This window comes from Denticeps clupeoides, chromosome 7 (assembly GCF_900700375.1).
Source record: "Denticeps clupeoides chromosome 7, fDenClu1.1, whole genome shotgun sequence".
Taxonomy (NCBI): Eukaryota; Metazoa; Chordata; class Actinopteri; order Clupeiformes; family Denticipitidae; genus Denticeps; species Denticeps clupeoides.
In genome coordinates this window covers 12,966,654-13,200,630 of record NC_041713.1, presented here as the reverse complement: position 1 = coordinate 13,200,630, position 233,977 = coordinate 12,966,654, and the positions used below count along the sequence as shown (strand labels likewise).

Below are 233,977 nucleotides of genomic sequence, written 5' to 3'. Positions count from 1 at the left end.
GGGAATCTGTAGATCAAATATGAGCAGAGGACTGATTTATCCATCAGTAAGAAGTGAGTTCTGTCACGCAGTACTGGTCGTAGTTTATGCTGAAAGCACAGTCTGGTTGGTTTTCTGAAGCTACTTGGCTGATGACAACAGTTCACTTGTGCATATTCCATCAGTGGACCCTGAACCCACCCGCTGTTGTCCACACGTCCAAGCTGCTAAAGGAGGTCAGCTGTAAGCGAGGCATTTTAGTGCAAAACGTCACACTATGGCCTCCCACAGAATAATCTATCATTTGATTATTTTAGAGCTTGTTTTTGATAAAAAAAAAAAAAACATCCTGCCATGGCCTCCCTCCTCTTTCTAAACCTCAAAGGGTGACCACTTCACTGGGATGGCCCCTAGCCAAATCAGTTGCTTTCCATCCCACTGATTAAATGTCAAAAAGGAATTTTCTGTGGTAGGATTTTTTGTAACAAATAATCCAATAATGGCTTGTGGACCACTCTAGGATTATGTCTTTATACATTTTTTATGAAAAAATATAATGTTTTCATAAAAAATGTATAAAGACATAATCCAACTCTGCAGTTGTAACTGTACACCACATAATAATAAAGGTTCATATGGCACCTTTAAATAGGTCAAGGATGACTATCCACTGATAATAGACTTAATTCTGGCCATTCTAATTGAGTTGGTGCTTTGAGAGATGGATCTGGACGCACTCCTGAGCCACTGCGCTCATTACATATTCGCTATGCCAAATCAATATTGGGATATAATAACCCTAGGGAGGTGATTACAGTGCCACCAGAGTGGCCTTCTACATTTGCAGTCTCATGCAGCTGTCGAACTCTCATCAAATGGCAAACTTTTATACATTTCCCAGCCTTCTTTTAGCTGCAGCCACAAAAAAGTGGTTATGGATAATGAGTGAGTTGAAAATTTGTTATAATGTGATATGAAATGGGTAATAATTGTGGACAGAAAAAAAATGCTGGAAACGTTGTGTTGTGTTGTTTTGGATCAGTCTGGCATCCAGTATTTAGTTCTCTTTTGCCAGGAGGGTCTGTGACATGGACTGATAAACTTTTTTATTGATTGTAATTGTCACATGCATTATTAATGTATTAAAATTTCTATGTTCCTATCGTGGCTGCAGAACATGCATGTGGTTTCTCACTTGGACTCTGCTGTCCAGTCACTTTAAATGATTTGGAAAGACGGGGGCGGACATGTGCCATGCGCTCGTACAACCATTACTCTCTTTCAGCTGAGTTAGATAATGGGGGGCGAGTCGGTCATAAACAGCATCGTGATTCCTCTTCATTCGGTCTAATGTGAGGTTATTGATTTTGACCTGATGAATGGCAGCTTGAAGAGAATCTAGTTTCTCACTATTAATAGGAATGTATTCGGTGTTACCTTTTACAGTATATATTCTTTTCAAACCATTAAACAAAGTACAGACTATTTGAATAAACAAATCAATTTACTCCAATTACTGACTGTTATATTTTGAAGGGACTTTATGTGATGCCCTGCAAGAGCCTTGCACGCACACAAGGACTCTCACCCGAGTACAGACTCAGCATACATCACTAGCCACACCCCCTAAACACGGCGCACCGGTGCACGCCTCAATCACGGACCGGTTAAAAGACACATGCTCTCCAGCAGCCGGCGTCCAGTCTTCAGAACCGCGCCCTGGGCCCTGGTGACTGCCTTAATGCAAAAAAATTGTTTTTGTGCTTTCCTGTGTTCATTTTGTGGTTGTTGAAACAAACCCAAATTCCTACTCCACGTTTCTCTCGCGCTTTCCTTCGATCGAAAAAAAAGAATCCTGTCTGTGGCAGAAAGATGTGATTTATTGAGAGTATTTTAAACTCTTAGCACATAATGAAATACATAAATATTTAATAAACTAAAAGGTAGCAGCAGTAACGTGAAACGGTGCCACTACATTCAGCAATTAAAAATTATATATTTTTGAAATTTCTAGCATATGGATTTATGATTCTACAACTGAACACATATTTAAAATCAGCACTGCCACAGCTTCTTAGTGTGAAATCAGGCTCCTCAATACCTATTCTAAACATCAAAAAATACTTCCCAAAATTCCTAATTCTGACAACCTGTTACTACACAGACTACTACAAAATATTTTTTTCAAAAGAATTCAAAACCAAACAAGAGAACCAGGGCCAGGGGCAAGTAAAGCAAAAGGAATTGAGTAAGGGGAAGTTATTTGGGAGAAGGGAACTTGGAGAGGGGAACTGGGAAAGATGGACACAAATGAGGAAAAGGTATGATGACGACAGAAGGGAACAAGCAGCCGACACCCGGGGAAACAAACAGGGAAACGAATACTGATTACACACACACTGAACATGGAGGCGAATACAGCTGACCGAACAATGATGAAAACACGCGTGGACGGAAAACCAGATTGGTACAGAAACACACGACTAGGAATAGGGAAACACTCAGACTCGGACGGCCGTTAAGCTCTTTAGCAAAACCAGAGACAGAACGCGGTCAAGACCAGACATTGAGGTGAGAAACAGGAAGTAGTTTTATCACACGTCAGGTGAAACAGATGACGAGGCGGCGTGACTTGACTCAGTAGCCTGGTGATGGTGATCTGGAAAAGGCATTGCAATGTATGTTCTTTAGCCACTGTGCTGCATTATGCTCATAGTGAATCCTGCTGCCGTTGTGAAATGTGATGGCACCTTTTTGTGCCACAGCAGCTCTTCTGTTGGATGGGACCAGACTTCTCGGAACACCATGCATGCTCTGCCATTGTGAAGATGCTCAGGTCCTATCGTGCAAGCATCACAACTTGGCCTATCAAAGCTCAGACAATGTGTGTCCAGAATTTGCATGCTCTCCTCGTGTCCAAAGGCTTGTACGCTATGTAGAGTGGTGACTCTAAATTGGCTGCAGGTGACAATCTGTGAGTGAAGTGTATGTGTATGTGTGTGTGTGTGTGTTTGTGTGTGTGCATGTGTGTGTGCACCCTGTGGTGGGCTGGCACCCTCCTCTAGGTGAGTTCCCGACAACATTTTATTTCTATATCAGTGGTCCTTTTGGATTTAAAGATATGTTTTTAGGATCATTTTAGCCATAACAACAATCACCACAATGCTGAAAACCACAATACTCAGAATGCATGCTGACACCTGGAAAATGTGCTAGAGTCAAAGTCTTCTTCATAAATCATAAGTGTGAAAATCTCAAAGATACCCCTGGAGCACAAACAATAATTCTGACAGAGAGGATGGCAAAGAGGTTTTTTTTGCATTGAGGAGTAATGTCAGAAAGCATCTCAGCTCCTTGCTAACATCTATTTCCCAGATTCTATTCCTGATGAGAACATGCACGTTAATCGTCCCCTCCTTCCCTCACACCATAATGCATAAATGTTCACTCACACCTGCTATAATGAAAATGGAATCTGTACCGCGATGTGTTCTAAAGGAGCAGTCAGTAATTTTGTGAAAGCTGGTCACCTGATCTGCACCTGATCTTCATATCTGATTTGGCGTTTGAAGTACCTTAATCTGGCTGGAGGTTATCAACTCCTCTAGGTCACATCTGTGCCTCTGAATCTGAAGGGGCTAAAGAGGTGGTTGGAGATAGCTATGGAGATAAAAAATTACATAAATGCTTCAGTTAGATAAAAAAGTGAAGTGATTGTCACATGTGATACACAGCAGTACAGCACACAGTGCACACAGTGAAATTTGTCCTCTGCATTTATCCCATCACCCTGAGTGAGCAGTGGGCAGCCATGACAGGCACCCAGGGAGCAGTGTGTGGGGACGGTGCTTTGCTCAGTGGCACCTCAGTGGCACCTTGGCGAATCAGGATTCGAACAGGCAACCTGCTGGAAAGACTGCAGATGCCTCATCACCCTTCCAAAGTACCTAGCTTCGATTGTCACACAATTAAACCCCATGCTGATACCTAAACACTAATGTGTTGACAATATAAACCAAAGATCCTGACATTTCCTGAAGAACTATTAGATAGACTTCCTTGAACTTCAGTTTGAACTTGACGAGCGGGTCTCCATTTCACTTCTTCTACATGACTTTAAGACTAGAATGAATATTGGCCATCTTGAAATGCTTAGGGCAGCACAGGTACTTGATCTGCAGGCCTGTTTACACACTGCAAGATCCAGTCTGCATATATTTTCAGATGGCATAAAGGGGACAGAGTTTTGGTTCTAATTGGAATCAGTGAAGGGGGCTGTTGGCTGAGACCGCAGTATCTGTCTCTGGAGGGGTCAGCAGTGAGGAGAATGCTGGCTAAGCTTGTAACCTTCTTCAAGCATGGCCTCCATATAGATGTAGATATAGATATAGATAAAAAACATAAGTTCATACTGTCATGATATCTTGTCTTCTGTAATTTCTACTTAAAACAACCCAAGAATTTGTATGTTCCAAAAGCATTAATTTTTGGCACCAAGCAACATAAGGAAAATATTTATTTAATTTAAGCTAGTTAATAAGACATTTTGACTTATTAAATTCCCCAGACTTTATCTTGGCACTAATGGCCACCTAATAAAAATCCAGCCAAAAAAGGAATCAATTAGTGGCATAGTTAAAGAAGATGAACGATATTAATTCAGGTTCATTGTATAAATCCTTTTTTTAAAATGGTGCCACTATGTGAGATTTCTCTGGTCCTGGACTGGGTGTCGAGCAATTTCACAAGACTGAGGTGGCAACCCTAATGACATTCAGGTCTACATCATTTACAGCTACCATATGTGCTCGTGCATGCATTTTGTAGGAGATGGTACAAAATAGAATTGTTACACGAGCAAAATTCATTTTATTGTAATTATTTTTGAAATGACTTTTTTTGTAGAGCAATGTTGCCATCTAGTGTTAGAATGCGCATACAGAACCAAAAGGCATGGGATTCCACACGCATTCACTCAGTCAACACTAGTTTCATCAGCAAGAACGATGGAGGAGCGAGGAGGTGCAACAACTGACGGACTGGTGTCAACAATCTGTTTCTGAATGTGGCCAGCAGCGTCTCTCCTTCCTGCGGAGGCTGGGGAAAGCCCATCTCCCACCACCCAGCCTCATCACTTTCTATACCATTCCAGCTGTATCATTGTCTGGTTTGGGAACTGTGCTGCATCGGAGCACAAAACCAAATATATTGGTCTCTCTTCCCTCCATAATGGACATTTACCACACATGTTGCATTACCAAAGCAACTCTGAACAAGAAACATCTGGAACAAGAAACATCTGGAAAATGTAGGGCCCTCACTGCCAGACTCTGCAACAGCTTCTTTCCACAGATCATCAGACACCTGAACACTCAGGGACTTTCCCGTTAGGACTGACACACAAATGCACACACACACACACACACACACACACACACACACACACACACACACACACACACACTATCTCTGTTATATTGAGCAATATTATTGATTATTGCACTGTTCCATTTTGAACAGCAGTATATTTCTACTTAGAACATTTATTATTAATTTTACTAGTTTAGTGCTGTCTTTCTTATTGTTGTCTACATGGTTTTTGTTAAATGTTACTCTTGCACTGCCTGTGTCTTATTTGCTCTTTATGTAGCCCGTTTTGTCTGTCACACACATTCCCTTTACATAATTATATAACTTTTTAAAAGATTGTTTATGTATTATTTTATTTTATACCTCATACCTCCCCTCATACTCACATTCATACCTCCTCTTTTTTGCAACCAATACAGCCCTGACCCATCAAGCCATGGATCTGAATGTATACTGTGGTATCTTGCACATAGCTGTCAGCTTTAAGTTGTGAGGTGGTGGCTCCATTGATCAGACTTGTTCTTACCCAGGTGCTTGATTGGATTGAGATCAGCAGAATGAAGTCAACACCTCAGCTCTAATATTTCTAGAAAGGTCAGGGCTTTATTAAGGGTAACAACAGTACCTTTCTCAATATTAGGCTACAGGCCATAATGTCATGGATGTTTGGTGTACAGTGATCTTAAACCCTTAAAATGTGCTTTACAGTTGGTACACACACACACACACACACACACACACACACACACACACACACACACACACACACACACAGACACAGACACAGAAACATAAAACAAATTAAGAATTGTACATTTTGAATGATATATTTTAATTGTATAACATTTTATTGTAAAACCTGTTGTAAAACCATACTGAATTTAACCAAATAAACAAATATGATGGCTTTGACCTTTTCTTGTCAATCTCACATCTGTGTTAATTTTGCACAGTATCAACACCCATCCTCCAACCCCAGGATCATCGCAATGTAAACTTTACTGTGCAGATTCAGTTTGTAATTCATTTCTGCAATTTCGCACAACCCATGAAAAATTCATTGTGATGTAATGGGCTTGGATTGAGAATATTATGAATGAATGTGCTCTCCCCTTTCGACTTTTGTGCCTGAAACCCTCGCACTCACTTCCCGCATTTACGGGTGTGACAGAATCTACGCACATTATAAGTGTATATCATAATGTCTGGTGTTATTTTGTGTTATTTTGGAGCTGGCTATTGATGCTGGTTCAGCCAGCCAAAGAATGTCCTGCTGAAGGATACTTGCATAGGCTGTGAAATGCTCCTTTGATTATATGGGCTGGCTAACAAAAAGTTGAGCTTTTTGGCCATAAACACCCTGTGCAGATAGGAGTAAAAAAAAAAAAAAAAAAAGCGAGAAATAATTAAATATTTAAAAGAACCCAGTCTGAAATGGTGGAGGCTCCTAAAGCCCCAGAAACCTTGTTGGCTGAACAGTATCATGGAAAACGAAATAATTGGACATTTATTGATGGGTTTATCAGGAGATGTTGATTGAGTTTTTAACTAAACCCAATAATGAAAGTAATTGTCATACACTGCAGTACAGCAAACAGTGACACAACAAAATGTGTATTCTGCTTTTAGCTGTCACCCTTAGTGAGCAGTGGGCAGCCATGAAAGGCGCCTGGGGAGCAGTGTGTGGGGACGGTGCTGTGCTCAATGGCGAGCTCCTGATTACGGGGCCGCTTCCTTAACCGCAAGGCCGCCACTGGCCCAATTAATCCAATACAGAAATGTAATGTTATTATGATTCACTCAATCACAGTAAACTTTTTAAAAATGCTACAGTGGAGAAAAGACACTTAAAGCACAATGAACACAGATAGCAGGAGTACGCTGTTCTTCAGAATAAAAAAATTTAAGATTGGATGACATCTAGTGGCTGCTGTCAGAGCAGCAGTGTGACAAAAACCAGGCACAAGAAGACACGTGAAGATGACAATTCCATTAAAATTCCATTAACCAATTTACCAATTTAATAGTTTATTGGTGGGTCCAGGCACTCATTCTATATATTAATACCATGTAAGTTAAAGAATCTTAGAACAAATTTTTAGAACAGATGAAATGTTCTAATTTTGTTGGCAGATAATTCTGACCGATTCTAGTACCTCTTCTTTTTCTTCTACTTCTATGAGATAATAATTTATGTAAAATATACAAGAAGAACTGAACAATATATCTCATCTAACAGTTACCATGCGTTTGATATAACCTGCTTGACTGATTCCATCAATTCTTCACACCAGACAATATTAGTATTCAGATCAGGTATAAGGATCAACTATTATTTATTCTTTTAGATTCTAGAGAAGCTTTGGGTTCATCTAAAGTGATCCATGATATTCACAGGTAACTTTAATGTCATGCATGTCTCTCTGTATGTCATTAACTAATATTTGAATAAAATTTGAATGTAAGAGTTGTGCTGGTGTGTTACCACTGACATCCTCAAGGGGTCCAGAGGCCAGGCTGCTGCAGTCCATTATTATACAATTAGTGGCTGATTGTGATGTGACTGTGGCTGATCGTGGGAGAGAAAGTTGCCCTCACAGAGCATCTGCAGAAAGCGATAATGGAACAAGGTCACATGCGTCCTCGCCTGAAGACCAAGTTGGTATTCACTGTGCGGCAAAATCAGCACTTCAGCTTCAATGCCAGACCGGGATGTCTGAAGCAGCGTAATCACAGCCTTGGCTGCCGAATTCATATTTAAACGATACATGGAACTGTCGGATCCGGCAGATATACAAAGATTTATTAAGGTGTAAAGGACAACAGTCACCCAGATGGAGGAGGATTTTAGGCCACATCAAAAATAAATTCTCACAAATAACCCAATTATTTAGCTACATCTATTTCAAATCTGCACATTTACAGTAGACAGTAGATCGGTGACAGCTGACCAGATATGATTTTCATGTGGTTGTGTGATGATGGTGTCAAGTTGGTAGTATTGTATCAGGAAATCCACCTCATTGCAGAACGGCTTTCAATAGGGGTCCAGGGGAGTGTCAATATGGGGGCTAAAGGCTGCTAACATGAACGTGGAAGGCATCACAGGACCTTCCCAGTTCAGCCCAGAGTTCCTCTGATGCTCCCACCAATTGGATCCTTCACACACAGACATATCCCAAGATTCAGTGCATGCAGCCAAAGACAGCCAGAGATGATAAAACATGAACATTTCAATTAACAGCATAAAGTTGGTAAGGAATCGACTCGACCACGTTTTTACATCAATGTGTATTTAATGCAAATTCCACCATGTTTCTTTGCTAGCACAGTGTGTGTGTGTGTGTGTGTGTGTGTATGTGTGTGTTTTTAGGTACTTTTGGATATTTAGCCAGTCTGCTCTCCAGAAAAGCACCGTCCCCATGAGCAAAGCACCGTCCCATTTACATTTACATTTACATTTACATTACAGTCCCCACACACTGCTCCCCAGGTGCCTGTCATGGCTGCCCACTGCTCACTCAGGGTGATGGGTTTAATGCACAGGACAACGTTCACTGTGTGCACCGTGTGCTGTGCTGCTGTGTATCACATATGACAATCACGTCACTTTCACTTTCACTTCAGAATGAAATATTTTATGGTCTTGCACTCTGAAATAGGCTGAAAGAGACCAGAGACCCTAAAGCCACCTAGAAGGGCGTTCCCCACTGCAAACACCACCACACCCCCCCAGCACCTTCTAACACGAGACGATCACCCTCCCGGTGATCCACACAAAAAGAACCCCCCAGGAGTGAGAAAAGCGTGGACAGCGTGGGCACGGATGTGTGAGAGCGTTGCTCCACATACCAGCATCAATTACCAGGAGCAGTTTGCAAATAAACAAAGCCGGCGCTTCTCATTAATTGCCAGTGTAATTATGCAGCGCAGATGCACAGGGCCGGGACGGAGGAGAGGAGACGCGGGCGGGCATTATTTATCCTATGCAGTCAGCAACACTGCAGACAAGGTGGAGCTGATTAAATATTAAAAAGGAGCATATGGGAAGTGGTGGGCTCGGGGAAAGCAGAGAAATAGAGTGGGAGAGAAGAAGGTGGAGAGACTGTGGAGAAAGAAATGGAGAAATAGAATAGGAAGGACTGGAGAGACACAGGGCAAAATGGAGAAAAAGACCATGGAAAAAAGTGATCAGAGGAGCAGAGGAGGGGAAGAGGAAGAGGAAAGATGGGAGAAGGATGGCACCTTCCTTCCACAGTGTCAAAGTACTGCAGACGTGGATGGTGGCTGCATATGAATGGCGCTGGGGGTCTTGTGCTGGAGATTTTAGACGTTGGAGGCAGCAGTGGGTCTCGGGCTGATGGGATTGGGGGTGAAGTGATGTAGCAGTGTGTGTGTGTGTGTGTGCGTTGGTTGTCACCGTGAGTGGACTGTGGTTGCGGCTGCTTTCCAGCACAACACAGGGCCGGTGCTGAAAATAAAAAATGCAGCAGGCGGCCTTGTGCCCTGTAGCCAAGAACCTACTGTTTGTTTTTCCGTCCTCAGGTTTGTTCATGGCTTTCACCCTGTTGTTTTGTAGTAAACAACATAAGCATAAACAGCAGATTGAGCATACATAAGTACACAAAAAAATTTGTATAACATGTAGTGAAATATGCAATATAGAATACAGTCCATGTAATGGCCAAAAAAGGGAATATATACTCAAATTAAAAAATATATATTTCAGCAATAAAAAGACGTGTTTCGCCATTAGGAAACCTGGACTGCTGCTTTCACCAGTAGGTGGAATCAGAACACAAGCAATCAAAGCGTCCCGCCCAGTAAGAGACAGACCGAGACGAGGAGGGTCAACACAGGAATACTAACAAGTAACCGAGATAATATTTCAGTATATACATCCAACCCGGATTAAATGAATTAATGAACCAAAAATTAATTATCGACTGATTTCAATTTCAGAACACCAATTCCAATTTGTGAAATATTTCCATTTCAAACGCACTTGAAATCCCTTTTCTAAGTGCTAAAAAATACCCATATGGCTTTAACACCTCTGTACTGTACTGTACTGTAAGGACGGTGAAATCATTTTTACAAAAGAGTGACAATATGATGAGCTATCAAAGCTACAAAGCGATGGTTACCTAGATGCAGGCGGACACGACAGTTGTTCAAAACACCACCCGAGAGAGAAGCTGGAAATAAGAAGCATGGCATATTCCATTCCATGCAGTGTTATCAATTCTGAGAGATCATGCCTGCAAGTACATCACGACTCCTTATTAACGTGACGCATCAAATATATACTCACATGAATAATGCAACTCCTACTTTGACCTGAGACCGGGTTTTATTGACACATAATGCAATTACACCTCATAGAACATTCTGTAGGGTCCTGTTATGAGCAGCCGGGATCAGTAAGTGTGGGCATTGGTTAAGGAAGCGGTCCCGTAATCAGAAGGTTGCCGTTTCGAATCCCGATTCGCCAAGGTGCCAATGAGCGAAGCACCGTCCCCATACACTGCTCCAAGGGCGCCTGTCATGGGTGCCCATTGCTCACCAAGTGTGATGCAGTGGGCACATTTAGTTGTGTCACAATGTGCTGTGCTGCAGTGTTTCACAATAACAATCACTTCACTTTCACTTCACTTTCTGATAGAACTGTCAAAGTAGGGAGAAATGATCATTCAGACTTCAGAGGTGGCTTTTTATCTGGTGCGGCTTTATTTAATTTTTGCCAATGATTCTGTCAGGCCCGAATAAAAATGCTGTATTTCATGTTGGTTATGGTTTGCATGTGCACCTTGACTATGTGCTCAACTTTAGAATTAAGAAACATGATATAGAATAGTATGCAGTGCATACATGTGTCTGCTAAACATTTTTTTTATATTCAGCTGATAACAAATTTGATCCAAAACTGCAATTGTCATCCAAAAAATTGGTTAAAAACTGCAACAGAACCACTGAATATTACCACAACTGAATATTATTAAAAATACTAACACATTTCCTGTTTGGTGAGGTCAGCAGGGGATATTTCACATCTGCTGTGTATGACATTTACATTTACAGCATTTATTAGACGCCCTTATCCAGAGCGACTTACAACCAGTAGTTACAGGGACAGTCCCCCTGGAGACACTCAGGGTAGTAAGTGGGGTTTAAACCTGTGACTGTGTTCTTCTGGTTCATAGACGAGTGTCTACTCATTGGGCTACTAGTGGGTTAGCCACATATTGCACGTGGTTAGTGTTCATCAATGTCAGATTACAACAATCTGAATTCTGTTGTGAATTTTTCCTTAGCGACCAGGAGACCTTTTTGGACATCTTGAAGCAGAAGTTTCTCTTTAATCAGACACTCACTGCTTGGCACTGCAGTCATCAAAAAGTGGTCTAAGACAGGGATCCACTGTACTTTACATACATTTAGGGGGCGGTGCTTAGATCCAGAGATCAAGCACCTGGGTAAGTGTGTGGCGGTGGCAAACAAAGAATGCAAGTGACGCATTCAGGTACAGCAGCCTGCACCGTTCACACCGGTCCTAATCCAACCATCCAATCAATCACATTGATTTAATCATCAATGTCATCACATTTAATTTAAATGCAAGTACAGTGTACTAAACCTTTTCATTTGCAGCTATGTCAGGTTCTTACATTTGTAATATTACAATTTTCAAATAAAAGAATTGATAATCCATCTGCATGTTTCTGTTTGCGCCTGAACAAGTGACTCAGGAGGAAAGAAACAAGCGGAGGTGGAAGGGAGCAGACGGGACATGTGACATATTGATAGGAGGGAACTGAAACCCTCCAGAATGCGAATGCAGGGTGTGTGAGCTGCTCTCTCTCCCACTTTACACATTTAAGTTCATGATTATTACTCTCGAAGATACGGAAAACTTAACAAGCGTGTTGAATTTAGTAAATCCTGAAGACATAATTGATGCGCTGCGGCGAGCTCGCACCCGCCCTGGGCGAGTCCTCCTCCCGCACTGGGGCCGCCCTGATGAGGAATTACTGGTGACGGATAGTGTGCGAGCCAGTGAGTGAGATAATTGATGTGACATTTGTGAACACTCGGCACGCACTCCAAAAATCAGGTTGAGGAAAGCGCGTTGGCGTTGAGACTCGATAAATAACAGGCACGCAATGGCCGCCGTCGAAACAGAAGCTGCGTTTGATGGCCGCTGGCAAATTTCTGCACAGCTGTAGGTATAAATGTGCGGCGACCATTTATTACTCATGATAAATAGTTCACAGCTCGGGCCCAGGGTGTTTTAATGAGCTGCTGCAGTGGGATCGAGCCATCAGGCACATGGGGGTTGCAGTGAGTCACATGGTACTGTTGTTGTAACAACAGTACCACGCAAACTAGACCCTTCCCCTCCGATCTGCGTGCCGCTGATGTGCTGGCGGTTGTCTGAGTGCCGCCCCGGAGCACAGTGTTTGCAGGCCCGGTGCCTAATCCCGGATGAAACGTGTCTATTATCAGAGACTCTGCAGGGGGACAGAGAGGCGATTAGCCTCACGCCTCCCTCCGGATGGACCGCTGCGCCGGTCTCCTGCACTGACCGCCACCGCAACTTCACCGAGGACCAGGGCTGTGGCGTCCAATGGGACACTGCTTTCAACATGTAGCGGTGAAGATGGGCGAGGTGCTGGTCCTTGTTGCTTCTGGTGGTCCTCACGTCAATGACTTCTTGTATCCCGGGTTACTGGGGCCAAGTTTGTCACAAGTCCCACGAAAGGACCTCCATCCAAGAGAGAAGAGCTGAACTGAAATATTGGATGGAAATAAAGCCATCTTTCCCACCTCTGATGCAGGTTCTCTTGCACTATTTCCTCATATTTTGTCCTGTTCCCCTCTTGTTTCATCAGACAGCCCAAAAGCAAGCGCTGTACCCCTCTGTAGGGATGTTTTATTTGAGGAATTATGTGAAAAACAAACAGACTGTGATCACGCAATGGACCAGCCTTCACGTCGATGATGATGAAACTCCCATTTTGATCAGGGATGCCCAGCTGCACAGTGCTAGACGTGTTCACAGGAAGGTGGCATTAATTGGGAAATCTGTCAATTCAGATGAACAAAAACTCCAACCAATTACACCGGCCTACAGTCTCGGGATGTTGGAAAGAGCTCCATGCCAAATCCATGACAGACACATTAAAAATATCAATACTTCTCCCCTTTGTGACATTTATGCAGATCTATAGAAGCTAAATGAATCAGGCTCCCATCTCCTGTTCAGCAGGGTGGTGTGGACGAGGTGAAGAGAAGGGGAGAACTGAACTGTATTGTACTTGTGGCACCACACCCAGCCCTCACGCAGTGGATAAATGGCTTCACGACTTTAATACTCGATTTCTTCCAGAAACATACATCACACCCCCTACTGACAGAGACCCACTTGCAGTGGGGAGGGGTTGCAGGTGGAGGATGGCTTTACATTTCTCCCCGTGGACCCGGATAAGAATGTGAAGTGAAAGTACATTTTTAATAATGGAATTAATAACTAATTTTAAATTGTGCTCCTGACATGTGACCCCAGATACGTTAATTATTGATCACCCATTTCTGTGAAGACGAGTTGTAATTACCCGGCATAATGTGACTCCATCATTTTTAAACATTTATATTGCTTATCTTTCCTGCGTAACCTCTGGCTAAGTTTTTCTAATTAGACTGATCAAATCAAAAAAACGTAGAAGGTAATTCTTCTATTTCTTCAATTAGGCCTATCAGTGTTCTGCATATTTTATGAAATTCAAATACACCTTTGTGGAGTATCTGAGTTGTAATTAACATTTCTGTTTCCATGGATCCTGCAAAGAAAGAGAAAAATATCATATACCCCCTCTCTCTCTCTCTCTCGCTCTCTCTCTCTCACATAGACTGTAGTGTTAAGTTAAAGAGACAACATGTGAGCTGAGTTTTTTAGGTGTTATGCCTCCCAAAATGATCCTCAGTTGGTCGTACTGGTCCAACCCCCATCTGAATATGTATTAAAATTGAATTTCGATTCATCAAATCATATTAAGGAAGAGACCCAGCGACACAAAAAAATAAGGCAGTGCAAACTCCCCTTATCTTGAGAAACTTTATTGATGGTTATTGTTAAGCGGATCATAGTGCATGCACATACAATGACAAGGAGAAGGCCCGTTCACAACACGCATTTCTAAGCAGAAATTGTATAGAGTCACAGCAGTGGGTAAGATATTTTTGCCAAGTTGTGTGATGTTACGCACACAGTACACAAGAAGATATTTGCAGCTGGATAAACTGACGCTGCCGATCTTTGTCGTATTTTATGTTTTTTTTTTAAACAGTTTTAATAAATACAAAAAATGAGATATGTGACAAACACATAAGCACAGCCAAGCTGCAACTCCTCAAGGACACCTTGACAGCTTGTTTGTGTAGCACTTGGAAATGACAGATTTATCATTATTTCATATTTACATACGGATAACGTTTTTTTCTCCACAAGTCATATATTTCTCATTTTTCTCGATAATCAAATGGTCTGTGTAAAGGCTGTGTTCTAGAAAATAATATTACAAAGGATGTCACATTATAAATGATATCGAAACTAAACACTTAAAAGAAGCCAAACGAAAGGGAACAGACAACATAACGCCTCACAAGCTGTGAAGTGATGACAAATTGCAGGTTGTATGTGCAAAATAGTACAGTTGACAAAAATACTATGATCATATCTACATAATGATTGCATTACTTGTAAAGTGTTGATATAAATCTTGAGTATGATTCCATAAAAAATGACACCTTTCTCTAACAGTTGGTCTACTACACTAAATCTAAAACATTATACAGTTGTGTATTTCGTATAAGAGAACATTTTCACTGCACAGCTCAAATTTAATACACTTGTTTTTTTTCCACTTTCATCTGGTACAAATAATCATAGTTCATTACTTCTGAAAAAAAAAGAAAAAGAAAAAATAGAAACGGCGCTATTGTCACCATATTTATTATTTTTTTAATCTCTCCCATAATATAAAAGTCAGTAATTATATCAATCAATATACTGGAAGTAATATAAAAAGAACATCTTCAGGTTGGCCTAAACTAGTAGGGACTTGACCTAAGGACTAGATTATAGTTAACCAGTAAAATACTGTCAAGGTGAAACTTTTCTGGGATTTTTCTTTTCTTTTTTTAATTTCTCTAAAAGCCTCTATGTAAAATCTGAATATACACATGTAACACCCCAGGAACGTAACCTTTGGCTTTGACTAATGGATGATATAAGACAGCTTATATACTGAATACAATGGCGGCCCTTCTCCACAGCTGCCTGTCTCCTATGCGTTTGGGAGAGCCCACCGCTGCCGGCAGAGCCCTGCCACCTACCGAACTTCACTACTGAGGCCCCCGCGCCTCGCCCATTCCCTCTACAGTTAAGTGAACCAGGATAGAGGAAAACTCAAAAAAGAAAAAAGAAAAAAAAGAGAGAAAAGAACAAAGGCAATGTGAAAAAGCAGAAAAAACACTTGACTACTGTAGTCACTTACACTCTTACAAAATATGATAACCCCAAGTGACTTAATATTTATCGTACATAATTAATTTACATGATAAAGCCCTAACAATTTTTGTATTCTCATGTTTTGTTTGATTTTTTTTCACTTCTTTTTAAAATCTAGCAGCTTTCTAGATCACCACAGAAACCTCTACAGCCAACAATCTATGTAATCTTTAGAAATTAAAAACCCACAATATTAAAATACACAGCACAAAATATCTGAGGTATAAGATGAAAAATATCAGTTTTTTCCCTCTCTCTGAAGAGATGCTAAAATTATGCACTACTGCATGTATTGCAATACCCAGGCCTCTGAAATATTCTCTTTTGTTCCCCAAAGGAAGATTTTTATAGTTTTTTTTTCTTTTCATTTGAATATTATTTTGTTTAGTATGGAGCAAAACGGCTGTATCCACCTCGATATATACTAGCCTGTAATGAGGAAAGAACGAGGCCGACATCATCTGCATGGCTCCTGGTCTTGGCATCGGTCAGTGGTGCAAAAGCATTCTGTGGAGAGAAAGGCGGCGGATTGTGCCGGACTTTAATTGCTGCGCTTTTAACCGGACCCACTGGGTTTCATCTCATGGTTGTGTACATACCCCCGATGAAAAGAACCAGCGTTCTTCATGCAGCAAGCAAACCAAGACACCGCATGCCAGGAAAAATGCACTTAATGACTTTAAGGTGTAAAAGGAAGGAGGGGAAAAAAAAACACACAATACACAAATTAAATGATGATAAAAAAAAAAGAAATGCTCAAACATATGCCGGCAGAACATAGAGCACAGGCTAAGGAACATGCATGACTCCTGGAATCCTTATTTAACCCACGTGGAGGAGATGTGGAGCTTCAGCTTCCTACCCACTATCTCCCTGTTCCCTTTTAACTGAAGCTTCAACATCACTTATGTGATGGATTTAATTATCAAAATGACTAATTATTCCATTAAGGAGGGGGGGGGGGGGGGGCGACTAGGTGATATTCTCAAAATTAGAAATATAATAACTAACATGCACTACACTGCCAAGAAATTAAGACATTTATCAGGTTTACTCGGAGGATTAATGTGGCATTTCAGCTGCCGTTAGCACAAGAGACAAATTCAATTACGTTTAAGTGAGGGGATGTCAGCCGCACTAAAATCCATGCGGAGGGAGAGGGGGAATGGAGAGAAAGGAAATAAATGAGAGCAAATGACAGCAGCACGCTGGGAACGGAACGACAGGAAGGAGATTGGGGGAGAGGCGGACAGACAGAAAGACAGAGACGGACCAAAAAGATGGAGCCAATTAAAGAGGGAGTGGGGGAGACAGGCATCTCTTACCATGGCACCAACGCTGTATGTTGCTGCTGGAGTAAGTGTGTGGTTGTAGGGGTCGGCAGCATAAACTCGTCCGTAACTGAGGAGACACAGTAAACAGGCGCGTTCAGACCCCACCCTGAGCACCGAAGACCATCACACCTACAGACACCCTTACTGCGTCTCACTGATAACAAAAATGGACTGCAAAGGAAAAAAATAACCAATAAAAAAAAAAAAAACACAAATCACAGCGGCTGCACTTTTCATATGAGAAAACACATAACAAAGGCAAGTAGTCGTGACCCACATGGTAATGACCTCAAGTGTTTCGAAAACGACAATCGAATGAAGTCAGAGAGGAAAGGGTCGCATGGTTCTGGCTGTCATGCTGTAACAAGCAGAGGAAGACATCACTCTTCTCTGATTGGAAGGGCTGCTTGCGCAAGGAATTACCAGATTCTGCAGAGCTCAGGGAAGTCCCTGCTTGTTTTAATAATCAAGGTGCAGATGTCTCTGCCATGGAGTTTATTCACCAGTAAAACTACATGTTTAACCTATGATTTTGTGGGGAAAGGGTGAGGCATCGATCTTGGAAATTCATGCGCAAAACATCCTTCAGTTAGTGGTAACACTGAAGGCAATTCATGGATATGTTGAATCTCACAAAGGCAAATGTTGCAGTCAGCTCTGAAAATAAGTCATGAAGAAAAAGTTCAATTGTCTGCTGCATGTATGTAGTACATTGAAAGCTGTATTCTTCTGGCTAGTTAGCATCCCTGCAAAGACAGTTGTTGGATTCTGCCGTGTTTAATAATGTTTACATCAGGGATGCTGAGGTAAAATGTTACCCGGTTTTGCTACATTAAAAGTAAATTGCTGAACTAAAAGAATAACCAAATGTTGGTATTAATTTTGCTCTTAGAATGTATGTGCATAAGGTTTAGGATTGATGTATTGCTTAATCAGAGAATATTATTGATGTTTCTTTTAAATCGAAACAAACTGTTTAAAGTAATTCACTATTCAGTGTCATATAAAGAAACACCACTAGGTGGGGCGTGTTTCATCATGATATAAAACATATCTATTAAATAGCAGGCCAATCAAAAATCTAAGTATTACTGTTTTATTAAATCCCCAATGGGAAAACTTTTAATTATACAGCAGTAGTTATTTGATTACTTATTTTAAAAAATGCATTTTAAACACATTTATTAGGTCTAATTTAATACATTTCATTTAAATCCTTGAACCTAATATCTCAATTTTTTAAATAAATATTTAATTGTAAGGTTCTTGTTGACGTGGTTCTGAACATCAGGTAAGAACATTTATCAGCAGTCTGGCTCTGAAAACTGAAACCTTCCTGCTCCCAGAAGGCATGGTGGTAAAATAACCTGGATTAGCTGCTCCTCTGAGCCTCGTTATGCATGCATGGTGTTTTTGGACCAGATAAGAGCCAATCAGAAGGCAGGGCACAGCCTGTAAATGAGGTCATTTACATATTCACGGACTCTCCGCGATTAAGAAGTTAATCCACTGCAGATTAGTACGGACATTGTTATTCACTACACAGTTTGTCTTGTCTTCATATTTCACTGCCCTGCCGAGTATTTTTGTTTGACCTGTGCTATCTCTGTTTACAGAGGCTACTCTTAATGTGCATTCAGCGATCAGGCCGCACATTTATACTCTCAGCTGGAGCGAAGACTGAAAAGTTGACCCTGTGGAAATTATGCTTGGAAAACCATTCTTTGATCACACTGCCCCGAATGAAAGAAACTAACTGGCGGGGGGGAGAAAGACATGTAGGCCAGCATCCGCCGCATCCTGAAATCTATTCAAACTAATTAATCAAATCAATATTTCACAGCCAGTTAGGCTCTGAGTTACTCACAGCTTCAGCGCAAGCTTTTAAAAATCGCTGGGGATATCGTAGCAGAACTGTGTTGGGGAGAGGAAGGCTATTAATGTGCTTGTGTGCTATTTTCTACTTTTTTTTAGTATTTTTGTGCTAGTGTTTATTTATAGGTAAACGAGCCTTTTAAATCAGCACAGATAAGCTAAAAGGCCCAGTGCTGGTCTGGAGCTGTTTACTGCAATTGCTTGCTTAGCCCCATGCTGTTTGGTTACGTGACCTTTACTTTTCCCTCGAAGATAAATTGAACGCGGAGCAAGGTTTTTTTTTTGCGGGGGAATGGTTTGCTCTATGTTCGGTAATGAACGGGAGCCATTTTAACCTACAAATAAATAAGGTTCAGGTGTGGAAACATGGCTTAATAAATCTGTGATGTGTGGGGAATAGCGGCGTCGCCGGCCCGCTCCTCATTATTTTCGTAAATGTGAGCGAGGGCAAGGTTATTTTTCAGCGCAGGCCGACCGCTTCCTTTTGAGAGAACTAGTGGACCTCACATTTGTGCGCACAGGTAAAGAACTGCTATCCTTCAGCTCACCAAGGTTTTTTTTTTTTTAAGTGTTTATCCATAAACATGCAAAGTGTTCAGTTTTTTTTGGTTGGGGTGGGGGGGGGTAATGTCAAATGTAGAAATATATAACTTGAAAATAACAGATATTCTCAATACTTTAAATTATAGATGCCAATTTTTTTTCCTGGGAAAAAAGTAAATAAAGGGATGTCTCCAAGAATGTGCCTTCTGCCTAAATTACAATCTTTTTAGCATATTAATTTTTATTCTTAAAAGGACCTGTCACAAAATCAATAGCAGGATGGACAGGCCCATTTGCTTTTTTTCCCCTTCTACACTGTGGCAGGAGCAAGTCACATTCACACCAAAGTCATTCCAGAGATCTCGCCAACTACAGCCAATGGACAAGACACTGTACACCCAATAAGCAATCTGTTAAACAATACCAAGAACAATAAAAAAATACACGACTCACACACAAAATGTAAACACACACACGCACACACGAAAACACAAGTCGGAATGGAGATGCGCCATATGGAGAACAAAAAGGATGTGAAAGAAAGGGAGAGAGCAACAGTGTCAACCAAATGAACAATGCGGAAAAAATGGAGAAAAGGAAACACAGGGACGGAAATCAGGAAATCAGACAGGTTCCAAGCGTGTGTCAGTAGATTTATCTTTTCCCGTCAGGAACACATGCCCCTTCCAAGCAGTGCCATAGATAAGGAAGAAAAGGAAAAAAAAAAAAGAAAAACAGAAAAAGAACAAAATGTATGATGAGCGGATGAGTGCAATGCCTGCCAGCTATCCTCATGCATACTCCAAAAACTACGCCACCAGTTTTAAAAGAAGCATTCAGAAATGCAATCAGAAAGAAAACATCTAGTCATTGGGGTGGGGGCCTTCACTGGGGGCAGTTCAGGCGCTTGCTGTTGGGTGCACAATAAAAAATAGGATATGCTCGCTTTCCCCCCTTGGGTGCATCAGAGAAAACGTGAGGGTGATTTCATTAATCAGTTATATATATTTCTTTTTACCTGAAGAGGTGTTACAAGAAATTTCATCTGCGGCAACGAGGACGAAATGATTTCTGCAAGAGAAGATAAAATTCACAATACCGCTTGCTGACTGGCTGCTGGGTGGTGTGGTGAGGTTGGGGTTGGTTGAAGGTTGGTGATGGGTAGGGGTGGTGGTGATGGGGGGGATGGGGTTGCTTTGGCGGCAAATGGGTTTCGGTTCACAGGCAAACAGAACCCGAGCGCTTGGTGCAGACCCACACAGAAGAAAAAGATGGATCGTAAGGGAAGGGGGGGCATGCTGGAGAGGTAGACTGTTAATGTGCATGGGCAGGAAGGGGAGTGAAACTAAGAAAAAAAAAAATTAAACATAAGACCACAGATGAGACTCAACCAGAAATAAAGCACAGTGCACAGCACATATATGGTTTAGCTGCTTCTCCCCTCAGACTATGGGCCGATTCAATAAAAAAACTGTAAAATTCAGTAAAAAAACATAATGAATAACCCAAATTCAATATCCCCTGCATTGTCCTGTATGTCTTTGAAATATATTAACTCAGTAATTATGTGTTGCCCTATTGGTTATAGCATATGGTGATCCAAGCCTCAATGACCGCAGTAATCTAATTAACATCATTAATTGGCACCAGCCTTTAACATAGAATGATTGAAATGACATTTAGATACATGTCAGAGGGGAAAAAAGGAGTCAATAAAGCCCTTCACCTGGAAATACCATGAACAGAAAACAGTGGCAAAAATCCTATATGAAACCTTTCATGTAGCATTTTGAAATGGAATGGCTGGAAAGTGTCTAAAATACAGCTGAACGAGCCCAACAGTAGCTTGATATATCTTCCAGATATATCTTCTAAACCCAACCACATTTCTGTGGTTCTATGTCAAATGGTTTTATATTATGCTTTATGAACACATTTTCAATGAGAAAAAAAACTCAGTTCAACTAGAAAACATTTTGTATGTATAATATAATATTGAAGAGTATATTACAGTGTAGTGTACATTTAAATAGGATACCCTATTATATAGGGTATAATATGTTGTTCAAAAAACTAGAAGGCATATAATAAATGAATATATTATTGTGTGATGTATTTGTCCTGAGTAGTTTTAGTCCAATTATAAACAGCAAGGCAAAACAATGTGACAGACTAACCTGAGAGAAACCACAAAGTATGAATCATAATAGCTGAAGGCAGCCTGGCTAATAAACACCACAGTCTCGGGCTGAAACTCGGCTAGCCCCAAACCTCAGCCTCGGCCCACAGGGAAAAAAGGAAAAAACAGAAGAAGAAAGAAATAGACTGCCCAGGTGTGATAAATGACATGTCATGCCCCAATCTTACGTCTAATTAGAAGCATAGGTTGGCAGCCATATTGCCTGGCTGCCTTTTTTTAATTGCAGCTCGCAGCTATATTTAATAAATTAATGAATCATTCACTCCTACTAAGCATTCGGATTGAATCGGCCCTCTTAATTATGTTAGGTGGCTGCTTGTTTTCAACACAGTCTTAAATTTGACATGGCAGTATTGACCCCCACAACACGTCTACTCTAAAAAGGTAAACAGAATGCAGCCATGCAATGTAATTTCATGCATCTTACAGTGGGTTTTCAGTTTCTGCTAGTATTTTACACCAATCTAAATGAGAGCAAGAACACAATGCTTGTCCACTTCACACAGGTCTACTTGACTAAAAGAAGCTACACAAAGCATGCACTTCATGGAAACATCTAATGCAATTGAAATGTCATGTGTTGTATTTCAGACATCACAAACTCAGAAACGCATATAGGACAGCTTAACATATAAATAGCTCAGACATTTTTTTCTTCAGGAAGTAGCAAAATGTTTTTTTGAGGTTACATATTTGGGTCTGGCTGGTGATATAAGATTAATGTCTACAAACTTTGTGCTATTAATAACGTGCAACAAGGACAAAACCTGAAACATAAACGCATTATATGTACTGTGAACCAGAGCAGGCCTATAAACACACGCCTGGCGTTCTCAAGAGACCTGCTTCAAGTTCTAAATCCTGCTGTTTATCCAGACTACCCTTACCTCTGACTAAGGCTGGGATATTTCACTAATATGATAGACATTTTGTCAACAATTAGAATATTGTGACTATAATGATACAGAGTAAGTATCATCTGGTAAGATCATCAAATTCATAAATGTGGCCTGTGCTGCATGTGAAAAAGTAAAAATAAAAAAAAATTAAATAAAATTTTTGAGGTCTCCTGGCCAGGCCCAGTTTGAAGAATCCTGTTCATGGCCTCACCTTCAGAAGCTCTCATACATAGACAGAGAGAGAGGGAAAAAATACAGGAGATTAAGCCTCCTAGCAGCACCCCCCCAGAACTGGGAGACTCACTGGAGCTGTGAGAGTGCCGCTGCCGTATTTGCCACATCCATGGGGGCTGGTCTCACCAGATGGTGCCAGCCAGTGAACAGTCCCAGGCGTGACAGCTCGAGACAGGGGAGCGTGGTTAAACTGAGCCCAGAAGGGCTGCTGGTTGGGTGGGCTTCTGATCAAGGAAGAGAGAAAAGCCTCCAGGGTCCATGACCATGCCTGGCTCAGCTTCCACAGAGAGACCAGAAGAGCTGGACTGAGCTTTAAGTTCTGACCTTTCTGACACTTGAGCAAATAATGTGGCATAAATGAATAAGAATAACCTATGTCTGATTTTATTTACTGATTAAATTTTATTTGCTAACATGAAATTCTCAAGTTACCTTGTAAAATTGTATATAAAAAATTGTTGCATGAGAATGTCTTTTCAAATAATTTATGAATTTAGTGATATTGTTCTTTTAAACTTTCATTCCCATTATGTAACTAGTGATTCAGCAGCACTAACCGATTTCACACAAATAATTCATGTGTTATTAATTATTCTATTATTATAAAGACTGGGTAAAATGTCATAAAAAATGCATGTCTGTACAACAGCAATTTATTTCTCTCTTTGATACAGACGCCAAGCTAATCTCGCTGTAATGCATTTCTGTGTCCTGTTTTGTGTATTTTTAAACGGCCATTAGATTGTGCCTGGTAGCTGCTCTAAAAGGAGTCAGTGCGTGAACTGAAATAACTCCTTGGAGTTGGAACAGTTCATTTTCAGTACTGGGTGACAGAGAGCCCTGCCGGTGAGGCTTTCCCCGAGTTACACCAGTCATGTTTAAACAAATTAGACAGGATTTGATATGTGCTGCCCTCGCTACACTGTCATTGCTTTTGTAGAGTCCATAATAGAGCCATTAGCCATATTTCATTAGATGACATTAAAATCACTTTTTAGATTTGGAAGGAGATGGCAGTATGTGACACGTAGTCATTTAAACTTTATGATGTGGTTTCAGTTTATGACAGAAAAAACTGAAAATTAAGTGCACATAACGTGATGTATTGCTCATCTCAGGCACAGATATATTCATTAAAAACCATGAATAAATTAGTTGATTTTAATAGGTATCGTCAAGCATATTTATTAATTTACAATTGTAACCATTACTGGAAATATAATAACAGCAAGATTGGAAAACAGTTTTTTGAATATCTTTTATATCGCAATTTATATCTCTCAGCTTGAAAACAACACAAATCATGCTTATCTGGGAATGCTCTCAAACACAAGACAGTCTCTCTCCTTCCCTCCTCACCGAATAAAGGATCTCAGGGTAGGGATTGCTGATCTGGGGCCAGTGGTGCCTTTGGCAGTTTCCCTGAACAAGGTTAGGAGATGGATGGGGAGGCCTTATCTCAGATCAGCAAAAAAAAAAAAAAACCCTACCGTGAAACACTTTATAGGTACAGACCAGTTCTTGCCTTATCCTGATACAGTATCAACACGGCAACAGGAACTCAGGTGATCAGAAAAAAAAATGAAGCCGACAGCATCATTCACTACATCTCAGGGCAGAGAATCTGTCGTGTAGCATGCAGACCCTGTACAACATGGCGCTAAAAATGTGATACGATGGAACGTGATATTGTGCCTCTCTTTTGTTCCCAGAACAGTTCCAATTGCATGCTTCAGGACAGAGATACTCACCTCGGACTATCAATAATAACTATAAATAGCTGGGCTCTTTTGTCATGCTTAAGCCAGCAGCTCTGTTCAAGCTGTGTACTTTATTTGCACACCAGGCAGAGTGTTGTGATACATGGAGCTACTCAGGGGAGGAAGTTCAAATAAAATTATGTATAGACTTCAAAAAGAAAAGAAATGAAAACAAAAAACTGATTGGAGAAATATTTCGTGCCCGCCTGCCAAACACTTCTGCCTCACATCTCAGAGGACAGTCAAGTCTACCCCATTTAATTCTCCAGTTACCATCTCTGCCACTGTTTCCGCCATGCTGAGTTCTTTTGCCATTACATTTGCAGTGACATCTCATTTGATTTAATTTGCCAATTACTGCGCTGGGCAACTGTGATAGCCCTGTGTCCACATTGGAGGAGGAATTAGACTAATAAATCTGAGTGGCCTTTCGTGCCTGCCTCAGTCTGAGGGCGGAGGGGAGAGTTGACCTCAGAGAGTGTGTGTGTGTGTGTGTGTGTGTGTGTGTGTGTGAGTGTGTAAGCGCGCAAGTAAACCGTGGCGCGGCGAGGGGGCCTGGTGAGGCCATGTCGTCTTGAGATGTGCAGGCAGTGGACTGTGTCTTACCTGTCACTGTAGGCAGCGGCGGTGGCAGTAGCAGGCTGGGTGTATCTGTAGGCAGCATAACCACCCTGGAACACAACACACAGAGGGAGAGGCACACATACAAACACGGACATTTATATGGTCAGTTTCATTCCCACAGGTACAAAACAAGCTTGCTATTCTGTCTTTATCACCATTTATTACATGATTTTTTAAATTACATTATTTCATTACAAAAAAACAACACAATGATACTGTTAGTTTTAGTGTGGAGGATTGGTAGTGCAGAGCATTGTTATGTGGTTTAATTAAACTAGGTCATAATTAATTGTCAACAGTCATACTTCACAATATGTTTTGTGTGGGGCTTGTTCTCTAGTAAGGTCAAAAGTGTCCTAAGGTTTTGTAATGAGATGCCAATGATGAGCTGTCAATCTTAAGGCTCCTCCTATTTTAAACTGTTTGTAAAAGCATAATTAAAGACTGTGCTCGGAAATAATTCTTTCTTGTTTCTTCTGTTTATGCATAGTACGCTACACTTAGTGCCAGTTTGAAAATAGTCCAACATGATATAACAGCTTAAAGAATGGGTGCAGAAAATGCAAATGTAGATGTGTAATAGTAACATCAGCTGTTCAATTAAGCAAACAAGTCAAACAAACACATCCTGGCGGGGCACCATGTGCAGCGATGCATCAATGATCAGACTGCGAAAGCGGCAGGAATCCATGTCTCTCTGCCTTTAAGGAGGAGAAACTCCACCATGATGATCAGACGACCGTGACCTCCCCACTGTCGAAGCAATGTGTGCCTGAGACATCCAGAACCTCTCGCTGCCTCCCCGCTGGCGGCCTTACTGTCACCCCGCTACCCTGCCTCCTGGGTCTGCCTCTTCCTGTCCTCTCATTTCATTTTCCCCCAATCCCATCCCGTCGGACATGCAGCTGGTGTTTGGGCAATGCATTGTGTGGGGTTGTTTAGTACAAGTCATCAGTGACCAAATTCCGTAGTCACAGATCAGGAGTCGAGGGCTTCAGCATGCAGTGGAAGCTCCATTAGGCCTAGTCAGCTACCCTCAGTGGAACTGACAGGGTGTGCAGGTGTGTGGCCAGCACCGGTCAGGGGTGTAACGTGCAAAGACACATCAGGGGAGAGCTCATGATTTATCATTATGAGTCAGAATGGTCTATGCAAAGAGACCGTCCCAGGGTGCTTGTGTGTGTGAGACCAATAAGGACTCAGATTGTAACCTGAATCTGAAATGAATGAGAACAGACATGATCAGTGGTGTGGTGGACTATTCAGACCACAGTACACACGTGTCGGTGAGTCAAAATGATCCCTACATGACACTGTGGTCTCACTCCATTTAATACAACTACCATCTGATGATCAGCATTTAGTTTTCAAACTAGCCCTAAGCACCATGCTAAGCGTGGGGTTTGTTCACTAGTTCACAGGAATTAAACATAAATGAACAGATAAAACACAAAATTTAATGATGTCATGACTTCCATGTGTGAGAGCTTCCAGTCATTTGGCTCCTACCATTTGAATCTCTGTTTATAGAAAACATTATTAAAGACTATGTTAGGGTTACATATCAACAAAAAATGCACTTAGCACCAATAAAAAAAAAAACTTTCACACACAAAACAAAACATGTTATATATTGTTTCTGAGCATCTGAATCTGATATATCACTTCAGTCATGCTACTCCTAACAACAAATATTTAGCAACAGGGTTTTTTTGTATTTCACATGGCTAAAAAAATCCTAATGGAACATCTATAGCCCGATTGGATATGGTTGGGTATCTCGCAAGTTCGCCATGTGCATATAGTTTAATGTTACAAGTTTCGTTGCTGTTTTTAATTTCACACTCCTTCCGCTCCCATGCAGCGGCCTCTGTGCGCACCGTGTGTTTAATTTCAGTTTCGTCTCACAACCTTGGCAGCAACTAGTCTATTTTATGCTAGCATAGCTTCATTTTCGGGCTCCTCTTCCAACATCCACTAAATTTGCCAGACCCACTTCACGAATTATGCTTTGTAATAAATACAAATACAGTTCTCCGATACTTTCTAATGAATATTAAACGATCTTATCGCTGCGCGGTAATCAATCCTGTCCGCCGTTGCAGTGGGCTAATGACAGGAGCACTGAGGGAGCATTAGAAGAGCGATCCTGCCATTTCCATGCCCATTTATCACCCCGCACAATTTGTTTCGTCCCACAGGAGGCAGACAGCTGGAGATACATCAGACTCTGAGTCGATGAGATCTCGCTATCGGGGAAATGCACCTATATACGCCAGCTCAAGCGCCTGCTAAGCGTCGCCACCAGCCCCTCTCCGGTGGCATCTGCACTCATCTCTCGACGCTGGGGCTAAATGCTCCCCACCCCTGGCCCTCCCCAAGCTGTTCTCACTTTGGGCCCTTGCTGGATTCTCATTACTGCAGCACGCCAGTGGGACTACATTATATCTGGGCCGCCTCTGTGGTCGTTTCAGAGATCTAGCGATGTGTCAATGGGCAAACAAATGAGTGTATCTGAGTGGCTTGAGTTGCTCAAACCTCTCAAAGAACACACCTTTACTATTTTAAATTATATACCTATAAGAATTAATGTTTTTTTTCCGTAGCTAGGCTAACTACTACTGATATCCAATCATGGCTTGTCTTGTTACATATATGAAATTCCTAGATTTTCAATGAATTAATAGTAACTAGGCTGAATGACAATATGCACTTCATACACGCACATACACATATTTAATTGTGATAGTCTGGTAATAAATATCAAATTGTGAAGCAAGTGTGTAGTGTTTTATCTCTTTTACATCACACATATTTGATTATGAACAAGCTCAATGATTTAAAGACATTTGGGATCCATACAGTCTGGATGAACTGATGCAAAAGATGTGGATAGCTGAACTGAGGCAGAAATTAGAGGGCCTTGTACAGATGTGTGGAGCTGTTTTAATGTTTTATTCAGTGCATGCTGTGTTGTGACTAATGACAACGCTATGATTAAGACATGTGACTTAACGTGAGCTGAGCTGCAGTCCTCTACAGTCATCACTCAAGTGACTGTAAACAGTGTCATTCATAAACATCACATGAACTACAGGGTGTCTGATGGTACTGCACATCCAAGGAGCACGTCGCACTTACATAAATGTCTGTGCCATAAAACCCGTCCTGGTAAACCACGCTGTTTAAGATGCAAACACACAAACAGAAAAAGAACAAAGAAACATCCATATTAGTACATATATTTGAAGAGGTGATACAGTAACACCTAATCCTGAGGATGGTGACAAAATATGTCAACATCATTCTTTCTGGCAGATTAAACTGATATGAATCAGCAGCATATACCCATTAGCAACAACATTACAGCCACTGAAAAGTGTGTTGAACAACATTTCATTACAGTGGCACATCAGTGTGTCACAGGGGGACCTATATGATCAGGTACTTGGTTTTAATGTTGTGGCGGATTTCAGGTTAAAACCAAACATTTGCCATAACCCCTGCATTTCTCGTGTTTTTTGGTTATTAAATAAAGCATTGATTTCATGACTGTCAGATTTGGGGAAGGACGATGTGCAAGCGCACAGCAATAATAAAGGCAAACAAAGGCAGAGCGTGGCTTGACGGGCAAAACAATATGTACTGTCATTGGAAGGAGAGCAAAGCAAACATTGAGTGTCAAGTGGCAATTCAGAAAGATGACACAACAGGGCAGTGTTTATACATGAGGGAACACGCTGGGAACTGGGACCGGTGACCGGAGTCACAACAGTGGCATTTAGAGACATATACCAGGTCCCGGTCTTTGTTTAATCAGATATATGACAAAAGGGTCATTTAACCATTCACTTGTGAATATGATGTCAGTAATGGGAAATCTATGCTTCATGACACTGCAGATTTTTTTCTTCATTGAAACATATATAAATATGAACACAGGCTCCAGCAAGCAGAACTTTAAATAAATGAACAAACTCCAGTGCACCGTTCTTAAGCGGCAGACGCTTGCAGTCATAAATACATAAATAGACAAAAATAATCAGAATAATCTTTTGGCTGCTCAGGGCTCTCCGTTTCCTGTTGCATTCATCCTCCAAGAGCATTTACATAAAATGTGACATTAAAAATGCTTAAAGCCACCAACCATGACAGTACAAATTACAGTCATTTCTCACTGCAGTGTGCAAGGTGCACGACTCCAGGCATTCCGATTGGCTGCATGCTGCGCCGGGCTTCTGCAGCGTGGCAGCGCTGGCGTGTGCCCCCATTAAAAAGTGTTCAGACTGAGGGAGGGAGGGAGGAGGGGCGGGTGACTCACCCTCCGTAAGCAGGGATGTGAGGGGGTGGTGCGGCCGCCCTGAACGTGTTGTAGACGGTGCGCCCTCTTCCTCTTAAGTGTGCGCCTCTGTACGCTGCTGCTGCCGTGGCAGCTGGGTAGGGGAAGCCTGGCACTGTGGACACACAGAAAGCAACAAGAACGGATGCATTTATTTACTGCATAGCCCGCATTCACAAAACGGACACTCTTAGTGATCACAAAGACAGGGGCATCATACCGCATCACTGCTGAGACACGATTTAATATAGGGCTTCCAGGGGAAGAACATTATTATATACATACATAAAACAATGTCAAACGTTTCTTCGCCTAATCAAAACCAGAAAAAAATGATTAAGGCATTTAATTTAGAAAAGAATCTGCTGCTGCCTGCCAAAATATACAGTGTAAATTGTAAACGTGGCATGTCCAGCAGAAACAAGGGGAGCCAGGAAGCACAGGAGCTCAGGGTCTGGAGAGCAGCTGGCCTCTGTGCCATAATTCGCAGCCCCAACCATGACGGTGCTGGATTACCTCCACGTTCTGTCACTGTAAAGCCCTCAAAAAGGGTCAGAGTTTCCACCACTTCTACCACACTCACACAGGTTTCACCTTCGCTGAGAGAGTACTTTCCACAACAATATGCCAGCAAAATTACAGTCAGATGACATTATGTTCCTTGTTTATAAAAAAATGTCTTAAGATACACATATATATATACTGATGACTGTATAGTGAAAAACCAAGTTATGATGACGTGTTCATTCCATCGTTGTATAAAATATGGGTTTATGAGATTTGCAAATCATTGCATTCTAATTGAACTTTTGGAGCTGGGGGTGTACACTCTCCTCAGATACTCAACAATTTTTTAATGTTCAGGAAATCTTAGTGAAGACAAAATAGAAGTGCGCACAGCCTCCGAGCCTTTCTGAATGAAAGAGAAAACGGTGTTTTCTTGTTATCATTAATCTTAATAGGGTGACTGCTGTTACAAATTACTTGTAAGAAGTTCAATTTGAGACAGCAGGAGAAGGGGGTCAGGTGGGGAGGAAAAGGTGGTGGTTGCATGTATTTATTTTTTTAATTATATGGCTTTTAAAAGAAATTGAAATCTAATAATACGTAATAGAAACACTGACTCATTCATTGGCAGTCGTGAAAATTTTAAAGTTAGAAGAAAGAGCTCTCATGGCCCGTAAAGGTGAACACCAATTGTCTCATTTCATCCTTTGTCATCGTGATATATCCAAAACCTGAGGATCAGCCCTTAAACGGAGGTGCCCACGTTCTTTATATTTTCCCTCAGTTCAAGTGAGGAAATTAATTACTCTTCCATTTTCATGAAAAAAAAAGTAAGTCCTGACATTCAGGAAAGTGGCTGTAAGGGCAGACGTGTCTCCACCAGGCTCTGAGGAGCAGCATTGTATTAAAAAGCCGGCGAGACGCAGGTAGCAGCTCCTTTCTTTCTCTCAGGGCCGAAAGCTCAGCAGTGTTTCAATGGCCTACAGCGTCGTTCACACTCAAACCGTATTCTCCTTTATTCTCCCTTTAAATGGGGACAAGGCTGCCAGGCTCACTGTTTTTGTGTTAAGTGAATAACAATTAACATTGGCAATTAATTAAACATATTCCTGTATTGTGCTGCGAATAACTTGACTTTCAACAAAGAAAGCCAGTTCAGGAAACAAAATATCTGGGATTAAAGACAACGGGGCGGGGGTTTTGACGTGGGCATATTGTCATTCTTCCCTGCTGAAACACAGAAGTCAAAAGAAGCCTGATGCTGAGATGTTTAGCTTGCACAGTGCACGTAAGCACATCTTTGATGTGCCGAATGTTAAAAGAAGGAGGATAAATATGCAAGATGCATCTGAATGAACAACTTAGATCATGTTCTTTCATTGGTGGATGGTGGGGGCTGGGCGTGGGAGTGCAAAACCCTTGTGAGCCACGTGCAGAAGGAAAAAATTGTGGGTGCGCAGGAGGGATGCAGGTTTGTTCTTTTGTTGCCGCTAGGGAGTGCAGTAGGCATGGAAAACCGACACGAGGTAGCTTCACTTGCACTGGAATCGTTTCTCTGGTTGTCCATCTACCGAAAACTCAAAATTCTTCTGTCTGCAGTGGCACTGCCAAGACGAGACCTTAATTTTGACTCTCATTTGTACAAAACACAAGCCAAGGTAAAATGAAGAGCCTTTAATTTTCCTGAATCAGCCAAGGCATGCGAAGAAAAATGAAAATGAAAGGACCTGTCACATTCCAAGCCAATGTCCAGGGCCACCAAATAAAAAGAACGACAGAATGAAGGATGTGCCAAATTAATTGGGGCACGTTTCCACTAATTGCTTAAATATCTGTCTTGTGCATTAGCACAAAGAAAAGCATGTTCATGGTGCACTGCTTCTAATCAGCTATTATACTTTTTGTATGTTACAGAAGCTGATATAATTTCACAGTTCCTTGCAGTACCATGTTCCTACCAAAGCTAAAAAAGCAACAATGATACAGTTAAAAGAAAAAAAAAAAAAAAAAACTTTGCTGCTCTTCATTCCATCATTAGCTGCTTTGTAATCCTAGTGTGCTTTATCACATGGCAAACACAGGGCTGAAATACATTTAAAAAGACACTTAATTAATGTACATGTTTAATCACCTCCCTACACATGTCCAGGTCATTTTTAATTGTTCCTCTTATTCTTCAACGATCACCGCTTTAATGCTGAGCTTAATTAAAACCAAAAGAACTGTGCAGGCACTGAGTGCAACAACAAATAGGTTTCATTGACGCCAATATGTCTATCCATTTTATACCTGGATCAAAACCCACTAGGTCATACCGCCTAGTGACAAAGTCAAAGCTTGGGTCCTTTAGCTAGTTTAGCTGTTTAATGGTAAATAAATACAGGACATGATCATGATCTTAGAGGTTTTGCCTGGGATTGGGTTCTGGTGTCTAAGGGTTTGGAGAATGTGAAATGTCGTTGTGCAGCCAGACTTGATCCTCAGTTCAGGTAATTCAATCACTCACTATCTATAACCATCAGGGTTGTGGGTGCCAGCGCCCATCCTGCGACATTGGGCACAGGGCAGTTATTATTTAATTGAATTCTATTATTTCTACTGACTTTCTTATCAATGGCCTCTAACCCTTCGGTAAATCAAAATAGAGTATTTTTAAGTATATATTTAATTGTGCAGACTTTTTTTTGGATACCACTGTTTGAATTTCCACTGCCTTGGCGCTGGACTACATTTTTATTATCTGTTGGAGTAAATTGGTTCAACTCTAATTTTTCCAGCAGCCCCCTAATCTCTCTCAGACGTAACACTTAATCAGAGATCAGGTAGCCACAGCCCGGCAAGCTCCGTGCTCCTTGGTGTCTTCCTGATAGCTTTCATTTCCTGGTGCGAGAGGCACGTTAATGAACATCAAAGACATCTTAAATCAACAGCCCCGCCTCAGGTGAGACAGAGTTCAAGTGGCCGTACTGGTTGTCTCGCTCCATGACGCTCTTGCCATCATGCAGGGGTGAAAAAGAAGCCACTCATCACATGAATCAAAGCCCGACGATACGGCTACAAACACACCCACACACGATTTCCATCCAGATATGCTCACTTATCAAGATTCATCCCCACAATTTGCTCTGTTTGAAGCAGTTAAGGCCTGGAGTCATCACTTCTACAGACATGCAATTTTCCATCTGCAATTAAGAAAAAAAGCTGGCTGCCAATGCCTATTTTTAGTCACGGACTAAACAAAATCATTAAAGGCATTTTCCAATATCAGCACAATCATGGCATGTTAATGATGTTGTAATTATAATTAAAGGAGAAAAAAGGGACTAGTCCAAGTTCAACGAACTCAACATAGGAACTCTAATGGGACATGGTTTGTCTTGAGATTTGAAGGGTGATACGAAGCAAATCAATAATGAGCTATCTTGCAATTATCAGAATGTGCGCTGAATTAGGACTGTCTGGAGAAATTGAAACTATTGATTGTAATTTACAATATATACGTCATTCCTTTAGTACCCTTGTAAAAAATATGATTTACCATGCCCCCTAACCCCTTTCCCCCTGAGGTTCTTCTTATTGTCATAAAATCCTAATATTTTTTTCCACCATAAACAGAGAAAATGGGTATAGGTGGTCAAAAGTCAGGAATGGACCAATATAACCAGAGATAGAAAGACATGACATATGCACCCATATACAGAATTCATTTTGATTAGTTTTAGTCTGCAATTTATTAAAATAGCATTTTAGACATTTAATAATTTTATAGTCATGGTCAAAATGGTCATTATCAGTCTAAATTAAAGCACATCAATTCATCCATCCATCCATTTACCAAACCAGTGTTTACCAATTGTGCTCATGGAGTATTCTTACCCCCATGCATTGACCTAATGACCTGAAAATGAATGTGGCAGGTTGTAATCAGTAAAGGGAGTCCTCCATGAGCATGACTGAGGAACCCTGTTCTACACTCAAACCTTGAGTGTGGAAACCTTGAGCCAGTATTGGTCTAATTATATTATGCATTATGTCCTTTGTGATCATTTCTAATTCAATTAACGTCATTTATTTTTCATCCAGCAATGTTTAAAACATTGTAAAAATCAATTTATTCAGAAAAATCGAACACTATGAACTCACTGCTTCCAGCAACTCTTAGAAGCTTACTTGATGCTAGCTGTCAGCTGTGTGTTTATGGGTTGTGTGTTTGTAGGGTTGTGACAATGGACTACTCAGCCAGGCGCACCATCACACATAGTGAGAGAGAGGCCCTCTGGGTAATTGGAATAATCACTCGCCGCCAGAGCAGGAGAATTCAGACTTACAGCCAACAGTTTCTCAAGAGAAGAGCAAAGATTGAGGTCACCATTAATGCAGCTCCCATCCAGTGTACTTTACAGATAACCTCCTTTTTAATTGGGCATTTAATTAGCTTTAAATTTCATCTATTATATATTCACACAAGATTTTAATGCCAAAAGATGCCAAACAGAGCTTTTTTGGGAGACTATTATTCATTGAACAATACTATATCATTTTCCCAGTTAAGTAATTACACTGATCAACATCAACATAAAAACAGCTCTGATATTCACAGTAGATCAATGCAAGTTGCAAGATGGGGACTGTATGGATGTGACATGCTTTTCCATCTCATACCCCAGATGCATGTCCTGACTGAAATCTTGATCTTTCTAACAGTTCTGTTGTCCTTCTTGATACTACACACAGCATTCTGGGAACACTGCTTACTCTTTTTGTGTATTGTATTTCTGATGTTATTCTTTTCAGCTGTCGGTGGATTTAATGCTGTTATCACTGTTTAAGAAAATGCCCTACGTAACGCTCATGAAACTGTTATTTGACTCAGTTTTGTGTTTTTTTCTCAGTATCTTCATCATCAAACCACTGGTGCTTGAGGAATAATGTACTCTGGTAGTAACGATTAATTGCAAGAAAAAAAGACAGACATGGGTCATTTTAAACATAACAATCATTCAATAAAGCTGTAATAACTACGACTGAACCACCAGAAAAAGTCCATTGTGTAAAACTGCATATCAAAGAACACATGGACCCATCCAGTTGTCATGAATTTAGGAAGGAAAATAGGAGCATGAGTTCAACAGCTGTTCCCACTGATTTTTTCCAACTTGGAAGTATTAAACTTCAGAATCCCCAGTGGGTCATTAAGACACCATCTGTGGCACAAATCTCGAAGACGGGGGTTCAAAAGCACACCACGCGATCACTCACCTGCATAGAATTCGGGGCTGTAGACCGTACCCACTACAGGATTTAACTTCCAGCCTAGACACAAAAAAGAACAAAAACAGAGAGAGAGAAAACTGTTAGGATTTCACCATGCTGGGCCATTTCATTTTAAGCGATTTTCATGTGGTAAGTGGAGGTGTCGGGAATCATGGGTAAGTAAAGGCCGCAGTTGGTGCTGCACGCTGTTTTCACAATGCTGGTTGAGGTCAGGGCACAGTGAAGTGCTGTCATGGCGTGCTGGGAGATGGAGGAGAAGATCCTGACAGATCTCTCTCAGACTCTAACTTCTACAAATGGCCTGTCAGTTTAAGCCCGTCGAGAAGTGCACTGTGTGAGAAAATGGAGGAAAAAAACCCTCTGAGATGGCAAATGACAGCTGAAAGGTCGTCTCGGTTTTCATCTTACTATCCAACTTTTTTTTCATATTGTGAAGGAGAGGCAAAGAGACAGAGAGAGAATGACTGCTGTGCCATGACATGTCACTAGAGACTGCCCAGTGCAGACAAGCACTCTGCTCTCCTATAGCAACAATTAAAACTTCCCTCTCATGCAGAGTGCAGGCCGCGAGCCAGAAAGGAGCTCTGCAGGTTAATCACATGTGGCAGACGCTGCTGTCTCACTCCTTGGGACACCCTGGAAATGGCCACAGGCCAGGGGCATCGGAGGACATGAATCCCCTTTGAGGATGCAGCCGACTGGAGATGGGTCACAGGGGTCACCATCCTCTGTTTGTCTGCCATCACTCATACCATCCCAGCAAAAATCCCCAAATATTTAATATTTCTTTCTCTCAGGTATTCCTTACAGATCATAGCTCTGTTTAACCTCTTACAGCAGTATTATCGGGGAATATTAGAGTCTTTCTCAAATCTGTGTCTAATAATGAGAAGAGCAAATTATTAATTAAAATACATGTAATTTGAAAGTGTATAAGATACTTTCCAAGATATATTGTTAATCATTCCATGTAAAATTGAACAAAGGTTTCTCGCTACATGGGTTTTCTGACTGCAAAAATGACTTGTTATTTCACTGGTCACAAACGTCTGCTAGCTTCATGGTTACTGACTAAATTACAAGAAGATGATTTATTCATATAGCACATTTAATACATATATACATAGAAATTTACAAGTGAAAAAGCTGCTTAGAAATCAAACCTTTTCTCAACACACTAGGCACAAAGTTTTTTTCCACTACTACAACCATCATTCATGAATGTTAATGTGCAACTGCTTGCATAAGAGCAGTTGCAGTTGTGCTATATTAACTGTTATAGCATGTCCTATCCTATATAGTAATATATAATGCTATAGATGTGCATTACATTTTAAACAAGTGAAATTTTTTGAATTTGTACTCACCATTTGCATATGGATTGACGGTCTTTTTATTCGTCATTACCCGTGCTGTTGCATTGTTAACCTAAGTACAGAGGGGTGTTTATTTGTACGAGTCTCAGTTGTAATTACTGTTAATTATAAATATATTTGTAAAAGACAAAGCTGCATGCATTCATATCATTATTTTATATATATATAACGATTCAAAATATCAAACAAATTCAATTCACTTAAAATATTTCATACATGAATATTGAAAGGACATACAAAGCAAATAAAACATTTGCAATATTTTCATAAAAAGAGAGTTTTCAGCATGCATTGTTGTATATGACAAACTTGAAAAGAGTGGAGAACAAAACACACAAAATGCACTCAACAAACAAAAAGCTTTTCATATATGAAAGCATGCAGTGGAGGAGGGGGAGAGCGACTAGGTTAAAGAAAAGAGTAACGAAAATGTCAAAGAAAAGGACAGACAAGTTTGGCATTGTGCAACATACAGTAAAAACCTTCGGAGTAGAAGTATCGTCGGAAAAAAGCAACATGTAGCATTCAGACACTTGGCACAAGAGCCTTTCGTATCATTGCAAGAATAATAATAAAAAAATAAGTATCAAAAAACAAAAGTCAAACGAAAAAGAAAGAAATCAAATCAACTCATTCCAGCTTTGAACGACAGCTAACAAAAGGATAAAAAATAGGGTGCATTGTTTAACACAATAATGAAGTTAACAGTCTGAATAAGATGTGCACGAGTCAGTCCAATCCAAGTCAGTGGCTCTCACGCAGCTAAACGGACAATCAAGTACACGCGCACCAAGAGATAAAATAGCATCAAGAAAAATAAAACCAAAAAAAACAATAAAAGGAAAAAAAGGAAAAAGAAATCACGTGGTATCAGCGCGTAAAAAAGTACGTGACATGGCAGATGGGTCTCTCCACTTACCAGTCCACACCATCGCCCGCGAGTGTATGTATTGTTACCATGGTTACTGAGCGTTTGGTGAGGGCCCTACGTGCTATCGTTGAAAAAAGGGGGGGAGGGAAACGAGAAGGCAAAATATGCAAAATCTTACTGAGTGGCTGCACCACGTCACACGGGAAACACTCTACAGAAGTCTTTCATAGAGGAGACAGTGTTGAATGGGACACAGTGGTGACAGTGATCACATTATATTACGTTTCTCTGGGCTCAATTTATTTCAGTTTCTGATTCCTCCAGTTTTGATTGAATTATATTGCAGCTCGCAGGGCTCAGCTGCTGCGCGAGCTCAAATTTGTAAGTAGAAAGTAAGAAGGAAAAAAAAAGTTTGCACTGCCTCATTTCTAATCACAAGATTCCTTAATGCGTCCCTGCCGTCCCAATTAACGCTTTGGCTGGATTTGGTGTGCTTAAGTCTCAAGCCACTGCAGATCCCTCATCAACCCTGCAATAAGGTCACTGGCCATCATCATACAATTTACTGAATGTAAGTTGGCCTGGCAAAGTTACTGCACCCGGTTTTTGCTCATTAAGCCAAAGCGTGCACTTCAAACACAAGATAACAGAAGTGAATGCCAACTCAATTGAAAACCAACAAGATAACAGAACAAAACACCACATTAGCTCAGTAGGAACAGTCTTAATAAAAAAAAATCTCAGATAGGAACAGAGTACAGAATACACCAATAGAACTGGCATGTGTTTATGAGTGGAGAAGATGAAATCAGATTAAATTAAATGCGGGGGAGGCAGAAAGGGGGGTGGGGGGTGGGGATAGGTGCACATGAAGAGACGCAAGTGAGACACCTGATGAGTTGAGATGAGAGTGAAGCAGACACATTGACACAACGAAATAAATAGTACAGAAAAAAAAAACACAAACCAACCAACAAACAAAAGAAAGAACTTGAGAAGGGAAATATTTGTTACATGCACCTCTATTTTACGGCCTTCTACCACCGTGCCGTGTAATTTCTCCCTCGCCCTGTCCGCATCAGCACTACTTTCGAAAGTTACGAAACCAAAACCCTGCATGCAGGTGGGAGAGGGAATAGAACAACATGCACAATTATTAATCCAGTCATCCACCAAAAGAACGTATCCACTGTGGCTCTACCTCACTTCCATCTCTTACACATTACAGCTGCTGCTTCATTTACAGTTTTCCTGCATCATGCAAGCATTGAGATGTGCAATAGTTAAAGCCATTATGTAGATGTGTAGAACATTAAATCGGCTTTGTAGTTAAGAGACCTCTAACTAAGAAAAACATTCTAAAAAATAAAAACAAAACATGAAAATGAAACATCATTTCCAGAAAGTTAAAATAAGTAAAATACCTTTAACAGGTCATAACAGAAGAAATTAAATCTACCAAAAAAATGGCATCAAAATAAATGTTGTAGTTCCACACTGTGCACAAAAAAATTAACAAAAAAGAAAAGAAGACAAAAACTTCATAAAAATTTTGGAAAATAATTGCGAAATTTTCTAGCAGTTATCATGCACTGTTATTTCCCCATTTGTAACAGAAGAACATAATTTCTTTCCAATAAAGGCAGGATAAATGCCGTAGCACTGAACAACACTGCCAGTGATGTTACTCATTAGGGATGTTCTTCATGCAACACCAGGGGTACATGACTTCTTTATAGTGGTGTGTCACATTTTAACTTTTAGCAAAACACTCCCACTGACATTAACCGCTGAGCCTCTAATTAAGTCAAAGGATGTCATTATCAAACATTACACCGTGGTGACGAGTGTCAAACAAATCTCCACACATTTTGTCTAAAGCGCAATGACAATCACAATGAGTGCTAATGTGTCTGTGAGGTTGCCTGTCAAAGGGCCTGCCACAATTAACTCTGATTAAAATTGATAAAGGCTACAATTTCTCAGTAATGTACAGATGATAGCAGGGCTGCACGATTAATCGCGAAATTAGGATCGCAAGAATAGCGCCAATTTGGTCTCATTGAAATGAGTAAATAATACAATTCCAATGCAAGTTTGGATAGGCCATGAATAAAAAAATGAACAAAAAGAATAAATCGGAAGTTGTTCCTTTTTAAAGACCCTCACCTTTAGGTTAAGGATCAGTGCCATTTCCATGATTCCAATGACTATCAATATATCTGTTTTCACACAGAAGTAAAGGCATAGAAATAAGATCAAACTTATCGACATTCAGTCTCATATATAGAAGCAACACAGTCAGATTGTGAATGAGTTGCCAGGTAGCAAAAGTAAAGGTTTTATATTGCCACTTTCTGGTCTCCAGAGCTATTATCCTAGATCACATTACATTTACTAAATGGAAAGTTTTTATATTTAAAGTGTATAAATTTGAATACAATATCTATCCAACTGTAAAGTTACATTTTATTAACAGTATTTACATTAATTGTAATTTGGGCATAAGTGATCAAGGGTGATCATGCTATTTTTGAAATTGTGATCAAGAATCATGCAGCCCTACATTATACATGGCACAGTACATTATTTCAGACCTTCTTAAAATATTGGACTACTTAACATTTAACACAGAATCAACATTTTATTTCCCAGATTAATGCATAATAATATTTATATGATGACTATTCTGTGTAGAACCCTGCTATTGAAATAACTGTAATAACACTGTGTATAGAAAGCATGCAGGAAAAGAATGAATCGATGTTTACCTTAGAGCCTCGCTCATTAAAAATGATCTCAACATCTAAGATTTTACCAAATTGCTGCAAAGAGAAGAGACAAAAAAATCATTAAAAAAAGTCCTCATTACAGTGTCTTATTGAAATAAAATGCTGAGAAGCATTATGGGAGTTACGAGATTGCCCTCATGCTCCTGGGATCAATAGTCATCACAGTTTCCTCATGCCGCAGAGGCAGGGTCTACAGCACTTAATACAATTATTTCCAATGTATTGTGTGAAAAACGAGTGCTTAAATCTAAGTTTCTGGATTCTACAGAGCGGCTTGCAATGCCACGTCTGAGTTTGGAGGGAAAACGGAGGAGGACAAAACACTCACGCCAAACATTTGCCTGAGGTCTGGATCTCTGAACCTGAAGGGGATGTTGGAAACGTGAAGCCGCTTGGGCTGTGTCTTGTTTTCCGTGTTTTCAGACGACTGCGTCTGTTGCTGGCTGTCTGTCTGTGCTGCATCGTCTGTCTGCTGGAAGGAGGAAGGGGTGGGGACAGATGGAAACAGAGAGAAAGAAAGCGTGAACTTCACAATCAAACTACAACTGGCACGCAGCGCAGATATGAAATCGTGTTTACAGCATGTACAAATTTAGCCCTGGTAATCGTAGTGATGATCCTAAAATGAATTTGCGGTCAGACGGCAGGGCCTGCTTCCCGGATCACCATCAGCTCCAGAGGAGCCTAAACAAATGGGTCAGTCTGTCCTCATAATCGGCCAGCACCTGAAACTCGCTTCTGCTGGTCAGTATGAGGTACATCTGCCCCGCACACGCACACACACACACACACATCTTCCATTCAGGATCTACGGTAATGGCTATGTAATGTGTGTATTATGAATGTGTGAATCGGTAACTACCCGCTCTGTGTGTGTGTGTGTAGGCAAGTCAGGTGTGGCCGCTGTGGGAAGTCTCAGTGGGTGATGTCTAAGCCTCAGTGTTTGTATATGTTGTCTAATAATTGAACATGTGTGTCTATTTGCATGTGAGGGTCTGCATATGCATGTGCACATGAGTGTGTATAGTTCTGGACGCATTTAGCAGTTGTCTGTATGTGTGTGTGTTTTAGGTGGTGGTCTGTATTTTAGTGTGTGTTTGTGTGTATATTGCGTGATGGACTGTATTTCTCTATGTGTGTGTTTGTGTGTGTATATTGCATGATGGTTTGTATTGCTGCATGTGTGTATTTGTGTGTGTATATTGCGTGATGGACTGTATTTCTCTATGTGTGTGTTTGTGTGTGTATATTGCATGATGGTTTGCATTGCTGCATGTGTGTGTGTGTTTGTGTGAGTATGTTGCATGATGGTCTGTATTTCTATATGTGTGTGTTTGTGTGTGTATATTGCATGATGGTTTGTATTGCTGCATGTATGTGTTTGTGTGTGTATATTGCGTGATGGTCTGTATTTCTCTATGTGTCTGTTTGTGTGTGTATATTGCATGATGGTTTGTATTGCTGCATGTATGTGTTTGTGTGTATATTGCGTGATGGTCTGTATTTCTCTATGTGTCTGTTTGTGTGTGTATATTGCATGATGGTTTGTATTGCTGCATGTGTGTGTGTTTGTTTGTGTATGTTGTGTGATGGTCTGTATTTCTGTATCTGTGTGTTTGTATATTGAATGATGGTTTGTATTGCTGCATGTGTGTATGTTTAAGTGTGTATGTTGTGTGATGGTCTGTATTTCTGTATGTGTGTTTGTGTGCATATTGTGTGATGGTCTGCACTGCTGTATGTGTGTGTGTGTGTATGTTGCATGATGGTTTGTTTTGCTGTATGTGTGTGTATGTGTCAGGATTGCCTGCAGCTGGGCTCCACACCGGAACCCAATCCTGACGCCCCATAAATGCCGGAAGTTTCCGCCCGTTCGGGGTCGCTGGCATTTTCGTGAACTCTATGCACGAACTTGACCTTGTTTAGTGTTATGTGTTTTGAGTTCTGGCAATCGCCACACGCCTACGGGTTTGTTTATGTTCTTTATTTAAGTTTAAATCGTTTTCGGCCACCGCGCCAGTCTTTATTTGTATTTCTTTGTTTGTTAATAAAAACCCCTTCCCAACATGTCAGACCTCTGCGCTTCCTTCCCTCGTAAGTCCGTAGACGTGACAGAATGCCAGCGACCCCCCCAAAAGCGCAGAGGTAAAAAACAGAGGAGAAGAAACGCCGCGAAGGACGCAGCGCGGCGCGGCGAACGCGGACACCAGGGGAGAGACGCGCCGCCCGTTCTGGTGGAGCGTTTTCTCCCCGAGAAGCCGTGGTACGCGGCGCCGAGTGATGACGTCATCCCCGGGAAACTCCGCGAAACCCGGAAGCGACAACGTCGGCGGGTGAGTGGGCGGAGCGAGGACGTTGGCGTCGGCAGCAGCGAGGAAGTGACGTGGGCAGCGAGCGCAGAAGATGCGACCCCCACGATCTTCGCCATGTCGAGCCAAGAACTCTGCGCTCTGCTGGCAAGGCTCCCCGTGGACTGGGACGACACGGACGATGACGAGAGCACGGGAGACGAGAGTTGGGCTCCGCCCATCGCACCAGTCTGCGATCGTCGCAAGGTCCGTGGGGACCCACGTCACTTCCAGGGGGGTGAGAAGCGACAACAACGGCGGCGTCCCTCCAGCGAGGGGATGGGCAGCCTCCAGCCCGAATGGCCAGAGTACTGTCCCTGGGAGTTGATCGCACCCTGGGTCCAGGATGTCCGCAGGGTGGACGACCCTCGGAGTCACAGGTGGGAGGACACGGATGACGAAAGCGACAATGACGTGGATTTTCGTTGGGCAGTCGGGGCCGGGATGGCTCCACCCAGCGCGCGCGTCCGAGATTGTCGCGACATCCGTGAAGATCCACGTGACTTCCGAGGGTATGAGGTCGACACGGACCAACACGAGGATGACGCCGATTGGGCAGTCGGTGCCGGGATGGCTCCGCCCATCGTGCCCGTCCGTTGCGAGGTCCGTGGAAACCCACGTCAGTCCCAGAGGTGCGACAACAGTGAGGAGGAGGAACTGCCTCACAGGGAAGATGCCCTCCCAGTTCCAGTCGCCGACCCGCCTTCCCTCTGCTCGGACGTTCCCCAGCTGAACGGCAGCGCATCACCAGCGCCCCCGCATGCTGGAGAAGACGTCCACCACCCCCCACGCCACACGCCCACCACCATCTCCAGCGACGCTGCCTGGCAGCAGGGAGAGACCGACAGGAGTTTTCGGGACTTCCAGCAGAGACTGAGGGCGGAGTTTGATCGGCCAGAGCCTGAGCCAGGGATCGAACTCTGCCCCTCCACCACATCCAGCGCCAGTCAGGATCCGGGGCAAGAAGACCAAGCACTGGCGGGCGACGAGAAGGTCGCGCCTCCCGAGATCCTGGCTGTGCCCCCTGAGGAGGTCCCGGAGTGCTCAGAGAGGGAACTAGACGACCCTCTCTTCTGTCTGTCTCTGTCTGTGTGTGTGTGCGTGGCATATGTGTCCGTATGTCGCCCCCACTTCCCCTCTTTGTGTCCACCAGATGGTGACCCAGCAGCAGAGCCGAACCCCAGGGAGGGAGTTCCCAACCTGACTGCACCGGTCCAAGGCGAGGTGGACGAGCCCCAAGGTACCCCTAAGTCCAGCCGGGGGGGGTGCTCCCCCAAAGAATTTTTTGGGGGGGTGCAGTTCGGGTTGGGGACTCCTCCTGAGGGGAGGGGAGGTGGGGAAGCGATGGAGCTGGGTCCTCCGGTAGCCAGTGAGGAGGGCGGGCCAGGCATGGGCCTGCGTCTGCCTCCAGAGGGGTGGAGCGCCATAGAGCCCCCGGGTAGGCATGAGGACCCAGCTGGGACAGACAGGAAGAGGGCCTGCTTGTCCCAACGGACGCAGAAGGGGCTAGCTGGATGGTCTGGCAATGCCCCCCCCTTGGCACCAGGGCCGTGCAGCGAGAGGGGCTGCATAGTCCCAGAAGGCACCAGCCTGGGGTGCCTGGAACAGTCGACGGAGGCTCTGGGACAATCTCCCTGCGCGGTGCAGGGGGTGACACAAGACGTGTCAGAGGGGACATGTGGAGACAGGGCCCACATGTACCCAGATGGATCGGCCCTGATTATTGTGTGCAGGTACGGGAGTCCGGGGCCGCCAGGCGGGACCACGCCGGGGAGCCAGGCCGAGGGTCCGGGGCCGCCATGCGGGACCACGCCGGGGAGCCAGGCCGAGGGTCCGGGGCCGCCATGCGGGACCACGCCGGGGAGCCAGGCCGAGGGTCCGGGGCCCGCCATGCGGGACCACGCCGGGGAGCCAGGCCGAGGGTCCGGGGCAGCCAAGCGGGGACCACGCCGGGGAGCCAGGCCGAGTGGTCCGGGGCCGCCAAGCGGGACCACGCCGGGGAGCCATCCCGAGGGGTCCGGTGCCGCCAAGCGGGACCACGCCGGGGAGCCAGGCCGAGGGTCCGGGGCCGCCAAGCGGGACCACGCTCGGGAGCCAGGCCGAGGGTCCGGGGGCCGCCAAGCGGGACCCACGCCCGGGGAGCCAGGGCCGAGGGTCCGGGGCCGCCAAGCGGGACCCACCGCCGGGGAAGCCAGGCCGAGGGTCCGGGGGCCGCCAAGCGGGACAACGCCGGGGGAGCCAGGCCGAGGGACCCGGGGCCGCCACGCCTGACCACGCCGGGGAGCCAGCCCGAGGGGACCGGGGCCGCCACGCCTGACCACGCCGGGGAGCCAGCCCGAGGGACCGGGGCCGCCAGGCCTGACCACGCCGGGGAGCCAGCCCGAGGGACCGGGGCCGCCAGGCCTGACCACGCCGGGGAGCCAGCCCGAGGGACCGGGGCCGCCAGGCCTGACCACGCCGGGGAGCCAGCCCGAGGGACCGGGGCCGCCACGCCTGACCACGCCGGGGAGCCAGCCCGAGGGACCGGGGCCGCCACGCCTGACCACGCCGGGGAGCCAGCCCGAGGGACCGGGTCCTCCAAGGGGAGGATACAGCAGGGCAGGAGCCCTGTGGTTGCCGCCATCCGCCCCGCCGCCTCCACTGATGGTACTGTTGGGGCTCCGAGGACGTAGCCCTTGGAGGGGGGGCTCTGTCAGGATTGCCTGCAGCTGGGCTCCACACCGGAACCCAATCCTGACGCCCCATAAATGCCGGAAGTTTCCGCCCGTTCGGGGTCGCTGGCATTTTCGTGAACTCTATGCACGAACTTGACCTTGTTTAGTGTTATGTGTTTTGAGTTCTGGCAATCGCCACACGCCTATGGGTTTGTTTATGTTCTTTATTTAAGTTTAAATCGTTTTCGGCCACCGCGCCAGTCTTTATTTGTATTTGTGAGTGTTGTGTGAGTTTGTGTGAGTGTTGGGTGATGGTCTATATTGCTGTATGTTTGTGTGCATATTGCATGATGGTCTGTACAGGGAGTGCAGAATTATTAGGCAAATGAGTATTTTGTCCACATCATCCTCTTCATGCATGGGGCAGTGGTGGCCTAGTGGTTAAGGAAGCGGCCCCGTTATCAGAAGGTTGCCGGTTCGAATCCCGATCCGCCAAGGTGCCACTGAGGTGCCACTGAGCAAAGCACCGTCCCCACACACTGCTCCCCGGGCGCCTGTCATGGCTGCCCACTGCTCACTCAGGGTGATGGGTTAAATGCAGAGGACAAATTTCACTGTGTGCATCGTGTGCTGTGCTCCTGTGTATCACATGTGACAATCACTTCACTGTATAGGCTCGAAAGCCTACTACCAATTAAGCTCTGTATGAGAAGGGGTGTGGTCTAATGACATCAACACCCTATATCAGGTGTGCATAATTATTAGGCAACTTCCTTTCCTTTTGCAAAATGGGTCAAAAGAAGGACTTGACAGGCTCAGAAAAGTCAAAAATAGTGAGATATCTTGCAGAAGGATGCAGCACTCTTAAACTTGCCAAGCTTCTGAAGCGTGATCATCGAACAATCAAGCGTTTCATTCAAAATAGTCAACAGGGTTGCAAGAAGCGTGTGGAAAAACCAAGGCGCAAAATAACTGCCCATGAACTGAGAAAAGTCAAGCGTGCAGCTGCCAAGATGCCACTTGCCACCAGTTTGGCCATATTTCAGAGCTGCAACATCACTGGAGTGCCCAAAAGCACAAGGTGTGCAATACTCAGAGACATGGCCAAGGTAAGAAAGGCTGAAAGATGACCACCACTGAACAAGACACACAAGCTGAAACGTCAAGACTGGGCCAAGAAATATCCAAGACTGATTTTTCTAAGGTTTTATGGACTGATGAAATGAGAGTGAGTCTTGATGGGCCAGATGGATGGGCCCGTGGCTGGATTGGTAAAGGGCAGAGAGCTCCAGTCCGACTCAGACGCCAGCAAGGTGGAGGTGGAGTACTGGTTTGGGCTGGTATCATCAAAGATGAGCTTGTGGGGCCTTTTCGGGTTGAGGATGGAGTCAAGCTCAACTCCCAGTCCTACTGCCAGTTTCTGGAAGACACCTTCTTCAAGCAGTGGTACAGGAAGAAGTCTGCATCCTTCAAGAAAAACATGATATTCATGCAGGACAATGCTCCATCACACGCGTCCAAGTACTCCACAGCGTGGCTGGCAAGAAAGGGTATAAAAGAAGAAAAACTAATGACATGGCCTCCTTGTTCACCTGATCTGAACCCCATTGAGAACCTGTGGTCCATCATCAAATGTGAGATTTACAAGGAGGGAAAACAGTACACCTCCCTGAACAGTGTCTGGGAGGCTGTGGTTGCTGCTGCACGCAATGTTGATGGTGAACAGATCAAAACACTGACAGAATCCATGGATGGCAGGCTTTTGAGTGTCCTTGCTAAGAAAGGTGGCTATATTGGTCGCTAATTTGTTTTTGTTATGTTTTTGAATGTCAGAAATGTATATTTGTGAATGTGGAGATGTTATATTGGTTTCACTGGTAAAAATAAATAATTGAAATGGGTATATATTTGTTTTTTATTAAGTTGCCTAATAATTATGCACAGTAATAGTCACCTGCACACACAGATATCACCCTAAAATAGCTAAAAATAAAAACAAACTAAAAACTACTTCCAAATACATTCAGCTTTGATATTAATGAGTTTTTTGGGTTCATTGAGAACATGGTCGTTGTTCAATAATAAAATTATTCCTCAAAAATACAACTTGCCTAATAATTCTGCACTCCCTGTATTTCTGTATGTGTGTGTATATGTTGCGTGATGGTCTGTACTGCTGTATGTGTGTGTGTGTATGTAGCGTGATGGTTTGTTTTGCTGTATTTGTGTGTGTGTTGGGTGATGGTCTATATTGCAGCATGTGTGTGTGTGTGTGTGTGTGTTGGGTGACGGCCTCTTCTCAGTGCGTCGCTCTGCTGTTTATTTTAGCTGCACCTCATCACTGTGATGAGAGGGTGGGGGCGTCTCAGAGCCGCGGTGCCCACAGATATTTTTAAACCTCGGCCGCCCTGTCATCTCTCTCCCGCTTTTCTTCTGCTGTATAATCTGTATTGTTTGCAGAAGCTGTGTTACAGATGAAAGCGCGGCGACGTGTCGGGCTGCTCTGTGATTCTGTGCGCGCAGGCAGGCGGCGGGCCAGGGCCGAACGACGGGCTCTGCGAGGGGCAGCGCTCTCTCCGTGTGAGGCATTCCTTCTCATGCAGGATCTGCTCTGGGCCATTCTCCTGACTACAGAGACAAGAGCACTTGCCTTGGCAGCAATAATAGAAAAGATAATTATGCACACCCGTCATTTGAATATGTATACCACGTCAGAATTGAGAAAAAAAATGTTTACACAAGCAACACAATATACCAACCAGATACATAAAAAAAAAACAAGGAACATAAGAGAGCTTGAGAAATAACTATAGCCATCTTTCAGGACATGAAAGGCTGGTGGAAGACGAGGAAGAACCTGTCGTATGTTATTACGAGTCATAAACAAAAGAACACCCACTCCTGAAGGCAAAGAACGGAGAACAAAGGAAGATAAAGGAGGGGCTAAAGCAGCGCAGTAAACCACCCAATGTAAAAACTGACAAGATGCGCTGTTTTTTTTCTTCTTCTGCTTTTTATTGCTTTAACAAAATTGCACTTTTCCCACGTGCTGGGCCTGATTTAATGATCGCAAGAGCCAATGCAGGCCCTCCAGAACCGTCAGCCGCAACGTTATAATTGGAAATATGTGGTGTTTTTTTTTTCCCTTAACAGCAGAACCGATAAAACAGGGAGAGAAACGTGGCGTAGGCGAGGGCCGATAAAGGCGAGTGGCGCGTCTTAAAGATCTCATTTCATGCTCCTTGCGTATGGCCATCGGAATGCCTCAATTAATTGATTTTGGAATCAATTCATTGAGTCTGCCCGTCTTGTGGCTGCCCTGGTAACTGATCCATGGGACATGAAATGAGAGCGAGAGACAGAGAGTGAGGCTATAAAGAAGGAAAGACGCTATAAAGGCTCTAAAGACCCTTTTAAACAATTTAAACCATTTAGAAAGAAATGGAGAAATCACAAAAATCCAAACAAAATGGACATGAATGTCACAAAATGCTAAATAAAATAAAATCATCTTTTGGATTCCATCTCGTTCCAAGCACAACAGCATTATCAGTTTGTCTGTAGTATGAATTTTTTATGCCCACTCATGATCCCACTCCCACATCAATGCTTCTCATTTGGACTGGTGCGGTTTTCAACTTTAAACACCTCTCCCACTCAACCCATCTGTATTTACAGTGCAATATAATACACGTTTAAAAAAATAACACATATATAAATATAAACCACATAAATTATAAATATATAAAAATATATATTCTTCTTATGTCGCCCATTGCAGCATCACTAGCCTTGAAAGTAAAGCAGTTACTTTACAAAAAAAGTGTTTGTGTGTGTGTATATGTGTGTGTGCGTGCATGTGTGTGTGTGTGTAAAAATAAGTGTGTGTGTGTGTGTGTGTGTGTGTGTGTGTGTATATATATATTACATAGTGAACATTAATACACCAGAATTAATGTGTTAATCACAGCAATTAATTTACAAATATGTAATGCATATGAAATAAATAAATAAAACGAATGCAGCTGTGTTTTGGTTACTTCCTGTGTCGGGTCTGGCCTATGTGAAATTCATACTAGCCAGAAACAATCCTACATAAAGTCAGACAATAATGCCGATTGCATTAGTTTCCAATGGAGACACAAGGCTGCCAAGGCGCTGAAACGCAGGAGCAACATGCTTCTGTTGTGTCTGTGATGCACCCGTGTCTCCTTGTGTAATTTATTTTTTTTCAGGAGCACAGACTGGAAATCAGGAAGGGCCAGATGAAAATATTTGAATGCCATGTGACATGCGGTTCACACAATTACTGAGATGCACAAGGGGCAGTGGTGGAACGGAAGAGGACCCGTAATCGGAAGGTTGGCGGTTCGAACCCTGAACAGCCAATGTGCCACTGATGTGCCACTGAGCACAGCACCGTCCCCCACACACTGCTCCCTGGGTGCCTGTCATGGCTGCCCACTGCTCACCAATGGTGATGGTTAAATGCAGAGGACACATTTCGTTGTGTCACCATGTGCTGTGCTGTTTCACAACACATCACTCAGTCTGAGACTCTTTTCCACACTTGTCTTTATTATATTTTTAAATATGGATTATAGTATTAAGAATTGCAATTAATTCATTGCAAAATTGATTGACAGCCCTATATATTATATTATAATACATCACTTTACCTGCCAGAAACTCACTGTACCTACTGTTTTAACACACTGTGCTTATCAGAAACACTGTCTATAAATACAGAAAATTGCAGAGCACATACAGTATATTGAGTACAATACACCATCTAATCACAATAAAGGACCACTGATTCAGAGGGGTCCTTGTAAAAAAGAGATCATAATTACGTTCAGTTGTTTAAAAATAAGTAAATAAATGAAGCCAGTCCCTGTGTTGCTCGGCAGAGAAATGTGAGAGGGAAAACGAGAGTACAGCGGAGGGGAGACCCCCGGATCAGGCCGTGAAACCTGCTCAGTTACCAAGCGGGGGGGTGGGCGCCTGAGTTGTGAGTGTTTACCATTCGCTGGTCTCATGCTGAGCGCTAAATGGCAAACAGTGACAGGACGGGCGGTGGGTTCCGTGTGTACACAGCACGCTCGGGCACCGGAGTGAGAAGCTCCGCACAAGTGCTTCCATATGGTCGGCCCCGGCCGCAAAAATAGCCTCGCGCCGGTCCAACCAAAACAGCTCAGTGCTCTGTAAACAGCTTACAGTGCTTCTGCCCATTTCATTTTCACATCAGCTTGCAGTCGAGTACACAAATACGAGTGAGAGCGTCTTCTCCCATGTGCTTCACGCAGTTGCACGACATTGGCATAAATCTCTCGGCATTACTTTTCTATATTATTGCAATTAAAACAAATGGTCCATGTCTCTCTACTCTATTAATGATTTCATGGCTTCGATGTAACTGGTAAAACATATTCACATTTACAAAAACCAAAAATTATATAATACCCTGATTTGTGCGCTTACAATATATTTACAGCATTAAGATTAATAGCACTTTGTCCCCCTATTACCAAACAAAAGAACATTCATGACTGGCTACTGTACTGTCAAGCTAAATCAAGGAATTAAGACTTTTTACACATGGTCTTCATTCTTATTTCCAGTGCTGATGTATATGACATAATCACCTTATACTTGTTTCATGACATCTCTTTGCACTGTGTCAGCTATTTACATTTTACATATATGGCATTTATCCAGAGGGACAGTCCCCCTGGAGACACTCAGGGTTAAGTGTCTTGCTCCTGGACACAATGGTAGTAAGTGGGATTTGAACCTGTAATTTTTTGGTCTCTGGATCAAAGGCGAGTGTCTTACCCACTAGGCTACTACCACCCTGATATTTAACTACCTGAGCGGAGAATCATGGGTAATTTAGTTGCCAAACTTGTCACTGCTGGGCACATTTAGGTTTTAAGGCAAATGATAGGAAGATTCTAATGGATCCTCTGTTGAATTAGTGAAAGTAAGGTATCGGTATCGGCCTGCAGATCTACCCAATAATACAATCTTACCTAATAATACAAAGATACCTGCAGTTGTTTAACTGGGATCTGCTTCCCACTTCTCACGGAAGATATGGGTTAAATGCCAAACAAATAGGCTTTCTTTAGAAGGTTTTATGTTTTTATGATAAGAGATTTAATTTAAAATGGTATAATTTATTTATATTATAGCATTTTATACAAAGCATTAAGCTTTGTAATCACCCTGGCTCTGAGCTCAACTTTACCCACTGCGCAATTCTGAAAAGTTGAATATTGGCTGTACACTTGCATGAGCCTTGAATGAATTTAAACACTGGGTGGCCATTTTCAAGCCATAGAAAATGCATTTTAAAGTAGTCTTTATCCATTTTCAGAATAGTCACATTATTTTGTTTAGCTTATTTAAGTGTGCAGCAAGGCTGAATGGCAGAGCCTGTAATGTTTGACATTCCCCCGTTATCGAACACTGGCTTAAATGAATGGGCGGGAAAAATTGCTTCGGCCAAGGACGACATGGCAAAAGACGACACATTCAGCTTCTATGAGATATTTATCCCGGCTGAAAGGAGAAGAATATTTTCCATTCCTTTCTCAACAATCCTGGGCTGGGATCCAACTAAAAATACAGCCTGTGTATGCAGTGTGCATATGGTCGTCAGTTTATACAGTATGCCATCTGCGTTTTTTTTCTCTTCCATCCAACTGGCAACAGAGTCTGTGAAAATAAAACAAAATAAAAGGGGGTAACAAGAAGAAAAAAAAAAACTCTTTTGGCTGTGTAATAATTAGAATTTTTTTTTTTCAGTGGATTGCTCCTCAGGGCTGTGACTAAGCAGGGTGAAATAAAAGAGCTACACACTACTGTCTCAGATCAGCCAACCCCCACCCCCACGCCCAGTAAAAAATACTTGCAGAAGGACCCTCGTGTGGCTAGTAGCACACAGAAGAAGAAAATATGGTTGGAACCTAACTGGGAACAGTGTGTTCCTATATGGGTTTGGTGCTCAGATATGATGAAAAAAAAACGTTTTTCCAGCCTCGCCCTGCTACCGGCTCCGAGCTCACAGTGCCTATTAACCTTTGAACCAGAACCGATGGCCAGAGCATGATATGGCTCTTGTGGGAGCGGATTATGCACACGTCACCGCAGGCCGAGAGGGAGAAGGGCCAGACGAGCCTCCGCTCTGACTGTGGCACTGAGAATAAAACACAAGCCTCAGTTCGCTCTGTTGCAAGCCAGTTGAAGGGCACGGGTCACGACCAGACCTGGCTTCAGGGGTCAGCCAAGTCCTGCACTAATTTGCAGGACCTCCTGCCCTGTTTATCGGCGAGGGGGAAACAATATCTCTGGTGCGGTGGACCTGCGTGTAGCGCGGTAGTGTGCCGTTCCAACCTCTGAGCAGCGCTGGTGAGGAATGACATCGTGTTAAAAACAGCCCCAGCCAGATGAGCTCATTGCTTTTGGACGTCCGTGCGCTTGAGCTTTTTCCCAGTCACCCTGCAGACTGTGTGCTCCAACAGAGGGGAAGGGGGGAATGGTTGTACCAGATGTGGAACATTCGTCTTTTTTCCTTTATGTTTTTTTCCTTCCCCCCCCTACTCTTTCCTGATCCCGTTCAACCCCCTGTTAAATCCAGATTCATGACACCAAGGTAGACTATGGAATAAATTCTCCTCTAGTTTTCCTTCTTGGAAAAAATGACTTTTTTATTTTACGTTTCAGCAATAATTTAATCAGCAAGTTTCTGCCAAGCTCTCAGTATCTGTCCTCCGCCGAAAGGACACAGTTTTAATACGCAACCCCCCCCAACTTTTCCCTAACTCTAAACATTTCAGCACTGCACACAGCTAAAATGCCACACAGTACACTCTGGCATTAAAATATTTATCAAAAATGCCCTCAGAGGTATGAAATATTAAGGCCGGATGCACTTGGTAGTGGACTGGAGTGGGTGACCGACCGGCTCCACCTCCTCCTCCGCAGCGTGTGATGAACACTTACTGTGGCTGTACCGGAGACTGTCTGTACGCTGGCGTCAGGGCCCGTCTGTTCGCTGTGTGTCTGTGCTGCCGGGTACATGTTCAGGGTGTGCTCCCCCACCGGGGTCTGGCCGGAGTAGTCCGGGGCGGGGTGAGGGTGTGGCGCGGTGAACTCGGCCGGGATGCCGTTCTGTGGGGGTGCGAACTGGGCCGAAGGGTAAGGCTGTGCCATGGTTTCTGGGGGGGCTGGGGTGTCCTGATTACCCTGCGAAACAAGAAGGCGGGTTTTAGAACAACAAAAAGTAAATGTTTCACAACTCCGGACTTGGGTTCATAGCATGTCTCGTGCAATCAAATTACGGAGGTCCATGCCTTCCTATAATAACAAACCGAACAAGCGGCAGTAGCGGTAAATGCATCCTGCACACAACGGGTGTAGGACCTTTATTTCAGGAAGAGCTTTTTTATTTGATCAGGACCAATTCATCTGTCACTGAAGCATCTGGATTATCCACTTAAGCTTGGAGACAACTCCCAGCGGTGCCCAGACGCCACTCAAGGAACACACCCAATCCACCCGATTCACCACATTTCGTGCTACGACGGGGGCTCCGGAAGTTTTGGCAAATTACTGCATAACCCCATTAATAAACAATGACGTTGTAAAGAATGAAGGCACATCCAGGCACTTCCAGTTCAGTGCCCGACCTGTTATCTGACACAGGCAAATTTTATTCAGCGCCCATCCTGCTTAAACAATTTTAGAAAACTGAACCACACATAAAACAACATTCTGCTACTTCAGCATGACCAGATTAAACAGTAAGTGCTAAACTGATGAGTTTGGCGAATGGTTTTCCAATCCAATTAATGCTTTAACAGTACTTCTGTATTCATTATGCTCTCAGGCAAAAAATGCTGCGTGACAAATCGTGATTACAAAGATGCGTCTGATATTTAATAGAACAGAATTGACTTTGATTGCTCTATAGTTAAATGCGGGAAAGTCAATCTACAAATCCTTGTAGATGACAATTATGAATCAACTCAAAACATGGTCACACGGAAGCAATATGACCCATATTCAGTTTTAAAATGTGATTGTACATTTCAATTCTGTATATGTCTAAATAAAGAGTAATTTAAAAAAAAGTATTTTGAAAACGGTTAATATATAAATGATTTTACAATGTGTTAGCATTTAGACCATAAATTCCGACAGTGCTCTCACACAGCAAATCACACAGTGCTCTGAAACACACAGCCTGCATAAAAATCAAATGGATGTGGGGGTTAAAAATTCACCCCATGACAATCTGAGAATTTTTGTCAAAAGAAGATAAGCTGTTTGGAAATTGTTGTAATCAAGGTAACACAGGACTGTTTGACTTAAACGTACCCAAACTGAGCTGAGGCAAGGAACATATGCTACCGCCAGCCTAAGAAATATTATTCTCACACTTTTCTTCTTAACACTGAAAAGCTGCTCAAGGTGAATACGAGCCAACCACCCAGAACAAAAAAAAAAAGGAACAGACAGACAATGTGAAAGTACCAGTGAAAAAAATAAAAAATAAAAATATATATATATATTTGTAAACCAATAAAAAAAACAGTGCTGAATCATTACTAAGTGCTCCAGACTGGACCATGCAAAACCAATAATGGACCAATCCTGCAGGGGCTCCTACTTCAGTCTCATCTTCAATGGAATGCCCCTCCTTAAAATTGTCTTTGCCTTGCAAGTTTTATCCTTTTATATGGTTGAGGGAATAGATTATAACCTATTGGGACATACTGTTGGCGATAGAAATGTTGTTGTTATTATCCTACTGACTAATGCAGCCTTTATCACGTGACCTCTGGCCATGAAGAGTTTTGGTGCAGTCCGCATAATCACTGGACGGTGAAAACGAGCAACGTCGAGATATGAAGTAATAACCATGGAATTCATTTCGGGGGGCACCAACAACCCCCTCTGAAGGGACGAGGACAGTTCGGACGGGGAGGGAGCCGCGCCTCATGCGGTGAAGTGCTACTCCATAAACGGAGGTCCTCGTAAAACTCCCCACTGCGTCTTAAGCAGATGTTTTACGGATCACGCTGCCACTCGTTATCACCCGCCGCCACCGCTCCGCATCGCACCTTCATTGGTATTCAAGAGCCGATGCGCCGCGCGATAATTAGGCTATCATTTGATTAGTGGTACTAAACTCCTTTATGAACTGGTGTCAGTGATGTTAGGGGGAAAATGTAATCAGATACAGTTTTAGATTTAAGAAAAAAGAAAAAGTTGAGCAGGAATAAAAACGCCTGGGAGAGGGAGAGAAGTAGGGATCACCCCCCCCGCCTCTCCTCGTCCAACTGGGAGCTCTGTTTTTCAGTCATTATATTCCTGTAGCCTCTGGGAGCTTTTTGGAGGCCCCTTGTAAAATAGCTGTTGGCAAACAGAGAGAGAGAGAGAGAGAGAGAGAGAGAGAGAGCGAGCGAGGAGAAGACATGGCAGACGCTCAGGCTTAGCTAAACGCTTTGGCCTGTACCCTAATGAGAACCACATTTAGAGGAAATATGCTGAAATATGCTTTACGTGGCAGTCTGTGAGATTCGGCGCGCCGCCGCTTTGAAGCTTAAAGTTAAAAAAAAAAAAAAAAAAAAAAAAAAGTCACTGACCGGCAGGAAAACAGAACAGAAGAACTGGAACACACTGAAGGTCTGAATTTGTTGGTGAAGTTGGAGCGTGGCAGGTCCTCGGTTAGGTAAAGAAGTTTAAGTTGTTGGTGCCACCCACCATTGATCACATGACAGCAATTGAGATCTTAGGGCGAGTTTTCAGAAATTAAAGTTGACAGCTGATCAAAACGTTCCGTTGGGAAACAGTATAGCCAAAATTCCTTCTCACTGCCCCCCTTCCTAAAGTCTTGCTGTTTACTCTATATCTCCCCCCACCCACCCCCATCACTGTACGGCCACTGAAAACGACTGCAGCTGCGGCTGCGGCCGCCTTTTAAATAAGTCACTTTAGCCAGCGCCGACACGGCAGCCTGAAAAGCCGCCCGGAGGCAGAGCAGAAAGGGAGAGAGAGAAGAAGGGAAGACAGTGAAGCAGCAGCTGATAACGCGGGGCTGAGAAAAAGAGTTTCTGAAGGGGGCTCCCTCTTTCTTCTACCCCCCCCCCCCCCACCTCTCTCTCTCTCTCTATCCTCGCTCGCTCACACATGCACAAGCCACCCACGTTACTCTGTAGCCGCAGCACAAAAGGCAGCCGGGGTAGGGAGGGATACGTGGAGGCAGAGCGGCATGCAGGAATACGCTTGGTAAGCAGAATAAAGAGGGAAGAAATACCTGCTCCACCATCTTGCTCCCTTTTTCCTCCATAAACTAAGCAGCTGCTTTAGTCCCCGGGCCCGCAGCATCTGCCCAAAGCAAGCATCAATTATGGATGAGGGCGTGTGTTCTGCACTGTGTGTAGTGTGCCAGAGTGAGTGAGTGTGTGTGTGTGTGTGTGTGTGCTCGTGCATGTGTGTGTGTGTGTGAGAGAGTGAGTGGGAGGGAAGGGTGGTGAAGGAGGAGGGAGCTAATGCAAGCAAAAGCTGAGCTCCAAAATCTCTCCCTCGCTCCTGCCGAACTCCTATTGAGCAGCCGTGCTCTGGAAGTGTGCGGGATTCTACACCAGTTTTATTTTCTCCTGTTAATGCTTTACGTTAAGCGAGGCTGTAAACGGGACCAGACGCCGCGCTGGAAGACGATAAAACTGAACATTGTCACTCGTACAGAGTATCCTGCACATCTTGAAGAAAGGAAAACGAATAAATCTGATATATACATATGATATACAAGAACTGAGACAAAAATCCCAATTCAGATGTTCATAATAATTTTGTCTTGTGCTTCTTGAAGAATTGTGATCCACACGTCCCCACATGCTGCTACCCTTACAGGTGGAGCCTGCTCTCATTTCATTACCAGTACAACAAAAGACATCTTATTGTGTGGTAAAACGAAATTCACAACGCATATCAAGTCAATGCACCAGCTATATAAGTCAGCAATGGGTAAATAAAACTGTCTCGATTTACCTCAAACAATTGACATCTTAATAATACTGTTATAGGTCACACTGCATCACAGTTTAATAATGATATAGAGAGAAATTCTCTATAAAACATAGAATGAACGGCTGTAAAGTTGCGGTTAAGACAACGAAACAAAGAAAAAAAAAGTCACATGTGGGATTACAGAGATCCCAGGGTCACTCGGGCTGCCGGGGACTGCTGGGGTGTGCAGTATTTCACTCCCCCGGCGCGCCGAGGTGCCTTGGCTCAGGCGAGGTATGTGAAAAAAAGTGGGGGTGCAGGCAGACTAAGAGGAAGAGGAGGAGGGCAAAGGGCGAGTAAGGTGTGGTGCCCTTGGTCTGGCCTCCCTCTGGCTTGCGCAGCGAATTTCTTGGCCAACTTTCGCAAAGAAAAAAAAAAAAAAAATGGCTGAGGCAAGGCCTTCCTCCGGCCCTGCTAGCCATGCCCTTTTCTTTCCTATGGATTTGTTCGATCGACCTTCACCTTTGTTTGCCTCCCTCCCTTCCCCGGTTCGATGCCGCTGCCCTGCTTCGGCGCGAGGGGGGCCGGTGGGCAGCCCGGGCCCTCCAGACATCCAGCTGGAGCGCTTCCAGAGCCGCCGAGTGCCTCTTCAGCTGGACTTGCTCTCAGCTTGGAGGGCAAAGCCTCGCCGAACTTGCCGCTCAGCAAGAGACACGAGCGTGTCGCGTATAAACACACACACACGCGCACGCCGCATCACGCGGCAAGCCGTCTTTTTTCCCGGATGCATGATCCGTTCTTCTGCTGCTGTTCATCTGACGTCTTTCTCTCCGTCTCCAAGTAAACAGATTAATAATGCAGGAGCTTTTGTATCGTGCCGGCGCAAAACTCTTTCAAAAAGTAACCCATTTCCCAGCAGGAGGGCTACCTTAAAAAAAAACCGAAATAAGTAAATGAAGTAAGTAGACGGGGGAAAGAAATGAGAAGCGTGCAAATTTTAACTCTGATGCCGGACAGCGGATGCTACCCCTCCTTCCAAAAGGCCCCGAATGAGCCGGGAACGCTGAGGCTTCTGGGATGCTCCCGTCGCTAATGGAGGAGCTCTGAGGATGGGCCAGACAGTCGCGCACCTTGCCTCGTCTCCCATTACCATATTAGCCCACATTAGCAGGGAGCTCCCATCCTCTCCTTCCCTCCATCTCTCTCTCTCCCTCCTTCACTCCCCCCGCCTCCGTGGCGGTGCTTGTATTAGCGCGCCATGCAAATGAAGATGTAAAGAGGAATCAGTTCATCAATCACCCTCGCATGGGGATAGTGTGCGCAGGAAGAGGATTAGCTCGGCTCCCTGGACCCGAGCGGGTCTCCTTCCTGCCACGCGCAGCCTTTAATTAAACATCTTAAAGCACTCGTGAATAACACTTCCAGCCAAGTGGGGCCGCGCTGCCATTTGTCACAAGGCAAACATCCCTTTCACTCTCCCTCTCTCTTGCTCTCCCTCACACACACATGCACACACACACACACACACACACACACACTGCTATGCACACATCTCTTTGTGTCAACGCTGCAGAGAGGGGGAAAAAAAGAAATCCCATCGCTTTCTACTCCTCCTTCTTCAGAGTGAGGCAGCGTGACCTTAATAAGCTAAATTGTCACCTGATGGCTCCAGTAGTGACAAAGACGGGCCTGTAAATAGACACCGTTCGTCCCTTCTGCATTTCAGTAGACAAAAAGAAAAAAAAAAGAAGAAGGGATTGGAAGGAGGAAGAAGGGGAGAAAAAAAAAAGCCAGATTTTATTTTCAGGTCAAGTGATCTGAGAGGAAATGGCAGCTGGCAGATGTGCCCTGGTTGTAAGTTGCCAGGTGCCCGAGTGTGTCCCCGAGCAGTTTAATTAGTATTAAAGCCTGATCTGGATTAAGTGGTATGCTGTGACGGACATAAATCCCGTCAAGTCGATACCAATAACAGAAGGAATCCCTTCAGGATCACAAAGGGAAGCGGCACTGAAAGGATGTCCGGCAGTTTCCGAGTGCTCATCTGCTATTCCGGCCATGCCGAGCCGCATTACCTCGCCGCAGGTAGACTACCCTGCAATTACGGACCTCACTGTCAGTTTGGACAGGCACGCAGCAGGTGACATTATAATAACGTTTCAAAAAGGCCACTTTCAAGAAAGCTGAGCTGTTAATGCTCAGCGAAGTTGGGAAATCAATCTATGCAGATGTACATTTTGTGCATATTTTACTGTAAAGGTTATTAATAATGTATTCATGGGAAATTTTAACACCACGATTTTAACACGACCAGGTCACACATTCAGTATTACTAATAATAGTTTACCTACAGAATTAATGTGTTAACATTCATGCTTAATCTGGATACTTTAACATGTGATCTTGTTATGAACAGTTTATGATGATCCTCTCATACTTCCAGTGCATATTCTTTCTTTAGTTGCTATTAGTAAAGATTGAGGCAGATGGTAGGGCTGAAAGATGTCAGAAAAGATAAAAAAAAAGCTAGTTTAAGGTTTCCATGCTAATTGCAAAAATGAATAGACAGAAAATGGTCATGAAAAGGATGAGAAAATCTTGCAAGTAAGGTTACTTTCTGAAAACTGTGTTTCAAGCACATGAAATCTCCTAAATATTTGTATATTAAAGAACTATCCTCAGTCATGATCACATGACGTGTCATTATTCACATTTTTGGTAGCCAAAAAGCCCCACCTTGGTAGCCATGTTAGTTGAGTGAATAAAATCTTAAGGAACTCAATGAACTGTTGGGCGGGGTGGACGATTCTGGAATTTGACATGTACAGTTTGCCTGGGACATTGGACATGCTATTTTAAAAAGCACGAAAACTCCATAGCTAGGTTCATAAACACACAGCAAAAACTAAACTAAAAACAATTTGAGCCACAGTTAAACAGACAGCAAAACCGACAGAGGGACCGACAGAGACTTTTAATGATACGGCACCCTTTTATAGGTAGATCTGCATGGGGGGAAAATGAAAAGGACGCAGCCTTCAGGCTCTGGATTTAAAAACAGCCACTATTTATTTACACAAGAAAATGAGTTCAGGTTGTAGTTTAATTCAACCAGTAAATTACCATTATGACTATTATTCTTGGCTCCTTTCTCACGAGTGCACAATAAGTGCACGGAAAAAAAAGTCCCATATGTTGGAGATTTAGCTCGGAGTTCCTTGAGTCTTGGGCCCAATTTATCGTTATTTCAGACACAGCCCACTAAAACGGAGGGGGGGGGATAAAAGCTGGAGCAGCCAACTGGCCAACACGACGCTCTCTCTCCCGTCCATCACGCCAGCCGCCAGGGGAGGGGAGGCCCAGTTCACTTATCAGCTTCCCTCTAGAGCTCCTCTCTCTCCCTTTGTCTGCTCAGCCAGTCAATGGGACCTCGGAATATTCCAGACCGCAGATAAGTGGTGCGCTGCATCAAAACATCTCTAATGAGCACCGGGCCACAGTGCATGACCGCTGCAGACAAGGCACTTGCCTCAAAACTGCAGATTTCAGCATCGGAGGCACAGAATTGTCAATTTGAGCTTAGAACACAACAAATACTGTAAACACCAGTAAACAAGCAGACAGACTGCAAGGGTCCACAACATATTACAAAACTGTTTACAACCATGTTATAAAGTATCTAACTTTATAACATGGTTGTAAACATGGTTGTATATAGGTCTGCTCAATTATAATTTTTTTAATCATGGATCCTTTTTGTTTAAAAACATCAAATGTCAATTGTCCCCTACATGTCTGTGCCATACTCATAATTTATGGGTTTATTAATGAAGCAGTAGGGGGGAAAAGTGTAAGATCTAGTAATTAGTGAGGTGTAATTATATCTGCAATAATATGCAAATAGGCAACGTCTTGGATTTTAATGAACAGACGAGGACAGGAGCGGTGATAAGCTGTGCACATGGTGTATTTTCTACCAGCTCTGAATGTGGCTGACACAAACAAAGACATAATAGTCAACAATCAGCTGTTACAGCATGAATATTAAGAGCCAGTCTGGGCCCTGGCGTGGTGGCGCTGGCCTGGCGTTCTCGCCGTATACGTTTCCGCCCGAAAAATCTGCTTTCTATTCCGCACTACGTATCTCGTGTTCTCACACCCTGAGCTCGGAGGAGGTCGCTGGCTTGTGTCCACCTCGCTCGCTTAGCCAGCATGCCAAGCGGCTTGCATCCTTCTCGTGCCCCTCTCCTGCTCCAGCTGAGTCCGCCCACCTCCGCCCCCCGTCCCCCTGCACCCTGCCCTGCTCAGGCACATTTCTGCACAACAACACGGTCATTAGTGGCCCATGTTGTAGGCTAATTTACTAATCAGTTGACTGGGGTCACTTCCCCAAGGGCACCCTGTGGTATGGGCAACCGCCCTTTACCTCTTAAAATCTCTTTTCCCTTTTCATACACACACACACACACACACACACACACACTGTAATTACATGTAGTCACTGTCACCTGCGTGTCGAGCGATGTCTCTGGCAGCCTCAGACAGACAGCGTCTGGGTCCGCACCATATGGAGACGGCCTGGAATCTGTCAGACTCGCTTAATAGACGTTATCTGGTGGGACTCGGTTGGGCAGGTTCAAGTGGAACAAACACAACGCTGCAATATCCTCCAGGCAAGGACTCTCCGAGAGGGACGTGAATCACTCCTTCTTCTTCTTCCATAAAACCACCTTACAACTCATCTCTCTTTCCGGCAAGTTCCCCACCCCTCTCCCTTTTAAAGGGATCTTGTTAAAGCGTGAGTCGGCTGCTTGGGCTGGGTGGGTGGGGGGTTGTTAATCCAGAGGAGTGTCATGACCGAGCGGCGGCAGAGGGAAGGGAGAGCGATCTGTGAGACTTGACGCTTTACGTAACCGCATCCCTCACCCAGCGTCAGACACGACTTGCTGATCAGAGCACCGAGGCTGATGCAGGGCGAGCGAAGGAAAGTTCCTTATCCATTTCTGTGATAATTGCATTATAGGTCATTGCAAACCTCGACGTTGGATTATTTTTCATTACTTCAATGAAGATGACTTTTCTCATTAATGCGGCCGCGGTGGCGTATTTACATTGCAGGGAGGGGTCTGGTGCCTGTGGGTGGTGTGAAGACTGACGGATGCACACTACCTGCAGTCAAAAGTCAGTCCTGACTCATTGCTCCACTCCTACTGCAGAAAACAATGTGTCTCCTCCCTCACTTCCTCTTCCTCTCCCGCACTCCTTCTCTCAAGGCTATTAAAAGACTCTCTTCTGATTAGCTCAGGCAATCAAGACCACTGAGTCTAACCTACGTGGCCTTTCCTGGAAGGATGTGAGAGCGTTTATAAATTAGTAAGGCACTTCTACATGCGCATGTGTGTGTGTGTGTGTGTGTGTGTGTGTGTGTTTGGATGCGTATACGTGGCAATAATAATGAGTTGTGGATCACAGCCATTCCACGTCTACGTCATTTGCCCCGCGCACAAAATCGTGGCCAACACACGCACACAAACACAGACACGGAGCCACATGGCACATGGGGCCGGCGCATCTCGGGCGCTTGTCAGGTACAGGTGATTTTAATTACGGTGATTATTTACACAGCTGAAACAAAGTGGCGAGGCGGAGCCGCGCCGGCCCTGTCACGCTCTGACAAAGGCGCGCGGCGAGGCCGAGAGGAAGCTCATTTTCCCCCGTCTCCTCTCCGGGCTGAAGCCGACGCGCGGGAAGAGCATTAATCACGTCTTATGTTTAACCTTGGAATCATGTCATTTACTCGCCGAGCGCTGTCTGCACTCTATCTGGTGAATCGTGCGGCGCTAATATATGACTTTTCTTTTTTTTTTTTTTTTCTTGGATACACCTCGCTGGGTTCTGAGTGGTAACGCCTTCTGCTTTCAAGCTGGCACTCAAATATGCGTACATTTCAACATTTTGCCTTTAAAAAGACAGCTTATTTTTAATTGTACGTGTACATCTAAACAAATTATAATGTCATATAAAATATCTTTTATGTTGATGATACATTTTCAGAATCTCATACTATCAGAATATTAAATACTCACAGTTCAAGGATTCACACTACAGAAATGTACAGTCTTCCTTTATACATTCAATGAAGGGGCCCGAATATGAGACCAGCCTCCTTGTTCATGTCCTAGCGGTTAAGGAAGCAGCCCCGTAATCAGAAGGTTGTCGGTTCGAATCCCGACCTGCCAAGGTACCACTGAGGTGCCACTGAGGTGCCACTGAGCTAAGCACCGTCCCCACACACTGCTCCCCAGGCGCCGGTCATGGCTGCCCACTGCTAACTCAGGGTGATGGGTTAAATGCAGAGGACAAATTTCACTGTGTGCACAGTGTGCTGTGCTGCTGTGTATCACATGTGACAATCACTTCACTTTTTTAAATTAAAACAACGGTTACAATATATTGTTTTGGCGCCCTCTGGGACCACTTTTTTGTATTGAACCTGACTATAACACAACACCACATTTTTAACAAATAACAACAACAAATAATAAAATTAGCTTTTTACAATATTCAAAATTTCGGAATGTTTCAAACATTCAGTCAGCAAAATGGGCAAAAAATGGGACTGAGGGTTTATTTGAGTGCAGGAAGAGATGTGACATGGGTAAAAATGAGGGAAGGAGTACAAGTCGTCTGAAGAAAAAGGCAGAACTGTCTGGCAGATGTTGCCAAGTCTCTGATGGCTGTGTCATGACAGATGTTATGAAGCGTATCTGGGAGAGGAGTATGAGCAGGCGTAATGGCTTCTGGAGCGACCGCACAGGTACACGAGGAGCAGAACTAATCAGATACAGATGGACAGACATCGACAGCGGCCAGTCGGCCAGGACACACAGATGTTTCCACCAGGCCTGCGCTTGTGGCCCTCCAGGAGACTGCGGCCAATAGGATCCATTTCCAATCAATTATTTTAATCAGCGCGATTACGAGTTGTTGCAATCGTGTGCCGGGCCACGTCGGGAACCCCCCTCTCTACACCCCGCCACCCCACCAAAGCGAGGGGGAATATTTCTGTCATCGAATGAAAGAAAGAGATCAAGGGTTCTCGAAAATCCATCCGCTTTTCTCTTCTCAATCGGTGCTGATTGAAACACGCCGCTCCCACCCCACCCCCCTTGTGATTTCTCCGACATAATGTGTATTTAGCGGGAACACAGATTAATTACTGTACGATTTTTAATTTCATTTTCTCACCTAATTTCATGGTTGCAGCCCATTCGAAAATATTTATTCAAGTGCTGTTTATTCAATTAATTCAACAACGTATTAATGGCTTATTCATATTTCCTTGCGCGGGTGTGGGTTCCAATTCAGGCCTCTTTGTGTGTGCCTGTGTGTGTGTGCACGTGCTCACGTTTCCGCCTGGATGGCTTTGGAGGACAGGCATCTGTCATGATTACATTCCCTTTGAAGGCATCGGCGTCCTCGTCTAACAAGATGCATCCTATCATTGCCAGATGCTTTAAAATTGCCATTATAAATGTTTGCTCCGTGTAGTAACTCAAGCAATTAATTTTCAACTTGTAACATAAAATGCTGCAAAAGCGAGCAATGAACAGCATTACTGTCACTGGCCATAAAAGTTACGCTGTTCATTTTTCCATGGCGTGCGGCATCTCCAAATATGGCCCATCTGTTCAAGATCTGAATGGTGCAAAATGCCTGTGCAACCCTACAAAGTCTAATTATTTTTCATCGCCATTTTTAACGGGGTGAGCTGGAAAGACAAAAGGTTGCATCCGTGACAAACAAACAGCCCTCCCTGGTTTCCCATTCAAAGTTGAAAGCAAGACCATTACGGAAGCACGTGCTATCAGTTCACACGACAAGCTGAAAAGAGAGAGAGAGAGAGACCAGAGACCTCCGTGCTAACGTGCAGGGATTGCTGAATAGCAGATGAGGTGTGTAGGGGTATGTTGTCTGGCGTGAGCTGTGGGGAAGTAACAGCTCGCGAGAGCACTGTAAATTAAACGTGTGACTCAAGAAAGCCCCGGGGGTTTTTACGCTGGGGTTAGTGGGGGGCTCCCACCTATCAACCTGGGTGTCACACATCTGATGTTCCTGCTGATGTGTTCCATAAACTGTCAGGCAGATCTCTAGCCGCCAAAAAGCCGTCCTCAGGGGTCCCCGGGCAGGCGATTTTTGATGGTACAAAAGAGGGAATTGTTTTCTACCACTCTTTCTGTCCTTTTCGTTTTGAGGCCATTATCTGTAATTCCTCCCCCTCATGCCCCTTGTCCTTTGCAGAGCTTCCCCTGTCCACTGCATTACAACAAAGCATTCTGGGATACATAATACTACTCACCATGTGCTAACTGCACAGCTAATTACACACTTAGCAATATCACTTTAGCTGTGAATAATATGGGCGCTATTTTCAACCTGGCACTAGCGCGGGGCTTGGTTGCTAATGCTAGGTCAAACGCATCCTCAGATTCACATACCTTCATAATCCAAGCGGAGGAGGAATACGTCATTTTTGCTTAACCCAAAGTACTGTCCACACATGACATGGACCTTGCATGTCTGGCATGTCTGCTTTGTACAAGAATGGTGATGTTATTGGTGAGAAACTAGCATTGTTTTTAACAAAAGACTTGGAGACGTTGGGGGACACTTGGGTAGGTCTATTGCCATACCTTCATAAAACTGCAATTAGTGACCTAAATATCCAACATAAAGACTTTCTAACATCTTTTGTCAACAGTGTGTTGAACCAGAAAATGAAATTGTTTTTTAGAATACAATTGCAATTTCTTGTATTGCTTTGTGAAACAAAAAGTTGTTTTCTAATTTATTAATGAAAATGAATGGAAACAATTAATGAAAGGTACGGGTGATTTTAATTTCTGTACCTTGCATTTTGCTTGCATTAACTGCCCTCAAATGACATCTTTATGAGGATAAATCAAACGTTCTTTTTTGTGTTTTTCACCATGTGCACAAAGAACTGCTAGACGATGAACAAAAATGAAGATAATTGCATTTAAATAGAAATAGTGATTATGGCCCAGTGCACAAAGGGGTTAAAAGAGAAGAGTTATTTCTACTAACACGTGCTAATAACACTTAACACTAATAACAGCCATAGCACAACAGCAATGAAGAACAAGTCTAATGGCTAATCAGTACATCATGCTGATTCCTCATGCTAATAATGTCCATAATCAATGATCCTGCTAAATCAGATGAGTAAGGAGATACTTACTCATCTGTAGATACTTGACTATACTTGACTTATTCATTAATAAATTAGTAAATGACTTTTTTGACCTCCAGTATTTTGTTGAGGCAGTGCTTGCTGAAGGAAGGTCACAAGGTGTGATCTACTTCATACCAGGCGTCATGTTGGCACATGTCACGGCAAAAGAATCAGGAGAGGTGAGAGACAGTGGGGTGGCTGCCAAGTGACCTTTAACCCGTCTTTAACCCCCTTGTGCACCGCCCCCCGGGTGTTAGGCACCGGTGCCTAAACGGTAGTCAGTTGTTCTAATCAGAACTACAAGTGTATTTCACAAAACACTAATGGCAAACGTGATAGAACTGTTATCGCTGCCTGCATGAAAATTTTCAAACAGATACGCGCAGAGAAATCCACGGATGAATCTCGACTGCAGAATCAGGGCATTTTTTTTACACCTCTTTCAACTTGTCAGTAATAGCGCTCATTTAAACATGTTTACAATCGCAATTGAGTTTCGGCATCAAAAAATCAGCAACGACTTCATTCTGACGTAAGACACGTTTCAACACGTGCTCTTGCTGGCTTAATTTTGGCTGGCCCCCAAAAAATCCGATTTGCTCACAAACGCATTTGTCAATCTAAGTGACAGCCCTCTTAGCCATTTCTACACACTCTAAGGTTTAAAATGACATATTGCATGCCCAATGAAACGCCACGATGAAGCCGGGACCTCTGTCCGTATTGGTCAGAGCCTTACGTGCTATTACGAAAAATAGCCCTGCTGCTGGACGGTTTCATGTAAGTATTGCCTAGATGATGTGTTCGTACGTGTATTTAGCAGTGTTTATATTTTTTGCTGCGTGCGTCCGAGACCCACATGACTGACAGCTCTCTACTCCAATCCTGCGCTTGGGACAGCTCATCAAAACCAGGCCACGCGATGCATTTCACTCACGTGTGGAGGCATTTTTGCGTTTCTTCGGCAGAGATCCTGAATGGTGCCTCAGAAGTGGACTCACAGCCTACGCAGTTCTCCTTCCACCCAAGAGAACCCACTGGCCAGCTGAACTTTCATCAGAGGTCTTTTTAATTCAAGTTTGCTGAAAAGTCAGCCAAGGCACGTCTGCCTTTGTACAAGAATGGTGATATTATTGGTGAGAAACTATCTTGGAGAAGTTGGGGGACACTTGGGTAGGTCTATTGCCATCCCTTCATAAAACTGCAATTAGTGACCTAAACATCCAACATAAAGACTTCAAATTTCTAACTTTGTTTGTCAACAGTGTGTTGAACCAGAAAATGAAATTAGTTTTTAGAATACAATTGCAATTTCTTGTATTGCTTTGTGAAACAAAAAAGTCATTTTCTAATTTATTAATGAAAACAAAAAGTCGTTTTCAAATTTTCCTTGCATTTTGCCTGCATTTACTGCCCTCAAATGACATCTTCATGAGGATAAATAAAAAGCTCTTTTTTGTGTTTTCACCATGTGCACAAAGAACTGTTAGATGATGAGCAAAAATGAAGTGGTTAAAAACAGGAGGAAATAGTGATTATTGGCCCAGTGCACAGAGGGGTTAACAGAGAGGAAGCTGAAGAATCATACGCTGTCACGGGCAACTTTGTCGCTAAACATCAGAGGCACGCGGCGGGCACATCCGGCCAGCCGCCGCTCACACCACGCTGACAGAGTGCATTAGCATTAGAAAACTCTGTCCCCAGACCCTGCTGCTTAACCCGGGGAGCATCTGCACACACGCACACACACACCCACACACACATAGGCTTGCAGGGCCCACTCTAGCTAACTTAATATATACACACACCCACACAAATACACACAGTGTGAAATCTGCTGGAAGAACAGCAGCACACACACACACACACACTACAAGATCACTGGGACCACGGCGGTATGCACAAACACACACACACACTCACCCCCCGATTGGGTATATTTTAATTGCGTCTCTAATTGTCGCACATTGCTGATATGTGCAACGAGTCGGACTTGACTTATTGACAGATCGGCAATGCCCGCTCATCGGCCTGACAAAAACACATCGATTAATTACCAGGCATCTATGACAATTAGCTGCTGCCGAATGCAGAAGCGGGGCGGGCGAGCGACTACCTCCGACGCACCAACCGAGCCTTGTTTAAGCCCTCCGAGGATACATCAAACAATTTCTTCTCCAGCGTTTCCAAGGCAACGCTAATATATTAGCTTGCCGGCATTACTGGAAAGCATTTCGGTTTTAAAGATGATTTAAAAGCCGGCTTAGCATGTGCACCCTGGCTACCACGACAGTAAATCCGAGTGGGCCGGACGTCCACTTTGCCCACTAGAGACCCCCACCCTCCCTGTTTGTTTTCATCCAGAAAATGCGGTTTATTAGCATATTGTTGGAGTGCTCGAGCCGAGATCCTCGGCGGGACAGCGAGCTCTCGTGGCAGCGTGTCCTCATCTCTGCTCCATTACTGACACCCCCCCCCATCACAGCAGTCGGTAGCAGATCCGGCCAACACCGCCGCCAAACGCCCGGGCAGCCCCGCCGCTGCCTATCAGCCCACAGACAAATTACACCGCGCCCTGTAATAGAATCCCACTTGTTCTGTCTCTCGCTGTGAAGCAACCCCTTCTCCACTCCCCACCCGTTCCAGCTCCCCCACTCCCCAGCATCCCCCCTTCCCCTTTTTTTATTCCTACCTCCACTCTCGCTTCTCTGTATTTCCTCCCTCATCCCTCCCAGACGGCACACGCGTTGCAAGCGATGCGCACAACAATCGGCCGAGGAGCTCCCAGCACTTACTGTAAATGAACCCACGGCAGTGGCCCGCGGAGATGCATTAGATTAGGTAATTGGGAGATGAGTGATGGGGTTGGCCGGTTCCCTGCGCCGCAGAGGTCTTGGAAATAAGCATTTGCCGCATCCCGCGCATTACGGCTCCAGATTACGGAGGGCCCTGATAGAATAATGTCAGGCCCAACACGGGGCTAAAATTGAACTGTCAAGAACTGTCAAATGCACAATAATATGCTCAGCAAACCTACGTTATTTCTCGGCTGTGGACCTCTTGGAGGGAGAAAAATAAAATAAAATAAACGCAGACCTGCTGGACCTCGAAACACTTCTAGTGGGGCACTTCTGTAAAAAAAAAATAGGTCACAGGCCAGGTGAACTAAAGAAAAGGGACAGAAAATCATTTGTTTAGGTCAGTTAAATAGTTCAACAGATGTTAATGGTTGATAAATGGATTTACCATGAAAAATAAAACAAGAAAATGAACATATTTTGATCAAACTCTCTCCATTTCATACACACACACACACACACACACACACTCAGCTATTCTCCAGATCGTATTTTATCGGGACGAAGGCGAGCCCTTGTGCGGTGTGCTTGGTTGCCCTTTTAACTGGCTGGGCATGACTACATCTGTACCCGGCAAGCTGGTGAGCTAAATTGATTTAGGCACTGGCACCTCTGTACCTCCATGCTTTAAGCTCACTGGGCCGCGGTCAAACACGTTTCTGCAGTGTTGGGGGAAAAAGAACACATTGCCCAGAGCAAGTCATGAATATTCACCGCCGTCTTCTCCCTTCTTCGCTCCAGCACCTCAAAAAAGAACTTTATAAAATACACACACAAACACACACATGCATTTGTATGCATATAGACAGATACATTTCATTTATGAATAATAGAAGCTTTTACAGAGTAGAGAATGTTCTGGATTTTTTTTTTTTTACTTTCCACCCCTTTCTAATCTTTCGTTGTTCCTTACCAGAGGAAAAAAAAGGAGATATCATCACTTTAAATAACCCAAAAATCAATAGGCCGGTGTTAACTCCGGATTAGCCACCCCCCAACCCCCGACTCCCCTCCTGGAAAATGGCAGCAGTTCATTTAGGTAATGGTCGGCGAGAAAAAGGCAATGACATAAGGGCCTACAAACATCAGAGTGGAGCAATCCACTCAGGAAACGGCAAACAGGCGAGTAAATAACGGGCAGACTTCCTCATCCATGAGCGGTGGGCAGAGTGGGATGAAGCCGGCAGTGTCTCTAAGATGGAGGATGTCCCAGAGTGCGGCTACGGCTCCACGCACCGCTGATGAAAGGGCTGGGAGCTGATGTGCTTTGCTGCAGTGTTTGGGTTTGTGTGTGTGAGCGTGTCTGATGCTAACGCTAACTCTAACACGTACAGAGGCACGAAAGACGCGCATGCCGCGGTCTTGCTTTTGAACCGGACAGTGGGTGGGCCACGTATGTAATGGTCACAGTTCCGTTTCGGAAAATCCCAGCTTGGTGCAATTTTCCCTCATTCCTGAGCCCTTCAGCCAACATTTCTCATGTAGCAAAATTGCTTGTGCAGAATTTTTTAGCTCCCCCACCCGTGCCTTCAGCCTTAACTGTGGATGCCAGCGCATTTCATTGCATGGGTAATGTGATGCTCTTTGAAAGGAAGAGTGAGTGGTAACTGTAATGAGGACGTCTATGCCATCACAGTGCCTGAAAGGTGCTTAGCTCTGGTGCAGGAAATCCCACTTTTGACAGGTCCACGGAACTCCAGGCTTGGGTACGTGAATCCAGCAGAGTGGGAAACACTCTGAACGTCCAGGGGGCCAAAATGGGCCGCCAATGCACTGCAGAGCCCCTGGATTAGCAAATTGATAACGTTATATAACCATCTATGCGCTAACCCTGCCAAGAGAAGCGAGAAGAAACAGTGGACTAGCTGTCCTCGAGTCAAGAATTTCAGGGGCTCGTTTTAAACAAGAGGACCGTTCTTCCAATGTCATCTCGGATATCCATATATACAGTGCAATTACAGATAAGCCTAATCTTATACACACACACATACAGGATCTTCATTTTCTCCCCCTACAGTATGTACAAACCCCAGGATTAGTACAAGTCTTATATCTTTAGAATAAACTCAAGTATTGCACAGAGAGGGTAAACCTAACAAGGACAAAGCACACTGTTCTCTCTCTCTTTCTCTCTCTCTCTCTCTCTCTCTCTCTCTCTCTCTCTATATATATATATATATATATATATATATATATGTATGTATGTATGTATGTATGTGTGTGTGTGTGTATGTATGTATGTATGTATGTATGTGTGTGTTCATATATATATATGAGAATACGAAATTAATGCCGCCAGGGTATGAGCTGAATCCAAAACACTTTACCGAGCCAGCAGAAATTACTCTACAGCTCCTAGATATTACTGTTCTAATTTCCATACGAGTGCATATGCTGTTACTGTTTCATTATCATTTGATTTCTTGTATTTGCTCATTTGGCTACATGAGGAAGATTTGTTAAGGTATTTGCACCAGATTAGCATATAGAGAGGTGACATGAGAGAGAATGCCAGTCTAATAAAGCTCAAAAGTTACTACCTCTGTCACGCTAAGCCACTGATCTTTCGGGACCAAGAAATTATGTGATACTATATATTTTTTATTTCAAAAGAGCAAACGTAACATCCATGTAAAACATGTACTCATACTCATTTTCGGTTTCTGTGTCAAGCTTTACCTGATTCACATTCAGCCGCTGGTTGAAATGCGAAACAGTGTAGTGCTGAAGGAGGTGATGTGTAGGGTTACGGGGAGTGTTTTAGTGTTATCACACTCATGTTACACCGTGTTGCCATCTGGATCCACAAAAAGCATGTTTTTTTTATTTTGAAGAGGGGGGGGGGGGGTGCATGCAAATTTTGAATAAGAATTTCATCACATCTGTTGGCGGCATTAATTCCACTCTCTTATTTTAATACTGGGCTTTACAGCTTGTAATTGCATGATTTGCATTTTTTTTTCTCCCACACCCATGATAAATAATCCATGCAATACAAGGCTTCCCGTGCCAAGCTGGCACCACTCGTACTTTTTAATCTGGTGAAACAGTTGTTTTGCTCAACCTGGGGCTTATCTATTGTTGTTCCAACCATACTGTTGATGTGAGAATGTTTACAAAGCAGCGTGTGAACCCACCCACCACAACCAACGCTAACGTCGAGGTTCGAGGTCTTAACACCATCGTTACAGTCCACTCACTGCGTCTCTATTCTTAACTCGTCTTAAGAGCACAGTAACACATATCGCAGATTCATTTCTTCTGAAAGGAGAGAATGAACATGAGGGAAAGATGGGACTACATTTATGTGTATTTGTGTGTGTCTGCAGTGTTTGTTCTCAGTTCACTGGGTTTTGCAGCTCGGCTGTGCCACCCCTCCCTTACTCCCTCCCTCCATCCCTATCTTGCCCCCCGAGGGAGTTGAGACCAAAGCCGGCATACACAACTCCATCCACATCTGACACATTATCATATCCACACAAATACCGAACAAGGCGACTGACACGCCACACTCCTGTTGTGTTTTCATTTCCCCCGGCCTTTCTCTGCAGGACGAGGTGCTGAGACCCCCACTCACACCAACTTGGGGGTCTGAGACGTCTGCAGCCGTGCGTGCGGGACGGCCCTGCACCACGCCGACAAGAAACGCGAGGGAGAGCTATAACCAATTACATAACGGCGCAATAAACAAGGGCGCAGTGGCATCCAGCGCCAAGCACTTAACTCCCACAGAAAATAACAGAGTGTGCAGCGGCAGCCCTGCCCGCCTGAATGGAAACACAAGGAAAGGGATCTCTCTCTCTCTTCACACACACACACACACACACACACACACACATATGCAAAATACCTCAGCCGTGACACTCATAAGACCCGAATTTCCTAAGTGACGGAACATGCAATTCCGGCAACTCGAAGCTGTACTTAAGAAGCGGCAGAGACGCGTTGGCATTAGTGTGTTATTTGCACTGTGGTTTACATACCCTGTTCCCAGAGAGCCTGGTTACGGTTCAGTTTTGCTTTATCCTGCATGTAAATACAATCATTATGCAGAATTAGTTTTTTATAAAAAAAAGGAACCCTAAGCGCGCGTCTTCTTGTGCCGTGGTAGTAGTTAAAACTGACATTAATTATATATTCTCCAACGCCCACCGGGGACGAATTTAAAAAAGAGACTGACTTCAGCGCTCTGCACCAAATGCATGCTGAAGCCAACTGTGGACTTCCTGCCACACAGAGAAGTTTGAGGATGCCCACTCCGGACGCAGGCCGTGGCCATTTGTCCCCACGCTTCCACACACCCTCAGTTTGGTCTAACCTGGTTCGCCAGATGCCACCGTCCCCTGGCGGCCAGGGAAACAGAACAGCCGGGCCAGGCAGCCAGCGTCCTCCCGCTGTCTGGGAGACCCGGGGAGGCATTATGTTGGTGTGTGTGTGTCTGTGTGTGTGTGAGAGAAAGAGAGAGGGAGAGTTTCTCCAGATCTTGCCTCTGAACAACATTTAAAGCTTGTGTCATTTGCAAAGCTTCAATCAGCGTGATTCACTGATTTGTACAGCTCTATGCAAAGAAAGAGTCTTTCTCCACAAGGTAATTAAATTCTTCGAAGCGTCTTGTTTGTGCAGACGATGAAAATGTTTATATGTCACGCAGACATCATTGCATAACCCATTCAGGCCACGCTTTATGTTCAAGTCTGAATTCTAACTAAATTGAATTTTGACCACATGAATTTAGTTTGTTTCATTTTGATTGATGGGAAAAGGTCAGGAAAGTCAGAGGTGGCAAGTTTTATTTCATAATTATTAGTGATTTTTTACATTCTGTGCTACACGCATTATGCACTAAAATGATAACGAAACATTCACATTATTGAAGAAAAGTCCATAAACACACTTCCTTCTCCTGTCATTAAACAAGGATCTGGCAGAAAATAAGGTTTAAACCCCTAGGTTTATTAATGAACTTTGATTGCACCCTCCAGTGACATGTTTTCTCAGTGATCAATGGGGGGGATAGTGATTTGAGAAGAGGAGACGGGAGGAAGTTGGAAATGGTCCTAAACGTGAGCGTTTCAGCAGCCCTGTGGAGTGTGAACTCTCAGCAGAGCTGTTTGGAAACACAACTCCGCGCGTCTGACAACGCTGGGGATCATCCGCCGAGCAGCGTTCTTCATAACACGCCTCGGATAAATGAAATAAAGTGGTGGAGCGTCATTTCTACTATTACACCCCATTTCCAATGCAAATGCTATTATCGTCATTATCATTTTACAGCAGGAGAGTCATCAATATTCAAACATAAAGAGCAACCACTTCCAGGGGGAGGGCGAGGGGAAAAAAAAAAAAACTCAGCAACAACGGCAACACAACAAAACATAAATCCCAGCTTGTTCAATTACCCGTCATTAACTCCCATTTCCACGCAATTTCCATTCTCCCTCAACAATCAGGGGATCGCGCGGCGCACTCTCCATTAGCTGCCATCAAAAGGATGCATGGTGTTTAGCAACTAAAGAGAGAAAGAAAAAATCCCTGCTCTGTTCACTGACTGGGGCATTCCCAAACACAGTCCCAAACACACACACACACACACACACACACACACTCCAGCACTCTCCCTCAAGTCTGAAAAGCAAAATAAAATTTCCCCTTTCGCTTTATAGGTCAGTCTTAGTTCCAGGCGTACTATGAACTGAACATTTCATTATCGTCCACCCTCACCAAATAAATAAATAAATAAATAACAGGAGGAAAGAAACTACCCCCACCCCCCCACCCCCCAAACCCGCCCACCCCACCCGCCCCAACATTGTCAGCATCCCCACCTTCCCAGGTCCCCTGGCAGAATATTGATTTAATATATATATATATATATATATATATATATACACACACACACACACACACACACACACACACACACACACCAACTCACCCCGGTGTGATGCAAGCTCTTGTGTGGAAGTACAGCCACCGGGCGGTGTTAGCAGTGACTAGAGAGGAGATCCATGTAGCACACGCGCGCGGACACACACACATGTGCACACAAGCACACGCAGACACACACACACGCACGCACACACACACCCCACCACGCTCCTGCACTCGCTCACTCACTCACAGAGGGGAAGGGATCATTTTAAAAAGCAGCGCGAGAAACAAAAAGGTGAAGCACGAGGGGGTGGCACGGAGAAATACAGAAGGCACGAGGGGGGAGGGAGAGAAAGAGACAAGGAGGGAGGGGGGACAGACCAACAAGAGAGAGAGAGAGAGAGAGAGAGAGAGAGAGAAATGGGAAATTAATAATCCCAGAGACTCGTCCCCTCTGCGTTATTCATCACGCCGCTTTCTCACAAGCTGCGGAGAAGCCGGGATATGCAGATGGGAGGGGCGAGCTCCACACTCCATTGGTTGGACTCACTTCATTCCTATACATTGCAGCCAATCCTCTCTCTCTCTCTCGCTCGCCCTTTTTTTTTTTTTTTTAAACCCCCCCCTTCTTGCCGCCTTGAGATACAAATACACAGTATCTGCTGCACAGAGCTGGATTGGGGCAGGGCTGGAGAGGATGGAGGATAAAAGACAAATGAGGGGCTGAGAGGCGGGGAGGAGGGAGGGAGGGAGGGAGGGAGGGGGAGGAATATCGCTGGTGGGCTCAGCGATGCTGGGTCCAGTTAATGCACTATTAACTTTATTTGAGCTGACTTCTCATTTGATCTGCGGCGATGGGGTCAGTGAATGGTGAGCACGCCCCCCCCCCTTCCCCCCAAATCGCACCGTAATGAAATTGCCGACCATTTCCCCAAACCCATAATAATGAAAAAACAACAGGAGTGAAGCAGGTGATGCTGGCCCGGCGCCCTCCCTGTCAGACATTACAGGCAATTCCTTGCCTCCATTTTCCATGTTACAATGAATGCATTTCACAGCTCACTTGCTCCAAAGTGTGGGTGGTACGGCATAACATCCTACACCATCTGAGAGAATATCCAACACTTTTTTAGCACTCTCCTCTCCTCCCGCTCCCTCTCTCACTCTCTCTCGCGGTTGCAGAGGAGTGAAGCCCAGCACCAAAACCTCCACACTCAGCCGAGCCCATCAATTATTAAGCCTCACTGATAATCCACACAGAGCCCAATGCATTCCTACTGACATGCAGTCAAAGCCAATGCTTGTACTCAGTAAAACAAAAAAATACATTCTCTCCAGTTGGTTAAATGCTTCAATAAAATTAAAAGCAATGCAATCAATTACAGGATTTCATTTAAATGCCATGCACACAGTAGGTATGGAGCGTATTATAGTAAATTTGGTGTAGATGTATGATTTACATGCAGCATTATTACTCTTATAAACTAAAATGCTTCAAACTATGGCTTCAACACACATAAGTAATTAAGTAGGTCACAGAATTACCTTAAAAATACAGGGCACATAAGAAAAAAACGTATATAGGAAGAATAAATTGGACGCTATGCCGCTTTTATGATAGTGTATGCATGCAGAATCAGTGTATATATAAACCGGGGTTCTGAGCAGTGGAAATGTGCATTTATATGTAGCGTTGCTATATACGGCCACTATTTAAGTGCACAGGAAGTATCTAGGCAATTTCAGGTGCATATGGGATGAATATATTGATGTATTTATATATGCAGGATCCCTCATTTCAGCACACGAGCAACTGGACCAGCCTAACTTCATTGTCGGTGATGAAAGAGATCAGCTTATTGTCGGGCATGCAGATGTGTCAGCCTCCCCCTCAGTCCCCATTTCAAAGCTAAGCAGGGCTGCCTCAATCCTGCGCTTAAATACGCCGCAGTAATTTCACATTTTGGCAAAACCATCAGAGGCACGAGCGCAGAAAATGGCAGCCGTGGGGGCTGTGTGCTGGCGATGGGGGGTGGGGGTCTCTGAATAGTCAATTCAGTTGCATGATAAGGGAACTGTCGTGCAGAAATGGTGGATTGCTCACGCGAGGGACCGGGCCAATCCTAGCTCGTTACAATCAGCTAATTAGGCACTTCAGTCAGGCCTGCAAACAAGGCGACGCTTTGCCCCTTTGTAATCAAAAGCATTATTCAATGCAGAAGAATTTAAAAGCAGGGAGGGGGTGAGGGAGGCCTGAGCGGTAACGGACGCTCCGGTGCGCCACCATCCACTCGACAGCCTTTTTCCTGTTACTTGTTTAATTCGGCAGCCCGACAGGGGAATGTGATACACTATGAATGCAAACAGAGACGATGGGAGGGGCTGGGGGGGGGTGATCTGCTGGTTAATCTCAAACGCGAAGCGGGGCTGAGCCGGGGCCGGCGAGGCGGCCGCGGCCGGGAAAGAAACAGAAGGTAATTACCAGTGCCCTCCCCTCTCACACCTCTCCCCGCCTGCGGAGAGGAAATAGAAAATGGGTCTGTGCAATAGCGAGCCACCTAGCCTCCTCACCTCATTCCCCAGCAATTCAACCTAATCTACTCCCCCCATTTCAGAGGGAAATCAACAAACATTCATGCCACTGAATCCCTTCCCTTTGTGCATGGAGAGGGAAGAAGGGGTAGGGTGGCCGGAAAAGAAGGAAGAAAAGCGAAGAAGAGGTGGGGGGGCGGGCGATGATATCATAGAAGAAGATATCAGAGCCAATTGAGAATGATTGTCTCATTCAGCCACTGCATATGAGGAAGCCTCCTCGACTCAAACTGCCGCTGATGCCCGGCCACGATTCCCACCGCGTCACGTGCGCGTAACACAATTAGCCCTCCAATCAATCACAATTACGCCTGGAGGAGGCGCAGGTAACAGAAACCAGCAGTCAGCACTAGAACTGCACCGGCGTCTGCGGCCCAAACCAGCAGCGTCCCCCCGAGGGTCGCCTGCCAACGTTTCTTCCTTGCGCAGGATCTGGTGAAGTTTTCTTCCTTTTTTTTATTCTTTTTTTTTTTTTTAATTTGAACATTATCTTTACGTTTCTACGAGGCTGCAGGATCCTCCAGCTTATATTTGGTTTACTGTCATTAGATTCAATGATAGAATTAAGCCCAAGACTGAGCCGGGTACTACATCAATGGAAAATCAATTATCCTGTCAGAAAGTAGATGTATGACCCCAGGATTTTTTTTCCAGTTGTGGTGGGGGGGGGGAGGAAGGAAAAAGTGAAACCCACTCATATTTGCAGTGCAGCAGTTTAATCGTGTTTTTTTGATCTGATTCTGAGATGCCGTTTATCCACTCCGGCGCAGCGGCATTTGTATTTTTTTGACGGGCGTATCACATGATTCCGCGATAAAACAAATAAACGCTGGACGTGGATTTTCCTTCTGAAACCTGAAATGCACGGAACAGGAGTGAAACAGATCGACGTGGGCATTAAAATGATTCCTAATAATCGTTTCTCCCGTCAAAAAAAGAGAGAGAGAGAGAATAAACGCTGAATAAACACACACACACACACACACACACACAGTTTTTGCGAACTAAAAATCGTCAGGGGTGCTTGAGGAGCGCCCGAGCCCTCCTTGAAATAATGTGAGGGAGAAGTTGTGACCCGGAGCGCCGGGAGGTCTCCTTCAATCTACTGCGGCGAGGCCAGCGCAAACAATGCGAAGACCCCCCTTCCAATCACAGGGGTTTTAACCCAGTGCCGGCGGCGTCCCCCCTCCCAAAGTAAAGAGACGCGGTGGCGGTGGTGGACTCGGCGACACGCACGCCACCTTCCCTCCCCTCCCCGCTGTTGTTTTCTTCCCCTCTCCTCCGGCACGCACCGTTCCCAGTTGGAGCCGTAATTGACTTTATGCTGCTGTATCTTGGACGCAGCTGAAGCGCCCTCTCGGTGGATGCCGCAGATATGTCATACAATCCAATCTCCTGCTCCGCTCACATCATATCCCCCATTTAATTAAAAAGGCAACAATGCACACTTTATTTAATGGCCTGGCACCTCCCTCTCCGGGAGCCGCAGACTACGGCGACAGACTTCGGTTCGAATGCACAACACCTGTGCTGCAGCAGGGAGGATATGGGGGGGAAGAAAAAGACCCACAACACTATTTTCACAGGGCTTTAATACACACAGCACACGGGGAGTGTTGGCTAATGTTTAATAAGTATGTACTAACTAAAAATCTTGGAGAGGAGAAACTACCCGCCCAGCCTGTTTTGTTCAAGCGCCATTATTCCTGCGACCCAGAACACAAATTTGATCATATTTCTGTAGACTTTTTGTTTTCATGCAATGGCAGGAGCCCACTGCAGTCAGACAGCTCTCACGCAATCTACTGTTGCCAGATATGTGATTTTTTCAGCCCAAAAGTGCACTAAAGAAACTCCCCAAAATATCAAGTCTGCCCAGTCTGGCAGTCCTTATTTTTTTGCTTGTAATAATGCTGCTAAAAAACTAAAGAAGCAAAAAAATTTGATGCAAAAACGAATAAAACAATAATAAGTCTAGAGACGTACAATCTGGACACCTCCACAAATGCAGCCAGTCCAGACTGGCCCCTCTGCTTTTTAATATTGCACAGGAGCCCATTTTTGATCAAATTAGTGTGGCAAGAGATCGATAGGAGCCCAGTGCTTTGTGGATCTCTGTGTCGCCTGCCGCCGCCGTCTAACTGCGGCGTGCAGTGATGTGCAGGCGAGGAGTAATATCTGCATCGTCGCCGGCGAGATTATGCCTTAGTGAATCTGTCATTTCCCATTTCGATTAACACACTGTTGAGTGGGGCTCATCACAGCACGTCCACTTCGCACCCACACCCCCAACCCCCTAAAAGAAAAAGAAACTGCCAGGGTGAATGCAAAAACCAACAGCAGCTTTAAAGCGACCAGACAAGAGTTGAAATATAGGGGACCTGATTCCTACAAAAAAAATGAGAGATGAACTGTAATAAAGTCTTGTGCCCCGGGTCACCCTCCGAGAGAATATGGGGTAATGCAGCGATAAACAAATGGCTTTTTTAAAGCGCGGGACGGAGCGCAGTCGCACCGAGTCAGTGGCTTTTGGGTCAAACCGGGGGTTTGGCCGGGGTTAACAGACCTCTGAGAAATGCACGCTGTTGGTACATGTCACTTTGAAGGGGTTGCAGTTCACTCGAAATCTATCATCTCGGACTGTCCTCGGCTAAGATGTGGATCAGTGAACAGTATATTTGATTTGACAGGGTCGCGAGGTGCTGCCTGGAGACATTAATAAACTCTAGGAGTCGGCGAGGCTCGCCACTCACTTGACCCAACAGGTTTCGGCGCTGATCAAAACAGCGAACCCAACTCACATCAAGACAAGGCGCCAACTCAAAAAAAAGTCTCGCTTTACTGCTGTGTTTCATGAGTACTTACGAGCCTCTGATGTTGTTTAAGGGGGAATATTTGAAGCAAACGCATGTATCAATACAGCCCTCATAAAATATTATCAAGGCCAGAAAAAATACTTACCTCTCCTGCCACCAATCAGAAATCACCTTGTCATAGGGACCCTTTTCAAATTTATTTTAAAGGAAAGTAAAACTGTCTTGTAAATGTGTAAAAGTGGGATACAGTGAAAGAAATCGAGTTTTGTCAATTTCTTCCACCCTGTCCATTTTCCTGATTGCTTGGCAAGGCACACATTAAAGACCTGAAATGAAGGAGTCCCACAAAGAGATGCGCAGTGGCCATCTCCACAATGTGCCCGAAAAACAGATTACTAATGGAGCAAATGAGCATGTTCATAAATTATTGTTAATTAAAAGAATCAAGGGAGACAAAAATAGGGAGAAGGAAATCGATGAAAGAAAAAAATTTGATGAGAGAAAAAAAGTGAAGAGGTATAAAATGATCTTCTTCCAAGCCAACTGCAAAATAACCAAAGGGATTTTAGTAACCCAGTTTCACAGACTGGCTTTTAAACTTCAAAAACAGAGAGAATATTCCTTAAAATTGCCTACTGTGAGATATAAAATAAAGTCTACCTCATGAACATATCAAAGTGTTAGTCAGTCAAAAACGATAACACCCTGGGTAGTGGACCTTGAGATCTAAAAAGAGGGCAGGTCTGAAGCTATCTCCAGGAGTAAAAAAGCCATGCACAGTCAGCAAGAGACAGAGAGCAGGCCTCTGAACATCAGAAAACGCTAAAAACAACTAAAGGAATGAAGAAAGAGTAAATGGGTGAAATATTGCATAAGGAGCTCTTCAACAATGAAGCTAAGGACACAACTGTCAACCCTCAAAAAATACAAAAATAAATGGAAAGAAAAGAGAGAGAGGACAACAGCGCTCTGGAGCAGCATCTGCTGGCGTCTCATGGAAGTACAGATCCAGCGCGGCGCACAAACACGAGCCAGCATCTTCACACCATTATAATTGAATAATAATCTAATTTGTATTTTCCGGCCCCTCCGTTAGCAGGCGAGGGTTTAAAAAAACATTTATTTATTTAATTATTTATTTATTTTAACAGATAAAGACAATTATCTCTGTATCCTTTAATGTTTTAATTCTGGAGCAGGCGCCATTATGGGTGAACAGATAGGGTGAGCGATGATTAAAATAGCAACTCGTGTTGGTTCGGAGCTTTGAAATGACTTGTCCTATCACAGCGAATGCACATGGGAAGCATCCCTCTGTCTCCCATTAAATCCCCGGTGTTTAGCATATTGTAGGCCCATGGCTGGTAAATTAGTCACATCTGAAATAGCCTAATTAACAGATAGCAGCTTAACCTACTTATCAGAGCAAGCCACTTGGAGTTTTTTTATGAGGTGGGGGTTGGCAGGGCTGGTATGGTTGGGATGGCCTTTCTATTCTTCCTTTTATTTTATTTTTATATAGAAACTCCAAGTTCTAATGGTCAGTGTTAAGTTTTGTTCCTAACCCACTATTGGATTTTGAAACACACATGTGCACACACAGACACAAATACACAGTAAATGAGGGGATATTAATGTGTCAAGAGATAGTTTGTTGGGTCACTATTACCCAGCAACCACTATTGCGAACAACTACTGCAAAAAAAGAATGCCCTCAATGTGTGATTATTCATAAATAACTTTAATGAATAAAAGTTATTTAAAAGGACATAACTTTTACTCTCCCCTTCACTTGGTACCTTCACTCCAGCACTCCCTCCAACCCTTTCTCTCTTTTTTGTTTCTCTTGCAACCTGGAACAAAGCGTAAAAATGTAAAAGAGTAGCACAGAAAAATATGGTTATGGTTTTAGCAAAAAAAAAAATCCTGAATAGACTGAACCAAACTGAGTCGTATTAGTTTAAAGGTATTTTTTATTTGTCCTCTTCCTTCATTTTTCTAACATGGCAGTGTAATGTTAATTTTTTGCAACATTTATGAAAGGTACATAGAATAAGATCCATCTGCTGTTCACGGCAGGAACATTTTATCCATATTCAATAGGAACATGCCTGTCTCAATATCCCTAATCATTCTCTGACGGCCCTTAAAGAACTGCAGAGCCGACACTGGAAATTCCTGCAGTAAATTTGATGAATCTGGCCATGCCGATACCTTTAAAAACATTTCCGCAAAGCAGCAGCCAAGCATATTAAAGAATAAAATACAATTCTGCCACATGACACTTTAATTTAACCCGCTCACACAGCCGGCCCATCAACTCCAGCAACTGGCTGGCATGATGGAGAATCGCCTAAATATCGCTTAATCGATCTGAGACGCATTCTTTCTTTCTCTCCCCCTATACTGTATTACCCATTCCACAGTCAGCAACCACAATCTCATTTTAATTGACTGGGGTTTCTTTTCCTTTTTTCTCTTTTCCAGGGGCCAAGACCGCGTGGCAGACTTGTGAGAGAATGACAGGGGCAGTCTCCACCCATCTCCAACTCCCCTCCCTCCTTCCCTCCCTCATTTCAGGGGTCCATTTACAATCAGATAATCTTCATGCCCCCTAACCACATCAGTCCCTGTTGCAAAGGGCCTGGAGGAGCTGAAACGGCAGCCTTTTTGGAATGGTTACTTCAGCTGCTTCAGTGCTCTTTCTCTCTCCTTTTCCTCTTTCATTCTTTCAGAAAGGGCCTGGAGACGTTGAAGCTACAGGCACACCTGACCTTGGCCTGGGCTCGCAGTCATTCAGCCCTAAGCTGTGGTAATGCAGGTAACAGACATAACAATCTCCCGCTCCATCCATTACTCACCACATCAAATGATCATTTAGCCGGCCTGCTCTGTGATTGATTGACTATGCCTGTGCCTAAATCACCCTCATAAAACGGGTATTGTGACAATGCTGGGACTGTGACAGGTGAAGGGACGGTATTGATTCACAGCTGCAGCTGGGACGGAGGTGAGGAGGGGTGCGGCGGCGAAGCGGCCCGAGAACCGAGAGGAGCAAAGGGGGCCTGCTGCCCCCAAGGTGAAACTCATCCCCCACTGACAAAGTTAAGATTGTCCATCCTTCCGCTGATTTAATTTCCTGTTCCTATTTAAGGCCCAAATTCAGACTAATCGTTTGATAGATGTTTAGCATTGATTATTTCCAAAGGTGGTCAAAAAGTAGAGATGCAGCATGTACCAGTATCAGCGACTGTTCATTAAAAATCAATATTACCAATGATTAAGACTTAATTTAATACTTAATTATTCCTACTGTGATCTTTTACATGTCACAACATTCATTCAGTGCTGAGTTAGTTTAACTAAATAAAACAATTAGAATCTATTCTTTCTAGTTGTACAGGGCTGTGGCTTCTTTAGATTCTTTAGCTTCCTAAGCTTATGTTTTAATGCTATTCAAATGTCTAGTGTTATCAGCAGGATTTAGAAATGTTTCAAAGATGGAAAAAAACATTTTGGGGATGTACATAAATGGAATAAAAATACTTATATATTTTACAATAGTAAAATAACAAAGCTGAGCATCAAATATCTGACCAAAATGTGCTACATTATATAGATTTCCCTGTTAGCGGTTAGCCTTCCTGTCACATAAACTACGCCTTTTATAAACAGGCCATTAGCCTTAAAAGATACTGCTGCCTGCCACAGCAGAAGCAAATAAAACGTAAACTTGTAATTAAAGTCATTTCATTTCAAGCTGAAGTCTAAAAAAAGACAGAAAAAAGGAGAAAGTGTTGTGAGAAACTACACACACACTGTTCTGCTTACTATTGCTTAATGGCAACATTAGCATTTAGCACTTAAGAAAATGTCTCAGAACACAGAAGTGGAAATATAAACATTATCAGGGCTCTACACTAACTTTTTGCCGTGATTGCAGTGGTCGCACTGGTGCACCAAATTTTTGGCAGAATCGCATTTAACACCGCAGTTTTACAGGTTTAAATTGTTGAGCATATAGACAATATTGACTTGTAAATGATTACCTAACAATCGTTTTAAAATATGATATGGGTTTTCACAGTTTCCCCCCGGCTGGTCGAGCAACCTCCGATTTTTTTTGAGAAAAAAAAATTGAGAAAATAGGTGGCATGTGTGACCAAATTGGTTGCACGCTTCAGCCCTGATTATGGGTGTGATTTTCGATCTGCTGTAAATGACATAGCATCTGATGAATGTTCGCAAACATCACATCAAGGAGCTCTTTTTAAGTGCTTGGAGAGGAGAAGTTATCTATTGATCTAGCCCTAACTAAATATGCAGATAGCTAAATGGCTCTTTAATTCAACAATTCATGCATGTTTTTACTCATGACTCTCTTACGAAGACATCGGCATATGGGAACATTCTTCATATTTGCGCATCACCGGTCAAATATTCAAAGCGAAGGAAGCGGTTCGGCGATACTGAAAGGACAGCACAGAGAAGAGTGACGATGCTCTCACCCACTGACGCCGTGCCATTTTAAAAAGTGCCAATGCGTGACGCTGCTTCTGCAGCCCACTCCCAAAAAAAACTTCAAAGGCTTCTCTAATGTTTAAAAAAAGATCTGACTCGCATGAGCCGTCCTGAGGGATAGCCATTTCCAAAAGTGGCTCATTTGTGTTGATGCCCGGGGAAAGGCGCAGTCAGACGGAGCCGCTCTTTTGTTTTGGGTATTTTACAGCACCGGCGCGTTCCTGTGTCAGTGCCGACAAATCGACAGACGGACCCAGACGGATCGCAGGCAGGCACTGCAATATATGACGCTTCAGTCTCCTGCGCGGGAATGCTGAAATCAGCAGGTTTACAGGGTCAAGATTCATACTTCTCCCCCGCTCCGCCGCTCCCCTTCTCTTTTTTAACCTCACCACCTAGACGCCAGGGTAATCAATCTTAACTAGAGCCATTCCTTTCCCAGAGTGAAGGCTGCCATTTGTTTTCTAGCTCTGAGATGGTTCTTTCTTCTGGAATTTTCCCCTCCGTGCTGTGGTTTTACATATCCCTCCATTATTGGTTTATGATCGTAATAAAAGCCCTAATGTTGGGGTGCGCAGGTTGGGGTGCACAGGCCCCAACGGTGTATTCCCAGCTACCAATTTTCATGACCACTTATAAAATCTGCAGCTTCGAGGGTGATTGGTTGATTGAATTTCACAGGTGCAGTGCCGGGGGCGCACAGCAATTTTTTTGCATTGTACCTTTTTCTTTTTATTGATGCAACAATGCCAAAATGTCTTTTAAAAAATTTACATAATGAAGTTAAACAAGACACCACTTGCAAGGACATATGCAACTGCCCAGCTGTACAATAATAGTGTCCTGAGAAAGTGGTGAAGAGGCGGAGAAAGGGGAAGCGCGAGGGCGGCTCCCTGCCTTTCATTAATCCATGAATGTAATTACTGTATAAACAGGCCTGCCCCTGATTTATGGCCCTCAGCCATGTTTCATTTACTGCAGCATGTTCTGATATTTGACTGAAATAAACAAGCACATTCCCCCAAGGGGTCATTTACTATCTCACCCCTCCCATCAAAGACCTTTCTGCTTTTTAAAGAAGTCACCAGAACGGACGTCCATTTAAATAACATTTCCTGCAGGCCTTGCAAGACTTGGGACACTCACGCATTTCAATGTGGACTGAGTGCTGGGGAAATGGACCATAGATTATACATTAAATAAAAAAAATGATGAATGTTGAGGGAAACCATTTAAATCTGGTTCTCGGCAGCTGATGCCATAGAGGAGCTAGGAGAGGTTCAATCACGTTGGCAATTTCACAAATAGCTTTTCACTCAATCCGGCTGACTTAAGCTCAGGCTGGTTTCAAAGTACAACCGGTGAAGGTTTTTCCTCTCTTTTTTTTCCTGGTGGCAGCACAATAACTGGGTGTGTTTGTACCTGTGAGAACGTCCCTCGGGCGCTGTAACAGCAGCGGGCCTCTGACATCCCACCAGAGATGCACGTGTAGGGATCTGACATTCATACCGCGATGCTGACATGATCCTTGTCACTGTGCATGCCTGTGTTCAGTGGGTGTGATCTAAACAAGCATCACCCCAACTCAAACTTCCAACATCAAGGCACCCACAGCTTTTATATCTAGCCTTTTTTTCAATTTGTAGGCTTTTGTTTTAGGGTAGAGCTGTCTACTCTCAGTCTAGACCTTGTCTCCTCAACATTCACAGATATGCAGATAAGATGATGTAACGACTCTAAGTTGCCCTTGGAGTGTTTGTGCTTTCAATGGTTAAGTCTCTTCATTGATATGATTTCACATATGCTTCTCCATAATATCCTCTTTTCTGAGATGCACTAGTATGTAGGTGTTACCACTGGGGGTGAAAAGTAAGCCGTATCAGGAGCAGAATTCCACTAAAGAAAATCTGTGTCTGAAAGAAGGGCTGGAGAGAGTGAAACGTTCTGATTTCCTTCTGAACTGTACATGCTGGATGGAGATAAGCTGCCTTTTAATTAATGTGTTTGCACAGGTAGTCAAATCTGAAGCGTGTTTTTTCTCAAGGGTGCATAAAGTTGTGAAGACATGAACAATATGAAGTGATGAAGTAAAGGACATTCCCAGTTGGCATATTGATAATGTCCATAAATTAAATATGATATCCTAGAAATTGGTTTTATTTGACATCTCCGCCATGGACAGCTAGTCCAGGTGGTTGACGGGTTTGTTGTGTCCAGGGGGTGGGGATTGTTCATGTACGTCTGTAATAGTTTCAGCAAGAATTGTCACTGCTAAGAGTTTTGAGGCTCCACATGGTACCAGAAGGAGAGAGTTCTACAGCAGAACTTTCACCATAGAGTAAACCTCTATTTTGAAAATTTAATAATCCATCACAAACAAAACTGAAAAAATACATCTCTCTTCTATCCCAATTCCATCCCTGATGGTATTTTTTATGTGGCCCTTGGACAGTAACTTCAAGTGGGACCTCATTATAAAACACTTACGGAATCTCAAAGAAACCCTAACAGTGTGCCGGAATATCTGCTGCAATTAATCACTGCCTTTTCGTTTCCAAAGGTTATCCAATCAGTGCCAATTGTCAAGCTAGATTTTGCCAGTGTAACAAGGCCTCTTTTTCCAACATTTCACCACGGCCGAAGCACTCATATCTGCCACCTAGTCTTCGTCCTGACTTAATCTGCCCATCAAGACCGTGAAAGCGGTGAAGTCTGATAGACCACCTCTCTCGTCTTAGCGTCACGATCGCACAGGCATGTTGTATGATCATTTAAACGCAAAAAAGAACAAAGGTACACAGAAAAATGATGGAGGGAGGGGGAAAAATGACGAGAGATGGGCCAATCACTGTGGGCTCACCGAGGGGACAGGAGAGCCAGATCGCAATCAGTACCGCAGAGAGGCCATGTTGGAACGGATGATGAATACGACTCTCCTGGGCCTTAAGGACAAGCAGGCCCCACGCGGTTCATCCGGGAGGCGGAAAAGGTGATTTTCTCCAGGTCATCGTCTTCCCTGTCATAAATCCCAGCCTTACACTCCCATGCCGGCCGGCTTCGTATTTGACTTCAATCCAACAGCGATTTGTTTCGGGGGGGCGACACTTTGATTAATCTAATTTGCTCGGCTGCTTTTAAAATCAGACAGTGGCAATGAATCCCCATTTTATATGGTCAAGATGCAGTGTTGTCTCTCCCATCCTCACTGTGGACTCAGTGAGATGTCGAACCTCGTCTCTATTCAAGGCTTGGCTTGATAGCAAAGTGCTCTAATTAAATTAAACCCAGTGGCACGGCTTAAAGAAATCAGCCATGATTGAGATAGAATAACGGGTGCCAGCTTTTATTGTTTGCAATGGCTGCATTGTGCTACTGGGCGATTTCTGGATGGCTGAAAGTGTTTCAGACGGCCGAGGCTTCTCAGACCTATATAAAAGCCGGAGCGGGGAGTTGTGTTGACTCGGCTACGATGGGAGGGGCGGGATGCTGCATATGGTGGCTCGAGAGGGCTGTCGGCTGCAATATCGTCAGAGCCGCATGAGACGGGGCCGTTCCTCAGACGCGCGCTGTTTGTGCGACTGTGTTGAGAGCAGGTTGCTTCGTGTAATGCTTTGTGGCACATGATGACGACGCAGAAGCACCTTATTTATGTGCAAGATGGAAATAACCCTCCCGAAGTTGGTGTGAGCAGGAATCTCCCGTCAACAGTCGGTCGCAGTTGGCATAGCGACAGAGGCCGCGGCACGGACAATGCGGTACGGGCACGAGAGTGTCTTTTCCCGAGGCCACTCTGATGACCCGGAATAAAAGCAGGAGAAAGAGAGACAGAAAAAACCCACTGAGCTCCAACAGTCACCAGAATAAATGGAGGCATTAGGCTTGATAAGTAAAACCCAGGCATTTGATCCTGCCAACCTCAGCGTTTTCACCAGCGCCCGCTTTCCACCACATTATTCTGGACAGAAAAAAAGCATTTTATAGAGATGAGAAAGAAAAAACTGCAGAGGTTAGCAATTCTGGCTGCACAGCCGCGGTGCAGATAACATGCTGGTCAATATAAAAAAAAAAACGCAAATTTAATTGGCTGCGGCCTCCTCCCCCATCACCTCCTACTGCCTGCAAGTATAGCAAATACCTTCCCAGGTGTCGAGGGTGCTGGCAGCAGAACCGTATTAGCACTGATCTGCATTCGGCTGCACCCTGCATTCATTTATGTGGCTACACCTCTGCATATTATGCATCGCGTGGCCATTTGGGCGTTGCACAAGCTTGATGAAATAACTAGGTTTCTGTCACTTTCAGTCAAAAACGATGTGGCCTTGGATGATGACAGTTTGTAACATTGGAGGGTCGGTGGCCTCTATTACTGTATTACGCTCTGTCAAAGCAGGGAAGTAATAACATTTATTTTATGATGGGAGGAAAATAAAGTGTGAAAGATTGAAGTTCACCTTGCGGAAAATGCATTTGGCAACAACGTTAAAATTGGACGTACCATGGTATATTTTTGAGCGCGCAGGATGTGCTCAGAGAGGTCAGAAACACTAGTTTGCCAATCAGAAAAGCATATTTGAATGTTTGATTTTGGAGAAAAAAAAAAAACGCATGCATTTGTGTTCTACGCCATAAACAAGTTTTGTAAAGAAGATAGAAAAGGAAAGTGTCAGTGTTAAGTGTTTTTTGTTTGTAGGGGTGACCATTATATTTCTTATTAGATGGTTTTGGTACGTTATATGTGTTTTGGATCACTTTTGGACTATTTTGGTCTGAAATGATCAGACACCTGGAAATGCTGCATGTGTGACATATTGACAGGAGTGGGCTTCTAGAATAAGGAAGTAGGGAGTGTGGAAGGTGTGGCCTCCCCCAATTAAAAACTATATAAACATCAGTAAACATCTGGGTGACAGAAATTATTACAAACTAACAAAAAGTTTCTCTTTTTCAAGATAACTGGCAAGTGGTACTTCTTGCTTTTATCTATATATTTATGTAAATCCTAAGGACAAACTGGACCATACACTAGCGAACATGCCCCACACTCTACTATCTATTATAACTCTTTGAAAATGAAGCTCACTGTATTACACAGATGTATAATTCAAAGCATGAATCACAAATACACGTTCTTGTTCCTGCTGAAAAGTGAACATTAGCTAATTGAAGAATAAAACACATCCCCACCCCTGCTTTCTGAAAGCTTCACGGAAACGGCTGGCGTAGTGGGAGTGGGTCGGTGCGTTTCAGGAGCCGGTGTTGGCACGAGCCGCATTCTCATCTCCCCCACGAGCCGCGAGGATCCCTGAAGTGCATTATCTTCCACCTCATCGCAATTACCTCCAGATGCTCCCAGCTCTCTTCTGTCTGATCGCTTTGTGCTCTCCTCCTTAAACATGTCATTTAGGCTGCGCCGCGCAGCTCCTCTGCAGCTAATACACCTGAAGATTTGTGAAGAACCCCTGCCCTCCTCCATTTCCCTTCTTCCGATATGGGCAGAAACCGATGCAGAGCTGCCCACATACCTGGGTGCAGGTACTGTGCCGACATTCCAAAAGTGGTTGTAATGCCATACTAGCCCCCTTCTTGAATAAACAGTCACAAACCCCAAACTTCTCAATTTCACAGGGCATTTCCTGTATTGCATCGTTTTCATTTAGTCCATCTTTCAAAAATGCTGTGAGCTGACTTAACTAACTCTGGGATGCAGAGCAGCCCCGCTTCTTCCATTTACTCCATTTCACTGGTCCGCTGCCCCCCAAAAATAAATAAAATAAAAATGGACATGTGCGGGTGACAGGCCCGGTGCTGCCCAAACACGAAAGCAGACAGGGTAACGGATGGGGCTTTACTGGTCACAGTGCAATGGCTGATATTTCTGGTCAGCAATGAAGCAAGTGTCACAACGTGTGCTGCCATTTCTTGACACGGTGCAATTTCCCGTAACCCTGTCAGGCCCAATTACACCGGGCCGCAGCATGACTGCCGGTACTCAGAGGTGCCCCACGTTATCCGCACTGGCATTTCTGTCCTGCTGCAGAGGGAGGCAGACAGGGCAAAAAGACAGCAAGAATGAGAGAAAGCACTGAAGGAGGGGGTGGGGTGCAGAGATTATTAACCACAAACCACAACGACCAAAATTAACAGTTGTTGTGTGTGTCACCATAAAAATGGTCACAAAAAATAATACCCACAACACAACTTAGATGGGTTATATAAAGGCAATCTGTTTTTATTATACTCATAGCACAGTAGTTAGTCTTTTTATTCCTATTATAATTATTGAATGTGTGCTGTGTCTTAAATATGATGATGATCTTCAGAGGATGGACTTTTACATCTTTAAGTATTTTTCTTATTTATCTTAAATGGTTGTGCTTCACCATAAAAAAGGCTTCAGTAAACACATTCCAAGACCACACCCATTATCAGAGAGCTAAATGGAAACCAAGAAAGAAAGAACCAGGGAAAACATCACAGACATGATTTTCACTATGATTTAGACTGTCCAGTGAGTAAATGCATCTGTCAAATTAAATCAAATCAAAATCAAATAAAGACCACATAAATCCCCTGCTAAAGCCCTGGTAGGCTTTTTGAAACATTACTTAGCATTCTTCCGTATTGTTCTAACTGGTCATTCATTACATATGTAGCTTAGGATCACTGGCATGGAAAGTCCATAACAAATCAAAATGAAAAACATTTAGTTTTTAATCCATGCCCATGATGTAGGAAAGAAATAACTAAATATCTGGCAATAAATGATTGATATTAAGTAGCTGTTACAATGCAGGGTATTTCCTGATTATGTATTTATTCAATACAACAAATAGTTCCAATTACAGGTTCATATTTTAGGTTGAACATTGTTGAAAAAGTAGGTTTGTCTTTGGGACACTGAGAGTTACATTTCTTCCTATAAAGAATACTTTTCTGTGGATTAATACCATTTTAGGGAACGGCTTCAGGTGAGCCAGGAAGAGGGATTCCTGAGCCGAGGGCCAGTGGGGGTTGCCTCCCTCTCTATCCTCAGTCTCTCTCTCTCATGGGACTGCGAACTGCACAGCCATTTATTCTCATGAGCAGCTGATACTTCCCTAAAAACCGGAGATGACAGGTGTGTCGCGTCTCGCCACGGGAGTGGACCTTCCTGAGGTTACCGCACAAAACCTGCCCTCATCCCTTCATCCTGTTTCTCCTTCGCGTTCCGCCTCCGCCTCTCCAGAGGCCGAGGACATAGAAAATAGCCACGGCCTTGTGGCACAGCGTTCGAACGCCATACCCTACCTACCCCCAAAAGTCAATATAAACCATGTAAACACGGCAAGCAATTTCGGCATTAAGTCCAGATGCTGATGCTAAGGCCACTCACCCAGAATGCACCGCTCCCGCAGCCCCATTAGCATTCACCAGCCTGAGGAGTGTGAGTTGTGGAGATTCATTCGGTGCTGGGTCTGCTTCAGCGTGATTAATGATATATGGTGAAACAGAATTCCTAATGCGGGCGGGGAAATTACCGCGGCTTAAGAATTCACAACATGTCCCCCCGCTTAACTACTGACTAGTTGCCTGGTAATTTGTTTTTCGCGCAGCCCGGTCGTGATATTAAATTATCTCATATTAGCCAATATTTAAGTGCGCTCCCTCAAGCAATTTGCAGGAATCAGAAAACAGAGAGACGTGCCGACCTAATCAAGGCTGGATAAACAAATGCTAATTCCGAGCCTGAACTGCGGCAAGGTGCGAGGCCAAACAAGCAGCTGCTAGCATGCTCCATTTGTACGCATATTAAGGCATCTAAGTGTCGTCAAGTACAATCCATCATTTTGGCAACGTACAAATGTTTTCTCAATTAGAAGTGTTAATTTAGCGATTTAAATTCCTTCGGTTAAAAAAAAGGAATAAGAGAAAACACAGAGTAAGAAGAGTGTTAAAGCATTAAAAGGGAAGCTATAGCGGTGATAACGTATAAACAGTGCAGGCGAGAACGGAGAGACGGTGTGACTGAATTAAATTGAAGATAACATGACATGGGGGGGTCCTATTAAATCTATTTCGCTGCATTAAAGTGTGAATGGAGTCGCGTCTAAAATGAAGAAAGAAAAAATTACACACACACATTTTCCTCACTGTGAATAAAAGCCCTGGTTAAACGAATACATTCTATGAATAAATTCTAAGTTTATACACACACACACATACACACACGGACATTAGACACCATGCACTGTCTCCAGACAATAGAACTATATCTGACATTTTACTTCATGATATTTTTCGTTATTATAGACATTTTCCCAGTGCCATCCTCGGCCCGTGCCCTTTCTTCAACATTGGATTGCCGCGTGTAATCCAAGCCCGTTGTTGCTGTCTGCACGCACTAAATCTAACGCTCCATTGTTGCCAAGTCCACTTATTACAAGTCAGGTGTAAATTTGACATTTATGTTTTCTGGGCTTGTTTACAAATGGATGCTGCTTATGTGCGCATGATGGGGCTCGACCCTGTAAAGCAATATAAAAAATATAGAAGTGCAGAGTGCCTTATACACTGTTTTACAACGTCTGATCAACTATCAATCACCGTGTAAGTCATTTTAATAACATTGTAGAGCACTGGCCTCTGTACTTGCATGGGATAGCGTTCAAAAGACAGTTAAACATCTGAATGCGTACATGTGTTGTGCAGAAGATCGTTCAAAAAAACATATTTGCGGGACATGTTTCTAATTAAAAGGGGAGGTGTGGAGACAGTCAGATGCTGTACTGGTGCTGGAATAACTGTGTTTGCATACATATATCCTCGGCGCTTCCACGGCATCCTGAGAAAATAGTGCATCCGGCAGCATGTCCCAGAAAAGCTCCGAACGGGACTAATCCATTGTGGGCATTTGTGATCACTCAAAACAAAAGATCCAAGAATAAACTTCTCTAATTGGCAAGCATTCATTCTGCATGGGAAGAGAAGAGAAGAGCTAGTCCTCTGGTAGCAGGCCTGGCTGGTGAAAATGACATTTCTGTGCCAAGCCTTTTATCGGTGCTCAGCCAAAATTCTGCTACGTGTTATTTTTATTTCTTTCTTTTAACAAAGGAAAAGAAAAGGTCATTAGTCCCTCATTACGCACAGCTGTACAGGAGACGGCCACAAAAAAACAAGCCCCATGCAATTTCCCCTTGCTGTGTCACTCAATAATCATGACCAATCATCATTATCATTACCATCACCATAATCATTATTAAAAAAAATCAAAACAAAACAAAAACACGCCGGAGAACAAAAGAAATTGAATAAATGGGCCTTTTAGCCGCCGGTCCAAGGTAATTATGGCTCAATGAAAACAAAGGTAAAGCACCTCAAATACACACACACAAACACACACAAGCTACTAATAAGGGGAATGATATTGTTAGTGCAGTGTGAGTCAAGTGTTACCATCCTCATTCATGACAGCCACCTCACTGGCTGTCTATCTGAGTTCCTGCAAAGAGGCTGGACCTGGTTGCCCAGGGGAGGAGCGTTGAGGACAGATTTTTGTGTAACGCTAAACTCTCAACTGGGTCACAGCCATTTCCTCCCATCCCATTTGGAAGGACATGCAATGCTTTAGGAGTCTCTTTTTCAAAAAACGCCAGGACTGCATTTTTCACATTACGCCAGTCAGAGGGGAAAGAGGGGAAGAGGAAGCTACTGGAGAGGAAAGAATCAAAAAGATAAAATATATAAATAAAAATCCTCCCCAGCCCATCATCCTGGAACACATCCCACTTTCACAGCTCAAGCGAGACTCCATCATGTTTGGTTTCAAGGTATAACTACTGGATTCAACAAAAACCTCATTGTGTCAACTGAAACTGTTGAAGTTTGGGCTCTACGTGTTCACCTTAGATAACCTAGAATAGTATTTAAAAGAACATAATCGATTATATAGCAATGACCTTGCTTGGTGATTTTCTGGGGGCGGCATAAAAATTCTTGTTAAAATGTAGTGCTGGTAGTGACTGTGGCTGCCTGAACTGAGTACAGCACGCTGTGATGTGTTTTCACACGGCCAATAGAATCAAAGTGGGCGAGTGTTCTTTTTGCCACTTTGAAACACACACAATGGAGGAAAAGCTGATCATAACAGTCCCTAGGTGTCCAGATATCTACAACACGACATTATCATCTTACCAGTTAAAAAAAAAAACATGCATTTTTTTTGCACTGAGCCCCGTGGCAAGAGCAGTGAATGCCGCGTTCGGTCTGAACGCCACGGACGTCTGAACCAGTCCAGAAAGAAAACTTATGCCGCTGCTGGGGTTTCAATCAGGCTCTCTGTTTATTATGCTTAAAGCACCTCCGTTCCGCCACACCCAGGTAAATGTCGGTAATCGCTTGTACAATGAGACGGGGCCATTACACATCGGTTCCTCTGCTTGGTGGAGAGTTGATCTGCATCAGGACTGAGCCCACAGCATAGTGACATGCGCATTTAAAAGAGAAACTATCAGTATATACGATAAGGTGAGCATGGACTGAACACCGACAGTTTTTCTGCTCATTGTAGCAAATCAAAGCGTCCCGACAATCTCTGAGACCTTAACTCTCATATTTCAAAAACATCATGTGACAATGAGGGAAGTTTAGGGGATGCATTGTGATGCATCAATATCCCTAACTGAGACCAGTGAAGGTTCATACTTTAATAGATAGATAATAGATAAATAGAAAATAGATAGATAGATTTGCTCAGCACAAATTTAATATCAGGGTAGATATGGCCCAACAGCTATTGCCAGACCGCTCAATTATTGGGGTGCAGAATAATATCTACAATAATAGTTACAATTGTGAATCTGAAAAAGAAACATCGCTTGCATTCAACATTTATTTTATTATCTGTTCGAATTTCTTTTGTAAATCCTTTTATTGTGGAGTCTGAACTCATTTCAATTCCTACAAAGGTCCATGCGTGTGGAGTTCTCTACGTAAATGAATCAGATAGAGCGTAATTGCCGCCGCTGCAGTGTAATGAGACACTGCGGCTCCGTAGCTGCAGGAGCGGTGATAGCAGCTTATAGAGTCAGGCAGAGCCGGTTGCATTTGAGCAGCGGGGGGAAAAATGCAGGTGGGAGACGAGCAGAGGCTCTGGCAGCCCCTCTGACGCAGTGTGAAGTGCTGTCAGTGTCTCACTTTGCGGTGTGAAGTGCTCCCAAAAGTGAGGAAAGTTGTGACTGGTGGTGCCTCCGTTGCGCCTGTGTCTGTCCGGCTTATAGCTCACTGCCTAGCATGAAGCGCTTCGCACTGACATGTTGCAGTAAACTCAAACCAACGCACAAGGTGCTTACCGCACCAGCTATAGCAGCAGCTCACGCTCGTGCCACTTTATTTTAGGCAGATGGCCGTAAGTGAAGGTAATATCTGATCGAATCTGACAAAGACGGCAAAAAAGAAAAACAAACAAACAAACAAACAAAAAACAGCCGAAAATCCCATAATTCTGAGAAATGGGTCCATATGGTGCCTTCCTGATTATTGTCTATAGAACATAGAAAAATGAAAGAACAAAACAACAGCCATTACAGACGACAGTGACAAAGCATTTGGAAAGGCTACAGAAGCACTATGGTGCAATTTATATCAAGAGGCATCCCATGGGCACTGCCAGCATATCCAAAATCCACAACAAAGTCTCGCTGTTTTATACATTTCTGAACTACAAACTTGTTTGCAAAGATTTATTTTTAGGCTGCGAGGCCTGCAGATCTAGAATTCACATAGGAATATAGCATTTTCACATCAAACACTTGCCATGGTCTCGATTCGACCGACTTAAGACAAAAGTGCTGAGATAATCAGCATATTAAAGCCAATACCAGAACCATATGTTAATTATGTAAAAGATTCATTTTAATCAGCCTGAACCGTGTAACGAGTTAGCGGGAAAAGCCAACGTGTGGAGTTGAAGGGAAAAAAAAAACTTCATTAATATTCATCCGGGCAGCGCATGTGAAATGCACCCATTCTCACAGATGAATTAATATTTTGATGAGGGATGAAAGTGCTGGAGGAGGTGGTTGTGGCAAACCATCTGTCTTACTCTGAATCCTGTCCAGGACAGGCTGACATGGGCAAAGCAGTAGAGGAGGACCCAGAAATGGCCCGCTGGGTGGAGACAGTGGTGGTTCAACCACAGATTAGGAAGGGTGCGGTACAGATGAGTCTCAAGGCAGAAATATACTTGCTGTTAACTACACATACTCAAACATTAATGGAATATATACAGATACGGATACAATAGGGTCAGTGTTAGGGTCACATCTGCACAACAGATTTTAAGATGCTGGTATTTATTCATTTATTTGGTTTGCAGCCTCGACACTGACTCCTGGTGGTAAGGAGTACACACTTCAGATTACGATGCACAGTATGGAAGCAAGTATTACCGCACAAACATTAACAAAGCAACTTTGTACTGATATGCATAGGTAGCTCACAGCAAGTATATTTCTGGATTTACTGTATCAGTGGTGTATGTTTGTGCAGTAGCTGCATGCAGAATAGCCATTTCAGCTGAGTATCAACAGAATGGTCAAGGTCCAACCTACAACTGGGAGCACATAGAGCAGATCTATGGATATTCTAGCCAAGTGGTTTCATGCATGAGCCCCACTCTCACCATTAGCTATTGTGTAAACATATAGCTATTTGGAGACTATGAAGTCTCCAAATTCTTGTACACGGTGTCTGCAGAAGCTTCCAAAACAAAAAATATCACAAAAAGCATTTTTATCTGATAAGAAATGTAATACAAACTACACAGCTATGATTTGTCTGAATACACCAAACCACTGAGGAGTGCAGTTACATTTACATTTACAGCATTTATCAGACGCCCTCATCCAGAGCGACTTACAATCAGCAATTACAGGGACAGTCCCCCCTGGAGCAACTTAGGGTTAAGTGTCTTGCTCAGGGACACAATGGTAGTAAGTGGGATTTGAACCTGGGTCTTCTGGTTCATAGGCGAGTGTGTTACCCACTAGGCCACAACCACCCTAGTGTGCACAACCTAAACCATTTCATTAGTGTTTGGATTTACAGAGCCGGACAGAACAAGCCTCTCTGTTCCAGTCTCGAACCACGACGAGAAGGTTAAAAAAAGACTTCTGGTGCAGCTCCCAGCTGTAGCCTGACAGGAGGGCCATCTAGAGCGAGCGGCTGACGGAGCACACCTGGCCCAAAGGAACATACTGTTCCTGGGTGGGGAGGGAACGGTGGGTAACTCAAGAAATGCATCCCAGTTATTCTTGCCATTAAAGAAAGGGGCGCCTATAAAGGAATTAAGGACACTGTGTTCGTCAACGTTTTTGACTTACAAGGCTTTACGACCAGACAGTGTGTTGCCAGATTTCATATGCAACTCATTTTCTCCAGCACTGATTTATGGAGGTATGTGAACAAACAGGAAAGAAAACTTGTATAGGCTAACAATAATTGAATTGTGTTGTTGTATTTTTGGCTCCATTAAATAAAATTCAGGCCACATATAGAAGTGTGCAGCGGTGGCATAATTACTCCACAGCACCTCAATCAGATTACTTACACACCAGTAGTGTAACTAAAAACAATTAGCCTATTTTTGGAAGCTAGAGCTAGAGCCCAAATGAAAATGCATGCACACCACTGTCCTCCACGATGCCTTCACACATACAAGACGCCTATTAGTGTGGAGCTCGACAGAATATTGTTTTGTTGGTGTGTGTATGGTATGCCTACATTTGTGCATGCATGTGTGGCTTTGTTTATAGTGTAAATAAAATATGCACAGTGTGTGTGTGTGTGTGTGTGTGTGTGTGTGTGTGGACTGCACACATGTATGGGCCTGCATATATGTTTGTGTAATATATGTATGCATGTAGCTTGTTTTCTAATGTGTAAATTTAGAGTGTGTGTAGGTATGTGAGAGTAATGTGTGTGTGTGTGTGTGTGTGTGTGTGCAATGACTCTGTGATGTTCAGGCTAGCGTGAATGAAAGGAAGCCTGTGGAAGTCTCCCCTGGCACCGCTCAGCTCCTCTCCATCTGGACCCTCATCTGTGCTGACCAAACACGCTCTGTCCCTGTTCCCCCTATCACACACACACACACACACACACACACACACACACACACACTGATACACACTCAGTCTTTCACAGGCGCACACACTCACTCCTCACACACATACAGAGACACACACCATCACTCTTTTCCTGTCTCTCTGTAACACAAATTACACACCAGTCCCATTCCACAAATGCACAAAAATAAGTAGTGGAAGAACAAGTCACACGTGCACACTAAAGGTGTGTGTTGATGTCACATGTATGTTTGTAGCTGTATATATTATGGAGCTACAGACATACATGTGACATCAACACACACTTTTAGTCTGTCAAGCACATACTAACATGTTCAAAAACGTATAAACTCTCTTTGGTTCTCTTTCTCTCTGGGTGTGAGGGAGCGAGACAGGCCCCGCTGCCTGACCCCGGCAGCTCATCCCAGTGCCCCACCTCTCTCTGCCTCGTCCGCAGGGCTCGCCCAAGGAGACGTGCCAATGCCCGTTCCCATCTCCGGACACAAGCGGCGCGGGGCGGCGTAGATATATACACGTGCAGATGCGGAACAGCGCCAGGTTACAGTGCCTGATCTGTTCTGTTTGTTTATGTATTCGCAGTTTCAGTCTGTTTAAAAGTTGTTGGTTTTTTTTTTTTTTGCGAAAGTTGACCAATGTCAAAGCAGTGTCCAAACAACCAAACATTTCATATTCTCCAGAATAAACAAAAGCTGCCCACCTCTACGCTGAAGAGAGGATCAGAAACGAGATTACAGATCGATTTCGACATTTATATAGTCACACACAGCTACGGTATGATATTTGTGCTCTGCTCAAAGCTTGCACAGATTTCTGCGGAAGAAGGAAAAAAAGTATCTGTGGCCTACATGAAATATTCATCCCATTGTTACTCTGGCGGATTGTTCCGTCTGGTTAAGCCTCTTCGCTGTTGCTCACAGAGGATAAACGTTCCGGCGTATGTTTTTGGAGCCTATCAATACCCGTTTTTAATATCTCCTCGATATGGTGAGGAGATTTCGGCTCTAAGAATAGATTAAAAGGATTGTGTATTGCAGATGACAGTAGGCTACCAATAAGCAGACCCACCACTGACGATAATGGGGCTGGTGAGGAGTATCTACCCGCAGCTGATCTATAATCTCCAAGATGAAATTTACGCCAGCATATGCCATTTCACGCTCATTCCAGAACCCCCCAACCCCTTCATTTCTGGGGGAAGGGGGCTGGAGGCTTCCATAAAAATGCTTTCTTTCAGCAGATTTAGATGACCGCCATAAGATATGCATTTTTGCTCTTTTTCCTCATCCTGTGACTACGGTGATAACGGTTAGGTATTGAGGAGCACAGTTACTTCTGACATTAACATAATTCTCTTGCTCTCTGGTCTCATTTTCCCCTCCTTTCTTTGTTCTCTTTGATTGACTAAAGGTTAAGAAGCTGAACACCTCTAATCCACCTGACCTGACAAATTGAAGCCAGAGCATCCATAACAATCAAGTTCCTGAGGGGTTAATGCAATATAGCCCAAATAAAAAAAGACCCTACATCAATATCATCTGCTTCACTGATGTGTGTGTAGTGGCGTTTGGTAATAACCGGAACATTCCAACAAATCAATGGTTATTTAATTCTCACCGAGCTCTAGAGTCCATTAAACCTGATTACATTCCCCCATTTTCTTCAGGGTGCCGTTATTTTTCCAATGCAGGCACTTAATCTATAAGGGGGACTTATGAGGACCTTCAAAAGCAATTTCAACCTCTATTAACATAGCATGCTAGGTGCCATTTGGCTCTAATTATTTATTGGACAGCGGCATCTGGAACTGGTTGCACCGTGATCTGACCCTTGACTGAAAAATAAGATGAAACTGTCTCGGCCAAAGTAGCTGCCATCAAGCCAGGTGCTCTCAACAATTACAAAAAATTAATAATTGTGCCAAGTAAATTAATTAATATGAGTTTCAAAGCCCAGATAGCACTAAACTGTGCAATTATGTCCAAAGGGAGAAAAAAAAAAGTCAGGACAGCGATTTGCATAAACATGAAATTGCAAGTGCATGATGGTAACATGCAAGTCAGTTAAAGATCCGTGAAAACACAATATAGGGAATCGGTGGTCGAGGTGGCTAAATGTCTCAGGGTTAGAGCACAGATGAGGCATGAGGTTCAGCCGAGGTCATGGATTGACGAGGCTTCACATTATCTAGCATGCTGGCTGGGTTTATATTTGGTCCATTGGGTTTGATTTCAGGTGAGAGGGGGTGTGGTCCACGGTCAGAAGCCCAACGAATCCACACATCAGAGTAAGAGGAGGATTAGGGAGTCATTGTGAGCCATATTATATGCATACCTAGAACAAGTTTTTAATTAGAATTCAAAATGTAAAATCATTTGCCATTGCTGAAAACAGATACATACTGTTGTCATTGCTGAAAACAGATATATACTGACTTGTATGACAGCCTTAGGCCTTTTGATATAATCAAATTTAAATTAAATGTAGAAGCTTGTCACAATGCTGCGTTACCAGAGCATTTTCGGGTAGTTTCCCTGATTCTCTGGACTCATTTCCATTCCTTTCATAGTGATGAATGATGGGGGAAGGGCTAGAAAAAGAAGGAAAGGTAATCTGCCATGTCATTAGGTAAACAAGTGCAGTGGAATTGATCTCGCTTGACACCATGTCAGAGAACATCCTCACGCCTCCCTCATCTTCCCACAGACCAGACAGAGTGATATGGCCGCTACACATGTCATGTTGGTCTGTCCGTGCGCTGTTTCAGGCAAAAATGTCTCTGTTCCTTCTGTTTCTGAGATGCTGAGCAGCTCAACGTAATGTGCTAGCATCCATTAGCAGAAAAAAATAACATTAGCATTGCATCCCATCAGCAGAATGAGTGGTCATTAGCCAGCACACATGAAGCTGTAGAGGGGTCGCTGTTGTGATCGAGGCGACAATGGGCTTGTGGTTGGGCTTGTGGACGATGAAGCGCACTTGTCATGGCGTTCGTAACCCCTGCATCCAGGTTCATCACCACTCTTCACTTCAGAGTGACTCACCCTTCATTATTCACATTAGCGTGTAATGTGAGACATTTGTGAGCTCTATTGATTTCATCTCTTTATATCCAGCACAGCTCTCCATTTAGGTATTGTTTGGCTATTAGTGCCGTTTTTTTTGCACTGACACTACAAAAACAGCATATTGATATTGAATTGTGGGCAATTTTTTAAATGTGGGGCTGAGCAGCATAGAAATATCACACCAACTGGAATAATAAATGGCCCTTATTGATCACTCGTCGCGAACGTATCATTATCTTTTCAATCACTCACGCAAGCAAAAACTGCACATGGCGGCCATTTCTGCTGCTGCCCAGTGATATTTGAGTTGTTTTCAAACGAAGAGGAGGACGAGGAATCGTGGTGGTTGGGGTGGAGGCGGGGGTTGAGGTTTAAAAATAAATCTCGAATTCCCACAGTCCTGATTCTTAATTCGGGAGATATGATGATAAGTTACTGTGCCTGCCTACGCCGGGCCCGGGCTGATTGCTGAGTCCCTGGAAAGGCAGGGCTGGAGGAGTGTAAATCCCCTGCCCTGTGGTCAACCTCCAGGAGCGAGGGCATGAATGTTAAGCAGCCTGGGGATCAATACAGGCGAATATAGCTCAACTGCACCATTTGTTCAGCCATGAGAGATGTCAATACACAGATTAGGGTGATCCATCTTTTTGATTTCCCACTGTCTTCCACCCCGGCTGCATGAGAGCTTTTGCCTGTATTAAAAGTGTTTGCTCTCTCAACCATAAAAATTCTAATTATTGCTCTAAGTGCAGTTTCGCCAAGCTGCCCAGCTGGAAGATGCAGAGAGCCCCACCCACCCACCATTACCTTCTGGGATCTGGGTTTTGGGAATGATGTAATCCCTGCGCCCGGATTGGCACCTCAGCACACTCTTTGTTAATGAGTCATAAAAGTTGGAGAGGGTAAACAAGAACAAAGAAAAAAAAAAAAGTGCTGGGCTCGATAGTGGCCGGATCGATCCCGTTGTGATGCCATCAGTTAACTTGAGCTCCCCGGTAGGGAGGTGAGAAACGATAGAGTCAGCATCACCTCGCGCTTAACATTTCTGTCACGACAGCAGTGGCAGCGCAGAAAACAAGGGAAGACTCTTCACCAAATGCTCGATTCCTGGCACGGAAAGCCCATTCGGTAATTCCTAATTTGTTTGTTGTTGGCTGCTATGTTCAAATTTGGACAAACAACACAAACAAGAAGAAAGGGAAAGAAAAGATGACTGGTGTGACAACAGACGCATCGGCTAATTAAAGGCAAACTCGTTTGGCTCTTGCTGTACATTTATGCAAATAGGGTTTATTTCAGCGTAGCATATTTTACCTCAGAGGCTTTTTGGCTCTGGACCTGAAGGCGCTGGCTGGACATGTGGCATACTCTATAGCGCCGGTTCAAAGGACGAAAGGGCTCTGGCTAATTAACGAGCATATTGCTCGTCTTACAACATGCCTTCGAAGTGGAGATCACAGGCCTTTGGGGAACAAAAAACCTCTGGTTTGACTTGAGTTATGCAAGACGGGTCATGGAAATCTGATTAAGAAGCCTATTAATAGCCTGTTTACAAAAGAAACGTCCGCAATTCGCCCAAGGAAATGTATTTTGAGGGAAAAAAGGACAAATTAGCCCACTTGGATAAACTCAGGAGGGCCGTGCGAGGAGCAGTTTTGTTTCCAAATGCACACGCAGACACACAGACTCATGCACACACCCAGGCAGCTGTGTGGTGATTATGCAAATACACACCCACTGCAATGGTGAACTTCTCACCTACCTAAAGTGTTACGCAACCACAGTTGCGAGTTTTCAACCGTCATCTGCACACAAGCATAGCGAAAAAAAAAAAAATGCAATCTCAACAATTTGATCTATGTAGTTATGAAATGCAAAAACGATGAATTTTAAAAAATGCCAGAACTTGAGTTTATCTGACCATCAACGGAACAAAGAGCAATAAGCGATGTGGGAATTCTCTGGTTGCTCAGCTGAGTCTATGGGGTTCATTAGCCCGGAGAGACCAGCTCGCTGTTGCGTGTCCAAATGTGTGGGAGAATCCGGTGACAGAATGAGGCTCTTGGTGAAAATGGAAATCTACAGAAGCAAAAGAAGAAGAAAAAAAATCCGCTGGATTGTCAGAATTATAGGCCTTCTCCTTGTTAACGAGACGTAAGCCATAGTGCAAAGTGTACTGTGGCTCACAGGAGACAAAGTGCTGGTGGTGGTTAAGGGTCCAAGTTGCTATCCTTGACCACTGGTCCTATTAGATTTGTATTTTTTTTTTTTTTTATGAGCTTCAATTGGATCATTTCTACAACTCCTGAGAGCAGACTGCAGGCCGAAATAAATAAAAGGGACCCTGGTATAGATTGCCGTTAGCATTCAGACTTCACACTAACTCATAAACAAGAGGTGCATACAGCCACACATCCCTATTAAAGAAGAGTCCAATCAAAGCAAATCGGATCAGGGGAAGTTGAAAAGCTCACTTTGGCGCCTTTACGTGTCTGAGAGGAGACACGGCGGCCATCTGTATGTATAAGTGAATTTCCATTCCATTAGAGGGCCGGGGAGGGAGAGAGAGAGAGAAAAAAAGAGCAGCACTTCTGCCCCCCTCCGCCTGCTGACTCCAGAGGACGGCTAATGAATCAAGTGGCCAGAAAACTGCAACTGGCCGCGCAGGGAAACAATAACCATTAAAAGAAGGAGCGCGCGGCCGCAGCCTTATTCATTTAGCTCGGCAAAGTGTCATTTGCAACATTAAAGCCAGCGAGTGGGGGTTATGATGCTATTGTGTCGGGTCCCAGAGGTTCCATGGGTGGATGAGATCATCATGTATCACTGATGGCAGACGTGTACACATACACACAAACACACACGGACTTAAACACACAGCCTTTGCGTTCACTTGCACATAACATTCATATTTATGAACATGAGCAGACATGAGCGCGCACAAAACGTTTCGTTTTTAGAGAGACACTTCAGAAGCCCATTGTGTTTGTACTACGTGCAACTAATATACACTTTTATTACCTTAGGTCATCAGAAGTGTGCGTCTTTGTGTGTATGTGTGGCAGATGGACAGGGCTTTCCAAAACTGGAGGGGACAAAGTCACTTCACTTATTTCAGGACATGTCCTGCTGTACAAATGGATTATGTATAAGATTTGGAGCTTGTTGAAAATGTCGTACAAATAAACAGACAAACTCTCAGCGCTAAAATCAAAGATAACTAACCAACCAAAGAAATCCGCAACTCCAAACGATCATTTGAAGCAGGCGCACGGAGTGGTGAGATGGTTGTGGAGTGTATGAAGACACACACGCATGCAGTCTCAGGGCAGCACAGGGATTTTGAGGGGGCTGTGGCAGAGGGGGTGGAGGTGATTGTGCACTGTGGCAGTATGGGGGTGGGGATTAGCCAAAATTATTTACAGCCTCCAGCATCTCGCCTCCCCTCTCTGTGCCTCGGCTCGGGGGAATATTGCGCTCCGACTCCTCCTAAAGGTCTCCGGCACCGAACCTGGCACTTCATCAGATGTGATATTAACGACCCCGGGAATCATCATGCAAATGCGTTGAAGTTTTGCAGGGGGGGGTGTAAATATTAATAAATAAATAAAGTGGAAAGCACTCTACCTGCATCTAAAAGAGCAGATAGTCATCACCTCCAAGGTCGCAATGAATCTTTTTCACCAGCAGAAACGCCCTCAGATGCCCAGCCGACGTACTGATGGGCCGGGCTCTCGGCTTGGCTTCCGTGCCGCTCACCGCTGTAAAGCGGCAAACCAAATGAAGACTCGCTCTTGGATTACGCACATCAGATAAGTCCTTTATGACGACCCACTGAGCTAAAATCAATTTGTTTACCGTTATCTGATCCGCCGTTTAAGGGCACAGAGTTTCACCGGCTGCTAATACTCCACGAGCAATTCGTCAAAAAAAACAAAACAAAAAAAAACTTCATACATGTTAAAACAGAGAACCAAAAAAATGCATTTGTGTGTAGAGCGTGACTTAATTCACTTATGAATTTGTATCCCTAAAAAGGCAAACATGAAAACGCAAGGCGTAATGACCCCTTTCCAAAAAAACTAGGCTCTCATGAAATTTTCATTCTGCATGCATACTGTACACCAGGCATTCATTATTTTCAAAGGCAATGAACGTCTCTTTGGGGGCTGCAGTGTTCCCTTTTTTTTTTTTTGTTTTTGCCGGATCCTTCTACGCCTGCTCTCTTTATGTTGCAGCTCGCCGCTCGTTTGTGCTCCTGGATTTGAGTTGTGCGCTGCACACCGCTTTGTGATCGCGGCTACAGACACCTACCAGGGCCTGCACCTGTTTTCCCCGTTGGGTGCAGGAGGAGGAGGAGGAGGAAGAGCCCCGCCCGATTGGCCCTCCTCGCCGTACACGTTCCTGACATCCGCCTTGCGCGTTTAACACACGAAATTGAATTTTTATACGATGCCATCCAACCCGTAACATACAGCATTTCAAGGGGGAAGAAAAGAGGGGGCGCCACGTTGAGGACCCCGAGTTAGCGGACCTCGGTTCGTCTCGTGCAGACACGCCGAGCGACAGCGAGCTCTGACAAGTGCCTGCTGCCGGCCGGCTGTCTGGCAGCGCCAGGGAAAAACGTGTTAAATGTTAATGCGCTTCCCAGCTTTCTCACAAGAAAAGGTGCCCGGGTGAGAGACTCCCCCACGCGCTCCTGCAACCTGCCAGCCAACACACTCTGATAACCTCACACTGGGATCAATTTACAGTAGCCGAGTGTTTACACGAGTGATCACTTCGCTGGGTGGAGCAGCGGCCAGGGAGGCGGAGGCGCTGCAGCCGTAGGCTCTCTTCCTGCTTGGAGGGCTGCTGTAATGCCCTTAACACCAGCACAGCCGGTCAATATCTCAATACTCGCCATAAATGCTGCAGGAAGCCCGAGTTCAATACCTCCACCTTCAGTTATAATGAGTCCAAATGTAAAACAAACAGAGCACAGGTATCTGTCTGTCTCTCTTCCTCTCTCTCTCTCTCTCTATCTATCTATCTAAGAATGAGTCATTCAATATCAGTATGTCATGCAGTGTGTGCGAATTGTAGAAAAACTATGACTTAACTTATTGTAAAAAGTAAAGTACATACACATTGCAATAGACTAACTCCTGCAACAGACTATATTTTTGGTTCCTGTTTAAGAGTATTAAAGCCTGTAAAGTACACATGAAATACCAGTATTTAGTGTTTCTGAAATACAGGTGCAGTATTGCAAAATAAAATACTGCAAGTGTATCCATGTTTTCCTTACACCGCTGTATAAGTGGAGGAAAAAGTGACATATGTGACTATTAGAATGCTTGGTGGGCAAATGGTAATCCCGCCCTCATTTTGGCACAGATATGCTGATGCTGATTAATTATTGGGATGTCTATGACTACAATAGCATCTATGGGAAAGTAAATGATGATGTGCAATTGGTGTTTATTGGTGTCATTCATAACTTTATAAATATAATGCTTAAATATAAATATATAAAGGGCTTAGGAGACATTGAGCTGACAGTGTCTGCAAAGAGCAAATGTTGTAATAAAATATGATCAGTAGATAATAAAGAAAATATTGTGAATGGAGGGGAACACGCCGACTTCTGAGCTAATATCTTTTCATATGGCCACTTAGATGACCATGTCGAGTGTTTGTTTAGTTCTGGAGCATTTCCGCTGTCCATCTGCTGCACAGTGCTGAGTGGGACGCATCCTTTTCAAAAGCTACCATTGTTCACCCTAACCCCCCCCACCCTGCAGTGTTTAATCCCATAATGCAACTGGGATGTGTGCAAACAGAGGAGACAATGCCACAGCTGTTCCTCAGTTGTCGATACACCTTGTGGACACAATGGCCTGCAAACACACACCCACTAAAACAAAGGCGAATCTAAACAAACCCAGCAAAGTCCCTAACAGACGCTCTTTTACAACGAGGGTCTCAGAGATTCATCAACAGCCGATGCCCCCGTCCACTCACATCTGGCCACTCGATCCTCCCCTGCCTCGCAGCCAGGGGGCCAGGGATGGACTCCAGTGCCCCCATTTACTCGGTGCAACTCCGCGCAGCCAAAAATAATGTCTGAGGCACCCGCAGATAAGGGAGGAAAAAAAAAAACATTTCGAACGCAACCGTTTCTATTTCAGGCGTTGGTGGAAAGGAAAAGGGAGAGAAGGAGGGGAGGCGAAAGTGAGAGAGAGAGAGAGAGAGAGAGAGAGTAAAACCTTATGAGGGAAGCAAAAATTATTTAAAGCCCCCATACTCTGGCTTTGTCTCCCAAAACACCTCGCTAGCCTTTCGGCCTTTGATGAGGCTCTCGAGGCGGTTTTGACCCAGATAAAATAAAGGATTTCATGCATTTGGGAATCCAGTATTAAAGACACCTCAGCCGCTCCTCCAAAACATATTTTGTGGAAGAACAAAGGGCTAAAACGCAGCGCAGCAAAACCGTGTCAGGACTGAGAAGACAACACACAGTCTGTTTCCTCTGCACTCACTTAATCATCAAAAGAAGTTAGAATGCCACGAGACATAATGAGGTTGAATAGTGAGAGTGGTTGTGAACCTTTTTTTTTTACCCTCCCCCTTCTTCTTCCCTCATCCTCTTTTTTTTTCCCCAACGAAGCGGGTTTTGAGTCGTGCAACGAGGAGATGCAAAACCAAAATAATTAGGTCACATAGAGAGCTCCTGCAATAATAATAATTCCCTCTTTATACTTAACAAGGTAGAGCAAGTTCAGGCCTTGGCGGTGACCAGCTCAGCGCGTGCCGTTCTTTATTTTTACTGCGAAGACGTCTGCTGTTCAATGATTCAGCAAACTTCTGACGGCAAAATGTCAGAGCCTCGGACGGTGCCTGCTTGCCCTGGGACAGCATGATATAACACAGTGATCTCGATTTGTGACTCACATCAGCGTCAATCAAGAACTGACACTGAGCCATATGAGTCTACCCTATGAAGAGAGAGTACGAGAGAGTTTTATGGGTTAGAGACTAAAAGCGACTTAAAAAAAAAAAAATTCATTTTAAATCTACACATTTCACCTAATATGCACAAATTTAAAGTTAAATGTAGTTAAAGATTGACTCCTTCATACGTTTTTATTAGTTGCAATGGCTTATTCACGTTTCACTTTTATTGGTATACAGTGTTAAGTGAATTAAGATTCTATATCGCCCCCTTGTGGTCTCCAAAAGCTATAGTTGATTTGCCATTGAATTGAAGGCCAAACAGAATGAACTGTAAAGCACATACACCTCATGTCTAAAGTAAATAATGATTTTAATATGCTGATATCTCGAAACACACTGATCAAAATATTATTAAAATTGATATGCTGATGTTTAAAAAATATATATGTAATTAGGGGTGTGTATTGGCAAGGATCTCACGATACAAGTATATCATGATATATAGAGATACTGTACATATTGCTATATTTTACAGTGCACTGAAAACAGATGCTGTGTACAATCTGCATGGATCACATTACATTATTAACAAAATAACTCAGAACAGAATTTTGGACTAAATTTATATATATATAATTTTTTATGTCCCTGTATCAATACAATATCACCATGTAATTTATCACCATATATTGCTGTATCGATATTTTCTAACATCCCTAATGGTAATAATGTTCTTTACCAAAATGGTGTACTGCAGAATTGAGAGAATCTGACATAAAAGGTCATAATTTCCATTTCATCACCAGTGTGTATCTTAAAAATACAAATGTGTGGGATGATTACAATGGATATTAATGCACTGCTATATAAGACATAGCATGTTGTGAGTGATCCATGATTATCTATAAATCTGTGCATGTTGTGAAATGTATAACACATTTTATGGCAGATAATGATTCTTCAAATCATTAGTTAATTATCCCGCCGCTCTTCAGCTGCATGTGGCACGTTAGCAGCGAAAGTAACTGTGAAATGGCTGCTGGCCCTCCAGGATCTTGAGTTTGACACCCCTGAGGTGGGTGTTTGTAGCACTCAGAGAAGTCCACCTCTTCTTCATCCTGGTGTAATGTATCCTGTGATTTAATCATCTAAATGTGGGATATGGTTAGGGAGGAATGGGCACTTAGACCGGGAAAGAGGTTCATGCAAAAAAAACATTCCTGACATCAGAGCCCCTGTGGCACGGGTCCAATTATATAACAAGTGCCAGATATTTCAAACACAAAACATAAATGGTTTGCAAGTTTGCTATTTCACTGGAAAGATTCTTTAAACTGCACAATGCTGAGGGAAATGTCTCATAGAAGGACAGATAAGGTGCAGCACAAAGGCCTTACACCGACATACCGCACTCTCACCAAAGGGTGTGCAGTCATCATTGGCAAGGTCACGGCCGAGACATTTTACTCAGAAAGGGTGATCTTTACAAAGAATCTGACAGCCATTAAAATGCTCTTCTGTGCTTGTTTAAAGACGGAGACAAGGGACAAATGAAATGCCCACCTCAGTGGAAGTCACTGAATAGGAAACATTCTCTAATGAGGTCATCTGGAACCTAGTTCAGTTATGTCCTGAAAACCTCAGGTGAAATTTCCTTTGGACTAAATGGGAAAACATCTACTACATAAAATACACTTCAATATTGTAATGCCAATACTATTCTATACCACTAAACATCTGCTGCAATGTATAGTGTTATAATGACAATAGTATTATTAAGGGTGACGGTTAAAAGCAGAGGACACCTTTCATTGTGTCACCGTGTGCTGTGCTGCAGTGTATCACAATGATAATCACTTCACTTCATTTCATAAACAATAAAATAATTATTGTTATATAAGGAAGCACCACTAGATGGTGCTGCTTGTTTGTGAAATTGCAATGTGATGAAGGTTTAATATCACTCATATTATTCAACTGATATGGGTGATTAGGAGAGCCACCTATACAGGGCATTTGTGGAAATGATATCATCAACACCATTCACCAACCACAATTACAATATTCGGCACAAACAGGAAGTTGTGTCGGTGGTTTTCCAGTAAAAAAAAAAAAAAAGGCCACTGGCATAGACAGGCTCAAGTGAATTTTTCATGATAGAGAACCTTTAAAATGAATTTTGATTTAGTACATTATCAATAAAACAGTTATCCTGTGTTGATGAACTTATGCTTAAGTTGATGGAGTTGGAGTGGATTTTATAGCAGAAAAATAAAGGTAGGAATTGAATTTCCAAATTCTAACAAATATTATGAGAAATGAACTAAAATGAACTAAAATTCAAAATCGTTCTTTGAGGGATTTTCTCTTCAGCTACAGTGATATCCTGCAATATATATGAAGCATCAATATTGTGACAACATTGTTTTCAATAGATTCCCTGTGACTCCCTCTCCTATTCCTTGCACTTCATAATGTAACAGACATTCGTGTTGACAGGCGGTCCTGCACCGTGCGCATGTGCGGGGGGTAGCTATGGGATGGTGTGGCCTCAAAACTTCAAGGATCCTTCAACCGCAGCACGGCCCCCGCCGCAGACACCAGTCAGAAGCGCTGAGCTGTCTGCGCCTCTCAGCTATTCACGCTGATCAAAAACCCGGCAGCATTTTTTTAAGAGGTAGTCGAAAAGGAGATAACGTGGCTTTAGTCAGAATGGAAAATGGTGTTCTGTTTGTGTTTGAGAAAGGGGTGTAAAGAGAAGAAAATGTGGAGAGTGTTGACCAATCACAAAATAAATCCCCAAGAAGAAAAAAAAAAAAAAAACATACAGACAAACATAAACCCTCCTATCTCTTCTCCATGAACTCCCTCCTCCCTGCTCTCGGAGCATCTCGGTTAACTGTGCATTTCTGGACGCCTCTGCATAAATTCGGCCTGCGAGTGAGTTGCGCGATGGAGGCGGGGGCTGCAGATGAGAAGAGCGTGGGGTCCCTGCACAGCTGGGGGCCTCCTTGCAGCGGGCAAGACCAGAGGCAGCACTGCCTCCTCTCTCTAATTACAGGCAGAGCCCCTGTCCTGACAGAGAGAGGCTGCGGCAGAGGGGGACTGGGATGGAGGGAGGGGTGTTTAAAATTAGTTGCCGCTTTATGAGGTGCTGTCAGTCAGAGGCCAGCAAGAGATGACAGGACAGTGCTGACAACAGTCCGCACTGGGTCCTGCATATTCTTCATGAATGAAAAGAGAGAGAGAGAGAGAGAGAGAGAGAGAGAGAGAGAGAAAAGCAAAACTGAATGTATTGTGGAAGAAAAAACGCTCGCATGTGAAAGAGAAGATACACAAGTAGCTAAACACATCAGGAAATCAATAAATATTCATTCTTAAGCATTAAGGGTCTAGTGATTCACAAAATTCAATATATATTCAATGGAATACAGTACGTGCCACCTTTAAATGTCAAATCTCAGTAAGACAAAACTAAAGCAAGGCTTTATAAAGAAGGAAAATGCACTGCAGACTACCGTGGCTTTGCTGTGGGTTGCTTTTACGTAATGCAATATCAGAGATGTTTTTTTTAAAGAAATATCTTTAAATATATTTATATTTCTTATTGCATCAATATGATCAATGAATTTGATTTCAGTGATTGTAGTGGGCAAAAATTTCCTTATTTGGCTGAACTTGCAATGTTATCAATATCAATATAACATATTTTGTTAATTGCAGGACAAAGTGGAAATAGTAGTTTTCCCCCTCTTTTCTTTGTGTAATTCATTAAAAAACTGAAAGTCAAATTGCACCATTGAAAATAAAACAGCACTGCTTTCTCACCTTTCTCAGTCACTTTTTTTCCTCATGTGGTTTTTAAAAACAAGTGTTTTTTATACTGAAACATGCCCAATTTAACAGATATATAAATGTATACATAAACAATCACATGAAAACATAATTGGCTATTTGGAAATGATAAGTTCTTTCAGTGTTTGTAAATGGGAGTGAAACAACTTCCTTCCTTTTGGTTTGTGGTGCATGCTGCACATGTGTAATGGCAGAAGCCAAATTTCCGACAGAACTGCAGTTGTGGCAGCAGGAGCGGATACTTATTGGTCAACTTTGCATTGATTGGACAAAGAAATCACATGGGTTGTTTGAACTTGCCTTAATTATCGCAATCGTAATTGTGACGGTGCTGCCTATAGAGTAACACTATAGAACATGCATCTTTTATGACAGACCATTATTCTGTTTTTTGGCTTCACATTAAATCATCTTTTGTTTTTATGACACAACCCATCAAACATTACAAACCCCAAATAACCAGTGACTGGTTAAGGATTGTTAAAAAAAAAAAAAATAATTGTTACCATGACGCTGCATGCCCGCTGGCTGCTATTTAGTTGGCATGCCATCTGTGACCTTTTTTCCTCTCTGATTTTTGGCTCTTAAGGAGCCTGCGATTTAAGGTCCCTTTCAGGACAGTGTGTTTCCAGCTTTACAGGACCTGGACATTTATGGTTCTAAATAAACACAAACAAATGAACAGTTCAGCATCAATGTAGCTGTGTAACACTCCATTTATGCATTTTCTGTTTAGTTTCTCTCTCTCGCTGCTTTATAGTCCACACCATTATTCCCCCCCAACTCATCTCTGTCTCTAGTCATGCATGCAGGCACGGCAGCGCTGCCGTGTGTTCCTACATGGAAGCACGGTGCCATAGCTCACACTGCACCAGCTACCACTTACACCTCAGTGCGGCATGTCAGGAGCATTCAGACGACCTCGCCCAAAACCCCGTCACCGAGTCACCTCTAAAAGCAACACGATGAGGGCACAGGTCCCTGCACAACACTCCATCATCTCACCTTTACACAAAAAAAAAGAAGAGAAAACGACACATATTTTAGCACGAGGACGTGTTGTGGCAATAGGACGATTAGATGCTGAGAGTGTGTGTGTGTGTGTGTGTGTGTGTGTGTGCGGGGGGGGGGGGGGGTAACAGCTGCAGAAACAAACACAAATTATTACAAATGTGAGAGACTAATCACCCTTCCACACACACAAACTGGAGCACACATGCTCACGGAGCATCAGCAGATGGTCTACGCCCCCACTTCCATACATACATCACCTCCCACACTAGCACACACGCGAACATACACGCACCTCACCCCGCAGAAACCTAAAGCTTGCTTGTTTGAAATCAAACAATAACTGCAGTGTGCTCTATTACGAGAACTGCAAATACGCACACACAAAAGGAATATAATCCCGTGGAGCTATGGACCATGACAAATATAATAGGCGTGCTCTCTACCTGTCTGGGGCTGTTGAAGGGCTGATGAGAGGTAGAGCGGAGCTCATAAGATGCCGATGAGGCGGCACATTACTCATGTCATCAGAGAGCCGGGACAGCAGAGAGACAGGCCTGACTGCTGGGCTCACAGGCTGCATGCAGAGAACGGCAGAGCTCGTCTACCGCCGCTCTGTTCTTTCTGCCCCCTTTTCCCTGCGGGGAAAACTCACTTCTTACACAGAGAAGTGATGTAACCGCGGACGCGGCCGTGGACAAACGGTGTGTTTTTATTAGAGGGCAATGAGATGGAGAGATGGACTGGTTGTTCTTTTTCTCTCTCTGGAATACATATAGGAATACAGAAGAATATGAACATTTAGAGAATGTAATTAAATAAAAAGAAATGGAGTCTAACCAGATTGTTTAATGGATAACATTTGATTTACAGCATATTACAGGATATTGAATCATCATCATTGTGAGTTTGAATAAAGTGAAACAGTGACTGGGCACCACCCACAGCAAATGAATCAGATATTTGTTCATCTGCAGGAAGGAGTTGGTGCTTAAGAGGTCATTTAGGAAACAGAAGTCCCATCAAGGGATCCCAGCTAAATGGGAAAATGAATGATTTTATTGTAGCACTTGCTCAGTGCTGCTGTCTGTGGTGTGTGTGGCTGCACTGTACTACAGTAGGAAGGTGGCTTTGTGTCTGGGGGTGGGGTGGGTGTGAGTGTGTGCATGTTTCGGAGCATCTGCAGTACATGGCTTGTTTGAAACAGGGAGCAGTTGGACCCTTTCAACACAGATGGGAACTTTACCGAGTGTAAGAGAGGGAGAGTGTGTGTTTCTGTCTATTCCACTTCTTGATAAATATGTTTAAGAAAAACATGGGCACACAATATATATTTATATCAGAGAATGAAGCAAATGTCCTTTTGACACATATAGATATATATGAGATATATTATATATATGTGTGTGTGTGTGTGTGTGTGTGTGTGTGTAGAGTTTGATATATAAGATATATTGATATAACATATAAGATAAGGTATATAAGATGTCCCCAAATTTAAGACACCATTAAACTGGTTTTGTGATTTTCAGCAGAAAGCTGGTTGTCTAGTTCTTAATGTCCAGTTTATTAACACATTTGCTGTTCTAAATGTGTATTACGATGCACTAGAATGAACTCCTAACAGCCAATCACAATCGAGGGTTTATTTATACTAGATTTATTTATAATACATAGGCTACACTCACATCAGACGTAGGAATGAAAGTGTATGTCCATCTGTGAAATTGTACGAATGTTGAGTTTCTGTCTATTTTTGTACGTTGTGAGTGTTATTGTATCCATGTTGCGTGTGCGAGCTTGTGCGCGAGAGAGGGAGCGAGGGCTCAGTCAGGTCCAGGGTGAGCAGATTGATTTTGTTGTACATTCAGGGCGTCACGCCTGCTCCCACACCTCCCACTCAGGGCTGCAGCTGCAGCAGGTCAGGTGAGGCCCCTCAGCTGCTGGTCCAAACTGCCCTGACATACAAACGCTCACAATCACACACACACACACACACACACACACACACACACACACACACACACACAGGCTAGCCCTCTTTTCGAGACACACATACGCATTCCTATTTCAGAAAAACTCTCTAACAGTCTCTTTTACATTCACATTTGCCCTTTTACATACACACACGCACACACACACAAAACATTGTTATGATCTTTCTTGGGCCTTGTGTACCTGGGACCCACTCGTTCTGTCTCTGCTATTTCAACTGGAACAAACAAATATGCAGAGTTTAAACATATTCATCCAGCCACTCGCATCGGATCAATATCCTGTACTGCGTTCCTGCAGGAACACCTCTGTCGAACGCACAGAACTGAACACAAGAAATACAATAACAGGCCTCCACACTCCCCTGGTGTGTCTGTGAGTGTGTGTATATGTGTGTGATCGTTTCATTTAAAGATGTCGCCATTCCCGGCAGGCTGAATGTCACCACGTGTAATCGAAGTGGATCGCTGCAGATTGTTTCACAAAAAAGAACAAAATGATCCAATCAGCAATTATCTAAAAAGAACAAGTTAAATGCTATGTATTTAGTGCCCTCCTCAGCTAAAAATGACACTAATGTTCTCAAAAGATGCACATAACGCGCGTCAGTAACAACAAACGTGCACACATACGTTTCATTTTTCCTGCGGTATTTTTTGTACCACAGTGTACTAAAAAAGTGCATAAAATGCATACTGTAAGTTATAGACAAAGATTTATTAAGTGTGATCATAAAAAACAAAAACATTTGTAAAAAAGCTGACCTGACCTGAGGAATGTACCCAGAAGGTAAGTGCTAGTCTGTGTCCTCACAAGCAAACTAATTCAGAGACAGAGATATTCAGCATGCAGAAGTGTGTGTTAGTAAGAAGAAACAATACTCTCATCATCTGAACCAACCCCCTGAACGGATTCCCCAGGACTAGTCAGATGTATTCAAAATGTCTTACATCTCGCCTATATATAGCCTCAAAGACCCAGATTCCCACAGCAGTGTGCACACATACAGACAAACACACACACACACACACACACACACACACACAATCACCCTCCCACAGACACACACAAACAGCCACGCTCATGCAAGGGGAAAAAATTATTCTAATGAACACAAGCGACACGTAAATCAGCGAATCGCACAAAGAGCCCTTAAATAGAACAGTGCGACTCCAGCGGTGCGTCAGTGGTCCGCTGCGACTAAGGTGCAAAGATTTAAATCGAATTTACGATTTAGTTTTAAATCACTTGTGCTACAGTCCAGGCGTTTGTCTACATTTCCACGCTAATGTGTAAAGCGTTGTTTGCAAGCGGGGCAGTACACTGTGGACATGACAAGTGTAATTGTCTTTAGTTATGGCGTGAGAGGAGCTGTCCACAGTGCTGAATCTGTGACCGCGTTGGGTTAATCAGCACCACGGTCAGCTCCTCTCCATTATTTAGTGCCTGCACTTTATTAATGCAGGGACTACACAGAGAGCACAGACACATGGAATGGGTGTCTGCACCCACAACAAATCCCACAGGGCGCCAGGCACTCACGTGATGAGGAAAAGAATCGTGCGAAAGATAGGCCTCTTTTGCCATTAAACACCATTTCTTTAGTACAAGGTGCAAGTGAAGGTTATTAGTGGAGACTAAATGAGGAGAGGATGAGATGCCCGGCCCAGTGTGAGACACAGAAGCTGGAATAATGATTGATATGACAGATTAATGTCTGATCTGGGAAATCATCGCAAATGGTCACGGCTGGGCGGGTCTGGCCGTCGGTGCACAGGAACCCGGGTGATGGGAGACGGAGGGGCTCTTTCACTATGAAACTGTGTTTGGGGTGTTTAATAACAGGAACCCAATCAAATGGCACATAAACAATTGCACACACACACTTTTACAGAGCACACGAGGTCACTGCAGCCTCACAGACCAGCCAGATCAAGAAGGTTTAACCAAAACTTAAGAATCTTTTTTTCCCTTTGCTTAATAAAGTAACAATTTAGAAATATGAAATATATATCACAAACAGCAGCATCGTTTTAATATTAATTTAATTCAGTCCGTCTTGTACACACACACAGACAGAAACGCCAGCAAGAACAGAGCAGCCGGACTCACCTGCTGCAAGTACATGAACGTCAAGGCGCAGGAGAGCTGCGGACACACGTCCACGCTGGGCAGCGCGACGCACGTCCCTCCCGCGAGGGGATGCTGCATGGCGGTCCGGTGCGGTCTGCGCAGCGCGGGCGACGGGGCTTGCATGCGCGGCGGTTCGCGTCGGCGTCGGGCGTGCGTGCGTGCGTGCGTGCGTGCGTGAGAGGGGAAGCACGCGCAGGTCGGGGAAAAAAAAGTTGAACGCGGCTTGAAGTTCGCGTGCCGTTCTAGAGCCTCGGTCCCGGGATCAACTCTGCAGCATCTCTCCGGTCGCGCCGCTACGTGAACTTGCCGGTAGTTGTGGCGGCGGGAGGGTCTGGGGTGACTGCGCCTGTTTCATTGAGCGCAATATTCAGTCAGCATCTGAACCTCCGCGGGGAGTCGGGAGAAGAGGGAGGGATGGAGGGAGGGAGGGAGGGAGGGAGGGAGGCGGGCGGAGTGGGGGGTGACGCTCAGATTATTTTATTAAAGGAGGCAGGGGTATGTTTATTTCCCCTCTGAGGAAATGTTTGATGTTGTTGGGTTATGTTCTGCCCCCGCTGAACATGGAACGTGTGTCTGCTAGAACACACACTAAAAAAAAAAAAAGCCAGTTCCTAGAGATGATACTCCATCACACCATAATAGACAAATTATTTTGAATAGCAATTTCCTTTGCTGTTTATTTGGTTCATTTTAGAACTATTTAAAAGCCTGTGCATGAAAATTGCAAGCATACATTTCTGTTTGACCTTAGGTTTTGTCATGTGGGGTTAAGATAGTCTCTTCATGTTCTGGTCATTTGCACTCGCCTTTGGGACATTTTGGACAGGTGGTTAAGGAGAGGTGCTGGATGAGGGATGTCTGGCTGGTTTTGAATGTTTGTGGTATTGTCACATTTGACCGACAATTATGGAAAAGCAACCATGGTCAGCTGGAATAATTGCAGTCATGTGATTATGTAATACTTTGAGGAGTCCACAAAGTATCAGTAATTGATTCTACTCAGACCAGTACAATAGCGCTTGTTGTTAAAGATTCATCTTAGACCGAAGGCTCGTTTCTTGCTTAGAAATCCAAAACATATAGGCCAAAGATTTAAATTTCCCAGAAAAAAAAAAATACAAAGAATACATAGCTACTTTGGAATTTTGGGAGAATAACTTGTTTATTATTCATGAAACATCAATTAAATAGTGTGTTCAGCTTAGAAAACTATTATTATTTCCTTGAAGAGAGTTTTTTTTTAAATATATAATACTGAAGCAAAGAAAGCAGCCGTGAATAATTGATGAAGCCAACATACAAGGAGATGTTGCCTTTCCGGACAGGTATCACGCAAGCGTCCCCATTTTAACCCCAAGTAATGATTAAATATATTACTATCTTAAAGTAAAGAATGGCAGAGTAATTCAGGCTGACACCGAGGCCTGAGCAACACCGCCGAGACATTCCAAAGAACCCAGAGCTATATAAAAAAAGAAAAAGGAATGAATTATTCATTCTGCTCCTCTTTAATCTCACCTTCCTGTTCTTACAGCGTTACAAACCTAGCCTGATTTGCAAAACCAATGGCATCAACTGGAGCAAGGAAGACTGATTTTCCCCAGAACCGTCTTACAATATTAGAACAAAGTCATGGAAATCAATGCCGCCCTCCATGGCGCGGCCTCTCAATTAAAAAATAAAATATATCAGGGAGTCGTGCGCACACAACGGAGTGTTTTGCTCCGCTTTACTCTACCTCTCCCCCACAGTTCAATGCCTTGAGGTAAAGAATGCTTGTATGTATGTATCTGTGTATATATATATATATATATATATACACACACACACACACAAAAACACACGTTTTATCTCCTGATGCCTCGGAGTGCAGCGAAAAACCGGCCATTAGTCTTTCTCCTCATGCTTCTTCCTAATAAGGACGTAGAGGCTTCATCTGAACACATGTCCACTTTTGGGTTTTTGGCCCGTCAGTCTCAGGAGCTTCTGACATGTTATGATGTGCAGCTGCCCTTTCGCAGCGCATCTGTTGTCTTTGGGTTTTGCTGAATAAAAAAGCATTGGCTGGTCTTTGGCTAAAGAAAGATGGAAAGAAAGAAAGAAAGGACAAGCTCGTATGTGTCATGTTACATCATTTTAATGTCTCTTTTTGGGGAGAGTGAGAGTGAAGGGAATCTTTCGTCCTGCTACATTTTACTCAACCAAACTTTACTCTTTCCCTAGCAGTATGGGGTGAAGAGCTGAGGCCGGTGAATGGAGCGGGTCGCGGGTCGTGCCGGAACTGTGCCTCTCCTCCGGCATGCCTGACACTGCAGAGCGAGGCCGCCGCCCACTCAATGCGGGCAGCACAGACGCAAGGGCAGCGGCGATCATCGCCGGCGCCCCGCACGGAAAGCAACACCAATGGTTTCGAGCTCTGCCTCGAAGCAGTGCGATGGGCGAAAAGCCGGAGCCGCTTTTTTGTAATTACGAATTTGTCACAGGCTTGTGGCGAATGCCGTCTGTGTGAAATAAGGGGCCTGGGTCACCACCGGCGAGATGAGAAAACCAGTTTACTTCCCTTGTTCCCTCACAGAACATCAGATCATAGTTAAAAATGCCTTCATCATTTTAATGGTGAACAGCGAATGCCCTTTCCAAAGAAGGGGTGTTCATAAAAATAGTAATAATCAATTAATTACAAGATACTTGCCGCCAGATGTCACTGGACAGCATTCCAACACCCCCACCCCTTTATGGCTGGGGGTGGGAATCACAGAGAATGCGCAGCCCATGATCTTGATTACGATACTGTCAGTTCTGTGGTACTTGATATATTGCCGGATATTTAACAAAGCTATAAAAAAAAAAGCTGAAGCAAAAAATGTGAAAATTACAATATCATCATTTTTTTAAAATCTCAGGGCTGCGCCGCTTAGTTAAAAATCCCAAATCCCTCTGACCTTAAGTTTGCAGAGTTTGATGGTCTCCCCGTGGGTTTCCATTCAAAGTGCGAGTGTGTAGGTGTGAGAGAGTAACCGGCGTGTGTGTGTGTGTGTGTGTGTGTCAACCCCATGTCCCAGGATGGGTCCCGGCAGCCGCGACCCTGAGTAGGACTAATTGGTTGAGCTTTTTTTTAAACAACTGAGATGTTCTGCATAAGTCTTTTAACATTTAGTTCCCTCCTTTTCTTTTTCTGTCAAGTGAAGCTTTATTGTCATCTCAGCCAAATACATGAAAGTACACAGCAAGGCTGAAATGATGTATTTGTGGGCAGCGGAGAAACATTGCAGACAAACGGTGCAGTCGGCACAATAGTATGTGTGAGACAATGGTCAGAGCAATTCTGCTTACACTTTAATAGATCAATACTCGATACCAGGTTATCAGTAATGTATCACAAAAGGAAGTATCGTCATATATTGCCGAGACATGTGCATCACATGCCAGTTTTAACAGATTCTGAGATATATTTTTGGAGCCGGGGTACCATCAGAGGGTATTTTAGAGCTTTTTTTTGTCTGTCCCTTGCTCCCAGCTATGACAGACTGGCACAAAAACCCTCTCCCTCAACATAGTTTCTGCTTTTGGTCACGCTTTATGCGCATCTATGGTTCACTTGCTTCCATTATGTTGTTTTTTCATTATTCATGTTAATAAAGAATAGTTGCGGATGAAGGCAGAATGTGTGTCTGGCTAAACCAGATTGAGGCGTGGTCTCGTGAACGTCTCGATGAGTGCGAAAGAACAAACAAAATAAAAAAAAAAACCCTTACATCACTTCATTTTAGAAGGAACAGATGGCATTTGGCAGGCGAGAGCCGGGCTCATGGGTCACTTCGCTGCAAGTTCATCCCCTTTAATAAAACACCGCTACCGTATTAACGTTAAAAAGCCTGTTTAATTAGCGCTGTAGTCGGCGCGTCGCAGGTGGAGCTGTCGCTGAGTGGGCGGTGGCCGCCGCTCGCCACGTTGTCATTTGCAATCAGGTTGTGTGCTCTTCACTTCCTGGACGCGAGGCTGGAAGAGTGGTCTCCATTTCAGCGGCCAGCCTCGGCGCGAGCGTCACCACCGGTGACAGACTAATAAGGAAGGACTGGCTGCCTCCACCCCATGTCAGGAAGTTGACAGGACTGCACCAGGTGCCGAACACGTTGAGAAGATTGATGAACTCGTGCGGAGTCGGAATTGCAGAGGAGCTGGGATTTGCTTTTTTTTTTTTCCCCCTCGCCGATGTTAATGTCATTTTTCCTTGCCCTCTCCTTTTGTCTCTCTCTCTCTCTATCTCTCTCTCTATTTCCCTCCCTGTCATTATCTGATGTTAACCAACTCAAACATTTAGCTTGAGATGATGGGTGGCACTGTGAGCAGGGTAATGAATAGACAATGGGGTGTTATGGCCGGCGAGGAGGGAATGATGAATGCGACCTCAGCGATCTTTCTCTCTCTCTTTCTCTCTCTCTCTGAGCAATTTCTTTTTTTAAACTGGTGCTCAGTGCAGCACTATGCGTTAAGTGTAAGGGCTTGTTTGCTATTGGAAGGGGCTCTACATCCTCACGATTTACATAAATATATACATAAAAGCCAAAATGATCTGCACTGTATCTTAATGAAAAAACCCTAACTACCCACCGCCGGTTGGACAATGATGCCGCCTCTCTAACCTGCACAGGTGAGTTCCAAACACAAAAAAGTCCCTGACCACTCCGACCAGGAACCTGTAGTGCATATATTCGTTTGCAAATCCGCTCTGGCCTCGTCAGTCTGAAGTGCATTAACAAGACGTCGCCTGACTAAGCAGACCTGCGGCACATAAAATATTCTTTCTAGCTTTTTTTTTTTTACAACTGGTGTGGCCACTTCCGCCACTGTCATCACCCAAGGGCCAATCGCGGAGTACCTTAACACTTTTTTTTTGTTTATTCTATTTTTTAGAGCATGCCGTGCAATTTGGGTGCGTCAGTTTTACATGGCAGTAATTACTTAAACAGATGGGGCCAGGGCTGGAGTGTGGCGTTGCGGAGACAATGGGCCCAATGCATCAGGGACCGGCAGGGCAGTGAGGAGTGCAGCCAGATTGCGCGGCAGCTGAAGATGCCTTTCATTAGCACTTGAGTGCACGTCTGGAAGCAACAAGAAGGGAGAGAGGGAGAGGGAGAGCGAGAAAGAGAAGGGGGGGAAAAGAAAGAAAAAGAAAGCAAGTCGTTTGTTACCCAGTTGCTGTCGGTGCTAGGGGCCTGCAAATTGATTACTGGGTGGGACGAGGCAAGCGATCCTTACCACCTCCATGCAGCTGGCTCCCCCGGTGCAGGGGAGCGGGGAGGTGAAAGCTGTCCACCCCCAGCTTTGGCCCCTGCAGGCAATGGATGATTTGCACACATTTCAATGCATTAAGTCTTCACTATGCCTTTAATTGGCAGTGGAAAAAAACAATGGCACTCGTCTTGCTGTTAATCACCTCTAAAGGAAGGAACGGGGAAAAAAGACGCCCAGAAAATAATCAATTTCCTGTCGGGATTATGTGACACGGAACACCAAGAGAAAAAAAGGTATCCGCAAACCATCTTACTTGCTTCCAGAAGTAAAACATATCAGCCTACACATAAACAGATGGACCTATAGTACATTGATCAAACAACTAGTCGGCTCGCTTTAATCTCACCGTTATACGAATATACAAATGCACAATCACGCCCCCAAAATGTCAAGTGGATTCACTGAATGTCTGTGCCATAAAAATACATGGCAAAACTTCAGATAATAGAACATACAGGTAAAAGGGTAAGATGCATTAAGAGGACATATACATTTGCAACCATTCGTGGTTACCCTCTTGGTGAGGTGGCATATGGCAAATGGTAATCTAAAAAAAATTATGATATCGTACCATTTTGGTTCTTTTAAATGCTACTAAACACGGCAAAGTTGTGTAAGTATGTGGCAATCCCTCAAAGCAGGGGGGACAGGACAGGGTTGAGTGCGGGGTTCAGCCACGCCGGGCACTCTTTATGCCCGGACAGCGATTCGGAGCGACATCTCGGCGAGCCGGGGCAAATGCCGTGGATGACTTCTCCGTGCTTTCACCAGGGCCTGCCATTAGAGTGCTTTAGCTTCCATTAACGTGTCACTTTCCTCCGCTGCGGAGCCGGCGAGGAAGGAGCCGATTCGTTGTGACAGGACCAGGGGCTGTCACATGCAGTAACGCTTCAGCAAACGGCCAACAGGAAACGCCTGGGAGCTGATGGATTCGTGATCCATCAGAGCTGACACCCGGGGCCTCCCCCCAGAAAGGGGCCCGGCTTCGGCGCGTGGACAGGAGTCCATTAATTAAGTGTTTAATAAGGGGGGGGGTGCTAACATTTCCCCGCTGCTGTGGCCGCATACTCTCCGACATGGAGGGGGAAAAAAAAAAAAAACCCAGTCGATGCCCTGGAGGAGGTGTCCAGCGGCGGGTGCAGCAGGAATGAACCTAGACGGCTACCTTCAAACAGGCCGCGTCAGGCTGCATATTGACAAGGACAAACAAGCGTCAGGGTAAACTGACTGAAGGATCATTCGTTATGCGGGAGCCATGAGCGATTGCAGTTTTAGCTTCATTAGCAGATGTGTTGACAGCCAGAGGGGAAAAATGGCTGCCTTTTACCTTACACCGGGTACAGAGCCGCCTTATTTGTTTTTCCATTCTGCATGAGCGTCTGTGTCTAAAACCAATAGAAAGACAATAGAAAGCTATTGTCTTCATGCAGCGTCTAGTTCTGAAGCACAGAGCAATAGATGTTATGCATCAGGCCCTGCCACGGGAAGCCCGACAATATCCATTAGCACGTCATTAATTAGCCTCCCAGTTCCTGGAGAAGATTACCAAAGAGGAAAACCTATTCTGCGGGGAACCACCTTCATTTAGGAGAGCGACATGAGGTAAGGGGGGGAACAATTGGAGGCCGTCCCTTTCCTCAAAAGACCACTCCCACTAATCAGGAACCCGGTGCTTGTAGATGCAGCCTCCATTCATAAAGGCAGATGCCAGCAGGTGTGCAAACAACCCAAGGGACTGTTTGCATACGTGTTGTTTAGCGCATGGCATGTTTGCTGAGAGGCACGCTTAAATCGTCGCAGCGCTCGATACCGGCGCGAAACAACGTGGCCGAAGCCTTCGCGTTCCGACGGCCACAGCGGCGAGCGCAGGGGCAAACTAAATCAAAGAGTCCTGAGACGCCGCCTTATTTCTTCCTGCCCCTCCTGCCTCCTTCTCAAGCACTACTCTCAAATAAGATCATCAATTACTGGTGATGTTTACACAATATGTTTTTTTCTGCTTATTCCTCCAACTCCCACAGCTCATTAAAAGGCTCTCCATTTATTTGCTCTGTGCTAAGGTCCTTAAATCTGCCACACCATACAAAAAGAGGCCAATTCCACTTTTCCCTGTGGTGTTAATTGAAGGAACACGGTGCTTCCTCATTAATTATGTCAACGTATAAAAAACATCCGTTTTCTGTGGCTTTCCGTGGGAAAAGTACATTATTTTATATGTGTGTGTGTGTATGTGTGTGTGTGTGTGTGTGTGAAACTGAGACTGGAACATGACTCTGTATTGTGACGGGGCCTGACAGCAGATTTGAACCCGGTGTAGCCAGGAGGCACAGGGGGATCAAGCAGCGTTAGTAAATACAGATAAATCTCACTCTCCAGCTGCAGTATTTCGCACCCCTGCAGGACCTTAACCTTGCGTTTAATACGCAATGATGCATCTGCACTGTCGCTGGCATAATTTGCCACTAAATAGTGAGTTTTGGGAGTCTCTTCACTAGCCGGGGCTGAGCGTAAAAAAAAGAGAAAAGTTAAGATACATTACAACAAAAAAAAAAAAACACACAGGCCCCAAACCACCATATTCACGAAAGGAGACCTTGAAAACTTTACAATACTGACAATCCAGCTTCAGAAAGCTTTAAAGATTTTTTCATTAAAGCTTTTTGCATAAAAGCATCAAAATATTAATTTGCCTGTCACCTATTATGCAGGCTGGTTTGGTGAGGTTAGCTGCGAATTGGCGGAATGTAAAAGTAGCGCCCCCGCTAATCTCTGCTCTTCAACTTCTCCTAATGGCAGAAAAATAAAAATAAAAAATGACCTTCTTTTTTCAGCAGACACGTGACTGTGAACACTAAATACGTGACAAATCGGTGGCAGAAGAAGAAGAAGAAGAAGAAGAAGTTTTAGTGAGCAGAAAATTCCCCATAAAGCTCATGTTCTTTTTGCCGGCTTGGGGTAATTATCCAGCTGCTGAACTACAATGACGGCAGGAATGAAAATGAGAGCCAATTACGAAACACCCTACGGAGAGAGCATACATGGGGTAAAATGGAAGCGAGGTGCGGATACATCAGTGCACTGCAGCCGTAAAATTCCGCAGGCCTGCCACAGAACACCAGAGCACCATTTACGGCCGGGTGACCGTACGCAGATGCGTATTAGTATGAATTGTTTTTCGCGTGAAAAGTTGCTTCCTTTTTTCCCTTCCCTGATTCCGGGCCAAACCGCTGTACCATGACGCCGTTTACCAGCCACATTTCCCTCCTGTCTAGGCCCTATCGCACACCGTCCAATTAGCAGGAAGCAGCTATAGTAGCTATAGTAACCACATATCCTCGCAGATTAATCCTGAGTATGTGTTTTGACAGGTCGTCCCGGGGTGATGTAAGTCTTGCTGGTTTTGTTCGTTTTTTTTTTTTTTTTGCAATAAAGCCTGTACGCGACTGTTCAACTTTGATGCAACTGAACTGGACCCCAAGCCCGTGACAGACACGACTTACAGCACAATCACCGTGGCTAATTCGCCATCGTATTAGCAGTCTCAACCGCAACGCAGGAGGGGCCGCGCTCATCACTCGCCATCTGCAGACTCGCTGGCACTTTACGGAGGGACGTTTCTGAGTGCAGAATGGCTGATTGTAAGCGGGGCAGATGTTGTGCACCCGGCAATAAACGCCTGCCTTCCCACCAACACCAACCCCCTTCTTTCTCTTTCTCTTTTCTCTCCTCCCCCAAAACCGTGGCCGGCTCTGGTCGTGCACCAGCTTTTCCTCTGTGTGTATTATCCTGGGACTTATTAGGTAGCTGTATCGTTCCGGGCCCTCATACAGAGATAACCCTTACCTAGCCTTATCGCCGGCGCACAAAAGCACGGGATCCAATAGGGCCCCATGTAATCCATCTCTGTCAACTGCGTTACGGAAATTACCTGTCAGAAACATCATGGTTGAGATTCTGTGATTAAACGCAAACTTTGAAAATAAATGCCCAAGGGTACCGGAACGAGGAGGGCCAGTCAGCGTACGTTTCAATTGCGCCTCCCCTCCCATATTAATTGCCTCGCTCTGTACAGGGGGATTATAAATGACACAATGTTCATTTGCAGGGGAAGAAGGGGAGAAGTAGAAAAAAACAGAAGAGCGAGAGCGGATAAAGCGGAGCTTTAAGAATGTAGAGATCATTGCAGGCTAGCGCTTGTAGCAGTGGAATGATCTCTCATTATCTTTAATTCCGACAGCCAGTGTTTTCTGTCACTCTTGCTCTCATGACAGAGGCAGAATTGCTGTTTCTAAAATAGAGCAGAGAAGTTAAATGGAATCACACCTTTGTTCGAGGCACTCCTGCGTGGTGGCACTGGTTCTCAATGGAAATGAGGAGCCCTTCTCTGACAAGATCAAAGGTCCCCACAGTGACCTGTGCTCAAAGGAGAACCGCCGCTATTCATACTGCAATTAATAGATATAGTCACACTCTCTACTCCCAAGTCCTGCTCCTGTCTGTGCCACAATAATGCATGTCTACTGAAAAAGAATAGAAGTAGTACATGTGCTTCACAGCCATTACAACAATATCTGCAGAAAAAAGCAGAGTGAATGCACAGCACACCTACTAATCAGCACACCTAGCTAATAAGTTCATATAATATGCAGACGGTGGACATAAACACACACTCTCTCTCACTCACTCAGGAAAATATGGAGCCCCAATTTATGCGAATATTAACTGTTCTATTATGCTGAAAGAACCCCCAAAACAAAACAACCACTTTACATATATTATGATTTTCATAAATGTATAATGAATAGTAGTAATAGTCATAACATTGGCATTAGTAGAAATAATAATAATCATTTTAAGTCCATAGCATCTTTCTATGTGCTTTTTAAAGGATTGAAAAAGAGAAAATACTAATAGCAAAACCAAGTTAAGTAGCCATAGTAGTATTGGAGACTTTACTGGTTGTAATGCTTCTACACAATAATAATTTAATGTGCATTCCTGATTTTTGTTTATTCCTGAAATTAATACATGAAACAGTTGCTGAATTCTAGATTTAAATGTCATATCAAAGTCATAGTTAATATGTGCCAAACTGTTTACTTACTTAATAACTGAGTGTGAAATGTGACAAAAGCTGTGGTATTAGACAGCAGCTGTTGGACACAGTGCTGTATGCTGTATTTCTTTCCCACAGATATAGACAGATAAGAGCAGGGCATTCTGGGACATTCTTGTTTTGTTCTGAGACCTTCATCAATTAATCTAGTCAAAACTATTTACTGCTTTTTAGAGATGAGCTGACCTCTAATTGTTTACGGGGGCAGTGGTAGCCTAGTGGCTTAGGAAGCGAACCCGTAATCAGAAGGTTGCTCTGAACTGGTTTGTGGTTCATTGTTTTACATTCAGGAACTAGACAGGCTCTGGGGACTGCTAGAACTCATAGTTTGTAGTATGTTCTTAAGTCTCCCAGTCCTGAGCACAGTAGATGAAAACAAATAAGGTGATTTCCCTTAGCTTGGAATGTACGCATCAGGAATCCACTGAATTTAAGACCTTGTCATAACATTGTCTCATTGTCTAGTGCATTATAGGCTGCAAACCTGCACCGGAGCATTTGCCACGGTATGGATACTTTGTCCTCTGAGAAATAATCAATGTAACAAAACTGGCAATGAAAATGAAATAAGGTGGGGCGTTAGGTATTGATATAAGAACTTATTTAGTGTTATTTATATAATGGACCCTATTATGTCAATTTTTTTTACTTTTTCTTAATAAATTATGAGAGGGATGTGAGTAAAAACGTCACCTCATATTTATGGATCAAAGTAATATTCTATGCCTGTCCCCCACCCTCCCCATAATTCTGATTAATACCTGGTGTCTGTATCCATGGAAAAATGTATTCATAGTCACAGAGTCTCCTGACTTTCTCTTTTAAATGGCTGTCTTTAAAGACAGTGGTGAGTCTGTAGTAAAAGCCAATCGTGCCAATGGGTCCCTAAGACACTCTAATTTACTGACGGCTACACCATTAAATGAATGGTTGGGCTGGGTTGAAAAAAAACATAAGAAGTGTGAAGTTTTGGGCATTATGCTAATGGATAAAAGTGTCATTCAAGTGTCACGCATTGAGGGATGTATCCTCACAATTGCACTGATGTGTGTTTACAATCGGGCCGCTGAATAAATACAACTGCGAAAAAAAGGACCTATCGTGGAAATAATGGCACATTACTCAGCTGCGGCCGGTGAAATAAAAGGTGCCCTGCGAGTCAGCAACAGGTCAGCTGAGATTACGGCACGCTCCACGCCGCACTTAAGCGACCCTTTAAGTGATTACCCAGGCGCTCGCCATGTCTCGCTGATCTAGAGTGTTGTGAAGAGCACCTCGCAGCTGGACGGCTTTTCGAAAAGCACCACTCAAATTACCCGCCTTCTATAGATTGCGGCCCGCTGCGAATCTACCAAGCAAATATCGCGTCGCGACAACAGGTGCCCTTTTTTTCTGTTGGCAAACATCTCGTTATTTCTTTTACGGCAGCCATTCATGAAACAGCAACAATTAAGGCCCTTTCTGAAGCCATTTCATGACATCATAAATAAAACGATCTGCGTCTGGTGGTAATGAAAGGCTGTAAAATCGGATTTGGAACCCCGCTACGCCATCCGGACATGCAGATCGGCAGCAATGCTTCTGTAGGGACTAACCGGGTATTAATGTGAGCGTTGTCGGTGATAGGTCCGCATCCAGGGGCCCGATAGAGGCATCCCCTTTCTGAGCACGTCATTGCTGCCAGCCAGAACGTTCCCGGTGGGCGTCGCCTTTTCCACCGTGAGCCCCTGACACGACACATTTGTTGCCACCTATTCTCAGCATGTTAATGATGTCGTGCATTGTTTCAAAGTGTGTGTGTGTGTGTGTGTGTGTGTGCGTGCGTATACGCACTCTGTGTGTGTAAGGTGTTCTGGGACTTTCTGTTTACCAATGTGCATGTGTGCCTTTGTGCTGTAAGGCATACTGTGTACATATTAGTGTGTGTGGTGTGTGTGTGTGTGTGTGTGTCTGTGAACACAGCGCTTTGTGCTTTGAGCCTCGTCCGTGCCTCCTGTCAGCAGAATTTTGTTAATATGCAAGCACATGAGAGCGAGTGGTGCAGAGTAGGGGTCACCGCTATAAATGGGACTATTCACTGAATGTGAGCATTTTTCCTGCTTACTTTTCACTCCTGCGCCCAGCCTGGAGTTCCTCTGCGCCGTCACGCAACTCTAATTGTTTGATGTCTTGCTTTTTCTTTTCCACTTTTTTCTATTCGACACATTAATTATTGGAGAGCCCCAGGTACATAATAATGTTTCAGTCTAATGACTACCTGAAGTGGCGATGATTTATTAATCGTGTGTAATTAGTTTAACAACAGAAAAATAAGGACGTGAGTTTGCAGATTTTGAGAAGTCTGCCAGTAACTAAGACCCCTAAGACTTTGGTGAGGCTATAGACAATTGATTTTAATTGAACATTTACTTCAGGAATGCTTGTTTGAAGAAAGCATTAATAATAATAAAAGCAAAGAGAATTTTTTTGCATGACACGTGAATTAATCCTCTCGGCGGACGAGGAAACAGAATTCAATCAGCCGCTGAAAAACCATCAAACCAGCCGACCAGTGAACGGTCGCACGTTGATGGCAATTTCCATTCCCCAGAACACAGTTATCCTAATAATCTACAGCGCATCTCATTACCATACAGTGGAGAGTGTGTTCCGCCGCCACCGGTTGCTTTCGCCTGGGCAGCAGTCAGCAAGACTTGCAAATTACGCTCGGCTGACAGGACGAGAGGAGGTGGGAAGGGGGGAGAAAACACACAGGAGATCTTGAACCTCGGCGAAAAACACTAAGACGAGTCAATTCCCATAATTAAGGCATCAGTCATACGCATACGGCTGCCGAGATTCCGAAATGCCAGGGCCACGTTTTCCCTTTTTTTTCCTCCCCCCTCCTCTCTCTCACTCATTATGTACCATTTGGGAGTGATGCTGTCCTGACACGGGGGACGCAGCTTCACCTGCAAAGCCACCCTCCTGCCCTCCTGCCTTCATCTCCCGTTCCCCTCCTCCGTGGTGGGTAATGGGGAGCTCATTACAGGGCCGGGGGACTGGTCAGCTTCAGGACAGAGAGGGCTTTTAATGAGAGAGCAGCCGGGCCCCGGCACACGATCGCCTCGCTCGCCGCCAAATTTGGATCCAGATGAAGGCAAACACAGACTCAGCAACCTGGATGGCTCTGCGCTTGCAAGTGTGTGTTGAGTTAGAGTGTGTCTGTGTGTGTGCGGGGGTTCTTTTTTATTTTTTTGTGCTTTTTATTATTTTTGACTTTTTAATGATGCTCCCAGTCCCATTTCCCAGTTTATTTTATTTGTAGAGTGACAACTCTTCGCTCTCAATGACACTTTTGACTTGAGAGAGGGCGAATTATAGGTGTGAATGGCATATAGAAGGAGGGAAATTCACCAGAAGCCATTTCTCCATTACTGGCATGTGAGTAGACAGGATTGCACTCACATCAGGACACACAAAAATACACTTTTTTTTTTCACTACAGTACACATAAATACGACAACAAAATGGTTTATCTGTGTTGTAAACTGTCAGGCTCTTTTGTCAGGATAACATGAATGGGACATCATGTCATAAAACCTGCACAAATAAAATAATAATTATTGTAATATTGTAATACTCAAGGCTGCTTTATTCTTAATATCCTATTAATTCTATTAGTCTTAATATCCTTGGTGAAGTACAGTTAATATCCTCACTTGCTGTATCTTTGATGGCAGTACTGATGGTGGATGATGGAACAAAATGGTCACCTGTGTAAACTAGTTAAATAAGCTGGTTTATTCCGCTTTTCACAATATGAGTACTTGGAGAGCCAAATATTCTTTTGAGGTGGTACAATGCGGTATATAATGTAAAACATAAAGAAATGCAAAAATGACAAATGGTGCCACACGAGAGAGGGGATAAGGGCTTCTTATGGTCCCCAAAGGCATATTTACCTAGTCACCGACACCTTCAAAAACCCTCCATGCACAGGGACAACATGGCAGGGTCATACCATGCACAGCGAAAACACAGGTGGCCAAAAAAACACAGCTCACACATTCGGAAGTGCATAATGAATGAACAATTTATGGAATTTGGATTTATAAGCCGTAGAAACCTTTCGCCTGGCTGGGAGACGTGGTTCTGCATTTAACTCTCCCAATTAGGCGGGTAAAGATCACACCTGAAGCTTCATGAAGTGCTGGTGTTTATTCCTCATGTTCTTGTTGTGCACATCTGCCCCAACAATGCTCCCCTGGCGGCGGTCCCCGCGCCGTGCCGGCACCACCGCCGGGCTGCGCGAAAACTGCAACCCGGTCCAGGAGAGACTGCGCTCCTATTTTCACACAGCAGTGATAGCGACTGCCTGGAAGGAAAGAGGCAAACCGGGGCTCCGGCGCTGCTTGCCCCGCTATCTCTCCTGATCCTAGCATGTGCAGGACGCAGCGGGGAAGCACAGGGGTGTGAAATCAGCCACATATCTCCCCAAACACAAACCCATTAAAACCCAGCCGCTCTGCTCGCCGACCTGTAGTCAATGGGGCCTACAAAAGGGTTCTGCTCAACCGCTCAACGCGAGTCAATCTGCGGGATCTGTTGCCTGCAAGCTCGGTGCATTATTTCCTCCAGCATATACCCCTTCCACTGGCAACGGTCTGATCTGATTAAATCAATATCTGCTCCTTCACAGACATTAAAAGCAGACAGGGAGGGACTGCAGATGCTGCGGAGGAGGAGAAGATGGAGACTCAGGACGTTAGTGGGAATCTGTGACAGGGCCTGTATTGATTCTTGTTTTTAGGGAATTGTAAGAGCGAACGCGGTGGGGCCGTCCGCCTGGAAAAACCGCATTGGCGAAAAGACCCCCGGGGTCGGCCGCGAGGTGCGGCTTCTCTGGTGCCCCTCCGCACCTCTGAGGACGTGGCTGGACCACGGCGTCTGCACCGCAATTACGTCCTGCTAATTGAAAATGTTAATCTTGTCACATCCGGGGGCACAGAGGGTTAAATTGGTAAAACTGCAATTCACTTAAGGCCATATCTCTTGTTGAAATGAACTAGATGATTAATCCTTTATATTCTTCAGGGATTCAGGGGGGGGGTATCAGCAATTAAATTAACAACTACAAAGTGTACGAAGTGAGATGGAGATGGGAGGGGGGAGATTATATATATCTATATATATAAAACACACACACACACACAAACACACACACATATATATATATATATATATAGAGAGAGAGAGAGAGAGAGAGAGAGAGAGGGAGAAAGAGAAAGACACATACTCATTTGTTCAAAGTTGTTACCTTAATGAATGAATTGTCTTCTTATTGCCACTGTCTCTGATTTGTCATTACAAAAGTGCACCCCAACCTGGCCGCAATCTGACCGTGGCCCCTCTGTCACTCCCCAATTTCACTCTCTGGGCATTTAATTTTATTTTTGACACTTTTTTTGGAATAACTTTGGAAAAAAGGAAAAAAAAAAACACAGTGAGTGCTCAGTAAATATCACTCTAGGTTGTGTTCCCCAGGACGCTGCTCTTATTTGCATTATTTTCACAGACTCCCGCCATCAGCGGTGACATTTCAGATGCATGAGCGCCGTCGCCGTGCCCACCAGCCTTTCCATCTCCGCCCTCTGAATCCAATGGCCTGGAAAGCAGCGTGTCCCCCCGATTCAAATATATAAAGCCATTACCGAAGCGCTAAACAATCGGCGCTTTCTCTCCCCCTCCTCCTCCTCCCGGTACGACGGAGGAAGGAGCAGCATTCAATATTAACCAGGACAAGCGAAGCGGCCGAGGGGCCCGGAGGCGGCCGTGCAGCGATCGCTCCGACCAGCGCTGATATTTGTAGATAAATGCCACATCCCCAGAGCTTTTTCCAACAGTGAATTATTAGCAAAGCTTCATTGATCTCTCGCAAAATGACAATAATCTCCAGGTTTCATCCGGGGCCTGTTGTCGGGGCTTCAAAGTGCATCGGGCCAGAGAGCAGCAATTGTTATCGCAGAGGTGTTTTCTTCTCTCTCCCTCCCCTCATCCCTGACCTGTTTGTTCCATCAGACGGCGGAGTGATTTCTCTCGCGCGCGCCATATCGCGCTGCGTTTTATGATCCTAGATAAAAACCATAGGCTCGCGAGGCTCCCGACCATATGCGGTGGAGGAGAGAGTGCTTTTACGGTAATGAATGTACTCGACTAATAAGGCTGTTCATAAAAAAAGCCCAGTGACGCTGCGTGCTTGTTTATATCCGTCCCAGTGAATTGCATTACCACGCAGTAAATTCGACTCGAAAACTGTCACAAAACGAACGCACTCAGCATATTTCTCAACAAAAATGATTGTACTCTTGTCATTTCTTTTCTTTCAATCCACGTAAAATAAAACCCTTCAGTGTTGGGAATGGCTGATCGAAGGCCTCATCAAGCAATGCGCCATACTTCTCATTTTTTCTACTGAGCAAATAAAACGTCAAGGCCTCAGTGTTTTGGGCTCAAGTCATATTGCGCCATATTTTTTTTGAACCAATGGTTATCACATTTCAATAAAAACTCTCCCCACGTGTAAGGTGTCGTGCTCTGAAAGGCGAGCCAGTGGGCCTCGGGGGAAGTGATTTCAGCCGCCGGACTGCATTTATCCCGGCAAGGTTTCATTTCTACTCCGTGTCTGATCTCTTCTGGGGGTGTTGGGAGGGTGTCAGAGGGGCCTGGTGAGGGCAGCCTCTCCTTTCTGGAGACAAACGCGTGTGTCTGGGTGCGATCTAATGAAATATAACAGCGCTCCCTGTCATAGGTCAGCAGCCAAGCCTGCTCACAGGCTGCTGTTCCAAATGCCAAGGCCATTCATTATGAAAATGCTATGCATTGATTTGTCATACACTGTAAAACTCCATCAAAGTGGCAATTTTTACATCTGCCGCACTGCCTTGCACGTGATCATGTGATGATGAACAATGGAGTCTTTTATTCTGAGCTGAAATAAACACAAACATGTACACACCCTACCACAAAATACACAGTGGTTCTGTGAACATGCTGGTTTGCTGGGTGCCACACGTTTTCACTCGCTACAAAGTGAAAAGCACACTCTCAAGTCCCAAATGCAAAACGTCACATCACTACCGCCATAGAATGCACTTAAGAACTCTGCCAAAATCAAACGACTCTAAACCATTTCACCAGGCATTTCCATCCATACCTTTATGTGTGCTGTTGAGAAACATTTCACGGTCTACGTTACATATGTTCCATCACTTGTCTGTCTAATAAAGCAGAACGTGAGAACAACAAAAAAACAACAAAAAAAAAACCTAATAATAAACCGAAGATTACAGAGATTAAAGGCTCGATTAAAGTGAGGCGACTCAAACACAAACCGGGGGTCGAGAGTTAAGTCCCGTAAAGTTGAGTCCTGTGGCAGGCAGCCACCTGCCGATTACAATGAAGGGAGAACTTCAGTAACTCTCTATAATTTGAATAGACTGTTTTCATAGCATCCAAACGCTGCCCTCCCACAGAGCCGAAGCCGCTGGGCGCTCTGACGCGGCGGTTTGGACCGTTCTTCTGCCTCGGTGATTCATCCTCAGCTTCCGTCCCAGTTCTGACAGCACCACATAACACCGAATCAGCCAGGATGTGAACCTCAGACCAAGAGCTGTGACCACAGATCAGTATTACTGCTGAAACCAGGCCACGCGAGGCATCAGGAAAGGAGGAAAGAAGCGAGGAGAAGAAGCAGAGTCTGAACAATTAACGTCAATTCACAGCAGCGCAGTAGAGGCTTTCGCAGCGAGTGATACAAATCCTCAAATAGTCCATTAAAGAGAACCGACAGAGACCTTAGCAGGTGCATTTCCACTTGTGTGCTCTAGTAAAGGTTCATAAGTCTTGATGGAAGCACAGTTTGGGGTTATATAACATCTGCAACATGCACTGGCTGCTCAATAAAAAACAAAATAAGTAAAAATAAGGGCGCCCAGGATTTAATTACTTTTCGTCAACTACTGCAACCCTCGCTTGTCCTTTTTTGAGTTATTTCAACTATACCGCGTTGCATTTATAGTGTATAATTTTTTTTCCTGGCAAAATTGTTCTTTCGTATGAAATGAATTGCGGCGATCCTTCATATGGATGTGCGCAATGCAGTAAGATGATTCTCCTCATCTCCTGGGAAATTTAAATTTCTGACTGGAAAAGTTATTCAGGACAGCAACATTTCGCCGCAGATGTTGAAAAATACCATCTGGCCCATCTTAACACCAATTAAATATTCCATTTTTTTTTTTTTTTTTGCCGTAACGCGCCCCATGTTGATAACGCAGTGTAGGGGAAGTTTCCTAGGGCCGTGCTCATGTTTCATCAAAACCCGCTACTAATTATTTTCACTACGTTCTCACATCTTTAATTTTATTCCTCCCTTCCATGCTCAACAAGCACTGCTGTCTGAATATCACTCTATATTAATGAAAACATCACATGAATTTCTGTAACTGGATATACGAGTGCCAAAAGTGCCCATTTTATGAGCAATATAACTCCTGACAGTGGAACGAAGCGCGACATGGTCATCGTGGTCATCGTGCCCCGTCTCACTTCCCCATAATAAAATAACCAAAAAAAAAAAAAAAAAGAAATATCTCAGCCGACCCCAGCGGAGGGAACGCGGACCTGAACAATGCGACAGTCACACGCCGGCCTGAGATATAGCGCCCGCGCACAGGAGGGGTCATGTTAAATTGTGGGCACAATAAATATGTGAAAACCCCAGGTGACAAGCCCAATATGTCACCCCCTCCCCATAACAAACAACTCTCGCTGACCCTTGCCACGTTCCATATTTTTGTGGGCTTTTTTTTTCGTCCTCACCCTGTGATGATTTACGCAGTACCTTAGTAGGAAATGACAACACATAATCTAGAGCGGGGTGGAAAAGGAATGGTGGGGGGGGGGCAAGTGATCCTCCAATGCCGTTCAGAGGCAGGGCAGGGCAGGGCTATTTAGCGGCATTAGCTTGAAATAAATTCAATCGGCGGCCTCCGGTAGCGCGGGCCGCGTCTGCCGGAGAACAGGAGAGCCTCCAAGCTGCGGCCAGTGTAATAAAGCATTCAGCCATCGGTGCTGCCCATTGATTTCTGACTGCATGCGGAGCACATATTTCTACAGCGGCTTGCTGGGTTTTTTCTTCTAATGGAGAAGACCAACAGAAAAATAATCCACAATATTATTCTTGGATTGTTTATGAGATTGATCCTTTAACCTGGTGTGCATTTCACATGAGGTGTGCATGTATTAATGAGACCCCTAATCCTACCTGATTTGATTGTGTCACATAAATTCCTTTTTTTTTTTTTTTAACAAAATATTAATATGAACTTATATAAAGTAAAAGACCGATTAGCATTAGTTGGGAGTGATTTCATTCTCCGACATCCCACAGCAGACACGCCACTGGGCTGCTTTAAATTTATTGCATGAGCAATTAACACAGCAGAGACTTCCTCAACTAGGACTGAGTCTGAGTGATAATGACAGGTGAAGGGATGGATAATGGGGAAGCTAGAACACACACACACACACACACACACACACACACACACTTTTTTCATTTTCCCTGCTCCTCTTTCTGCCTTCCTGAGTCTCACCCCTGCAGTTATGAGTCAATCCATCCCTTCGTATTTCACCACCTCCTCCTCAATGGGTCCAAAGATGTTGATACTTTAAGGAAGTGAAGGAGCCACAATGAGAGGCAAACACATACAACCTACACTCACAGTCGTTGGGTTTACTGCTTTTACCTGTTTGTGTTACGTTTTCAGTTGAATTAGGAGGAAAACTTGATAATTCCGCAGCATCAGAACAAAAAACGGCAACACAAGCTGATGAGGGTTTTTGGGACATTGTGTGTCGTGTATGACAGTGGAGTGGGCACAGCGGGGGACATGTAAAAAGTTCTACTGCATTCATCAAAGTCACTGGTGGCCGTTACTTCCCGTTCTGGTTCAGAAAGCAGCGATTGGTCATTAAAAAAAATGCTCAATTGCCACTTCCACCTCGTCCAGAGCTGATTCAGTGCATTTACAGGAAACGAGGAGAAAATGATAAATCAGCAGCACACTAGTGCAACAGCACTTCAAACACACAGCAGAAACACACACACGGACAGAACATAACAACAAAAAAAAAAAAACCTTACATGACAGAGTCACAAGGACAGAAAGTTGCAGACTCTAGAAGTGAAAGGGCAGGATTCTCTTATCAATAATGAATTGACGCTCCAAATACAAAGCGGAACGTGAGAAGACACGCAGACAAGGGCGTCCAGACGCACGCGAACACGCCCACACTGAAGCATGCATGTGCGGCCAGAGGCAGCGGCGGACGCGAGGAGTACGTACCCACAAGTACATCATCATCATGAGTGCAGGGTGGAGGCTCTTTCGCCGTCAGCCGACAGAAACTCTCCCTACTCAGCCAAGTTGGAGGAGCGGGAGCCCGTAGGAATCCCTCCTTTATTTATTTATTTAGCCCCCCCCACTTCCACCGTCCCACTCGGCTCAGCGGTCGGTTCTGTTTGCGTTTCTGGGTGCAGGTGGAGGCTACCAGAAAAACAATAAGGTTTTTTTTTTTTTTTTTTTTTTTTTTTAAGAAACGCTTCTTAGGATGACACTTGAAAAAAAAAAAAAAGGCAGCAGGTCTCTTTTAAGAAGGATTTTTTAAAAAATGCTTCTAGCAGTCTCGTTTCTCGCCTTCCCTCTCTCCTCTTCTTCTTCTTCTTCTTCTTTTTTTCTTCTCCTTCCCCGCTCCCCCCCTCTCCGCTCTTCCTCGTCCTCTCGCACTGGCAATCCCTGCTTAAGCAACAATTCTTGACGTGTCTGTTTAATGAGCAGATCCGCGCGCCGAGGAAGTCCAGTAAGCAGTGAACAGGCAAAGTGAGAGAGGGAGAGAGGGTGGGGGGCAGGGAGGGGTGGTAGGGAGCAAGGGGTGGGGTGAAGGAGGAGTGTTTTCTTTTTTTTTCTCTGTATCACCAACCCTCATATATACACATGCGCGCACACACACACACACACACACACACAGTGACCAATTCCTGAATCAGAACAGCATAAACTACAGGATCTGACCACGATCAGAGAGGAGGAGCTCCATCCACCTCTCCATCCCTGAAGCTGCATGTTCATTTTAAGTGGCAGAAAAGCCTAGAGCAAATAGAGAGAAAACTCAGAGGAGGACGTGAAGTGAGGTAAAGATAAAGGTGCGATAAAAACTAATAAACGTGGTACACAGCATAGAGGCGGAGGCTCCTCTCTTCCTCGCCTCCTTCCGACGGAGGCCTCTGCGTCGCTGCGGCTCCGGTCGGTGCCGAATCTCATACAGCACTTTTCTACAGCCATCTGCTGACTCGGCCGCGCTACTGCCGCGCGACCGCACACTCCCGACACAAACCAAACCAGATCTGAAGCTCAAAGCTTTCAGCCCTATAATCATGTGGTGGGATCCTTGAGATTCAAAATACACAAACCATACAGAACAGCTGTAATCCTGAGACATTTCAAGAGACAATCTCAGCATTTGTCACAGCGAGCGTAATAAACTGTTTTTCTGACTTATATTGGGGAAACAAAAAAAACTAAAAATCACAAATCCCCCAGAGAAAAAGAGTTCAAATATGACTCCTCACCTCTTCAGCACACAGTGAAAGCGTGAACAGAGGGCGCCCATGCAGCATGGACATTTTCATCTTCATGAATTTACAAGTAGAATCATGCAACCCATGTTTAATGAAAGGCCAGCAGGCTGAAAAGCTTGTGATTCATCATGTGAAGCAATATAGTGTTGTGAGTGTGCTTGAAACGTACACATTAAAGGAATATTTCAACACTGAAACAACTGAAACTACACACCCAAGCAATAAGATGGCACAATGACACCAAAAAGATAGATAACTGTCAAACTATTATGTAATATGTTCCACTACAGCATATCCAGGACATGTAAAATATCTGCATGGGTATGTTATTTATTTTTTAATGACCATCATCTACTGCTGCATTTAAAAACGAACTGTATTTGTAAGTTGACATAAAACTGTGAGGCATGTGCATTAAAGAAAAAGGTGTTCAAGATTGAGGTAGATTGTGTTTATTGGGAGCTAATCGTTCCCATACTAAAAGAATAATGAACAAGAATCAATTTACAGTAAGTGACCGGTAGCTTTAACAGCAGCAGCTGAACATACCACTGGAATCCTCCTCAATACTCAATAAGCGACAGAAGGCCAGGACACACCAAGGCAGTCTGAACTACTTTATCTTTGTATTCGGAATACGTACAGCCATATGTTACCTCCCAACCCAAACGGATACATGAATGTGTACAAAATTGACAACATGAAATTAAATCAGACTGATTTTATGGATTTAAATAAAAATAAAAAATAAATAAACCGGAGAAAAAGGAGAAAAAGCAGCAACAATGGTGCCGACAAACAAACAAGCCCGAGTGGCCTAAACAGTAATTAGAGTGATGGCAGTGTATGAATAGGAACATCAGTACATTAATCATTTCAGCCCTTTTTCTGACTCAAAATCCCTCAACAAACCATGATAAATTACAGCGGTGTGTACCGACGCTCCGAAGCCCCGTCTGACTGCATGTTGAACAAATTTCCCTCTCAGCTTTCCTCCTGGATCCGCAAATCTGCTCCCTGCTCTCTGTGTGAGGAGACGAGCGGCCGGCATGCCGCCGCGATACAGTATATTTCTTTGAAGAGGGGAGGGACCTCGGGAAGGTCTGGTTAGAGAGGCACGGGCAGCCGGTCATGTTTTTCGGACTGTTTTTCCTCCAGAATGCAAAGTAAACGGACATGAGGGCCCGAGATGAATTTCAACGACCGCGGGGCACGGCGCTTTCTTGTATTTTTTTATACAAACAACTCCAAATCTGAGGAAATGTTTGTATTCTTGACCAGTTTAAAAATTGAGGGCAGACAGCTCTTTTCTTCCCTTGGCCTGGAGAGGCGCAGATTGTTTGGCGCGCGAGGGTAAAACGTATTTCATAAGCTTTCAACCCTCCCAAAAAAATGGTACCACATCACAAGATAGAAAAAAAGGATCAAAACCAGGTTACCGGCTTTGGTTTCGAAGCGAAAGTGTACCACAGCATTCATAAGCAAGACAAGCAAACAAACTTAGTACTCTGCACTACAGAAAACCTCAGAAAATGTCAGTCACCAGTCACCTTCACTTAAACTAGAGCAGTCAAGCAACATGAAATTTCTTTATTAATTATACATTATTTCAACTTAAATTAACTAAAGCTTACGATAATGGCAGACCAGTGTAGAGAAAAGGCTCATATGGGGAGTGATGGGTAGATGATCTGGTTTGTTAAATAATATACCATGCAGACTCAGACAGAAATCACATGAAAATACTTTTTAGTGTACATTTGTATCTTTTGTCAATGTGAAACACTACAGCACAGCACACAGTGACACAACAAAATTTGTCCTCTGCATTTAACCATCCCCCTTGGTGAGCAGTGGGCAGCCATGACAGGTGCCCGGGGAGCAGTGTGTGGGGACGCTGCTTTGCTCAGTGGCACCTCACTGGCACCTTGGATCGAGATCGGGATTCAAATTGGCAACCTTCTGATTACGGAGCCGCTTCCTTAACCGCTAGGCCACCACTGCTCCATTTGTGGCATTTATCAGATGCCCTTACCCGTACTGAACACTTCTTTTGTTAAATATTTTGCTGATATTTTTCACCTAATGCGTTGTGTACCAGGCAGTATACCACAGTTTAGAAATCATTGCTCCTCTATGTTACTGTCTTACACGGCTTACCGAGCCTACATAAAAAATCAAATTGCTTTTATTGTCACATCATATGTGGAATATCTTTTGTGGAATTTCATGCATACACATGAAATTCGTTTGTGGAAAGATTCTCACGCAGGAATGGTGTTACAAAAACAATAAACATAAATGTATATAAATTATCTACATGCATAAATTGTCTATGCAACAACCGAATTGCCAGATATTATGCTCAATCTTTGACCCGCTGGTGTCCCTTTGGGTGACTTTGAATGTTCAGTGTTCCTTGGTGGGATCTCGTCACACCGTGTACCAACCTGCTATTTGTGGAAATCCTCACTACTTTACGTCCTGCCCACCATCTGAATTTCACACCTTGGCGTGACATCACATGAAATCAACCTATTGAGATTATAAATCCTGTGAACCACAGGGTTTATTGTTTCATAGGTTGTATCATCAGTTTTGTTCTATAATGTTAAAAATTTATGTCTACATTTTTGACTGCTAGTGTATTAACAGAAATGATTAATGCATTCGGTTTGGAAAATCATTAATGATCTAAAGCATGTGATTAATCTTTTTAGCCTTGATCATAAAATGGGCCAAAACATTCCAACAACAGCACACGCTAACAGTGCTACCAACCAGCTGGTGATACATGATGCATTTTGGTTACTGATAAGCACACCAGAGAATGTCTCCTCTGTCATTTCATATGCCTCACTTTTCAGTACAAGAAACTACAAGAGAAAGAATCCAGTCTGGAATTCTTAGCGGGATGATGTGATCAGTGTAAATGGTTCATTTGCTAAACAAAAATAATAAATGCATTAAGGTTACAAAATTCATTTCAATCATTAAAACATTAACAAAACAAAACAAAAAAAGACCTTTGTGTGCAGTGCTCAGATGGAGGGCTTACAAAAAAAAAAAAAAAATGCAAAATGAACAACCAAAGCTCTGTGACTCAGATGGCCAGGAGCAAGAGAGAGTAAACAAAACAACAACAACAACAACAAGATTAAAAACAACTTACCCTTAATGCTTCTCCGTCACAACTCATTTGTTGTCCTGGGATCTGACAAAAGAAAACACACACATTAGTCATCAATCGCCCCTTTAGATATGTGCAAACATTGTTTTTGCTGCGATGAAGACAGAGCAAGTATTGAGCTAATGAAGGGGGTCGACGAGGGGGGGGGGTGGAACGCTGTTAATTTTGTTAACGCCGAAACGAGCAAACTAAAGACGAACAATTAGGAGATTAGGTCCAGAAACGCTCGGAAGGCCTCTTGATGTGTCGCCAGTCATGATGCAGATCTCGTGGCCTGCCAGAGCCTCCCCTCTAATGCACTTGTTGGAGTGTTAATCTCAGAATCAAGATCTGTACATAAAATCTGTTGCCTCTGAGTTTGGTGGTGTTAGCAGTTTCCCTCTCGAAAGCACAGTGCTGAAGGAAGTTGTTTCAAAGGGATTTTCCAGATTGGGTAAAACACACAATTGAATTTAAGCACTTAAACACTGATATATAAAACAAGTCAAGCTGAATTACAGAGTAAGAGGAGGGGGAGGTTTTGAACGAAAATCCACCAACAACAGTGCACCTCAACTTCTAAAATCAAACTGGCATCAGTGAAGGCCGATACCAACCAACAATTGTCCGTGTTTCTACCAACCTCGAGATCACATTGAGCTTGTGGATGTGGATTCTCAAGCAAGATTCTCATGGTCTCTGGACAGTAACAAGGAGCATACATCACTCTCTGGTTCCCATCAGATCTTGTGGTGACAGCCAACAAGCTGTTACGTAAAAGTCTAATTACAAGACTTTTAATTTATTAATGTCACTTGGAACTCTTGATCGACTACATTATTAATGACAAACAATTGATTGTTGATGAATCATTAACAACCCTATTTCCATCAGTTAGGCTGGACAGAGAGACATCATCAATACGCAAGGGTATGCAAAAAGAAAAAAGAGAACAGTGAGACTGAGCAAAATGAACTTTTACTAAATAAAATACATTATCCAAAGAGTCACGCCCATTGTTCTAACTGCTAGCCCCATAGGAGAGTGTGTCTCAAACTCACAATACAGTTGGTTGAGGGACATCAATACTGAACTTTGCTGCCATTTTGTATGTGAAATGTTCTATACCATTACAGCAACACCACAACTGTGGCACCAGCGGAGGTTAGAAGTAAGAAGGTCTCAGCTGCTGTCTGAGAACTGCACTGTGGTAATATCAGCTGCAGGCAGGTGAAGGCTGCTGGAGTGGTGAAGTTTCTCCACTGGCTCCAGGACACTCAGATAGCCAGTGAGCTGTGCTAAAGCCTCAGAAGGACACCACTGTCCTGCAGGCGACTCTGGCCACCTCACAGAGGCACGAAAAGCCGCTGCAGCAGTATGACTGTTCAACTCTTCTTCCAACAGAATCTGGAGCACAGCTAAGTCATAATGGATGGCTAACTGTTTTAGTAGTAATATTGACTGTTTTTTTAGAACATCTGAAAAAGGACAGTGTGGACTAGGCAAAAGCACAAGATCAGTAGATGGTGTTTTATTCACGACTGTAAATACCAATATGGTATTTGCTTTTCCCTCAATCTTACTGGGAGTAAATAGTTTAGGAAATGTCAGCAGCTTCTCAGCCATACACTACTCTGGGCTTAAAAGGCGGTGTTAGAGAGAGAAGTGAGGGAACTCCGAGTGAGAGGTCGGCCCAGTAATGATGCTCTCAAGAAGAAAATCAAGAGGAAAGGCAACAATGGGAACACAAATAGCACTCCACAGAATGAAAGGACACCAGGGCCCTCCACAAGAGTGATTTTTATTTTATTTTTCTCCCCCGACAAGCAAGTTTCATCTCCTCTCCTCTCATCTCCTCTCCCACACACCGAGTACATGAGACATATGGATTGTAATACACCCTGACATGGCACCATTGTTTGTGCTACAATCTAAGAGACAGAAGTAGTCAGCAGAAACTCAACTATAGATCAGGGAGCAGCAGATCCTGTCTTGCGAACACTATACATCTTGGCCATACAGGAGGAAAAAGCTTTAAAAAAAGTCAATAAGAGGCACACTGCTGACTCCAGCTGAAAGAACATGGCGGTGGAGAATAAGTATATTAAGCTGACGCAGAGAAGTGTAGCTCATGTGGACGAGTGTGATACAGTAAAGGTGAAAAAAAAGACAATGGCAACATATGTTGCGCCATAGTCAGTTCCATTGATACAAATAAATAAAAAAAATTGTGGTAGTCTATTTACAAACTGGCACTAAGTACAGCACTAAGCAGGAAGCATGGGGCTTGTTCACTTGTGTAAGGTAAGAGACCCTTGCATAAAGAGATAGAATGAGAAAGAACTGCTTGGTTCATTGTCTGTACCTTGTTGGTGTTACATCAATCACATAATGTTTTTATTAATTTAATGGAGTAGGAGGAGCCTGATGATCAATGATTGACAGCTCTCATATGGTACTTCCTTATTCCGGATTATTGAAATACGTCACATGCACAAACTCCATTAAAGATCTAGCTTCTTTCTTGTGTGTTTATGTAATTCCTGAGGACACCTTTGACCATACACTAGTGATCACGTAGCACTGCACTTAACACCAGTTTGAAAATACTGTCAGCAAATTCAAAAGCATGCTCTAATGAGTATAATGTGTCTAGAAAAAATTACAATTTCAAAGACTATTTTTCCAGAATGCATGGCAATTGAAAAGTTCATGGGTGTATATAGGGTGAAGAAAGCTTAAAGACAACCTCTGATGTTAAAACACCAATAAAGAAGCAATAAAAACGATGCCTGTGGGTCTGAGCTAAAGGAATGTGTGCTGATTTTTTCAATTAGTGCTGCTGATGCGAGATTCTAAAAAAACTTAAAAGTGTATTTTTTTTCTCCAAAAGGCAGCGCTTAGGGGAGGGTGATCATTTATGTGCTACTTAGAAACATCACAAGTGAGTGGGAGCGTAAAGGGTGGATAGCTGGAGAGAGGTGGAGGGGGTGCTGCAGAGCTGACCAAGCAGAAATTCCCCATGCAGCAGGGTGGTGGAGGCAGAGCGTTCGCAGCACTCAGCTTATGAGAGAGAGGAGAGAAGAGGAGAGTCTGCCAGATCTGAGCCTTTTAAGACTGCTCATCAATATTAGAATATCTGGGCCAGTATGGCTGGAGGTGTGCAGTCGAAACTGGATTTTCTATTTTTTACAACCCACTCCCCTTTTTTACTTCAGGTTTTGGCAGTGTTGGAGGGAACTTTATAGCATCGGAATTCTTTATAGGTGCCACTCAGAAAAATAAGGCTGAAGCTAAAATTAGTAATGTTGTCTCAACTTGTAAGCAAAATGTCTGAATATTAACAGGGTCCCCTTTTCCATGACTGGAAAAGGTAAAAACAATGAGGAATGCAAAAGGAGGAATGCAAATAATGAACATGCTATATAGAAAAAGTAAAGACTTAAAAAGACGTAAAAGTTAAAGTAAATCTCATCGTGTATTGCTTCATTTTATTTGCTAGTATTTAAAAGTGAGACCAAATATTTAATTATTTAAATATTTTTGGTCCATTTTACAATCAATTTTTTTTAAAAGTGAAATGCCAGTCAGTTGCTGTGGTGCTGTGACGGAATTAGGATTTTCTGATTTATATGTGTTTAATATTTATCTTCAGAAACCATCAGAAATATTTATATTGAATGTAATTTTTATATTGAATGAATGTAATTCAATAGTTTATATATATATACACACACACACACACACACACACACACACACATACATACATATATAACATTGGTAGGCTAAATATATTAATTTATTATTTCTTCAGGTCAATAAAAATAATAAAAAGAATCCAACAAAACTTCCTCATGTCTGTTAAGACATTGGTGCATGTGGCTTTACAGACTCTGCTCACAAAACAGGAGGACCAGATGGGTTGAGCCAACAGCAGCCTCATCCTCTGCCACAGCCCTGCAGAGTATACTTTATAGTGACAGTCAGAGCAGTGAAATACCAATAGAGAATACATCAGGTTCTCAATTATTGGATTATCTCGATGTGATATCATTACCGCCGAACATTCACTCCAATCATTGATTGCATTTTTCAATTTATTTCACGATTAATGCAAGTAGCCTGACTGAACAATCTTCTGATGAGTTTGGTAGGCAGTCAATATATTCTTGTGGCCCCCGTGCGAGCAATCGGTGTGTTTCGTAGCACGGGCAAAGCATTTTTCATCCTCTCCAACTCATACCTCTCAATTATTCTAAGGAGCTACCAATCTCATCTTGTGGATAGATAGGCACTGCAAATGTGAATTACAATTCTAAATGCAAATACACTGGAGTGAATTATATTTTATGGCAGGTCACAGACAGCCAGGAGTAGATTGGTCCGAGGAACAAAATCCTGACAGGTAATAGACTCCCGCTAGTTGTTCACAAGAATGGAGGTACATTAGTCTTTGTTGCCAGGAAAGCTTTGTCCAAATGTATAAGATTGAACTAAACGTTTATTCAATTTAGATATTTTATTAAATGCAATCACTACCCATTCATGCTAATTGTTCATGTTGTAAATGACTGTTTTAGTTTGGAAATGGCTGTTAATGAATGGGAAATCTGCATAAATGTAGAAAAGTCCATTATTGGCAAATGAATGCTGTGTTCACTAATGCAAGTCTTTCGCAAAGGTTAATTGATTATTAGAAAACCCTTTTGCAATTATCTAAAAACAGCTGCACTGATTAAAGAAGCAATAAAACTGGCCTTTTTCAGACTAGTTGAGTCTTAAGTGAAAGTGATTGTTTTTAAGTATTGACTATATCATTTTTGTCAATGACTTTCATATTTGTGTTATAATATTTTTTTTAATTTTTTTTATAATATAAGTTTTGGCATAAACTAAGTAACACTTAACCTTTGAATATATTCCCTTGTTAAGTTAGGTATGGCTAGTCATGGATAGAGACCGATGTTTGAATGCTGTCCATTGTGATGAGGCCCACTTAATTGATGACTACAGATGCTAATTACAATGGTAAATCATTTATGAAGCAGCATGCAAATGACAGGGAGCGACACACAAAGGCTGCGATAAAGGTCCCCCTAACAAATGATCACAGATAAATTATCTCTCTTCTCTTTCTCAGACACATGCCGTGATGTTAACTGACTAGATGTCAGACGTCTGAGTTTTTTTTACCCCAAAGATGAGCCATAGGTAAAATGGTCAATGGTATCAAACGGAAGTGGATAACGATAAATGATTCAGCAGGACAAAAAATGCAAAAATTGATCCAGAGCCCTGTCGTATATAAATAAATGATCTGGAGGCAGCGTTAGTCAAATAGCTAGCTGCTACGTGATTAATCCAGCCTTGCGAAGCACTCTTTGATTCTTATCAGTCAAGATCATATCACTTGGCCTCTTTCACTCTCTCCGAAGTGTAGATTCTTCTTCCACTGAGGGGCTTTAGAGACACAGCCAGCGGACCCTGGCACGCGTCCGGGCCATAACTCAAGCACGGAAGAAGGCTTTTGGAGGGAGGGGGCTGTCATGGAGCAACTGCACGCCTTCTGGATTTATGCTCGCATTTCTCAATTAATTATCCCATTTTCTTAAACAGCCTAATAGGAATGGCTTGTGCCAAACTTTTAAAATAATTAGCATGGCACAGTCCCATTTCAGTAAGAATCTGAAAGGCATTAGCTTTTCAAGCCAGAGTGGACAAGCACTCGATTTCCTGTTGTCTGTTCAGAGCCTTTAAGGCTGCACGAGTAGCTGCTGAGTGGTGCTTTTAGGCTGGGCTCTTTGACAATTCCTGAGAAGCAACGTTCACATTCAAATGCACGCAGATTAAAAAGTTACTGGCTTAATGGGCCTGTATATTATTTTATTTAAGCTCACAGCCCCACCAGCCAGTTTCTAATACTGCTGTAATTGATATTTAATAAAGAGCAACACATTAAAGATGGCTAATGAACGGTTTTGCTTCTGTAGACTGGGTGGAAAACAATAATAATAAAAAGAAGTTACAAAACCAGAACTCCAAACCCAAATGTTAATGAGCGGCGCTTAGATAAGCCTGTATAATCACATCTCTAAAAGAAGTAAATTAATGTTCCACATATGAGTGAACCTAACTCAATTGAAAATAAACAATTCATTAGCAAATGACATTTCACTCATTGACTGCAACACACTGCCATAATTGAATGATCTCCTATCTCAGACACAGGCCACTGAAAACGCTGACAAAGGTGGCTTTGTGAGCGCTCAATAATGTGGAAAGCTATCAATCGTGCGAGACTGAAGGTGACAACATTGGATCAGGTGGGTCAAGGAATCCCTTTCAAGTTTGCTCATCTGAAATCACTGCAGTGCTTCCAGTTCATCACACCGCATGTTGTTTAGGTTAAATAAACATTTTTGCATTCCGCACTTGTGAAGTGATAAACACATTTCTGTGAAAGAGGACTTCACAGTGGGATGGTGCATTAGAACTTACATCATTAGCCATTTCTGTGATTTAAAAGCTCATACCAACACACATGTGATCAGTTACCAACACTGAATGCAATATGCTTTCCTGGAAGAGGGCATTTCATAGCACTCATTTATTCATTACGTCCATAGGAACCTTCTAAGTGCACCCAGGGCTTTTGAGGCTGAGCAATGAACTGCATCTCCAGTCACATAAGATCAGCATCACTCAGTAATTCTGCTGGATGGCCATCATCTATGCAGCACTTCCAAGTCTTCTGAAATACATTATGGCTCCTCTGACATTCTAAAAGCCATGTGAGATTTGCATATCCTTGGTAATGATTCACTTTAAAAACAGCGGCATCTGTGATGTATACAACACCCAGAGAGAATTCCAATAAAGGTGCGTGCCACCAGTGCTCCAAGTAAATGAGCTTGTGCCATGGGAGGTCCATGCAATCGAGCTCATGCAGGTGAAGGGGACATTTAAAAGTTGGTGCAAGGCCCAATATGGTGTTTCAGAGGCATTTCTGTTCAGTCCACAAATCTGCAATTTGACTTTTCAACGAGATAAAAACGCCTCATGAAATTGTATAAAATCACATATTGAGTGAACACTGTCATAGATTTCCCATGGATAGTAAAAAACACCATAGAAACCTATTATTTGTTTAAAGAGTGTAATTATACAGATCCTACATTGTCAATGCGCACATTTTTCTTTTTCATTTCTAGTACCGGTTAAATAATTGTGTACTTCAAATAAAAGCAGGTTTCTTTAGAATTTGTGGAAGTGCTCAAGGTTTTAATTAAGGGCTACTGAAAGTGCATCTTGCTGTGAAAATATATACAAATAGTTTAAGTAATCAAGAACAGTATAGTAATTATACATCAGTTCGCAGTTTGAAGACATTTCAAGAAGAAGCAGAGAGGAGCCGCATCGCATGTTCTGATAACAGGGGTATGTGTTTTAGAAAATGCATTAGTTAGTACAGGATTCAGCAAAGTAAATGCTGAATGAGCTTCAAGGCAGTTATATGAGCAGAACAATAAACCTTCGCCTATGAACCAGAAGACCCAGGTTCAAATCCCACTTACTACCATGGTGTTAACCCTGAGTTGCATCAGAGGGACTGTCCCTGTAACTACTGGTTGCAAGTCGCTCTGGATAATAGCATCTGATAAATGGCGTAAATGTAAATGTAAATGATTAGACATTATTAATGCTAGAGATTTAATCCGCTTCCACAGTAGAACCTTTACAGAATAAAGAGCAAAAGCAACATTTGAGCAAGTGTTCCCCATGCCAGTCTAGACACTTTCCTAGCGCCATAAGTACAGATATGCGTTCATATTATCATGCGTTTCCTGACTAGTACTCTAAGTGCCAAAAACTTACTGTGTAGTGCATAAGGACCTGAAACTAATCTTAGTCGCTGTCAGAAAAAGTAAAATAATACCTTGACAATAAACCTTGATGAAAACATGTAGTACAAAAATGAACAGTGCATTTTAGATTTGGAAATAAGGACACTGTGTGTGGAAGAACAATATTGGCTTATGCTGTCCTTTCCAGGGGTTAACTGTCAATTAAAGTTTTTTCCACCAAAAATGTTATGTTTATGTTACATAAAACATGTTAGAAAGCCTATGTGCCCTATTGATTTTATCGCCATTAATAACTGGACTGCTTGCTATGTATAGAGACATGTTCAGAATTACTCTGGGAACAGGAGGGCTTCTCCTTCTTCTTCTTCTTCTTCTCACAAACACATAACAAACATGATCGACAATACACACAGACACACAATGCCTCGAGCAAGTGCAGTGCTCCATGCAACACTGCTGCATCCATCTGATGAGCCTCAGAGCGACCAGATGAAGCCTGGCGTCATGCCTGAGAAAGAGAAATCAAGAAGCATTCACTCTTTTTGTTTTTCTGCCCCCACCCTACTAATCTTAGAAGCTCTGGCTAAGAGAAACCACTGTAAAAGACTCAATTTTCTTTTAAAGGTCAAATATCCAGTCACCACTGAAGAGACTAATTAAGTGGCCTTCAAACCCTTCAGAGTCGGCCTGAATAGATAATAGACATTATTTGGTATGGGAGCTGAAAAGATTGCTGCCTCGTTTGCATGCAGCCACACCACCGCTAAAATGTCTCCGTTCTGGAGTAGCTGATGGTACGCTAACTTCACACTCCACACCACCGCCCAAGATAAGGGGAAACAGGTGAAAACGACCTTAAATATGCACACTCATGACATACAGCGGGAGCCAAAGCTTTCATTAACCTGGGATGTCACAGCAAAGGGAGGAACTGCGGTGACTGTGACACTAAGGTGAGCAGAAGGTAAATAAAGTGAATAATGACAACCAGCCTCCAATAAAGATTCAATGGCAGAGGCCATTTTGATTCATAAGATGAGACAGGCCATGCATGTTTAGTTCAGCACAACATGAACAACTACACATAATTTTGTTTTAAGATACTATCCAGAGTGCTGTCAGTATCCAACAGAGCTGCTCCATTCTGGCACCAACAATAATCACGGTTTTGGCCAAAATTGAAATTACAATTATCTTAAACGAACAACCCGCCTTTATTGAACATAGTTTTGAAGGTATAACAGAACTTTCTGTAAATAGAACCTTTAAAAGTAACATCAATAGAAAATGTGTAAAACCAGAAATAAATAAGCCACAATCATAATGCAATTAAAATCCAATTAATCTACCAGCCCTATTGAACAAACATAATGAAAAAAATTGCTGCATTAGTAAGGTTCAGTCCAGTAAGGTTCCCCTTACTGCAGCATTTTAGGATATGTGGCAATTAACCAGGTTACTAAACCGTGTTCATAACACTGGATAGCATTGTGGTAACGTTGGCATGAAAATGGAGCACCATGACCAATTTGTACGTCACTCGATTCACCCCACCCAACCTTTCCTTCCCCTCAGCCTCTTGCCCTTTTCCGAGTCTTTCCAGCCGGTTCACCCTGCCATTTGAATGTCCAAAGGGGACTCCTCTTCAGCATTGGGGTGCGCTTCTCTCCCAAGGCCGTAGGGGCTCAATTAACAGCAGAACAATGGCCTCACTTCTGCTTCTCCCAGCAAACCTGCCAGACATGGAGCTGGTCCTCTTTAATCTCTACTGGCTGTCCTGGCATTTTCGGCGAGCCCAGTCGTAGGAGCCACGCACACATCTCTGGAGACCGCACTGGGCTCGGAGACAATTACACACAAGATCTACATAGCCCCACAAATGCAGTGCTGAAGGCCCAGGGATTTGTGAGCCATATTCCCAGAGCCGTAACGTGGTAAATCTAGATTTGTATCGACTGCTATAAAACACAGGCCACATTGCGGCAATGCAAATTTTTCTTTTTTTCTTCTAAATCTAATGAGATGGAGACAGTCATAAAAGAGCAGCTTGAATTGGTTTTGAATGCCGGCAATAATGCTGAGTCCTCCTGCCGTCATGCAAAAATGGGCGTGGGGGGGGCAGTGCTTCTCCCCTCCACCCCAGTGTTCAATTCTTCTCGGTGACACTCGGATCATAAAACACACCGCAAAAAACAATTGCGGTTCATTATAGGGGCTATCTGCTGATGCAGGTTATTGTGTGAGGGCTATCAGTTTCCCCCCGACGTCTCCGCTCAGAGATGATGTCATAAAGATGGGGGGGATTGGGGGGGGAAAGGCTGCAGCGGAACGGAGAGATAGCTGTCAACCGCGGCCCTGTTATTATTTTTTAAAAAAGCGCTCACAGCAGGTAGTTCCAGCGTGCCAAAAAATAAATAAAAAACCGAGGAGGAAACATGCTGCTTCGAGTTCTAAATAAAAGCCCCCGCTGCTCGTCGCTCGTCACCGCTATTAAAGTATTAGCGTAATTACTTTTAATAGCGCAGACTTCACACCTTCACACCTCATACAATGGCAGAGAAGGAAAGGGGGGGTTTATGAGGAATGTCGGCACGCTTGACTCCTGCGATTTGCCTGCAAAGTGACAGGCTAAGTCAGGGGGTGGTGTCAGAGGATCACTGTTTGCAGATTTATCGAGCGTCACCCCCTGTAAACCCACCGGAGGCTGGGGACACGCGTCCCATCAGGACTCGGTCATACATTTTATCCATATCATTTAGCAGCGTGCCATCACCTATAAAGAGTGTCTCCGTGAAGGGAAAAAAAAAAAAAAACAGTCGGGCCACATCCATCCTCATTCACCGGTAATGACAATTTTCATCTCCACGCCTTGCTTTCTTTAATGTTTCCCCGTCATAAATTCCTTAACCATACGAGAACTCCTGAAGCGGCATAAACCTAACACGAGGGGAGATTTCCTTTGCATGTGACCCTAATTATGAATCTGAAATTACTGCCCTATTCTTGCTTGTGCATATCCAATAATACCAGGCCTAATATCCCATAAAACGAACTCGCCATGGATCACGGTTGCCGGCTCGGTCTCTCTCCCTTTCATCCCGGCTCCCGCACCCGATGCAAGCCATCCTGTCTTTTATTTAATAAGTCAATATACCATTTGTATGACAGTGGACATTTCTGACACAAATTATGTTCGGGACGGGATGGAGCGCTCCTCTGCAATTCTTTATTGATTGTAGCAGCTCGTAAAAAAAAAAGAGAGAATGGGAAGGGGTGAAAGAGAGAAGGGAATAAAGAGGTGGAGGAGAGGAGTGGGTTTGCTGACTGGGGACTATTTTCTTGGGCAGGATAATAAAAATGCTACTTCAGGACTTAGAAGGTTAAGTTCTAATGAGTATTTTGGATTGCCCGTGCTGATTTAATGACCTCATAAAGGAAAGCTCTGCTTGGCTAATGGAGGCGAGCTGAAAAATACACGCAGCACTTCTGAGTGTGTTGTTTGTTCCAAGAAAAAAAAAAAAAAAAAAAAACACCACAAGACCTCTAAAACATTTTGGGTTATAAACAGTTCTGCTGTGTTGCTGATATTTTCCACCTTAATTATTAAGCAAAAGTATCACATTTTGACCATGCAGCGCATTTAGTCATATATTGGTTTTGTCACCATTTACTCGGTGATTGATGGATGATAAACCCACTTTCAAGCTAGTGACGTCTCTGAAAGAAATGAAGTTCATTACGGGAAATTGGGCCCCTCCAGCACGCAATGTGCTAATGCATTTCTGCGGGGAAAGCTAAGTGTGTGATCGGCCTGGGAAATTCAGGGGCGTCAGCCGCTGACGAGGCGGTCATTACGTCTCAAATGCACGAGCTGCGGTGCCGCGGCTCGCAGGGCTCACCCGCACACTCATCAAATCAGCTCGCCCTCCTGCCCTCCGTCCAAAATGACTACCGGCAAGAATCCACGCTTACCATGCCACACGATTCTGCTTGCTAGTGGGCTCATTTCTCTCGAATAAGGGGCACCGGTCGTTTGATCCCAAGCTTATTTGCATACAACGGGCTGGGTGGGAAGGAACAAAACCCTCTGTTTTAAAAATCGATTGAGTGGAGACTGCACCTTGATTAGAAGGCGGAAACGGTTGCGTGGCCTGAAAGTACCCGGCTTTTCCAAAAAACATGCCTGGGGGTGAGTCAAAAAAAAAAAAAAAAGTAACTGTACACTGTGTGTTCGATTACACACACTGCAAGTTCAACAAATTAAAAATCCTGTGATGCTAATTCCATGATACCAGTATTAAATCTGCTAATTCACATGTAATATATTACATGTTATTTATGATGTGACACTATTACAGCTAGGTGCTGAACGTCGGTACAGACAGAAATGATCTATTGGTGCCAAATTCCGAAATAGTGATGTGGCACAAGCATGCGGAAAATGCAATGCTGAGAAAACATAAGGATGCAGGGATCAAAATTGAGAGTTAAAATTTCACCTGTTTGTGTGAAATCATTATGCTAATATTCTTTTGCATCCTTTAGCAATGCAAAGCTGTAATTAACACTGTCAGAGAACGTTCCAAGACCTCATCACATGTACTCTGTTACTCACTGTAATACTGCAAATACTGAAGTTTTATTATAAGTTCACAATAAGTTGCTCGATACCTTGTTCACAGGCAAGGTGGTGTTTTAAACAGCTTTTATCCATAAAAATATTTGGTTGCTGAACTTGATTTTAAAACACAATTGGTACCAAACAACAAGGCATTTCTTTCATCAAAAAACAATACCCAGCCATACAGACCGTTTGTGTTATCTCTATATCTGGCAGATAAGCTAAATATGACAGGTGGAGAAACTATTACATAAAAAGATTTCACTTTGTCATAGTAAGATTATTATTATCTCTTTTTCATTTTTTGCTACAGATAAACAGAGCCTGCAGCTCCTTTTTTATTTCACAATATACACTATAATAATAAAGAAGTCTATCTTATCTGGAACATCGGTGAAGCTGAGGAACAGCCATGTTGCCCCTAGAAACTCAAGTCACTGAGAAATGTCAATGCCGGCATGAGAAATTCAGCTGGAGAGTTTTGAGAGGTGTCTGCAGATATAGAACATTCTCTTAGAAGACCAGCAGATAGAAGATCAATATTCCTACACAACTTCCTTGTGATTAATTTTTAATGGCCGGGGGAACTGCTACCTTCTAAAATGTAAATGGCTTTAATGTTAAATGCAAAGGGACGGACAGGCTGATCAATCACTCCGGCACTCCTTTCCACGGATGGTGCCGGTGGTGGCCGGCAGACGCAGCCCGGTGACATCTCTTTCCTCCTCCACTCTTGAGAGCCTCAAAGCGCTCTCTCACCACCACCACCCAAACCACCACCACCCACACATAGACAGGCCTCTGTAACTGGCCAAAAAAACACACGCCTCCTCCTCCTCCTCCTCCTCACAGCCAGTTCTGCTCTGAGGCCTTCAGGTGATGATGTGACTGACTGGGACGAGTGGGAGAATCGGGATGTGCACGTACACACATCATAGGCTGCTGACCAACAGTGTTGGACCATGTAATCACATTTTTCAAAACCACACACAGGATATAGCACACAGTATACAGTGTTTGGGGGGAAGGAGCAGGCATCTCAGTTCAGTTGCGCATGCTGAATTTGGAATTATTGTATGGCATAGGGAGGAAAAGCTCACTGAAAAGTTAAGCCAAAAGTTTCATTTTGGTGGTCAGCTGTAAATGACAATCAACATTTAATCAATACAGGACATTTAGGTAGTGTTTCATTATGTTGTATATATTTTTATAAAATTATATATTGCTATCGTTTGCATTACAAAAATCTTCTTGCTCCTCACAGAGGGAAAAGTAGTCTATTATCGTCAGATTAATTTCATCATGTAGATAATATGAGGATAAATATTGTGAAAATATTAACAATAAAAACATTAAAGGCTGAGGCTCTCAAGCGTTCATCTATGATTAACAACACAAAAGATTTTTGTACCACTAGTGTTAAAAAGCATTGCAGGCTGACAACAGGCAATTTTATTCCTATTATGTACATTATTTATTATTGACTGGAATCCACTGCCAATACTGCAGTCAAGCAGACAGAAAATAAGAATCTAAACTGTACAACACTGAGGATGTTAAGAATAATGACTACACTGCATTTAAACACACAGAAGCCACAAATATGAACAAGTCCAGACACCACCAGCAGTGCCACAGATTGAGAACCAAAGGAAATAACTCAGCTGACAATTTCAACTGGACAGCTGGCCTTTTCTTATACTTTGCTACACAAGATCAAGGTATTCTTATCAGAAAAATTATGCAAACATTTAACACACATTGTAGGGTGAAGGTGCATTCCAGGAACCTCAGAATAAACCCTGCTACCATTTCAACTGCAGAAAGCATGGGTAATCACTGTTTTTGTCTAGTAGATTACTGCATGACACTTTAATTTGATCAGATTCAAATAAACCTCTGACTCTAACTCAGTTACTTGGTTAAGTGTAACAGATCGCTCCAGTCTTTTTAATGTAAATTGCGGGCCCTGCCTTTTATTTAATTATGACTCTAAACATATAAAATATGCACCAAAACAAAAAGGCCTATAAAGATTTCTTACATAACATAATAAAGGAAATAGAACACTAACTGTGCTTTATGCTTTGTTTCTGCGACGTGCCGTGCACATCTGGTCACGAGGAGATCCAATTTGCGTGCATTTACATGACATTCACACCAAATCCTACAATTCATCACCCGCCCAGTTAGGCCTTACAGGTGAATCACTGACATGTTATGTACTGAGTCCCCTCTGCATCCGGGGAACATGATATATCTGCTGTCGGAGCTCAGTTAATGAAAACGGGCTACCTGTCCTTTAGAATTCACGCTGTTGGGCATAATTAGGTTCCAACTCTCCCACAGTTTAGTCATTCTGCTCCGAGTCGCATGCAACTTTGCAACACGATGGAGGAGGAGTGAGTGTTTGATTCGGACTCGTTCATAAGTAGTATTTATTTTCCTCGGCTTTGCCTTGTTTAAGGGATGTGATTCGAAAAAAAGAGGCTGGCGGAGGGAGGGAGGAGGGCCTCAGAAAAGGAGATGTGTTGCGAAACCAGGTTAGTCCGCACCCCTGACAATGCTTCTGTTAATTAATATAAATCTAAATAAAGCGCAGAGGAGCTATTCTAATGGGTTTCAGAGGGATATTGTGTTTATTCTGAGCACGGAGGACGCTAAGCCCCAGAGGGAAGCAGGTAAGCGTGATTATAGACAGAGACAGATGGATCACGGAAGAGACTCAGAAATTAGAGCGGGGGCCGGAGGAGACCGGAGTAAGAGGCTGCGCCTCCCGCAGAAGCTGCGGCAAGAAGGCCAGAGGCTGGTGGGCTTCCACCGACGAGCTCCAGAAACACGAGGGGGAGGATGCAGGCCCGTGGCATCCGCTACCATCCATTCATCAATTCACACTGGGGACACCGACGATGTGACAGACAAATATATTATGGTGTCAAATATCAAAGATCCTGTGCATAATTCCTCTCGAATTCTGCTTAAGTACAGGATGAATAATTTCCTGAGTGATGTGATTCCTTAAAGGAGCCCTCCTGCGGGACTGGTGGAGGTGGAAAATCGTGTGGTGCACCTGAGCCGTGTAACTATTTCCATTTTGCAAGCACGTACAGAAATGCTACCAATGTTAGTATATGTGGAGAAAAAAATAATAACAGTTCCATTTTGCTGATTTTTAAAAATATCTTCTGAAGATGTAAAACATAAAAAAAAAGTTTGTATGCATTCATTGCTGATACATTTTGGCATGGCGCGTCCCCTGCAGAGAAATAGACTGAAATCCAATTATGAAGATTCCAATATCCGTCTAAATGATTTAAAGCAAGCCGGAAACAGATTAACTGCTCCGGAATTACAATACATAACATATGAAGGAAAGATATTCATTCATATTTACTCCGATCCATCATTCATCTTCGCGGAAACTCTGAAATATGTATGCGGCGTGCTGAAGTCTGCACTTCTTGCGCCGCAATCTGATTATGCCAAATAAATTCAGAAAACACTAAAGCGATATTAATCTCATAGCACTAATGCAGATATTTCAACTCTGCTCCTGGGCTCCATGCAGTATTAATGAGCGCGTGTGTTAAAAAACCAGCACATTACTGCACTGCATGCAAAAAATCACAAGAATAAATTTGTATAAGTAGTTAAACTATTTCCCCCCCTTAATGTCCCGCAGTTCATGGAACGCACAGTCGAAGAAAAGTTTAGACCCAAAGTGACAAAAGGGCTTGATGCACAGCAGCGATAGAAGGTTTGCGCACTTCCTGTTTATAATTATATCAGAACGAAGGAAGAATGAAAAAACAAACAAAACTAAATAAATCCTCATTACTTCCAAAGCAATGCTCTATTTCAGATAACGGCTTCTTTGTCTTCGCCCTTATTTCATCATATTATTTTCCTTCCTGTTTCAGTCTGTTTACATTTGCAGCAACTTAAGCAACACTCCTCTAAAAAAAAAAAAAAAAAAGGCAACGTAATTAGTTCAAGGTTCCTAATTAGCTTGGCCTTATTAAAACAGCGTTTGGTTCTATTCCTCCTCCAATTATACAGAACGCCGCGGCTTGGAGCTTTAGCCTCGTTGGAAAGGTAACGACAGCATTTTGCATTCTGCTCAATCTGAGAGCCGGCACCCCTGCTCCCCCTTTGTTCTCTGACAGGGTTATCGGCATGTCTTTCGAGAGCTTAATCCGTACCAGCGATGGGCTCGTTGGGGATTGAGGCCTTTTTTCTTTCTTTCTTTTTTTTTTTTTTTTGAAGGATGTAGAAGGATGTACGATTGGAAGCAGAAGACGAAAATCACTCAGAGCTGTCATACTCCAAAGCCTGGGTCCTTCCAGAGAATAAATAAATGATGTTTCAGTCACAATCAGTCACCAACTTGCATTTGCTTTATCATGCATGAGAGTAATGGATTTCCAAAAAAAAACTAACATGTTAAATCACTGCAAATCGATAGCTGGTTTTTAATTCTTGTGTGGGTCTGACCTATGACACCTATGCTAAACTCATCCTAGCCAAAGACAATTCCTACATAGATGGAAAAGTACAGTAGAAGAGCTTTAGGGCCGATGCAGATGATGCTTCCCCTACATTTTACATTATCAGATGGGGGACATGAGGCTGCTGAGCCGGACAAAACAGGAAAAACATGCTTGACGTGTGTCAATCTAGAAATCAGATTAATATTTGTAAACGTACACAGTACTTAGTAATTAAGCTTTTTTTTTTTATTCATATCTAACCTTACCAAAGCCCTGCGGCCCTGAAACTTATATACACAAAACAAATCATGACCATGGTGAAAATACAGAAACCGTGCAGTTCAGTTTTGTTAAATCCCAGGCAAAAACGTCAGACACTGCACAAGGTTAGATTCAGATGCAGAAAATGTTTATTTCAACCCTGCTGCAGGAAACCCAAACTTGACCTAAAACTCAAAATCCCAACTTGACAAAAATTACAGCAGACAAGCATGAGCCGGCAGCAGCATCACACTGTACTCAAACTGCAACGGTACATTCTCCAAAAAGAAAAAAAAAATTCTTCTACTGTCACAAACCAATTTAACCGTCCTCGCTGTGACAATCCTCCCCCTGTATTAGAAAAAAGGAAAAAATCAGCACATTCGAAAAATTCTACCAATTGCCATTTAAGGCACCCGTGACACAATGCGCTTGACACTGTGGAGTCAAGGACAGAAAGTAACATTTGGGGGCCCTCCATGGGCTTGCATGGCAATCAGCCTTTACACTCTGTAGGCCTTGATGCAAAAACGTGAAGCGGGAGTCGCACAGGAAGCCATGCCTTCAAACAAAGAGCGCCTGTCTTTTATATATATAAGTTCGCGGCAGGAGACGTAGCTGACGTCTGAGGTGACTTTCAAAGGTTTGAAAGATAAAACAGAGAGGCTGCGCATGTCCTAACTGCTGAGCGAATCCATCACCCAGGAGAGAATATCTTATGAATGTAGGGGAAACCTTGACTTAATGATTCCACGAAAAAAAGGTCTGCCATCCTGAGAAATACACGCCACACAAATTTCAGAAAAGAATGACAAAACAAAATGTGTAGTTAGGTGACAATAATTGAAATAACCCCAAATCCATTGTGGCACAATTCTACCTTGATGCTATCTTCTATGGTCCCAGGAAAAATATATAGGCTTTTGGAGAAGAAATTCAACGCTCCAAACTATCGATTGTCACCCCATGGCCCACACCAAAAAAAAAAAAAAAAACTTTCATGTGAAACTTCAGGAAGTAATTGAAAGTAGGGGGTGCATCTGAACTGTGTTATTTGTGGAAGTTGAGCACAGGCCGTGCGTGATGCTAGGCGCGTCGGCGCTGTGAAGACAGAATGGTGCCTATCTCCGGCGGATCCAATCCAGAACTGCAAGTGACAATGACAGAGTGACAACACGCGATCCTGTGGCAGCCGTGACAGTTCGGCAGGTTGCTGCACACTCCTACATAAAGTAAATGGCTTCCCCGGGAATTGACTCTACAGCAACCAAGCAGTGAAAGGAAATCGGCAAAAAGTGCTCCATTCGCTTCTTCTCTCTCAAATAAGCCAGTAGGGTTTGCATCAGATGGACTCTGAAATCACCAAAATTAGAGCGCTTGACTATTTAGACAGCAGGCAGGGGTGGACAAAAAAAAAAAAAAAAAAGACAGAAGGAAGCATGCTTTTCTCCTTCTCCGAGGTCATTACCGCGTTGGAAGGCCACTCATCCACGGACACTCGCGAGGGCGAGATCTGCTCCGGTGACTTGAGGTTTTCTCCGGTGTCAAAGTCCAAGTCAAACGCTCATTATAACCGCAGTTTAATGAGCAATCCGCGGCTCGCCGCTGATGAGCGATACGGCGCCGAGCACCAACTCATCATCTGATTATTATCACTCCACTTCTATTTAAAGGTGGGCCTAGTCTCAGTCACGCTATTTCAAATGGGAGGGGAAAAGGGAGAAGGAGAGCATAAATAAAAGTGGCGAGAGGAAGGAAGGTGTCATGTGTCAATGGCTCTCGGCGACGTCCTGACCAATTCCGACCATCAGTCGGCGGATTTAGAGCAAATTTGATGTGTCTAGTGTAACAGCATGGAAATAACCACAAACTGACGAGGAATGAGGGTCTAGACGCGGCGCACGAGCAAGGCCCTGTGGATCGAGCGGGGCGGGACCTAATAAACGAGGGCCACCATTTTTGGCAGCACCCGGCATTCGACAGCAGAGGCGATTGCTCCCCATGACAACATGTCTCACCTTTGATCTTTACACAAAATGCCAGAGTGTCCATCAGTGGTTCTTTTGCTAACCGCTGGACACGGGTGACACGCCAGACAGATGCCAATTATGCTGCCGCCGCGGGCTACGGGGGTTGCAGGCCACTAACCATGGAGAGGAGATGGGGCAGGATCAGGACCGGCTTAGGGGCACAAGAGACACCGAGTTGCACGCAGGAACTTTACGCGTCTGGATCCAAGCCTGATATTTCTTCACTCCGTATCTCAATCTCGCGGACCCTTGGCTCGGCTATGCCAGAAAATACTCAAATCTGATATATTTTTTTCCCGTCCTACACCGCCTCAGTGCCGGGTTCAGAGGTGTCCCAGCTTTCATCAGTTGCCCTCAGAATCGGACATTACATTTCACGCTTGTTAGCTTGACCTTTCAGATCCGCTTACGGCTAAAGAGCTAGCAGTCATGGAAATCGAGCAAGCTATCGAGAGAAATACCATAAACCTTTAATACTCGTGTCATTGCCTGAAGTTATGTTTCTTTGACCTTCCACTACCACCGAAATGTGTATTGCTTACAGGCATAAAATTGGTATCCAGTTCTCCTTTCCTTTCTAATGTCGGTGTATTATCATAACCGGATCAGAGATGCTATCTTCAGTTCTGACGACACCTTTAATGCCAGAAAGAAAAGCACCGTCTAATAGCAAAGAGTTCACAGTACACGTACAGCTGGAATGGCAATTGGCCAACAGGAAGCAATATACCAGACTAAATATTAAATATGAAATGCAGAACATTTGACTGTGCAGACTTAATTTTTCATTAATCCAGCTGTATCAAAGCTACAAAGGGAACTAAAACATCCACATAAATTGCTAAACCATTGGCAGACATATCCAGACATAAAGGATATGTCCTTTTGTGAGGATATATTCAACTAAAGAAAGAATGTGAAGATCATGGATCCCTCAGCATTGCAGGAATCAACACCATAGGCAATGCTCCTTAATTATTCAGTAACTACATTTTTATTAATGAGGTTACTACATGGAACAGAGACATGCAATGGGAGTCCTGCAGACCTTGAGGGGTTACGGAATGATAAGTAACGGGGAGTTTTGTCTCTTCCTAAGAGTTGCTACACAAAGCCCACGAAACTATTGTTTCTGAGTGATATTTTTAGATTAGATTAGATTCAACTTTATTGTCATTACACATGTACAAGTACAGGGCAACGAAATGTAGTTTAGGTACGAACCCATGCACGAACCCATGATTTCAGATCAAACATATTATGTCTTCTTAATCATGCCATATTTAATTTCATTTCCTATCTTCTTAAGGACGCATCAAAGTATAAAAAAATATTTTAGAAAGGATAAAAAAGGACTAATGTAATCCAGGGTGTTGGAGTCTCTCACCAATCTACACCAGTCATTGCACAAGCAACACCCACAAACACATCTGGTCATCCATACAACATAGAACCGATTTACTTGGGATTAAGATCACCTCTAATCAATGAACAAAACCAAGCATTTATGAAGGCCAGTACATGGCCAAACAGATCAGATACTCAAAACTCAATTAAATATTTGGAAATATTGTTACACAAATTTGTCCAGAAATGCCATTCAGCTAACCGGCAGCAATTTGCCTAAAGACTGTCCGGGCTAGTGCTTACTTACCGCCTAGAAACCCGGTGTAGTAGACAAACAAATTTTAATGAGTAGCTTTTTCTTTTAAATTTTACACCAATGAAACTTTGCTTGGTCGACACTGGAGCCAGTGATTAATCTCTTTCTTTTATGTAAATAGGTACTACCTCACATTTCTTAAGCGAGTTCTTCAAAATGCTCTGTTTTATCACAGCCTTGCAGTACTGGGCAAAGGCCTTTCAAAGAACCGCTTGAAGCGAAACAATTTCTAAAACTCGTAAAGGAGCTGCACCTAGAATAGATGACTGGAAATATATGACAATACTTCCACCATTGGCCTTTTATTTAATTTAACTGTAATAAACCAGGACTTTATTACACACAAGGGTATTGACTAGGAGGACTGAGGCTTCTGTATACAGCTAAAAAGCAAGGATAAATAAAACACCATGTTAAATAAAATAAAGCTCCGTAATGTAATGTATGTGCTTTAGAATGAGTGCCATTCTGAGGCATTTCCTCAGCGGCACTGTGCAGAGTTTATAAAATTCTCCTGCATTCACGGCGGGGAGAGAATGCACTGGTCTGATGAGAGAATATAGAACTGTCGGCCTTTGGAATTGTTAACCACTTGATATTCAGGTCCCGTGACTGTCAATCTTCCCCGCCGAGAGATCGATAAATGACTACGAGGAAAAGGAAAACTTTACCTCAGGCTAGTGAATAATCAATGCCTCTGTAGGTCTGCCTAATTAAACTGCCACATTAATATATCTTTCAGTAAAACATAGCAAAGTACGCAGCAAGAAATCCACATTAAATGAAAACTTTTAATATGCATTTATTTTACATTTACATTTATGGCATTTATCAGACGCTTTTATGCACAGTGACTTACAATCAGTTATTACAGGGACAGTCCTCTAGCAACTTGCTCAGGGACACAATGGTAGTAAGTGGGGTTTGAACCTGGGTCTTCCATTTCATAGGAGATTGTCATACCCACTAGGCTACTACCACCCATATTTGTATTGTAAAATAACACATTAAAGTTACACATTTGCAAGAGATGACTTAAAGCAGAGTTGTAAAAAGATGCCATGCAGAATTAAAGCACCACATTATTCTGCAACATTTTAGATCCAATATCCATTTGTTTCCACACAAGCCCTGCCTGTGGAGTAGTTTCCAGCACCTCTGGATAGAAAACGTGGCTTTCCACCCAGGATTAGCATAGAAGAAGAAAGCAGTAATGTATAATTTATTGATGAGGGCACAACATGCAGCTGAAGTGGACTGGAGCATGGCGAAATCCCTCAAAATTCCCTTACGTTGGCAATATGCACTTGCCACCATGTCTTCATTTGTGCACTTCATACATACTAATATGTCTCGCGCTCCGCTCTGCTTTCAAGCAAAGCCTAGTTTATATCAACCGACCGGGCTGAAAACATGTGGGCAGCTGAATTGGTAACAAGCACAGGGAGCACTGGCCCTCTGGGGGGGAAGAAAGTTCGGAAACGGGGAGTCAGCATGAACAAACAGCCCTAATGCCAGAGCCTCTAAGAGATTGAGAAAATCAAGATGGTCTGCTGGAGATGCGAGGACCCGAGTGCTTGGCCCACTGTAACTGCCATAAAGGGGGCTTTTTATGTGTAACTCTGCACTTGTGCTCATACGTGTAGGTCTCTGATGTGCCTACCGACCCACAAACTGTGAAATCAGACAACCCAGTCTCTTTTTTTTGGTCGGTTTATACGAGGTAAGGATACGGGCTGTACTATGTGAACACTTCATTAAGATCCCAGGGAACTGTGGAACGAGCAAACCATATAAACTGCATCTTAAATAGGAACTAAAATAATATATTTGAAGAGGAAGCTTCCTCTGTTTTACCGCAATAAAACACTGTGAAGAGCCCAGTTTTATGTTATTCTGTGAATAATCTGATGAATACTGGATTGAATATCTCCAAAAAAACATCCTGTGCCGACTGCATGCCGGAGTCTTTGAAGTTTCATTTCTGTTTGAGGTGGTGGGAGAAAAAACTTATATCAGATGCTGCACTTAATTCTGGGCATGAGTGGAGTTTTTCCATTTCATGCCTGATAAGATCTAAGGACAGGTGAGGCTAGACCTTCATCCTTTCTAGGCAAACACCAATCAATTCCCATTAATAGACCTGGTTATAGGTACAATTTTCCTGATGAGGGCTATATCCCAGTCCAAGAAGGTAGCCTGGCTGATGAAACAGTTCCTGCATTCATTTATTTCATGCATTAGAGGGTAATTTAGTGCATTGTTCTGCAAAATAATAAATAAAAAAAATTAATTAATACAGCCACGCTTTATTTACTGACCTATAATACAGATGCGCAAATACATCACAGATAGACAATCACTACATAAAGATGGCAGACAGGCAGAAAAGGAGTGCAGATTCAGATGATGCCATTTTTACATTATACAGTTCTACATTATTTTCATGGAGAGAGGGAATTGAACACAACCAGGTGAAAATGCTTACCACAGTCAGCATTTGGGCACATCTTCTGGGTCTGCCACCATCATCACTACAGCAAGTGAAGGCTTACTGAATTCTCAACTGGATAGGCTTTGCTGCAAACCCTGTCTGTTAGCAACCTAAACGGCAGCCGAAATACTGTAAAGAGGAGAAAATATCCGGTAATTGATTAGAGGAGCCAGGACTGAGCTTTCATTTGTAAAAAGCGCTGCCGGGTTCAAAATCCACATTCCACTGCCTCTCCTTATTTGGTGGAGAATAGGACCTCATGAGCAATTGATACACTCCGTTAGCTCTTATCATGGTGAGTGTGATCGGATGTAGCCGTGGGGGTATTTTATACAGTTTAACAGTGGAACATAAAAAGGTAATGTTCTCTGTAAGGATCGAGATTAAATGGTGGAGGCTTGAAGTGCTTCTGATATGTGGTGGTGGGGAGGGAGCAGGAAAAAAATAACCACAGAGTCATTTTCTAATCTCAGGCTGCTGGTTATGCCCAATGAGATGGCCATGTGTGCAATAAGGCAGGTCTATGGGAAACTCTGCAGACTGAATGCCATCTGGTGTGCCAAAGAAGCAGAGTAAAGAGAAACAGTAGGAAACATTAAAGAGTCGTGCATATTCTCCCAATTAGGCAAATTTACTTTGATAAGAAAATCCTTCTACACAGCTAAACAGCATCATCTAATAGACCCAGAATACACTAAAGCCAGTTCGATCATCCCACACTGCTACAGTATGTGCAAGAAAACACATTTAAATTGTAGAATGTAGAATTAGATTTGCACTATTAATGCTAATTGTACATTTGAAGGATGTGTGGATTTAACAAATGGATCTTTCCTGAATTTATGTGTACATGGATGAGATAACCAAAAACATATATATCAATGGTGAAACACAAGTGGTGGCCTCTAGAGGCCTGGTACCAATAGGGCTGCAAAATGATGTCTGCTTTATTGCATTGTTTACAGAATGACATTCCTTTGGATCAGATAGATCACATATGAGCTATTTCTTACATAGGTTACAATTAAAGCTTCCCAGAAAGGTGGTATTATGCTTTATACTAACTTCAGTAAATTCAATTTTACATCCACTGCATTTACACCTATATTATCGTATAAACCATAAATATGTTTTTCGATTCATATTCCATGTTATGTTTAAACCCAGCAACTGGGGATGCATGTGACACAGAGTATTCCTTGATTCCAGTCCCAAGCCAAGGAAAATGGGGAGGGGTGCGTCCGGAAGGGCATCCGGTGTAAAACCTTTGCCAGGTCAATTGTGTGGACAGCTTGACCGGCTGAACGGGAGCAGCCAAAGGAAAGAGGTGGAGTCATATTATGTTATGTCATATTCGTACTGTATGAGACCTACAGCGTTTACTGCTTTCTGCTCACTTTTTCCTTGCACTACCTCCAATATTGTGTATTTATAAATAGAGAGCTCGATCTGTTGTGTAGACACCACAATGCTGTGTGTCATGTTTGTGTCTAGGTGTGCTGTGTGCACAGGTTTTGTTCATCTAAACAAGCTTCTGTATTCTGAAATCTATCTTTCTATAATAATTTGAAATATACACCCAAGGTCATGCTATCCTGTGAGACATTAGAACTATTATGGTTGTCTATGACTGCCATCTCATGGTATATCCCAACCTATTCTGAACACCATCTTAATTAAAAAAACAATTTAAACTTTTTTTACATGCAAATTGAACATGCATATCCAAACAAATACAGTTCATAAAACTGAAAAATGCACTCACAACCTCCCTTACAACTTAACTTCGAACCCCACACATAGTTCAGGCAACAACCTTCAATCGATTGACTAGATGTTAACTTTCTCCACAAAGCAAACCATTTCTACACCATTTGCTGAATGGAGTCTCTTATGATTTGTGATTTCCAAGCATCCAAACATCAACCTCAGAACCCAACACAGCATGATTTCAAGCTGAACCGCAAAGGTCACCAGCATTCAGGTGACGTATCACCCAACCTTTCCAACCTGTCTGGCGCAACAAATGGGCTCCAATCCTGCTAGTCTATGCAAATGGATCCCATCTTAAATTATTCAAAAATGAACATTTACATAATGTTCAGTCGTAAACCAGAGAAGAACATCAATGAATTTACTGCATGGCTGGCTACTGCTCATGCTTACAAATATACTGACAGGAAATAAAGAGCAGATTAATTGAATTGAAGGAAGACTGGGGAATATTTTCCATTTGTCATGTTGATAGAATAATTAGTAGTCTAATCTTCAAAGGAAGCAAATGTTATGGGATGGCGGTGATAGGGGAGGTACATTCATTATCTGTGAAAGATAATACCCGCATAGCGCTTTATTTTTGTGTTTTGTGAGTCTGCTAATAATCATAAGAAAATGTTTATTTCTTGCTGTTTGCAGCCCATAGATCAATATAGTATTGGTCATTGTGCTAAATTAGTTATAAACATCCCAGAACAGAAAACTTTTTGTCCAAAGAGATCCAGAACAGAAATGATCTGTGACAGCTTGATGACAAAAGCTGCCATTTTGGTCAGGTGTGTCCAGTAGTCCCTGGACACTGGAGAGACACTGGATTCATTAGACCCCACATTAATAAGAGGGAAAGTAACATATAAATCAGACTTGTGGGTCTAATTGACAGAAGTGGCCATGAGGAGGTAGCAATGTGACACTAAAAGTGCCCTCGGCTGAGTGACATCATTACTGCTGCATTTACCTGTGATAAACTGTCTGCACTCCCCATTTAAACTCGAGAGTTTATTGAATTGCTTATTGAAAATTTTCATTTGGGAAACTCAACGATCACCTATAAATTTGCTTTTTTCTTTCCCGGTGGCTCCCATCAACCTTTCCTCATGTCTGAAAAAAAAAAGTACAACCAGCATTTCTGCTCCTGAAGGCATCAGCTGCAACACATGCCGATTTAAATCACAGTGTTTCAGAGGTACTCTGGAGGTCAAAAATCGAGCTCTACATTCACACACCATGCTATTATATATGATATATATAGTGGGAGTTACAGTTTAAAGCCTTAAGCATGCATGCATTTTGAGGCACATTTATTGACAAAAAAAAATGTTAACTTTTGATGCAAAACCCTAACACTTGCTGCAGTCTTCCTCAAACACAAGAAGCTTCTTCACAGCAAAACCGCAGAGCTGGACAATGCAACGGAACCATAATACTCATCAGCACATTTGCAGCCTGGATTTGTGAGTGGCTCCACTTGACAGATTCAAGTAACTCGTCCATATTTGCGCCTTCCACAGAAATCTGGAGAAGCATGGTCATCTCTATTGATATAATCACGTTACTTGATCTCCTCTGCCCTGCCCCGACAGAATATGAAATTACGCCGCCTTTCTGCTTTACTTGCTAATTTTGCAAGGAGTGGCAGTAATTTAACACAAAACCTTATCTCAAACTTATATGGCCGCAAAGGATTCAGCAGACGGGAAAAATAGATGCATACTCCACTTAGTGTAAACCTGCCACTTTTTTTTTTCACTCTTGGGACTACGACCGAAACGGGCAAATATCCGCAGTCCCGGAAATGCTGCGCTTCTCCACCTGCGCGAGGCCCTACATTGAAGTGAACTGCCCTAATTAATTATGCTAGCGTGATCTCACTGCTGTAGCCGCCCGGCCTCTGTGACTTATTGTTGCCTGGATGCAGTCCAGTTTGGCCATCAATACATCAACCCAGATTTATAAATGATAAATCAATGTTTTTAATATTTCGCTATTCTAATGTATTCCGATGGCTGCGCTCCAGAAACTGGTGGGATAAAAAAAAAAAAAGAAGTGAATTTCACTCTTGACAATTCAATATATATTCATAGTGGAATAAATACATGGTTTATGAAATGGCATGGATGTGTGTAGACGAAGGAAGCAGGGCTTTAAAAATGCTTTAGTTTTCACCCGGAAATCACTTGGAAAGCTGACGGGATTCAATAAGGTGTCCTTGTTAATAATCTCCTGTCTAACCACAGCAACTAGAGCAGCTATAACGAGTTCACTTCAAGGGGAATAAGCTTATATAAAAAATAAATGAGGAGGGTGAAAGAGAAGGAGGGAGCGAGCAAGGAGTGGAAAGAGGGAGAGAGAGAGGGAGTGGAAAAAAAAAAAAAAGTTATCCAAAAAAGATTTCACTGCTTCAGCATAATTGCTGATCTCAACGATACTGTGATGAAGAAAATGGCATTCCCCAATGACTGGTGTAAGTGCAAAAGTAAAAGAAGCGGAGGAGCGGGTGGTGAGGGGAGGACTAATTAAACCGCCTCGTATTCATGGAAGCTTTCCTTCACGCAGCTGTTGGCTGCCCCCTGCTGGCACAGAGGCTACCAAGAGCCTGGAGTGAAATGGGTCAGAGCAGCGGCAGCAGCATAATTTAACTACTGGCTCTCTGATCATCACAAGGCGTTGTGTCACACATGGATTTCAAGGTAGAGTCTCATTAAAAAAAAAAAAGAAGGTAAGAAAAGAATCATCCGCTCTTTGGCCAATATGGTCGACGTCAAGCAGAAAAAAAAAAAAAACTGGTATTGTGCTATTTTGGAAACGAGGCAGCCTGAAACGTTCTTGGTTTGAGGACTTGCGTGTGATCTGGGAGAGCTGATGTCTGGAGCAGCGACATTTACAGATTCTGCACACACACGCCAGCGGGTGGTGCAGGCTTCGCCTTTCACGCCAGCCTTCGGCAGAAAGCGTGGGTTATTGAGTCATTTAATGCAGCAACATGCATGGAATAAGGGGGAATTACACTAGGAGTGCCATGCGAGGGGCTTCCCGGCCATTACAGCTGAGAGAGAGAGAGACAGGGATTTGTCAAGTGTTTGAATTGAGGACACATTTCATCTCGAAAAGCATAGTCTCTCCCCCAGCCACTGGAAAGCAAGGGAAGCTCTGCCTCTTCTGGAGGCTCTTTAAGAAGGAAAAGTTGTGGAACGTGCGGAGACATCTGTTAAATAGCTAAATACCAAAATCTCCAGTCGGCAGTCTATCACCCTCGCTGCACAATCTCCCTTTTATCTACAGATACCGGTCCCCCCTGGAGGTTCAGAAGCCTGTTAACACACCCCGGTACAGCACACACTGATAGACTGAGCAAACGGCACTGGCAGTGCTCCTGCGAGCTGGACTTCCACAAGCCCCCAAATTCAAAACCAAACACCATGCAAGGGCGGATGCTTTTCAAGTATGCTTCTGAATACTGATATCCCAATTTCTCACATAGAATTAACCAGGCATAAAGTATAAGGAAACACCACCGTATACAGTTGCCTGATTGCGCCTCCAAAATCTATTGGTAAAATAAAGAACCCAGACTATTCCGTTTTATTTCCTCTCAGAAGTATTTCGCACTTTTAGTGTCTGTTTTCATTTATTTTGTCCGAATCCTTCAAACTTCTCATGTTGTCACTCTTACACTGATCAGCCGTAACATTATGACCGCAGAGTCATAGTGTGAAAAAGACTGAGCAAGGGAACATGTTGTCCTTGAGGTTGATGTGTTGGAAGCAGAAAAAATGGGCAAGAGTAATGATTTGACAAGGCTGACTGTAACGAGGTGACTGTGACTTTGACAACAGCCAAATTGTGATGGCTAGACAGCTGGGTCGTAGCACCTCCAAATCTGGAGCTCTTCAGTGGTGGTCAGGGCATAACAAAAGTGGTCCAAAGAAGGAAAGCTGGAGACAGGGTCTTGGACAGCCTTTAGTGGTCTAATGGAGTCCGTTCCTCAACGGGTCAGAGCTATTTTGGCAGCAAAAGGGGCGACATGCTCAATGTTAGTTGTGTGGCCAATAGTGTCATGGCTCCTTTTCATCTTCTCTACAGAACACAGAAAGGCCTTTGCATACAATTAAGAACTAAAAAAAAATACACCTTTCATGCTCCCATGCATGGTAATCAGATGAACCATCAAGCACCCGACCCAGTGTACACAGTAGTCTGCCACACAAAACTGATGCACCACATCGAGCAAAAACTGCTGCCTCCTGCACTATGTGGGTTACATGTCCTTGTACAGAACAAGATGAAGCGGAGAAACAAAGCCAGCATTTCCACCTAGCTGACCTGCACTACCAGCATGCTAACAAACCTGCAGTCGATGCATCCGCACCACAAAAAGCTGAAGCACCCAGCAAATATTTCCTGCGCAGCGTGCTGCTCCGCCCCGTCGTGCCTCCTCTGTACACAGCCTCAGCCGGGCAGCCCTACCGGGATGCAGTCTGCTGTAAATTTTCTGTGTTGTGCAATAAAAGCCTTGAGGTGCTCCTGGACTAAAGTGTTTACTGTTGTGTTTGTTCACCATTGAGCTTTTCAGAACGGGGTGCTGGCGTGGGTCCTTTGAGATAAAAATGCATTATTTGTATATGTGCCCTCGTCAGGAAAATGTAAAAAGGTTGAGGCTAGACACATTAAATGCTTATTTGAAATTTTGAGTTACTACAATGAGAGCCACGTGACGCATGCCTGTGGTGCGTTCATGGGTTGGCATTAGGTTTATGAATACACCGACTGTTTGCTGAAGTGCGTGGTGAACGCTTGCGTTTCTGCACTAAGGACTGATTAATGAAAACAAAGAGATTTAAACGGCACTTTTAAGGCTGAGCGGGAGCAGTAAAATGGAGTGCGAATCCCCAGTGGAGGACGACAGCATCTGCCTGCCCAGGAGAGCTGGGGAGGAAGGCGCCAGCGTTTTTGAGCGCTGCTGTGCTCCCAGCCACTTCCACCCAAGCGCCTCACAACAGCACCCGCCAGCTTAGGGGAAATGATCTGAAGAACAGCATTTACTGTACAGGGTTGGGTTCGTTTACGTGAGACACTTGAGATGTGAGATGGCTGCGAACCGTTTGCAGAGAGAGACGAAGCATTTTATCCTTCTTTCCCGCAATTGGGGGGAGGTGGTGGCCAAAATTGCTTCACAATTTTTACCAGGAAAATGGCTCACCTTGCAACAGTGACACAGAGCTGCTGTTTCTTTCTTTCTTTTCAAAAATGGTGACTTCAAAACCACCACCAAGACTCCTTAATTTGCAGGTTAAACAAGTTTAAGTTAAAAGGGCTACACAAGCCAACAAATTACTTAATCTGAAAGACTTGTTCTGATCTGAAAGAATTGTTCCACAAAAACTCAATCAAAAGGCCTGAAATGTTCCATAGTATTAACTGTTTTGGGTTCCCCTTAAGCCAATTAATTACCTTGTATATGAAACGTAAACGAATATACTGTGACAGCACTTTAATGACATCACCATTAATTAACTAATATATATTTAGTACTATTAATAACTCTCCCAGATTAATGTTGGTGAGAAAACCCAAATAGAGGAATCACGTTTTGTCCTTATTGTCTGTCATTGGTATCGCTGCATCCCTGCTTATGCATACTCCTCATAATACAACAATAAAGGTTTATATTAAACATTTAACCATTACCAGCAAATAGGAACCGGCACTTAAAAACTGACAGTGAATAAATAAATGCAGAAATTCAAAAAGTTGCTCTACAGCAGAGTTTCGATAGTTTTAGTAAAAGCTACAGGCTTCTACGGGTTCTTCTTAGTCTCCTCTCGTCATATCAGAGTGGGGGTTAATAAAAAAAAAAGAAGAGCGAGAACAGAATAAGGACACCCAGCTCCTGTCTCATGTGCCTGGGATTGGGTTGCGAGGCGTCTTGTAGTTACTCAGATGAGGCTTGTTCTGATCTCGCTGGATCGGCGTGCCGGACAACAGTGGAAAACGCTGCAGCGGCCCCGGAACGCATTTTTCAGCTTTGACCACGCACTCACATTCGCGCTCCACAGATTGATTGTAAAATGTGAAAAACACCTCGCCTGAAAATGTCTCCCATGCCTTGCCGGGTGGTCATACCTGGGGCCCAATTCCAGCGGTGGGCTTTATTGATTTTGGCTGTATTGCCTGATGTGTCGCAATACAGTTTTCAAAGGTGCACCTCGATTCCAATTTTAGGAGTTGGACAGCTGCTTATGGGAACTATGTTTTACAGGGGGCCTCCCCAGACTGTCTCATCTTGCGGGAGACAGATGGTCCTCGCCAACCTCTGATTGTTTCCTGCGGTCCGCCATCAGTCAGACCTCCCAACACACAGAAAAAGACGAAATAAAGAACGAAAGAAAGAAATAAGTCTGATCTCTGTCAGAAGAAGAGTTAAAGAGGAAGGAGCTCCACCTGGCAGAGAATTCATTACCGTGGCTACCCATGCTTATCTGGAATCAAATAATAGCATTAAAAAAAAAACTAAGGAAAGCAAAGGAATAAACCAAGGAGAATACTAAAGTCGCAATGCAACCAGGCTTTACCATGGCTCTGGCTGTATTACCTGAAAATCCAAAATATCCTTCAGACTCCATTAACAGGCAGTAAGAGGAAAATAAAGACGTCTCCTCCAGGCTGGCATGACTGAACACTAAATTAGGACATGGAGAAGGCCGACATCGATTTCTTTTTATTTTGTAAATACGCCGGCCCCGGTTAAACGACAGAGTTAATTCCCGCAGAAGGGGAGCAGGTACGCTCCATTTGGCAATGGCGCCCACCGGGACTCCTCTACTGTATCTGAAACAGATCCTTTTGCCCTTTTGAAAGGTACTTGAGAAGGAGTGCACGATGGAGTTTGCTACACTGCCGATACGTCAGGGATGAGAATGTATAATTTCAGTTGTGCACGTTGCCACGCATCAACACAGTTGCAAGAGTCCCGCTCTCAGCTGGCAGTCAGGGCCCTATCTTCAAACTGCCACTATCCCCAGGATTTACATAAATAGATCAAACAAGAAAGTTAGTTATCTGGACCGTAAGGAAAACCATCTTACTACAATTGTTCTTGCCGTGTAATTATTTATATCAGTCATTTCTGTGCAATTATTGCCTTAAACAATGTTTTTATAAGCAGAGTTTAAAATGGGAGGAGCCCAAGTTTTTCTCGTTTTGTCTATTTATTCATGAAGATCCAGAGGGTGCCTTTAAACCTTACTCTAGCGAACAAGTCCCATGCTCAGCGCGTAGTCCTGCCAGCTCAAAAACGGTAGCCTCAGTATTCTGTGCACGGTGCAAATGTTATTCAAGTAATTCAAGTATTATTGTTGTGCCACATCTTTAAAGAACCATTGGACAAGGTAGCCACTCCGTGTGATTCCACTCTGCGTCTGTCTGGCCGAGCCACGTCTGGCGGTCTTTGTGATTAACTGGAACACAGGGTGGCTAATGTCAGGGTAATTGGAAAAAGGGGTAAACAGAAACGTGCATTGGTCTTTTAAACACAACGCGTCTCCCAAAGCCACCCCAACTTTTGCCCACTCGCGAACCTTAACCTGGTGCATTATGCTGGGTAACAGGCATCGTGCTAAAAGGATTGTATCCTGCCAAGACCTGAAATTTAGGCATTGTGCCACCTTAATGAAATTGGAGGCCTGTGGCAAATCGATTAATTCCAACCCTTAATGGAATTATGCAGTCAGGCCCGCTCGCCACATTCCGAGAGGCATCTGGAAGGTGAGGTGTTTTTTTTTTAGATATTTTCCCTCCCAGAGATGCAGGCATGAATGGCTGGAAATGAGTGACCACGTGACATGGTGCTGCAGGGGTGTGGGTTAATTGGCTCTTGTTCCTAGTGGTCATTTAAATGATTCCCATCTCTCCCCCATTGGTGCTTAATGGCTGCCTCCCAGGGACTTCCTGCCTCCCTGCCACCTCAGCCACGCAATGGTCCACACATTAATCTCTGTGTTCTCTTTCTCTTCTGTTGGCCTCTGGACAACATTAGAGAGAATATGGCGCTTCGATAGCCTTTCGTCCAATGTCTGTGTGTGAGTGTGTTTCCGTGTGTGTGTGTGTGTGTGTGTTTAGGGGTAGGTGTAATGGAATGCGCCCCACGCCTGGTGAGAAATTACCGCTCAGAGCCTGTGTGAGCCGACAGCCACCTCTGCTCCACACTGCCACTGGCCAGAGGTTTTCATTAAGCAACCCCTCAGATCTTCTATTCCTCATGATATTACTGACATTTTACAGCCATTTTTCTTTTCTTATTACCCCAAGGAAAACAGGGGGGGAGAAGTAAAGGTTATTAGGGTTCTGCCTTCAGCCGCTTTCCAGTACACCCAAAGTCTCTGTTTGCATGAGACCTTATCAAACAGTCGCCCGCACTATTTGATTCTTCCATTACCAGCAGGCCGCAACCAATGGTCGGCAGCCAAGATATCATAAAAAATGCATGGACAATGGGAGGGTGTTTTGCTGGCTGTGACCGAGTATTTCGGAATCAGCCAATAAATTTCTTCTGTAGATATGGTCCAGTACATTGCAGCTTACGGTTTTATCCAATGAGGGAGACTCAAATACTGTATTATTTTTTTAATACTGCTCTAAAATTTTTTAAATACCTCATTAAAGTTTGACTTTGTAAGCATAACATTAACATTTCAAGCTTTATTTTAGTGTTTGCTGAAATACTGAGAAATGTAATGATTTTGTTTACTAGGGCTGTAACAATTTGTGAACCAAGACTGAAATTACAATTCACATGCCCATGATCTTGGCTCGTGGTTGCAGAAGACAGGTGCAGTCTGCTATCATTACATGGCCAGTGCATCAAAACTCATTTCACAAATAAGATTATAACATGTAAATCATGACATCATGACATTGTTCTCATTTTTTTTGTAAGTTAAGCCAAATTATACATATATATTATTTAGGAATATTTCCCTGGCACCTGTCCAGTTTGAAGCACATCAGAAGGCATTCATTAAAGTGCTGATAATATATCTGTATGTCTGGTTTGGTAGTGGACGTGGTCCTGAGATGCCTACAGCCGAGACATTGCGAATTAGGTATCAGCATCCTTACAGTTTTCCACCTCTCATTTCTAGGGAGAGCTGGAAAACAGTGTATTTGTTTATTTACAGGACAGAACAGATGCATATCAATACCCCAGGTGTCACCACGTGAGACTGAGGTACCAATCGAACCATGCCAAACCATGAAACAAATGATGCTAAAAAAAAAGTAAAAGACACTGAAAAAACTATTTGTTCTTTTCTATTGGTTCACAAATATGAAATGTTGAGGGGATTTCATACAAACCTGGCAACTGTCCATTTCCTACACACTATCACTTGGGTTTGAGTCGATGAAGTAGTCAGCGAGGTTGAGAGGTCATGTGTCCATCAGACACCTCTGCACTGTACTGAAGCTCATCACACGTCCACACCCCTCTAGCTGAACAACGCTGGCGTACAAGACCTGGCAAGGCAGTGCCTTTCGCATCCTGCCAGAGCACTTCAGCTTCAATTTTTCACCTGCAGTTGGAAAAGTGGGAGAGGAGGAGGAAGGAAAAAAAAAACGCTTTTGTCTCTCTGAAGCCTGACTGCAGCATAGCTGGGGGACCGGTGTCGGAGCTGCACGTTTAAGGGCCTAGCTCTCTCCACACTGCCAGCACTGGCACCCACACCCACCTTCCTGCATTATAAATAACACACTGGATGGTGCTATATGGCCTAGATGAGCATGTGTGGGGGTGCATGGCACAGGCCTCACTAAGGAGAGAGCTTGGGCCAGGACTGGTTAAAATAGGAAGGTATTCAGGCACACAAAGTTCATGCTCCATTGGATCAGGGGCTCTCCACCGATGCCACAGACCCAGATACGTAGAGACTACTCAGACGCTTGACACGTTCTGAAGAAACACTGAAATATTACAGAGAAAGTAATTACTAAATATTAGACTGAACTGTAATTGCAGCCAGATGAATGTAAGCCAGCTTGCATGGCAATCTGCTGACTCTGAACTTACATAATGCGCCTCCGTTATCTCAGACTTCAACCGCATCACATGGAATTATTCCGTATTCAGCGGAGATGCACAAATCATAAGACTATTATCATACCGAGAGAGGAGCGGCTACATTTCAATGAGTTTTTACGTTTAAAGCACAGCCACTGGTGCATTATTCTGTTTACGCCTACTGTACCAGACCATAATGACAGTGTTTACAGAAATCACCACAATTGTGCAAAAAAGAAACAGCATGTTGTTCCCCTGACGCTGAATGAGCTGGGACCTCAGTGGTCCTGGCCACAAACTGATCCTCTAGTGCCATCTGATGGTGCACGCGGCTATAGCCTCAAATGCAATTTGCATCAGCCTATGAGAGGTTTAGGATATTCTGCACACCCTATTGAATCTCAGGGAAAGAAAACAGGGACGTTGAGTGATGAAATGAAGGCGTTTCATATGGTCACATGATGAAATAGATGCCAGTGTGAGTGTTTTTTAGAGGGGGGTGTTGAAGCTGGCACTGGTATCAGTTCTTATAGCGCAATGAAGTGCAGTGCTCAACTTCAAAAGCTGGCAGAGCCGGTTTCCTCTGACGCACGGCGGCCATCAGCGGAAGCTTCTGGAGAAGCCCCTCCCTGCCCGAGCTCTCTACCCCACCGAAGACTCTCTGAAAAATAAAGGCAGTTTAACGCTTCTCCCCCTCGTGGCCCACCGTGTCGGTGATGCCGAGCTGACACTTCAAATAGGCCCCTTTCATCTCCTCCTGTGCCACTTATCCTAAATCATCCTTCCTTTCTTCCCTAATCCACCTGTTATGAGGAAGAAGCTCCTCGCACAATTTGCTTATCTGTCTGCTCGCCTCCCTCTCTGCAGAAAAGTTTCTGTCCTTTCGATTTGTGTTCACAGATTCACGCCACCATTTTCATGACACCATTATTCAATTATTATTCCATTACCTAAGCAGAACACTGACCTTTTGAGGTACTTTATATATTCTCAATAATGATCATCTTCTTGACACAATAAACATTTTTTCATTCATATCCCGGTTTGGCTTCACTAATGGAGAACAAGAAAAAATCTTCAATTGAATTTTGGCATGTCTAAATTCTGAATATGCAACTGATGTTTAAAACTACTTAAATTGTACATATGGTTGTGATATAGCTATCTCTAATAATCGATCATATAATGGTTTTAGAATTCTGAGACAAAATAACAATCATAATTGAATAAAAAAAAAAAAGGAACAAGAAGCAGAGTACGTCAGGATGAAAAAATCCTTCACATAAGGAATAGCATCTCAATAAGGCTGACACCGATGCCTCTCTGGACCCTTTTTGCTTTTCCATTTGCCGACATGTTTGTTTGCCGGCGCTGGGTATACAGCCCTTCATTGCATCCTCCAAGACCACATCAGAACCGAAACATATTGCCTTGAGTTTTATTGATCTGAGAGATATGAAATATAGAGGGTTGGGGGGGGGGGGAGCAGCATAATCAGCATAATCATATTCACCGGGTTCCCCCTGGTGGACGGGCGCAGCACCCATGCACTATGTATATACCGGCGCGCCGGCCAAAGAAGAGGTGCGAGCTCCGCGCAGGCGACTCCACTGCTGCCAAATGTTATCAGGTGTGGACGCAGGCAACGGCCACGGTGGTGACAGAAGCGCCGTTCCTGCGGGCTCCAGTCCGGAAGGTCCAGGTCCCACGTATGAAGCGAACTAGGACACTTGTAAGCAACACAAGCATCGCGGGCACGGAACAAATTGATCAGAGCGACCAAGAATTATTGATTTTATATTCACACGCCGGTCCTCCTCGCATAATTTGTTATTTGCAAGTTCAATTCCTCGTCCATGATGACACAATTCATGTGACTGATTTCGAGCCTCACAACTGGAAGACATCAAGCTTGTGAAAGTGCTGAAAAGTCAGGCCATGCTTCTGCACAACGTTGGCTAAGTTGGCCACAAGCGGCATCTGGATCTTCTGCTGACATCTGGTGCTTTTTCAGCCCTTGATCTGTCAATATCGCATGCATACTTAAGCCGCCCAAAAACTCCAAAGCTCCATGGCCACGCCATGATGAAAGAAGGGGGTAAAAAGACATTAGAATACAGCAGCTTGCTTTCACCTTCGATTGCATCTGTTGTCAGTTATGAGACAAATTCAATCTCGGCGGATTAATGCGCTAAACCGTGCCTTCGGCCATCCCCAGACACGGTCAATATTGGCATCTTTTCCTCAACATTCTACCTCATCACCCTATGTCTGTGTTCGCCCCACCTGGGGACCTTGCTGGATTTTGAAGAACAGCTCCTCATTTGCATCTCAGCTCCTTCCTGAGGAAAAAAGAGACACTTCAGATGAAAGAGGGGAAAAAAAGAAAGAAAGAACCTCAAGTGACCTCGTCCTTTGTGATTTGTCGAACGTGCACAAAATAGAAAAGCCGCCTGTTTCCACCACCCAACGAAGAACCGTGAAATGTGATGGGTTTTAGATGTGAGGCTTGACAGATACTCCCCACACATTGTAAAAAAAAAAAAATTAAAATTTCCCTCGTTCTCAAATGCAGTAAAGCTTTGCCAAGCACTTTTGTTGGCAGACTTTGCGAAGCATCTACGAAGTACCTTTTTTTAAAAAAAAAAAAAAAAAAAAACAACCCTGGGCATCCGACTGCGGAGATTAAAGGGAAATGCACACACAGAAAATGCAACGTCCATCTTTTACTCACTGTGCCGACGTCCTTATTTACGCCGCTGCTACTCTCAGCTCTTGGGTCCTGAAAGAGAGGCAGGCGGCCATTAGTCAAACCTGGACACCCCTCTTCTCCGAAGAGCCCCGCTGCCTCGATAAGGCCGTGAACACACGCGTGCGACAGTATTTTATTTTAAAATACTGATTATATATATTTGTTACGTGTGATTAATGTATTATTATTCGTGTATTAAGCCCCCGCCCCTCCGACAGTAACGCACGCAGGTCGTTCCGGGAACCCCGGAATATCAATCGGGCCCATTAACATCCTGACACTAATCCTGCACACTTCCTTCTTATTATTTTGTAATATTTTTATTTCATTTTTTTTTTCTCTCCTTCTACTGCGAATAGCACCCACGTCGCCGTCGAAAAGACCCCGAAAACACGTGCGTATTTATAACGTGGTAACAAGGCGGCGCTGCGAGGGCAGCTCGCCCGGCGCCGCTCATTTGCATAAAGCGGAATGTTTTCCTCTTAATTAAGCCGACGCGCCGACAGCAGATGGGTTCGATGCTGCTGCTGCTGCTGCTGCTTCTTTTCTTCTTCTTCTTCTTTTTTTTTGCAGGCACGACTACGACGTTTAAAGCAGCATCGGCTCGTTTGACTCTGAATCATAAACGCTCCACGTGTCACGAATAACGCAGCCCACCCGCGACAACGCGACGTCCACGCGTCGCGCCACAATCGGATCACGTTTCTGTTTTGCACAATCGGACCACGTTCGCCGGTCAGAGCGCCTTAATTGTCCCCCGTGTCGCCGTCACCGCGACAGACGCGGCGTGATGGAACGGCCGGTCCCCGGTCCCCGGTCCCGGCTTCAGACTATTTCCCTCCTGAGCAGACGGCCCCACGGAGGACAAAAGGAGAGGGCCGCGTCCGTGTTGGGCCAGGAGATGGCAGTGATAACACGGGAAAGGCGTCTCCCCACCCCCTTCCACTACCCGGGAGCGGCCGTGTGGAAGAGCCACGGTCGGCCCACGGTCTTATAATGAGAAAATGCCCGGTGTTTGTTCGTGGGCTTTTGTTTCAGAATGAAATAACCGATGGTTGTTTAACCACGTCCTGCTATCAAAATGACACATTAACATTTCAAAAACCCAGAACACACTCTGTTTATTAACAAAGCGGGCGCGGGCGATGAAGGTAAATATCATGAGGGGGAAAAGCCAATTACAGTTCTTGACTGTGGCCCGTTGCTGCGTGGCGACCAAGGTCTTCATTTTGTTTTTTCTTCTTCTTTAAACCGTCCCTGTCGCTTCCGTAGGTTATATGTAGGCCAGAATACGGTGCCATGTAACGGTTACGAATAGCAATCTGCCAAGTGTGATTTGTAAATGCGCCACAAGTCGAGGCCCAGACACCATGTAACGCAGCCCGGGCCAAAGCGCCGCTCGCGCCCCAAACGCAACTGTGATACGAGTCACGATGTATAGAGGCTATTTTCACCTCGCCAATCTCGAAATTATCTTCATCCGAAAACCTGCGAGTAACGTGGCATCAAGAAATCAAACCAGTGTGTTTCATACTAGTAGCTTCTGGGTCTTTTATGGCTAGAATAACAGTAAGGTTAGCGACTACCGTAAAACACTGATGGATTGGATTTTGACAATTAAGAATGCTTACTGTCTTTGACCAATAGTGATCAGTCAGGTGGTGGCTGTAATGTATGTTTGCTATGTTGGGATTTTGTGCACGAATGATTTAACATGCAAGTCCACGTCGCTCAGCCCTGCCCTTGGAGGCCACGGTCCAGCATGATTTCATTCCAGCCTGCCACGTGTAGCAGCAGGTTGATAAAAATCATCATTAATTCATGGTTGCTGGTGGGTAAAAAAAAATGCATTATCATATTGTAATCATTCTAAAATAGACATGTGATTATCATTCCATTCTGAGCCCTGTGGACCACAAATGCGGAATATCCGATGCATTTTATTTTGAGCTCAACTCATCTGAATTCTGCAAACCGCTTACAATTACCATATACAGCGTTTTGTCCGTTTGTAACAGACAAGTAATTACTCAGGAATTAGCCCTAGCACTAACAGCATTGCTGTGAGAGAAATTGTAGACTAGCAGACTTTTCAATGGCACTGAGAAACAAAGGTTTTTACCTGGTAGCAGATGTGCTGGCATTGCTAACAGCAATTAAAAGGCACTAGAAATGGCACTGAGGTGTCCGGAATGCAGTGATCAGAGACAATCGTCCTCTTTTGCCACATCAGAGAACAAAAGAACAAAAGATGCCTCACGGAAAAGTCACAGCTTGGGACGGTACCTAGCGCGAGCGGCTAGTGAGGACTTGAGTGGGCTTGGGTACGGCATGTCAGCCTGGTTGATGTGTGTACCCAAATGCTGCCAATGTCCAGTCTGTGAGTGGGTTTGAGCAGATGGCGCCGATGGCTGAAGTGTGTGAAGATGAAGGCTGGACACGGCTAAGATCTCCACCCTGCGAACATGTTTCCAAGGAAAAGGCAGTCCGAGCGCGGTGTTGTTGCTGGCTTGGGGAAGGCCAGTGTTTTCTGATCTCCTGCTCTCCTTCCTGGCACAAACACGCACAAACACAAGGCTTCCAGCTATGAAAAGCTACGGAGTAAAGCGGTCTCATTTTAAGACCCAGTGCGGTTTACCATCCTAATATTGCTTCCTCTATTTTTGTGAGTTCGCTTTCAAAAAACGGCATCTCACAAACATTTAAAAAATACCAGTGAAAAATTAAGAAATTCGGAGAGGGTGATTGGGCGCACTGACACCTTTGGACCTTTCGATTCCTCCCAGCACGATTTTGTCACCACTCCGACTGTTTGTTTTCCTTCCACTGTCCTACTTTACAATTTGCGGCTTCATTAAATAATGTATTGATTGGAATTAGTGAGCTGTCACTGGGAGTAGATTGTGCCCAAACATATCAAGACCAAAGAGAATGCTAAATGCCCCCCTCTGCACCACGTCACGTCCCTGACTCGTCTCAGCTGCAAAACAACACTCGCGAAAGGTTAGCCTTCTCTTAGGATACGCATCATGTTCACAGGAAGCAGACAGGCCAACACAAAGCCTCAGTAAGGGGGTTGGGAGTCCATTGTGCCTCTGTGTGCCGGCGTTTCACTAAAAGGGCGCAGAGTAGAACAATTTCCCATTTGCTCTGATCCAACTGGGTGGTTTCCGCTTTATTCAGCTTCTTACTGTAACAGAGGGGGGAAAAAAACCTACCACGTACTGTATCAGTAATAACAGGCGTGCCATTGCTATTCTAATTAAATCCTTTCACGGGAAAAGCATGGTGGTGTCCATGGGAACTGAAAGCGTTCACATGCAGGTATGTTATTGTTCTCAAAACGGGTGAACTTCAGTGAAGAGATAAACCCATCAATAGAATATCGGACTGCAATGGGAAATGAGGTGCAAAGGCTGTGCGTAGTGCAGTTATACCACATAATATTAGATCGGGGGGATTGTTATGCCTGCAGATTTTCTCTTAAAAAATGACACGCACAAAGATAATTTGTTCCATTGACAATGAAACGGCACTGTACTGAATGGTTTCAGATGGTGACGTTAACACTGACAGGTTGGTGTAGTTTGGATAGAAGAATACAAGTTCAAATCAATTTTTTAGTTCAAAATATTATGCAGCTTCAACGGGTCTGTGCGTGATTTGTAGTAGACAATGTGCCACATAACGTGGCCGTGTCCAAATGGAATATAACCAGCTGGCATACATAGAATGGAGGTCATCATCGTGAGATAGGGCTCATTTAGAGTGTGACATGGCGCTGTGTGCATTTTCATATTTTCATCTGATCACACCTGATTTCCACTCTCTACGTAGACACACAGCAAGTGTTTCCGAAGCCACGCGGCTCTGTTTGAGAACAACTTAAATGCATTTAATCCTAATAGACATCTCCATATTTATGTAGGGACTGTCATTGGCTAGGGTGAATTTAACAACCGAGACATAGGTCAGACATAGACAGGAAGTTAACATTTACATTTACAGCATTTATCAGACACCCTTATCCAGAGCAACTTACAATCAGTAGTTACAGGGACAGTCCTCCCCTGGAGACACTTAAGGACACAATGGAAGTAAGTGGGATTTGAACCTGGGTCTTCTGGTTCATAGGCGAGTGTGTTACCCACTAGGCTACAACCACCCTAAACAAAACACAGCTTGCATTTTTTTGTTTGAACATGGTCACCAGCAGATCTGTCACTTCCCCACACACGACAGACATGCAACTCACCATTGTGGAGACTGCTATGATTGGTGAAACCAAAGCTTATTGGTCAAATTTGCAGAAAGATGGGGACTTGTGGAACTTGCTGTGGAATTCTGGAAGGACTGATTGGAGTTCAGTAAATGCCTGAAAACTCTCCCGGTTTGATGGAACATCTGGGAGATGTTCTGGGAAAACACGTCATGTCCTTTGGAGACCCCACATCACAACTTACAGGACGGCTGCTAATGTCCTGGTGCCAAAATGCACTTTGGAAACACAGTGACCAGAGTTCCACATTTCTAGACATTTACATTTAAAGTGGCTTTATGCCATATGCACTATTTACTTTGCATATCAGACATTTTCTGGCTAAGCGGCTCAGGGTGCTGCAGGAGTCCAAAAGCGGATGAATATCCCTGATTGTATGAATATTAAATATGCTTAAAAATAGGAACTTTCCAATAATACCTCATTAATGAATCAATTCTGCCCCTCTGAACACTGAAAACACTCAAAGATATTCAAATCGTCTTCGCAGGATTCAGCAAGGAGCCTCATCAGAATGTTATCCAAGCAGCTTAATTCTTCTAAATTCTGCCAGCTTAAAACTCTGATTATTACCGACAGGGGGGATGTGGGTGTGTAACTAAAGAGAGGATTGCTCCCAAGTTATTGCAGCACCTAGTCAAAATAATCTTTTTGGAAGAGCAGGTGTGCATCTTCATCTTGAACGTGCTGCACGGGCAACCGGGTCCAGAAAGATAAGTTGTGATTAGACTAATCGTTGCAATCAAACACATTTGTCAAGGTTTCAAAGATTCATAATTCTGTCATTTATCATTGTACAAATTCTAATTATAATCAGTGCACACCCTCCCCATCCATCTCTTGTCCACGTTTACGAGCGTAATAATTGAACGAGAGTTTGAGAGCTTTAATAGCAACCAATTAACTAACTGTTGCACCGCAGCACCCTGCCTGGACAAGCTGACTGTCCGACCATTTTCGATTTTATGGGGCGAGACATTCTGAGCTGTGCTGTCAGACCAACGGAAAGAGACCACAAGATCTTTACCACTCCATTAAACAAAATAATGTTAATGAAACAACCCCGTTTCCAAAATCTATTGCATGAGTAAAGATCAGAGCTTAAATTCTACCAAAAGCACCAAGAAGAGACTGGTGAAGGAGTTGTGTACATAGATTATTGTTAAAGCAAGGATTCGTTTGCTGCAGCCATAACAGGAAGAAACTCAAGGCTACAGATAATACTTGTAATAATGGTGATTAAATCATTGTAACTTATGGCTTTTCAGGGCTTTGTGCCATCAAATAAGACTGCCTTTTACCAGAAATCCTTTTCTTCTGAATATCACCAACCCGGCACAAATCAGGGACTGCAAATAACACCTTGAACAAATCAATGCTGTAAAAATGAATTATTTTTCCAGTTTTCATGCATGCAGCAAAGAGAGACAGACCAAAGATGTTTACATGCTTGTATTGGCATCACACCAGCAACATTACATAACAGAAAGGTAACCTTACTGCTCCCCACACTGGGTGCAGTCTACAACTGGGCCCACTCCGTAGGATCATTCTGACAGTGAATATTTAACGTGGGAAATGTAAGGACAGCTAATGTTTAAGTAAATTATACATGCAAGGACAGGGGCATGTGCTAGGGCACCTGCTGGAATTAACCCCTGAAAAGGTCAAGGCATTAGGCTCTTCGCTTCATCTTATCTAACATCTCTGAAGACCCCTGTCTGCTTGGGGCCTTCGGAATCATCTCTGCTTATCTCCAAACTGACAATTCCTGCTGAACCCCAAGAGGAAGTGTTTATTTATAAAGCTTATAAATTACATAATGCCGAGGTCGGCTCAGATAACGGCAGTGAGATGAGAGTTACACCCCTGAGCTACAGGAGGAACTGACGGCTTTCATCACTGCTCGCATCAGCCCGAGCCGGAGATGATATGATTTTTCCTTTCAAACGCATCTTCATCTTATGCAGATGAAGATGCGCATAAAAGATCATGCAAAAAATATTTACCGAGGACAAATTTGCACAGCAGCCCAGTGATGTAGAGCCCAAATGGGCTCTATTGCAGCACTCCAAAATTGGCATTAAAGGGAAAAAAAACATTTCCAAGAACACAGAGATGTGGACATCATAAGGAACAAGGACATGTATAGTGAGAAGACACTGCTCTGACTCAACGCTAAAACATCACAGATCCACTTTGAAGCAGCAGTTATTTAAAATTTTGGACAAATTTCCATTCCCAAAGCCACATTAAGCATCTCTCTGAAAGCGTACAACAGAAGCAATTTGCATTTGTTAAGGCTTTCATGTGAGTCACAAAGGCACCGAGTCATCTAAGAGTGTCAAGTGTACTGTCTGTTCAAAAAAAGAAGTTTATCTTCCACAACATGTTTTTTTTTTGTCGTTTTTTCCCCTCGTTTCACCAACATCTGCACTATTTCCAAACTGACGCTAAGTGCAGCACTACTGATGTTGGCGCATGTCACGTCCTGACAGGGATTTAAAAGATCCAGAAGGAGCCAGGAGTGTGCGTGTAAGCAGTCAACCCCCCCCCATCTTAAAACCTGTTCATGAAAAACCACCACTAACAATCGTGTTTATACTAACAGCCAGGCAAATGGGTAGCTAGTTTCTCTTGGTCGCGACTGAGATAACTACCCAGCAGCTCTTTCTTGTTTGATCTGTTTATGTAATTCCTGCGGGCGCCTTTGACCTTATGCGCCACGCGTGGCACTGCACTTGGCGCCCATTTGAAAAAAGGGCCCTAAATCATCGATAAAATAAAGACGCAAGCCAAGGATGGCTGAACATAAGAAAACAGTTTTTTTTCCCCCCAAACCTTGGTCTCCACTGCATTTTAAAAATGTCCGGCAATGACAAACAAGCAAGCACAAGGGTACGATTAGGAAGCAGATAGAACCCTAATCTGGCCCTGCATCCCTGAGGGGAGGGGGGGGCGTATTATGTTTGCGCGGTGCTTGGCGAGCACTCGTCTCGTCTGCACAAATCCTGTTGAAGTGGAAAGAAGTGCCTCTGAGCACATCAGGTCCTCTGAGATTTGTCTTGCGGTGTGATGGGCCACAGTGGCCGCCTGGCGATGCAGCACACACAGAGCCTCGGCGGCGAGGGTGAGACACGGCGAACGGGAACGCGTTTATTGCATTTTTTTTTTTTTTTTTTGCACCGTCGTGCATCCTGTTTGTTTGGCCACAAACACCTTGCTGCCTGTTTGTGTCCGTGCCACACAGACAGACCTCTGCTGGGATTTGTGTGATTCCCTGGGTCGGAGGCAGCTGAATGGCTTGGCTTTTATGCTTCAGTAAAACATTGTTTACATTTTTTTTTTTTATTTGTGCATATGCAATAACTCACGGATGAATGGAAAACCTCAGTCTGTTGACTCGGGTTCTGAAAAACTCCATGATTTAATTAAACCCACAGATCCGATCACATTTTTAAAAAAAATATGTAGGGTCTATTTACACAAGCTCTGTCAAAATGCCAGTTTTGGGGGTGGGGAGTGGGGTATAATCAAAAAGGAACCTTCAATGGCATTTTTTGTCACAGGCCCGTGTTATACAATGTTTATATACGGTTGGACTTCTGATTGTGTGCGCGCACCTCTAATGACAGCTGCCTGGAGCTATTTTCTGAAACACAATGGTCTGAGAGCTTTAATTATTTTTGGCCTTGAACGGCTAATATACTTTTAATTGCTTGCCATTTTCCAAGGAGTACTTTATCTCTCTGTCGTCTTTCTAAAAAAGATGCTCATAATTTCACAGAGGTTACACGGACAGAATTTCACCCAACAAAAACCTACCTGCATCCCCGCTGCATACATCGTATGACAGTGAAATTTACCATGGATGCAAATAATGAGTATGAGCATTTCGGTCCAGTGTTCAGTTTGTAATCACATGCAACAGAAATAACTATAATTGCTGTCAATAACTGTAAATGTAAGGCCCACTTTTAATGTGTTGAGGAAGTGGATAGTCACTGGGCAGCAGCTGAAACTCCACTGTCACATATTTAAAGAAATACAGTTTAAATCAAGCTCTTTTATCCCAATAACACAGACCAAAGCGGGCAGTGCCTATTTATGGCACATTCTAAATTTATGCCTTTCACCTTAGACAATAACTTTCCAATGTCAAAAACACAGAGTGTGTCTGTGGATGTTGAGAATGTAGAGAAACAAAGTGCATTCATACAGTCATGGCTGCACAATATGCTCATCTATACATGCAGGAAACAAAAAACATTGCAGGGTTCATTTGAAGAGCTATTTAAGGCAGCGCTAATGTGTAATACTATAAACTCAGCACCATTGATGACATTACCTGGCAATATTTTGCATTGTTGTTGTCACTCTGAGCATCCTATAAAAATATTTAACTGTCAAAAGGATATATGTGGTGGTAGTAGCCTAGTGGGTAACACACTCGCCTATGAACCAGGAGACCCAGGTTCAAATCCCACTTACTACCATTGTGTCCCTGAGCAAGACTCTTAATCCTAAATTGCTCCAGGGAGACTGTCCCTGTAACTACCGATTGTAAGTCGCTCTGGATAATGGCGTCTGATAAATGCTGTAAATGTAAATGTAAATATACTTTTATAGGGTACTCATGCAAGGGATATCCAAGCTGCTATTTGTGTTTTAAAAAATCCCAAATGATACATCTAATTAGTAAATTGAAAAGAAATGACCAACAAGGTATATATTTTTCTGCATTAGAAATGTATTCATCTGTCTGTTACGCTGCGCTCAAGGCCATGACAAACCAAATTTATACAGTGTGTTCCAGATCAAAGCATAAGGACGACTTTTCTAAACAGCCGGCATATTCCGAGATTTAAATATCTCAATTATGGGGAGAATTAGTGAACAAATGCATATTCTAATTAGGCATGTTTATCTCCGAACAAGCAAATGTTGTTTTTTTTCTCTCTTCTCTCACATACACAAACACACACACTTCTGGCTTAGACGAGGACTCTTCTCTCGGATTTATCTGCACAAATGCATCCTCAGCCGCATGCAAAACAGAAGTGAATTTTTAAAAAGCATTTACCACGCTGCTGCCATATTCACTGTACCACAACTGGAAAGGTTAATGTTGTGCTTCCCAACTCTACCACCTATTATCTGGAGAGCGTTTTGCGCCCTCAGCAGCCATACACATTCAGTGAAAGATTCACGTTAAACTATTTTTTTTTTAATATTTAAAAAAATGAAGTGATAAACTAAAACGCTCCAGACTAACCTCGCAATCATGGCAATGATGCATATTCATGCCAGGCGACTATTTACATGCCGCTAATATATTTAGGACCACTGGCACAGCGTTGACATTTCACTGCCCGTGGAAAGATGAGCAACTCCACCGCTGCATTACAAACTTCCACGTTCCATGCGTCTCTGCACACCCACCACAGTAACCGGCACGGCGGTCTGACAGTGGCTCGTTATGTTGGTCAGGTTATATATTTAGCACAGCAGCCATTTCTCTTGTGTCAGTGTTTGTAAGCTGGCCAGTTCCATTGGTCCACTCCAACAGAAGAATTTCAGACAACCTGCTGCTCAATGGCAAGATACAATGACATCCATATGCTTTATGTCTTTATAATTACCATATTGTCTGGGCTAAAAAAGAACTTCATTTCACTTTGTTTGACTCACTATAATGATATAATCCCTATAAGTATTACAAGATATGCATAGAAATAGTAATTACTTTACCTTATAGATAATATTAGTGTTTACATAAACAGATATGTATTATGATATTTTATAAATGTATGCGATTCATTTATAAACGCAGCTGTATTTCCTGTGTGGGGTCTGACCTGTGACACCGATGTGAAATTCATCCTGTCCGGAGACAATGCCTACATAAAGATGGAGATGGACAGTGACGCTGTTTTAGAATTGCACTTACGATAATGTGGGATCTATTTTCATCTATTGTCAGGCCCACAGAAAGTGGAAATCAGGTGCAACCAAATGAAAATTTTTAAATGCACACAGCACCAGTCCTGCTAATTATGCAAACGCCTGTGAGAATATATATTATGTCATTACATTAACTCACACATTCATCTCATTTGTAACATGTTGTTCTCTTCTTTTTCCCATGTATCTGCAAATAAAATAAATGGCATAAACCAAGCCCTTTCAGCACACATTTTTTTTGTGATACCCAAAGGAAAAAATAAAGGAGGCAACTCATATCTGGCAATTGCCTCTCAAGTGAACCATGTACCTTGAGAAAATGGCCATTTATCAGAAACAAATGAGATGTCATAGGTCAGGACAAGGACCAGACCCAGCTTCCACCACAGGCTTGCTATTTGTCACACCAAGACATGAAACCAGCCACCCAGAACACAGACAGGAGGATATCTGTGCAATTAGCCAACTGCTTTAATTGTTGTCATCATCATGATGCACAGCGCTACAATTAAATATCACACATATTAAAATACACAACTGATATTCAATTTTCTATCATTCTTGAATTTGAAGGTCACAATTTTTTTTCCCAAAACAACACACACGCAAACATTGGGGGTGGAAATCTTCACAATTCGATTCTATTCCATTCAGAAGGCTGGTATGCAAGTATAAAGCGCTTATCGTATAAAACATATCATGTCCTTTTGTTTTAAAGCATCTGAAATAATCCGCAATGTGTTTGTAAGTAAATGATCCACATTGAATTTAGATCCAATCTGTTTAATTAATAAAATAAATAAAAGAGATATGGCAATTTTTGCAGAAGATTACATATATGTCAGCATATTTCTAATAGCATATTTGTAATTTAATACAGACTTGAGCTTATTCTGGATCAATAACTTGAAAAACAATACACTTCTAGCCAGCACACTCATGTTATGTGCAATGAGCAATATAACCCTTCAGAAAAAATACAGAATACCAGCAGCTCTCATGAAACAATAATGCATGTGAACTAAATAAATCACTAAGAGCTTGAACATTAGAACCAGTAAAGTAAATCACAGCATAAACATAGATGTGGTGACCTAACGAATGGAGGTAAGGCAAGGTAGTGTTAGGTTGAGTCTATGTGATGTTCTAACAATACAATTGTTAATTACTGGAGGACCACGACTGTTGGTAAAACTTGTATCTCTCATACATAAAGTAGGGCCCTATGAAATTCTTTCCTAAATTTTGTTTTATTTTTTCCTAAATTCCATTTTTTACCTAGAAGCCCATTCCTCAGAATCTAATGTGTGTTAATATAAGGTTCTCTTGGTCCATGGTTCCCTGTGTACAAGTCAACATTTTATATGATCATTTCCGCATAAAAATGCCACATGGAAACACAATTCTGCAAATCAGTACATGAAAAATCAAGAAAAATCATGTGCAAGCATCAGTAGTTGAGTTTTGTAAACTTTTGTTTTCTAACAACATTGTACTGTCAATGACTTTGCCAGGTAATCCAGGTTACCAACAAGAATCTAACATTTGAAGTTGCTTCAAAAGTATTCGGGATTGAAACAGTTGCAAAATACTGGGGAAAAAATGGCCACCAATGAGGCTCTTGGGATCTCTGCATTTTAGCATTTTGCCATTTTCCAAATAGAGTATTCATTTGCTTTTTTGTACCCTTATCTTTAGGTGAGCTGATGAATGTATCGTCAGTGCTTAATGGGGCAATTCATAAGAGTGCATTTTCTGTGAGCGTTTCACAAAAAATAAACCTTCAATTAATGTCAGTGAGTGATTAATTAAAATTAAACAACTCAGCCACAGAGTTATCAGTGTTTTTAACTGAGATGACAGAAATGGACCTGTCCTCTTGACACTGGCCAGAGCTCTGTGCTTTCTGGCACACCGAGCAGTATATGTGTGTGTGTGTGTGTGTGTGTGTGTGTGTGTGTGTGTGTGTGTGTGTGTGTGTGTGTGTGATAACTTTGCATGCTGCTGTACTGTAACTTGGCAGTGCGGAGACACGACACTTGCCCACGCTCTCACACACAGCCTGTCTGGTCTGACCGGGCTCAAAGTTGGAAAGACAACATGGATCTGAATGTCAAAGCCCATGAGGGAACACAGGCAGCCATGTAAAAATGTAGCTATTTCTTTGTGTTTATTTGTCCGAATGAAGACAAGTGCAGCAGGACATGGATGATATTCGACGCGCTTTTGGGAGGGTGTCTAAACCACCTCAAAAACTTGGCCAACAAGAAATGGAAAGTGGAAAGGAAATAGCCCAAAAGTCCCGCAGCAGATGACGTTATTAATCTCAATTTACGGAGCTGATAAACGGCTAGTGCAGCAGCGGGAGGAGCCAATAGGAGAGTTCATCTCGGAGGAGCTGGCCAGTCTTATTATAAACTGGATGCCCCAAACATTCCCTGCCATGCATCAATATGACAGTAGTCTGTTGACAGTGACCTTTCATTGGACTAGCCAAAAGTGAGATGTCAGATGCCATACATCCAAAACTATCAAGGACTCAAAATTGATTTTTGTCCCCCTCCTCCTTTCTAGTTTCTTCCACAGACTACAACAGACAATTAACAAGCGTTCTCTTTCCAGTGTGTATGCAGTAATACAAATGCAAGGACAGCATGTCCCGTTGCAATTCAAAGTTGTGCAGACATTTAATATGATCAGTTATCAAGACATGTTTTTGTAATATCAATAAAACCAACAAAAGTGGAACTAGGCCACATTTTCATTGGTTCACAGAGTGTTATCAGATTGAAAAAATAAACACATGCACAAAGGAATCATGAGGTCTGACAATGTCATCAGTTGGTTACTTTCAACAATAAGGCCACAAATTATAAGTGCTACACTGGAAACTGCATATGTTGTTTTTCCATACATTTCTGTTGTAGGTTGCATGTCTTTTGTAATGCTACTGTTGCTTTGAAAACATTTTGCACACAAATAATGAGTGTCAAGACAACAAAAGTGATTTAGCATAGTGTACTTGGATATTTTATTGATCATAATATACATCATAAATATAAATATTGTCCGGATGATGAGAATGTACAAGGCACAAGTGCACAGCATAGTGTTTTTAATAGTGCAGATGAAACAAAATTAAACTATGGCAAATAACAAAAAAACAAGGATATCTCTATAACTCAGTTTACACAGACTAACCATTTCAGATAACAGACAAGGACTGGAAACAAGGCAGGAGCATATACAGTGGGGCGGAAAAGTATTTTGCAGCCACTGAAGTTGTCCCACTTAAAAAGATGAGAGAGGTCTGTAGATTTCACCATAGGTACACTTCAACTGTGAGAGACAGAATGTAAAAAAATCCAGGAAATCACATTGTATGATTTTTAAAGAATGTATTTGTATAATGGTGCAGGAAAAAGGTATTACGCACCTACAAACAAGAAAGAATTCTGGTCCTCACATACCTGTAACTTTTTCTTTAAGAGGCCCTTCTATCCTTCACTCGTTACCTGTATTAATCTGTATAAAAGGCACCTCTCCACACCTTCAAAAGTCAGACTCCAACCTCCACCATGGCCAAGACCAGAAAGTTGTTTAAGGACACCAGGGACAACCTACAAGCAATTAACTGTTGGAGCAACTGTTATTAGAAAATGGAATCAATGGAATCAATCTCCCTTGACCTGGGGCTCGAGCAAGATCGCACCTAGTGGGGTACAAATGAACTTAGGAACGAATAAAAAACAGCCCAGAACTACACAGGGGAAACTGGTCAATGACCTGAAAAGAGCTGGGGTTCACAGTAACAAAGGTTACTATTCCCATGTGTTTAAGCCAGCATGTGTCCAGGCCCTTCTAAAGTTTGCAAGAGACCATCAGGACCATCAGGATCCAGAGGAGGATTGTGAGAATGTCATGTGGTCAAATGAGACCAAAATAGAACTTGTATTTGGAGGGAGAAGAAAGGTTAGTTGCATCCCAAGAACACCACACCCACTGTGAAGCATGGTTATTGAAACATTACACTTTGGGGCTGCTTTTCTGCAAAAGAGACAGAAGGACTGATCTGTTATAAGGAAAGAATGAATGCATCATGAGATTTTGGCCAAAATCCTCCTTCCATCAGTAAGAGCATTGAAGATGAAACGTGGCTGGATCTTCCAGCATCACAGTGATGATGCAATGAAGGACTGGCTACATAAAAAGCATTACAAGATTTTTATAGTGGCTGAGCCAGTCTTCAGACCTCAGTCAAATAGAGAATCTGTGCCCACCAACAGCCCCAAAACATCACGGCTCTTGAGAACTTTTGCCGTTGTAGCATTATACAAATAAATTCTATAAAATTATTTCTTTAATTTTTGTTACATTCGGTCTCTAACTGTTGTGTACCTATGATGAAAATTACAGACCTCTCATCTTTGGGACAACTTGGCCGCCAACTGTATACACATTCAGGGAACAAGATCACTACAAGCAGGCGAACATAATTAAGTATGACAGAGGCTGAACAAAGTAAGGTGTGGTGCCTCCTGGATGGATCTTGTGTGGAGATATGTCAAGAACACAAAGTTCCTCAGGTTGCATCTAGCTGAGAATCTCTCCTGGACACTCAACACCAGCTCAACAGCCAAGAAAGCCCAGCATCGTCTCTACTTCCTCCGGAGGCAGGGGAAAGCCCATCTCCCACCACCCATCCTCACCACCTTCTATAGAGGGACTATTGAGAGCATTCTGACCAGCTGCATCACTTTCTGGTTTGGACTGACATACACACACACACTACCTCTGTTATATTGAGTGATATTATCTATTTCTCAACAGATGTAACATATTTATTATATATTATCCATTTTGCAAAGCAGTATTTGCACTACTTTGACTTAGCACATTTATTATCACGATGCACTCATTTTACAAGTTTAGCGCTGTCTGTCTGATTGTTGTCTACAAGATTTTTGTTAAATGTTACTCTTGCACTCTCTGTGTCCTGTTTGTACTTTACGTAGCCCAGTTTGTCTGTGTCACACACATGCACTTTATATCAGTAGATAACTTGTTTAATTTTCAATTGTTTAATTATGTTTAATTGTTCAAATGTTAGTTTTAGGCTTAGGGTTAGGGTTAGATGGTGTTAGATTTGGGTTACATGTAGCCTCAGGTTCCGGAAAAACTTGGTTTTGTTTCACTATGTAGTGTCTAACAGCTGAAATGACAATTGAACTGAACTTCAACTGGTCAACTATTCAACTATTACATTTTTCATATATTTAATAATGAATTGTAAAAAAAAAAAAATCCAATATCAGCCCAAGATTCAAGTGGTACAGTCCCTGACAAAAGTCTTGTCGCTTGTGTACAAACCTCAAGTGCCGCTGAAATATATTTCTACATAATATATATTTTTTACAAGAAATGGCTCATTTTATTCCCAATCACTTTTGTAATAATGTTTCAGTGCAGAACAAAACTGTCAAAAAGTATTCTAATATTCAAAGCTTGGTAAAGCCCAGTCAATTGACTCCATTTTTGTGTCATATGGTCTCAGGTGTGTATAAAAAGAACCTCAGTACACTAGACCTTCACATTGACTGCAACCAGACCGCAAACATGCCTAACTTTCACCCTGAGACTAAAGTGTTGATTATCAAATGTCTGAAGACCAGGTCCACTGCTAATGTGGCAGACACCTTCAATGTGTCTCAGTGTCAAGTACAGAGGTTAAAAAAAGATTTGAAGAGACATTTTTGACAAGCCCAGGTCAGGCAGACCCCGCAAGACAACTGCTCGAGAGGACTGTTTGTTGGCTCAAAAATCCAAGGCCACCCCATTTTCCACTGCAGCAGAGCTTCACGAAACCTGGTCACCTGAAGTCCCTGTGTCAACCAGAACAGTTTGTTGTATTCTGTCTCGAAATGGCCTCCATGGTCGAATCAGTGCCCAGAAGCCAGCACTAAACAAAAGACAATTGAAAAACCGTGTGGCATTTGCCAAGACCCACAGCCTGCTAAAAGGATGGACGCTGGAAAAGTGGCAGAAGGTGGATTTTTCAGATTAATCTTCTGTTGAATTACACCACAGTAGCCGCAGTGATGTTTGGTGGCGGAAAACTCATGGTCTGGTGTTACATCCAGTATGGGGGTGTGCGAGAGATCTGTAGAGTGGAAGGCAACATCAATAGTCTGAAATACCAAGAAATCTTAGCTACCTTTTATATTCCCAACCAAATTCTGCCGCAGGATGGTGCTCCATCACATATTTCTATCTCCACATCAAAGTTCCTCAAGGCGAAGAAGATCAAGATGCTCAAGGATTGGCCATCCCAGTCACCAGACATGAACATCATTGAGCATGTGTGGGGTAGGATGAAAGAGGAAGCATGGAAGACGAAACCAAAAAATATTGATGAAAGACTGCTTTCTTTGCTATTCCTGATGACTTCATCAATAAATTGTATGAATCCTTGCCAAACCGCATGGATGCAGTCCTTCAAGCTCATGGAAGTCATGCAAGGTATTAAATTTGGATCTCACAGCACCACTACTCAATTTGCTGACATGTTTTTGTATTTGCAATAAATTTGTTAAATTTCTGTATAGGCGACAAAACTTTTGTCTTGCCAAAATGTGACCTTTCTGTAAATGATGTGAAACTAATTCATTTCAATGCATTAAACATCATTTAGTAGGTTTTAGCTTTTCATTTGAGCTATTTCTACCACCAATCTATTAATTAAAAGTCAGGTTAATAGCAGGTGTTTCTACAAAATAGATAAGCGACAAGACATTTTTTAATAACTGGTCAACATGAAGCACAGACAAGTGAATTTTTAAAAAGAGTATCAAGAAGACTTTATACTAACATTCTCCTGGATCCTAATATCAAAACATACCATCATCTGTCATTCTGTCAACATGTATGTCAGTTCACTCACAGCTCTCATAATCTGACAAGAACTAAGGTGTTTCATCAAGGCAATTGTCACATGAAGCACTAAGATGGAGTAATGACCAATCACCTTCTATCTGTTCCTGAAGAACTGCCTGGTAACGTCTATGACTAGCAGCACTTTTAGATGTAATATGCATTACTTTAGCATTTTTAAGTGCACTGGTATGTTTATTTAGCAAAAACTGTCTAACAGGTTTGTACTGATATTTTTAAAAATGGACTAAATTCTAATAAGCATATAATTGTAATTAGTAGCTCCACTACAGCTTGTTATAGCACAAATGGTCACATTCTAGCCAACTCCATGTGATCACATTATTGAAATGACTTATTTACCATGGTAGTCCTGTAGTGGTCCTATAGTAGTTGTCACCACAGTAAATCAGTTATGGCTGACAGTGACCTTTCATTGGACTAGCTAAAAGCGAGATGTCAGATGCCATACATCTAAAACTATCAAGGACTCTACATTGATTTTTGTACCCCTCCTTTCTAGTTTCTTCCCCAGACTACAACAGATAATTAATAGGTGTTTGCCTTCCAGTGACAATACTGTGTATGCAGTAGGGAATTGACAGAAAGATGGTTTGTCAACACCTGAGGCATAAATTGATGCCCCCTGAAGCTGGAAGTCGTGTTTTTTTTACTCTTTTTTTTTTTTGCAAATGACTCACTCCACGACAGAAGGTGGTTGGACATCTTACTAAACGTGTCAGCGACCCTTCCTAGTGCCGTCCACAGCTGAGCCCTGCCTCGCACAGAACCGAAAATGTCGTGTGCCGGCATCCATCAATCTGGGCCGTCAGGGGGATTATTATTCACCACAGTGATGTGCACAGGGCATAGGAGGAAGTGGTGGACGATGCGTTAAGGTGGGGTAAACACCTTTCCTGTTTCCTCCATCTGCTGCAGGGACCTGGCAAGTGTGGACTACCACCGCACTAAAGCGGACTAAATAAAATTAAACCACAACCAGAGACGGTTCTCAGAATCTCAAGCTGTCCATATGGTGGACGGTCTGATGTGAAATCTCATAAGAAACACAAATCCATACGTCAGTTTGCCTCATTCCATCTGGTAGGTTGTGAGGACACTTGTGTCAGCCAAGCCATAGTACAAACCATCTGTGAAAGCCATCACATTGTAACAGACACTAACATTAACTCAAACACTCAAAGCACTCAAGTGTGTTGAGTCCCTGGAAAAAGAACCCAACGCATGGATTGTGGATTTGGTTCTTCTGTATCTGGTCTACACCTTAGACCAGATACAAATGCCATGTCCTTGACTCTACAATTGCACCCAAAATTAGGTCTCTAGATTTGTCCCCCTTGAGCTAATGATTCATTCAAGGTCAACCCATATCCCAGTTGGTCTAAAAAAGGTCAAGATTACCATATACAATGAGAAAACAATGACAACTGTCCATGTTCTTTTTTCTCTCTGTTACTATGATTCCTGATGGTTTTACGTGAAGTGAAGTGATTGTCACATGTGATACACAGCAGCACAGCACATGGTGCAAATTTGTCCTCTGCATTTAACCCATCACCCTGAGTGAGCAGTGGGCAGCAATGACAGGCGCACGGGGAGCAGTGTGGCACCTCAGTGGCACCTTTGCGGATCAGTGGCAACCTTCTGATTTCGGGGCCGCTTCCTTAACCGCTAGGCCACCACTGCCCCGGGTGTGCCCCAGGAAACACATGTGATTTCACACTAGGGTGATGTTTCCCCTGTCCTGTGTTCATGTATAAATCCTCTGTCTCGCGACATCATGCATATTTTCCCTCGTCATGTATGACAACCGTGACAGATCCTAAAGGAAGCCAAAGCTAGAACGACTGAGGGACATCGAAAGAGGTGTCCTACAAAGGATTAGTCTCAGTCATCGTTTTATTATGGTTCCATAAACATTAGCCTGTCTGCATTAGTATGAAAAGTAAAAAAAGCACTAAAAAAAGTTTTAGTGCTTCTAAGACAAATTATGGCTTTTGATCTGTACACTGGCTTGAAGGGCTTTAGACAAGCATTACAGTTCAGGGCAGCGATATTTTTATGTGGACTGTTTTCAGTTCTGGCAATCGCCACACGCCTGCGGGTTTGTTTTTGTTCTCCCCCTTATTCCTCTGTTTTGGCCCTCGCACCGTTTTCCTTTGTTGTGTTATTATTAATTTAATCCCATTTCCAGTATGTCCCGCCTCTGTGCTTAATTCCCCTGTCAGCTTGCGGACGTGACAGTATCACTACTGAGTGATACTGTCACTACTTATTGTTCAGAACTTAATTCTAACACCCAATCAGTTGCAAGATTTTTACCCCAACTAGTGTAAATATAATATTTCATGTTTGAAATCAATTTAAACCAAAATATTATTCAGTATCTCCAACCAGGTACAATTATGTATTCATATTAAGGTTGGCAGATAAAACAATAATAATAATAATCACAAATTAAAAATAATATATATTAATATAAAAATGTCGATATTTGTCATAAATTACAAAATAAAAGATGTTCACATCTATCTTGTTTGGGCTAGACTGAGCCCCTTTATAGATCTCCTATGGTAGACATGCAAAGATGTCGCCTCAACGCGTCTGCGGAGTGGGAACAACCTCATTTGGACTAGAATGAGCCCTTATACGAAGGTCCAACTGTGGTAAAATACTGGACGTTGCAAAGTTGACCTGAAAAAGACGTTGTCTATGCACAGTGGGACTGTACACATTTATGTTAAATTTCTGAAAATAAATAATATTTAATCAAATTTTAATATTATGTCATCACATAGAAATAAATACATCATAACAATATCGAGATAAGATTTTTTTCCATATCACCAAGTCCTAAATGGTATAGAAAGATCATGAGCCCCTTATAACAATCAGGACCATGGACAGCACCATCATTATATTATTCAGCAACTACATTTATTAATACTAAAACTTCATAGAATAAAAATGGGTGATTTGGATGAATGGATATAATTAATCTGGCCAATCACAATAATTTTTTTAAAAAACGTTGTTAATCAGTGAACTTTAATGAGGTATCTATTACTTTTCTCATTATGCTTACAAAGAACAAAGATTTCAGTGAGCCATATCATATAAAATAAAGAAATAAAAACAATGGCAGAAGACAGACATGCTCAAATGGGCTGTATGCTTCAAGTTGGTCTTCTCAACCCAAACCACATTTTCAGCCCCTGTCACCATGTTGGGATAACCATCACTATCTCTTGTGTGCAGTGTGTTTCTGTTTGCGTCGCCGTGTGGCCTTTTATGTGTCGCTGTATTGTGCATATTGATATTTCCTTCCAACACAGGCCTTGCGAGTTGTCACAGGTTGTGTAACATTCATTCTGGCTGATTTGCTGCCAATTCCATCTGGCACAGGACCACTTCGCCCATGGCTAAATAAATATCAAAAATTGCCATGCGTGCCAAACCAAAAGAGATTCAGAAGCAACCTCTGCGGCTCAAAGTGGCGGAGGACAGGGCCCAAAAAGGCGGATTTGGAAAACATCAGAAAAGCAGCGATGAAAGAGAATCTTGTCTCAAAAGGTTTATCAGCTGTCCTTTAGACTATCCACCTACAACAGGAATGAAGCTGTCAGAAACCCAGGAGACAAAAACCGGATCAGCCCTAGACAGGAGTGCCGCCTCTGCTCCACCAAACTTAATAATTTAAACGCAGTTTCAGCTCTGGAATGATGTAAAAGAACAAGTGTTCCATGCCAATGCCTGGTTTATATTAAATCTGGGGACGCTCAACCAGATGCTCATTTTTGCAACAGATGGGGTGTTGAACAAAGAAATAACTGAAGACCAAAAAATATTATCCTCGTATCGCCAGATCTGCAGTAAATGTGCAAAAAAGAAACACAGACAGCAGTACCGAGCCAATTAAAGCGCACTATCTCCACTGGCCTCTATAAAAAGGTTTCTTCTCTCCCCCTCCCCAAACTCCATTGCTAAACTATTACCGCTGGATGGCCTCCAACACCACGGTGACAATGAATCATTTCTTGTTTACATTCACTCTGACTTCTTAATTTCACCATAGGTGAAACTCATCAGACCCCAAGATGATGCTTTCTCCCTCCTTCCCCTCCCGCCATCCCTCCCTCCCACCTGCTCCCTTCCCCGGCTCTGCTTTTCTCTAGTGGATCTGAATATTAGAAAATTGCATCGCCATTGCTTCGGTATTACTGATGTACCCACAGAAATACAAGTGGAAAAGAAGTGGGTGTTAGCGGGGCAGTGCAGGGAGGCTGATTTGAGCAATTTAAACACTTGTCATCTGGACCACTGTGACATGCAACAAAACACGCTACTGTTAAATTGCTCAGTATATAGAACTTTGGGATATTTATTATCAAAAATGTAATATGCTATTCACAAGTATGTTTTCATTAGTGTATAACTATGACTAGATTAGAACAAGCCTAGGTACAGGTCCTCTTCCATGAAGGCATCACTATGTTTGTGCAGGTGGCATGCAGTACCTTTTCTTTTCTTTTCAGTCAAATTCAATCGTTTTTTTTTTTACTATTATTATTTATTGAAAAATTGTACTGTGTAGCAAAACAGCTTACCTGTGTGTATTCACACAAACTGAATGAAATGTAGCCTGTACCAATGCAATGACAAAGATAAAACCCTTGTTATTTTTTCTTTATTAACCATTCAGAATGACAAGCAAATCATTTCAATACAGTTAATCAAATATGGAAATGTTCCTCTCTAATATCTAGGTCACCTGTTTCCTATCTAATGTGGAGCTACACATGAAGCGGCTGCAGCCATATCTTGCTCTCAGTAACTCAGTAACATGACAGAAGCATAGTTTGAAAATGACAGGGACCGGTATAGATTTCAATATTTTCAGAAAAGAATTTGTCTTACAACAGGAAATGCTTTGACCGGAAGTATCTATATTTCACCATTGATCTGCATATCACTGTATGGGGCCGTGGTGGCAGTGGTGAAGGTGTCACTGAGAACCCCTTGAGCAAGGTACCGTCCCCACACACTGCTCCCCAGGCGGCTCTCATGGCTGTCCGCTGCTCACTAAGAGTGATGGGTTAAATGCAGAGGCCACATTTCATTGTGTGCTGTGCATCACAATGACATAAGCAATCACTTTCACTTTTCGGTTTTTCACTACACACACAGAAGCCAAGTAAAGCCTAACCATATGAAATTTGGTTTCTATCTAGATATAAATAACTTCACATTAGTGTCCAAATGTAACTAATTAATGCAACTAAAATGTAACCAAGACAAGTAAAGAATGTTTTGTTTATAGAAACAAATTTCGGTTGAATTACAGTAAAAAAAACAAAAAAAACAATGATGGAACAGCAAAAAAAGGACAAGCAGCTTTGTATTGCTGAAACTGAAATGGTGATGCAACAGTCTTTTCCTAAAACAGAAAGTGTATGCTTGCTTAATACCCCATAATCCTGCAAGCCTGCTATCATTATCCCCACAGCTACTAGAGGATGGGTGCAAATAAAGGTCAGGCCTGATTCTAACACCTTCCTAACTTGACTTCCAGCAGTCTGGCTACCCTAAAACCCGAGGAGAGGGTTTTTCAAATGACTCCGACAAAACATAAACAGCATTATGTCCTTTTCCTTCAGGGAATACAAGGGATGGATATGAAGGGCATTGTGAAATGAGAAATGTGTATGAAATCTGCTTTTTCCATTCCAAATGAGTCATGCTAGACACATTAAACCAATCCTAGAAAGCCAGGGGCTTATTCAGTTGCTGATTTGTTAATTTGCTGAAAGAAACGAGATGCAGGCCACACATATAAAAGGACCCTGCTGAGCATCTAGAAAACTTACAGTCTCTAATGGTGTCACAAGGAATCCATGCTTGCTACTGGCCGCGACGCACATCCCCAAGATGCTTTCATTTTTATTCAAAACCAGGAGCGCCCATAAAGATTCACTCCCCTCCTTTTTTTTTGTTTTACATTTTTCACTTAAAAAGATTGAGGACGACATGCAATTTTCACTGAGCGGCACTCACCTCCTGCCACCATCTCTGCATTGGAATGAAGATGGCAAAGGCAATGGGAGAGGGAGAGGGTGCGGGGGGGGATGGGAAGAAGCACAAACATCTGGAAATCCTGAAGAGATAGTGGCACTTTTACAAGATTAAATAGACCACATTTAATAACATTTTTACCCGGGAAGACTAATGTTTCCTTTCAAGCACATTAGCATTTTGATAACCGGCTGAAGACTTTTCTTCCATTTTAAGATAAGGAGGGAAAGCACGGCGGCGGAGGCCGCATGAAATAATTGGCACACAGCATGTGAAAAGTCAGCATTAAAAAAAAAAGACGGTGGTCTAAGAAAAAAAAAAAAAAAGTTTTCAGGTGGATGAGAAACCAAAGAGTCAGCAATGGCAGACACACACACACACAAAAAAAAAAAAAAAAAAAAAAAAGCTCTGGGTGATTTCACCCTTCAACCCAATTCTTCACTTTGAATAAATTGAGTCTGCACTAATTACGGAGAGACCTGTAAAACGTACTGCTGATGCGTGGATTTTCCACAGACCGCAGGGCCAATGTTCGCTAATGTGCATAGCCTGTCGAGTATCGCTTCACCTTTTCTTTTCTTTTTTTAACGTCAGTGAATATTTCACAGCCGTGCATGCAAAACCCTGCATCCGGGGTGTCTTCATACACTTTATTTTCCTCACAATATTCACTCCTGCCAACCTGCCAAATAAATCTTTACTCTACAGTGACCTAAGCCTTATTAATGAAGAACTGCAACCGCAAACTCCAATCTAAGATGGGAGTTTGAATGACAATGCGTGTTTTACGGTTTCTAAATTTTCTCCCCCAACCAAATGGTAGTAATTGGTGCTGACCTGCTATCCTTGGAATGAGGGGGCATGCATGGGGGAGGAGGCCTTCCAGGAAAACAGGGATGGGCCAATAAATGAAATATCTAGATTACTGTGTAATGTAGGAGTGGAATATTAAATCAGTATGTAAATTTACTTTGTGGTCCGGATTCGACACTGACAGCCTCTTCGCCATCGCTGGGCATGAGTTTACATAGAGATGGTGTGCAAATGTCCCGCCTCTACCAGAAACATGTGTAGAGGGCTGCATAGGCCAGAAACGTGAATTATACACAATTCAGCCTTTTACCAGGATTACATTTTCTTTGTTGGATTCCACGATTCCATTTGCGTTTTCTGCATCGTAAAAGTAGGGCCCTACATTATGATATAATTGATTATGTTCTGCACTGCATCGATGCAGAATCGTTCATTTTTGAACACCCCTACTGTTCATGCTACTATTTTAATGCAGTCCAAGTATTTTTTTTTTTAGAGATGGCACTTGTCAGAAACACTGATGTAGATATAATCTGACCTCAAAGTTGCACCCCACTTGCTACCAATGTCTACCTGATCAAGGCACTTGAACCTGAGATGCTCCAAGGGGAATGACCCTGTAAATACTGACTGTATTCAGTATAAATAAAATGTAATGTTTATGTCCATTTAATTTACCATCAATATGTTTTCAGCCGAATGTGTCCTTAAAGCATTGCTGTAGAGGCCACAGCATCCAATATTATCATGCTGCCTCACATCAGCAGAATCTGTGTGTATTTTTAATCTTTTGATATAGAGCAAAATATCTTATCTTTCAATGATATCGATTGACTGCCCAACCTGAGTGGGAAACACAGCCACGTCAGCAAAAAGGAAATAAATAAATAAAAGCTGTCAACAGACAGCATGAAGCGGCGGAGCAGAGCCGCGGTCACTAATATGTTCCGGCACGTCCTAGAACCCCTGTTCCTGAGCAGTTGGGGTTTAAAAAGCCGACAAGGTGAGGCGGTGATTCATCTGACCTATGAGTAAGAGTGTGGCGCCCGTATCCCACAGACGCTCGGGAGCCTCCGGGCAGTGCGTGACACGCCGACGTAAAGCAAGCCACGTTACGACCAATACCACAAGCACATGCTGCGCTCGGCCACCCTGAATCATCCCGCTAATCGCTGCCAGATGAGGACAAACACCTCGCATTAAAAAACGGGAAATTAATATACAGTACGCCCATCGCAGCCTTGTGGGGTTAAAGGAAATGGCAGCCGTTAGTTCCGGGACCAGCAAAGTCTCTGTTCTAACTCCACCCCGCGCCAGAGAGTGATTTGTTTGCCTCTTGCTCTTCGTGTTTGGTGATTTAAGCGAGTTGAAAAATGCCAACGTACGTGAGCGCGCCGCCAGCAGCTCCAGGACAGGGGCGCTCCTCGCGGCGCGAGGCTGTGCGTAGGTGATAATGCGAGCGCCTCAGTCCACAGCTAATTACGGTTTGTTAAAGGTTGTTTATCGTGGCGGGAACAGCGGCGGGATTAGGAGCAGATTATCTGGAGATGCTTTGTCGGGAGGCGAAGGCATTGCCAGCGAATGCGTTTGTCCTCCAGCTCCCGCTAGCTATTAGAATTGGACTGGGTCGCTTCAGCCCGAGACGCTCGAGAAGCTGTGGAGGACCTTAACCTCCACGAAGAGGGAAGAAGCGCACCCATGCCTCTTATCGGGGTGCACCGCGCAGTGAGGCCGCTACATTCCCATCCCAGCGTTCCCGGGCCTACGCCACACTGCAGGAGATGCCAGTCCCTGCGGGATTCTCCCCCCGGGCAGCCGCGTGAACCCCCTCACATGCCGCTATATTGACTCCAGAAGACGGCAGTAAGCAAGTGATTAATCAGTGGTAACGCTTCTCTAGCCGCAGCCGCTGTTAAAACCAGGAGTCATTACTCAGAGAGATACTGCCGCACGCAAAACTCCACGAAGGGCGTTGGATTCATAAAAAAAGAAAAACATTTGGGCCGGCTTATAAATGAGGTTCTTGACTGGATTAGCACATCATAACCCACCTCCTCTTCAAAATGAAGTCCACAACCCTGACATCAATTTCAGGAAAAAAAACTGCCCCTAAACATTGCACGCCACATTCATTATCAGATGTAATTCAATAATTTTGCCATTTGTAGCACGGCTTAACCTTTATATTCAGACTGGTGCAAATTAGTTGGCCGCTAGACCGCCCCGGGTAAAAGGGACAATGTTCAGAGTCAGAGAAAGGCTCTACTGTTACCGACGGACCTCCGAGTGCGAGCGTTTAGAGCCCAATGATGAAATATGCAGAGCGCTCGCCACGCATCATGGTCCAATTCACCGGGACCATATTAAAATTATGATAAACACAATTGTGCCCTTGGTCGGAAACCGGCGGCTTGGACGGTCTGCGGCGCTGATCGCTCGCACTGGTTGAGTGCATTTCAATTCCTCTAACTATTACTCCGTATTCGCCAACTTAAATGTCTCTCAGTTTCCTGCTCAGAGAATGGAGGCGGAGGCTTACACAGGGCGACGCCTAACAATAACCCATACCCGCAAAAAGGCAACACAGGCCGATGGGTGTTTTAGCGCATAGCGCTTCCGAAATCGCTGGCTTTCCGCTGTTATTCACGCGACCTTTGACCCGCGGGTTCCCCAGCCGCCGTAGCGGTATGCGGTATGCGGTGTGTTCCTGCTGCATTGAACGGTGCAGTCCATGCATTTGTCTTAGTGACGGGGAGAAGGGAAAAACTGCGAGCAGGCAACATGCTCGTAACACCACACACCTACACTGCATATGATCATACGCGCACGAGTGTTGCATCATGGCCCTGATTCAGACTCCGCACAAAGGCCTCATTATTCACCGCACATCTCCAGTTCTGAGGGTCGGTAGCAAAGGACGACATAATGACTATGAATCACCATATCAGAGTTTATTTTGTTTTTGTGTGTGTGCGTGGGGGGGTGTTTGATGATGATGATGATGATGATGGCACAACACAAACTCAAAGTATCTTCAACACAGAACCACATGCTATAGAATGTCCAAACAACCGGAGGCTTGAGAGAATTTGAACCTTTCTGCAAGACAATGAACAATGGCCAACGTGGCCATGAAAAGCCTCTGATGTCAACACTATGATGAAGTTTGTTCAAATCTCAGGACGTTTCCACAAAACACTAACAGGTATCCCATGCAGGGGTCATTTCTGTCTTCCGCACTATTTATTTTAAACTAGGGGAATATGTACGAGCAAAATTTAATATGTTGTAATTCCACAACATTTTACCATCCATCAAACAATCTGAAACGCTGCGTGAATTCAGAGATTCGCTGATCCTCTGAGGCACAAGATTGCTGTAATTATTCGGGGGCCTTATTAAAGTGGGTCTGTACACCGAAGGATTAATATAAGCTTTCAAGGCAGGAGTATGTCATTGTAGGTCAATATTTCTATATCATAGAGACCAATGGGTCTGTACTAGGCTGGTACAGGACAGATAGAGCCAGGACATACAAATGCATTGAAGATGTTAATTGCTGTGGACCTGCGTCTCTGGTCTTTACTTATTGTCAGTCGGCACCAGTCATCGGCTGTTTCTTTATTTTTCGCATTGTCACATTGAAATATGCTCTTCTGCGGTGACGAGCTGCCGCGGCAGCCGTTTGAATTATAATGAAAGAGGAAGGGGTAAATATTGTTTGCATTGTTCCAGATCCCCAGACGCAGCCCTTGATGTATTTCAGGCACCTTGTCACAGATTCAGGTAATGCTACCAAACTCAAGATGATAAAAAAAAAAGCCCTACCTGTCTGAAAAGTGCTACAAATAAACCGCAGGCTGATGAAACCCGCGAGCAGCTTCCTGCCACGGGAACTGAAGGTCCGAAGCTTCCCAAAGATTTGTATCGCTTTTGACAACAAAGCTTCAACACGACGCAACCCTGGCACCTCTGCCGCTAAAAGTTCAACTCTGGGCTCCTCGCCGCATCAGAAATGTAGTCTACGCAGCAGCCATCAAACACTAACAAATATTGCACGTGCAGACAGAAAAACCACACTGTACCTTCATCGCCATCTCAAATGCTTTTATAAAGACGTTATAAAGATGTTACCCCCTCCTCGCCACAAGGCATTTCTCCAGAGCGCGGTGTGACAGGACATTTAGTTCAGGCCACTGTGGAATAATGAAGGCATCAGGCCGTCCCGTGATTGATTCTATTTCTAATCAAGGAGCGTGGGAAATTCCTATCAGGGGGGGGCAGATAATGGCTCGCCTCTTCGAGATAAACCCTTCCAAATTAAATGTGGGGTTTTTTTGTTACAGTCTCATCCTCACATTTACAAAAAAAAATAATAACCAGGCGAGTTGTGCTGCTCACAGACGAGGCACGTTTGTGAATTTTTGTTCTTACATTGGAATTAAGTGAGGAAACTCGAAAAGTGAGTGAGAAAAATCCTCGGTCCCTAGATTTTAAATGGTTTTGTGTGTGTGTGTGAGTGTGTGTGAATTTGTTAAACAGAAGACTGTCTTTACTTTCTAATACGCCATTAGAAAATCTTAATTCTGTCGGGGGGAAAATCATCGAGTTTAGTAATAGCCTCAACCTGGGTTGCCAAATCTCGAGACAGATCGAGGCAAGCAACCAGGTGAAACCGTCCTGAAATGCGCCACATCCCTCTCCAAAGACAACGAGCAGTGCAAACGGGGATAAAAATGTTGGGTTTATTCTTAAACTATATACAAGATCGCCGCGGCAGACTGAATTGTACAGGCTCCAACTTGCCACCTGGCTGGCGTCACAAAAAGCATTTTCCAACCCGACGTCATACACACACTATCTCTACACAGTTTAAACATCAAACTGGTTTTAAAATTGAAAACAAAAAAAAAAAAACACAATTCAGGCGACTTTATCGAAGCAAGCAAGTCCAAATTCGCTTACAGTAAGCGGTCGTGGCAACACCGGAAACTCTCTGTTCTGCGAGCCATCGCTCCGTTTTCATTTTTACCCCAAATGCCAACGCAGGTAACTTTGAGAGGAACCGAGGCGACATCAGCAAATCGCCACCGTCTAGACAAGAGGGTAAAACCGCACACGTTTCCGAATCTGTAGCGGTCAGAGCCCGAAAACAAACCTTAGAGCAACTCCACGAGTGAACCAGGAGCATCGGCAGCCGGAGCAGAAATGCCGCGGCGGCACCTGTCCCCGAAGTCCCCTTTTCAAAACGCCACTTCCAACCTTCAGCCGGAAAAATACAACATAGTCCTGAAGTCCAAAAGAACAGCAGACGCTCGGGCTTCGGGTGTCTCGTTACTAACCTTCGGCTTTTCTTTTTTTTTTTTCTTGTATATTTTTGCCCCCAAAAACGAAGGCGGAAAGCTTCGACCGCGACTGTTTTAGACCAACGTGACGCGAAATTCTTCCTCTTCTTGTTTTTTTTTTTTTTTTGTTCTTTTTTAACCCCTTCTCGCGTCTTACCTGAAGGGCATCTCCCACGACTGCAATTAGCTGCCAAGATTTCATGGCGCTCGGGCAGCGAGAGGCGAATAGCAGGGCTGGCCGGGGAGGGAGGGAGGGACGGCGGGAGGGGGGGTCTGGCTGAAGTGCCTCCCGCTTTCTTCCACGGAGCCGCAAACTGGCCGCGACGAGCGGAGCGGAGAGGAGCGGCGGCCGCTGGACCGTGGCCACGTGCTGCCAATGTAAATGACGGCATCTGTCACTCCGCGCGCGCAGGAGCGAGCGGGCGCGCGCGCGTGCGCGCGCTCATGGTCGTGCCCCTGGCGCCAACTTCCAGGAGGGCCACGACCACCTAGACCCCCCTCCGACCCGTCATCAAACGGGCCTTTTCTATACACCACGTCACGTGACCCTTTAACTGGGTCTGATCTGTAAGGAAGGAGCGACAAAGTCGCATTTACCAGGGACAGTCCCCCCAGGGAGACACTCGGGGTTAAGTGTCTTTCTCAGGGACACAATTGTACTAAGTGTGGTTCGAACCTGGGTGAAAAAGTGAAATGATTGTCATTGTGAAACACTGCAGCACAGCACACGGTGCTTTTGTTCAGTGGCACCTGGGGGGCTCGGGATTCAAACCCACAACCTTCTGATTACGGAGCCGCTTCCTTACCCGCTGGGCCACCACTCGCCCACAATCATCTACGAAGGGACTCGAACCATCAATCTTCTGATCTGATGTCAGACGCTTTATCCATTAGGTCATGTGGTCTGGTTCATAGGCAAGTGTGTCACCCACTAGGCTACTACCACCCTACCACGTCGCTCTTCCACTGACCCGAGCACGTAAGCAAGACACAACTGCTGACTCCGGCTAAACACAGCCAGGAAAGGGATACAGGATGCAGATTGTACTCGTGCACCGTGCAAAATTAGACCGGGAATCTGAGCGCGGCGTTCGTTCACAGCGCACGGCGCTCAATTGTGACACACAATCTGCAGCACGACCCTTTACTGGAAGCCGGAGCCGGCAGACTACTGCATTTGCACCCCGTGCACCCCAGGAGCCATCAAAGACAATAACTTTTACTGCACACTGCCTGGCCTGGACCTATACACAGCCTGACAAGGGGTCGGAAACTTCAAAGGCACTAGTCAACAAGAAGGTCCCTGGCAACAGTGACACCTGACAACGGAATGACACGAAAATCATCTTTTTTTTTTATTTTTTTGGTTCTTCCCCCCGAGCAGCAGGAGGCTAGCGTAGATCAGCGTGATAGCACGGACAACTGCAAAATCCCGGTGACAGTCTACATAAATTGGGTTAGCAGCCACCCCCACCACGCAGCATCAGCCACGGAGACTAAAGGACTTGTCATCGGTGACCTCTGTGTAACTACATCCCTGCTGGTTTGAAGTGCCACGAGACATGATGTTTAATATGTATTCCATCCTGCCCTGACATTCCAATTTCTTAGCACTTTGCGATGTTTATTAGACTGTTTTTTTATGCATGCATTTTAAATTAGCGCTGTCCCCTTAATTCACGCGTCACTGACACATGAGTGGCATTCCTAACATGGCTGGTGTCTGGCAGGGTGGCAAAAACTGGACCTTCCATGTCAATTAAACCGAAGCTGTTAATGACAAGAAGGTGGCCAGAGTTTTTAACCCCAGCATCGCCGATGCTCGGCGGAAACATCAAGGAGCTCCAGGAGAAGTCACCTTACGTCACCTCGCTGCATTCGTTATTAACGCGCGCGTGTATAAATATATGTCTGCTTGACCCGGCAACGTCTTTTCTTTTTTGCGTTGTTTTTCCTCTCTTTGCCCGCGCTAAAGGATTTCATGCCCCAGAGCCGGGTGTCCTTACTTGTTCCTTTCCGCATTAAATACATTTTACAAAACAGGGCACCTTGAAGGGCCCTATACATTGACACGCACCACAGGCCATTTAATGCGTAAATCAGATCAGCGGGAACATGGTGGAGGCGTGCAGCGGAGGAGATGGCAGACACGCGTTGCACGCCGTTCGGATCAGAAATTCCTCCCCGGAGGAGGGTCTCTGGTAATTTATGGACAATATCCATAATGGACTGCCATTTATGGCGTGCGCGGCACGGGCCCACCCCCTGTAAGTTTAAACAAATTAAAATTGGCAACAAGTCGTTTGTTTCCGCGGGTGTCATCCTCCCTTCCAACCTGGCCGCTAATGGGATTACTCGTTTTCGGATTTTTTCCCCTTTCTTTTAACAAATACAAGCTGGGTCATCGGCGGGGTGTCAATTCATTGATGAATTCCCACGGCGAAGTTTCATGACACTTGGTCCGGGGGTTAAATTGAATTTCTAGACAAATTGTCTGACACTCTGCTTGACAAACGCAGGCGTCCAGGAGCCAGCGATCGGCCGAGATGCCACAACGGGCGCCTGGCGGATGTGCCGCACGGTACGCACAGGCCCGAGCGGCGCACGCACACAGTGTCAAGGACAATCGGCCCACGGAGTCGATAGAATCTGGGACACGGGCAGAAAGAGCGGGAGCGGCCTCTTTCAAATGGCCATTATTGAATACGCAGCTCTTTATGCTGCCGATGATAAGGGCCATATTAAAAACGGGAGGTGAGCGCCGTTCGACGGAGACCTCAAAGGAGACGTTTGGATTTTCTATTTCATTTCTGCAATTTGTCCCTATTACGCCTAACAGCTTTACCTTTGTGCCCCGGGCATCTAATCAGTTAAGCAATAATTGTAGCAGTGACACGCTGAGCGATGAGAGCAAATCGGCCACTTTAAGCGATCACCAGTCACGTACAGGCACAGGACCAACCTCCCCTCCTCCAGGGTCTTGACAGAGAGGCGCTTAACTCCTCTATTGACTATAAGGGCACCGCGTTAAATCAATCTGGATTATTCAGCAGGTCAGTGCAGTCCCAATTACCGCTCATTGCGCTTCTGGTCATAAACGCGAAGCTGCAGGCTTGCAGGTCCCCCCTCGAAAAAGTGACCGAAATCTACTGATGGCGTCAGGCAACTTCTAATTGGCTAAAAAAAAAACCCGGGAGGGGGGAAGGCGGGGTAAATGCGATGAGCAGAAGTCAATAGACAAAAACTACAATGCGCTTGGAAACTCAATATATATTCAAATATGAGCAGCAATGCAATTTTGAAGTAGCCGAGCAGGCCCTTATCAGACTATAATCACATCTGGTTTTTGGTTATTGCCGCCATTTATTACAGAGCCGTCGTCCTTGATGCAGTTTGCGTCATTTTACCCTTTGATTTGCTTATAACAACTTAACAGCGGCATTTCTCAAGAGCAACAGGCCTCGCGGGCTCCAAGGCAAACCAGAATTTTCATTGAGCAGGGTGGGTGATGGAGGCGATGGGGAAGGGGGGGGGTGAACATTTTCATCTCAGAAACTAATCCCTGAACAAAAAGTTATCAGGGAAAAAGGCACCGTGTGGCTCCTCTGAGTATGAAGATTGCAATCTGCAGCAGATGAACGCTTATCTAATTGAACCGATATTTTATGATTTAAATTAATGAGCTAAGTGGCGCTGCGACAGAAGTGGAGCGCCCCTGCTTTGTAGCAGAGTCTTTCACAGCCCCTTGTAATTTGTTGACGAAAAAATAAAAAGCGACCGCTGGTACCAAACACGGTAGCACCTCGGGGACACGCCTGTAATCAAAGGTGGTTCAGGGTGCTCTAGGAGGCTGGCTGGAGGACGTTCCAGGACAATGCGCTCGGCACAAGCTGCACAGACGGACACGTTCAGGGCTGAAGGGGGAAATCTGACTGGACTCACCTCTGTGTTTAGGGGGAAGCAATTCTTTTCTCCTCTATCCCTTAAAAAAAAAAAAGGAATGGCACAAAAAAATTCAAGGTTTTGACATTTGCATTTACAGCATTTATCAGACGCCCTTATCCAGAGCGACTTACAATCAGTAGTTACAGGGACAGTTCCCCCCCCCCCGGAGCAACTTAGGGTTAGGCTCAGGGACACAATGGTAGTAAGTGAGATTTGAACCTGGGTCTTCTGATTCATACCCACTAGGCTACTACCACCCTTGACAAAATTACATTTATGAATTTCACTTATCCAGAGCAACTTCAACTGCTGGAGCAATAAAGGGTTAAAGGTCACAGTATCAGTAGCCTGGCAAGTGCCTGTCAACTAAACAGAAAAACGTCAAGCAACATTTCTATTGGCTGTGCAAACAACTGAATAGTAGCAGTTTGATTTTATGTGGGTGCTCTGATAATAACATATGAATTACTTTTATGGATAGATTTTACAGTAATCGTTTTTTCAGAAATTCCTGAAGAGCATGTATGCACCATATGTTGAACAATAATTGAATATGGCAAAAATCTGTTGCCTGAGCATAGCGTTTATTGTGTTTCCCAACGAACACTCTCATGCATGCAAAACATGCCTCCATAAATTCCGAGTGTGTGACTGTAACACTTAAGTCGCTAATATCTCTCCAACAAACATCGTATTTCGAGGCAGCCCGATCTGCGTGGGCAGCGTGTGCCACGCACGCATCATAAAACAATCCTATGGCGAAGGACGGTATCGACTTGCTGAAATTACAGAGTGGAAGACCTTGGCCTCGATTCCACCAGCCGCACCAGGCTGATCTACAGACAGTGACATGGTGGGGCGTCCGGACTGGGCTAAAGGCCACGGCGGTGGGCGGCCTGACAGGCTGGCGGGGGGTGGGTTCTATCAGAGGCTCTGCAGGCTTGTACTGCGCCGGCGTCCGCTTCACGCGGACTCTCCACAATCTTCTGCTGGGTTTATTGCAGTTAATGGATCACCGCAGCATGGCTTAGAATACCGAACTTCTGAAAAAGGTTGATTTCTGTGACTCTTCAATTCAGTTTTTTTTTTTCTTCTTCTTTGCAACTCTCTCATTGAATTGAAAAATATAGTGTAGAGCACAGAGTGTCTGCAAATTTCCAAAGGGCAAACAGGAGCATCACCCTCTGAGCCATGTTTCAGCTATATGAAAGCCAGAGGGAGAGAGAGAGAGAGAGAGAGCGAGAGACAGTCAAGATGGAGACGGCCTGAAAGTGCAAGGAACATCTAGTTGTCAAAACGCTTGAACATCCCACTCCATAATTTGGTAAACACACACACACACACTTTTAAAAGGCCTGAGTTTCGGAATATTAAAGCAGCAGGACGCAATAATGCATTCTTAAATTATGCATACTCTGTTATACATACTGTATGATAAACAACCTTCATGAAATATTTAGCTCGGCGTCGTCCCAATGCTGTTCTCCTTCCGCTGTAAGCCCCCCATCCCCACAACTGACCTGACTTCCCAGCACCGTAACGGCCATCACATAATAACATTTCTCATCTGAAATATACTTTTCTCTGCAGTTTCTCACCCAAAAAGGGGGGAAAATAACAAAAGGAGAGATAGACAGAGGGGAAAAAACTGTGCTAAACGTTTGCCTAAAAATTCATAAAGCGCATTACTGAGTGAGATGGAGCGTGAAAGGATTCCATCCACTGAACACACACACACACACACACACACAGGCACAAGCTCATACACTGGCTCATAGCGTACAGAGGCCTCACTGCTGTTTTGTGCCCTCATTTAATTGCATGTTTCCATGGTGACTGCTACATTGGAAAAAAAAAAAAAAAGAACAACAAACAAAAACATCAACAATCAGTGATAAAGAAAAAACTATAAATATGACCGGATCCTGCTGCCAAAAGCTTCGGTAATAAAAAAAAAAATAACACAAATGCTCTAGGTAGAAAAATTAAGTGAAGGATTTTTCATAAATAATAAATTTATATTTTTATTGGGAGACAGACAATGAGGACCAATAGAAGTTAAAGGATTATGGTTCAGATAAAAAAAAAAAAATAAATAAAAAACTTGGCTGTGTCACCAAGGAAACTAAGAGAATTTTTAGCCACATTTTCACTACTGGTTTCACCAAATCGGCTCATTCTGAAACCCGGCCAAGTGGACCTCATGCAAACCAGGGGTGGAGGACACGGCAGAGGTCTTTTTGGACCATTTAAATCATTGCCATTAATCACCCTTATTAAGTGTTTTCTACTCCGAATTTTCGAAAAGAGACACGCTTGTTCCCCAACTGCTGGCTGTCAGGTAGCTTCACCATACGAAGTCAGTCACGTGACGTGGACAATGTGATCGGCCGAGCCGCGGGAAGTGCTGACTAAAGAATAAGGGATGAGCGCCGATTGCTGCTCGGCCCCGAATAATGGCGCCGTCCCTCTCGGCCCGCAGCTGAGCTTCTCGCCCTCCTTCCCCCCCTCCCCCATTCTTTTATCTCTGAAGACTTTGCTCCATGAAGTGCAACCTTCGTACCCACAATGTCAGAGACAATCCACCATCTGCCACACGTTTTTCAGTCACGGGCTGCAAGGAGCGAGAGAGAAGCAGCTGAATTCACCTGCGCCAGCACGAAAACATTTTCACACCTGAACAAATGCAGGGAACAAAGTGTTTCATCCTTCTCACGCTGCCATCACATATTTTATGCAAAACTATATAATGGCGTCTGATAAACAATACTGCTCAACTATGCAAAGTCCAGACGGTGTCAGGGGCACACTGTGGATATATTAATTTCTTCATTTTTTTTATACATTATTTTTTCATGTTGTTTTGAATGAGCTGATTCAATCTTAACTGTATAATAGTTTAATGGCAGTCATTATATTTCAGACGCATTTGCATTTTACAATTCTTTCTTACCTCACCATGTATGCCACTGAATCATATTTATATGATATATTATAATACATAATTATATTTATTATAAGATTTAATTGATCATGGAACTCAAGAAATTGTCTACTTATTACTTTTACTTAATAATGTATTCAAGCAAAGCTATTTGTCTGGTATATGATAAGTTTGTCCAATATATTTTGATTCTACTTGCCTTCCTCCTGGTCTAGAAGATGGTCATATTATAGATTTCAAACACAACAGGCTATTCAGCATTCAGATTTATGCCGCTAGCAGAGATATTCCGCTTCTTTGGATTAAGGACATTGCTTCAACAAAAGATCTTAGCAAAATCCTACAACCAAGAGTATTCCCAATGAATGCATTTCATTTGTGCCTCACTCTTCAGTGCAGGCTTTCTATAAAGTTTGGGGTTAGGGTTACAAGTCTTTCCTAATCCAGTCTAGTCTGCTTCTGTAGACTCAGTTTTCCAGAATCCTTGCTTTAGCCTTTTATTTTTTGACTTTGTAGTTCTTATACTTACCACCTCATTTGGCCATGTATAAAAATGTAATAAATATAGTAATAATAGTAATTACAGTACAAAAAAGGACAATTACACATATATATGAAAGAATAATTATGAAATAATGAAATTGCTGAAATTACAGAGTGGAAGACCTTGGGCTCAATTACACCAGCCACACCAGGCTGATCTACAGACAGTGACATGGTGGGGTGTCCGGGCTGGACTGCAATAATAATAATGATAAATAATAATAATTATTGTTATTTTTTAGTTTTTGTGTAATATTTTTAGAGATAGCAGAAGGTGTATTTGTGTCACATTTTGTCTCTCACTTTAAATACAGAGTGATTCTAAATAGCTGGTCTTTGAGAAATAGACCTAAAATTTGAATCTAGTTCATTATATATGAATGAAGCTTTATAGCTTTTTGAGAGTCTAAACTGAGATTTAGATTTTTTTAAGTTAAAAAGCAGCATAGGCCAGAGCTATAAAATCCAGATCTTAATCCTTATCTAGAGAGCGCAGCCCTAAGAATTGCTTTTGATCCATAAGATGGGCCAAAACATTTGTGATTGCCCACTGCCCTCAAAATAAATCGAGGGGTTATGGAATGATAGAGTGGTAGAGAGGAATAAAGAAACCATAAGCAGAGCATCGTCACTCTCCGCCGTCGGCAAGATCCATTTGTGGTGAAATGCTGACAGCCATCACCAGCCTTCTGCTTTGACTTTAACAAGATTCTGCAACAAAGTGTGTCTCAGAGTCACGAGCACCATGCGGAATCCACCTGATAATGTGCCGGCCCTTAAAAGCCTTCTAATAAAGCCCCTCAATAAAAACCCAATGGCAACCAAGAGGCTAAGCAGTGAAAAAGTACTTAGCCAAGGTCAAGTCTGGAGTCTCTAACTCAATTATCTGTTGGCCGAGATATAATCAGTAAGAGTCGAGTAGTTATTAGACGATCCCGCTCCAGCTAGTCCTATAGAGAGCGAGTCAATCCATCCACTGACAGTACAATTCTGGGAGCAGGGATCAGACTCTGCACTGCCAACAAAACAATCTCTTCCTCACAGTCGGCACTGAGAATCATAACAAACATTTCCCATCAGCACTGATCAAGCTTCAACCAACACTCTAATCCATTTAGAACATCTTCACATATTGCCCAAACATTCTCCATAGTAATACCTTCACTTGCTGTAGGTTTTACTACAGTACTCTCAGTGCAGTGTCACTGATGTCCCCTACTGCTCTAAATGTTTTAATGTTATTTAAACTGTCACTTGATTGTATTGGACTGAGGATCCAATACAATGCCTGTGGATGACAAATCAGTAATCAACCTCCATAAAGTGAATAAAATTGCCTTGTATATTCAGTTGATTTGAGTGTATATGAACGTTCCCATTGAAACCAGTGACTTTCTGATAAACTGATATATAAAGCATAATAATAATAATAAATAATAATAATAATAGTAAAAGTGTTCATCAATTGGAACTATGATAGGCCAAACAGCAAAAAGGATGGACAAGCATCATGGAAAGGTTAAAACCCTGAACCACCAGAGGCTATCAGATGGTACCTCCAAGACAACAAATTATTTGCAAGGTATGGCAGGAAAAAAAGCCTTTTATGTCTATTATCACCTAGAGTTTCACCAGAATATTATGAAAAGGTTTTGTTGTGGGGCAGTTTTTCCTCCAAAGTACATGGAAATATTGTTAGGGTACATGGCATCATGGATTCCATTTTTAAAAAGCCTAGGTACAGGGTGGCACAGATACATCTACAGTCAATTTAGGGTCATTGCATCTAGTGTAAACCTTTGGCTGATGGAGAAAACTGAAGAATCTGGAGGAAACCTGTGCAAACACACAGAGAGCATGCAAACTCCGTCTACTCAAGGTCCAAGTCGGGATTCAAACTGTGGTGGCCACCTCATAATCAAACAAGTTTCAATGAAAATAATTTCTCTACATTGTAAAATAAAAAAATTAGATTTTTTTTTTATTCAAACATAATCTGCCAATAATAGGAGGGAATTCTATAAACATAGTTACACAGATCTTCAAATCTGTATTTTAATGCCAGTCAAAATGGCCAAATGTTTTTTGATGTGATAATCATCAGAAATTTGAGGATCACTGCTCTAACCTGAACCAGAACCATTAGAACACTTCTGGTTAGAGCAGAGAGTATCATGAGTATCATGGGTCCCATTCAATAAACATGAACTTACAGGCCAGACAGCAGCCTGTTAATTGGTTTTGACTGCTGGCCTTTGACACAGGTATTATTTTAATTAGGAATATTATTGCGTGGGGATCACGGAATGTACAAGCGTACTTGACATTGTTTTGAAATGTACACAATGACACCGAAACCTCCCACCACTCAATGGATCACTGCATCTAATATAATCTACTATTCTCATGTTTCAAAAGGCCCATAACGGAAAAAAAAAATCAATCATCCAGCACATGCACATTTATAATACACTATGCATTCTCCTTAAGAGTGCCATAGTACTATAATGTGAAAAATGGCAGAAATGTCTGGCGCCGTTTTGGACAAGCTGATTAATTTAGGGCACAGTCATTGAATTAAACTGCAGTATTCACTGACCCGGCAAAAAAAAAAAAAAGGTATAAAGGGTATGCCAACATAAATTTGCATCTGCAAGTGAAAAGCAATCAATCATGTCAACGCCTTTCTTGTCACAGCGCAGGTACAGGGGGCCGGCGCAGCCATGGGGCCGGTGCTTTTCCTCTCCTCAGCAGTCTATTTGGCAAGATCAAGGTCACACTTTTCTATTTATTCTATATTACTGGGCCAGTGTCACAGCGGCATGGCTCTCTTTCCAACTCCCAACTGATGCGCAGTGACCTGTCTAGTGTGGTCGCCACCAGCATCCGGAAACCAAATTGCCTCGTTGACTCGGCCGTTGTAAATACCTAAATTGCAGCGGACACATTGGACAAGGGCCCTTGCTGAACACAATTAGCCACACGGGGCGCCTCTGCCTCCAAAAAATACTAACTTGTCGTCCTTCAGACAGGGGGTGGGGCCTGGGTGACTTATCGGGTGTGCCTGTGGGCCCCTGATAAGGACAATAAAGTGAAGATGCAGGGGCCGCCACCACCGGCCTCAGCACGTCTGGGCCTCGCCACCGGCCCCGGCACGTCACCATCTGCCATTGCTGTCAATAGCCCTTCAGACGTCTTCGCCACCGAGTGAAACAAATGATTGACATCAAAGGAGGCGAACAACGGTCCGGAGGAGATGGGCAGAAGGGGTGTGGGTACTCAGGTGCCAAATGGATCTTTGTTGTGAAGGGGCCAGAGTGGGGGGCTTGGAGAGGAAGAAGAGGGGGAAAGTGAGCTTGTAAAAGGAAGAGGGAGAGAGCGCGGGAGAAAATGAGACAGGGAGAGACATTGTTACCGCTGGAATACTGATGAGCGAGCCCTCACTGCTGCAGCGGTGATATGATGTCACTGACGACTCGCAGCCCCTGGCTGGCAGTCGAGGGGGGTGGGGGGGTGGGGGTGTTAAACCCCCTTCTCCCGCCACGCATCTCACACGTCCCCACAAAACAGATAAGAAAAAAAAAACCCACACACAAGCAAGGAACAAACAAGACCACTGTCAGAAAGCATCCTCAAGTTTTACACACCTTGTTCTGTCTCTGTGATGCTCACTTGTGAGAGGAAAATAGAGCAGTCAGCCATCCCAAAGAACGCATTGTTTTTGTTTACGTGAGGACTGTCACACAGACGTCAGTCATCTCGACCGGAACAAAGCCACGGTCCCTAATAAAATATCACATCGCATCAAACACTGCATCTCTCTCTCTTCCCGTGAGCGTGTAAAGCGCAAGAAACAGGCGAGACTTAATGCCTTATTTCGGGACAATGGACAGACACTCCAGCACACGCTGGGTTCTGAAGTGACCTGACATTCTCAAATAAATCCAGGAACAGATCATGACATTTTAAGCGTATTACAGATGAATGGGAGCCAATCAAAACATGAATATTCCATTTACTCGCCGTCCACCACAAGGGTGCCCCAGTCCAGTCATGCAAGGCATGAAATTAATAACATTCAAATCAGCAGGAAAGGGGGGAAATGCATTTTCCGAGATCCTCCGTTTCAGCCCCTTGAGGCTATTTATTCCAGAACTATATTTCACAGCGAATAAAAAAAAAAAAAAGGAATGAGCCAACAACACAGGAGCCTTAATGACCACACCAAGGCCACAGGATTTGCAGAATTCATTCAAAACATGTCCCCCCTAATATGCAGTCACCTCGCTGCTCAAGCAGACATAATAAAGTCCAGAAAACGAGCATTGTGCACCCAAAATGTACAATTTTTCCCTATTGAAACAAATGAATTCTACACAAAACACATTACAAATTATTTTTTAAATTGTTTATTAGCTATAAAACACAGAGAATCTGGAGGACAGGAGGGAAGGTTTTTGGTGCACAGGTAAAACTGGAATGTCCACGGGGATGGCATGAAGTCTCGGATTCAAGGGTCCCCTTTCTTGAATCTGCAACCATTCTGTGCATCAAAAAAAAACAAAAAAAAACAGAAGGGGCATTATTAACACACACAGACCTTCAGAAAAAGGGCCAGTTTAACTTCATGCTGAGGCCCAGATGGCAACAGAGGGTTCTACTGTACCGACAGTGAAGAGTGCAGGCTTCACACACAGGCAGACAACACCACCCTCCATCCTTATACCACACCCTTCAGGCCCATAAAAAGTAGGCTGCTACAGTAAGTGCAGCATATATAATATAGATTACAGTAAGCACTTATTTTAAACCTCTGCCCACTGGATGGCAGTGTTCATTCAACCACGGACACACACACACACACACATACATGCAGATCCAGCATAAATTAAAATTAAAGCAGCTATTTTTGGGAGCTCGCTTAAAACTGATTATATATATATATATATATATACACACACACACACACACACACACACACACACACACACAGAGAGTGACACACATACACACAGTCTGGAGTTTATGTCTCTCGGCATCCAAACTTCTGATTTGTGGCCACGAGCATTTGATTCTCAAACGTTCGCACATCCTCCAGTGTCATGTCTGAAGAAAAGAAGACAATTGACAGAAGACAAAAGAAGACAAATGACATTCCATCTTTTTGTGTAGTTCTATGTAGTTACGCTGTTAATAACAATAATTGGGTGTACATGGTGCTGAGCCAGGAACTCTGACACTTTGTCATGAGATATGGATTGTGAGCACAATTTCCACATGATAACTAGGACAACATCAATAAGGGCTCCTATAAATAAGCCCCACTAAATAAACAGAGCCAAATGGACTGGTAACCTTTAGTATAATTTGTTCTATATAGCAAGCTCATTAGGAAGCACGCCTGCTGTAATATGACCCAAAACCAATCCATCTGGTGCCTTATATCACCACAATGAACTCTGCTACCCCATTCGAGACACACAAATGCTGAGCAGAGCCACTGGTCGCAACGGCCAGGCATCAGGAAACCACAGGCGATTCACGCACAAGAGCGATCGAAATGTGAAAGAACATCCTACTGGTGCTAGAACACTGGTTCCCATCCTCGGACTAGATTTAGTCAAATGAGGAACATGAGACAGAAACACAGAGGGAACCAGGGGACGGGGGTGGGGAATCATTGCGGACAGCAGAGGGATCCTGTAGAAGAGCTGAGGCGGCGTGTGCAGAAGGGGGCGGCTGCCAGACAGAGTTACTGTTCGTGAGGTCACAGCCATTCCCTTTCTTTTGGCCCCGCGGCTATTTTCAAGCACGCCTGACCTCAATCCTCACCGCCAGCCAGCAACCGCCCCACGCATGGAACGTCTCCAGGCCAGGCAGCCGCGTCGTCTTTCACACGTAAATATCCGTTGACAAGACGGAAAAAACCTCCAAGTTCGCGTCACCCCAGGACTGCCACCCCGGCAAGCTCAGGTCTGTGCTTCTTCATATAATACACACTCACATATAATCATTTGTCACCAGGGCCGACGGCCATCTTGTACATTGCGAGCTCATTGTGAGTTTCTCCTGTGCTGCAAGCCTTATTACCGATTGTTTCTTGTCTTTTCTCTTGGATTTCCCTTGTCTGTACCACACCCATTCTCTCATCTAGCCCTCAAATGTACCAGCCCTCGCTGCCTGACCATTCTCCAGCCTGCCTCCTTTCTCTACACCTATGCCACGGTAACCCCCGTCTCCTCTTCATTACCATGTGCCACGTCTCCCGCCGCAGAGAAAGCCCGCAGACGGCAACGCACCCAAGGGCGCACACACTCTCGATCCCCCTCACCTGCTGCACCGCTGCTGCTCCACAACCATCTAACTAATAATAATTTCAACTATTTTTTAAGGGGACTCATCACCTGAATACAGAAAACTTGGGGCTTATTTATGAACATGTCAGGCAGGATTTTAAAAAATAATAATTATGAAGCAAGCGACAATCAATTATACCAACGCTGCAGTGCGTCTTCATTAACCTGGGCTAAATATACTGCTTAATGTAGTTAATTCAAAGTATTCAGGCTGCACGGTGATATGAACATGCATAATTGATGTTTTACTCTGTGTATTACCTAACCATGACCAATGAATTCAGAGAAATATGTGTTTTATTTAACAGGATGATGACATGAATGGTTGTATCACAAGAACAAACAAATACACACACTCACCTATTTATTATCTGCATGCATGATTCCTTAAGAATTACATAAAAGTGCACACCCTTCATTCTCCATTTCCAGTTGCAAGAGGATTACTGTAAATGACCACACTTTTCAGAGCAGCTCCACACACCACCACGTAGCCACAGTCAAACACACACTGGGTTAAAAAGCCCTTTGTTCATTATAGCCATGTACCCGCAAAAAAAAAAACTCTGCCTCAGCACCACAATAGCGCAGAGCTGAAACAAGACAATAAACCGGGAGGTTTGAGATGAGGAAAGCTCTGGTGGGCTCCACCGGCCCACCGGAGATAATTTACTTATGGCGGAGCTACGCCACGCTCCAGAACTGGGCCGTGACTCAGTGAGCCGGTTCACCGGTGCTCCTATTCAAAGCCCACCGAAACCCATTCAATCAGTGGGCCTGACTTGGGCTCAGACAGCTCTGCTGTGGTCAGGGATGGTTGGAGCAGTGGGGAGGGTTCAGCGAATCAGAGAGAAACGGCCATTTCCTGAAAAAACAGGCACCATGAACAAGTGCAACCCTCAGTTCTGGTCTCTCTAGTATTGCGAGGCACAGCATAAAGTTGTGCTTTTATTCCTTCATCCTGGGCAAAGCAAACTGCAACCAAATTTCACCCAAGAGATTCTGCTTTAATCATGCGGCGTTAACGGGGTTCTCAGGACCGTATCCCATTTCAAAGCAAACATGCACTGATTATCATTATGATTGGCAAATGTAAGCATGATGACGCTTCAATCCCCACTGAGTGCTTGAAAATGGCTGGAAAAAACATGAAATGACCTCTGGTCTCAACACAGCTAAAACACCTAATGGAGAAGGTAGCCTGTGTTATTAATCATCACCATCATCATAATGGCATTAAAGGTAATATTAATTTTGGAAGAACAAGGTCCGTTTCTTTAGAGGAGTAATCTGTGATTGGATTGGAACAACACTGAAGCTGTACTGCTAAGACACTTTATGCCTTTTTCCCCTTATTTCGGCCCCCGTGTGCACTTATGCATATGAAAATGACTATGATTATCGTTTAGGAAGCAATAAAAAAAAAAAAAAAAAAAATCATCATGATGGCTTCACATGCAGAAAGAAAAACAAATGCACCTGTGGGTATGAAACTCGCACCAACAAGAATTGACTCATTCATAGGGGCCCAACTTACCATACCACTCATCCACCCATGCAAATGCCTGACGGTGTCCGACCAGCAATACGTCTCTAATTACCTGAAAGAGAGAGAGACAGCGAGATGATGGCCCTTGTCATTAAAACCTCAAATTTTCTGTTCTCCTAGCACTCACACAAAACGGACGCAAGCTAGCCTGTGTCAGCTATTACGGTTTGGTTGAGAGGACGGTTGAAAAGCACTGACACGGCGGGTGAAATATGAGGTGGAAGTGCCCCACAACCCCCTTCTTTTCTCAGCTGAGGGTCTCCCCTCCTGGATTTCATGGCAGGTGAGTGTACAGCTGCCAATCCATGGGCCATTTTTTCAAGGATTGAGAACACATCCTACCACCTCATTCTGCATCCTTTAAACATGCTCTTGTCTGTATGTCGCAAGCGCAACATCAGCTCAAGCCAGATAGCCAATTGTTTCAGCCCATAACCCCCAAAAAAATACTTATTTGGTAAGTATTAAACTGACATGACACTCAGAGAAAAAAAAAAAAGAGAGATCTGGATTACTCCATATCCTTTTATCGACTATCAAAACCTGGCACACTTTCCTGTCTCCTACATCCTCTGCAGTTTACCATGTGTGTTACCAAACCAAATCTTTACAGAATTACAGAATTCTGATTGGCAAACTAGTGACTCCAACATTCCTAAACACATCCAATGAGCAACGTCTTATATAACACCTTCCAAAATATCCCAGTAAATGCTGAAAAAACATGGCATCAATCATGGCACCTGAAAAGATGCATCCAGCAACCAACGCAACCACCCAGATGCTGCTGCGGCAGCCTAGACAAACAGGCATGCGTTCCTGTTCACACAAACGCTCGTAAATAAGCTGTTCCATCCACCAAGTGGTGGCATGAGAGACGACGGGCTCTGGGGAAGCATTTAGCTGCATAACAGAGCCCTGGAGTACAGGGAGATTAAGCGCCAGGGGGGGTTTTACGACTCCAGCACTCCGTTTACGAGGCGGCATTATGGAAAGTCGCCACACTTTAATATCCCTACTGCAACAAGCGGCAAGATTTCAAAATGACTGTGTTTTAATGTCGCACTGGAAGGTCTTCCCCCTGATGGAGCCAGGACCCTTGCACACTTGGATACCTTATGGACAAACTGTTCCACCCTGCCCTGAAGGCCCCACACGTCGAACTGAACCCGGACCAGTTTGTAAGAGCACATGACCGGCTCACTGGTTTGCTTCCAGTCCTCTCTCAGGGGTCCCCTGCCAGTCTTCACCGAGGAGAAGCAGCGCAAATCCTGGAATGAGAGCCGAGAGAGCGAGGGGTTAACCAAATCACTGCGTCTCCCCAAGGCAGTTACAGCATGCTATCACATAAACACATTTCAGCCCAATCCGGTGGCAGATCTGATCACCGCTTACATATGGCTCAGCCCGTAACCGTGAGCACCAATATGCCAATTGTATTTCCCCCACCCCCTGTTTAAGCTTGAGGGCACCAAATCCTCGGCTGACAAGAAGCCATCATGCGAGACAGCACAAGCTGATCCACCCCGGGGATTTACGACCATCTTTAATGCAGCAGCCTTACCTTCGAGCCGCGGTGTGAAGCAAATCAACAAATCACTGAATAAATCACTTCACCCGGGGAGAACGGGAAACACATGTTCTTTTGTTTTGGCACTAATTATAAGCCACGCCACTGAGCTCAGAAAAAAAAAAAAAAAACGGAACCAGATGAATATCAGGGAGGCACTTCGAAGGAGCCCGATGCTAGGTGGCACGTGCCAGGGGTCCATGATGAGCACCTCGGAAATTTTGTACTGCCGCTCAGGGATTTCATCGTAGGCGATGTCCAAGACCTCAACTTCAACATCAGGCCTGTCTTCTCCCTGATGGAAGACCTGTGGAGGGATGTGGAATATCTTGTCATTAATCATCTTGCCATATATTAAAATATGCATCAATGTTAAAACCTTTAGATGTTAAAATCTCTTTTACAATCCTAAACTAAAAGAAAGGACCAACAAAGTCACCAGGCCAAATTTCAGTGAGTTTCATCAAGGGAAAGAAATCACTTCTCCAAAAGATATTCTCTCATCTGGTGTTTAAGTGATGGTGATGGACATGCAATCTAAGATGTAGGGCCAAAATGTCCCATATGTGGGATGAGATTTTGATCAACCATATGCTGGAAGACAGCACTCTCATAAGAACAGAAATGTTTCATGAAGAGTGCTGAATGTCCAGATGGATCCTGGTCAGAAAAAATTCAAACATTCCAGCATTTACAAAAATTTTATATATATAAAATATATTTCCATTAACACTTGATTATGTTTAAAAATGTAATTGTTTTTGTTATTATAAAACTAATTTAGTTCTTATAACATAAAAGTCCAACAAAATCAATGTATTTAGTTGTGCAATTAAAATGGCATTGACCTTAGCTTAAAATTTTTTATTAAACTCATTTTACCTATGTTACTGAGTTTGACCCATTAACTGTTACTCCACAATGTAGTTAAAATACTTTAAGCCAATCCAGTAAGAATATACTGTTTGCAACTGTTAAACATTAATGTTCTGTTACAGCCATGCTAAATGAACTCCACTTCTAAAGTATTTGTAAAAGAGGTTAGCAGCAAATAATCATGGCAGTAAGATAAACTCTAAACTATAGTTGTTTTTGGCGGCCTGTTTTAATTTTAGTTTTAGTCTTTGCATCAGGCTGTCATTTTAGTTATTATTAGTCTCAGTCACATCCCGGTTCATTTTAGTCTAGTCAAGTTTCAGTCAACTAAAAACTCTTTTAGTCTTATTTTAGTCAGAATTATGATGACTTTTTGTCTAGTTTTAGTTTCCCCCAAGTAAAGGTTCATTAGATGCTGGGCTCTCAAGTTTTGCAGACAGGTAAGTGTGACATTTCACTAAACCCCACCACCACCATTAGCGTTGTTGTTATTAATTGCTCAAGACTTATGGAAGAAAAGATTTGATACATATCACAGACATTTTAATTATTCGATTATTTTAATATGAGAATGTGTGAGTCATCCTGTGACAACGAAATATGACCGAGACAACTTGTTCTGAGCAGGTGTTGTCAGTGAATACAGAATACAGAAGATAACTTACTCCGTGCTTGAGGTTATGTTTGGAGCTCCTATGGATGGGTTTAATTAAGCTTTTCTGAAGATTTCGTTACAAGTAGCAGGATAACGTGAATACTTCCAGGAGGCCTTTTCAATGGTGGTTGTGTTGCATTCTACCCAGATACAATGCTGCCATTTTCTGATTGACAGTTTTCTAGGCACTTTCTTTTTTTGATTGTCTGGTGGATGACCGGCTTTAGGACCCAGCAGAGAGGTGCGTGGTGCATATTGTGCCTCTACAATATAATAACGCAATTAAACGAGCAGAAATAATGTCTCGTACACGAAAATGGAGAGGCATTTTAGTCTAGTTTTTATTTTGAACACCATATTTAGTGTCATTATTATACGACAATCACCTCAACATGGTTCGTCGACAAAAACAACACTACTTTATCCAAGCACAATGCCTCTTTTCACAAGTTACGCTCATATAAGAGACAACATGACCAATCAGTTGCAAAAGCAGAAAGTCAGTAAAAGAAAGACGGTGGCTATCAGACTTTAAACGTCATAAACAATAATCTAAAAAAAATATCAAATAAAAATAAAGCGGCCCCTTATCCTTCAGAACTGAATACATGGGGACGTTCACCATCAGAACAACCAGTTTTCCCAGGTTTTACATTGTGCAGTATTGCCCTGGAATATTCTCCAGGCAAAATGGCTTAAAAACGACTCCCTATAACTCTGAACTAAAACATTTAATGTATGTAACAAAAGAATGCTTGTTTGATAACAATTTAACCCATTTTGTTGAATGAACCAAATTGTCTCACTGAAGGCATCAAAACTATGAATGAACACATGTGGAGTTATGTACTTAAAAAGTGGAGACCTGACCTCCACAGTCACCGGACCTGAACCCAATCCAGATGGTTTGGGGTGAGCTGGACCGCAGAGTGAAGGCAAAGGGGCCAACAAGTGCTAAACACCTCTGGGAACTCCTTCAAGACTGTTGGAAAACCATTTCAGGTGACGACCTATTGAAGCTCATTGAGAGAATGCCAAGATTGTGCAAAGCAGTAATCAGAGCAAAGGGTGAATATTTTAAAGAAACTAGAATATAAAACATGTTTTCAGTTATTTCACCTTTTTTTGCTAAGTACGTAACTCCACGTGTTCATTCATAGTTTTGATGCCTTCAGTGAGAATCTACCAACGTAAATGGTCATGAAAATAGAGAAAACACATTGAATGAGAAGGTGTGTCAAACTTTTGGCCTGTACTATATATATATATATATATATATATATATATATTCAGATTTCATGGAATCCCTACTACTTGTTCAAGACTGTACCATGAACGCTCAATTTCATTTGTCGGCCATGGTAACTGTGCCTCTGACTGATTTAATTTTCTGTTCATTCGTACCCAGCTATGCATCAGACTTACGCTGTTGTTTGTTCCACAGTTGTCCTCGTACTTTGTTTCAATATGGATGGAAAACTTTGGTAAAAATGAACACTGGAGAATGAGAGAGAGAAAAAAGGTTTCAAGGTTAAAATTGAAGGTTTCATACTTCCAGAGACAAAAAAGGGTCATTTTCCACCGGTCACATCTGACTAAGCTCAGGAAAAGAGCCGCGATGTTGGCCACCTGCCACGCGGAGCCTAAGCGTGGTCGTTTCACATCAAAGGCGTGCCCGCTAACAGGCATCCAGCGCCGTGTTATCAGTATGTACAGTCACCACTGACCAAAAAAGCAGTGCTGAGCTCAACAATCCACCAAAGAGCCAGTGTCTTCCATTAAATACGTTTCCAGGATTCTTTTGCACATGTCTGGGAGTCTCCTTGGTGACCGTGATAGGATGAGATGACGGTAACACCCAGCCCTCCTTAAACCCTCTCCACACACAGCCATATCTCAAGGCTGCACACACACACACACACACACGCGCACACATACTTCATCTAAACGTTTTCATGGTAATGGCACAGCACCCTCATCCTGCACCCCAATCTAATGTCATTTCGGCACATACCGGTGAGGGGTGGGCGGTAATCACCTCCAGTGACAGTATTTCATGGACTGCATAAACATGTGTTAGCACCTTGCTGCACCGAGGAGGCAGATTTACAAGAGCCCTCCGAACATGCAAAACACTTCGGCTTACTGCAAAACCATCGGCACGTGCTGCTGCAGGCCACAGTGGGGAGGGGGCCTGGCAAGATGGAGCATCCGGCACATGTGTCATCATATCAAATGTCTCCTTACTGATACAGAGGACCATACAGCTTTAAAAAAAAAAAAAACACTTACTGTATATTCTCAAATGGTGAATGTCCAAAAGGCAGCAGCATATGTGGATTCATGAAAGCAAAAGAATAATAATTAAAAAAACATTTTAGCAGCATATTTTCATCCGCGCTCCAAAAACATCATGGAAAAAACTTTGGATTTTTGGATTTGGAGTGCACAACGGCTAATAAATAGCTTTAAGCACACCTACTACAAGTGCATATTAAACAAAGCACAATACAGAGCACAGCCATGGCTGCTCCTGGTGGAGAGGAGCAGTGGAAATATCAGCCGTGATGATATCGAAAAGGTCAAGCCTGCGGTCTCCCACTGTTTGGCTTACCTGTTATAGTGTAGGGGTAATAATTCCAGGCTCTCTCTGTGATGTAGAAAATACGTGGGAGGAAAGAGTGGGCCCAACTTGGAAGCTTGCTGCAAAATGTCATCATACATCGCGATTAAGACGGGAATATTGTGAGCAGGCTATGAAAGCCGACGTAAAAATTCACAGCAGGGAGTGTGAGGGAGTGATGGGAAGAGCAGAGCGTGCAAGTGCAGTGTATGGGGTGTGATTTTAAATCTGTGTGAACTGTGTCGGTACGCCCCTCATTCATATACTGGTGCATCAGGTGAGCAAAACCGGATGTTGCTAGAACATACAAGTTGTTTTACTTAAAAGAACAACTATTTAATTTGCAATATATAAACATAATACACAGTGAAATAATTCAATATCTGTACAAAATATTGAATTCAATGCAACTTCTGAACATGTCTAGTACGAGTAAGCATCTCCAATTACTTTCCTTTTTAAAAACACAGAGACACATGGTCCTGATAAAACTCTGTGTAAGTCAGTCTTGACAGTATGCATTCATGAAGGACACAGTTTTGAATGCTGAAGGCATCAGTACCAGAACATGACATGATGACGGCATGCTATATATTGTGGTAAAATGCAACAAAGCACCATTTCTGCCAGTGCATTGTTCTGTTATTGAACCAGGTGAACGAGAAGCACCACATTAAATGTGAACACAGTCCACAGCAGAAACATTATTTGTAATATTTATGGCTACTGGATCTACACATTACAGTTACAAAGCAAAGATTATATAAAATGCATAAATTATAAATAAATAAATAATTTGTTGCTGTCAAGTCAACATATAAAACCGCACATTAACCTTCTTTCACTTCCATCATCTTTAAACTGTATTTAAAAGGACGAACAGGCTAGTCACGGCCACAATGATGTAGATTTAAATAATTATCATTACATATTAAGGGCACACATCAATAAACATGTGATATGTCATAGATACATTAAATTATCCTCATTACGTCTTCTTTTATTTGCAATATACTGTATATCGCATGAACATTACATGCCCGGAGATGCATTTACATCATGAAAGGAATAAAGTTGAAATAATAGAATTCTAAGGACTTCCAGATTAATTAATCTAAATTTGCCAAGGCCATACTCACCAAGGCAAAAGTAATCTATGCTGGCAAAAGATTTTTTTATTTTTTTTTTGTAAAAAGGTTTTTTCTTTCGCACTTGTTGAAGGCATTTTATCCAAACCAGACGTACAAAATATTTTTGTTTTAATTTAAACATTTGAATCAAATGTGATATTCATGAACATGAATGTAAACTGATATCAAATATTTCATTAAATAGGACAGCTTGCCTTTACCACGTGTAAGTCTGTTTTCAGTATTTAACTTTTACCATAGTATTCAAATCAGTAAAGTGAAGTGATTGTGAAACTCTGCTTTTAACCATTACCCTTGGCGATCAGTGGGCAGCCATGTCGGTACTTTGCTCAGTGGCACCTCAGTGGCACCTCGGTGGCACCTCAGTGGCACCTCAGTGGCACCTCGGTGGCACCTCGGTGGCTTGGGATTCGAACCGGGAACCTTCTGATTATGAAGCCGCTTCCTAAACTGCTAGGCCACCACTGCCCACTA

The 233,977-nt window shown here is 43.4% G+C and overlaps 2 protein-coding genes across 21 annotated transcripts in view; both read right to left on the bottom strand.

Moving 5' to 3' along the window:
* Nucleotides 1–14,464: 14,464 nt before the first annotated feature.
* On the bottom strand, nt 14,465–211,661 carry rbfox1 (RNA binding fox-1 homolog 1). Of its 15 annotated transcripts, none has more exons than XM_028985482.1 (14): nt 211,449–211,661; nt 181,850–181,897; nt 143,863–143,904; nt 53,557–53,799; nt 40,876–41,019; nt 40,527–40,580; nt 38,776–38,868; nt 36,876–36,936; nt 35,494–35,547; nt 29,710–29,842; nt 28,530–28,569; nt 25,371–25,435; nt 17,245–17,320; nt 14,465–16,426 (listed from the first exon to the last, which is right to left on the bottom strand). In XM_028985482.1, the coding sequence occupies exons 1-14, from the start codon at nt 211,491–211,493 to the stop codon at nt 16,304–16,306; spliced, it is 1,221 nt and encodes a 406-aa protein (XP_028841315.1). In that variant the 5' UTR covers nt 211,494–211,661; the 3' UTR covers nt 14,465–16,303. The 15 variants fall into 15 exon arrangements, with proteins under 15 accessions (XP_028841315.1, XP_028841316.1, XP_028841317.1 ...); XM_028985483.1 differs by lacking the exon at nt 211,449–211,661 and adding an exon at nt 211,105–211,160; XM_028985484.1 differs by lacking the exon at nt 211,449–211,661 and adding an exon at nt 210,032–210,058.
* An 11,507-nt stretch (nt 211,662–223,168) lies between these two features.
* The window catches only part of LOC114794845 (cytoplasmic phosphatidylinositol transfer protein 1-like), a 13,612-nt gene continuing 2,803 nt past the window's right edge, over nt 223,169–233,977 (bottom strand). For 2 of the 6 annotated variants that reach the window (XM_028987660.1, XM_028987661.1), the window contains exons 4-11: nt 232,344–232,432; nt 232,022–232,029; nt 231,155–231,226; nt 228,410–228,505; nt 227,744–227,899; nt 226,617–226,680; nt 223,733–223,829; nt 223,169–223,266 (exon numbers count right to left, since the gene is read on the bottom strand). In XM_028987660.1, coding sequence (XP_028843493.1) covers nt 223,747–223,829; nt 226,617–226,680; nt 227,744–227,899; nt 228,410–228,505; nt 231,155–231,226; nt 232,022–232,029; nt 232,344–232,432 — 568 coding nt within the window. In that variant the 3' untranslated portion in view covers nt 223,169–223,266; nt 223,733–223,746. The other 4 variants (XM_028987662.1, XR_003750385.1, XM_028987664.1 and 1 more) reach the window with 4 other exon arrangements.

Excerpts from the sequence above, each read along its gene's own strand:
- rbfox1 (XM_028985480.1), bottom strand. The coding sequence starts at position 118,719 with ATGCAAGCCCCGTCGCCCGCGCTGCGCAGACCGCACCGGACCGCCATG. Across the intron at positions 40,581-40,875 it reads ACCTCAGGCAAATGTTTGGC|CAATTTGGTAAAATCTTAGA; the intron begins GTGAGTGTTTTG and ends TTCTCTTTGCAG. Across the intron at positions 16,427-17,244 it reads CATACAGCGTTGGTGCCATG|AATGCTTTTGCACCACTGAC; the intron begins GTAAGAGATGCC and ends TTCTCTCCACAG.